Source organism: Salvelinus alpinus, chromosome 30, assembly GCF_045679555.1.
Source record: "Salvelinus alpinus chromosome 30, SLU_Salpinus.1, whole genome shotgun sequence".
NCBI lineage: Eukaryota > Metazoa > Chordata > Actinopteri > Salmoniformes > Salmonidae > Salvelinus > Salvelinus alpinus.
Window position 1 is genome coordinate 42,662,754 of NC_092115.1, and position 271,059 is coordinate 42,933,812.

Here is a 271,059-nt window from a genome sequence, read left to right on the forward strand (position 1 = left end):
GGGCAGAGGTGTAAAATATTTATCACGCTTGTGCATAGGCGAGGTGGGAACCTGCCATGGCATACAGAACCAGGCAGCAAGGCCTCTGAAAGAGACTGCTCTTAAAATATTTTATATTATGGAGCTGACCACAACCAGACAGAGCAGGACAGAATGCCAAGGTAGAGGAGGAGGAGGAGGAGGAGGAGGAGGAGGAGGAGGAGGACAGCAGGGGTATAGATTGAGAATGGAAGGACAAGTGTCAGGGTTAAGGTGGAGGAGGAGGAGGAGAAGGAGGAGGAGGAGGAGGAGGAGGAGGAGGAGGAGGAGGACAGCAGGGGTATAGATTGAGAATGGAAGGAGAAGGGTCAGGGTTAAGGTGGAGGAGGAGGAGGAGGAGGAAGAGGACAATAGGGTTATAGATTGAGAATGGAAGGAGAAGGGTCAGGGTTAAGGTGGAGGAGGAGGAGGAGGAGGAGGAGGAGGTGGAGGAGGAGCACAGCAGGGGTATAGATTGAGAATGGAAGGAGAAGGGTCAGGGTTAAGGTGGAGGAGGAGGAGGAGGAGGAGAAGGAGAACAGCAGGTGTATAGATTGAGAATGGAAGGACAAGTGTCAGGGTTAAGGTGGTGGAGGAGGAGGAGGAGGAGAAGGAGAACAGCAGGGGTATAGATTGAGAATGGAAGGAGAAGGGTCAGGGTTAAGGTGGAGGAGGAGGAGGAGAAGGACAGCAGGGATATAGATTGAGAATGGAAGGAGAAGGGTCAGGGTTACGGTGGAGGAGGAGGAGGAGGAAGAGGACAGCAGGGGTATAGAACATCAGGGGTATAGATTGAGAATGGAAGGAGAAGGGTCAGGGTTAAGGTGGAGGAGGAGGAGGAGGAAGAGGACAGCAGGGGTATAGATTGAGAATGGAAGGAGAAGGGTCAGGGTTAAGGAGGAAGAGGAGGAGGAGGAGGAGGAAAAGGACAGCAGGGGTATAGATTGAGAATGGCAGGATAAGGGAGGCGGAGGAGGAGGAGGAAGAGGAGGACATCAGGGGTATAGATTGAGAATGGAAGGAGAAGGGTCAGGGTTACGGTGGAGGAGGAGGAGGAGGAGGAAGAGGAGGACATCAGGGGTATAGATTGAGAATGGAAGGAGAAGGGTCAGGGTTAAGGTGGAGGAGGAGGAAGAAGACAGCAGGTGTTGTAGTCTACCTGGGTTTTTTGCTGCAGATCATGTTAATTGCTCTATCAGGCGTTGGATTTGGTCTCATTTATTCATTTCAGTTCAGTTAGTCTACGTTGCTCTTCATCCTGTACTTGGCAGGACAAACGCAGGCCCTGCTTTAGAGAATTCCCCCTGTGGAGGGCGCTGCAGGGTCTCCGCTGAGTCTATCTCTCCCCACATGAGGAGATATTGATCAGCTCACAGCCTGTGGTCTCTGCCAATCAGCTGGTGCCCACATGCCCCACACGATGTACATGAGCTGATTGGCTAAGAGCAACTAGCTGGTCCTGCACTGGCTAATAAGGCCCGATGCATGCTCTTGCATCCCTTTAAATGGACGCACTCCTGATGGCCGTTGCCTTCAATGCAGATAAGAGGTGGATTTACAGCAGTGGGTTCATGGAGTGTGTGGGTCTAAGTGAGTAGCGGTTATTCCTGTTATGGCTGAGATGTGTGTGTGTTTACTATTACTGTTAGTAGTAGTTTCTCTTAGTACTCTCTGTATGCTATTACTGGGTTATATTACATGTTCAGGTAACATGGTTCTTTATATTTAGACAGTCCTTTTCTATACAGTTACTGTTATTTAATGTATAGTTTATTCATTATTTCTCTTTTTCTGTACTTTCACCTGCCTATCCGGACCCGTTTTACTGCCGATGCGGAGCCCCACCGGGCCTTCACGACTGGACTACCGACGTTATCTGCCCAAGGGAGTTACCCAACTGGCCCCTCCGTCGCGACGTTACCTGAACGCCCATCTGCGGCCCGCTAATCGTTAGCTGTCTTATCGGCTGCTATCTGAATAGGTCTATCGGACAATTTTTCTTGGGTCACTATAACTATATCTATTTTGCCAATTGGATTGATCCCCTCTACCACACGGAACTGCACTAATCTACCGTCGGAAACGCACGAGGTGGCTAAAAACAGACCTCCGTCCTATGCTAGCTTGCTACCGATGGCCCGGCTAGCTGTCTGAATCGCCGTTACCCCAACCAACCTCACTACTCACTGGACCCTTATGATCACTCGACTAAGCATGCCACTCCTTAATGTTAATATGCCTTGTCCATTGCTGTTCTGTTTAGTGTTTATTGGCTTATTTCACTGTAGAGCCTCTAGCCCTGCTCATTATACCTTATCCAACCTTTCAGTTCCACCACCCACACATGCGATGACATCACCTGGTTTCAATGATGTTTCTAGAGACAACATCTCTCTCATCATCACTCAATACCTAGGTTTACCTCCACTGTATTCACATCCTACCATACCTTTGTCTATACATTATACCTTGAAGCTATTTTATCGCCCCCCAAAACATCCTTTTACTCTCTGTTCCGGGTGTTCTAGACGACCAATTCTCATAGCTTTTAGCCGTACCCTTATCTCACTCCTCCTCTGTTCCTCTGGTGATGTAGAGGTGAATCCAGGCCCTGCAGTGCCTAGCTCCACTCCTAATCCCCAGGCGCTCTCTTTTGATGACTTCTGTAACCGGATTAGCCTTGGTTTCATGCATGTTAACATTAGAAGCCTTCTCCCTAAGTTTGTTTTATTCACTGCTTTAGCACACTCTGCCAACCCGGATGTTCTAGCCGTGTCTGAATCCTGGCTTAGGAAGACCACCAAAAACTCTGAAATCTCCATTCCTAACTACAACATTTTCAGACAAGATAGAACGGCCAAAGGGGGCGGTGTTGCAATCTTCTGCAAAGATAGCCTGCAGAGTTCTGTCCTACTATCCAGGTCTGTACCCAAGCAATTTGAACTTCTACTTTTAAAAATCCACCTCTCTAAAAACAAGTCTCTCACCGTTGCCGCCTGCTATAGACCACCCTTTGCCCCCAGCTGTGCTCTGGACACCATATGTGAACTGATTGCCCCCCATCTATCTTCAGAGCTCGTGCTGCTAGGCCACCTAAACTGGAACATGCTTAACACCCCAGCCATCCTACAATCTAAGCTTGATGCCCTCAATCTCACACAAATTATCAATGAACCTACCAGGTACCACCCCAAAGCCGTAAACACGGGCACCCTCATAGATATCATCCTAACCAACTTGCCCTCTAAATACACCTCTGCTGTTTTCAACCAAGATCTCAGCGATCACTGCCTCATTGCCTGCATCCGTAATGGGTCAGCGGTCAAACGATCTCCACTCATCACTGTCAAACGCTCCCTGAAACACTTCAGCGAGCAGGCCTTTCTAATCGACCTGGCCGGGGTATCCTGGAAGGATATTGATCTCATCCTGTCAGTAGAGGATGCCTGTTTTGTTTTTTAAATGCCTTCCTCACCATCTTAAATAAGCATGCCCCATTCAAGAAAATTAGAACCAGGAACAGATATAGCCCTTGGTTCTCTCCAGACCTGACTGCCCTTAACCAACACAAAAACATCCTATGGCTTTCTGCATTAGCATCGAACAGCCCCCGTGATATGCAACTTTCAGTGAAGCTAGAAACCAATATACACAGGCAGTTAGAAAAGCCAAGGCTAGCTTTTTCAAGCAGAAATTTGCTTCCTGCAACACAAACTCAAAAAAGTTCTGGGACACTGTAAAGTCCATGGAGAATAAGAACACCTCCTCCCAGCTTCCCACTGCACTGAGGACAGGAAACACTGTCACCACCGATAAATCCACTATAATTGAGAATTTCAATAAGCATTTTTCAATGGATGGCCATGCTTTCCACCTGGCTACCCCTACCCCGGTCAACAGCACTGCACCGCCCACAGCAACTCGCCCAAGCCTTCCACATTTCTCCTTCTCCCAAATCCAGTCAGCTGATGTTCTGAAAGAGCTGCAAAATCTGGACCCGTACAAATCAGCCGGGCTAGACAATCTGGACCCTTTCTTTCTAAAATTATCTGCCGAAATTGTTGCAACCCCTATTACTAGCCTGTTTAACCTCTCTTTCGTGTCGTCTGAGATTCCCAAAGATTGGAAAGCAGCTGCGGTCATCCCCCTCTTCAAAGGGGGGGACACTCTTGAACCAAACTGCTACAGACCTATATCTATCCTACCCTGCCTTTCTAAGGTCTTCGAAAGCCAAGTCAACAAACAGATTGCCGACCATTTCGAATCCCACCATACCTTCTCCGCTATGCAATCTGGTTTCAGAGCTGGTCATGGGTGCACCTCAGCCACGCTCAAGGTCCTAAACGATATGCTAACCACCATCGATAAGAAACAATACTGTGCAGCCGTAATCATTGACCTGGCCAAGGCTTTTGACTCTGTCAATCACCACATCCTCATCGGCAGACTCGATAGCCTTGGTTTCTCAAATGATTTCCTCGCCTGGTTCACCAACTACTTCTCTCATAGAGTTCAGTGTGTCAAATCAGAGGGCCTGTTGTCCGGGCCTCTGGCAGTCTCTATGGGGGTGCCACAGGGTTCAATTCTTGGACCGACTCTCTTCTCTGTATACATCAATGATGTCGCTCTTGCTACTGCTGAGTCTCTGATCCACCTCTACGCAGACGACACCATTCTGTATACTTCTGGCCCTTCTTTGGACACTGTGTTAACAACCCTCCAGACGAGCTTCAATGCCATACAACTCTCCTTCTGTGGCCTCCAATTGCTCTTAAATACAAGTAAAACTAAATGCATGCTCTTCAACCGATCGCTGCCTGCACCTGCCCGCCCGTCCAACATCACTACTCTGGACGGTTCTGACAACTACAAATACCTAGGTGTCTGGTTAGACTGTAAACTCTCCTTCCAGACTCATATCAAACATCTCCAATCCAAAGTTAAATCTAGAATTGGCTTCCTATTTCGCAACATAGCATCCTTCACTCATGCTGCCAAACATACCCTTGTAAAACTGACCATCCTACCAATCCTCGACTTCGGCGATGTTATTTACAAAATAGCCTCCAATACCCTACTCAATAAATTGGATGCAGTCTATCACAGTCCCATCCATTTTGTCACCAAAGCCCCATATACTACCCACCACTGCGACCTGTACGCTCTCGTTGGCTGGCCCTCGCTTCATACTCGTCCCCAAACCCACTGGCTCCAGGTCATCTACAAGACCCTGCTAGGTAAAGTCCCCCCTTATCTCAGCTCGCTGGTCACCATAGCAGCACCCACCTGTAGCACGCACTCCAGCAGGTATATCTCTCTGTTCACCCCAAAACCAATTCTTCCTTTGGCCGCCTCTCCTTCCAGTTCTCTGCTGCCAATGACTGGAATGAACTACAAAAATCTCTGAAACTGGAAACACTTATCTCCTTCACTAGCTTTAAGCACCAGCTGTCAGAGCAGCTCACAGATTACTGCACCTGTACATAGCCCATCTATAATTTAGCCCAAACAACTACCTCTCCCCCTTCTGTATTTATTTATTTTGCTCCTTTGTACCCCATTATTTCTATCTCTACTTTGCACCTTCTTCCACTGCAAATCTATCATTCCAGTGTTTTACTTGCTATATTGTATTTACTTCGCCACCATGGCCTTTTTTTCCTTTACCTCCCTTATCTCACCTTATCTCATTTGCTCACATTGTATATAGACTTATTTTTCTACTGTATTATTGACTGTATGTTTGTTTTACTCCATGTGTAACTCTGTGTTGTTGTATGTGTCGAACTGCTTTGCTTTATCTTGGCCAGGTCACAATCGTAAATGAGAACTTGTTCTCAACTTGCCTACCTGGTTAAATAAAGGTGAAATAAATAAAAAAATATGCAATGAAGTTTGCTGTGTGTGTTAACTCTCTGTGAGGTTGCCTTATTTCTTTGTCCGGGAAAGGTTTTCAGTGAGTCACAGACAAGTCAAATAGGAGGATATTCCCTCACAAAGTGGTCCTTCGAGCCGGATTTGTGGTTTACTGACACTGTGATGGCAACCTCTGGAGAGTACACACAGAGCTTGCCTTTTTGCAATTCTGCGGTCCAGAGTAGGAGACGAATCTCAGCCTTTATGCAGTATTACCCTTTAGATTATGTTTCTTTTGCACTTCCCCACACGGATTATGCCCCCTGTTATTGTCCAACAGATGGAGGACGGGCAGCTGCCGACAGCGAGGAGGGCCAGGAGCTGGTTCTGCCGTTCCAGCAGGATTCTATTAAATGTCTTCGTATTTTCCGGCAGTGGCGGCAGGTTTCCAGGGCTTCCTCTCACAGGCTGGTGAGCTTGAACAAGGACATGCACCTGCAAGTGTAGCTGCGGTCACAGAATAATGAGTAATGGCAAGGACTGTACATATAAATAGTAGGCTATTGCACAGCAACTCACAAGGACTGTATTTAAATATATAGGAAATAGGAAGTAGTAAACAGTGACTAATCATTGCAGACAATATCAGTAGTAACATAATAATAACAGGAATGAGAACTACATAGAATACTGCTACTCTATAACATACTACAATTTTAAGAACACCAACTTTATTTACGCATCCCATGCACACATGTCCACCCACTTTCTCAGACTGGAAAAACCCTGTTTGGGCCAGGCTAATACTTACAGCTTGAGAGAGCATGCAATGGACCTGACTGGCCAGGGCTGGGCTAGCTAGGAGCGTCTGACCAATCACAGGATGCATGCTCAGTGCATGGGCAGAGTGTGGGGTGCATGGGGACAGTCTGATTGGCTGAAGCCACAAGCTGGAGGGAATCATATCTCTCGCTTAGACATAAACAAACACACATGCTGGAAATTAGTCCTATAGTGCCCTGGCAGGGGGATTCTGTAACACCTGCTATCATTGGGGGTTTTCGACACTGCAGCCGACTTTAAAGGCGAGTCAAGACTGACTGATCTAATAATCACCTTGCATCTTAAATAACTTCTCAATTTTATTTGTAGATCAATCAGTCAGTCACAAATTTGAGATCAGAATTTTAACACCAACGATGTTAAATGTAACACTTAGAAATGATTTGTGACCCACAGGAATAGTACTAAACTAACACTAAACTAACAACCCTAGAGTGTTGGTCCCTAACACCACGGGTGTTGCAAATTCCGAATTAAATTAACACCTAATTAGAGTTGATGTGGTTACACTTTTTTATGTTAAAGAATAATGTAGTGTGAAGGTATTTTTTGGGGGGTGGGGGTAACATTGTAGATTGTAAAGCTATATTTGCATGTTTCCCAGCATTCCTTTCAAGTGAATGTGAGAGATACCCACCCATGACTATGTTTGTCAGTGGCAGAGACATGGTTGTTGAGTTCAAAAATATTTGACATGCATCAAGTAATTGTGTAAGTGAGTGTGTTTCAAATAAAAGTTAACCAATTATGAGCATATTATACTGTTCTAAAAATGTAAAACACAGTGCCTATGCTAACAGAGAAACTGAGAAAATGCCTATAATGTCTTTTTTGTTAGCCAGACAAATGTATCATCTTATTACGAAGTACTTTTTGTGCATATCATCCATAACCATTGATATGACCCTTAACATTTAGATACTGCACTCTGCCTTTGTATGGCCTTAAAAAACGACTTGCTTAATGCAAAGGTAAAGTGCAATATCTACAATCTCAATGTGTTTATCGAACTTGTTATTTTTCTAACTACAATCCAACTTTATTTAATGGTTTAATGTGGTTATGTTTTCATGTTTTGAATATTGTATTGTAGTAACCCTGAAGCATCTTTTCGCGATTTGGCTGGACAGCAAATCAACTTTAAAGCCATTTTCTCAGTTTCCCTGTTTGCGTAGCTCTTTGCCTGGCAGAGCGGGTAACTGCAGCCAAAACAAGGTGAAACAAATCCAAAGTGCAATCATTTCAGTTATTGCAGTTGGCCTTGGTTTTTACTTGGATGTTGTAGTTAGTGCAAATTTCACACTCCATTTTCTCTGAAATTGAATATAATTGAACGAGGACACTTTGTCACAAGATAAAACAGATACCAGAAAGCCTGATTTCAGTCATAACAAAATGTTCACCAAAATTGTAGTTTTTGCTTTTGTAGGTCAGCATAAATGTCATAAGGCCTTTAGTTATGGCCTTGGGTTGAAAATCTGGGATCATGGGCAAAATAAGACCTGCAAGTCACAATAAGCTGGTTTGAAAAGTGATCAGTTATTCCTTTCAGAATCCAGCCAGAGAGAGGATAACCAACCATTTCAATATTTTATCACCAACTACATGCATTCAGAACAACTGCTATGGTGGAGGACTACACAAACAAGACCGCCTAAACCATTTAAAATGCAACAACCATCTCAGGAATGGGTGCACTATATCCAACCCCTTACAGATTGGATTAGTTTTGAAAAACGCAAGTTATTTATCTTTGTATAGTATAAGATTCATTAATCAATGTGCATGCAGAAACATCGATATTTTAAACAATTATTCTAAAAGTCAACAAAGCATTCTGAGAAGAATGATGATAAGGCCCTTCCCATGTCTTTCTCACTATGAACGAGTTAACGGAAATGAGCTCACCGTAGTCGAGTAACAACAACACTGTGCAGTGTTGATTCCACTGTGATTCAAATAACACTTCAGTCATACACCACCTGTGGTGGAAATTTCAATCCAACTTGTGTTAACCCCACTAGAATCAACACTCAGAATCAACACTTGTTAACCTTAACACTGAGATTTTCACACTAGCAAATTTGCTGTTCTACATGACGGTGTTGATCCTCTCGGAGGTAGGCCTTGTCTGCCTCCTGACTGCAAGATCCACGGCAACGGCCTAGCTCACAAGGTAAGGCAGCGTTTCCCAAACAGTGTCCTGGGGACCTCAAGGGATCCACATTTATTTATGTTTGCCCTCATTATCAAGCTTTGATTATTTGACTCAGCTGTGTAGTGCTAGGATAAAAAACAAATGTGCACCCCTTGGTATAGGAAACACTGAGGTAAGGCCTAGAGACTATGTTTGTGAACACAGTAAAAAAAAGTCCTCTAATTGTGTGTAACGGATGTGAAATGGCTAGCTAGTTAGCGGGTACGCGCTAGTAGCGTTTCAATCAGTTACGTCACTTGCTCTGAAACCTAGATGTAGTGTTGCCCCTTGCTCTGCAAGAGCCGTGGCCTTTGTGGAGCGATGGGTAACGATGCTTCGTGGGCGACCGTTGTTGATGTGTGCAGAGGGTCCCTGGTTCGCGCCCGAGGTCGGGGCGAGGGGACGTACTAAAGTTATACTGTTACATTGATGCTGTTGACCCGGATCACTGGTTGCTGCGGAAAAAGGAGGAGGTTGAAAGGGGGGTGAGTGTAACGGATGTGAAATGGCTAGCTAGTTAGCGGGTACGCGCTAGTAGCGTTTCAATCAGTTACGTCACTTGCTCTGAAACCTAGATGTAGTGTTGCCCCTTGCTCTGCAAGGGCCGCGGCTTTTGTGGAGCGATGGGTAACGACCGTGCTTCGTGGGCAACCGTTGTTGATGTGTGCAGAGGGTCCCTGGTTCGCGCCCGTGTCGGGGCGAGGGGACGGTTTAAAGTTATACTGTTACATGTGCAGTGTCTATTTTTATGATCAGTAACGTTAACTGGACCTAGAGTGCCTTCGGAAAGTATTCAGACCCCTTGATTTTTTCCACAATTTGTTACGTTAAAGCCTTACTCTAAAATATAAAAAAAAACATTTCGAGTAAGGGTTTTTCTTTATTTTGACTTTTTTCTACATTGTAGAATAATAGTGAAGACATCAAAACTATGAAATAACACATATGGAATCGTGTAGTAACCAAAAAAGCGTTAAACAAATCAAAATATATTTTATATTTGAGATTCTTCAAAGTAGCCAACATTTGCCTTGATGACCAAGTTGTAGCGTCATACCCAAGAAGACTCGAGGCTGTAATCGCTGCCAAAGGTGCTGCAACAAAGTACTGAGTAAAGGGTCTGAATACTTATGTAAATGTGATATTTAAGTTAGGATTTTTTTTAAATATATTAGCAAAAATTCTAAAAACCTGTGTTTGCTTTGTAATTATGGGGGAATTGTGTGTAGATTGATGAGGAAAAACAACAATTGAATCAATTTTAGAATAAGGCTGTAACATAACAAAATGTGGAAAAAGTCAAGGGGTCTGTATTCTTACCGAATGTACTGTATGTGAATATATTTCACTCATTAACCCACATTGAAATCTGCGGAGACATTGCTTTCTATCACTTCTCTTCTCACTCTCTTCTCTATACAGTGTATATAGAGCCCAGTGGTGGAAAAAGTACCCAATTGTCATATTTGATTAAAAGTAAAGATACCTTAATAGAAAATGACTCAAGAAAATGTGAAAGTCACCCAGTAAAATACTTATTGAGTAAAAGTCTAAAATTTGGTTTTAAATGTACTTAAGTATCAAAAGTACATGTAATTGCTCAAATATACTTAAGTATCAAAAGTAAAAGTACAAATACTTTCAAAATCCTTATATTAAGCAAACTAGATGGGGACATATATATATATATATATATATATATATATATATATTTATAGCGGAAAGCCTTGGGGAAACTCTACAACTCGTAATTTACAAACAAAGCATGTGTGTTTCGTGAGTCCACCAGATCAGAGGCAGTAGGGATGACCAGGGATGTTGTCTTGATAAGGGTGTGTATTGGACCCTTTTCCTGTCTTGCTAAGAATTACAAATGTAACGAGTACTTTTGGGTGTCAGGGAAAATGTATGGAGTAAAAAGTAAATTATTTTCTTTAGGAATGTAGTGGAGTAAAAGTAAAAGTAGTCAAAAATATAAATAGTAAAGTACAGATACCCCCCAAAACTACTTAAGTTGTACTTTAAAGTATTTTTCTTAAGTACTTTACACCACTGATGGAGTCTTACAGTCTTATGGAGCCTATTGTCATACAGTCTATTACCACTTAGTATTCTACTAGTGGACGTATATAGCTTCATTCATCACTGAATATTTTATGAAGCATTTGATTGCGTTTACCTTTCGGGTGGGGTGACTTGTCAGTTGTTTATCAACCCACATGAGTTTAACCCTATACACATTTGGTAAATAGTCAGCAGTTTCTTTAAAATACAGAATAAGATGAATAAGACAAGGCACAATAGGCTACTATTTTATGAGAGCTCATCAGAAGAAATACATGAAGAGGATGGAAGGCGTTCATAGCGCTGTTGGTGAGTGTGTAATTGCGTCAAATGACCAGAGTGTGGCGCCTAAGTTCCGTCATCAAGGTTTTGGTCTCATCTCTCAGTTCCTCTCATGAGAGAGGTGCAATTCAGTAGGCGACACTGCTTATAACTTTACTTTTAGGTTTGACCCATACCAGAATTTATAATGATTTTTCTAAACAAATCGTTAAAAGATTCAAGCAAAATATCCCGCTCTTCAAATGTTAAGTAGTAGGTTATATGTAAAAAATATACAACATATTTGGCATAATTGTGTACTCAATTCAACAGGTTATGAAAATAGTTCCAATGATTGAAAATTGTGTTTTAAACTCTGGAAAAGGGACCAGGTGAGAACACAGATTAGTGCCACAGGGCACCGTTAGTTTGTTGACGCCCTCAACTAGCCCCTTCCACCTCCCCCTTCTTATACTCTACACACACACACATGCACACGCACCGGCGTGAAATCCAACTACTCAACTCGAAAGCTAGCGGTAGAATCAACCCAAGCCACCCCTTTCATACACAAAGCAATCATTGGGGGACAGAAAAAGCATGGGATGCCGGAGCCTGCAGCTTACCTACGCAGTTTTCAAAGTGGACCGAGCTTGAAGCCATTCTTTGTATTTAAAGGTATTCGGATATCCAGTGACCCAGTGTGGACCGTTCTAAGGACATTTTCTTGCGGTTTCTCGAGTGCTATTTGGTTTTTGACACAATGGGGTGCTGCAGCGGACGATGCACGCTCATCTTTCTCTGCTCGATTCAGCTGGTGAGTGGTGGCCGGTCACTTCTGTAGCCTAATACGAGAAGTGTAATTTGCCCTGTTTCTTATGTTTGTTTAGAAATTGGAAATTGGTTTTGGGTGAAACACAACATTTCTTTTATATCATTTTTTTGGTCATTTTACTTGGAACACTGGCCAATTTTACTACCGGTGCTTTCGTGTGTGAATGTATCCGTCTAGTTATAGCGCTAACTTATAGAGGATACATATAACTATTTGGCGTCAGGTATTATGTGCCCAAACTAACCTACACCTGTAGTACACTGTTTTTTCGTTCACCCTGTCCGTTACACGAGGATAGGCTACTCTGCGATTTATGTGGGACATATGGCAAGACTCAAGAGCGGTGTGAGCATTCTGCACTGCACGCCCTGAACCACAAGCTACAGTATGTGGTCCTCCTAGTCCTAATGTCATGTTTATACAAAATGTATATATGTATATGTATATATACACAGTTATTGGGCCAGATCAACTCATCACAAATGCAAATACCCCTCTGGGCACACACTGGTTGAATCAACGTTGTTTCCACGTCATTTCAATGAAATGAAGTTGAACCAATGTGGAATAGACGTTGAATTTAAATCTGTGCCTAGTGGGCGGCCACCAGGTTAAATTACATGACACTTTTGCAAAGACATGTTCACACACCTCTGCTTATTTTACTGTAGCCTACAGGTGTGTACTGTGATCCAATGTTTGTGCGGTGACCATTGACACAGTGGGGTATTGCTGTTTTGAGCAACACCAGTGTGTCTTCTCAGCTAAAGTTGTTCATGTGTGGCAGGTCAGAGTACATCCATCAAGCCACTTTCACACGGTGAGTTAGTGTGTGTAATCCTACCTCAGGTGATGATAAATAAACATGATAGCTTTGTAGGCAAGCTTCCGTTTCTCCCAGAAGCACCATGGGAACCTGTGACCCACAATGCAAAAGGGCTTCAGCAAGTTGAAAGCTGCTGGAAAGAGATTTTTACCCGGTTGTGATCAGTGGAGTGTGAGACGTGACATTTTACACGTAGTAGCCGTGAACTTGTTGTTAGTGCCCCCTCCCCATTCAGAATTTTTATCATCTCTCTCTCTCGCCGTCTCTCTCAATCTCAATTAAAATCAATTCAAAGGTCTTTATTGGCATGGGAAACATGTTTACATTACCAGAGCAAGTGAAATAGATTATAAACCAAAGTTAAATAAACAATCAGAAATTAACCGTAAACATTACACTCACAAAAGTTTCAAAAGAATAGAGACATTTCAAATGTTATATTATGGCTATGTACAGTGTTATAACATTGTGCAAATCGTTGAAGTACAAAGGGGAAAATAAATAAAGAGATAAATATGGGTTGTATTTACAATGGTGTTTGTGCTTCACTGGTTGCCCTTTTCTTGTGGCAACAGGTCACACATCGTGCTGCTCTGTTGGCACACCGTGGTATTTCACCCAATAGATATGTGATTTGATCAAAATTGGTTTTGTTTTCAAAATATTTGTGGATTTGGGTAATCAGAGAGATATGTGTCTATAATATGGTCATACATTTGGCAGGAGGTTCGGAAGTGCAGCTCAGTTTCCATCTCATTTTGTGGGCAGCGTGCACATAGCCTGTCTTCTCTTGAGAGCCAGGTCTGCCTACGGCGGCCTTTCTCAATAGCAAGGCTAAAAGTGTGTTTTTCCATATATAGACACATCATTTGTGTTTTAATCAAATCAACTATATGCACTGAGCTTGTCAGATTTTTTTAAGCGAACTGTTCGATGAAATAATTAAGATACACAAATGACTCGATGCATACATGTGTCATGTAATTGATTTGATTGTGCCGGGCCTGGCTCTGAGTTGCTGTGCTGTGTTAAATAAAAGACAGCGAGTGACTTTGTGATTAGCACCCGCTGTCTCTCTCTCCTCCCTACTGCAGCGACCACCACAGAACATCAACAGTGCGTATCGCACTCTCTATGTTGCTGAAACTGACACATAATTACAGCCATTTCTGACTAAAAAGTTACGTTACCAAAATCTCTAATTTGTTTAGGAAAAACATTCCCTATTCCCTCAGCCCTTGCTCTCTTTTTACGTGATACACGTATGCATCACATCGCACGTGAACAATAGGGCCTGACCTATAGCATATCATAATTTGGTTATGATATGCTATATCATAAATTGGTTAAAACAAACTGAACACCGTAACACGTGACAGAAAAATGTATGCAGAAGACGTGACAATAAACTCAAAGCGGGGGAATGTTTACTGGTCGCTCAGGAGGTAAAGGGGAAGTCAGATGTGTGGAATAAATGTGACTAGTTGTGGAAAATACTGGAAATCAAGAAAAATAAGGTATGGAGCAAGCACTGTGTGCATATTGTGCGTGCCAAACAGGTTCTGTTAGTTTACAATATAGCTGTTCTGACCATTTGGAAGAATGTAAACAACACTAGATAAATGATAAGTGTGCCAGAGAGTCTGTTGTAACAATTTTTTTCTTTCTTGTAAAGCCTTTATTAAAGCAAAGACTCAAATGCTCTACAGCTCGATGGTGGTTATACAAGAATGCTGTAATAAGCCTACTAATGATATTACTTATTATAATAAGGATGATCATAATAATAATAAGGAGATCAAGGGAAAACAAGGGTTATTATTGTTATTATAAATATGATTTTTTCCCGGACAATTTGGAACAGTGTAAACAACACTAAATGAATGATAAAGAATACCAGAGAGGCTGGTCTAATGAAATAGAAGTGGACAGCCTTTATTACAGTATGGAAAAGATTAAAAATAGAAGTGTAGCCTTTATTACAGTATGGAAAAGATTAAAAATAGAAGTGGACAGCCTTTATTACAGTATGGAAAATATTAAAAATAGAAGTGGACAGCCTTTATTACAGTATGGAAAAGATTAAAAATAGAAGTGCAGCCTTTATTACAGTATGGAAAAGATTACAAATAGAAGTGGACAGCCTTTATTACAGTATGGAAAAGATAAAAAATAGAAGTGCAGCCTTTATTACAGTATGGAAAAGATTACAAATAGAAGTGGACAGCCTTTATTACAGTATGGAAAAGATTACAAATAGAAGTGCAGCCTTTATTACAGTATGGAAAAGATTAAAAATAGAAGTGCAGCCTTTATTACAGTATGGAAAAGATTAAAAATAGAAGTGGACAGCCTTTATTACAGCATGGAAAAGATAAAAAATAGAAGTGGACAGCCTTTACTACAGTATGGAAAAGATTAAAAATAGAAGTGGACAGCCTTTATTACAGCATGGAAAAGATTAAAAATAGAAGTGGACAGCCTTTATTACAGTATGGAAAATATTAAAAATAGAAGTGGACAGCCTTTATTACAGTATGGAAAAGATTAAAAATAGACACATTTGTGAAATTGTTGCTTGAAGCTTGGTGCTCACGGGATCAGTAGGCTATTAAAACAAACACTCAAACAGGCAACAGAAGCAGGATCTGTCTTACTTCTGTAGATATGGATGATTTATAAAGCCAGGCACATTTAACAGTTAGACTATTGATTACAGACCTAATTAAGTTGGGCTTGCTTCTCTCCTCACTTTTCTTAGACAATTAAGGCAAACGTTGTTTTCTCCTCTCCTAACTCTGCTGCTGCCTCCGCCGCATTGTTCTCAACACCAATATGCTGGTTAACTTTACTATTATGCACATAGCAACATGGTCTAAGAAAAAGCGCCAATTCACCAGAGCACTGATGTGTTTCAGAACTGTAGACAGCGACCACTATCCAACGTGGGAGAAAGTGCATTTGTTATAAAATAATGTAATTTTTATTTGTGTTGCACCGTTGTTCTTACATAGTATAACCATATACAATTTCAGTAGCACGTCTTAGACTGATGGACTGTGCCATCCCCACGGCCTCCACAGTGGATCAGTCCACTCAGACAGGCGCGACCAACAGCCTATCAACCAAACAATCGACCAGTCGACTAAATGGGGTCAGCCCTAATCTTAATTCTGTTCTGCATGCATTATTTGTTGTTTTACATTGCACACAGAGGACGTTTTTGTCAAATTCTGTAGTCTTAATTTGGTGTCTGTCACATTTAGTGAATTATTGGTTGGTGAGCACAATGGGTTCTATAATTGATTCAATAATTTTTTTGCCAGATCCTAATTGGAATTCTATGTTCCTTTTGATGGCGTAGATTAGGAGGTCCTTCTTGCCTTGTCTCTCAGATCGTTCATAGCTTTGTGGCAATTGGACCTATTTTTGAACACCATTATATTTGTCTTACTGAGATTCACTGTCAGGGCCCCAGGTCTGACAGAATCTGTGCAGAAGATCTAGATGCTGCTGTAGGCCCTCCTTGGTTGGGGACAGAAGCACCAGATGACGTGACTATCATTAATGTGATGACTATTGTTTATCAAATAATTACCTACTATGTTTAATTGTTATTAAATTAAATTAATCATGTAACAATTATCTCATTAGGAATTTGGGGCACCACCGGGAAAAGTTGTTTACCGAGTTACTATCTCCCGGCTTAAACGCTAAAGATATATAAATATATCTTACATCAATAACAGTCATATATTAATTATTACCTCATCAGTCTCATTCTGAGCGTCACATAATTATTGGATATCAGAACGAACCCTAACCTATCTGATTAATCAGCAATACACAAATTGGCTTAATCATTTATTTACTAACTAACTAAATAATCACACAGAAATACATAAACACACACACACATGGTATAGGTTGTCGATTACTAACGTACTACAATGAAAATAGGTCCCTAGTGGACTAACAAAAGCATGACTGTTTTGTTACACAATGGGAAGGGGGGGGGGGTAGGTAGGAGAGGGAGAGATAAAGAGAGTCAACGTATCGTACATACATTTGGAAACTACGCTCACCGTAACCAGAATACTTAACACCCTAACGACCGCTCATTCGGATTAGAAATGCTATGTATATTTACGCGTAGATGTCGTTCTCTGTCGTCTCTGTTGAAACCACTCGATTTGTCTATCGGGAGTGGTTCGATGTAAGTCTCTGGTTGTTCACCAGAGGTCACAATGTCCGTAGTTTTAGGCATCTTTAGTGTTGGAGTGTTCGTTAATATAGATACTTCAGGTGTACCACACGGTGTTCAGAGGGATCTGTTCTTCCCCTTCGTCTTTGGTCAAATGTCCTAAACTACTTTACATTCACAGCTGCAGACTGAATGTTCTGGTCTAGTCTTTACCTTCTTCACTCGGGTTGAGAGTTTCAGAGGGTCTTCCCATTTTCAGCCGTGTAGCCACCGTTCCACGCTGTCTAGTCTTGTAGTATTAATCATTTCAACGTGTGGGCCATGGCCTCACGTTCTCTGGTCTACTGTCAATTTCGTTAGCGAGTCATTTTAAGCACTATGGCCTTGGAGGGCGTTCCATCATGTTGACACGAACTCTGAGCTCACTTGGGCGTGGCTACTGACTGGGCACAAGTTTGCATGAAATACGATTCTCATTTAGAAGGCTAAAATGACATTTTTATCTTTTCAAAAATAGTTTCACCGTTCTTCATATTGTATTAACATCATACCTGGTGGGAACTACAGCGAGAATGTGTTTCCTTCCTAAGTTATGGTATTTCTGTTATAACAGTCTTTCTACCAATTTTAATGGCATCACAAAATAGATAAGCATTTTCCATATTCCATCTCTCATCGTTCCCAACATTCGGATGTTGAAATAAATTGTCCCAGTGTTCATCGTTAGATGTTGACGTTTTGGTTGACCACTCTTCTGTAACACCCAGACATTCCATTCTCCCAAACTAGAGATCAAGAAAGAGAAAGTTCTCTCTGAAATGTATGACAGGCTGTTAGGTCATAAAACCGGCCCAACTCCACCCCTCTCCTCTCCTGTGGGAGAGAGAGGGGGTCTGGCTATCTCTCAGCCATTGCCAGTTTATCTGGCACCCTTGATCCTCACCAAGGAGAGAGAGCCATGATATCAGCGAACAGTAGACATTTGACTTCAGATTCTAGTAGGGTGAGGCCGGATGCTGCAGACTGTTCTAGTGCCCTCACCCATTCGCTCACTCTCAACCACCCTACAGGGGGAAGTAGAGGTGACAGGGTGTGAGAATGTTATTTATGATGGCATTAATAGAGCTCTCTCACACAGTGAGGTTGGGTAAGCCCATAGTACACAACCATGTCAGCTAAAATATCAATAACCTTCTCTTTTATTTGTTACAAAAACTCTGGAAATTCTTCCCATGCGCCAGGGATTAAGTTCAAGGACATGGGAAAAGGGAGTAGGGAGAGAGAGAGAATAGAGTGTATACTCTACCGGTCAAAGGTTTTAGAACTCCTACTCATTCAGTGGTTTTTATTTATTTAGACTATTTTCTACCTTGTAGAATAATAGTGACGACATCAAAACTATGAAATAACACACATGGAATTGTGTCGTAACCAAAACAGTGTTAAACAATCCACATTTATTTTATATGAGCTTTTTCAAATATAAATATTGGCGTTCTCTCAACCAGCTTCATGAGGTAGTCACCTGCAATGCATTTCAATGAACAGGTGTGCCTTCTTAAATGTTACATTTGTGGAATTTCTTTCCTTCTTAATGCGTTTGAGCCAGTTGCGTTGTGACAAGATAGGGTGGTATACAGTAGATAGCCCTATTTGGTAAATATCAAGTTCATATTATGGCAAGAGCTAAAATAAGCAAAGAGAAATGACAGTCCATCATTACTTTAAGACATGCTCTGTCAAATATGGAAAATTTCAATAACTTTTAAAGTTTCTTCAAGTGCAGTCGGAAAAACCATCAAGTGCTATGATGAAACTGGCACTCATGAGGACTGCCACAGGAATGGAAGAGCCAGAGTTACCTCTGCTGCAGAGGATAAGTTCATTAGAGTTACCATCCTCAGAAATTGCTGCCCAAATGAATGCTTCACAGAGTTCAAGTAACAGACACATCTCAACATCAACTGTTCAGAGGAGACTGTGTGAATCAGGCCTTCGTGGTCAAATTGCTGCAAAGAAACCACTACTAAGGGACACCAATAATAAGAAGAGACTTGCTTGGGCCAAGAAACACAAGCAATGGACATTAGACCGGTAGAAATGTGTCCTTTGGTCAGATGAGTCCAAATTTTAGATTTTTGGTTCCAACCGCCATGTCTTTGTGAGACGCGGTGTGGGTGAACGGATGATCTCTGCATGTTTATTTCCCACCGTAAAGCATGGAGGAGGTGGTGTTATGGTGTGGGGGTGCTTTGCTGGTGACACTGTCGGTCATTTATTTAGATTTCAAGGCACACTTAACCAGCATGGCTACCGCAGCATTCTGCAGTGATACGCCATCCCATCTGGTTTGGGCTTTTTGGGGACAATCATTTGTTTTTAAACAGGACAATGACCCAACACACCTCCAGGCTGTGTAAGATCTATTTTACCAAGAAGGAGGGTGATGGAGTGCTGCATCAGATGACCTGGCCTCCACAATCCCCCGCCCTTAATCAAATTGAGATGGTTTGGGATGAGTCAGACTGCAGAGTGAAGGAGAAGCAGCCAACAAGTGTTCAGCATAAGTGGGAACTCCTTAAAGACTGTTGGAAAAGCATTCCAGGTGAAGCTGGTTGAGAGAATGCCAAGAGTGTGCAAAGCTGTCATCAAGGCAAAGGGTGGCTAGCTGAAGAATATATTTTTTTAACACTGTTAGGGTTACTACATGATTCCATATGTGTTATTTCATAGTTTGGATGTCTTCACTGTTATTCTACAATGTAGAAAATAGTAAAAATAAAGAAAACCCTTGAATGAGTAGGTGTTCTTAAACATTTGACCGGTAGTGTATATTCGGAAATTTGTTCCACTAATTTGTCTTTCGACCCATTGAGACCATGTCATGATTGGGTCTCTTCCTCTCCTAATGACCAGCTAGATTACCACATTGGATTTATTTCCTTAACTAATTTCTTATCTACCCAGCCAGCCAGTCCAGCCCAGACCATTCTTTCACACAGTACTGTGTTGTTAGCGTGTGATGATCCTGCAACATTATGCTGGGTTGTCTGTGAGAACCAAAGAATTTGTGGTATAAATTCCCATTCCGTGGTTAGAACTATGATTCCATTTCTAGACTATTGACGTGGTCAGAATAGGGGTCAGAGCTCACAAGGGGGCCATGGTGATGTCATCCAGGTCCCATCAGGTCACAGTTAACCCCTCGGCACTTGAGATTGATTGGTTATCCTACAGTGGGGAGAACAAGTATTTGATACACTGCCGATTTTGCAGGTTTTCCTACTTACAAAGCATGTAGAGTTCTGTAATTTTTATCATAGGTACACTTCAACTGTGAGAGACGGAATCTAAAACAAAAATCCAGAAAATCACATTGTATGATTTTTAAGTAATTAATTTGCATTTTATTGCATGACTTAAGTATTTGATCACCTACCAACCAGTAAGAATTCCGGCTCTCACAGACCTGTTAGTTTTTCTTTAAGAAGCCCTCCTGTTCTCCACTTATTACCTGTATTAACTGCACCTGTTTGAACTCGTTACCTGTATAAAAGACACCTGTCCACACACTCAATCAAACAGACTCCAACCTCTCCACAATGGCCAAGACCAGAGAGCTGTGTAAGGACATCAGGGATAAAATTGTAGACCTGCACACGGCTGGGATGGGCTACAGGACAATAGGCAAGCAGCTTGGTGAGAAGGCAACAACTGTTAGCGCAATTATTAGAAAATGGAAGAAGTTCAAGATGACGGTCAATCACCCTCGGTCTGGGGCTCCATGCAAGATCTCACCTCGTGGGGCATCAATGATCATGAGAAAGGTGAGGGATCAGCCCAGAACTACACGGCAGGACCTGGTCAATGACCCGAAGAGAGCTGAGACCACAGTCTCAAAGAAAACCATTAGTAAAACACTACGCCGTCATGGATTAAAATCCTGCAGCGCACACAAGGTCCCTTTGATCAAGCCAGCGCATGTCCAGGCCCGTCTGAAGTTTGCCAATGACCATCTGGATGATCCAGAGGAGGAATGGGAGAAGGTCATGTGGTCTGATGAGACAAAAATAGAGCTTTTTGGTCTAAACTCCACTCGCTGTGTTTGGAGGAAGAAGAAGGATGAGTACAACCCCAAGAACACCATCCCAACCGTGAAGCATGGAGGTGGAAACATCATTCTTTGGGGATGCTTTTCTGCAAAGGGGACAGGACGACTGCACCGTATTGAGGGGAGGATGGATGGGGCCATGTATCGCAAGATCTTGGCCAACAACCTCCTTCCCTCAATAAGAGCATTGAAGATGGGTCGTGGCTGGGTCTTCCAGCATGACAACGACCCAAAACACACAGCCAGGGCAACTAAGGAGTGGCTCTGTAAGAAGCATCTCAAGGTCCTGGAGTGGTCTAGCCAGTCTCCAGACCTGAACCCAATAGAAAATCTTTGGAGGGAGCTGAAAGTCCGTATTGCCCAGCGACAGCCCCGAAACCTGAAGGACCTGGAGAAGGTCTGTATGGAGGAGTGGGCCAAAATCCCTGCTGCAGTGTGTGCAAACCTGGTCAAGAACTACAGGAAATGTATGATCTCTGTAATTGCAAACAAAGGTTTCTGTACCAAATATTAAGTTCTGCTTTTCTGATGTATCAAATACTTATGTCATGCAATAAAGTGCAAATTAATTACTTAAAAATCATACAATGTGATTTTCTGGATTTTTGTTTTAGATTCCGTCTCTCACAGTTGAAGTGTACCTATGATAAAAATGACAGACCTCTACATGCTTTGTAAGTAGGAAAACCTGCAAAATCGGCAGTGTATCAAATACTTGTTCTCCCCACTGTATGTGTCACCATGCTTGGGCTCTTGCCTATTCCCATTAACTGGTTGCTCAATCGCTGTGTCCGTTCCGAGCACTTTTGGCACACAGGTTTGTAGCAACGATTTCTACTTGACTTTCTACTTGGCTAGCGTTTATGACAGTGTTGATGACAACGCGGTTCAAGTAATTGTGATGTAAACCCTTCAATTCACAACCTCAATCCATGTACAGTACAGTATAACTAGATAACCGTTGTAGTACAGTTACAACGGGACCCATACTCACGCCTTTGTCCCAAACAATATGCTTCTCCATTTCCTCTCTCATGTATTGCCTAATCTCAAGACTGCTGAGTTAAGCAGGAGTCCGGGAAGCTCCATTACTGTGTGGGAAATAGTTCCTTTCAGAGTGTGAATGATGGTTGTGGAAATATCATATTTTCATCACCCATCACCCAGCAGCACTCTCTCCACTCTCCCAGGGTGCTTCACTCCTCTCACTGCTATCTGTCCTCTGATGCCCCAGGGGTAGCTACTTGGCTGGCTGTGAAATTCCTGAAGATCTGTCTCTCTCCTCCCAGAATGCTCTCTACTTCCGACATCACAGGGGGGCTTCAGGGCTGTTGGTAACTGTCACCCCAGGGCAGGAATGTGACACACATACATATGTGCACATGTGCACACACAAACACATGCACACACATGCACGCAGACAGAGAGACATGATGTTGTCCGTTTTTAGAGCCCTTTTCACCTGAGAACTTCTACTTGTTTCTATTTACCTCATAAATGACTCACCAATGTCTATATGTACATTATCAGATCCAATTTTTCCATATGAGCTAGGCTGGTTTGTGTGTGTGTTTGTTTGTATGATATTGAAGACCTCTGAGGCTTTTCCTTTCTCCTCAGTAAGGCTTACTTGCTCCTCGTTGATCCTGTTGAAACCATCGTGGAAAGCAAACACCTCACCGGATTGGAAAGGAGAGAAGAGGTTTTCTCGAAGTTAAGAAGACACCTCTGGCCATTCACAACTAGCTACCCGTCCTCTTCTCCTCCTTGACCGTGTTGCTTCCCACCCCTCCCTTCCTCATCTCCCCCTCTCCTCTTCCTTCCTCCTCTTCTCAAGACCTGGAAGCAGGGCTCTAAAGTGCGACCAATTTTGGTCGACTATGCAATGAAATATTTTGCTGTGTGACCAGACGTTTTATTTTGGGAGCACTGTGTGACAATGACATTTCTTGTTTGTTGCTGTAATTATACGGCTTGGCTGTACCGTTGTTTCCGAGTGCCTTGGTGAAACAAGTGAGTGCAGATTCATTAGCGTCATGGTTGCACCATTACTACGGCGAGTGAGGCTTGCTTCTAGACCAACCAGGTCAAAAGATCTGACCCATATTACCGGAGCAACATTTTGATCTTCCTATAGCCGCGGATCGCTGGGACCACATAAACCATGTCGTGGACCATTCTAAAAATACTTGCGTGTCCTTAACCATTTGTTTACACTTTGTTCAGTCGTGTTACCTCATTGGATAGTTAGCTAACAGCCTGGTAACTTCACCAGTATATTCAAACATTTGGGGGTACAGAAATAAAGGAAACGGTATAGCTTCTTCAGGAGATCAATGGTCATAGCAATGAGTTTAGTGCAGAAAACGTGGTAATTAACTACAATGACCATAATCCATTGCGCGCACACTTAAACTTGTCCGGTCTGTGCGAGCATACATGGAGACTCAGAGAAGAGAGAACACAAGATCTCTTCGTGAGCCGGGAAAAGCAGTCATAAAAGTATGCCTTATTTACTTTGAAGTACTACAAAAATAGCTGATGACTTGGAATGAAATAATAAAGTCATCACAAACAAATATTTTATTAAAGTAAAGTAAAGTGAATAAATGATGGTTAATAAGTGATAAGCAGTAATGGGCAGTCACTACCATCATGGGACGTTTATTCATTGTTTTATTCTGTGTTACAGCATTCAACCACATAATGCATAGTGCATTTAACTGTCTAAACAAATTATCGAAACCGTTATCAAAAAATGTTGATCCTTTTTTTGTAATCGAACCAAACTGACCTCAAAAAGCACTTATCTCTCAGCAATACTTTTATAATAAACTAATATATTTACAGTGTTACATATTACTTTCTAGAGCATAACATGTGCTTCAAAAGTAGCTAAATTTCATAAACGCCCAATATAGGCTGTATCACAATCGATTTCAAAATTGTATTTTCTGGTCTTACTAAATTTGATGTGGTACTCCTAACTTTTTAAAGTAAGGAATACCAGTGCAAAAATGTACATTTTTAATTCAGAGCCCTGCCTGGAAGGGCTGTCCTTTTGGTAACACCTGTTTAGCCAGCAGGGTCCGGCCCAGGGAATTCACTCTACTGGACAAAATAGAGAGAGCGCGAGGGTTAGAAAAAGACAGGGAGAAAGAGAGAGAGGGTTAGAAAGAGAGAGAGAGAGAGGGTTAGAGAGAGAGAGAGAGGGGGGGGTTAGAAAGAGAGAGAGTAAATCAATCAAATTTATTTATATAGCCCTTCTTACATCAGCCGATGTCACAAAGTGCTGTACAGAAACCCAGCCTAAAACCCCAAACAGCGAGCAATGCAGATGTAAAAGCACGGTGGCAAGGAAAAACTCCCTAGAAAGGCCAGAACCTAGGAAGAAACCTAGAGAGGAACCAGGCTCTGAGGGGTGGCCAGTCCTCTTCTGGCTGTGCCGGGTGGAGATTATAACAGAACATGGCCAAGATGTTCAAACGTTCATAGATGACCAGCAGGGTCAAATAATAATATTCACAGTCATTGTAGAGGGTGCAACAGCTCAGCACCTCAGGACTAAATGTCAGGGAGGGATATCTTCAAACCAACAACCTACTACCCTGAGACAAGGCCGAGTATAGCCCAAAAAGATCTCCACCACGGCACGAACCCGAGGGGGGCGCCAACCCGGACAGGACGATCACGTCAGTGACTCAACCCACTCAAGTGACGCACCCCTCCTAGGGACGGCATGGAAGAGCACCAGTAAGCCAGTGACTCAGCCCCCGTAATAGGGTTAGAGGCAGAGAATCCCAGGGGAGAGAGGGGAACCGGCCAGGCAGAGACAGCAAGGGCAGTTTGTTGCTCCAGAGCCTTTCCGTTCACCTTCACACCCCTGGGCCAATCATAAGACCTACTGAAGAGATGAGTCTTCAATAAAGACTTTAAGGTCGAGACCGAGTCTGCATCTCTCACATGAATAGGCAGACCATTCCATAAAAATTGAGCTCTATAGGAGAAAGCCCTGCCTCCAGCTCTTTGCTTAGAAATTCTAGGGGCAGTAAGGAGGCCTGTGTCTTGTGACCATAGCATACGTGTAGATATGTACAGCAGGACCAAATCGGAAAGATAGATAGGAGCAAGCCCATGTAATGCTTTGTAGGTTAGCAGTAAAACCCTGAAATCAGCCCTAGCCTTAACAGGAAGCCAGTGTAGAGAGGCTAGCACTGGAATAATATGATCACATTTTTTGGTTCTAGTCAAGATTCTAGCAGCCGTATTTAGCACTAACTGAAGTTTATTTAGTGCTTTATCCGGGTAGCAGGAAAGTAGAGCATTGCAGTAGTCTAATCTAGAAGTGACAAACGCATGGATACATTTTTCTGCATAGTTTTTGGACAGAAAGTTTCAGATTTTTGCAATGTTACGAAGATGGAAAAAAGCTGTCCTTGAAATATTCTTGATATGTTCGTCAAAAGAGAGATCATGGTCCAGAGTAACGCCGAGGTCCTTCACAGTTTTATTTGAGAATACTGTACAACCATCAAGATCAATTGTCAGATCCATCAGAAGATCTCTTTGTTTCTTGGGACCTAGAACAAGCATCTCTGTTTTGTCCGAGTTTAAAAGTAAAACATTTGCCGCCATCCACTTCCTTATGTCTGAAACACAGGCTTCCAGGGTAGGGCAATTTTGGGGCTTCACCATGTTTCATCGAAATGTACAGCTGTGTATCGTCCGCATAGCAGTGAAATGTTTCCGAATGATATCGCCAAGAGGTAAAATATATAGTGAAAACAATAGTGGTCCTAAAACGGAAGCTTGAGGAACACCGAAATTTACAGTTGATTTGTCAGAGGACAAACCATCCACAGAGACAAACTGATATAATTCCGAAGGATAAGATCTAAACCAGGCCAGAACATGTCCATGTAGACCAATTTGGGTTTCCAATCTCTCCAAAAGAATGTGGTGATTGATGGTATCAAAAGCAGCAATAAGGTCTAGGAGCACGAGGACAGATGCAGAGTCTTGGTCTGATGCCATTTAAAGGTAATTTACCACCTTCATGACTGCAGTCTTAGTGCTATGATGGGGTCTAAAACCAGACTGAAGCATTTCGTATACATTGTCTTCGGGAAGGCAGTAAGTTGCAGCCCAACAGTTTTTTCAATTTTTTTTGAGAGGAATGGGAGATTCGATTTAGGCTGATAGTTTTTTAAATATTTTTTTTGGCTTTTTCAAGAGAGTCTTTATTACTGCCACTTTTAGTGAGTTTGGTAGACATCCGGTAGATAGGGAGCCGTTTATTATATTCAACATAGGAGAGCCAAGCACAGGAAGCAGATCTTTCAGTAGTTTAGTTGGAATAGGATCCAGTATGCAGCTTGAAGGTTTAGAGGCCATGATTATTTTCAGATATAATTTTTTTGGAGATATAGTACTAAAACACTTGAGTGTCTCTCTTGATCCTAGGTCCTGGCAGTGTTGTGCAGACTCAGGACAACTGAGCTTTGGAGAAATACACAGATTTAAAGAGGAGTCCGTAATTTACTTTCAAATGATCATGATCTTTTCGTCAAAGAAGTTCATGAATTTATTACTGCTGAAGTGAAAGCCGTTCTCTCTTGAGGAATGCTGCTTTTTAGTTAGCTTTGCGACAGTATCAAATAACTTTTTTTTTATTGTTCTTATTCTCCTCAATTAAGTTGGAAAAATAGGATGATCGAGCAGCAGTAGGCGCTCTTCGATACTGCACGGTACTGTCTTTCCAAGCTAGTCGGGAGACTTCCAGTTGGTGTAGCGCCATTTCCGTTCCAATTTTGTGGAAGCTTGCTTCAGGGCTCGGGGATTTTCTGTATACCAGGGAGCTAGTTTCTTATGACAAATGTTTTTTGTTTTTAGGGGTGCGACTGCATCTAAGGTATTACGCAAGGTTAAATTTAGTTACTCAGTTAGGTGGTTAACCGATTTTTGTACTCTGACGTCCTTGGGTAGGTTGAGGGAGTCTGGAAGGGCATCTAGGGATCTTTGGGTTGTCCGAGAATTTATAGCACGACTTTTGATGCTCCTTGGTTGGGATCTGAACAGACTATTTGTTGCGATTGCAAACGTAATAAAATGGTGGTCCGATAGTCCAGGATTATGAGGAAAAACATTAAGATCCACAATATATATTCCACGGAACAAAACTAGGTCCAGAGTATGACTGTGGCAGTGAGTAGGTCCAGAGACATGTTGGACAAAACCCACTGAGTCGATCATGGCTCCGAAAGCCTTTTGGAGTGGGTCTGTGGACTTTTCCATGTGAATATTAAAGTCACCAAACATTTGAATATTATCTGCCATGACTACAAGGTCCGATAGGAATTCAGAGAACTCAGTGAGGAACGCTGTATATGGCCCAGGAGGCCTGTAAACAGTAGCTATAAAAAGTGATTGAGTAGGCTGCATAGATTTCATGACTAGAAGCTCAAAAGACGAAAACGCAGTCTTTTTTTTGTAAATTGAAATTTGATACCTTAAATGTTATAATGTCATAATCAAGATTATGATCAGTGATTAGTTCATTGACTATAACTGCCTTGGAAGTGAGGGATCTAACATTAAGTAGCCCTATTTTGAGATGTGAGATATCATAATCTCTTTCAATGATGACAGGAATGGAGGAGGTCTTTATTCTAGTGAGATTGCTAAGGCGAACACCGCCATGTTTAGTTTTGCCCAACCTCGATCGAGGCACAGACACGGTCTCAATGGGGATGGCTGAGCTGACTACACTGACTGTGCTATTGGCAGACTCCATTAAGCTGGCAGGTTGGCTAACAGTCTGCTGCCTGACCTGCACCCTATTTCATTGTGGAGCTAGAGGAGTTAGAGCCCTGTCTATGTTGGTAGATAAGATGAGAGCACCCCTCCAGCTAGGATGGAGTCCGTCACTCCTCAGCAGGCCAGGCTTGGTCCTGTTTGTGGGTGAGTCCCAGAAAGAGGGTCAATTTTCTCCAAATTCTATCTTTTGGGAGGGGCAGAAAACAGTTTTCAACCAGCGATTGAGTCTCCTGTAGAGCTCATCACTCCCCCTAACTGGGAGGGGGCCAGAGACAATTACTCGATGCCGATACATCTTTCTAGCTGATTTACACGCTGAAGCTATGTTGCTCTTGGTGACGTTTGACTGTTTCATCCTAACATTGTTGGTGCCGACGTGGATAACAATATCCCTATACTCTCCCCTACTTCCATACATACAACACACTAATCACACATTTATGAAATACTATGTCAACACAGTACTTTCCAACCCCGTATGCACATAGACAGAAATGCACACACACATAACACTCACACACTTGTTTCTCCTCCTCCCCTCCCCTCTGCCCTGACCTTTTTTCCTCATTAGACAGAAGTAGTAAGGGAATTTGTTAAGAGGTGTATAAAGCTGTCAACAGCCTTCCTAAAGAGTCCCTGAAGACCACTGGAACAGCCTTCTTCTACTCAGCGCTATTTCTGGATGCCCCAAACACTTCCTGTGTTGGGTTAGGTCAGGCACACCTCCTCGCTCTGTTTTGATTAGTTTGATCTGGCCTGTAGAAAGGGGAGGGAGGAGGAGTGCTCAGGGGTTGGAGTGGAGTGATCTATGAAAACCAAGGCACAACTATAAGGGTTTTCTCTGTAAAGGCCCAGAGATTTTCCTGCTTAGGCTAGGTCATGTGTGGTGAGGAAAAACCATACAGGCCCTCACAGTGACTTAGGTTTTTTCAGAGACGGGATTGTGTCGCGGCACAGATCTGGGGAAGGGTATAAAAAAAATGTCTGCAGCATTGAAGGTCCCCAAGAACACAGTGGCCTCCATTATTCTTAAATGGAAGAAGTTTGGAACCACCAAGACTCTTCCTAGAGCTGGCCGCCCGGCCAAACTGAGCAATCAGAGGAGAAGGGTCTTGGTCAGGGAGGTGACCAAGAACCCGATGGTCACTCTGACAGAGCTCTAGTTCCTCTGTGGAGAAAGGAGAACCTTCCAGAAGGACAACCATCGCTGCAGCACTCCACAATCAGGCCTTTATGGTAGAGTGACCAGACAGAAGCCACTCCTCAGTAAAAGGCACATGACAGACGACTTGGAGTTTGCCAAAAGGCACCTAAAGTCTCTCAGACCATCAGACCTAAAGTCTCTCAGACCTCTTTGGCCTGAATGCCAAGCATCAAGTCTGGAGGAAACCTGGCACCATCACTACGGTGAAGCATGGTGGTGGCATCATCATGCTGTTTGGATGTTTTTCAGCGGCAGGGATTGGGAGACTTGTCAGGATCGAGGCATTGATGAACGGAGCAAAAAACGGAGAGATCCTTGATGAAAACCTGCTCCAGAGCGCTCAGGACCTCAGACTGGGGAAAAGGTTCACTTTCCAACAAGACAACAACCCTAAGCACACAACCAAGACAACGCAGGAGTGGCTTCGGGACAAGTGTCTGAATATCCGTGAGGGGCCCAGCCAGAGCCCGGACTTGAACCCGATCGAACATCTCTGGAGAGACCTGAAAATATCTCTGCAGCGACGCTCCCCATTCAACCTGATAGAGGATCTGCAGAGAAGAATGGGAGAAACTCCGCAAATACAGGTGTGCCAAGCTTGTAGCGTCATACCCAAGAAGACTCGAGGCTGTTATCGCTGCCAAAGGTGCTTCAAAAAAGTGCTGAGTAAATGGTCTGAATACTTATGTAAATGTGATATTTAGTTTTTTTATTTTGAATAAATTAGCAAACATTTCTAAAAAACTGTTTTTGCTTAGTCCCAACAAAAAAACATTTAATCAATTTTAGAATAAGGCTGTAATGTAACAAAATGTGGAAAAAGTGAAGGGGTCTGAATAGTTTATGAAAGCACTGCATCATATAATTTGACCATCAACCATAAATAGCACACCATAAACAATTCTTTGTGCTACAAATAGAACAGCTGTAGGCACAGACTATGTGATGATAATAAGGCATGTAGTAAGTGCTTTGTAATGTCTTTCTGGATTGATCAAACCACAATGGCATCATTGTCATCCCTAATTAAATTGTGGTCCGCTGCATCGTGGCCAGGCAGGGAATAGCGAGTGGTGATTTCTCTCTGAAGGCGGATAATGAGTTTCTATTGATTGGGAATCCTCTTGTTCCTCTACACTGACTGACCTTTCAGGACAGATGGGATGTCTCTCCGTATAGCAGTGCCTCAGAGTAATGGCTGGCTTGCCAGTCTTCCATCTACTGTACTTGTTCGGTCATCAAACGTTTTTGTGATTGTTGTTTTACGACATTTAGTCACGGTTCTGTTTTTTTCGTGTCTGTTGTCCTCAAGATGACCGGTTGTGTGGAGTCTTAAGTGGTGAAATATGAGGGTAGGCTACACCAACGTGAGAAACAGACACATAGGCAGACAGGCGCACGAAATCAAAGCACATACATAGTTTACAGCGGGTATGAAAGGTGCAGCCAAATGCTTATGTGCTAGCTCCCTCAACAACGCAGTACATTCATCAATACAATATGAAAATAACAGAGTCAACAAAAAATAGCAAGTACTATAATGGTCATTCCACGTCAAAAAGCACAAGAAAGAGAATCTAGACATCCACCGTCTCAAGATTGTTTTAAAATCGTAGAAAACTGATACTGTATTCTCGTTGTTAGGGTGGGATTGGTGTGGGGTGTGGAGGGCTTGTGGGTGACTTTTGAACCAAAACAACTATTACTCATGTCTTTCTCATTGGTAGGAAGAAGTTTGGTACAAATTGGAGGTTGGGTGCTATATTAATTGACTATTATCTGAATCCTATCACTTAAAATTGCCAATTTGGATGCAATCAATTTGTTTAATTTATCCGAGATCAAATTATATTTCAACAAAATAACGTTTCAGGAATGCTAATCTTATCTGTTTCTAACTACAGAAATTATTTCAGAACAATCTGAGATGGTGGGTGTCATGGCTTGTTGAAGTGACATGGAACAATTCAGAAGTAATAAAGTTGTTTTGCAATCACTTTGGCACTCATTTCAGAACCTTGTGGTCATTTTTCAAAACTCTGGACACAAAACTCAAAACGGTCGTCACTTGTAACACAGGCTGTCCAATGTTCAAAACATTGCATTGTGCATTCGTATCTTTAAAGAATCCTTGCACTTGCAGAAACATTGGTTCAAATAACTCATTTATCATGAAATACCATAGGAACATTCATTTAAAATCACCCACACACAAGATACCGATAGTTTCACTGTGTAGATGTTCATCCAATCATTAAATATTGTAGTACAAAATATGTGACACGTTTCATTATGCTACTACATGTAAATACATCACTGTAAAAGGACTAGTAGAGATAATACTACAGACACAGTGGAATCATTGAACAAAATCTGAAATGTATTGATGAAATACAATAAAATCACAACATAGGTTTCTTTGAATCAAAGCAAAAACAATTAGCTACAAAAAAAGAAAAAAAACTACAGTAAAACGTCAACTGTTCCTCACCTGGCTTACTGTAAAAAGCAAAACAAAGGATGGATTACTGTCCTGTATTTCCCTCAACCTTGTCTTGTGGATTTGGCCACAGGTTCTCATCCACATCACAATGGATCTTTTCATTAGCCAAACATCTTGGGAAAATTCCTCAATCTTCGGGTGAATCCAGGCCTGACACTGGTCTGCCGTGATGTCATTGCATGCGTCATCCATGGCCTGGAGAAGGGTGGCTTGTTCGTGAGGGTGCCTATCATATACCTTCCACCTCCATGTGGAGAAAAATTCCTCAATCGTGTTAAGGAAAGGAGAGTATGCGGGTAAATACAAGGTGGTAAATTGTGGTTGGGCCTGAAACCATGCTTGCACCATTTGAGCATGGTGGAACCTGACATTATCCCACACAATGACATAGGTCATGCCATCAGCTCTACAGACCTGATTTAGCTCATCAAGGACGGTTACATTCGAACAGCGAATGATGTGGCTGCCTGCAACTCAATATGTAGAGTATTAGATGTTGTTCGACCAAACATTAGAACAGGCAAGATGAGTAATCTAAGCAACTTTGACCGTGGTATGATTGTTGATGCCACACATGGTGATTCCAGCATCTCAGAAACAGCTGCCCTCCTGGGATTTTTACGCACTACAGTCTCTAGAGTTTACAGAGAATGGTGCGATAAACAAAACACATTCAGTGAGCGGCAGTTCTGTGGTTAAAAACACCTTGTTAATTAGAGAGGTCAGAGGAGAATGTCCAGACTCACTCAAGCTAACAGAAAGGCCACAAATGCTCAAATAACAGCTGTTTAAAACAGTGGTGTACAGAATGGCATCTCTTAACGTACAACACCGTAAATAATTCAGGCTGTTGTGGAGGCAAAAGAGGGTCCTACCCAGTACTAGATAGGTGTACCTAATAAAGTGGCCGGTGAGTGTACAGTAATGTAAAATCTGAAAACACGGTCTGGAAAAGTGGTACATGGGACCATAGAAACAGTGTCTGATAAAGAATGATGATAAAATATTACATCCATAGATAATGTAGTCCAATTGGTTCATGTTCCACGGTAATTGGTGTCAATGGATCTCGTTATCCTGAAACTTTCATGATCTAAACATGGAATATTGTTTGTCAGTTTCCATAAAACTATGCATTAAGAGTAATGCAACAGTTACTTATCATTTTGACCAGTTGTATCAATTGATAGTTAGATCATTGTAATGAAATGAATACAGTCATCTCAGATGTAATGTGTGAATTGCATTTTGAAATGGTAATACTTTGATGTTAAGTTGTGTCATTTTGAACAGGTGATTTTAGTTCAATGAACAAATGGTCTTATCTTTATGTGTATTGTATCCAAGCAATTGGAAAAAGTGTTAGCGTTTTTAAAAAATTTGCATTTTGATCATTGGTTGTGAGTTTTGAGTCTAGAGTTTTGAAAAATGACATCAAGGTTCCGAAATTAGTGCAAAAGTGATTGTAAAAAACTATAAAAGAGATAATATGCATAGTAATAATTGTCTGTATTTACACTTTCAAAAATAAAGTGGGTAGTGACTTGGTCACGCAGTGGAATAAATAGTATATCATAGAACTGCAGCTGTGCGTGCGTGTGTGTGTGTGTGTGTGTGTGTGTGTGTGTGTGTGTGTGTGTGTGTGTGTGTGTGTGTGTGTGTGTGTGTGTGTGTGTGTGTGTGTGTGTGTGTGTGTGTGTGTGTGTGTGTGTGTGTGTGTGTGTGTGTGTGTGTGTGTGTGTGTGTGTGTGTGTGTGTGTGTGTGTGTGTGTGTAAGGGTTGGATGGGTGGGTAGTGAGTGCAGTCATTTCTACAGTGCAGAGAATCTCTGAGGTGCAGGTCTGCAGGGAGACAGCCAGGGTGTTCAGTGGCAGGCCTGGTGGCAGAAGATGCAGAAGATGTCTCGGAGCCTGTTTGTCCGCTTGCCAGATGCTTACAGAGGGAACAGTCTATGGCTCGGCTGACTGGAGTTCTTGACAATCTTTCATACCTTCCTCAGACACACACACAGGTAGGCAGGCAGGCACACAAAGGTCTATAGTAATGAGAGCCTCTCCCCAGTGAAAGTGTGTGTGACCACTGAGCTCAGAACAGGTGCATCGACCAAAATGTAATAGAATTCCAAAATGGCCTCTCCCCAGTGATCATGGTGATGGTGAATGTGGCTCCATGGACAGTGGGTGATTGATGACTGAGGCCCCCAATTGACTACGGTGGCTTTGTGTGCCCAAAGTGCACACACACGAGCACACATATGCACACACTAGTCTGGAGTAATACCTTGTGCAAATGACGCGTTCTTATATTTACACTTCTGTGTTCATGTCCCTGCTATTCTGAATGGGCTTGATGGTCATATCATCAAACTCATGAAAACGCGTTCATATAAGATATACAAACAAACATTGTATTCATGTTTTGTGGATGAATTTGCTTCTGCCAGATGCCTTTCATTCGGTTTTCATTGAAAAAGACGACAAAATGAAAAACTACAAACCTACTTGACTCATCACTTGCACAGTGTATGAGGTCACAGATGGAAATCGTTCCCTTCGACTATGACCCTTGAATAATGTGTCCTGAAGAACAACAAAAGCACAACGCCCTACTCAGCGATAATGTACTTGGCGAGGAGGAGTGCTGGCTAGCCAGCTCTGAGGGGGAGAACAGCCAGCCAGATCGAGAGCCCTGATACAGTCAGAGGCAGAGATAGTGGAGACTATCTGCAATTCTAATTCGTCTGTGTCTGTGAGGTGTTTTTATCAAAGAAAAGAGAGAGGGAAGGAGGAGAGGAGAGGAGGGAGGAGATGAGAGGAGGAGAAGAGGGAGGAGGCGGAGTCATGGTTCTGTGCTTCTCTCATTCCCATCCTCTAGAAAAGGTGTCTCTGTGTTGGTGTCGGCGTGTGCCGGATGAGTGCATTATGAAAACGCATATTGAAGCTGGTGCTCAAGTGCATTGTTTATAAGGAATATAGCCTGACATAAGTGTTACCACAGTGTTTTCATGTATAGGCCTCATGACAGGGTTCCAGTAAAGTTCTACTGAGAAAAGTGAAATATTCTAGAGAAATTCTAGGCTATACGGTTGTTAGAATATTTGGACGAAAGACTTCTTTTATCCTCAAAACACTGACTTCTGTCTTTGCCGTGTATCACATTGTTTCCAACACATTACAAAGGGTTTAGGCTGGTTTTTAGTAATGATGTGCGTTCCTTGCCGGTTCACTTGGTGCATGCCAGAGTATTAAGCATTCAAATTTGACCATGAATAATCGTGAGCTATTTGTTGCTGGATGTCGCCCCAATTTGCTGGCTACCCCTCCCCCATATTCACACACACAATATGTCCTGTGCCTCGGCATAGCTTTATTATTAATGCATCGTTAGGTATAATTACTGCAGCTGGAGCGAAGGCGACAGCAATAAAACACAGCACAGCCTGCCTACAGACCTGTGTGTGTGTTTGTTTAGGTTAATAACATCATGTCTTCAGCTGGGTAAATGAGTTTTAACGTGTGTGTGTGTGTGTGTGTGTGTGTGTGTGTGTGTGTGTGTGTGTGTGTGTGTGTGTGTGTGTGTGTGTGTGTGTGTGTGTGTGTGTGTGTGTGTGTGTGTGTGTGTGTGTGTGTGTGTGTGTGTGTGTGTGTGTGTGTGTGTGTGTGTGTAAAGAGATAGGGAAATAACCTCCCATTGACAGAGAGAAGGGTGAAAGGGGGAGATAGAAGGGTAAGGGAGAAAATGCTGGAACAGAGCCATTACAGCCTGTACAGAGTGGTCTATATTTGGTGATCAGTAGGTCCGTGGTTTGCCTGGTATCCCAGACTTCTTGCTCTGGCCAAATGCATTGCCATGCCCACGGACGTTAGTTTCTTCTCCACAATGAGTCAATCTGAGTACCTCCCTGACCCTTCACCAAATGCCAACACATTCTGGGCAGTCTGATTGGCCCAGAAACCGATGGGATGCCAGAACACACTTTGGCTTTGATACTCTGATTGGTTCAAGACGGTCCAATCACTGATTACTTTGTTTTGTACAACACCCTTCCTACCCCTCATCGCCACAAACAACTTCAACTTCAATCTTAAACTAAAGTATGTTGCGAACGACAGGGCAGTGGAAGAACTTAGCATGAGTCGTCAGGCTAGATCGTGGTTCCCACTGCTGTATGATTTGAAGGGAAAGATTCTGTCTGACCCAGGACATGAAAGGAGAGGGAAATCTATCAGTGTGTGTTGACTCAGGGGGTCTGGTGGAAAGTGACTTTCCACCCTTAATGACCAACAGTCTCAGGAAGCTAGGAAACCTACAGAGTCCACAAGAGCAGGCCAGAGTCTTCATACCTGAAAAGAACGGTGTCATTCTCTCTCACCTGATGAGCTAATGCTTCCAGTGTATTCATGGTTGAAGAGCATTGCTTACATTTTTTACGAGGACTCGAAGTCTCGTTTAGCTGTTCTGTGTTAAATCCCTGCTGTGAGTGGTAGAGCCTCTCTCTCTCTCGTTTTTCTCTCTCTAGTCTATCATTCCTTCCCCCTCTCCCTCTCGTTTAGGCTTCGAGTGGTAGAGGAGACGCTTGAAAGTGTTTGAATTATTGATAGCTGCCTGGTTTAACAGAGCCTCTCTCCCTCTCGCTCTCTTTTTGTGTCTCTAGTCTAACGTTCCTTCCTTCCCCCTCTCGTTTACGCTGTGAGTGGTAGAGGAGACAAAGCTTGAAAGTGTTTGAATTATTGATCACTGCTTGATTTATCATTTGAGAGAGAGAGAGAGCGAGAGAGAGAGAGAGAGAGAGAGAGAGAGAGCGAGAGAGAGAGCGAGAGAGAGAGAGAGAGAGAGAGAGAGAGAGAGAGAGAGAGAGAGAGAGAGAGATACTCTATATACAGTGGGGAGAACAAGTATTTGATACACTGCCGATTTTGCAGGTTTTCCTACTTACAAAGCATGTAGAGGTCTGTCATTTTTATCATAGGTACACTTCAACTGTGAGAGACGGAATCTAAAACAAAAATCCAGAAAATCACATTGTATGATTTTTAAGTAATTAATTTGCATTTTATTGCATGACATAAGTATTTGATCACCTACCAACCAGTAAGAATTCCGGCTCTCACAGACCTGTTAGTTTTTCTTTAAGAAGCCCTCCTGTTCTCCACTCATTACCTGTATTAACTGCACCTGTTTGAACTCGTTACCTGTATAAAAGACACCTGTCCACACACTCAATCAAACAGACTCCAACCTCTCCACAATGGCCAAGACCAGAGAGCTGTGTAAGGACATCAGGGATAAATTGTAGACCTGTACAAGGCTGGGATGGGCTACAGGACAATAGCCAAGCAGCTTGGTGAGAAGGCAACAACTGTTGGCACAATTATTAGAAAATGGAAGAAGTTCAAGATGACGGTCAATCACCCTCGGTCTGGGGCTCCATGCAAGATCTCACCTCGTGGGGCATCAATGATCATGAGGAATGTGAGGGATCAGCCCAGAACTACACGGCAGGACCTGGTCAATGACCTGAAGAGAGCTGGGACCACAGTCTCAAAGAAAACCATTAGTAACACACTACGCCGTCATGGATTAAAATCCTGCAGCGCACGCAAGGTCCCCCTGCTCAAGCCAGCGCATGTCCAGGCCCGTCTGAAGTTTGCCAATGACCATCTGGATGATCCAGAGGAGGAATGGGAGAAGGTCATGTGGTCTGATGAGACAAAAATAGAGCTTTTTGCTCTAAACTCCACTCGCCGTGTTTGGAGGAATAGAAGAATGAGTACAACCCCAAGAACACCATCCCAACCGTGAAGCATGGAGGTGGAAACATCATTCTTTGGGGATGCTTTTCTGCAAAGGGGACAGGACGACTGCACCGTATTGAGGGGAGGATGGACGGGGCCATGTATCGCGAGATCTTGACCAACAACCTCCTTCCCTCAGTAAGAGCATTGAAGATGGGTCGTGGCTGGGTCTTCCAGCATGACAACGACCCGAAACACACAGCCAGGGCAACTAAGGAGTGGCTCCGTAAGAAGCATCTCAAGGTCCTGGAGTGGCCTAGCCAGTCTCCAGACCTGAACCCAATAGAAAATCTTTGGAGGGAGCCGAAAGTCCGTATTGCCCAGCGACAGCCCCGAAACCTGAAGGATCTGGAGAAGGTCTGTATGGAGGAGTGGGCCAAAATCCCTGCTGCAGTGTGTGCAAACCTGGTCAAGAACTACAGGAAACGTATGATCTCTGTAATTGCAAACTAAGGTTTCTGTACCAAATATTCAGTTCTGCTTTTCTGATGTATCAAATACTTATGTCATGCAATAAAATGCAAATTAATTACTTAAAAATCATACAATGTGATTTTCTGGATTTTTGTTTTAGATTCCTTCTCTCACAGTTGAAGTGTACCTATGATAAAAATTACAGACCTCTACATGCTTTGTAAGTAGGAAAACCTGCAAAATTGTCAGTGTATCAAATACTTGTTCTCCCCACTGTATATACTGTATATAGAGAGAGAGAGAGAGAGTGATATATATACTGTATATATATATAGAGAGAGAGAGAGAGTGATATATACTGTATATATATATAGAGAGAGAGAGAGAGTGATATATATACTGTATATATATATATAGAGAGAGAGAGAGAGAGTGATATATATACTGTATAGAGAGAGAGAGAGAGAGAGAGAGAGAGAGAGTGATATATATGCTGTATATAGAGAGAGAGAGAGGGGAGGTGATATATATAATGTATATAGAGAGAGAGAGAGGGGAGGTGATATATATAATGTATATAGAGAGAGAGAGAGGGGAGGTGATATATATAATGTATATAGAGAGAGAGAGAGGGGAGGTGATATATATAATGTATATAGAGAGAGAGAGAGGGGAGGTGATATATATAATGTATATAGAGAAAGAGAGAGGGGAGGTGATATATAAAATGTATATAGAGAGAGAGATTGAGGGAGAGTTATACGGTGAGAGTGAATTAGAGTTGGAGAGAGAGAGAGTAAGAGAAGGACAGAGAGAGAGAGAGGAAAGGGGGGAATGTTTTAGAGAAGATAGAGACCTCAGGTCTATGGGGTCACAGTCATAATTGGTCCAAGGTTAGAGGTCAGGGAGAGGGTAATAACCAACCAACCTCTCTCTATCCCACCCCCCACTCTCTCTCCCTGACGCTCCTGGTCTAACCAGGCATTACCTCGGCAACCCTAAGATATACAGACAGAAGCTTTAGTACAGGGAGAAAACAATAACCTGACATCAGGGAAAGGGTGGAGGGGGGGGACCAGAGTGGATGGTGTAGGGGTTAGAATGTAGGGGTAGCGGATAGTATGACTGGCACTAGTATCTTATAATCTTGTAACTGACAATTATGGACAATAACCATGAACCAGAAATGATTTGCGTCATAATTGTCTTCATACATTAATTTAGGAAAAGGGGATTGAACTTCAAGTATATTGTATGTTACGCGGAGTGGAACAGGGAAACCCAAGAGCAGACTCAGACTAGGAGACGAAGATGAAGATGAAGTAACCAATGTATTTATTGAAAAAAAGGGGAAGATGGAGTGCAGGCCAGGGGAAGCTTGGGTGGGTTGCAGGAAACCAGCTGCGGAGGCTGAGGCAAGAGGGGTTGGGACAGGGTAAGCAGGTGCGGCGGGGCTCTCCGCTACAATTCTGCCCGCTCTGACTCTGGTCCCTGTCTCCAGTCCCACGACTGCTCATCCTGCTATTCTGCCCTGGATTCTGCCACGGTAAACCGTGTCAGGCAAGGAAAACAGGCACCACAGGATAACAGGATCTAAATATTACCAAATGGTTAGAAACGTAGACTGACTGAGCAGAGATTACGATCTGGCAGTGTGGAAGTGGCAGGACTGAGTATTCGTAGAGGTCTTGATTATGGAACAGGTTGCAGCTGGTGGGGATCTGCTCAGACTCCAGCACACCTGTCTCCTCCCACACAATCACACACACAGAGAGAGGGGGAGAGGGAGAGAGCACTGGGGGAGTGACGGAAGGTCAAGGAGACACAGGATGAGCAGAAGAGGGCGTGGCAGGAGCAGATGTAACAGTATACTGAACAAAAATAGAAACGGAATATGCAACAATTTCAACAGTTTTACTGAGTTACAGTTCATAATAGGAAATCAGTCAAATGAAATACATTCATTAGGCCCTAATCTATGGATTTCACATGACTGGAAAGGGGTGCAGCCATGGGTGGGCCTACCTACTGGGAAGCCAGGCCAAGCCAATCAGAATGAGTTTTTTTCCCACAAAAGGGCTTTATAACAGACAGAAATACTCCTCAGTTTGATCAGCTGGCTGGTCTCAGATGATCCGCAGGTGAGAAGCCAGATGTGGAGGTCGTGGGCTGGCGTGGTTACACGTGGTCTGCGGTTGTGAGGCCGGTTGGACGTATTGCTAACTTCTCTAAAACAACGTTGGAGGCAGCTTATGGTAGAGAAATGAACATTCAATTCTTTAGCAAGAGCTCTGGTTGACATTCCTGCAGTCCTCCCGGGTGGCGCAGTGGTCTAGGGCACCAGAGCTGTGCCACCAGAGACTCTGGGTTTGCGCCCAGGCTCTGTCCCGGCCGCGACCGGGAGGTCCGTGGGGCGACGCACAATTGGCCTAGCGTCGTCCGGGTTAGGGAGGGTTTGGCCGGTAGGGATATCCTTGTCTCATCGCGCACCAGCGACTCCTGTGGTGGGCCGGGCGCAGTGCATGCTAACCAAGGTCGCCAGGTGCACGGTGTTTCCTCCGACACATTGGTGCGGCTGGCTTCCGGGTTGGATGCGCGCTGTGTTAAGAAGCAGTACGGCTAGGTCGGGTTGTGTTTCGGGGGACGCATGGCTTTTCGACCATCGTCTCTACCGAGCCCGTACTGTGTATACACACAGTTCAAGTCGGAAGTTTACATACACTTAGGTTGGAGACATTAAAACTTGTTTTTAAACCACTCTACAGATTTCTTATTAACAAACTAGAGTTTTGGCAAGTCGGTTAGGACATCTACTTTGTGCATGACCCAAGTAATTTTTCCAACAATTGTTTACAGACAGATTATTTCACTTATAATTCACTGTATCACAATTCCAGTGGGTCATAAGTTTACATACACTAAGTTGACTGTGCCTTTGAACAGCTTGGAAAATGCCAGAAAATGATTTCATGGCTTTAGAAGCTTGAAAAACGAATTTTAATGACCCCAATCTAATTGTATGTAAACTTCCGACTTCAACAGTATATCTTCAGATTTGAATTGATCCACCACAGCACTTTTCATGGTGCTGAATCTCTGCTACAGCTTGTCTCTTTGAGTAGCTGAGAATCAGATAAGTTCGCTTTGGCAAAATCACCACAATAAGCCAAGTAAAAAGCCACAACCTTCGCAAATTCCCCCTGATAGCCAGGTGCAAGGGGAGAGAAAAAGACCAAGCTGCATATTTCATTCAAAGTTAGGCTAAAACAAATGTCATTTTCACTATATTGTACCAGTCGGCCAACAGTGCTTCATTGTCCTGTTAAAACGATATAGGTTACTGCCGTGTTCACGTGCTATTTGAGTTATCGGACGTTCCTTGTTCCCAGTTGAAAATATCAATTGAATGACCCTCCAAGTCAGATTTACAAGTTGGAAACTCTGAGGAAAAGTCGTTAGCCGAGTTGTGACGTTTCACCACGGACCTTTTACCTTTTCAATCAAAAGATCCCAAACAAATCATTGTTTGATGATTACAACATTCTCAATATGGATAATGTGGCTAGTCTGACCATATTGTCAATGTTAAGCAATGGTATTATGTGCTTCCGGTTTGAACGGGAACACTGGGAAGCACAGTAATTTCTTGTAATTTTCTTGGTAAAGAGAATTGGTAGATTCCCTGGGAAAATATTAAACCCTAGTATGGAGAGGAAAAGAGCTGAGTACTGAGTCAATTATGGAGAAGAGAATGGGCGTATATAAAACTGCTGACAGCTTTTGGGGAGGGCTTACTTCCTGCTTACGTGTTCCTTCCTGCTAAATCCCTCTGAAGTTGCTGAATTACCATGTCGCTAATTAGGGTTAAACCCAAAGTGTTTGAGGAGGAGAGGAAGGGTTTATTTAAGCTGCTCTTGTTTTGTCACTTTGCCTATCATCCGTCCTTCGTTCTTTTTTCACTTAAAGGGATTGCAAACCTCTATCTCTCATTCTCCCTGGCCTGGTTTGGTTCTGTCGTCTTCTCTGATGAATCAAAGCGAACTGTATGTGTGTGTGTGTGTGTGTGTGTGTGTGTGTGTGTGTGTGTGTGTGTGTGTGTGTGTGTGTGTGTGTGTGTGTGTGTGTGTGTGTGTGTGTGTGTGTGTGTGTGTGTGTGTGTGTGTGTGTGTGTGTTCCAACGCATTTTCTCATTCACATGTCAGAGAAGCTGATTCAGCCTGCAAGTACCAGAGAAGATGTATCTTAATCCTCTACTCATGTTAGCCTTGACATCTCTTTGAAAACCTAGTCTATTCTTCCCAGTTTAGCCAAGTAGTTGAGTTAGAATCTGAAACGGTCTCCAATAACACAACTGTAACTGTCTCGGTAGATACACGTTATAATGATGATGACCATGATACTCAGATTTGGGAAAGGAGAGAGAAAAGAGAGAAAGGAAGAGACAAGGAAAAGATGCCAATATCCAGAATGGGCGGTCAGAGGAAGGAAGTAGCTTGTCTCTGACTGTGTGGGTCATCTTTGACCTTTATTTTGGCTTGTGATGTTGGGCTGAATCTGTGTCGTGTTGCTGGGTATCTGTGTGTGTAATGTTCTGAGGTCGGCTAGGTTGTGATTGTGATGGGTCTGTGGCTGGGCACCAGTGTATCTGCCATGGGATGGGAGGTTCCAGTCAGTCAGCTGCTATCAGTGGGAAAAACAGAGTCATGGCTATGTCACTGGGCGTACTGGGGGAGAGAGGGAGGGAAAGGGTGAAACCGAGGGTTAGTGAGAGAGGAGAGAGAGATATGGAGACCTGTGTGAAAAGCCACCTCCTAGTTTATTTTTGTTGACCTGCGGAATAGTTACACGGGAAAGGAGCCAATTGGAAGCTGGGGATGATTAGGTGGCCATGATGGTAAAGGGCCAGAGTGGGAATTTAACCAGGACACTGGGGTTAACACCCCAACTCAACACCCCAACACCCCAACTTAATTTTCTTCACCTTTATTTAACCAGGTAGGCAAGTTGAGAACAAGTTCTCATTTACAACTGCGACCTCTGGCCACGATAAAGCAAAGCAGTGCGACACCAACAACAACAGAGTTACACATAAACAAACGTACAGTCAATAACACAATAGAAAACATCTATGTGCAGTGTATGTAAATGTAGAAGAGTAGGGAGGTCAGGCAATAAATTGGCCATGGAGGAGAAATAATTACAATTTAGCATTAACACTCAAATCAAATCAAAGTTTATTTGTCACGTGAGCTGAATACACCTTACAGTGAAATGCTTACTTTTAGGCTCAAACCAATAGTGCAAAAAAGGTATTAGGTGAACAATAGGGAGGTAAAGAAATAAAACAACAGTAAAAAGACAGGCTATGTACAGTAGCGAGGCTATAAAAGTAGCGAGGCTACATACAGACACCGGTTAGTCAGGCTGATTAAGGTAGTATGTACATGTAGATATGGTTAAAGTGACATTGCATATATGATGAACAGAGAGTAGCAGTAGCGAAAAAGAGGGGTTGGCGGGTGGTGGGTGGCGGGACACAGTGCAGATAGCCCGATTAGGCCAATGTGCGGGAGCATTGGTTGGTCGGCCCAATTGAGGTAGTTTGTACATGAATGTATAGTTAACGTGACTATGCATATATGATAAACAGAGAGTTTGATTACCATTTGATTACCTGTTCAAGGTCTTATGGCTTGGGGGGTAAAAACTGTTGAGAAGCCTTTTTGTCCTAGACTTGGCACTCCGGTACCGCTTGCCAAGCGGTAGTAGAGAGAACAGTCTATGACTGGGGTGGCTGGGGTCTTTGACAATTTTTAGGGCCTTCCTCTGACACCGCCTGGTGTAGAGGTCCTGGATGGCAGGCAGCTTAGCCCCAGTGATGTACTGGGCCGTACACACTACCCTCTGTAGTGCCTTGCGGTCAGAGGCCGAGCAGTTGCCGTACCAGGCAGTGATGCAACCAGTCAGGATGCTCTCGATGTTGCGCTGTAGAACCTTTTGAGGATCTCGGGACCCATGCCAAATCTTTTTAGTTTCCTGAGGGGGAATAGGCTTTGTCGTGCCCTCTTCACGACTGTCTTGGTGTTTTTTTACCATTCTAGTTTGTTGTTGATGTGGACACCAAGGAACTTGAAGCTCTCAACCTGCTCCACTACAGCCCCGTCAATGAGAATGGGGGTGTGCTCGGTCCTCCTTTTCCTTTTGTCCACAATAGTCTCCTTAGTCTTGGTTACGTTGAGGGATAGGTTGTTATTCTGGCACCACCCGGCCACTGGAGTGATAGATGTGCAGATGATGATGTGCAAGTAGAGATACTGGGGTGCAAAAGAGCAAGAGGATAAAAAACAATATGGGGATGAGGTGTGCTATTTACAGATTGGCTGTGTAAAGGTACAGTGATCGATAAGCTGCTCTGACAGCTGATGCTTAAAGTTAGAGAGTGAGACATAAGACTCCAGCTTCAGTGATTTTTGCAATTCTTTCCAGTCATTGGCAGCAGAGAACTGGAAGGAAAGGCGGCCAAAGGAAGTGTTGGCTTTGGGGGTGACCAGTGAAATATACCTGCTGGAGCGCGTGCTACGGGTGGGTGTTGCTATGTTGACCAGTGAGCTGAGATAAGGCGGGGCTTTACTTAGCATAGAGTTATAGGTGACCTGGAGCCAGTGGGTTTGGCGACGAATATGTAGTGAGGGCCAGCCAACGAGAGCATACAGGTCACAGTGGTGGGTAGTATATGAGGCTTTGGTGACAAAACGGATGGCACTGTGATAGACTACATCCAGTTTTCTGAGTAGAGTGTTGGAAGCTATTTGGTAATTACATCGCCGAAGTCAAGGATCGGTAGGATAGTCAGTTTTACGAGGGTATGTTTGGCAGCATGAGTGAAGGAGGCTTTGTTGCAAAATAGGAAGCCGATTCTAGATTTAATTTTGGATTGGAGATGCTTAATGTGGGTCTGGAAGGAGAGATTACTGTCTAACCAGACACCTAGGTATTTGTAGTTGTCCACATATTCTAGGTCAGAACCTTCCAGAGTAGTGATGCTAGTCGGGCGGGAGGGTGCGGGCAGCAATATGTTGAAGAGCATGCACTTAGTTTTACTTGCATTTAAAAGCAGTAAGAGGCCTCGGAAGGAGTGTTGTATGGCATTGAAGCTCGTTTGGAGGTTTGTTAGCAAAGTGTCCAAAGAAGGTACAGATGTATACAGAATGGTGTTGTCTGCATAGAGGTGGATCAGAGGATCACCAGCAGCAAGAGCGACATCATTGATGTATACAGACAAAAGAGTCGGACTGAGAATTGAACCCTGTGGAACCCCCATAGAGACTGCCAGAGGTCCGGACAACAGGCCCTCCGATTTGACACACTGAACTCTATCTGAGAAGTATTTGTTGAACCAGGCGAGGCAGTCATTTGTCTAGGCAAGGCTACTGAGTCTGCCGATAAGAATGTGGTGATTGACAGAGTCGAAAGCCTTGGCCAGATCGATGAAGATGGCTGCACAGTACTGTCTTTTATCGATGGTGGTTATGATATCGTTTAGGACCTTGAGCGTGGCTGAGGTGCACCCATGACAGGCTCGGAAACCAGATTGCATAGTGGAGTGGGATTCGAAATGGTCGGTGATCTGTTTGTTAACTTGACTTTCGAAGATTTTAGAAGGATATAGGTCTATAACCGTTTGGGTCTAGAGTGTCTCCCCCTTTGAAGAGGGGGATGACCGCGGCAGCTATCCAATCTTTGGGGATCTCACACGATACGAAAGAGAGGTTGAATAGGCAACAATTTATGCGGATAATTTTAGGGTCCAGATTGTCTAGCCCAGCTGATTTCTTGGGATCCAGTTTTTGCAGCTCTTTCAGAACATCAGTTGTCTGGATTTGGGTGAAGGATAAGCTGAGAGGGGGGGGGGGTGCTGAGATGCTGGCCGGGGTAGGGATAGCCAGGTGGAAAGTTTAGCCAGCTGTAGAAAAATGCTTATTGAAATTACCGATTATCATAGATTTATCGGTGGTGACAATGTTTCCTATCCTCAGGACCCATTACGTACACAGGCAATGAGGCAATTATCATTGAGATCCTGGTTGAAGACAGCAGAGGTGTATTTAGAGGCCAAGTTCATCAGGATGATATCTAAGAGGGTGACCATGGTTACGGATTTAGGGTTGTACCTGGTAGGTTCCTTGATAATTTGTGTGAGATTGAGGGCATCTAGTTTAGATTGTAGGATGGCCGGGGTGTTAAGCGTGTCCCAGTTTAGGTCGCCTAACAGTACGAACTCTGAAGATAGATGGGGGGCAATCGATTCACATATGGTGTCCAGGGCACAGCTGGGGGCTGAAGGGGGTCTATAACAAGAGGCAATGGTGAGAGACTTGGTTCTGAAAAAAGTAGATGCTAGAATTGTTTGGGCACAGACCTGGAAAGTAAGCCTGCAAAGTTCTGTCAATCTCTGCAGTAGATTGCAACTCCACCCCCTTTGGCAGTTCTATCTTGTTGGAAAATGTTATAGTTAGGGGTGGAAGTTTCAGGATTTTTGGTGGCCTTCCTAAGCCAGGATTCCGACACGGCTAGGACATCCGGGATGGCGGGATGGCGGAGTGTGCTAAAGAAGTGAAGAAAACAAACTTAGGGAGGCTTCTAATGTTAACATGCATGAAACCAAGGCTTTTACGGTTACAGAAGTCAACAAATGAGAGCGCCTGGGGAATGGGAGTGGAGCTAGGCGCTGCAGGGCCTGGGTTAACCTCTACATAGCTAGAGGAACAGAGGAGGAGTATTGTACGGGTACGGCTAAAGGCTATAAGAACTGGTGAGATGCATGTGTAGCTTAGTGATCATAGGGTCCAGTGAGTAGCTAGGCGAGCTGGAGACACGGTGATTCAGACATCTAGCGGGCCGAGGCTAGCAGGCTAGCATATGGACTTTCGGGGGACGTCGCAACGGAAGAGCCTATTGAAGCCTCCTTGGATGGTTACGTCGGCAGACCAGTCGTGATGGATCGGCAGGGCTCCGTGTCGGCAGTAAGAGGATTCAATTGGCAACATAGGTATTGTAGCCAAAGAATTGGCTGATGGACCTCTTCAGATAGCCAGGAGATGGGCCTAGCTCGAGGCTAGCTCCAGGCTAACTGGTGCTTGCTTCGGGACAGAGACGTTAGCAAGGAGTAGCCAGTCGCTAGCTAGCTGCGATGAGTGTTAGAGCTGCGGTAGGAATCCAGAGATGTGATAGAGAAAAAGCAGTCCGATATGCTCTGGGTTGATATCGCGCTGTGCAGACTGGCAGGAATTGACAAGGCTGAGCCTGGCTGATGTCCGGGTTAACGGTGATGACCGCTAGCAGTGGCTAACTGACTAGTAGCTAGTTAGCTGGCTAGCTTCTGATGGGGGTTCCGGTTTTAAAGTGTAAAAAATAGCAGATCCATACCACATTGGGTGAGGAGAGTATGTTCAGTCCGTAGATGGGAATTGAGATGAAAAAGGATATTACAAATATATGCGAAATATATTATAAGAAAAATATATATACATGGGACGGGACAAGACAAATATACTGTCCTACTGTTACGCCATCTTGGAATATGAGTGACCACAGAGAGTGAGGACACCCGTTTGAAGTCCCATCTGAAAGACGGAACCCTATAAAGGGCAATGTCCCCAATCACTGCCCTGGGGCATTGGGATACATTTTCTTAGACCAGAGAAAAGAGTGCCTCCTACTAGTCCTCCAACACTACTTCCAGCAGCATCTGGTCTCCTAACCAGGGACCGACCAGAATAATGTTTCAGAAGCAAGCCAAGAACCTCCCAATTGGAACTGGAAAAACTCTGGGAGCCATGGTCAGGTTATGGGGTTCCCAGAGGGAGTGGGGGAGGAGGAAAGAAGATGTGGGGAATCAGTGAGGGAGATGAGGAGAGAAACAGAAGGGTACATAAAGGAGAGGGTGGAGGGAGAAATGCCTAAGTGTAATGTATCTCAACCAAGGGCGTAGGAGCTGGGGGGGACAGGGGGGACATGTACCCCCCCCAATGTTAGAAGCAGGGAAAATAATAAATAAAACATCTGCAAGACTTTATTTTGAAAAATGAGTCGCCAGATTCGTTGAGGGACTTTTATTTTGAAAAGGCCTCTGCTGGAACGAGATTCACTTCTCTGCCCCCACTGACTGTTTCGTTCTCAGTTGTTGCAAGCAGTGTGGCAGTGTGTGAGTGAGAGTAAAACCACTGTGCAGAACCACCATCATTACTCACCGCAACGGGTAAAGTAATTGTTGTTGGCAACAATTATGACATGTTATGTTATGTAGTTTAACAATTGTTGTTGGCATCACTGTCAATCTTCATCATAGGGTCAGCAAGTTAGTAATCTCTCGTGGACAGGTGAAACGGCAAAAGTCTCACGTAGATTTATGTGATTACGAGCAGCAGTAGTTCCTGGTTTTGGGTTTTTGTAATTGATTATTTGGACAATCAGGATTGGGTGAATGTGGTGCTTAAACTGGTGTCGATGATCAATTGTTTCCACTATTTTCCATAGCCACAAAGTCCAAATTGGCTATATCGTAACGATTCATGAAAACAAACAAAGTGCTTTTTGGTCATCATAAACAAAGGTGAAATTAGCGGAAGGGAGGGATTTGGCCGAGAGTTTCCGTTTGCCAGGAAGGAGACTTCACTTCCTTCCTTTGCGCAATGGTAATCATAGTTGTTAACGGGAGTAAAACAGGAAATGTCAAACTTTGGTGAGATCATTTTACTTCTGGGTAACCGAGATGAGCCACCAGTCAAGAGGAGAGAAACAAAGAACGTAAATAGTTTTTTTCAAAGGACTGTAATATCCCTTTCCAACTTTACCATACTTCCAACTTTGTTTTGCCTTTTCTTTGTATCTGAAAGGTATTGCCGGTATCAAACCCAAATTTTTTATTTCCACCAAACAACCTAGTAATCATTTCGGTAATGTTCTGCCTACGGCTTAGTATCAAACGTAGCTGAGTTAGCATTGGCACGCACTACGCGCTTACTCTTGATGGTTGCTAGGCAGCGCAAGTTTTACCATCCTCCTGGCAGTTCTAAACTTTACAAGGCATGTCACTTCACATAGCCCACAACTAAGCGTGCACTGTTTTCTTAACCACAACTGGATGGATCCATAAAGAATTACTGTGGGAATAAATAGCACTGAATGACCAAAGTATTTGAATAAAGTAGGCTAATTCAATTGAAGGCATGTATCAAATTGTTGGTAGTGAAACTACCAAAGTCATCCAATCCATGCATAGTGTGGTCAACTAGATGATAATTGGGACAGTGTTATCGTGCTGCTTTGAGACAAGCGTCTTGATTGATTTATCGTCTTGATAAATCAATCATTGTAAGGTTATTGTTTTCACTGAATGTCCATTTGGATATTGGTTTGGCTACACTTAGGCAGGGGAAATCTTAGCTAAGTTGAGGTGAGTGCTGCTCATGATCATCTTGTCTAGTTGGTTCATTTATTACAACATTTTGCCAGCATGTTATGTAGTTTAACAAGTGGATCACTTTACTCTTCACTCGCAGTCGCTTAGTATCCTAGGCCTACTCCCAACCAGTCACTTAGTAGCCTAGGTCTACTCCCAACCAGTCACTTAGTAGCCTAGGCCTACTCTCTACCGGTCACTTAGTAGCCTAGGCCTACTCCCAACCAGTCGCTTAGTAGCCTAGGCCTCCTCCCAACCAGTCACTTAGTAGCGTAGGCCTACTCCCAACCAGTCACTTAGTAGCCTAGGCCTACTCCCAACCAGTCACTTAGTAGCCTAGGCCTACTCCCAACCGGTCACTTAGTAGCCTAGGCCTACTCCCAACCAAAAGCCTGTGACTTCCCTGACTTGTCAGATAATCAATCAGTGATTTTGTTTCATGGAATGCCAGTCTGTACAGTATAGGCTACTTGGTTAATGGTTTCTGGCTGGGCAAATCAGTGTAGGGGGTATAGCTCATCTATTAGTTTGCTCATCTATCCCTGATCAGAAACATTTAGCATGCAATAATGTAGCCTAAATCACTGATCAGAAACATTTAGCATGCAGTAATGTAGCCCAAATCACTAATCAGAAACATTTAGCATGCAGTAATGTAGCCCAAATCACTAATCAGAAACATTTAGCATTCAATAATGTAGCCTAAATCACTGATCAGAAACATTTAGCATGCAATAATGTAGCCTAAATCACTGATCAGAAACATTTAGCATGCAATAATGTAGCCTAAATCACTGATCAGAAACATTTAGCATGCAGTAATGTAGCCTAAATCACTGATCAGAAACATTTAGCATGCAATAATGTAGCCTAAATCACTGATCAGAAACATTTAGCATGCAGTAATGTAGCCTAAATCACTGATCAGAAACATTTAGCATATAGTAATGTAGCCTAAATCAAGTGGAGGCTTATTATTTTTGCCTGATCGCGTATAGGCAACCCCAAAAGTCAGCGGAAGTTGTGAAACATGAACACGAGACACACGTGCTTTTGAAAATAGGATTGCTATTATCTTCTATGGGTATCATGATGAAGATACGACCATACGGCTGCTCCCGAACAAAGTGGAGTGAGTGTAGGAAAGAGATGAAACGTGGATACAAAAATATCCCTTTCCTATGTCAGCAGTTCCACACGTTCCCTTGACAAGTAATGTGGGAAAAATATTATTTGTATTTTACTCTGTTGTGCGTTGACTGTGATCGGGTAGGTGCGTCTTGTCCGTTTAATGAACAAAATAACGACCTATTAATTTCATTTGTATTGCACAGTCATGGGTAACATAGGCCCAATTAAACTCAAAATGGGCTATTATTTTCTTATAATGTTTCTCGGGACCTGCCTAAACGAATTAATAATTGATGTTTTTTTGATGGTGTATATTCTCAATGGATTTATCAAGATAAAAGTCAACCCACATCTGCGCACCCCTACTACCACGTGTCACTGGCGTGCCGGCATGCGCACGGTAGGTATGCAAGGTGTAGACATGTATGCAGTATAATTTATGCCTACTCCCTCAAAGAATATTCAGGGGGTGCTTGGAAGTTCACCACCAACTGTTCTTAGAGTAAAATATATGATTGTGAAGAAACATTAACACTCTCAGCTGCAATTACTGCCTGTAGGAGTAATGGTGGTCCTTTGGTAATAAACATGCTATACGGTTCTTTAATGGAATTCATCCATTCTCTCTGAGCTAATAATCTCAGCCAGCGCTGCAAATTACACATAGTCCTAGAGGGAACACCATTAAGGGTGGTGGAGAGATGGAATGACGCTCACACACACACTGCACACATGCATTAATAGGCGTATCATTTTAATGCTAGAATGGCTTGTTAAGTAATCTCGTGACAGCCTTAACATAAAAATTGAGACGATTTGATTCTGGCATAAGTGCAACTCTGACTTTGTGGGGGTGGGGAGGGACACACATTTTGCTACGGGTTCAGGGGTAACTTACTTTATACACAGGTTTTAAATGCACATTTCTAGTGACCTGTTGGTTTGTGGACTCTCTCGATCTCCCTGTCTGCCTGATTGTATGTTCATGGCTGTCACTCTCCCGCCATGAACATAAAAGCGCCAATCAAAGTCTTGACACATGGAACACACCCTCATGACCCATAATCACTATAAGGAGGTTAAAGACAGCTAAGCTGAAATAACTCAAATGTGCCAGCTACTTTGCCAGGGGTGGTGTGTGGGCAGTTTCCAAGAACCTTACTTATACTGCAAAAAAATATCACCCCTTTTACAAACAGGCCCATTTTTACCACATCCTTGCCTGCATGTTCAATTTCATAACATGAGAGAGAAGATCAGGCAAGGTTGCTACTAGGAACTGTTCTCTTTTTATTAAAGAATTGTGTCTTTGAGTGTACTTATATGGTGAACGTGTCTCTGGCTTGAACATTGTTGAAAGCTTGCTTGTAAGTAGTTTACTGTTCGGGGCTGTTGGCTGTCAAGAGACAGGAACAAGAGGTGGGACTAAGCTACACAGTGTTGAAATGGCCTTGAGGCTGCAGCATGCAGCAGGTTAACACATCAAGTGAACACGTCAGTACAACAAGATAAGGGACCCATAACACAGTTGATACAATAGATTGACAAGCTTTTACTGTGTTCCCACCTAGGGCCGTGGCGGTCATGAAATTTAGTCGGCTGGTGAATGTCCGTTAATTGTTCAGTCTCACGGGAATTGACCGTTAATTAACAAACAGGTTTAGCTTATCCTGGTTTCCACACATAGCTGATGCAGACCTTTGGAACATCTACATTTTAAAAAGTCTAACAAATTCATGTAATATAGCCTACACCATCGCAAAAAAATCCATTCTTTATTTGAGACAGGTGTCAAGAAACATGATATGAAGAAAGTGTAGTCTATTTCAGAAGAACAGAGTAGCATACTCTTGAGTTGTCCTTATGTTACGGCCTGATCTGGCTATGCCATATGGCTGTGGGCCACACTAGTTCATTTAGCAGACAAGATTTGCTTACAATTACGTGGCATTGTTTTATAGTATGAAGAATACAATTGAACATAGCTGAATAAAACGATTTGAAGGAGTGTGCACGTGTCCATTCTGCGTTGAGTGGTTAAAACCTCTTATGGCTCCATCCCGTTAACGGGATCGACTTGACAACAGCCAGTGAAAGTGCAGGGCGCCAAATTCAAACAACAGAAATCTCATAATTAAAATTCCTCAAACATACAAGTATTTTACACCATTTTAAAGATAAACTTGTTGTACATCCAGCCACAGTGTCCCTCAAGCATTTCCCTGTATTTAGCTCCATCCATTATTACTTCAATTCTGACCAGTTTTCCAGTCTCTGCCGATGAAAAAACATTGTGGTGTTCTCGGGGTGATGAGAGGTTTTGGATTTGCGCCAGACATAGTGTTTTCCTTGATGGCCAAAAAGCTACATTTTAGTCTCATCTGACCAGAGTACCTTCTTCCATATGTTTGGGGAGTCTCCTACATGCCTTTTGGCGAACACCAAACGTGTTTGCTTATTTTTCTCTTTAAGCAATGGCTTTTTATCTGGCCATTCTTCCGTAAAGCCCAGCTCTGTGGAGTGTACGGCTTAAAGTGGTCCAATGGACAGATACTCCAATCTCCGCTGTGGAGCTTTGCAGCTCCTTCAGGGTTATCTTTGCTCTCTTTTTTGCCTCTCTGATTAATGCCCTCCTTGCCTGGTCTGTGAGTTTTGGTGGGCGGCCCTCTCTTGGCAGGTTTGTTGTGGTGCCATATTCTTTCAATAATTATTTTTTTGATTTAATGGTGCTCCGTGGGATGTTCAAAGTTTCTGATAATTTGTATAACCCAACCCTAATCTGTACTTATCCACAACTTTTTCCCTGACCAGTTTGGAGAGCTCCTTGGTCTTCATGGTGCCACTTGCTTGGTGGTGCCCCTTGCTTAGTGGTGTTGCAGACTCTGGGGCCTTTCAGAACAAGTGTATATATACTGAAATCATGTAACAGATTATGTGACACTTAGATTGCACACCGGTGGACTTCATTTAACTAATTTTGACTTCTGAAGGTAATTGGTTGCGCCAGATCTTATTTAGGGGCTTCATAAGCAAAGGGGGTGAATACATATGCACGCACCACTTTTCCGTGTTTAGTTTATTTTTACACATTTTTGAAACAAGTAATTTCTTTCATTTCACTTCTCCAATTTGGACAATTTTTTGTATGTCAATTACATGAAATACAAATAAAAATCAATTTAAATTACAAGTTGTAATGCAACAAAATAGGAAAATGCCAAGGGGGTGGATACGTACACAAGCCACTGTATAGAGAGATGATAGGATCCTCCTCATTTTAATAGAGGCCATCACTATGTTTTCTCAGGCAATTGCATAGCCTATAGAAATGTTGCGCAACATGAGCTCATGGGCTCTCATGAAATGTTTGATTAGATTTTCAGGTACATTTGCATTGATGTCAGTGATTAGAGGAACAATAGAGGAGCTGAGTACCAGGCAGTTATCAAGTTTGGTAGGCTAGTAATGACCATCAGCAGTATCAGAGCTTGGAGAAGCCTAATTACCGTAACTAAACGGTCATGTGGAATTTGACTGCCATCGTGACTCGTGACTGCCGGTGTGGCGGTAATACGGTCACCGTAACAGCCCTATTCAAACCTTCTGTCTGTCTCTAACTCAACTACACACACTTTGTTTTAACACCTTAGTTTTTGCCTGACAGCCCCTCCCAGTGTATGGGGGGGGGGGGTCAATACTGCTGTTTTATACATAGCCGTGTTTGTGCGTGCATGTATGTGGTCTACATATCTACATACACTGTTTTCCTGTCAGTGCAGCTCTCTCTCTCTCTGTGGTGTAGAGTACGAGCAGGAAAGAGGAGCTGTCGTAGCGGCCTTATCGCTAACTCAATAACACACACTGATGACAGCAATCAATCTGAAAGTGCACACACACACATACACAGGGCGGCAGGTAGCCTAGCGGTTAGAGCATTGAGCCAGTAACCGGAAGGTTGCTAGTTTGAATCCCGAACCGACAAGGGGAAACATTTTTTATGTGCCTTTAACTAATTGCTCCAGGGTCGCTTTTAATAATGGCAGAATTTGGCCGTGATCACACTCTCCGAGGTTGTCTCGGGGGAGTTGCAAAAATCAAATTTCCAATCCACAAATGTGTATAATACACACGTGTGAATAGGACAAATGTAAGCACCCACCAAATTAGTATTACACACACACACCTCAGGGTAGGTCTAAAGTAATCCTTGGGAAATTGCTAATTTGGAAGTGGGGTGGAATTTGATCAAATGGATACCAATACTGAGAACCCACTACAGCAGCGCCTAAAAGCATTCCGCCACCCTCCCGCAAGTGTAAACTGCGGGGTGTATATGTGAGTGTGTAAACCTGTGGTGTGTGTATTTTTGAGTGTGTAAACCTGTTGTGTGTATATGTGAGTGTGTGTTTAGGCGTCAACATTCTTCCATTCAGCTGGCATTACTTTGTTTGCTAGCTCAGCTGGTTAGCTAGCTCAGTCTTTTTGACCACCAAATTTTGCTAACGTTAGCTAGCTAGCTAGCCACTTAATATAACTTGTTTTCTCTAAATACTGTATATGTTAGCTAGCTAAGTTAGCAATATGAATACAACTCACATCTGCTGTCGAAATCATGATATGATTTGAAATAACTAGTTAGCTCCAAAAGTGGATATAGCTTTGACTGCACGCTGACAGTAAATTCAGTCAGACATTCAGTGGCTAGCTACACTACAAAGATGGTTTTACCAGGTTCCTGTGAAGCAATTGTACTGACAGTCCACTACAACATACCCAAGACTTTACTGATTAGAAACGGGTAGTCTGTGTTTAACTTAATTGTGTATTAAAAACACAGTTTGAGATCATTGTGAGGGGATTTCGCCAGTGGTTGAATAGGGAATTGGGCTTCCGGGGTTGCAACAGTAGGTGGTATAGCTACAGGTTAGCAGAAGTCTATGTGTTGTTTGGATTCTGGATGGTGAGATAGTGGTGCACGACTCAAGGATTTTTGGAGTCTTGGTCGACTCCGACTTCTGTGGTTGGAGTGGAAGGAGTCGACTCTTGCTCGACTCCCAAAACGTGTTGAAAGGGATGCACACACACATACACACCACCTCATTATTGCAGAGTCCTACTAGGAAGACAACATTTGCGTTCTAGCAGATTGACACGAGCATGATTCTGCCCATTTGCTCATCAGCTTAGCCTATAAAATACCTATTTTGTGTGAATATGAAGTGATGTGAAGGAACTAGAATATTTCAGGGATATTTCTGCTCTGCGCAGCCTCGACGGATCCCATGGAATGCTGTGGCGCACTCTACGCTGATAAGCCTATTCTTTGCCATGTTATAGACCTATTCAGACGCGTATTACTAGAGACGTTGGTTATGTAATTATTATCCAAGCATGTGTGTTATTCCAGAGGACAATTCACACAGGATTCGTTTTTACAAACTGCTCCGTAAGTCTCTATTTGATGATGGAAGCGTGGGGGTTTTTATTCTCGGGGTGAAGATAGTTTAACGTCATGTCTACACGATAATAGGCTACATTGACAACTGATGCTTGGCTGCCAAATGTATTTATTTTTTATTTCACCTTTTTTAACTGCGACCTGGCCAAGATAAAGCAAAGCAGTGCGACAAAAACAAACAACACAGAGTTACACATAAACAAACGTACAGGCAATAACACAATAGAAAAAAATGTATGTACAGTGTGTGCGAATGTAGACGAGTAAGGAGTTTAGGCAATAAATAGCCCATGAAGGCGGAAAAATTACAATTTAGCATTAACACTGGAGTGATGGATGTGCAGATGATGATGTGCAAGTAGAGATACTAGGGTGCAAAAGAGCAAGAGGATAAAAAACAATATGGGGATGAGGTGTGCTATTTACAGATTGGCTGTGTAAAGGTACAGTGATCGGTAAGCTGCTCTGACAGCTGATGCTTAAAGTTAGAGAGGGAGACATAAGACTCCAGCTTCAGTGATTTTTGCAATTCGTTCCAGTCATTGGCAGCAGAGAACTGGAAGGAAAGGCGGCCAAAGGAAGTGTTGGCTTTGGGGGTGACCAGTGAAATATACCGGCTGGAGCACGTGCTACGGGTGGGTGTTGCTATGGTGACCAGTGAGTTGAGATAAGGCGCGGCTTTACTTAGCATAGACTTATAGATGACCTGGAGCCAGTGAGTTTGGCGACGAATATGTAGTGAGGGCCAGACAAACGAGAGCATACAGGTCACAGTGGTGGGTAGTATATGGGGCTTTAGTGACAAAACGGATGGCACTGTGATAGACTGCATCCAATTTGCTGAGTAGAGTGTTGGAGGCTATTTTGTAAATGACATCGCCAAAGTCAAGGATCGGTAGGATAGTCAATGTTACAAGGGTATAATTTGCAGCATGAGTGAAGGAGGCTTTGTTGCGAAATAGGAAGCCTATTCTAGATTTAATGTTGGATTGGAGATGCTTAATGTGAGTCTGGAAGGAGAGATTACTGTCTAACCAGACACCTAGGTATTTGTAGTTGTCCACATATTCTAGGTCAGAACCGTCCAGAGTAGTGATGCTAGTCGGGCGGGAGGGTGTGGGCAGCAATCGGTTGAAGAGCATGCACTTAGTTTTACTTGCATTTAAAAGCAGTTGGAGGCCTCGGAAGGAGTGTTGTATAGCATTGAAGCTTGTTTGGAGGTTTGTTAGCACAGTGTCCAAAGAAGGGCCAGATGTATACAGAATGGTGTCGTCTGCATAGAGGTGGATCAGAGAATCACCAGCAGCAAGAGCGACATCATTGATGTATACAGAGAAAAGATTTGGCCTGAGAATTGAACCCTGCGCCACACCCATAGAGACTGCCAGAGGTCCGGACAACAGGCCCTCTGATTTGACACACTGAACTCTATCTGAGAAGTTGTTGGTGTACCAGGCAAGGCAGTCATTTGAGTAGCCAAGGCTATTGAGTCTGCCGATAAGAATGCGATGATTGACAGAGTCAAGCCTTCGCCAGATCAATGAAGACGGCTGCACAGTACTGTCTTTTTTCGATGGCGGTTATGCTATCGTTTAGGATCTTGAGCATGGCTGAGGTGCACCCATGACAAGCTCGGAAACCAGATTGCATAGTGGAGTAGGTACGGTGGGATTCAAAATGGTCGGTGATCTGTTTGTTAACTTGACTTTCAAAGATTTTAGAAAGGCAGGGCAGGATGGATATAGGTCTATAACAGTTTAGGTCTAGAGTGTCACCCCCTTTGAAGAGGGGGATGACCATTGCAGCTTTCCAATCTTTGGGGATCTCACACGATACGAAAGAGAGGTTGAATAGGCTAGTAATAGGGGTTGCAACAATTTTGGCAGATAATTTTAGGAAGAGAAGTTCCAGATTGTCTAGCCCAGCTGTTTTGTAGGGATCCAGATTTTTTGCTATTTCAGAACATCAGCTGTCTGGATTTGGGTGAAGGACAAGCGGGGGGGGGGGGGGGGGCTTGGGCAATTTGCTGCAGGGGCTGCTGAGATGTTGGCCGGGGTAGGGGTAGCCAGATGGAAAGCATGGCCAGCCGTAGAAAAATGCTTATTTAAATGATTAATTATCGTAGATGTATTGGTGGTGACAATGTTTCCTATCCTCAGTGCGGTGGGCAGCTGGGAGGAGGTGCTCTTATTTTCCATGAGACTTACAGTGTCCCAAAACTTTTTGGAATTACTGCCACAGGATGCAAATTTCTGTTTGAAAAGCTAGCCGTAGCTTTCCTAACTGACTGAGAATATTGGTTCCTGACTTCCCTGAAAAGTTATTCGATGCTAATGCAGAATACCGCAGGATGTTTTTGTGCTGGTCAAGGGCAGTCAAGTCTGGGGTGAACCAAGGGCAATATCTGTTCTTAGTTTTACATATTTTGAATGGGGCATGCTTATTTAAGATGGAGAGGAAAGCACTTTTGAAGAGCAACCAGGCATCCTCTACTGACGGGATGAGGTCAATATCCTTCCAATACCCGGGCCAGGTCGATTAGAAAGGCCTGCTCGCTGAAGTGTTTTAGGGAGCGTTTGACAGTAATGAGGGGTGATCGTTTGACCGCGGACCCATTACGCACTCAGGCAATGAGGCAGTGATCGCTGTGATCCTGGTTGAAGAAGGCAGAGGTGTATTTAGAGGGCAAGTTGGTCAGGATGATATCTAAGAGGGTGCCCATGGTTACGGATTTAGAGTTGTACCTGATAGGTCCCTTGATAATTTGTGTGAGATTGAGGACATCTAGCTTAGATTGTAGGACGGCCGGAGTGTTATGCATGTCCCAGTTTAGGTCACCTAACAGTACGAGCTCTGAAGATGGATGGGGTGGCAATCAATTCACATATGGTGTCCAGGGCACAGCTGGGGGCTGAAAGGGGTCTATAACAAGTGGCAACGGTGAGATACTTGTTTCTGGAAAGGTGGATTTTTAAAAATAGAAGCTCGAATTGTTTGTGCACAGACCTGGATAGTATGACAGAACTCTGCAGGCTATCTCTGCAGTACATTGCAACTCCGCCCCCTTTGGCAGTTCTATCTTGTCGGAAAATGTTTTAGTTAGAGATGGAAATTTCAGGATTTTTGGTGGCCTTCCTAAGCCAGGATTCCGACACGGCTAGGACATCCGGGATGGCGGAGTGTGCTAAAGAAGTGAAGAAAGCAAACTTAGGGAGGCTTCTAATGTTAACATACATGAAACCAAGGCTTTTACGATTACAGAAGTCAACAAATGAGAGCGTCTGGGGAAAGGGAGTGGAGCTAGGCGCTGCAGGGCATGGGTTAACCTCTACATAGCTAGAGGAACAGAGGAGGAGTATTGTAAGGGTACGGCTAAAGGCTAAAGGCGGCCTAAGGCAATCATCTCCTTTGTCTTGATCATGTTGAGGGAGAGGTTGTTGTCCTTGCACCACACGGCCAGATCTCTGACCTCCTCCATATAGGCTGTCTCATTGTTGTCGGTGATCAGGCCTACCACTGTTGTGTCATTGGCAAACTTAATGATGGTGTTGGAGTCGTGCCTCACATAGGTGTTCCTTTTGTCCAGGTGGGAAAGGGCAGTGTGGAGTGCAGTAGAGATTGCATCGTCTGTGGATCTGTTGGGGTGGTATGCAAATTGGAGTGGGTCTAAGGTTTCTGGGATAATAGTATTGATGTGAGCCATGACCAACCTTTCAAAGCACTTCTTGGCTTCAGATGTGAGTGCTACGGGTCGGTAGTCATTTAAGCAGGTTACCTTAGTGTTCTTGGGCATAGGGACTATGGTGGTCTGCTTGAAACATGTTTGTATTACAGACTCAGTCAGGGACAGGTTGAAAATGTCAGTGAAGAGACTTGCCAGTTGGTAAGCGCATGCTCGGAGTACTTGTCCTGGTATTCCGTCTGGCCCTGCGGCCTTGTGAATGATAACCTGTTTAAAGGTCTTGCTCACGTCGGCTACGGAGAGCGTGATCACACAGTCATCCGGAACAGCTAAAGCTCTCATGCATGTTTCAGTCTTACTTGCCTCGAAGTGAGCATGGAAGTAATTTAGCTCATCTGGTAGGCTCGCGTTACTGGGCAGTTCACGGCTGTGCTTCCCTTTTGTACTCTGTAATAGTTTGCAAGCCCTGCCACATCCGACGAGTGTCAGAGCCGGTGTAGTATGATTCAATCTTAGTCCTGTATTGACGCTTTGCCTGTTTAATGGTTCGTCGGCGGACATAGCAGGATTTCTTATAAGCTTCCGGGTTAGAATCCCGCTCCTTTAAAGCAGCAGATCTACCCTTTAGCTCAAACATAAAACATATTCTTCCAGTGCAGGGTGAGTAATCGTTGTCCTGATCTCGAGCTCTTTTCGGTCATAAGAGACAGTGGCAGAAACTTTATGTACAAAATAAGTTACAAATAATGCGGGGGAAAAAACACAAACAATAGCACAATTGGTTAAGGGAAACGTAAAACGTCAGCCATCTCCTCCGGCGCCATTATTCTCCATTTCAGAAGTTTTGTTGAGAATGGTTTGGACGCCCACGCACACCCATAAAAACTCTTCCCTTTTCTCTTATGTAGAGGATTCCCAGTCGCTCTGAAGAGTAAAAACTTCACTCAACGCAATGTTTCACACTCAGCTAATTTCCGGCAGTTCTACACGTTCTGCCATGACTCATGATATCTGAGTAGGTGTGATTAACAAAATCAATGGGGGCCCCCTAGAAGTCAAGGTCCCTGGGCATGCCTTGCTTGCCCGGCCAGTAATTCGACCATGATTACTGCAAGGTGTAGATAGCTGGCTAGACTAACTTACCTATCAATCTATAAAATGTTAGCTGACATGGGCTAATTGAGCGACTGTCCATGGCTTACATTACAAGAGGAAAATTGCTGATGCACTACCAAATTTGTACGTTATTGCCAATATCAGTTATTTTGAAGTCTTTAAGTTTATATTTTTCTCTAAGAGGTTGTCAGTTGGATAGGCTCTCTGCAAGGTTTTGTATATTTTACCTGTCATATGAACATCATTTTCTGACTCAAATCGGATTCCCTCAAGATCGCTTCTGATGTCCAAAAGATTTCCAATCAAAATTTCGTTCTATGAAACTTTTAAGTTCCATATATTTGAAAATATCTGCATTTGTCAGTCCAAAATAAAAAAAATATTCTGTCCTGTAAGTGGTTGCTTATGTCGCTTATGCCTAGACACAGCTCTGTGTGTGTGTGAGGCTGGATATATCTCTGGCTGAGGCTTACAGTGTGTGTGTGTGTGTGTGTGTGTGTGTGTGTGTGTGTGTGTGTGTGTGTGTGTGTGTGTGTGTGTGTGTGTGTGTGTGTGTGTGTGTATGTGTGTGTGGCTGGATGTATCTCTGGCTGAGGCTTACAGTGCCATGGTGTGTGTGTGTGTGTGTGTGTGTGTGTGTGTGTGTGTGTGTGTGTGTGTGTGTGTGTGTGTGTGTGTGTGTGTGTGTGTGTGTGTGTGTGTGTGTGTGTGTGTGTGTGTGTGTGTGTGTGTGTGTGTGTGTGTGTGTGTGTGTGTGTGAGGCTGGATGTATCTATGGCTGAGGCTTACAGTGCCATGCTGAGAGGGACAGATCAGATAGAAGCAGACCCACCTCTAGTCCAGGAATGAGGGCGGGAGGTGGTGAGGGTTGACGCATCATGATGCAGAGAGCTTAGTCTGTGAGAACCCCCTCTTTCCCTCTATAGTCCTGTGTGTTGGTCTGTGGTTCTAACATCATGTTGAGCCCAGTCTGTTATTCCCCTCCCCTTTCAGTGTTTATCTCCCTGTCAGTGTAGTTATTCATCCGTGTTTTGTAAAAAACTCTCCTTCTCTCTGTCTCTATCTCTGTTGTCGCACCTGCTTCACGAGGCCCATCTAAACATTTCCACCTCGTTAAGAAGATGTAAGTGTCTGTGTGTGGTAATGAGACTAATCAAACGCAGAATGGACCATTACACTGCTTTATGCTTTCGTTAAGATGTGGATGGATGTGTCACGTTGGGTTATACTCTTGTTGTACATTGTGGTTGGTTGGGTAATGCACCTAGCCTATACTGTACCTTTGAGTTTCCTTGCACGTTCAAATGCAACCAAAAAGGATGTTATTGACCTTCATCCCCCAAATTCAGTCTTCCTAACCCTCCCTTCCCCTCTTTCTCCCCCCCCCTCTCTCTCTGCAGATCGTGGCATTGGAGAGACAGGTTTTTGACTTCCTGGGGTACCAATGGGCGCCCATTCTGGCCAACTTCTTCCACATCATCATTGTCATCCTCGGCCTCTTCGGCACTATACAGTACCGACCACGCTACATTGTAGTGGTGAGTACAAACACTCACACAGATGCACACATTACATTTGGGTGTAATTTGTTATTTTTCCATTTATCCAAACTCCCAAGATCCCTGGCCCTCTCCCTAAACACATTGTTTGTCGTCTTAATCATTTTTAATCCATCAGTAATTACATTTAATTAATGACTCAACTTCCATTAATTTCACACTCGAACAGAGTGTACCCTAGGGCCCACCTCAGCACGAATCCACAGGATTTAGGATTTGGTTAAATCTGAGGGGTTAGGGGTGGGGGGAGTGGGGGATTAGACTAGTTGAATTAGGTGTGTTAGTACTGGGCAAGAACAAAAGCCTGGCCATCTGGTATCACTCCAGACCCAAGATTGAAAAACCTAATGTTATGTCCTAAAACATTCAAGATTGAAGCACACTAGAAGGTTGCAGATTGAAGCACACTAGAATGTTGCAGATTGAAGCACACTAGAACGTTGCAGATTGAAGAATACTAGAATGTTCTAGATTGAAGAACAGTACAATGCTCTAGATTGAAGCACACTAGAAGGTTGCAGATTGAAGAATACTAGAATGTTCTAGATTGAAGAACAGTACAATGCTCTAGATTGAAGCACACTAGAAGGTTGCAGATTGAAGAATACTAGAATGTTCTAGATTGAAGAACAGTACAATGCTCTAGATTGAAGCACACTAGAAGGTTGCAGATTTAAGAATACTAGAATGTTCTAGATTGAAGAACAGTACAATGCTCTAGATTGAAGCACACTAGAAGGTTGCAGATTGAAGAATACTAGAATGTTCTAGATTGAAGAACAGTACAATGTTCTAGATTGAAGAACAGTACAATGCTCTAGATTGAAGAACAGTACAATGTTCTAGATTTAAGAACACATAGCTCCCAGACAGGGTATGAATATTTGAAGTGTTATTCCACTCTGGTGTCATTTGGAGTTAGAAGATCAGTACAGGAAGTGTATTGTCTCTTTTATTCAATTAACACGGGATGGATGAAGCTAAGTAATGATAACATATTCACAAATACATCAAAAATGTATTAGCAATGTTCAGTTTGGGTGTTAATGTGGAAAGAAAATCAAAGGGTGAGGGAAGGGAGAGAGATTGGAAGGAATGGGTGAGGGAAGGGAAGGGGAGGGGGAGAATAATCAAAGGCGAAAGAGGATAGAAGGTTGAGAAGGAATAAGGAAACAATAGTGTCAGCTTTCTTGGGGAAAAGGAGGGATAGCGAAAAGCGAAGGGAGAGGAGTGGAGTGGAGAGAGTAACCGAAGGCAAGAGCGGATAGTGGGAAGTATAATTGTGTGTCAGCTTTCTTGGAAAAAGTATGGTTCGACAGTATGACTCAACGTCTAGGATAATTAGGGAGGGTAAGTCCTCTACTGTCTCAATGAGCGTTGACATGTTCACATGGTGAAAAACATCTCCATTGGAAGAAGTTCAGCCTTGAGTGGAAGTTTGGTTAGCAACTTCCTGTCAGAAAGACCATGTTGATGGATGATTATGGATTGGATTTGAGTATCGCTTTTTCAAAGTGCTCAAAGTGTCTGTAAGCAGACAAACTGAAGTTTGTTTTTTGTATAATAGACCCTTTGTAAATGTTGCAAATGTAATTCCATCCTAAGACCTGTTTATGCCCCTCCATTAAACACTCAGCTGGTTTAGAAAACAACTCCTTTAAGTCTTAATGGACTTACCGCAGCTTTGGCATGTGGGCTAGAGCGGGTAGTACACATAAATAAATTAACAGTCTAGTGCAGTGTAGAGTGTGTCCCATAACACCATTCACAGACAGAGATCTTTCATTTCATTTCCAACTTATTTTAATGTACAATGTGTTTTTTGAAGTGTGTGTGTGTGTGTGTGTGTGTGTGTGTGTGTGTGTGTGTGTGTGTGTGTGTGTGTGTGTGTGTGTGTGTGTGTGTGTGTGTGTGTGTGTGTGTGTGTGTGTGTGTGTGTGTGTGTGTGTGTGTGTGTGTGTGTGTGTGTGTGTGTGTGTGTGTGTGTGTGTGTGTGTGTGTCACCTATACAGTACACAGTGTGGACAGCTCTCTGGGTGACCTGGAATGTCTTCATCATCTGTTTCTACCTGGATGTGGGAGGCCTGACCAAGGTAGGTGCTATTCTCTCTGACTCATAGGTCAACTACATGGCAACTACAGAGCAACTGTCCTCCATCTTGGAGCTCCCGTGACTTGTGTGTATCTTCCACCATTTAAGATACAGTGTGTTTCTCTGTCTGTCGTTATGTTCATGTGTTCTCTCCTTGGCGCTTGAGAGACATTGAATAAAGCATGTAGTCATCCTAGAGAGGTGGGAACTAGGTGGTGGAAAATGTATTCCAAGACCTTCAGTGTCCGGGTTCAGAGAGTAGAGGGCTCAACCCCAGGAGGATGTCCCACTGACCCCTGCCACAAGCACACACACCCCGTACCTAAATACCCATCCCACACACACGGATACACATACAGACACACACACCTCGCCTACTTACCCACCCCACACACACAGATACACATACAGACACACACACCTCGCCTACTTACCCACCCCACACACACAGATACACATACAGACACACACACCTCACCTACTTACCCATCCCACACACACGGATACATATACAGACACACACACACACACCTCACCTACTTACCCATCCCACACACACGGATACATATACACACACACACACACACACACACCTCACCCGCCCACCCATCATTCTTGTCACTGTTCCAACAGCGTGTGCTGACAGGTCTTCGCTCTGTGGAGTCTCTGTTCTACACGCACACACTCACCACTCTATAGCCCCTGACGGACTGCCAGACACACACACACACACACTCTGACAGGTCTCCTGAGTCTCTGTTTCCGTGCCGACAGAAAGTGTTACATTTGGGATTATGATCATTTCCCTCCTCTGCTCCCAATTTGAGCAGTTTGATCTGAGTGCTGAGACTGTTCTCAGTGTGTGTGTGTGTGTGTGTGTGTGTGTGTGTGTGTGTGTGTGGGAAAGAAAAATGGAGGGCGCTAGAGATGGGAAGGTAGGCTGTAGTCAACGGCTCATTCTGCTTTTAGGGAGCTATCAACCATAGGTTGGACTGACCCTAGTCAGGTATACTGCATATGTCCTAGTTCTCATGACAGTGGCTTAACCCTGGGGTCCCCCCTGTCTGATGTGGAGTCACTCTTAGGCTCCGTGGGGTTAAATGAGCTCCTCATCCAATTAGAGGACTAACACACAAATGGACCGTCTGTGCCTGTGTGTGTAAGTGTGTCTTTGGAAATGTGGCTTTGTCTGACATACACAAATATTTATCCAGTTCGAATCTTGGGTTGTATTCTGCCGAAGCTCACACTGCTGAGACGAGACAATGACATTGTAATAAAACATGACAGGAGATGTGAGCGGTTTTCCTTTGTATGCGTCTGTCAACTTCACTGTATAGAGAGTTCACACAGGCCCACACTATGACTGGACTTAGCACACTCCAGTCTGGTTTCTCCAAATCTCCCCCGGGGTTCCTTTTAGCAGGTTAAGGATTTAGGTTTATTGGGATCCCCATTAGCAGCAGCAGCTACTCTTCTCGTTCATCAAACATTTGTCCTCCACTATTTTCACATTCTCCCCCTCCTTTTTTCTTTCCCACTTCTTTCCTGTCACACCCTGGCCTGACCCATCCTCCTCCATTTCTTTCTGCTCCACTCCTCTGCTTTGTCTTTGGTCTATTCCCTCCCCGTCCTCTGTTTGATCGGCCCTGTTTCTCTCCATCAGACTCAGATGGACTCCGTCAGTGATGGGGATCTACATTGATCTCTCAGTGAAGATGAATGCTCATGCCTAACATAGTTGGAGTGGTCGTGCGTGCGTGTACTCGTCGCGGGCCCCAGCTCTGGCTGGTCTCAGCTGTCGTAATGAGGTGTGTAAAGGCCAGCAGCTGGGGCTGGGCTGTAACACACCGGAGGGAAATAGCCTGCCCTCCCAAAATGCATATGGTAGCCAGGAGGGGAGACATTTATTGGACAACACACATACACATACTGTTCCTAATTCAGGCCCCAACCAAACCCTCTATGCACCCTTTACCACCTCCCTTCAGCGACGCATATGTGTGAGAGTGAGACCAAACCAAACGACCACGAGTAAAACAGGGAAGAGACACTATGCTAATTTGGCATAGAGCAGACCTAACTCACTCTATTAAATTAATCAAAACAGGAACATTTTACATTTGGCTAGAAATTAATAAGGAAATTATCTCCACAGAGAAAAATGTCCTCATGTGTGCTACCTATATCCGCCCACTACAATCCCCATACTTTAATGAAGACAGCTTCTCCATCCTGGAGGGGGAAATCAATAATTTCCAGGCCCAGGGACATGTGCTAGTCTGTGGCAACCTAAATGCCAGAACTGGACAAGAACCTGACACCCTCAGCACACAGGGGGACAAACACCTACCTGGAGGTGACAGCATTCCCTCCCAAATATGCCCCCCTAGGCACAACTACGACCAACAAAAACGGGTCACAACTCCTGCAGCTCTGTCGCACGCTGGGTACGTACAAAGTCAATGGTAAGCTTCGAGGGGACTCCTACAGTAGGTAGACCTATAGTTCATTTCTTGGTAGTATTACCGTGGATTACTTTATCACCGACCTCAACCCAGAGTCTCTCAGAGCGTTCACAGTCAGCCCACTGACACCCCTATCAGATCACAGCAAAATCACAGTCTACTTTAAAGGAGCAATAATCGACCATGAGGAGGCATCGAAGCTGAACAAACTTCATACTATTAAGAAGTGCTATAGATGCATGGAGGGTAGTGTAGAAAAATACCAAAAGTGAAGGTGTAAACGCAAATGTAGTCAATTTCTCAGCGTAAGGAATCACTGATATTTCATTCCAGGCATTTATTACAACGTTTTTGAGACCTGATCTCCTACGTCTCCCTTAACATACTGTAGGGGACTTCCATCAGTCCCGGATGGAAAAATCTTACTCAAAACACATTAGATAATAGCGTTTCATTAATTGATACCTCAAATAAACAATAAACAAACCCGCATTAACCTCTAACGAGTCACAACCCCGGATCCGGGATCCCCCCCATCAAAAAAGCTGACTAGCATAGCCTAGCCTAAAGCCACAGGGATATCATATAATCAAATGTTCATGAAATCACAAGTCCAAGACACCAAATGAAAGATACAGATCTTGTGAATCCAGCCATAATTTCCGATTTTTTTAATGTTTTACAGGGAAGACACAATATGTAAATCTATTAGCTAATCACGATAGCAAAAGACACAACTTTTTTTTCTCCACCATTTTTTTCCTGCATGGGCAGCTATCACAATTTCGACTAAATAAAGATATATATAGCCACTAACCAAGAAACAACTTCATAAGATGACAGTCTGATAACATATTTATGGTATAGCATATGTTTTTTTAGAAAAATGTGCATATTTCAGGTATAAATCACAGTTCTACATTGCAGCTGCAATCTGAAATAGCGTTGGAAGCAGCCGGAATAATTACAGAGACCGACGTCAATTACCAAAATACTCATCCTAAAACATTTCTGAAAAATACACAGCATACAGCAAATGAAAGCCCAACATCTTGTGAATCCAGCCATCATTTCTGATTTTTAAAATGTTTTACAAGGAAGACACAATATGTAAATCTATTAGCTAACCACGTTAGCAAAAGACACCACTTTTTTTACTCCACCAGTTTTTTACTCCATCAGTAGCTATCACTAATTCGACTAAATAAAGATATATATAGCCACTAACCAAGAAACAACTTCATAAGATGACAGTCTGATAACATATTTATGGTATAGCATATGTTTTTTTAGAAAAATGTGCATTTTTCAGGTATAAATCACAGTTTACCATTGCAGCCACTATCACAAAACTCACCCAAAGCGACTAGAATAACTACAGAGAGCAACGTGTATTACCTAATTACTCATCTTAAAACATTTCTGAAAAATACACAGCATACAGCAAATGAAAGCCCAACATCTTGTGAATCCAGACAATATTTCAGATTTTCTAAGTGTTTTACAGCGAAAACACAATATATCATTATATTAGCATACCACATGAGCTAACATCACCCCAGCATTGATTCAAGGCAAAAAGCGCGATAACGTTATCACCACCAAAATATATTAATTTTTTCACTAACCTTCTCAGAATTCTTCAGATGACAGTCCTGTAACATCATATTACACAATGCATATAGAGTTTGTTCGAAAATGTGCATATTTAGCATCACAAATCGTGGTTATGCTATGTAATCAGTCAAAACATGGCATGCATTCTGGCCGGCGCCATCTTGGAAGGGCACCTAAGTTTACGATTATTTATCGATTAGATTGACAAAAAAAATACAGGTTGGACAGCTAATGAAAGATGCATTGGTTATTAATGCAACCTGTCACGTTCCTGACCTATTGTTCCTTTTTCTGTTATTTATTTAGTTGGTCAGGGCGTGAGTTGGGGTGGGTTGTCTTTGTGTGTTTTGTGTGTTTTGTCTAGTCTAGGGGTGTTGTATGTGTATGGGGTAGAGAAGAGTGAGGTTGTCTAGTTATGTCTATGGCTGCCTAGATTGGGTCTCAATCAGAGACAGCTGTCATTCATTGTCTCTGATTGGGAGCCATATTTAAGGCTGCCATAGGCAGTAGGCTTTTGTGGGTAGTTGTCTATGTTGAACGTTTGTTGCTTGTCTGTGCACTTACGTTATTTAGCATCACGGTCGTTTGTTGTTTTTGTATAGTTTGTAATAGTGTTTCGTTTCTTGTTCATCTTCGTAGTAAAATAAAAGAAGATGGCTTATTTTCCACATGCTGCGTTTTGGTCCGTCTCTCCTCCACACGATCGTGACAGAACTACCCACCAACCATGGATCAAGCAGCGTGAGCGGAACCAACAACAGCGGCAAAGTAACCAGGACTCGTGGACATGGGAGGAAATATTGGACGGAAAAGGACCCTGGGCTCAACCAGGAGAATATCGCCGCCCCAAAGCTGATCTGGAGGCAGCGAAAGAAGAGAGGCGGCGATATGAGGAGGCAGCAAGGAAACAAGGCTGGAAGCCCGTAAGTCAAACCCAAACATTTCTTGGGGGGGGGCTCTCGGGTAGTTTAGTTGGGTCAGTCGGGAGACGTGAGCCAACTCCTCCTGCTTACCGTAAGGAGCCGGTGAGGGCGGATTTGGAGGTGAGTGACGCAGAGACAGTAAAGGAGTTAATGGAGAAATTGGAGGAGAGAGTTATGAGGGATGTACTGGTTTGGTGCATGAGGCACGGCATTCGTCCGAATGAACGTGTTGGTGAGTTAATGTCACCGGGAACAGCTCTCCATACTCGTCCTGAGGAGCGTGCTAGCCGTCTGGTTAAGACAGTGCCTACAGCACGCACAAAGCCTCCTGTGCGTCTCCAGAGTCCTGTGCGTCCTGTTACTGCTCCTCGCACTAGCCCTGTTGTGTGTGTTCCCAGCCCAGTACCACCAGTGCTGACACCACGCACCAGGCTTCCAGTGCGTCTCCAGAGCCCTGTTCCTCCTCCACGCACTCTCCCTGTGGTGCGTGTCTCCAGCCCGGTACCACCAGTTCCGGTACCACGCACCAGTCCTATAGTGCGCCTTGAGAACTCAGTGTGCCCTGTCCCTGCTCCCCGCACTAGCCTTGAGGTGCGTGTCTCCAGTCCGGTACCACCAGTTCCGGTACCACGCACCAAGCCTCATGTGCGTCTCCAGAGCCCTGTACGCACTGTTCCTTCTCCCCGTACTCGCCCTGTTGTGCGTGCCCTCAGCCCGGTACCACCAGTGCCGGTACCACACATCAGGCCTATAGTACGCCTTGAGAGTCCAGTGTGCCCTGTTGTTGTTCCCCGCACTAGCCTGAAGGTGCGTGTCCTTAGCCCGGTACCTCCAGTTCCGGCACCACGCACCAGGCCTACAGTGCGTCTCAGCCGGCCAGAGTCTGCCGTCTGCCCAACGGCGCCTGAACTGCCCGTCTGCCCAACGCCGTCTGAACTGTCCGTCGGCCAAGCGCCGCATGAACTGCCCGTCTGTATTGAGCCTTCAAAGCCGCCCGTCTGCCATGAGCCTGCAAAGCCGCCCGTCTGCCATGAGCCTACAGAGCCGTCCGCCAGACAGGAGCCGCTAGAGCCTTCCGCCAGACAGGAGCCGCTAGAGCCTTCCGCCAGACAGGAGCAGCCAGAGCCTTCCGCCAGACCGGATCAGCCAGAGCCTTCCGCCAGACCGGATCAGCCAGAGCCTTCCGCCAGACCGGATCAGCCAGAGCCTTCCGCCAGACCGGATCAGCCAGAGCCTTCCGCCAGACCGGATCAGCCAGAGCCTTCCGCCAGACCGGATCAGCCAGAGCCTTCCGCCAGACCGGATCAGCCAGAGCCTTCCGCCAGAACGGATCAGCCAGAGCCTTCCGCCAGAACGGATCAGCCAGAGCCTTCCGCCAGAACGGATCAGCCAGAGCCTTCCGCCAGCCATGACCAGCCAGAGCCGTCAGCGAGCCATGACCAGCCAGAGCCGTCAGCGAGCCATGACCAGCCAGAGCCGTCAGCGAGCCATGACCAGCCAGAGCCGTCAGCGAGCCATGACCAGCCAGAGCCGTCAGCGAGCCATGACCAGCCAGAGCCGTCAGCGAGCCATGACCAGCCAGAGCCGTCATCCAGCCAGGATCCGCCAGAGCCGTCATCCAGCCAGGATCCGCCAGAGCCGTCATCCAGCCAGGATCCGCCAGAGCCGTCATCCAGCCAGGATCCGCCAGAGCCGTCATCCAGCCAGGATCCGCCAGAGCCGTCATCCAGCCAGGATCCGCCAGCCAGTCCGGTGCTGTCCCTCAGTCCGGAGCTGCCCCTTATCCTGGTGCTGCCCCTTATCCTGGTGCTGCCCCTTATCCTGGTGCTGCCCCTTATCCTGGTGCTGCCCCTTATCCTGGTGCTGCCCCTTAGTCCGGTGCTGCCCCTTAGTCCGGTGCTGCCCCTTAGTCCGGTGCTGCCCCTTAGTCCGGTGCTGCCCCTTAGTCCGGTGGGGTTAATTTGGAGGGTGGCCATTTGGAGGAGGCTACGAAAGCGGGTAGTGACTATGGTGGGGTGGGGACCACGACCAGCGCCAGAGCCGCCACTGTGGACAGACGCCCACCCAGACCCTCCCCTAGATTTTATGCTGGTGCGCCCGGAGTTCGCACCTTAAGGGGGGGGTTATGTCACGTTCCTGACCTATTGTTCCTTTTTCTGTTATTTATTTAGTTGGTCAGGGCGTGAGTTGGGGTGGGTTGTCTTTGTGTGTTTTGTCTAGTCTAGGGGTGTTGTATGTGTATGGGGTAGAGAAGAGTGAGGTTGTCTAGTTATGTCTATGGCTGCCTAGATTGGGTCTCAATCAGAGACAGCTGTCATTCATTGTCTCTGATTGGGAGCCATATTTAAGGCTGCCATGGGCAGTAGGCTTTTGTGGGTAGTTGTCTATGTTGAACGTTTGTTGCTTGTCTGTGCACTTACGTTATTTAGCTTCACGGTCGTTTGTTGTTTTGTTAGTTTGTATATAGTGTTCGTTTTGTGTTTTTCTCTCTCTTCTCAATAAAAGAAGATGTATTTTGCACACGCTGCGCCTTGGTCCAATCTCTCTCAAGAAGACGATCGTGACACAACCGCTGATTTAGATTTTTAAAATTAACGTTACTAGACATACAGTGTGCGTTACAGCCAGACTAGTGCCGCAATAATGGCCGAAAAATGCGTTTACATTTTTCCACATAAATACGGAATAAAATCAAAAATAGCTCTTACTTTTGGACGAGCTTCCATCAGAATCTTGGGCAAGGTGTCCTTTTGTCCAAAGGAATCGTTGCTTTGTTGTAAAACGTCCACTTGAACTTCGTAACTAGCAGCTAACATTATCTACGTGGCACACACATGTCCAAATCCTCAAACGCAATACTACGAAAATTCCGAAAATAGCAATATACTCGCATAAACTGATATAAATCTGTTTCAAATAACTTAGTTATGATGTTTCTAACACCTATACCTGAATGAAATTACAGACGGACATATCTAAGGCCGATAACTGAGCGTTTCAAAATGCTATCCTGAGGTCTTGCGTTGCGTAATGGCGGAAGTCGAAAAGAGAGCGCACTTCGTTCCTTGCCCTTTTATAAGCTCTGAGAAATACGTAGAAACACTATTCCACTTCTCATTGGTTACTGACATCCAGGGGAAGGCGGGTGCAGTTCATTTCGATCCATAGGGCACACACAGAGCTTTAAACTGATCTGAGAACAGAGACTATTTTTCTGACCTTCACATGTCCTGTCATGATTTTCGCTGTAGAAAGAGTTCTGGTTCACCCACAGACATAATTCAAACGGTTTTAGAAACTAGAGATTGTTTTCTATCCAATAGTAATAATAATATGCATATTGTACGAGCAAGAATTGAGTACGAGGCAGTTTAATTTGGAGACGCAAAATGTCGAAGTTGAAACAGCACCCCCTGTAGTGACAAGAAGTTTTAAGTAGGAAAAATATAAACCTGTTGTTTAACCTGTTGGGGATGAGGGCGCTGTTGTGGCTATTTATGCTAATCGTGTAATTTTTTGAAACGGCTTCCCACAAAGTTCTTGATCGTACAATATGCATATTATTATTATTATTGGATAGAAAACAGTCTATAGTTTCTATAGGAGTTGAAATTTTGTCTCTAAGTGGAACAGAGCCCATTCTACAGCAATTTCCCTGACATGGAGTCAGATTCCAGAAATTTTGGCCACTGGTCTGGAGTCAGTTAAAAGGCCACTGTTATTGCTATGACTATACGGACACTGCTTACGTCTTCCCCTGGATGTCTTTACGTGATGACGATTTGAATCGTGTCGATTGCGCGTTCACAGGCACTATAAATTAAAAAACCCTGAGGCTAATCATTCTTTTGGAGCTGCGTCATGCGCATAGAGGGCACCGACCCGCACCTGTTCCAAGCATTAGTGGAGGGAGTAATATTACTCGGGTCATGTTTCTACTCGTTATGGGAGTTAAAAACATCATAAGGTAGTTAATTTAAAGCGTTTTATAGCAATTTATATCCGTTTAGTGCGATTTTGGGACATTTATTTCTGAAAAGCTGTGAATTGCTGGGCACGCTTCCAGTTCATCCCGAACGCAGTTGGCATTTCCACATGGCAAGAGGACAGCTTTCCACCAAAAGACGATTGGACCCAAGAAAGGATCCTTTGCCCAAGATACCGATGGAAGAACAGCTCAAAGTAGGACATTTTTATTATGATAAATCGTGTTTCTGTCGAAACATTTTAGTGGCTTAGGACGCCATGTTTTTTGACGTAGCTTCGCTTGGCGCAAACTGTATTGAAAAGTAAGGATAAATTAAAAAATGTAATAACGCAATTGTATTAAGAATTAAATTGTCTATCAATCCCTGTCCACCCTATATTTTTTAGTCACGTTTATGAGTATTTATGTATAAGAGTAGATCACTGTCTAAGTGGCGCAAGGACTTTTTCTTTACCAGCTTGTCTACATTTCACATTGTCTAACCATGATTTTGGTGGCTAAATATAAACATTTTCGATCAAACTCTATATGGATTGTGTAATATGATGTTACAGGAGTGTCATCTGAAGAATTCTGAGAAGGTTAGTGAAAAAATTAATATATTTTGGCGATGTTTACTTTTATCGCTCACTTTGGCTAGAATCAATGCTGGGCTGCTATGTGCTATGTGCTATGCTAATATAACGATTTATTGTGTTTTCGCTGTAAGACACTTAGAAAATCTGAAATATTGTCTGTATTCACAGGATCTGTGTCTTTCGATTCGTGTATGCTGTGTATTTTTACGAAATGTTTGATGATTAGTAAGTAGGTAAACACGTTGCTCTAAGTAGTTTTTCTATTCCATTTGTGACGGTGGGTGCAGTTGTAACCTATGCCATCTACCTGAAATATGCACTTTTTTCTAACAAAACCTATCCCATACCATAAATATGTTATCAGACTGTCATCTGATTAGTTTTTTTCTTGGTTAGGGGCTATAAATATCTTAGTTTAGCCGAATTGGTGATAGCTACTGGTGTTGGTGGACAAATAAAAGATGGTGGATTATGCTAATGTGTTTTTAGGTGCTAATGTGTACATCTTTACATATTGTGTCTTCCCTGTAAAACATTTAAAAAATCGGACATGTTGACTGGATTCACAAGATCTGTGTCTTTCATTAGCTGTATTGGACTTTAATGTGTGAAAGTTAAATATTTAAAAAAAATATTTTTTTTGAATTTCGCGGCACTGGTTTTTCAGTGGGGGTGGGGGGGGAGTGCCGCTAGCGCCACTCTCATCCTAGACAGGTTAACAAATCTAGAACCTTTAAAAAGTTGGTGCTGTCTCATCAGCGTAATAGTCCAAACGAACTGTCGCCCACTCTTAGCTATGATGTGGGCGTGCGCCAAGGGTCAATACCGTTCAGCCTGTACATTAAGGATTTGCCTTCTGTCTGTACTGGGTCTGAAGTTCAAATGTATGCAGATGATACAGTGATATATGTGCATGCAAAGAGCAAACAACAAGCTGCACAAGAACTCACTGCTGTAATGGTCCAGGTTACAAAGTGGCTCAGTGACTCATGTTTGCATCTCAATATAAAAAATGCATGTTCCTCACGAAGAGGGCAACAGATGCTACTGAGCCAGATGTCTGTGTCAGGGGAAAAGCTCCAGGTGGTATCCAATTTTAAGTACCTTGGCATCATAGCTAATTCCAACCTCTCTTTTGAAAAGCGGGTGAAAGAGGTATCTGAAATATCCAAATTCAAACTAGCTCATTTCCGAACTATACATTTTTTTTGACTACAGAGGTAGCAAAACTGTACTTCAAATCTATGATACTCCCCTACTTAACATACTACCTGACTAGTTTGGCCCAAGCTTGCTGTACAACATTAAAACCCATTCAGTTTGTCTGCAAACAGGCTCTCAAAGTACTTGATAGGAAACCCAATAGCCATCATCACTGTTACATCCTCAGAGCTCCTTAGTTGGAAAAATCTTGTGCAATACATCGACGCATGTCTTGTATTCAAGATTCTAAATGGCCTGGCTCCCCCTCCACTCAGTAATTTTGTTAAACAGAAACCCAAACCTATGGCAGCAGATCATGTCTGGAATATCCTGCCATCAGACACACACAACTCAACTGTACCACCTATCACACCTTAAAAAATAACATGAAGACATGGTTAGAGGCCAATCAGACTAGTGAAAATAATCCCTAGCTGTGTATTACCGCATTCCATGTTGTCTGTGGCTGGTGAGGCGTGGAAACACTTTGTTGCTTTTATGTATTTTGTTTTGTAGCTTTTTGCATGCTATCAATCAAATTCAATCAAATGTATTTATAATGCCCTTCTTACATCAGCTGATGTCAAAGTGCTGTACAGAAACCCAGCCTTAAACCCCATACAGCAAGCAATGCAGGTGTAGAAGAACGGTGGCTAGGAAAAACTCCCTAGAAAGGCAAGGAACATAGGAAGAAACCTAGTGAGGAACCAGGCTATGAGGGGTGGCCAGTCCTCTTCTGGCTGTGCTGGCTGGAGATTATAACAGAACATGGCCAAGATGTTCAAATGCTCATAGATGACCAGCATGGTCAAATAATAATAATCACAGTGGTTGTCAAGGGTGCATGTCAGCACCTTTGGAGTAAATGTCAGTTGGCTTTTCATAGCTGATCATTAAGAGTATCTCTACCGCTCCTGCTGTCCCTAGAGACTTGAAAACAGCAGGTCTGGAAGAGGGACAGGTCTGGAACAGGTCAGGGTTCCATAGCCGCAGGCAGAACAGTTGAAACTGGAGCAGCAGCACGGCCAGGTGGACTAGGGACATCATGCCAGGTAGTCCTGAGGCATGGTCCTAGGGCTCAGGTCCTCCGAGAGAGAGAGAAAGAAAGAGAGAAAGAGAGAGAATTAGAGAGAGCATACATAAATTCACACAGGACACCGGATAAGACAGGAGAAATACTCCAGATATAACAGACTGACCCTAGCCCCCCGACACATAAACTACTGCAGCATAAATACTGGAGGTTGAGACAGGAGGGGTCGGGAGACATTGTGGCCCCGTCCGACGATACCCCCGGACAGGGCCAAACAGGCAGGATATAACTCCACCCATTTTGCCAAAGCACAGCCCCCACACCAATAGAGGGATATCTTCAACCACCAACTTACCATCCTGAGACAAGGCCGAGTATAGCCCACAAAGATCTCTGCCACGGCACAACCCAAGGGGGAGCCAACCCAGACAGGAAGATCATGTCAGTGACTCAACCCACTCAAGTGACGCACCCCTCCTAGGGGCGGCATGGAAGAGCACCAGTAAGCCAGTGACTCAGCCCCTGTAATAGGGTTAGAGACAGAGAATCCCAGTGGAGAGAGGGGAACCGGCCAGGCAGAGACAGCAAGGGCGGTTTGTTGCTCCTGCGCCAGACTACACTCAATCATAGGATCTTACTGAAGAGATGAGTCTTCAATAAAGACTTAAAGGTTGAGACAAAGTCTGCGTCTCTCACATGGATAGGCAGACCATTCCATCAAAATTGAGCTCTATAGGAGGAAGCCCTGCCTCCAGCTGTTTGCTTAGAAATTCTAAGGACAGTAAGGAGGCCTGCGGCTTTTTCAAGAGATGCTTTATTACTGCCACTTTTAGTGAGTTTGGTACACATCCGGGTGATAGGGAGCCGTTTATTATATTCAACATAGGAGAGCCAAGCACAGGAAGCAGCTCTTTCAGTAGTTTAGTTGGAATAGGGTCCAGTATACAGTTTAAAGGTTTAGAGGCCATGATTATTTTCATCAATATGTCAAGAGATATAGTACTAAAACACTTAAGTGTCTCTCTTGATCCTAGGTCCTGGCAGAGCTGTGCAGACTCAGGACAACTGAGCTTTGGAGAAATACACAGATTTAAAGAGGAGTCCGTAATTTGCTTTCAAATGATCATGATTTTTTCATCAAAGAAGTTCATGAATTTATCACGGCTGAAGTGAAAGCCGTTCTCTCTTGAGGAATGCTGCTTTTTAGTTAGCTTTGCGACTTTTTTTTGAATGTTCTTATTCTCCTCAATTAAGTTGAAAAAATAGGATGATCGAGCAGCAGTGGGCACTCTTCGATACTGCACGGTACTGTCTTTCCAAGCTAGTCGGGAGACATCCAGTTTGGTGTAGCGCCAAACCTGAACAGTCCTGGCCAAAACCTGACAGAATCCCCCCCCTAGGAACGGCTCCTGACGTTCCTACCAGCCTTCTCAGGGTGGAGGACCCTGAACTGACGAATGAGGTCAGGGTCCAGTATGTCCTTGGCAGGAACCCAGGAGCGCTCCTCGGGACCGTAGCCTTCCCAGTCCACCAGATACTGCCAGGACCGCTGCACCCGGCGGGAATCCAGTATCCGATGGACGGTATAAGCCGACTGGCCTCCGATGATACGGGGCGGAGGGGGAGGTCTGCCTGCCGGGATAAGGGGAGAAAAAACAACAGGTTTTAATAAAGAAATGTGAAACGTGGGATTAATTTTAAGGGATCTGGGTAAGTGCAGGCGAAAAGTAACGGGGTTCACTTTTCTGGCAACCTTAAAGGGACCGATGAATTTCTGGGACAGTTTGCGAGACTCCACCCGTAGCGGTAAATTCTTGGTTGAGAGCCATACTCTCTGGCCGAGGCGCAGGGTAGGCCCGGGACGGCGACGTCTGTTGGCTTGTTGTTGGTACCTCTGTGAGGAACGCAGAAGATTAAGACGGGCCTTCTTCCACGTAAGCCGACAGCGTCTGATGAACCTCGAGGCTGAAGGCACACTGACTTCTGCCTCCTGGTTCGGGAACAATGGAGGAGCATAGCCAAACTGACACTCGTGCGGGGACATACCAGTGGAGGAGGAGCACAAGGTGTTGTGCGCGTACTCGGCCCAAACCATGAAGGACGACCATGTGGACGGGTTGTTGGAGACCATACATCTGAGGGTGGTTTCCAGCTCTTGATTCATCCTCTCGGTTTGGCCATTGGACTCCGGATGGTACCCTGAAGATAGACTGGCAGTGGCCCCTATGAGTTGGCAGAAGGCCTTCCAAAACCTTGAGGCGAACTGGGGACCTCTGTCGGAAACCATATCTTGCGGAATGCCGAAGACTCGGAACACATGGTTAATCACCAACTCAGCCGTTTCCTTGGCAGAAGGTAACTTAGTCAAGGGAACGAACCTGGCCGCCTTAGAAAACCTGTCGATGATGACTAGGATAGTTGTATTACCATGGGACGGAGGAAGGCCAGTAATAAAGTCCAATGAGATATGGGACCAGGGTCGGTGGGGAATAGATAGAGGGTGAAGGAGTCCTTGAGGGCGGAGGTGAGAAGATTTGCCCTGGCAGCACACGGAACAGGCCTTGACGAAAGTGGCAACGTCTTCTTTTATGGTGGGCCACCAGAACTTACGCTGGATGAACTCCAAGGTGCGACCTACGCCCGGGTGACAGGTGAGGCGAGAGGAGTGCCCCCACAGAAGGACTTGGGACCTTGCTGCCTTGGGAACAAACAACCGATTGGCAGGACCTCCTCCAGGGCCCGGTTCGATGGCTTGGGCTTGTTTCACGGTATCCTCCACTTGCCACGAGATCGGAGCCACGATCTTAGCGGCCGGAAGGACAGTCATGTCAGTATCTTCTCGAATGGCAGGAGAGTAGATTCGTGACAAGGCGTCCGGTTTGAGATTCTTCGACCCGGGTCTATAGGTGAGGATAAACTGAAATCGGCTGAAGAAAAGAGACCATCGAGCTTGTCTGGAGTTCAACCGCTTCGCCTGCTGGATATACTCCAGATTTTTGTGGTCCGTAAGCACTTGAAACGGTTGAGAAGCCCCCTCGAGCCAGTGTCTCCATTCCTTCAATGCCATCTTAACCGCTAGGAGTTCACGATCCCCCACATCGTAATTCCTCTCGGCCGGGGTAAGCCGGTGAGAGAAGAAGGCGCAAGGATGAAGCTTCTTGTCTTCACCCCTCTGAGACAGGACAGCTCCAACCCCAACCTCTGATGCGTCTACCTCCACCACAAAAGGTTAATCCGCCGTTGGTAGTGTCAGAATGGGAGCAGAGAGGATGCGCTGCTTGAGTCCTTGGAAGGCCGTCTCAGCTTCTCTTCCCCACAGAAACCTTGTGTTGCCACCCTTGGTTACAGCTGAGAGAGGGGCTGCCACCGAGCTGAAGTTCTTGATGAACTTGCGGTAAAAGTTAGTGAAGCCCAGGAAACGCTGAACTTCCTTAACGGACTTGGGGGTAGGCCAATCCGCTACCGCCCCTACCTTCGTGGGGTCCATCTGGACTCGACCGGGTTCCACTACAAATCCCAGGAATTGTACTCGGGAGGAATGGAATTCACATTTTTCCGGCTTAACGTACAAATGGCTGTCAAGGAGGCGTTTGAGTACTTGTCTGACATGCTTAGTGTGTTCTTGAAGGGAGCTCGAAAAGATGAGGATGTCATCCAAGTAAACAAACACGAAGATGTTAAGCATATCCCTAAGCACATCGTTTATGAGCGCTTGGAACACAGCTGGAGCGTTTGTCAGGCCGAAGGGCATCACCAAGTATTCGTAGTGACCAGTAGGCGCGTTGAAAGCGGTCTTCCACTCGTCACCGGGTTTGATCCGCACAAGATGGTATGCGTTCCGCAGGTCAAGCTTAGTGAAGACCACTGCTTCCTGGAGCAGCTCAAAGGCTGTGGCCATAAGGGGTAGCGGGTAGCGGTTACGGACGGTTATGGCATTAAGTCCCCGGTAGTCGATGCAAGGACGTAATCCCCCGTCTTTTTTGGCCACAAAGAAAAACCCTGCTCCCGCCGGCGAGGTGGATGGACGCATGAGGCCTGCTGCCAGAGAGTCCTTGATGTAGGTATCCATAGCAGCTCGTTCGGGAGGAGATAGGGAAAAGATCCGACCCCTGGGGGGGCATGTGCCCGGAAACAGGTCGATGGGGCAATCGTAAGGTCTATGGGGTGGTAGTTTGGTGGCCCTCTGTTTGCTAAATACCGGTTTGAGGTCATGGTAACACTCGGGAACTCGGGACAGGTCGATGGATTCTAGAGACTCGGGAGGGGAACTCGGGGAACTTGGGAAGATACAAGTGGCTTGGCACGTAGGACCCCACTGCTTGATAGTGCCCACAGACCAGTCGATGTGAGGGTTATGGCTGTGAAGCCAGGGGTATCCAAGGACGAGAGGGAACTCGGAACACGAGGTCAGATGAAAGTTCATCACTTCCTGGTGTTGGGAAACTGAAAGTCGCAAGGGGGTAGTGACACGAGTGACAAGTCCAGATCCCAAAGGGCTTCCATCCAACGTAGTAACCCTTATGGGATCACTTAGAGGTTCAGAGGGAACGCCATTTTCCTTCGCCCAGACACCATCCATGAAGTTACCTGCGGCTCCAGAGTCTACCAAGGCTTGAAGGGGAAGCTCGTGGTTGTCCCAGGAAAGGGTAACTGGAATGAGCAGGCGGGAGTTGGATGGATGGGAGGAGGTTATGTTTCCCGTTACAGTCCTCCCAGGCCTGCACGGGAGAGTGCGTTTTCCCTGGAGCCCGGGACACGTGGAGAGGAAATGGCCCGGTTTGCCGCAATATAGACAGCATCGCTCCCTCATCCGGCGGTCTCTCTCAGCCTGGGAGATGCGTCCAACCTGCATGGGTTCCGGTGGAGTCAGCGAGGATAAAGGTGGAGACTCGGAGCTGGGACCGATAGGAGCTAGGGTGAGATATCTACGGTTGAGCTCTCTCTCTCTCAGACGCAGGTCTATGCGTGAAGCCAACTTGATCAGGGACTCGAGGTTGTCTGGTGGTTCCCGAGTGGCCAGTTCATCTTGGATGGTGTCGGAAAGACCCTTCAAAAAGCACACTGTGAGCGCCTCGTCGTTCCAGCCGCTCGCTGCTGCCACCGTGTGGAACTGGATGGCATAGTCCGTCACGCTGCGCCGACCTTGGCGGAGAGTCAGGAGCTGTTTGGCTGAGTCAGGACCGCTGGTAGGACCTTGAAACACTCGCTTGAATTCTTCAGCAAAGGTAGAGTAGCTGGCACAGCAGGGACTTTGGGCATCCCACACAGCAGTAGCCCAGGCTAGGGCTTTTTCCGACAGCAGGGTGATGATGTATGCTATCTTGGACCGGTCGGTGGGAAACGACGAGGGTTGCAGCTCGAAGGAGAGAGAACATTGGGTAAAAAAAACCTTACAAACACTCGGATCACCTGAGAACCGTTGGGGAGGCGGCAGACGAGGTTCAGCCAGGGGGTTAACTGCCACGGGCACTTGAATCTGATGAACTGGAGCAGAAGCGGTTGCAGGAGAAAGTTGATCAGAAATCTGCTTTAGGGAAGTCATCATCTCCGACAGAAGTTGAGAATGTCCAGCCAGTAAGGCCTCTTGCTGAACCAGAGCAGCTTCGTGACGTTGGACAGTCCCCTCGTGGTGGGACAGCATGGGAAAAAAGTCCTGGGTACTGGCTGCCTCTGGGTTCATATTAATGGCTCAGTGTTTCTGTCAGGACCCGGTGCGAGAAACAGTCACTAATAATTGGCAGAACCCAGAAGATGAGGCAGACACAGCAGTACTAGAGATGGTGGTTTAATAAAAAATAGATATCTTCCAAAATACAAAAGAAAATCCACAAAGTGGTAAAAACAGCAAGGGAAAAAACAAACCTCAAAAGATCAATCCAAAAATACACGAGAATAAAACCAGAGAACCTCTGGAAAATTCAACAAGAGAAAAATGTTCACAAAGGCTGGGGCTGGGTGCTAACATACAAACACTGAGCAAGGAACTGAGGAACACACAGGGTTAAATACTAACAAGGGAATGACTTACAGGTGCAAACAATAATTAGGGCAAGAAAAAACAAAAGGTACAAAAAAGGTGCAAGGGGGACATCTAGTGAACAAAACCTGAACAGTCCTGGCCAAAACCTGACAAATTTTGTGGAAGCTTGCTTCAGGTCTCTGGTATTTTCTGTATACAATGGAGCTAGTTGCTTATGACAAATGTTTTTTGTTTTTAGGGGTGCGACTGCATCTAGGGTATTACGCAAGGTTAAATTGAGTTCCTCAGTTAGGTGGTTAGCTGTTTCTTTTACTCTGACGTCCTTGGGTAGGTGGAGGGAGTCTGGAAGAGCATCCAGGTATCTTTGGGTTGTCCGAGAATCAGTAGCACGACTTTTGATGCTCCTTGGTTGGGGTCTGAGCAGATTATTTGTTGTGATTGCAAACGTAGTAAAATGGTGGTCCGATAGTCCAGGATTATGAGGAAAAACATTAAGATCCACAACATTTATTCCACGGGACAAAACTAGGTCCGGAGCATGACTGTGGCAGTGAGTCGGTACGGAGACATGTTGGACAAAATCAACTTTTGGAATTGGTCTGTGGACTTTTCCATGTGAATATTAAAATTCAAATTTTTGGTGACTTTATCTGCCATGACAACAATAGGTAGTCCGATTAGGAACTCAGTGAGGAACGTTGTATATGGCCCAGGAGGCCTGTAAACAGTAGCTATAAAAAGTGATTGAGTAAGCTGCATAGATTTCATGACTAGAAGCTCAAAAGACAAAAATGACTTTTTTTTGTAAATTGAAATTTGCTATCATAAATGTTAGCAACACCTCCGCCTTTGCGGGATGCACGGGGGATATGGTCACTAGTGTAACCAGGAGGTGAGGACTCATTTAACACAGTCAATTCATCAGGCTTAAGCCATGTTTCAGTCAGGCCAATCACATCAAGATTATGATCAGTGATTAGTTAATTGACTATAACTGCCTTGGAAGTAAGGGATCTAACATTATGTAGCCCTATTTTGAGATGTGAGGTATCACAATCTCTTTCCATAATGGCAGGAATGGAGGAGGTCTTTATTCTAGTGAGATTGCTAAGGCGAACACTGCCATGTTTAGTTTTGCCCAACCTCAATCGAGGCACAGATACAGTCTCAATGGGGATAGCTGAGCTGACTACACTGACTGTGCTACATATTGCTTGTTCTATGTTGCTCTGCTCTGCTTGTGCTCACTGCTCATTGATTGTCTGTATTATTATTGTAAATGTTTTTTAATAACCTGCCCAGGGACTGCGGTTGAAAATTAGCCGGCAGGCTAAAACTGCCACTTTTACTGAAACGTTGATTAATTAAAGTTTACAATTGGCTCATTCATCCCCCTCCTCTCCCCTGTAACTATTCCCCAGGTCGTTGCTGCAAATGAGAACGTGTTCTCAGTCAACTTACCTGGTAAAATAACGGTAAAAAAAAATAAAAAATAAAAATAAATAAATAAAAAAATTAAAAAAATAAAAATGTGCACTGTCCCTGTAAATAAAACTCAAACTGCAATCCACTTGAATGACCAGACATTGTTCCACGTAATGGAAGATTCTAATGCAAGAATATATTAACTTCCTGCTCAAATTCACTGGTGTTACCTGAACTATAAAACCCAGCAACAGTAATCAAAAATGATCACAGAACTTTTCTGATTCAACTATTCAGACCTCTACTGCAAATGTCCCTCTGAATCCCTTACAGTCCGATATAGCCCAGCGAGCTCACTTTCACCAGCTCTTGTATTCTTACCAGTAGGAAAAAAACTATATACTGTATATAACCCTGTCGTGTCTTTAGCTATGCCAGATTAAGTGATATGACCTGCTATTCTATTAAATCCTTTCTCTGTAAGTAATATTACCTGATTGAGCTAATCATGTAAATGTAATTAAGTATAAAGTCGGGGCACCACGAAATAATATTTATAGAGCAGAGCAGTTATCTATAAACTCTTAAAGACCTAGTAATATTTTACATCAATAGCAGTCAATATTAATCGTCACCTTATTTCAGTCTCATCTGAAAGTTGTAAATTCTTGGTTATCTTCACGAACCCTGGCTAACAAGTTGAATCAGCAATACAAAATTGGGTTTAATTATTTATTTACTAAATACCTAACTAATCACACAGAATTACATATACACAGAGTGGATCATACCCTCAGATGATTCGTTGAGGGCCCATTTAGACAAAGGATACAAAGGTCTTTTATAGCCAAGATACACCCCCTTCAGTCTACATGACAAACAACAGATGTATGTAATGGGTAACAAGGTTAAGATTTGTATGAAAGATACTTATAATTCAAAGCAGACAGTATCTGCTGTAAAAACTGTTCTCATTGTGTAGAGACCAGGGTCTGTCCCTGGAGTCATCTCTCCCTGGTACCTTATAGAACAGAAACATTAACTCATGCTCTGGAATGCAGTATCCCCCAAAGACATCGTAAATCTTCCAGAGGCCCATCCTCAGTAGAACACACACAGATGAGCGTTCTAACAACCCGTTATTCTGTTGCATAAAACAACCATTTGATGCAATAACAGCATTATTACAATCTTGTCATTTCTCCACCATCCTATCAACCAAAAACACAGAGAACCAGTAAACCTTAGCTTACGCCTTCACTATGGCGAAACACTCAAACAATACAGAAATACACTAAGAAAAAAGAAGGAACAGCATGTTAAAAAAACAGCTCATTGTGATTGAAGAATCAATAGAATCAAAACACTTCTGAGAAAATTGGAACACACGAAACAAACAACATGAGAGCTATCTACCCAAAATGGAGACGTATGAATAAACCTACAACCTTTTTGGACAAATAACAAAGAATCAAGAGCAAAAACATATACATGGTAATTTACTAAACTTAGAATCAGCTATTAAAGACTACCAGAACCCACTGGATTCTCAAATTATATTGAATGAGCTGCAGGACAAATTCCAACCCCCCCCAACCCAAAAAGCCCTGTGGTGTTGATGGTAACTAAATGATAAAATATACAGACCACAAATTCAAACTGGCTGTTCTTAAACTCTTCAACATTACCCTCAGCTCTGGCATCTTCCCTTTATATTTGGAACCAAGGCCTGATGACCACAATCCACAAATGTGGAATATGTGAGAAGTAATCTCTGAAAAAATCCTCTGCAATATCATCAACAGCAGACTCCAACATTTCCTCAGTGAAAACAATGTCCTCAGCAAATGTCAAATTTGTCTTCGTAACAGAATACCGTACGACAGACCACGTATACACCCTGTACATCCTTATTGACAAAAAAAACACAAGCAAAGTCTTCTCATGCTTTGTTCATTTCTAAAAACCTTTTAACTCAATTTGGCATGAGAGTCCACTATATAAATTGATGGAAAGCGGTGTTGGGGAGGAGTGCACATGACAGTTGAAAATAGCCAATAAACACACAGATGTCTTTCCTCAGAGCCGTGGGGTGAGACAGGAATGCAGCTTGAGCCGGACCCTCTTCAACATATATGTAAATTAATTGGCGGGGGCACTAGAACAGTCTGCAGCACCCGGCCTCACCTTACTGGACTCAGAAATCAAATGTCTACAGTTTGCAGATGATCTGGTGCTTCTGCCCCCAAACAAGGAGGGCCTACAGCAGCATCTACATCTTCTGCACAGATTCTGTAAGACTTGGGCCCTGACAGTGAATCTTAGTAAGACCAAAAAACTTGAATTCCAAAAAAGGTCCAGCAGCCAAGACAAAACATATACAAATTCTACTGTTGAACTAGAACACACAAAGAATTACAGCTACCTCGGCCTAAACAGCAACACCACAGGTCACCTCCACAAAGCTGTGAATGATCTAACATACAAGGCAAGAAGGTTCTTCTATGCCATCAAATGGAACATAAAACTCAACATCCAAATTAGGATCTGGCTCCAGGACAGAAACACAGACCCAACCAAATTATGAGAAAGCAAAAAGATAACTTTTTGACACACTGGAAAAAATCTACCAAAAAACGGAGCAAATTGGAACGCTATCTGGCCCTAAACAGAGTGTACACGATGGTAGAATACCTGACCTGTGACTGACCCCAAATTAAGAAAATCATTGACTATGTGAGCATAGCCTTGCTATTGAGAGAGGCCACCATAGGCAGACCTGACTCTCGAGAGAAGACAGTCTGTGAACCCACTGCCCACAAAATGAGGTGGAAACTGAGCTACACTTCCTAACCTCCTGCCAAATGTATGAACACATTAGAGACGCTTTTTTCCCACAGATCACACAGACCCACAAATATGTCCACTGTTAGTCGAAATACCGCAGTGTGCAATCACAGCAGCAATATATGTGACCCGTTGCCATGAGAAAAGGGAAAACAGTGGAGCACAAATTGTAAATACAACCTAGATTTATCTGTTTATTTATATTCTCTGTCATACTTCAACTACTCGCACAGTGTTACAACCCTGTACATAGCCAATAATGTAACATTTGAAATGTCTATATTCTTTTAAAACTTTTGTGAGTGTAATGTTTACTAATGGTTCCCTTGTTTATTTCCCTTTTGTTTGTCTATTTAATTTGCTATTGCAGTGTAAATATATATTTCTCATTGCCTCTAAAGAGAGAGAGAGAGAGAGACTTCAAATTAACTATTCCTGACAGCAACCCATTGTCCTGTGTTAATAATGCATGTACTGTTGCTGCGGGGCAACTGTGGGGTTAGATTTCTGTATTGGGGTATTGATTGACGTGTGTGAGTGTTTCTGTGTGTATATATACTGTATATATGTGTTTGTGCAGGTCCTTGTTTGTGCCTATCTATCCACAAATGTGTGTGTATGTTTGTCTCTGTGTCCTTTCTTACATGTTAATATGTGTGTTTATTTCTTGTTACAGGAAAGTGACCTGCTGACGTTTAACATCTCGGCTCACCACTCGTGGTGGAGTGAGCGCGGTCCAGGGTGTGTGAGGAGAGAGATGACCCAGCCAGGGGTGGGCACTGTGGACAGCCAGTCCTACATCTCTGTCATGGGCTGTCTCATGGAGTACCAGTACATAGAGGTCCTACACAGTGCAACACAGATCCTCATCGCTGTGAGTAGTGGTTTTCTATCTTTATGCATACACACATCAAATCAAATCAAATGCTATTGGTTGCACACACGTATTTATCAGATGTTATTGCGGTTGTAGCGATACGCTTGTGTTCCTAGCTCCAACATTGCAGTCAAATCTAACAATTCACAACAATAAACACAGATCTAAAAGTAAAAGAATGAAATTAAGAAATATATAAATACTAGGACGAGCAATCTATGTATGTATGTATGTATGTATAGGTGGATATACACACACAAGGTACCAGTCAAAAGTTTGGACACACCAACTCATTCCATGGTTTTTCTTTATTTTTACTATTTTATACATTGTAGAATAGTAGTGAAGACATCACAACTATGAAATTACACATATGGAATGATGTAGTAAGCAGAAAAGTGTTCAACAAATCAAAATATATTTTATATTTGATTCTTCAAAGTAGCCACCCTTTACCTTTATGACAGCTTTGCACACTCTTGGCATTCTCTCAACCAGCTTCACGAGGTAGTCCGCTGAAATGCATTTCAATTAATAGGTGTGCCTTGTTAAAAGTGAATTTGTGGAATTTCTTTCCTTCTTAATGTGTTTGAGCCAATCAGTTGTGTTGTGACAAGGTAGGGATGGAATACAGAAGATAGCCCTATTTGGTAAAGACCAAATCCATATTGTGGCAAAAAACAGCTCAAATAAGCAAAGAGAAATGACAGTCCGTCATTACTTCAACCTGTCTAGGACTGGAACCCCGTTCCGCTAGCGGAGCCCCTCGCCAACAGCCAATGAAATTGCAGGGTGCCAAATTCAATCAACAGAAATCTCATAATTCAATTTTCTCAAACATACAAGTAGTAGACATCATTTTAAAGATAAAATTCTCGTTAATCCAACCACAGTGTCCGATTTCAAAAAAGCTTTTCGGCGAAAGCAGAACATATCATTATGTTAGGTCAGCAACTAGTCACAGAAAGCAAACAGCGATTTTCCAACCAAAGAGAGGAGTCACAAAAAGCAGAAATATTGATAAAATGAATCACTAACCTTTGATATTCTTCATCAGATGACACTCCCGGGACAACATGTTACACAATACATATATGTTTTGTTCGATCAAGTTCATATTTATATCCAAAAGCCTCAGTTTACATTTGGCTTTGCCTCCAAAACATCCCGTGAATTTTCACAGAGCCACATCAAATCACAGAAATACTCATAATTAACATTAACAAAAGATACAAGGGTTATTCACAGATTTAAACTTAATGCAACCGCTGTGTCAGATTTCAAAAAAACTTTACGGAAAAAGCAAACCATGCAATAATCTGAGTACGGCGCTCAGAGACCAACACAACCCAAGAAGATATCCGCCATGTTGGAGTCAACATAAGTCAGAAATAGCATTATAAATATTCACTTACCTTTGATGATCTTCATCAGAATGCACTCCCAGGAATCCCAGTTTATTATGATTATTTCTGTGAATTCATGTGGCTCTCTGCAATATCACTGCATGTTTTGGAACTACTGAATCTAACACGCCAATGTAAAATAAGATTTGGGGATATAAATATGAACTTTACCGAACAAAACATACATGTATTGTGTAACATGAAGTCCTATGAGTGTCATCTGATGAAGATCATCAAAGGTTAGTGATTAATTTTATCTCTATTTGTGCTTTTTGTGAATCCTCTCTTTGGCGGGAAAAATGGCTGTGTTTTTCTGTGACTTGGTGGTGACCTAACATAATCGTTTGTGGAGCTTTCGCTGTAAAGCATTTTTGAAATCAGACACTGTGGCTGGATTAACGAGAATTGTATCTTTAAAATGGTGCCTAATACTTGTATGTTTGAGAAATTTGATTTATGAGATTTCTGTTGATTTGTATTTGGCGCCCTGCAATTTTATTGGCTGTTGGCGAGGGGTTCGGGGTTCCGCTAGACAGGTTAATCAGAGACATGTTGGACTTGTCGAGAGGTTCTAATGTGAACTTTGGACTGGTCTCTTTAGATCAAGAGAAGGCTTGATAGTGGACCATGAGTATCTATATAATGTGATGTCTGTGTTGGTATGCTGAAGCGTCATGTATGGTCAAGGTGGGAGGGGGACTCAGTAGGCCAGTCTGGGTGAGGCGGGGCATTAGACAAGGATGCCCTCTATCGGGGTAGCTATATACACTTGCCATTGAGCCTTTATTGGGCCTCCTACGCAGGAGACTGCAGGGAGTGTGCTGGACAGGCATGGGTGTGTTGACAGGCATAGCAGTGTCGGCGTATGCAGATGACGTGTCTGTGATGGTCAGGGATGGGCAGGATATGCAGGCACTAGAGACTAGTCTGAAGGTGTACAAGGGATCTTCGTCAGCTAAGGTGAACTGGGGCATGAGCAAAGTTCTGTTATTTGGAGCATGGGGGTATAGACCACTCTCTCTGCTTCCAGGGGGTTTGCAGGTACACATTTTGGGCGTGTACCTGGGCTCGGAGAGGTGAGTCAGGAAGAACTGGGAGGGGCCGACCTGCAACACAAGCTGGTGGATTTTTTCTGTTCGGGCCATCACTGGCTGAGAGCGGCGGTGTTATACATGTCTGTAAACGAAGGAGGACAGGGCGTGGTGGAACTAGAGAGCAGGGTGGCTGCATTCTTATTTAAGGCGGAAGCAGAGACTGCTTGACCATACTGATGTCGGCTGGAGGGAACCAGCATGCGTGCTGCTGAGGAAAGCTGATGAATAAGGGTTGGGCCGGCAGCTATTCCTCATGAAGCTGGAGGGGCTGAGTACAGCAGGTCTGTGGTGCTGAGGGTCTGGCAGCTACTAAGGCCCACACGAGAAGGTGGTGTAGAGCCTGGGCTGTGGGTGTGGGAGCAGCCTGTCTTCCACAACCAGCCATCCATTTGAGATCGGTTCAGTTGGCCACCCTGCAGAGGCGACTGATGGCAGCGGGTTTACTAAGGCTGGGTGACCTGCGACCGCTGGGAGAAGAGGGGTGGAAAACGCCAGAACCCCCACAAACATCTCTTAGGCTGCTGGAGAGATTCCTGGATGAGGTCCAGGAGGCACCGTCTGAGCCGGTAAGATAGATGGAGTAAAGATGGTTTAGAGTAATAGTGCTGCAAAAAATTTGGTCAAACTGATTTAAGTTTGCCTGCATTAAAGTCCCCGGCCACTAGGAGTGCCGCTTCTGAATGAGCTTTTTCTTGTTTGCTTATGGCCTTATAGATTTGGTTGTGCGGTCTTAGTGCCAGCATCGGTCTGTGGTGGTAAATAGACAGCTACAAATAACATAGATGAGAACTCTCTTGGTAGATAGTGTGGTCTACAGCTTCATAAGGTACTCTACCTCAGGTGAGCAATACCTCAAGACTTCTTTAATATTAGACATTGGGCACCAGCTGTTATTGACATATGGAGACACACCCCCACCCCTCGTCTTACCAGACGTAGCTTCTGTGTCCTGCCGGTGCACGGAAAATCCCACCAGCTCTATATTATTCGTGTCGTCGTTCAGCCATCCATTAAAATGGATAAAAACGTCTTGAGACAATATGTGTGGGCATAGGCATAGGAAAAAGCTTCTTCCAGTTTGAGGTGAGTAATCGCTGTTCTGATGTCCAGAAGCTCTTTTCGGTTATAAGAGACAGTAGCAGCAACATTATGTACAAAATAAGTTACAAACGATGCAAAAAAAACTCACAAAATAGCACAGTTGGTTAGGAGCATGTAGAACATCAACCATCCTCTTCGGCGCCATCTTAACTGTTGAATAACTGTAGGCTATAGCAGCCTATAGGTCGGTAAATGGTGGTTTCTTCCCTGTCTTCTCACTCTCTGGCGGTGGTGCGTATGATGAATAACTGTAGGCGTGTGTGTAGAGGCCAGTCGGTCAGAGGCTTTACCATTTTGAATGGGCCAAATAAATCTGATATAACAAGAACAGCCGGAGACAGAGAACTCTAACAGCCCCCTCTTGCGCAGTGGAACCCAGAATGATATGTGACCGCTTGGTCAAATTGCTTAAAGTAACCCTCAAATCAAATCAAATTTTATTTGTCACATACACATGGTTAGCAGATGTTAATGCGAGTGTAGCGAAATGCTTGTGCTTCTAGTTCCGACAATGCAGTAATAACCAACAAGTAATCTAACCTAACAATTCCACAACTACTACCTTATACACACAAGTGTAAAGGGATAAAGAATATGTACATAAAGATATATGGATGAGTGATGGTACAGAACGGCATAGGCAAGATGCAGTAGATGGTATAGAGTACAGTATATACATATGAGATGAGTAATGTAGGGTATGTAAACATAAAGTGGCATAGTTTAAAGTGGCTAGTGATACATGTATTACATAAAGATGGCAAGATGCAGTAGATGATATAGAGTACAGTATATACATATACATATGAGATGAGTAATGTAGGGTATGTAAACATTATATTAAGTGGCATTGTTTAATGTGGCTAGTGATACATTTTTACATAATTTCCATCAATTCCCATTATTAAAGTGGCTGGAGTTGAGTCAGTATGTTGGCAGCGGCCACTAAATGTTAGTGGTGGCTGTTTAACAGTCTGATGGCCTTGAGATAGAAGCTGTTTTTCAGTCTCTCGGTCCCTGCTTTGATGCACCTGTACTGACCTCGCCTTCTGGATGATAGCGGGGTGAACAGGCAGTGGCTCGGATGGTTGTTGTCCTTGATGATCTTTATGGCCTTCCTGTGACATCGGGTGGTGTAGGAGTCCTGGAGGGCAGGTAGTTTGCCCCCGGTGATGCGTTGTGCAGACCTCACTACCCTCTGGAGAGCCTTACGGTTGTGGGCGGAGCAGTTGCCGTACCAGGCGGTGATATAGCCCGACAGGATGCTCTCGATTGTGCATCTGTAGAAGTTTGTGAGTGCTTTTGGTGACAAGCCAAATTTCTTCAGCCTCCTGAGGTTGAAGAGGCGCTGCTGCGCCTTCTTCACAACGCTGTCTGTGTGGGTGGACCAATTCAGTTTGTCCGTGATGTGTACACCGAGGAACTTAAACTTTCCACCTTCTCCACTACTGTCCCGTCGATGTGGACAGGGGGGTGCTCCCTCTGCTGTTTCCTGAAGTCCACAATCATCTCCTTTGTTTTGTTGACGTTGAGTGTGAGGTTATTTTCTTGACACCACACTCCGAGGGCCCTCACCTCCTCCCTGTGGGCCGTCTCGTCGTTGTTGGTAATCAAGCCTACCACTGTAGTGTCGTCCGCAAACTTGATGATTGAGTTGGAGGCGTGCATGGCCACGGAGTCGTGGGTGAACAGGGAGTACAGGAGAGGGCTCAGAACGCACCCTTGTGGGGCCCCAGTGTTGAGGATCAGCGGGGTGGAGATGTTGTTACCTACCCTCACCACCTGGGGGCGGCCCGTCAGGAAGTCCAGGACCCAGTTGCACAGGGCGGGGTCGAGACCCAGGGATTGGGTCTCATCAAGATCTGTTGCCTATTCCTAATAGTCCTACTCATTATTTATTATTATTATTACAAATAGAAAATTATGACTTCTCACAATGGTGCTTGATTAGTGAAGTTAGATCAAAGCTGAATCAATGTTTCGCAAGAGCACATAAGGATGTATTAGTATTTTACAAAACAGCACGGAATATAATAGCATATAAGTCTACTGAGCAAACAGGCCTCTCATATTTTACATCAAAAACACCTCAGTCATTTCTTATCTGAAGCTGAATAGTAAGAAAAAATCCTCATGCGTCCAAAACACACCTAGTAGGATATATGCTTTGAATAATGCAAAATAAGCCTACAAGAAAGGCTAATACAATAGTTTGTTAATGCTTTTATTCGCTCGCAAAACAGTAATTCAAGAAGATCTTAATGCATATTCCAATTAAACTGATTGAGATCAAATGATTGACATGCAGTATGGACATTTCACCGGTAAAACATGAAGAATTATCATTCATGACTGACAGTGATAATGGCCTATTTAGAAATGAGGGAGGCCTATGCCTAACTCGGTGTTTGAGGGTATTAAAATGGATAAAAACGTCTTGAGATGATATATGTAGGCAGAGGTTGCAAATGGAGGATGCATTTTATGCATATGCCTATTCTACATTGATATTCAATAGCCTACATCTGTCAGTACAAACTCATGACAACTGTTTTATATATTTTTTTATGTGTGCTCGCTCACCTAAAAAAAAATAGCACCACACACACAGCATTTGCCCTCCACCACGGGCGTAGGATCAGATTACCCTCAATCTCCCAATCCTAACCATAACTACTAGGTGGGTGACTCCATATGAGTGATTAGGGGTAACTGCTACTTTCTCCTCCCACAAAAGCTACTTGGAAAATAAATCCGTGTAGAGCCCTGCGATGGTGTTCTGAGATGACGTACTGTTCCTCACCTCAGGCTAGAACCAGATGAAGACGGCTCAGACAGTGATGTCTAACCCTTTGCACTGGGAGGCAAATGAAAACAACTTTCAGTGAATGGAACTGAATGAAACATTTTGAAAATGTTGACCACAACAGAAGCCTACTCTTCCGGCTTTCTTGTATGACCGAAACTCTGTCTAATCCTTTATCTCATGCTGGACCCCAGGCCCTGACTCTACCATTCACCACCCAAATTATCTCGCACTATGTACTGAGATGGTATTGTCCTCCTGGCATCACAACACTGTCGGAACAGCTCTCTCTCTCCTATGTTATTGAAGAGAGGGAAGTGAGGGCGAGGGGCCCTTTGTCTATGTGTGGACTGTACAAGGTCACCCTGGGAAGCCAATTAAATATTTAGGCTGGGAGCAGAATGGATTATTACGATGAGAAATGAGAGTTCTGTGCAATACTGGGGGCAGTTAGTGCTGTTGTCTCCTCAGTTATATTTGGCTTGCTGAGTGGCGCAGCGGTCTAAGGCACTGCATCTCAGTGCAAGAGGTGTCACTACAGTCCCTGGTTTGATTCCAGGCTGTATCACTTCGGGACGTGATTGGGAGTCCCATAGGGCGGAGAACAATTGGCCCGGCGTTGTCTGGGTTTGGCCGGGGTAGGCCGTCGTTGTAAATAAGAATTTGTTCTTAACTGACTTGCCTTGATAAATACAGGTTCAATCAAAAAATAAAATACACTGCTCAAAAAAATAAAGGGAACACTTAAACATCACAATGTAACTCCAAGTCAATCACACTTCTGTGAAATCAAACTGTCCACTTAGGAAGCAACACTGATTGACAATCAATTTCACATGCTGTTGTGCAAATGGAATAGACAAAAGGTGGAAATTATAGGCAATTAGTAAGACACCCCCAAAAAAGGAATGGTTCTGCAGGTGGTGACCACAGACCACTTCTCAGTTCCTATGCTTCCTGGCTGATGTTTTGGTCACTTTTGAATGGTGGCGGTGCTTTCACTCTAGTGGTAGCATGAGACGGAGTCTACAACCCACACAAGTGGCTCAGGTAGTGCAGTTCATCCAGGATGGCACATCAATGCGAGCTGTGGCAAAAAGGTTTGCTGTGTCTGTCAGCGTAGTGTCCAGAGCATGGAGGCGCTACCAGGAGACAGGCCAGTACATCAGGAGACGTGGAGGAGGCCGTAGGAGGGCAACAACCCAGCAGCAGGACCGCTACCTCCGCCTTTGTGCAAGGAGGTGCACTGCCAGAGCCCTGCAAAATGACCTCCAGCAGGCCACAAATGTGCATGTGTCTGCTCAAATGGTCAGAAACAGACTCCATGAGGGTGGTATGAGGGCCCGACTTCCACAGGTGGGGGTTGTGCTTACAGCCCAACACCGTGCAGGACGTTTGGCATTTGCCAGAGAACACCAAGATTGGCAAATTCGCCACTGGCGCCCTGTGCTCTTCACAGATGAAAGCAGGTTCACACTGAGCACATGAGCACATGTGACAGACGTGACAGAGTCTGGAGACGCCGTGGAGAACGTTCTGCTGCCTGCAACATCCTCCAGCATGACCGGTTTGGCGGTGGGTCAGTCATGGTGTGGGGTGGCATTTCTTTGTGGGGCCGCACAGCCCTCCATGTGCTCGCCAGAGGTAGCCTGACTGCCATTAGGTACCGAGATGAGATCCTCAGACCCCTTGTGAGACCATATGCTGACACATGCACATTTGTGGCCTGCTGGAGGTCATTTTGCAGGGCTCTGGCAGTGCACCTCCTTGCACAAAGGCGGAGGTAGCGGTCCTGCCGCTGGGTTGTTGCCCTCCTACGGCCTCCTCCACGTTTCCTGATGTACTGGCCTGTCTCCTGGTAGCGCCTCCATGCTCTGGACACTACGCTGACAGACACAGCAAACCTTTTTGCCACAGCTCGCATTGATGTGCCATCCTGGATGAACTGCACTACCTGAGCCACTTGTGTGGGTTGTAGACTCCGTCTCATGCTACCACTAGAGTGAGAGCACCGCCAGCATTCAAAAGTGACCAAAACATCAGCCAGGAAGCATAGGAACTGAGAAGTGGTGTGTGGTCACCACCTGCAGAACCATTCCTTTTTTGGGGGTGTCTTACTAATTGCCTATAATTTCCACCTTTTGTCTATTCCATTTGCACAACAGCATGTGAAATTGATTGTCAATCAGTGTTGCTTCCTAAGTGGACAGTTTGATTTCACAGAAGTGTGATTGACTTGGAGTTACATTGTGTTGTTTAAGTGTTCCCTTTATTTTTTTGAGCAGTGTACATACTGTATGTATATATTCTTCATGTTTGATGTGACTGGGGGAGGTGGAGGATATAGGCTACTGGTATAGGTGTATACTGTGTGCTCTCTCTCCGGGATTCCTATAGATGATCAGTAAATCCAATCTCGACTGATTTTCCTGTCATTGCCAGTCTCTTTCTCTCCTCGCTGTTGTCCTCCCGCTGTCTCCATACATCATCTGTTACATAAAACATGGATATGAGAAGGTGACTCTCCTCCAGAGATGGGAGAGAAAATGTCAGGGTAGGTAGGAGATAGAGAAGGAGGGTAGAAGAAATGGAGAGAGAGAAAAGAGGGACAAAAATGTCATTCTCTGGAATGTGAGGGATCATGTAGAATAGGGTAGGACTTTGGGTGTGTGTACTACTGATGTGCGGGTTGAATCACAGTAGCAGTGCATGGATAAAATCACTGGGGAATCCAACTTGTTTGCTCTATAACCTGTTAGTTCATATGCCTTGCGACCGTGATATACAGTACATAAACAGAAGTCGGAAGTTTACATACACTCGTTTTTCAACCACTCCACAAATTTCTTGTTAACGAACTATAGTTTTGGCAAGTGGGTTAGGACATCTACTTTGTGCATGACACAAGGCATTTTTCCAACAATTGTTTACAGACAGATTATTTCAATTATTACTCACTTTTATCACAATTCCAGTGAGTCAGAAGTTTACATACACTAAGTTTCCTGTGCCTTGAAACAGCTTGGACAATTCCAGAAAATTATGTCATGGCTTTAGAAGCTTCTGATAGGCTAATTGACATCATTTGAGTCAATTGGAGGTGTACCTGTGGATGTATTTCAAGGCCTACCTTCAAACTCAGTGCCTCTTTGCTTTACATCATGGGAAAATCAAAAGAAATCAGCCAAGACTTCAGAAAAAACATTGTAGACCTACACAAGTCTGTTTCATCCTTGGGAGCAATTTCCAAACGCCTGAAGGTACAACGTTCATCTGTACACACAATAGTACGCAAGTATAAACACCATGGGGCCACGCAGCCGTCATACCGCTCATGAAGGAGATGCATTCTGTCTCCTAGAGATGAACGTACTTTGGTGTGAAAAGTGCAAATCGATTTCAGAACAACAGCAAAGGACCCTGTGAAGATGCTGGAGGAAATAGGTACAAAAGTATCTATATCCACAGTAAAACAAGTCCTATATCGACATAACCTGAAAGGTCGCTCAGCAAGGAAGAAGCCTCTGCTCCAAAACCGCCATAAAAAGAGCCAGACTACGGTTTGCAACTGCACATGGGGACAAGGTTAGTATTTTTGGGAGAAATGTCCTGTCGTCTGATGAAACAAAAATAGAACTGTTTGGCCATAATCACCATTGTTATGTTTGGAGGAAAAAGGGGGAAGCTTGCAAGCCGAAGAACACCATCCCAACCGTGAAGCACTGGGGGGGCAGCATCATGTTGTGGGGGTGCTTTTCTGCAGGAGGGACTGGTGCACTTCACAAAATAGATGGCATCATGAGGTAGGAAAATTATGTGAATATATTGAAGCAACATCTCAAGACATCAGTCAGGAAGTTAAAGCTTGGTCGCAAATGGGTCTTCCAAATGGACAATGACCCCAATTGTACTTCCAAAGTTGTGGAAAAATGGTTTAAGGACAACAAAGTCAAGGTATTGGCGTGGCCATCACAACGCCCTGACCGCAATCCTATAGGAAATGTGTGGGCAGAACTGAAAAATATTGTGTGAGCGAGGAGGACTACAAACCTGACTCAGTTACACCAGCTCTGTCAGGAGGATTGGGCCAAAATTCACCCAACTTATTGTGGGAAAGTTGTGGAAGGCTACCCGAAACGTTTGACCCAAGTTAAACAATTTAAAGGCAATGCTACCAAATTCGAATTGATTGTATGTAAACTTCTGACCCACTGGGAATGTGATGAAAAAAATATAAGCTGAAATAAATCATTCTCTCTACTATTATTCTGACATTTCACATTGTTAAAATAAAGTGGTGATCCTAACTGACCTAAGACAGGGATTTCTTTACTAGGATTAAATGTCAGGAATTGTGAAAAGCTGAGTTTAAATGTATTTGGCTAAGGTGTATGTAAACTTCCGACTTCAATTGTATAGGCCAAAGCCCGAGACAACACAAAGACACAGTGGCAGAGTAAATTCAACCACACCTTTGTTTCATCACAAAACGGGAGAGCAACCTCTGTCAGGTGAAGTCCACAAAGCATATTGCATGTAACTAACAGTTACATGACCTACAGCATGGTCAAGCAAGTTAATGTTTCCAACATTTTCGGACTACTAAACAGCTATTGATTTTGAACCACAAAGAGTTACCGCAAGTCGCAATGAAAACAGGACATGCCTCCACTTTTCCAGCACCATTTCAACATCATCAAATCCCCTCTGCTTAGTCTAACATAGTGACAACTAAAAGATACAAAAAACGATTTAGTCCAATCAACGTAGCGCTAAATATGATGTGGCTGTCCATAGTTATGATTTGTGTGTGTGTGTGTGTGTGTACGTTCGTGCAAGTATAAAAACATGTTGACTCACCCTACTTGCTATCCTCCTCTCTTTCATGTTGACGAAATGGTCTATGACTATGTCATACAGTACACACATAAATGATTTGTTGTCCTAGGCTACCTGGCTAAAATGCTTGCTTGCAAGCCTAACTTCCTTTCATGGGCAACGTTTAGCTAGTTAACATTAGCCTTCTACATCTAGCTACATATCGAAGTTCCATCCTCTCAGGCCAGGGGCACAACAATGTATTAATTTATGGTTGTTGGATCAGAGTCTGCGTTATAGTCATTGGCCAGTATGGAGAATTAAGTAAAACCTCAAGTCCAAATCCATACCTCCATCCATGGCTAATTTAGGAAAGGGATAATTTAGATAGCTAGCTAACCATCGGAGGACAACACAACGAGATGCAGCAATTCAAGTTGTTTCTGTCAATGTAGCATGCTCTCGATGAGATGTGATAGGAGTGAAGCCAAATCCAAACTGGCCTCCCTTGACACTTTTTTTTGGTGCGCCAGGACCATTTAGAGTTGAGCTCACTCGGTTTAGCTCAACGCTGATTGGATATTATTTTATACTTTTTTTTATCAAGGGAGGCCAAATGCTCGCTAGCTTCACTTGCATTCAATTCTACAGGTGGCAACAATGTCATACTATTTTTGACCAAACAGCATCAGATAGATGGCCTACCCATACAGAGAGATGGGCGCAGCTTCGCTTGTTTGGGTGCTTTCTCCAGTGCAATACATTCAGCTTTATACAAATTGAAGGAAAATTATGGAACTCAGAGAGACTAACGATTTTCCTTTTTTACTTGAATTTATTTGGGGGGAAAGCCAGGCTTGGGCATCCATGAATACGCGCCAGTGTTGAATCATAACCCGCAGTCCCATGGTTATATCCACAGGGCGGGCGGGTTTAGGGTCCTTAAATATTGTGTGGATGAAGGGTAGGTGGGTTGCGGGTCTGTTACGGAGACCTTATTACCGCCACACCAGCGGTCACAAGACATGATGGCAGTCAAATTCCATGTGACCGTTTAGTCCGGCAATTAGGCTTCTCCAAGCTCTGATGCTGCTGATGGTCATTAGTAGCCTAACAAACTTGCTAACGGCCTGGTACTCAGCACTCTATTGTACCTCTAATCACTCTGACATCAATGCAAATGTAATCCAAAATCTAATCAAACACTTCATGAGAGCCCATGAGCTCATGTTGCACAATATTTCTATAGGCTATGCAATTGCGTGAGAAAACAGAGTAATGGCCTCTATTAAAAAGAGGAGGATCCCATCAGCTTTGTAGGCCTACTATATTTATTTCTCAACTTTCCTAATATTAAGCACATTGCTTCTCTTTATAACAGGAGAATAGCCTACCTGGCTGGCATGAAAATGAACCACGGGAAAAGCGCCCTCCATTCGCTATTTAAGTGCATAGATGACATGTCATTTTCCCCCCGCCCCTGTTCTGAGACCATTCTATTCTAAATTCCATTCTATTCTAAATCAAAACACATTTCACACATACAGTATATTATTTTGTATATGTAAAGAAAATATTAAATGAAGAATAGTCTTATGGGTGACAATATTAGCCTATCACTTGTGAACGATGCCCAGCTTAAGCCAAGAAACAACGCATGCCTTTTTTGGGCGACTTTTTCAAATCGTAGTCGAACACCCCATGTAGCCTAGCCCATAGGCCTATATGTTTTGATGGTTTGTATCACAACAAAAGTGGCCCCAAAAAAATCTTAATTAAACACATTAACCTTTCACGAGCCTCTACCCCGGGTCCGGGATCCCCCCCCATCCCCCCACACACTGATTAGCATAGCTAGCATAGCTTCACAAGTAGATAGTAGCATCTAAATATCATTAAATCACAAGTCCAAGACACCAGATGAAAGATACAGATCTTGTGAATAAAGCCACCATTTCAGATTTTTAAAATGTTTTACAGGGAAGACAAAATATGTAAATCTATTAGCTAAACACGTTAGCAAAATACACAATTTCTTTGTCCACCATTTTTTCTCTCCACCAGTAGCTATCACCAATTCGGCTAAACTAAGATATTGATAGCCAATAACCTATAAAAAACCTCATCAGATGACAGTCTGATAACATATTTATGGTATAGGATAGGTTTTGTTAGAAAAAAGTGCATATTTCAGGTAGAAATCACAGTTTACAATTGCACCTACCATCACAAGACGACTAGAATTACTATAGAGAGAACGTGTATGACCAATTTACTCTTAATAAAACATTTCATAAGAATAGACAAAGCATAGCAATGGAAAGACCCAGATCTTGTGATTCCAGACAATATTTCAGATTTTCTAAGCGTTTTACAGCGAAAACACAATAAATCGATAAGTTAGCATACCACATGTGAAAACGTTACCAGAGCATCGATTCCAGCCAAAGAGCGCTATAACGTAATCACCGCCAAAATATATAAATTTTTTCACTAACCTTCTCAGAATTCTTCCGATGACACTCCTGTAACATCATTTTACAACATACATATACAGTTTGTTCGAAAAGGTGCATATTTAGCCATACAAAACCGTGGTTACACAATAAAAATATTAGGAAATCAAGCCTCAATATGTCTGACGTCATCTATCAGAGTGATCTAGTTTAATTGAAAGCTAATCATATACTTGACTAAAAAATACAGGGTTGACAGGAATCGAAAGACAAATTAGTTCTTAATGCAACCGCTGACTTACATTTTTAAAATTATCCTTACTTTTCAATACAGGGTTCGCCAAGTGACGCGATAACAAACAAAATGGCGAAATATGCGTTTAAAATATTTCGACAGAACAACGATTTATCATATTAAATATTGCTTACTTTGAGCTGTTATTCCATCAGATTCTTGGGCAATGTATCCTTTCTATGTTGTAATCTTCTTTTGGTCGATAGATGTCCTCTGTCCTTCGAAATATCCACTAACGATCGAACGGGACCACAAAACGTGTCCAAAGTTTCAGAGTGCACAACAAAGAAATTCCTCAAAATCGCACTAAACGGATATAAATTGCTATAAAACGGTTCAAATTAACTACATTATGATGTTTTTAACAACTATAACGACTGAAAACATGACCGGAGAAATATTGCTGGTTAGACAACGATTTGGAATGAGGCAAGTCCGATGTCCTTCACGCTTCAGGCGCGCGACGAGAAAGGGAGGTCCCTATACATTTTGTTCTTTTATAATGGCTGTGATTGTGCAATCGATTCCATTCAAAACGTGATGACGTACAGACACCCAGAGGAAGACGTAGGCAGTGTCGGTTTCTTCATAGCATTCACTGTCGCCTTAAAAACAGACTCCAGATCAGGGGTAAAAATTTCTGAAATCTGACCCCTGTCATGAAAAGTGCTGTAGATATTGTTCTGTACCACTCAGAGACAAAATTCCAACTTCTATAGAAACTAGAAGGTGTTTTCTATCCAATAATAACAATAATATGCATATTGTACGATCAAGAATTTAGCACGAGGCAGTTTAATTTGGAGACCCAAATATGCTAATGCGGAACAGCACCCCCTATAGTTCCAAGAAGTTAATCCGCTTTACAGCGAGTGTAGAACCTAACTGGCATACATAAGCAGCAACTTAGTTTTAAGTTTGGGGAAGATAATTTTCACCATAAAAATGCACCTTTATAATAAAAGCATTACATGCATAATTGCATTTGCTGTCACTTTTGAAAATGGGTTTTTCCTGCTAATGGAGCATTGCGCTTATACCCACAACTATGTTTGGAATATTTATTTCTCGCACAGAATAGGTCAACTATTGTACTATGGTGATAGTAGATTGACATAGGCTAGTGCTTTTGCTGTTCATTATCCAAATCCAAATGATTGGACATGATTTTGGAAGGCACACACCTGTCTATATAAGGTCCCACAGTTGACGGTGCATGTCAGAGCAAAAACCAAGCATCGAGGTCGAAGGAATTGTCCGGAGAGCTCTGAGACAGGATTGTGTCGAGGCACAGATCTGGGGAAGGGTAGCAAAACATTTCTGCAGCATTGAAGGTCCCCAAGACCACAGTGGCCTCCATCATTCTTAAACAGAAGAAATTTGGAACCACCAAGACTCTTCCTAGAGCTGGCTGCCCGTCCAAACTGAGCAATAGGGGGAAAAGGCCGATGGTCACTCTGACAGAGCTCCACAGTTCCTCTGTGGAGATGGGAGAACTTTCCAGAAGGACAACCATCTCTGCAGCCCTCCACCAATTAGGCCTTTATTGTAGAGTGGCCAGATGGAAGCCACTCCTCAGTAAAAGGCACATGACAGCCCGCTTGGAGTTTGCCAAAAGTGCACTAAATGACTCTGACCATGAGAAACAAGATTATCTGGTCTGATGAAACCAGGAATGAACTCTTTGGCCTGAATGCCAAGCGTCACGTCTGGAGGAAACCTGGCATCATCCCTAAGGTGAAGCATGGTGGTGGCAGCATGTTGTGGGGATTTTTTTCAGTGGCAGGGACTGGGAGACTAGTCAGGATCGAGGGAAAGATGAACAAGAGCAATGTACAGAGAGATCATTGATGAAATCCTACTGGGTCGAAGGTTCACCTTCCAACAGGACAATGACCCAAAGGACACAGCCAAGACAATGCAGGAGTGGCTTCAAGACAAGTCTCTGAATGTCCTTGAGTGGCCCAGCCAGAGCCTGGACTTGAACCTGATCGAACATCTCTGGAGAAACCTGAAAATAGCTGTGCTCAGCCTACCACTATTTTCAATGGCTATCACTTTTATTATAAGGCCAAGTCCTCCCAGATTGCAGTTCCTAGGGCTTCCACTAGATGTCAACAGTCTTTAGAAAGAGTTTCAGGCTGGTTTTTGGAAAAATTTGCCAGAAATTGTAGTTTTTCTAGGTGGCTCCCATTTTGACTGTAGTGTTTCCAAGCGCGTGGAAGAGAGCGCGTTCTTTGGTATTTTTCTCTGGTAGACAATAACGATTCTCTGTCTTCAATTTAATTGTTTATTTACATATTAGGGTACCTAAGGTTTGATTATAAACATTGTTTGACTTGTTTGGAAAAGTTTATTAGTAACGTTTGGGATTAATTTTGTATGCATTTTGATGGAGGGAAACTGGGTGGATTATTGACTGAAGCGCGCCAGCTAAACTGAGTTTTTATGGATATAAAGAAGGACATTATCGAACAAAAGTACCCTTTGTGATGTAACTGGGACCTTTTGGAGTGCCAACAGAAGAAGATCATCAAAGGTAAGGCATTTTTTATATCACTATTTCTGACTTTCGTGTCGCACCTGCCTGGTTGAAATGTTTTTCATGTGTTTGTACGCGGGCGCTGTCCTCAGATAATCGCATGGTATTCTTTCACCGTAAAGCCTTTTTGAAATCTGACACAGCGGTTGGATTAACAAGAAGTTAAGCTTTATTTTGATGTATTACACTTGTGATTTTATGAAAGTTAAATAATTATAATTCTGTAGTTTGAATTTCGCAATCTGCAATTTCACCGGATGTTGGCCAGGTGGGACGCTCCTGTTCCACCTGCCCATTAGAAATTAAATACATTTTATGAGCCCAAGCCCCAAAAAGCCCAAATGATTGTGCCAATACATTGTCTATGATATATATAGGCTACCGCACATTACGCATTACAGAAAAACATAAATGCCCATAGATGTAGCTATTCGCTCTTGGGTAAATAAATGAAACAAGTTCCAGTAGCCTAATCTTTTTGAGTGTGTACTGTATTGTTTTATACTGTATTATATGGACTGGAATTACGCACCTTGTTCAAATCATGAAGCAGGGAGAGAATATGTGATGCTGGTGCAGGAAAGTTAAAATTATAGGCAAGCAAATTTTATTTTTGAAATATAATAGGGCCTATTTTACATTTGTACAATTAGTTGGCTGAAACATATGTACCTTTCATAATATTTCCCCTAATGTTATTAGCCTGCCTCCTTTATCTCTTGTTGCTTCATTCCTTCCTCGTTTTCAACAGTTACATTAAATAGGTTTTGTTGTCCTTCTCTTCATCATTGTAATGACACGCTTGAATAATATCGGACTAGAATAAGAAGCAGATGGCTTTTCACTTCTCTTCACGAAGATTGAATGGTTGTGTGTCTGAACAAATAAATAATATTGCCTACATCCATCGCGCGTTCGCTCGTTTTTCAAACTACCCGTGAGTTCTATTAGCTGCTGTATTTAACATTCAGCAAACAAGAGCTCAAGCATCCCCTTTCGAATAATCTATTAATATAAGAAATGCATAAAAAAAAATCCTGCAAGCTCTTCTAGTCTTAGCTTTTCCTGGGCCTCCGAGAGCTAAGGAGCATTTTTGAAGGAGAGAGGCCAGCAGAGCACAGGTGCGTATTACGCAAGAGACAAAGGCTATACATGTAAGTTATTAGAGTATTATGTATAACCCATTATTCATTAGCTAAATATAAGGCTAATACTGCATTGAATGTATTACCTGAAAGAGGTAGTCTAGGACATACAGTACCAGTCAAAAGTTTGGACACACCTACTCATTCAAGGGTTTTGCTTTATTTTTACTATTTTCTACATTGTAGATTAATAGTGAAGACATCGAAACTATGAAATGACACATATGGAATCATCTAGTAACCAAAAAAGTGTTAGACAAATCAAAATATATTTTATGTTTTACATTCTTCAAAGTAGCCACTCTTTGCCTTGATGACAGCCTTGCACACTCTTGGCATTCGCTCTTCCTGGAATGCATTTAAATTATCAGGTGTGCCTGTTTAAAAGTTAATTTGTGGAATTTATTCCCTTAATGCATTTGAGCCAATCAGTTGTCTTGTGACAAGGTAGGGTTGGTATACAGAAGATAGCCCTATTTTGTAAAAGACCATGTCCATATTAAATAAGCAAAGAGAAACGACAGTCCATAATTACTTAACCTGTCTAGGATGAGAGTGGCGCTAGCGGCACTCCCCCCCCACCCCCACTGAAAAACCAGTGCCGCGAAATTCAAAAAAAATATTTTTTTTAAATATTTAACTTTCACACATTAAAGTCCAATACAGCTAATGAAAGACACAGATCTTGTGAATCCAGTCAACATGTCCGATTTTTTAAATGTTTTACAGGGAAGACACAATATGTAAAGATGTACACATTAGCACCTAAAAACACATTAGCATAATCCACCATCTTTTATTTGTCCACCAACACCAGTAGCTATCACCAATTCGGCTAAACTAAGATATTTATAGCCCCTAACCAAGAAAAAAACTAATCAGATGACAGTCTGATAACATATTTATGGTATGGGATAGGTTTTGTTAGAAAAAAAGTGCATATTTCAGGTAGATGGCATAGGTTACAATTGCACCCACCGTCACAAATGGAATAGACAAACTACTTAGAGCAACGTGTTTACCTACTTACTAATCATCAAACATTTCGTAAAAATACACAGCATACACGAATCGAAAGACACAGATCCTGTGAATACAGACAATATTTCAGATTTTCTAAGTGTCTTACAGCGAAAACACAATAAATCGTTATATTAGCATAGCACATAGCACATAGCAGCCCAGCATTGATTCTAGCCAAAGTGAGCGATAAAAGTAAACATCGCCAAAATATATTAATTTTTTCACTAACCTTCTCAGAATTCTTCAGATGACACTCCTGTAACATCATATTACACAATCCATATAGAGTTTGATCGAAAATGTTTATATTTAGCCACCAAAATCATGGTTAGACAATGTGAAATGTAGCTCAGCTGGTCAGAAAAAGTCTGTGCGCCACTTAGACAGTGATCTACTCTTATACATAAATACTCATAAACGTGACTAAAAAATATAGGGTGGACAGGGATTGATAGACAATTTAATTCTTAATACAATCGCGGAATTACATTTTTTAAATTATCCTTACTTTTCAATACAGCTTGCGCCAAGCGAAGCTACGTCAGAAAACATGGCGTCCGAAGCCACTAACACTTTTCGACAGAAACACGATTTATCATAATAAAAATGTCCTACTTTGAGCTGTTCTTCCATCGGTATCTTGGGCAAAGGATCCTTTCTTGGGTCCAATCGTCTTTTGGTGGAAAGCTGTCCTCTTGCCATGTGGAAATGCCAACTGCGTTCGGGATGAACTGGAAGCGTGCCCAGCAATTCACAGCTTTTCAGAAATAAATGTCCCAAAATCGCACTAAACGGATATAAATTGCTATAAAACGCTTTAAATTAACTACCTTATGATGTTTTTAACTCCCATAACGAGTAGAAACATGACCCGAGTAATATTACTCCCTCCACTAATGCTTGGAACAGGTGCGGGTCGGTGCCCTCTATGCGCATGACGCAGCTCCAAAAGAATGATTAGCCTCAGGGTTTTTTAATTTATAGTGCCTGTGAACGCGCAATCGACACGATTCAAATCGTCATCACGTAAAGACATCCAGGGGAAGACGTAAGCAGTGTCCGTATAGTCATAGCAATAACAGTGGCCTTTTAACTGACTCCAGATCAGTGGCCAAAATTTCTGGAATCTGACTCCATGTCAGGGAAATTGCTGTAGAATGGGCTCTGTTCCACTTAGAGACAAAATTTCAACTCCTATAGAAACTATAGACTGTTTTCTATCCAATAATAATAATAATATGCATATTGTACGATCAAGAACTTTGTGGGAAGCCGTTTCAAAAAATTACACGATTAGCATAAATAGCCACAACAGCGCCCTCATCCCCAACAGGTTAAAGACATGAGGGTCAGTCAATCCGGAAATTCTCAACGATTTTAAAAGTTTCTTCAAGTGTAGTCGCAAAAACCATTAACCGCTATGATGAAACTGGCTCTCACGAGGACCGCCACAGGAAAGGAAGACCCAGAGTTACCTCTGCTGCAGAGGATACGTTCAGTAGAGTTACCAGCCTCAGAAATTGCAGCCCAAATAAATGCTTCAGAGTTCAAGTAACAGACACATCTCAACATCAACTGTTCAGAGGAGACTGTGTGAATCAGGCCATCTTGGACGAATTGCTGTAAAGAAACCACTACTAAAGGACACCAATAATAAGAAGAGACTTGCTTGGGCCAAGAAACACGAGCAATGGACATTAGACCGGTGGAAATCTGTTCTGTGGTCTGATGAGTCCAAATGTGAGATTTTTGATTCCAACCGCCGTGTCTTTGTGAGACGCAGAGTAGGTGATCTCCGCATGTGTGGTTCCCACCGTGAAGCATGGAGGAGGTGTGATGGTGTGAATTTATTTAGAATTCAAGGCATACTTAACCAGCATGGCTACCACAGCATTCTGCAGCAAAACGCCATTCCATCTGGTTTGCGCTATCATTTGTTTTTCAACAGGACAATGGCCCAACACACCTCCAGGCTGTGTAAGGGCTATTTGACCAAGAAGGAGAGTGATGAGATGGTTTGGGATGAGCTGGACTGCAGCGTGAAGGAAAAGCAGCCAGAAAGTGCTCAGCATATGTGGGAACTCCTTCAAGACTGTTGGAAAAAACATTCCAGGTGAAGCTGGGTGAGAGAAATGCCAAGAGTGTGCAAAGCTGTCGTCAAGGCAATGGGTGGCTACTTTGAAGAATCTAAAATATATTTTAATGTATTTAACACTTTTTTGGTTGCTACATGATTCCATGTGTTATTTCATAGTTTTGATTTCTTGACTATTATTATACAATGTAGAAAATAGTAAAAAAATTAAGAAAAATCATTGAATGAGTAGGTGTGTCCAAACTTTTGACTGGCACTTTTGACAGGTTTTAAAAGGACATTCAGACACTTGTCCCAAAGTCACTCCTGCGTTGTCTTGGCTGTGTGCTTAGGGTCGTTGTCCTTTTGGAAGGTGAACCTTCGCCCCAGTCTGAGGTCCTGAGCGCTCTGGAGCAGGTTTTCATCAATGATCTGTCTGTACAGTCGTGGCCAAAAGTTTTGAGAATGACACAAATATACATTTTCACAAAGTCTGCTGCCTCAGTTTGTACGATGGCAATTTGCATATACTCCAGAATGTTATGAAGAGTGATCAGATGAATTGGAATTAATTGTAAAGTCCCTTTTTGCCATGCAAATGAACTGAATCCCCCAAAAACATTTCCACTGCATTTCAGCCCTGCCACAAAAGGACCAGCTGACATGTCAGTGATTCTCTCGTTAACACAGGTGTGAGTGTTGACGAGGCTGGAGATCACTCTGTCATGCTGATTGAGTTTGAATAACAGACTGGAAGCTTCAAAAGGAGGGTGGTGCATGGAATCATTGTTCTTCCTCTGTCAACAATATTTACCTGCAAGGAAACACGTGCCGTCATCATTGCTTTACACAAAAAGGGCTTCACAGGCAAGGATATTGCTGCCAGTAAGATTGCACCTAAATCAACCATTTATCAGATCATCATGAACTTCAAGGAAAGCGGTTCAATTGTTGTTAAGGAGGCTTCAGGGCACCCAAGAAAGTCCAGCAAGCGCCAGGACCGTCTCCTAAAGTTCATTCAGCTGCGGGATCGGGGCACCACCAGTACAGAGCTTGCTCAGGAATGTCAGCAGGCAGGTGTGAGTGCATCTGCATGCACAGTGAGGCGATGACTTTTGGAGGATGGCCTGGTTTCAAGAAGGGCGGCAAAGAAGCCACTTCTCTCCAGGAAAAACATCAGGGACAGAGTGATATTCTGCAAAAGGTACAGGGATTGGAATGCTGAAGTGTGGGGTAAAGTCATTTTCTCTGAATCACCTTTCCGGTTGATTGGGGCATCCGGAAAAAAGCTTGTCCGGAGAAGACGAGGTCAGCGCTACCATCAGTCCTGTGTCATGCCAACAGTAAAGCATCCTGAAACCATTCATGTGTGGGGTTGCTTCTCAGCCAAGGGAGTGGGCTCACTCACAATTTTGACTAAGAACACAGCCATGAATAAAGAATGGTACCAACACATCCTCCGAGAGCAACTTCTCCCAACCATCCAGGAACAGTTTGGTGACGAGCAATGCCTTTTACAGCATGATGGAGCACCTTTCCATAAGGCAAAAGTGATAACTAAGTGGCTCGGGGAACAAAACATCGATATGTTGGGTCCATGGCCAGGAAACTCCCCAGACCTTAATCCCATTGCGAACTTGTGGTCAATCCTCAAGAGGCGGGTGGACAAACAAAAACCACAAATTCTGACAAACTCCAAGCATTGATTATGCAAGAATGGGCTGCCATCAGTCAGGATGTGACCCAGAAATTAATTGACAGCATGCAGTGCGGATTGCAGAGGTCTTGAAAAAGAAGGGTCAACTCTGCAAATATTGACTCTTTGCATCAACTTCATGTAATTGTCAAAAAGCCTTTGACACTTATGAAATGCTTGTAATTATACTTCAGTATTCCATAATAACATCTGACAAAAAATATCTAAAGACACTGAAACAGCAAATTTTGTGGAAATTAATATTTGTATCATTCTCAAAACTTTTGGCCACGACTGTACTTTGCTCCATTCATCTTTTCCTCGATCCTGACTAGTCTCCCAGTCCCTGCCACTGAAAAACATCCCCACAGCATGATGAAGCCACCACCATGTTTCACCATCGAGATGGTGCCAAGTTTCCTCAATACGTGACGCTTGGCATTCAGGCCTAGGAGTTCATTCCTGGTTTCATCAAACCAGAAAGTCTTGTTTCTCATGGTCGGAGAGTCTTCAGGTAACTTTTGTCAAACTCCAAGCGGGCTGTCGTGCCTTTTTCTGAGGAGTCGCTTCTGTCTGGCCACTCTACCATAAAGGCCTGATTGTTGGAGTGCTGCAGAGATTGTTGTCCTTCTGGAAGGTTCTCCCATCTCCACAGAGGAACTGTGGAGCTCTGTTGGGTTCTTGGTCACCTCCCTGACCAAAGCCCTTCTCTCCCTATTGCTCAGTTTGGCCGGGACGGCCAGCTCTAGGAAGAGTCTTGGTGTTTCCAAACTTCTTCCATTTAAGAATGATGGAGGCCACTGTGTTCTCGTGGACCTTCAATGCTGCAGAAAGTTATTTGTACCCTTCCCCAGATCTGTGCCTCGACACAATCCTGTCTCGGAGCGCTATGGACAATTCCTTTGACCTCATGGCTTGGTTTTTGCTTTGACGTGCACTGTCAACTGTGGGACCTTATATAGAGACAGGTGTGTGCCTCTCCAAATCATGTCCAATCAATTGAATTTACTACAGGTGGACTCCAATCAAGTTGTAGAAACATCTCAAGGATGATCAATGGAAACAGGATGCACCTGCACTCAATTTCGAGTCTCATAGCAAAGTGTCTGAATACTTATGGAAATAAGGTATTTCTGTTATTTATTTGTAATAAATTAGCTAAATATTCTAAAAACATGTGTTCGCTTTGTCATTATAGGGGTATTGTGTGTAGATTGCTGAGGATTTTATTTTGTTTAATCAATTTTAGAATAAGGCTGTAACGTAACAAAATGTGTAGAAAGTCAAGGGGTGAATACTGAATACTGAATACTTTCCGAAAGCACTGTACATATCAACACAATAAAAAATATTTTGCATATTCAAAGTGGTAGGCATGTTGTGTAAATCAAATGATACAAACCCCCCAAAAAATCGATTTTAATTCCAGGTTGTAAGGCAACAAAATAGGAAAAATGCCAAGGGGGGTGAATACTTTCGCAAGGCTCTGGTCTGTCCAAGAAGTGAATGTTCTCTGCTATCCACTTTATGTTTTAATTATTTTTTGGGGTGTAGGGGAGGGTCACAAGCGTTTATGGAGGCTTGGGTAAAAATATATTTTACTTAATTAAGGGCGGGCCATCCATTTCCGTTTTAGAGAGATCCAATTCTCTCTAGGTATCCCTCGTTATAACTAATGTACAGTCCCTTATCACATACAGTATAGTCGGTAAGTTGCAGATGGGTTATTAGCAATTGCGGGCAATTGCAGGTGAACAAACAGCTGACTCACGCACCACTAGTGTGTACGTGTCATTTTTATAAAGCCTCTATAAATGTATGAGATTGTGGTGGGCTTTCACCTTGGCCGTGTGGGACTGATGCGCAACAGGGGAATACTGGATTAGTCTGTTTCAGTTTACACCAGCTAGAAACACCCCATTTCCTACGTGTTCAGAATACACCACCAGGAAGCTGTCTCACACTCCCTCCCTCTCACAATTTATACACACAGCTGCCCATGCACAAACACACACACACACACACACACACACACACACACACACACACACACACACACACACACACACACACACACACACACACACACACACACCCACACAGGAAATATTAAACTAGTATAACCCTAGTTTGCTGCCCTTTGGCCATGCTGAGCTGTGTGCACGCTATTCCTTTCTCTGCATTCCCACTGGAACAATGCTGTGTAGGTTGGTGTTTCAAGAGATGGAAACTTTCTCTCCTTCCCTGTGTGGCTGAGTGATGAATGGTTGTCACTGGATGATTGAGGGGTCCCCACAAGAGGCCCACTATAGAGTGACCCCTATGATTACTGCTCTAGGCTGTGTTTGTGTGTGTGTGTGCGTGAGTGGGTGGGTGCGCATGCGTGAGGCCCTTAACTGGGATGCCTGCAGAAAAATGCCAGCTGTACGAAGAAGTGATATAGCGAGAGAAGCTGTTGGGAGTCAGTGTGACAGCTGCTGTGTATCTGTCTGGAGGCCTGTGACTGCATCGTACACTGAGACACTTAGTCTGGGAAGTCGGATGGCAGCTATTCTGAAGGAATGTGTTACGTGTGTGTGCAATTCTGTGTGTTATGGGTGCTGTGTGTGTTATAAGCCACTTGTGTTCGTTCGGTGTGTGTTGCACGGGTTTGTTTTATGTAGAAGATACAGTCGTATAAAAGAAGCTTTCAACCACTCATGAAACACGAGTGTGAAACACTTGCTACTGTTCTTATTCTATCGAGTTATGCTTGTTACACCGCTATGAAGCACTAATACACTGTGGATAAAGCATGCTGCATTAAAACCAGCATTAAAGGTCAGTATGAACCAGTATGAAAACTTGTACATCCGCTTAGTCTGGCTGGCTAGAGAGAGAAAAGAATAGAGAGGGGTAAAGGGGCAAGGGGCAAGGAGGAGAGAAGCGAGGGGGAGATTGGAGGGAAAAGGAGGAGAGATAATTTTGTCCGTAGCTGGCAATGACTGGGGTAGATGGGCATTGGAGAGTCAGTGACAGGCTATAAGGAGCATAATAAAAACATGGCATATTAAACCACAGAGTCTCCACAGCTTTAACTGTTAATCTGTTTTAGGTGAAACTGGGGGGGTTTCCTCAGATAGTGAGAGAGAGTGAGAGAGTGAGCAGCTGCTGCTGCCTATGTGGGGAAAAAGGACTACATTAAAGATGCACTATGCAGAAATCACTCCGCCATTTCCTGGTTGCTAAAAATTTAATAGCTAGCCTGATTTCAGTTTATGTGACAAAACAAAAAAGTAGAGTGTAAAGAATCATACCATCTAAACCACTGTGAAATAGTGTATGCAATGTAAACAGAACTGTCTACTTTCTTGGGGACCTGATTGTTTTCATCAAGCTGTCCGCTCAAGTGGAAGCTTCTCACTGTAACCAGGGCCTGTAATCTGGTTCAGGTTATTAATTAACCTACAAGGGTGCTTACAAACACTAAAGGAACAAAATCAGCCACATGTATAGTTCTAAAGCTGTATCCGTACCCATTGGATGCAGTGATAACAATATAGGGGCTATATCCAGGAAAGCAAAAGTAGTGTATAAGAGATTATACAAAAGATTTAGCTATGACTCTTATGTGGAAGATGTAAAAAAATATTTGATCGTCTGATGTGATTAATGAGGAGCATCCAGACGCTGCACTTGATGAATTTATGAAATTGCTTCTTCCAATGATTGATAAACATGCACCTGTTAAGAAACTGACTGTTAGAACTCTGTTAAGGCTCCATGGGTTGATGAGGAATTGAAAAACTGTATGGTTGAAAGTAATGAGGCAAAGGGAGTGGCTAATAAGTCTGGCTGTACATCTGGCTGGCTGAGAAATGATGTGACTAAACTCAACAAAAAGAAGAAGAAACGGTATTATAAACTCAAGATCAATGATATTAAGAAAGATGGGGAAATCTAATGGCTTATTCATCACAAAACCATTTGATGTTGCCAATTATTTTACCTTATTGGCAAAGTGGCAAACTTAGGCAGTAAATGCCAACAATGAACAATCAGACATTTTATTCATGCTTAAAAAAACAAATAATGAAAGAAAAGCAATGCAAGTTTTAATTTTGTAAAGTTAGTGTGGGAGAGGTGGAATAATTATTGTTATCGATCAATAATGACAAACCTCCTGGCATTGCCAACTTAGATGGAAAGCTCCTGAGGATGGCGGCTGACTCTATAGCCACTCCTATCTGTCATATCTTTAATCTGAGCCTAGAGGAAAGTCTTTGTCCTCAGGCCTGGAGGGAAGCCAAAGTCGTTCCGCTAACAGCAGACCTATCAGCTTGCTGCCATCTTTTAGCAAACTGTTGAAAAAAATATAATGCTATTTCCCTGTAAACAAATTATCAACAGACTTTCAGCATGCTTGTAGAAAAGGGCACTCAACAAGTACTGCACTGACACAAATGACCGATGATTGGTTGAAAGAAATTGATAATAATAAGATTGTGGGGTGCACCCGAGTGGCGCAGCGGTCTAAGGCACTGCATCGCAGTGTTGCGGAGTCACTGCAGCCTGGGGGTTGATACCAGGCTGTGTCATTACCGGCCATGACCGGGAGTCCGACAAGGCGGCGCACAATTGGCCCAGTGTCACCCGGGTTAGGGGAGGATTTGGCCATGGGGGCTTTACTTGGCTCATCAAGCTCTAGCGACTCCTTGTGGCGGGCCGGGCGCCTGCATGCTGACTTTGGTCGTCAGTTGAACAGTGTTTCCTCCAACACATTGGTGCAGCTGGCTTCCGGGTTAAGCGGGCGGGTGTTAAGGAGCCTGGTTTGGCGGGTCATGTTTTGGAGGACGCATGGCTCAACCTTCGCCTCTCCCGAGCCCGTTGGGAAGTTGCCGCGATGAGACAAGATCTTAAATCACGAAACTGGGGCGAAAAAGGGGGTAAAAATTACACACAATTTTTTGGGGGAAAAGAAGAAGATTGTGAGAGCTGTACTGTTAGACATCAGTGCAGCCTTTGATATTATTGACCATAACCTGTTGTTGAAAACGTATGTGTTATGTATTTTCAACCTCTGCCATATTGTGGATTCAGAGCTATCTATCTATAGAACTCAGAGGGTTTTCTTTAATGGAAACCTTTCTAATGTCAAACATGTAATGTGTGGTGTACCGCAGGGCAGGTCTCTAGGCCCTCTACTCTTTTCTATTTTTATCAATGACCTGCCACTGGCATTAAACAAAGCATGTGTGTCCATGTATGCTGATGATACAATACTTGCCAGCAACCACAGCTAATGAAGTCACTGAAGCCCTAAACAAAGAGTTGCAGTCTGTTTTGGAATGGGTGGCCAGTAATAAACTGGTCCTGAACATCTCTAAAAGTTAGAGCATTGTATTTCTAGTTCTACTGGTGTGGCTGTTGAACAAGTTGAGGAAATGATTTGGTGTAACCTTAGATTGTAAACTGTCATGGTCAAAACATATAGATTGAGTGGTTGTAAATATAGGTCTGTCCGTAGTAAAGAGATGCTCTGTTTTCTTTTGCTTCTACAGGCTCTAGTTTTATCTTATATTGATTATTGTTCTGTCATATGGTCAAGTTCTGCAAAGAAACACCTAGTTAATCTGCAGCTGGCCAAGAAACAGAGCAGCACATCTTTCTCTTCATTGTAATCAGAGGGCTAATATTAATATTATTTATCACATTTCAGGAGAAGACCCAGATGCAGACAGTGTCGAAGTAACAAAAGTGTATTACTAGATCAGGGGGCAGGCAAAACGACAGGTCAAGGGCAGACAGAGGTCAGTAATCCAGATCAGAGTCCATAAAGTATGGAACGGCAGGCAGTCTCGGAGTCAGGGCAGGCAGATGTCAATAATCCAGGGTGATGTGACAAGGTACAGAACGACAGGCAGGGTCAGGGCAGGCAGAATGGTCAAAACTGAGAAAACAGGAACTAGAATAAGACGTGAGCAAGGGGACAAACAAAATGAACTGGCAACAGACAGAGAACACAGGTATAAATACACTGGGGATAATGGGGAAGATGGGCGACACCTGGAAGGGGTGGAGACAAGCACAAAGACAGGTGAAACAGATCAGAGTGTGACACTATGCATGCCAGTCTCTCTTGGTTAAGAGGTGAGGAAAGGCTGACTGCGTCACTTCTTGTTTTACAAGAAACATAGTGTTGGAAATTCAAAGTTGTTTGCATAGTCAACATACACACAGCACTGACAAACACACTTACCCCACCAGACATGCCACCAGGGGTCGTTTCGCAGTCCCCAGGTCCAGAACAAATTCAAGGAAACGTACAGTATTATACAGAGCTTTGAGTGCATGGAACTCCCTTCCATCTTATATAACGCAAGTGAACAGCAAACCGGGTTTCAAAAAACAAATAAAGCAACAGCTCACGGCTCAGCGCCTCTCCCCCATGTGACCTACTTGTTGTGTGTATGTACTGACTTGTATGTGCTACTGATAGATGTGCACACACACACACACACACACACACACACACTACATGTTGATGTTTTGAAATGTATGTCAATTGTAGTTTTTTGTCTGTGAGGTATTTTTCGTTATGTGTTGGACCACAGTAAGACTAGCTGCTGCCATTATCATTGGCTAATGGGGACCCTAATAAATCAAATCATTTCCATAACCAAAATATTGTATTTTCAGCTGTTTGAAGCTGGCGTACAAAACCAAAAGTAAAAAATGCAAAAATGAAACTGGGAAGCATAGAAATAGTGCACATAGAACAGATATACAGCTTCTTAGACTTGCTTCCAATGAGAATGACAGATCTATAACACAGATTTCTATATGAATTTGATCAGGTCGCCCAAAAAGTGACATATTGCAGCTTTAAGGGAAAAACAGCCGACCTCGATGTATTTATTATTTTTCTTTATAGCGTGCTGCGTGGTTAGAACTCGCTGTGAGTGCATGCATGTGTGCATTGTCTGAGTTTGTGTTGAATTTGTTTAGTGTGATTAATGACAGGCAGAATATGATATGATGAGATAGGGGCAGCAGGGACTACATGCATCTGTTCTTTTCCTGTTCATCACTCCAGTTACACACACACACAGAGAGAGAGAGAGGTGATCTCATTTTCATACTCAGTGGGGAAGCTGTTTACTCATCGTCAAGTAGACAGTGCCAGGCTCAAAGTATTCATTCACAGAGCCTCTGTTGGAGACAGACAGGTCGAATCGTGAATGAGGTGAGCCCCTCTACTCCCTATAAGGTGCCACTCACCCATCTACTGGTCATTCTCAAGCATGCTTCTCTTCCTTGCGCTCCTGCGAGCAGCGAGTATTTCTAATTCTCGTTTCGATGTGTCACTATAGGATATGGCCAACTCCCCTATCGCAGACATGCTCTCCGAAGCCAGGGTAGTTTGTCCCAAAAGCATCACCCCCTCAGAGGCTCCAACACTAAAGAAGTATGCACCAACGAAGGTGCAGTGACATCCAGCCGATAAAGACCTCATAAACGTATGAGTGGTGGCCCAACATGCCATAAAGCAAATCTCCTGTAAGGAGATGCCTTAGAACAGTGCCCAAGAGGTAGCCATGCCTCTGGTGGAACAAGCCCTTCCGGACTGTAACACTTGCTATTATGCCTCCACTATCCCAAGGGATAGCCGTTAACGAGGTATGGGACCCCCTTTGCAGGGAGTTGCCCAAAAAAATGCAGAGGTTGTCGCTCCATTACTCTCGTTTCATCCAAGCAAATGCGCAAGATGCATACTGGACACAATTGTTGGAGACGCTCTTCTGTAAACGTGGAACCACAAGCTCTAGGATGCCACAACACAGTTGCCGCTCACTAAAGGCATAAAGGCGGGGTTTGGGTAACGAGATACCTAGGAAGACCCCAGGGCATACTGAAGACACGAACGGCGGCCCTACAGCGTGTGCAGCCCACTCACTCGCTTTGCAGGCGTAGTGCAGATGGTAAAGCGGTTTAGAAGAAGTATTACATCTTCACCTTGTCCAGCGGCTCAAGATGCTGCCGAGAGGAAGCCTCAAGCACAGTAGACAGGTCCCAGTGATGGGACTAAATGCTTGGAGACTGGACGTAAGCTTCGTGCACCCGTCATCAACGACATAAGAGCTTGTTACCCTACTGTGTAAGTGCCAAGGCCTGTATGACAGGTCGAGATAGCAGCTAAACGGGCCTTGCAGTGGAGAGCTTCCATCTGGCCAAAAAAGGTCCTGCATAGAAACCTTGGATACAATGCATTTAAGGAATGGTCTGTGTAGGTCACAGCACTTCTCAAAAATCGCATTGTTTTTCCAAACACTGAGCGTGTAGATGGGGCATGTGTCAATGATCTTGAGTGGCAAGCTTGTCGCATTCATATTTATCCTCCCACGGGTCATGCCTTGAGGGCCATGGCTACTGGGTGAGGGTGGTGAATCTTTGGCAAAGATGTTTTTTAATGTTTTCTCTAAATAAGCTTTGTTGTACAATTAAACATCAATACACTGCATTTCTCCTGATTCCTGCTTACAAGAAAACATTTAAGCAGGAATCACCAGTGACTAGATCAATAAAAAAGCGGTCAGATGAAGCAGATGCTAAGCTACAGGACGGATTTGCTAACACAGATTGGAATATGTTCCGGGATTAACTACTTCTATGCTCGCTTCGAGGCAAATAACACTGAAACATGCATGAGAGCACCAGCTGTAACGGACGACTGTGTGATCACGCTCTCCGCAGCTAATGTGAGTAAGACCTTTAGACAGGTCAACATTCACAAGGCCGCAGGGCCAGACGGATTACAACCTCTCCCTGTCCGAGTCTGTAATACCAACATGTTTCAAGCAGACCACCATAGTCCCTGTGCCCAAGTACACTAAGGTAACCTGCCTAAATGACTACCGACCGTAGCACTCACATCTGTAGCCATGAAGTGCTTTTAAAGGCTGGTCATGGCTCACATCAACACCATTATCCCAGAAACCCTAGACACACTCCAATTTGCATACCGCCCAACAGATCCACAGATGATGCATTCTCTATTGCACTCCACACTGCCTTTTCCCACCTGGAGAAAAGGAACACCTATGTGAGAATACTATTCATTGACTACAGCTCAGCGTTCAACACCATAGTGTCCACAAAGCTCATCACTAAGCTAAGGACTCTGGGACTAAACACCTCCCTCTACAACTGGATCCTGGACTTCCTGACGGGCCGCCCCCAGGTGGTAAGAGTAAGCAACAACACATCTGCCACGCTGATCCATAACATTGGGGCCCCTCAAGGGTGTGTACTTAGTCCCCTCCTGTATTCCCTGTTCACCCACGACTGCGTGGGCAAACACGACTCCAACACCATCATAAAGTTTGCTGACGGCACAACAGTGGTAGACCTGATCACTGACAACGATGGGACAGCCTATAGGGAGGAGGTCAGAGAACTGGCAGTGTGGTACCAGGACAACAACCTCTCCCTCAATGTGAGCAAGACTAAGGAGCTGATCGTGGACTACAGGAAAAGGCAGGCTGAACAGGCCCCCATTCTCATCGACAGGGCTGTAGTGGAGGGGGTCGAGAGTTTCAAGTTCCTTGGTGTCCACATCACCAACAAGCTATCATGGTCCAAACATACCAAGACAGTTGTGAAGAGGGCACGACAAAGCCTTTTCCCCCTCAGGAGACTGAAAGATTTGGCATGGGTCCCCAGATCTTAAAAAGGTTCTACAGCTGCACCATTGAGAGCTCCATGACCAGTTGCATCACCGCCTGGTATGGCAACTGCTCGGCATCTGACCGTAAGGCGCTGCAGAGGGTACTGCGAACGGCCCAGTACATCACTCGGGCCAAGCTTCCTGCCATCCAGGACCTATATAATAGGCGGTGTCAGAGGAAAGACCATAAAATTGTCAGACTCCAGTCACCCAAGTTATAGACTGTTTTCTCTGCTACCGCACGGCAAGCGGTACCAGAGCGCCAAGTCTAGGACCAAGAGGCTCCTCAACAGCTTCTACACCCAAGGCATAAGACTGCTGAACAATTAATAAAATCGCCACCGGACAATTTATATTGACCCCACTCTCCCCCTCCCTTTTGTACACTGCTGCTACTCACTGTTTATTATCAATGCATAGTTACTTCACACCCACCTACATGTACAAATTACCTCACACTGACCCGGTACCGGTACCCCCTGTATATAACCTCATTATTGTTATCGTGTTACCTTTTTATTTTAGTAAGTAAGCATTTCACGGTAAAGTCTACACATGTTGTATTCGGCGCATGTGACAAATAAAGTTTGATTTGATTTGGCAGTAGTACTGTCAATTATTTTATCACTGACGTCAACCCAGAGTCTCTCAGAGCGTTCAGTCAGCCCACTGACATCCCTATCAGATCACAGCAAAATCAGTCTACTTGAACAGAGCAATACTCAACCATGAGGCGTCAAAGCCAAAGGAACTGAATAATATTAAGAAATTCTATAGATGGAAGGAAAGTAATGTAGAAACCAACCAGAAAACAATTAGGCAACAACAAATTCAATCCCTTCTACACAACTTCCTGGACAAAACGTTCCACTGTAATAGTGAAGGTGTAAACTTGACAGTAGAAAACCTAAACAGTATAATTGACCTTTCAGTTTCCCTATCAAAACATTTCAAGCAGACAACCTTAGAAAATTAACAACAGTGACAAATGGTTTGATGAAGAATGCAAAAATCTAAGAAAGAAATTGAGAAACCTATCCAACCAAAAACACAGAGACCCAGAAAACCTGAGCCTTCACTATGGTGAATCACTAAAACAATACAGAAATACACTACGGAAGAAGAAGGAACAGCGCGTCAGAAATCAGCTCAATGTAATTGAAGAATCCATAGAATCTAACCACTCCTCGGAAAATTGGAAAACACTAAACAAACAACACGAAGAGTTATCTATCCAAAACGAAGATGTATGGATAAACCACTTCTCCAATCTTTTTAGCTCTGTAACAAAGAACAAACAGCAAAAACATATACATGGTCAAATACAAATCTTAGAATCAACTATTAAAGACTACCAGAACCCACTGGATTCTCCTATTACAGTGAATGAACTACAGGACAAAATACAAACCCTCCAACCCAAAAAGACCTGTGGTATTGATGGTATCCTAAATGAAATGATAAAATATACAGACCGCAAAATACTAGAATCTGAAGTCAAATGTCTACTGTTTGCTGAGGATCTGTGGCTTCTGTTCCCAACCAAGGAGGGCTTTACAGCAGCACCTAGATCTTCTCCACAGATTCTGTGAGACCTGGGCTCTGACAGTAAATCTCAGTAAGACAAAAATAATGGTGTTCCTAAAAATGTTCAGTCGCCAGGACCACAAATACAAAATTCCATCTAGACACCGTTGCCCTAGACCACACAAAAAACGATATGTACCTTGGCCTAAACATCAGCGCCACAGGTAACTTCCACAAAGCTGTGAACAATCTGAGAAAGGCAAGAAGGGCCTTCTACGCCATCAAAAGGAACATCAAATTCGGCATTCCAATTAGGATCTGGCTAAAAATACTTGAATCAGTCATAGAGCCCATTGCCCTTTATGGTTGTGAGGTCTGGGGTCCGCTCACCAACCAAGAATTCACAGAATGGGACATTCACCGAATTGAGACTGCATGCAGAATTCTTCAAAAATATCCTCAGTGTACAACGTAAAACATCAAATAATGCAATGCAGAGCAGAATTAGGCCGATACCCACTAATGATCCAAATCCAGAAAAGAGACGTTAAATTCTACAACCATCTAAAAGGAAGCGATTCCCAAACCTTCCATAACAAAGCCATCACCTACAGAGAGATGAACCTGGAGAAGAGTCCCCTAGTACTCTGTTCACAAACACAAACAGACCCCACAGAGCCCCAGGATAGCAACACAATTAGACCCAACCAAATCATCAGAAAACAAAAAGATAATTACTTGACATATTGGAAAGAATTAACAAAAAAACAGAGCAAACTACTTTGCTATTTGGCCCACTAAACAGAGAGCACACAGTGGCAGAATACCTGACCACTGTGACTGACCCAAAATGAAGGAAAGCTTTGACTATGTACTATAGCCTTGCTATTGAGAAAGGCCGCCGTAGGGCAGATCTGGCTCTCAAGAGAAGACAGGCTATGTGGACACTGCCCACAAAATTAAGTTGAAACTGAGCTGCACTTCCTAACCTCCTGCAAAAATGTATGACCATATTAGAGACACATATTTCCCTCAGATTACACAGATTCACAAAGAATTACAAAACAAATCCAACTTTGATAAACTCCCATATCTATCGGGTGAAATGCCACAGTGTGCATCACAGCAGCAAGATATGTGACCTGTTGCCACAAGAAAAGGGCAACCAGTGAAAAACAAACACCATTGTAAATACAACCCATATTTATTTTTATATATTTATTAACCCTTTTTTACTTTAACTCTGTGTACATCGTTGCAACACTGTATATAGCCATAAATTGACATTTTACATTTCTCTATTCCTTTGGAACTTTTGTGAGTGTAATATTTACTGTTCATTTTTTATAGTTTATTTCACTTTTGTTTATCTATTGCACTTGCTCTGGCAATGTAAACATATGTTTCCCATGTCACTAAAGCACTTTGAATTGAGAGAGATGGAGACTGGTCCTTAAATCATAGTCCATTGTGTTTTCCTTGTATTCCTGGGCCATTTGCCATGCAGCCCCAGGTGACAGAGAATACAATTTAGGGTAGAGCCTACAAGCCAAGCTAGCAGTGTGTTAGGTGAGGTAGGCCACATGAGCATTACGCCTAGCCTAGGTTAGCAGTACCAGCTAGCCTTGCCGCATTAGCTAGCCTGTTTCATACCGTCTCGTGGACCGGATCACAGCATAGTGGGGCCGGCTCAGTTAGTAGGCACAAAGCAACTCAATGCTAAGTGAACTAAATACGAGAGCTAAGATAGCCGTGACGACTAGTAGTGTGGCTAAAGCTTAGCACAGGCCAGTACTCATAAAACCTTACAACACTCACAGGACTCGTTCGAAAGCTAACTGAGCATGTTTGCTTCCCATGGGGTACAGAGGCCTATGATAACTCCGGGGCAAAAACATGACTTTAACCGGTTTATGCATGGTAAATAATGAATGGTAAATCATGTATTTTGTCATTTTGGAGTCACTTTTATTGTAAATAAGAATAGAATATGTTTCTAAACACTTCTACCTTAACGTGAATGTTTCCATGATTACGGATAATCCTGAATGAATCGTGAATAATGATGAGTGTGAAAGTTACAGAGGGTCAAAGATCATACCCCCAAGACATGCTAACTGTTGCTTTTGTTATTTCCGGATAGATGCTGGTTGAAAAGACAATCTACACAAGCCTTTTTAATCAGCAGGTTTTGCATGGGTGGAGTTTAGTATTGCCTGGTGACATCACCTGGCGGTAAATTAGCTATTAGACAAATAACAACGAGAGTTCCAAAACTCTCTGCCAATAACAGCTGGATTTCAGTTATCACCTCCCCATTAAGACCATTCCCAGACAGTCCTAACTAAATTCTAGCTTGAGAAATAGTTTTTTGCAAAAAAAACTATATATTTTTTATTTTAACCATTTTATTGGAAAACTATTACAGTAAGGTACTTAATTGTTACCCTGAAATGATTTGAAATTGATATAAAAAATGGCTGCGTTGTGCTTTTCTCCAAGGACAGTGAGCCAGATCAATAGTGTGTTAATTAGCCAGCCGATCAATGGAAATCCCCCTCCTGTCTCACACACACACACACACACACGCAAAGGACTGACTGAAAAATAACTACTGCCAAAGGACTGACTGAAAAATAACTACTGCCAAAGTAAAAAAAATACAATACGTGTTACTGGACTGAGCACCCTGATGAAGGCCTCAATTCCCCAAAATGTCAGATATGCAAATCATTTTAATTGTCGTCATTTCCTCTGTGTGTGTGTGTGTATGTGTGTGGAATCTGGTTGTCTCTCTCTACCTGGGCTAATATTTGCAGCGTTGACAGTGCCCTTCATTAACGCATGCAAATGTCTGTCTCCCCTAGCTGAGCAGCTGTGCGTCCTTCAAATCTACACTGCTTCTCAATGGCAGTAGTGAGTAGTGTGTGTATGTGAATGCCGTTGTGTGCACATGCACATGTATTATTGGGAATGTGTCTGCTTGTGTGTGGGCTGATGTTATCCTGAGAGGATGAATGTGGAATATCATGTTTTCTCCCAAAGCCTGTTTCCTCCGATAAGCTTTGCTATCACAGGAGGTTGGTGGCACCTTAATTGGGGAGGATGGGCTCATGGTTGTGGCTGGAGTGGAATGGGTGGAATGTCATCAAATACATCAATTGATGACATTCCATTGGCTCGGTACCAGCTATTATTATGAGCCGTCCTCCCCTCAGCAGCCTCCACTGTTTGCTATAGATAATAGATGAACGGCAAATGGAACAAATCCTGGGTTTGAAGTCATCCAATCATTCTGAACTCTTCTCATCTCAGCCGCATTTTTCCCATCCCTCAATCCCGTTTTCCATTCTCCACCCTACGTTTTCCTCGGTCACACACTCCGCTTAAGATGCGGTCACACACGTACGCATAACACACACAGACATACCACCTTAGACAGAGACGAGGGGAGCTGTCAGAGGAGTCACTTTCCATTAGTGCTATTAGAACGGAGAGACCCCCACAGACGGTCGAGAGAGACGAGGGGAGCTGTCAGAGGAGTCACTTTCCATTAGTGTTATTAGAACAGAGAGACCCCCACAGACGGTCGAGAGAGACGAGGGGAGCTGTCAGAGGAGTCACTTTCCATTAGTGTTATTAGAACAGAGAGACCCCCACAGACGGTCGAGAGAGACGAGGGGAGCTGTCAGAGGAGTCACTTTCCATTAGTGTTATTAGAACGGAGAGACCCCCACAGACGGTCGAGAGAGACGAGGGGAGCTGTCAGAGGAGTCACTTTCCATTAGTGTTATTAGAACAGAGAGACCCCCACAGACGGTCGAGAGAGACGAGGGGAGCTGTCAGAGGAGTCACTTTCCATTAGTGTTATTAGAACAGAGAGACCCCCACAGACGGTCGAGAGAGACGAGGGGAGCTGTCAGAGGAGTCACTTTCCATTAGTGTTATTAGAACAGAGAGACCCCGACAGACGGCCGAGAGAGACGAGGGGAGCTGTCAGAGGAGTCACTTTCCACTAGTGCTATTAGAACAGAGAGACCCCCACAGACGGTCGAGAGAGACGAGGGGAGCTGTCAGAGGAGTCACTTTCCATTAGTGTTATTAGAACAGAGAGACCCCCACAGACGGTCGAGAGAGACGAGGGGAGCTGTCAGAGGAGTCACTTTCCACTAGTGCTATTAGAACAGAGAGACCCCCACAGACGGCCGAGAGAGACGAGGGGAGCTGTCAGAGGAGTCACTTTCCATTAGTGCTATTAGAACAGAGAGACCCCCACAGACGGCCGAGAGAGACGAGGGGAGCTGTCAGAGGAGTCACTTTCCATTAGTGTTATTAGAACAGAGAGACCCCCACAGACGGCCGAGAGAGACGAGGGGAGCTGTCAGAGGAGTCACTTTCCATTAGTGTTATTAGAACAGAGAGACCCCCACAGACGGCCGAGAGAGACGTGGGGAGCTGTCAGAGGAGTCACTTTCCATTAGTGTTATTAGAACGGAGAGACCCCCACAGACGGTCGAGAGAGACGAGGGGAGCTGTCAGAGGAGTCACTTTCCATTAGTGTTATTAGAACAGAGAGACCCCCACAGACGGTCGAGAGAGACGTGGGGAGCTGTCAGAGGAGTCACTTTCCATTAGTGTTATTAGAACAGAGAGACCCCCACAGACGGCCGAGAGAGACGAGGGGAGCTGTCAGAGGAGTCACTTTCCATTAGTGTTATTAGAACAGAGAGACCCCCACAGACGGCCGAGAGAGACGAGGGGAGCTGTCAGAGGAGTCACTTTCCATTAGTGTTATTAGAACAGAGAGACCCCCACAGACGGCCGAGAGAGACGTGGGGAGCTGTCAGAGGAGTCACTTTCCATTAGTGTTATTAGAACGGAGAGACCCCCACAGACGGTCGAGAGAGACGAGGGGAGCTGTCAGAGGAGTCACTTTCCATTAGTGTTATTAGAACAGAGAGACCCCCACAGACGGTCGAGAGAGACGTGGGGAGCTGTCAGAGGAGTCACTTTCCATTAGTGTTATTAGAACAGAGAGACCCCCACAGACGGCCGAGAGAGACGAGGGGAGCTGTCAGAGGAGTCACTTTCCATTAGTGTTATTAGAACAGAGAGACCCCCACAGACGGCCGAGAGAGACGTGGGGAGCTGTCAGAGGAGTCACTTTCCATTAGTGTTATTAGAACAGAGAGACCCCCACAGACGGCCGAGAGAGACGAGGGGAGCTGTCAGAGGAGTCACTTTCCATTGGTGTTATTAGAACAGAGAGACCCCGACAGACGGCCGAGAGAGACGAGGGGAGCTGTCAGAGGAGTCACTTTCCATTAGTGCTATTAGAACGGAGAGACCCCCACAGACGGCCGAGAGAGACGAGAGACGAGTAGTGACTGCATACGTTTGACTTACTTCTTCGTACTGGTGCCCCGTGGGAATGGAGCCCACAACTTTGGGGATGCAAGCGCCATGCTTGACCAACCGAGCCACACGGGACCGACAGTTGATTTAATGTCAGCTAATAAGCTGTTGGACCGCTGTGACTCAGAAAATGACCAGTAATGACTGAACGGCTACAGGTTCAGGACAACAGTTGAGTTAAATACCCCCCCCCCCCCCCCCCACCACATACAACCTCCCTATCAACCTCCACCTTTGCGTTTTCCTCCCACCCTGACAGTCTGTATTTGCTGACTGTGTTGTTGGCTGATCCCTCCAGACACTTTAATCAAGGCAATTCATGCATATCAAACACACACACACACACACCACACACACACACACACACCACACACACACACCGTTAATGCAAACCAAACAATGTCTGGCCCCCTGCTGCTAACACGTGTATGTTCATTCCCTACTACTGTAATGGCTGGCCTGCCTGTCAGAGGTAATTAGCTGACAGAGAGGAGGTGGGATGGACTCAATTTTCTCTCTTAAAACTAATTTAGGCTGCTAATGTTGTCCGAGGGTGTGATTATAGGACTAGTCATTACCCTTCAAGAACACACAGCCACAGACAGACACTCGTATACTGTATAGCCTGTACCATCACTAGGCTCACTTGTGCATGAAAACATGCATGCCCAAATATACACACACACACACACAGTCTCCGGTTGCCCCGTGTGTGTTTTGAGGGCATTGTGCCCGACGCTGGTTTAATTGGCATGGCAGTGTGCCAAGTCATCGGGGGTAGAGAGTGTCTGTCTGTCTCTTTCTTAGCCCCAGTGTGTGTGTGTCTCAGAATAGATGACAGCCATCTGTCGACAGTACAGCCTATTGTCACTTTGCCTCGATTCAGGACGATAGGCTGCTGAGCCCAGAATAGTGTCCTTGGTTGGGTTATCTAATGGTTATACCAGCTTGTTTAAGTGCAGGGTGTCTTCGTGCGTTTGTTTTCTGAGGAATTGTCCCTGGACATGGTGTTGATTTGTGTATCGCAGAACACATTATTTAGATAGAGAGGAATATAGATGAGCTCATAGACTCATACTGCGCATGCTGATCTATGTGCTGATCAGTGATTTTGATTGCAACCTGTCGTGCCATCATCCCAACCCTGTACATACACTCACGTCCCCAGTCGCTATTTTTGAATGGAGGTGTTTATCCCCTATGTTTGCTCTGTTCTCTCTATCCTATAGTTGTACTTCATATGTTTGCACACTCACACGCACACACACACTCCTCTGTGTGCTCTAACTCACTGTGTGTGTTTTCTCAGCTCCTGGGCTTCGTGTACGCCTGCTACGTCATCAGCTCCATCACTGAGGAGGAAGACAGCTGTGAGTACAACTTAACTTGACACACACACACACACACTCGCACACCCCCTAAATGAACCACAACCTAACCACATAGCAAGACAGGAAAGGAGGAAGAGGAGAAAAGAGAAGAGGAGAGGGGGGCCTGTAGCTCATTAAAACCTCCCTCAATCCCTCCTCCACCTTGTCGTCTCCTCCCTTACTCCCCCTCTCCCTCACCCTACCGGCTGGTCTCCTTCACTCTGTGTCCCCTTCCCATTCCACACCCATCCAACCATTCCATTCTCTTCATTCTCTCTCTCTCTCCCTCACACCATTCCACACCCATCCAACCATTCTATTCTCTCTCTCGCTCTCTCTCTCTCTCGCTCTCTCTCTCTCTCTCTCTCTCTCTCTCTCTCTCTCTCTCTCTCTCTCTCTCTCTCTCTCTCTCTCTCTCTCTCTCTCTCTCCCTCACACCATTCCACACCCATCCAACCATTCCATTCTCTCTCTCTCTCTCTCTCTCTCTCCCTCTCCCTCACACCATTCCACACCCATCCAACCATTCCATTCTCTTCATTCTCTCTCTCTCCCTCACACCCATTCCACACCCATCCAACCATTCCATTCTCTTCATTCGCTCTCTCCCTCACACCATTCCACACCCATCCAACCATTCCACTCTCTCTCTCTCTCTCTCTCTCTCTCTCTCTCTCTCTCTCTCTCTCTCTCTCTCTCTCTCTCCCTCACACCATTCCACACCCATCCAACCATTCCATTCTCTCTCTCTCTCTCTCTCTCTCTCTCCCTCACACCATTCCACACCCATCCAACCATTCCATTCTCTCTCTCTCTCTCTCTCTCTCTCTCTCTCTCTCTCTCTCTCTCTCTCTCTCTCTCTCTCTCTCTCTCTCTCTCTCTCTCACACCATTCCACACCCATCCAACCATTCCATTCTCTCTCTCTCTCTCTCTCTCTCTCTCTCTCTCTTTCTCCCTCACACCATTCCACACCCATCCAACCATTCCATTCTCTTCATTCTCTCTCTCTCCCTCACACCATTCCACACCCATCCAACCATTCCATTCCATTCTCTCTCTCTCTCTCTCTCTCTCTCTCTCTCTCTCTCTCTCTCTCTCTCTCTCTCTCTCTCTCTCTCTCTCTCTCTCTCTCTCTCTCACACCCATTCCACACCCATTCCACCCAACCATTCCATTTTCTTAATTCTCTCTCTTTCCCTCACACCCATTCCACACTCATCCAGCGATTCCATCCTCTTCATTCTCTCTGTCTCCCTCACACCCATTTCACACCCTTGACCCAATTTTCTTTCCCTACAGTGTCCTCGCTTTACCTGTATTATCGAACACCTGGCTAATCCCCACTTTCCACCTCTCTTTTTCATTCTCTCTCCCGCCTCCCCAGCTGTTAGTTCTCATGGTGGTGGTCGGGGGTTGGTAGTGTGAAAAAGAGAGTGTGTTTTTGTCATCTACAGCTCAGCACTGCTCACCCCCCCCCCCATATCGTTGACACATCCACACACGTCATGCCTCCTTCCTTCTTTTCTCCCACCCACCACTGCAACAGGTCTATCTCTTCTAGAAGTACCTATAGGGTTGGCTAGTACAGGGGGGGATTGAAGGGAGAGATCGAGAAAAAATAAACTGGTGAAAGGTGTGGAGAAAGAGAGAAAAGACAAAAGAAGTGGATTAGAGAGAGGGAGCGAGAAGGGGTAGAGAGAGTAGTCTTGAAAACCTGACCCTAGGCAACTCGGGGTCGGGTGATTGATTATGAGATGGTCTGGTTTCAACGATGGACTCTTTTGGCAGAGAGGAACTACATCACTGCCTACGACACTACTTTATCCACTTGAATAAAATACAAAATAGAAACTGGCAAGATGGAGATCACAGAGGTTATTTTTAATGAGGGCATTTCGCAAGTGACTAGTTTGCATCAACTGCCTTAACTAAAACCCCTGCAAAGGTTTTGCCTGTAAACTTTGGTTTTGAATCGCAACGTTCTGGCATGTCTGACTCGTGATTTGTTGGAATAGTCCCCGGGAAACTTTCCCCTTCTCGACGTAGGCAGTGACGCAGTTCCTCTATGCCAAAAGAGCATTGTTGAAACAGACCCTACCCACTAGGAACAGATGTCAGTTAATGCAATGTCTATACCACGTTGGGTCAGCGTATTGAAATGACGTGGAAACAACGTTGAGTCAGCCAGTGTGTGGCCATTGGGTAATCAAATTTTTTTTTCGAGACTAGAGAGAGGGGCACACATTTGAAGAACAGCTCATGGTAGAAGTGACCTCATAACCTCGAGGTCAAAGGTCACAGTGACGGTTAACTAATCGGGTCGCAGGACACATTTGAGTGTGGTGACAATGGTTGGCATACTGCACGTTTACAGCGGCTGCACACACGAGTTTAGTGAGTGAGAGGAAACGGTGCGTGTTTGGTTGGTGTGGAAATACAACCACTTCTTTGCCGGAGATTCAGTTGCTGTGAATGTTTAGCCCGTCGACTCCCATCGCCTCTGAGCGTCTCGTAATCAGTCACCCCTACGTCACCCCAGAGGTTGAGGGGGAGTCGACTTCAAAATGAGTCTCCGACTTTTCCCTCGCTGCCTTTGTTTCTGCTGACCCCGGCGGCCCGTCCATCCGTCGTGTGGACAGTTGGTACAGGTACTGTCTGTGTAGGGGCGCAGGTGACAGACGTCCACTTTGAAAAGCACACAATGACAGAGAGAGAGAAAGTGTCTGTGTGAGTGATATATATATATATATACAGTGGGGAGAACAAGTATTTGATACACTGCTGATTTTGCAGGTTTTCCTACTTACAAAGCATGTAGAGGTCTGTAATTTTTATCATAGGTACACTTCAACTGTGAGAGACGGAATCTAAAACAAAAATCCAGAAAATCACATTGTATGATTTTGAAGTAATTAATTTGCATTTTATTGCATGACATAAGTATTTGATACATCAGAAAAGCAGAACTTAATATTTGGTACAGAAACCTTTGTTTGCAATTACAGAGATCATACGTTTCCTGTAGTTCTTGACTAGGTTTGCACACACTGCAGCAGGGATTTTGGCCCACTCCTCCCTACAGATCTTCTCCAGATCCTTCAGGTTTCGGGACTGTCTCTGGGCAATACGGACGTTCAGCTCCCTCCAAAGATTTTCTATTGGGTTCAGGTCTGGAGACTGGCTAGGCCACTCCAGGACCTTGAGATGCTTCTTACGGAGCCACTCCTTAGTTGCCATGGCTGTGTGCTTCGTGTCGTTGTCATGCTGGAAGACCCAGCCACGACCCATCTTCAATGCTCTTACTGAGGGAAGGAGGTTGTTGGCCAAGATCTCGCGATACATGGCCCCATCCATCCTCCCCTCAATACGGTGCAGTCGTCCTGTCCCCTTTGCAGAAAAGCATCCCCAGAGAATGATGTTTCTACCTCCATGCTTCACGGTTGGGATGGTGTTCTTGGGGTTGTACTCATCCTTCTTCTTCCTCCAAACAGGGCGAGTGGAGTTTAGACCAAAAAGCTCTATTTTTGTCTCATCAGACCACATGATCTTCTCCCATTCCTCCTCTGGATCATCCAGATGGTCATTGGCAAACTTCAGACGGGCCTGGACATGCGCTGGCTTGAGCAGGGGGACCTTGCATGCGCTGCAGGATTTTAATCCATGACGGCGTAGTGTGTTACTAATGGTTTTCTTTGAGACTGTGGTCCCAGCTCTCTTCAGGTCATTGACCAGGTCCTGCCGTGTAGTTCTGGGCTGATCCCTCACCTTCCTCATGATCATTGATGCCCCACGAGGTGAGATCTTGCATGGAGCCCCAGACCGAGGGTGATTGACTGTCATCTTCAACTTCTTCCATTTTCTAATAATTGCGCCAACAGTTGTTGCCTTCTCACCAAACTGCTTGCCTATTGTCCTGTAGCCCATCCCAGCCTTGTGCAGGTCTACAATTTTACCCCTGATGTCCTTACACAGCTCTCTGGTCTTGGCCATTGTGGAGAGGTTGGAGTCTGTTTGATTGAGTGTGTGGACAGGTGTCTTTTATACAGGTAACGAGTTCAAACAGGTGCAGTTAATACAGGTAATGAGTGGAGAACAGGAGGGCTTCTTAAAGAAAAACTAACAGGTCTGTGAGAGCCGGAATTCTTACTGGTTGGTAGGTGATCAAATACTTATGTCATGCAATAAAATGCAAATTAATTACTTAAAAATCATACAATGTGATTTTCTGGATTTTTGTTTTAGATTCCGTCTCTCACAGTTGAAGTGTACCTATGATAAAAATTACAGACCTCTACATGCTTTGTAAGTAGTAAAACCTGCAAAATCGGCAGTGTATCAAATACTTGTTCTCCCCACTGTATATATTAGTTGAACCTTCATTTAACTAGGCAAGTCAGTAAAGAACACATTCTTATTTACAATGACGGTCTACCCCCGGCCAAACCCGGACGACGCTGGGTCAATTGTGCGCCGCCCTATGGGACTTCCAATCACGGCCGGGTTGTAATACAGCCTGGATTGGAACCGGGGCGTCTGTAGTGACGCCTCTAGCACTGTGATGCAGGGCCTTGGACCGCTGCACCACTCGGGAGCCACATGCATCTATCTTTGTACAAATAGATTGCTAAGAACAACATGGCTGAATAAAAAAGGGGGGAAGAAAAGTAGAAAAGAGAAGTGGTTGATTCAGTATTCTTTGCTAGTTTTAATTATTCAGTTAGTTCTAGTCTGATCCTTGCTGGCTGGTCGTGTAAATGGACAGCTGTCTTGAAGCACAGCTCCCATGCCCACCTTTGTTATTGTAATCAGCCCTGTGCGTGTCTTCTTTTATTTTCAATGCTACACACACACACACACACACACACACACACACACACACACACACACACACACACACACACACACACACAGACCATGTACGATGCTCCCTTAATTGATTCACTCATTTGAAGTGCCATATTAGACTGTTCCTTCAGTGAGCTCCCCACACTCCATCAGCATCGGTTCGCCCCCTCGGTTTTTCCCCTTTATTTTCTCTCCATCCTTCTCCTCACTCTTCTCTCTTGCATCTTCCCCCTCTCATTATCTAAGCAAGTGCGGGGAAAGGATTGTGTCAGGATCCATTTTATATCTGTAAATGTAAAAGGAACTCTCTCTTGCTGTCTCTCTCTCTCTCCCCCTCTCCATATGTAATTCACAAAGGTGTATAAGTTAGGTGTCTGGTCATTCCTTGCTGCCTCATTAGGCCAGACTCTGTTCGATATCTTCCGGAATAACCCCCCCCCCCATCACCTGAGGAAAGGAGGGATGTGAAGAAGAATGGAAGAGTGAGGTGGACAGGAGAAAGAGCAGAAATAGAGAGATAGCACCTGAGGAGATGCGTTAGGAAGGGAGGGAGGTAGAGAAAGGGGGGGGGGGAGAAGCCTGCTGTGGGAAGAGAGAGTTCAAACACAAAGACTAAGCTCCTGAATATGTCATTTAGATGAGACATACATTCCTTTCACGCAAAAAGCCTCACAACAAACAAAGTCTCGGTGGACCGATGTAGGTTTAGAGTAGAATACTCAAGCTAGAATACTCACACACACACACACACACACACACACACACACACACACACACACACACACAAAAACTCTCTCTCCGGCTAAGGAAAACCAGGAAGAACAGAACAGTGAGCATCACACTCCTCTCAAGGATCAGCTTCATGTCTCTCAGGCCTTATGTTCCTATTAACATAAGCTGCAGTGTGTGTGTGTGTGTGTGTGCGCGCGCGTGTGCATGTGTATGTAACTGCACGCATACATGTGTGCGAGTCCAGTTATCAGTATAAAGCAGACATCCAGGCAGAGCGAGTGGAGGGGAAAAGCCTCTTTGGAAAGTAGGTCAGAGAGTTATCCTAGTGTTAGCGTGACGGCTAACTGCGGCGCTCCTCTGTACTGACTCACTGTTTCAGTAAATCCCCTGGAGTCATAGGGCAACAGAGGGAGGGAGGGAGAGGAAGGAAGGAGAGGTGAATGGGTGGGTATGTGTAACTCTGATAGGTAGAGACGTAGGGCGCGTTCGTAAATTCTCTCTGGCTATCTACTCCGATTTCAGAGCCCTCTCGTCTGAGTGTGCCACAGAACAACTGATGAATTTACCAACTCTCAACACCTGTTGAATATGGCCAGTGTCAGTAAACGTTGGCAAAAAAAGCGTAATTAAATTGTTGCCAGCAGAACAGGTACAGTCACCAACGCTCTAGATAACATAAAAACAGCCTAACCTGCTCTGCTCGGGGGGTTAAAATGATCAGTATGAGGTGTCCTCTCATTTGTGTCTGGAAGTAGCTAGCAAGCTAGCCAACGTTAGCCAGTTAGCTTGGGTGCTTGACTGCCCTTGTGAGGTCAGAACTCTCGGGTCAACCCTACTCCTCGGCCAGAGGGTCCAGTGTGCTCTCTGAACGCTCCCAGAGCGAAACGCTCTGAATTTACCAACGGACAATTTGACAACGCTCTGAATATACGAACACCCAGAGCGCAATCTGGCGCTCCAGATTGAATTTCTGAACCCACCCATGGTGTTAGCATGGGCTACCGCCCCACTGTGTGTAACCGATGTGAAATGGCTAGCTAGTTAGAGGTGGTGCGCGCTAATAGTGTTTCAATCGGTGACGTCACTCGCTCTGAGACCTGAAGTAGTTGTTCCCCTTGCGCTGCAAGGGCCAGGGCTTTTGTGGAGCGATGGGTAACAGGGCAGGAGAGAGATGGATGGGGAGCAAGAAAGAAGAAAAACAAACAGGGCAGGAGAGAGATGGATGGGGAGCCAGAGGGAAGAAAGTGTGAGAGGAAAAGAGTGGAACAAAAGAGAAACAGGGGAGTCAATGACAGTGGCTACGCTACTGAGTCTTTCTGTGGATCTTGTCATGATAAGAATCACAGCCATGGCGTACAAATGTAAACCGGACAATAAACTAATACTGCCTTACAGATACTGCATTACAGACCATTGGCTTCAAAGACAATTCATCATAAGCATGTGTGGGTCCCAATTTATCCATCTCATTTTCTTTCTATTTGCACACTGCTCCCCCTACCTTCATTGCCTGATGTTTGTCACTCCACCCCGAAACTCTTTCTGGCTCTGTTACCATCATCCATCCATCTAACTCTTAATTACTTTCACCCCATCCCATCTCTCCCACTTTCTTTCCTTTCCTTCTTTCCTCCTTCTTTCTCTCTTTCATTATTTTTGTCTTTCTGCCACTCCCTTCCTCCTTCCCACCTCCTTGCCCAGGCAGATGTGATGGTGATGAGTCTGGTCTTTACTGAGACAGTGACTAAGCACATGTAACAGTATAGCGTCCGTCCCTCTCCTCGCCCCTACCTGGGCTCGAACCAGGGACCCTCTGCACACATCGACAACAGTCACCCACTCACACTTTCTTCCCTCTTGCTCCCCATCCATCTCTCTCCTTCCCTGTTGTTTTTCTTCTTTCTTGCTCCCCATCCATCTCTCTCCTTCCCTGTTGTTTTTCTTCTTTCTGGCTCCCCATCCATCTCTCTCCTTCCCTGTTGCTTTTCTTCTTTCTGGCTCCCCATCCATCTCTCTCCTTCCCTGTTGTTTTTCTTCTTTCTGGCTCCCCATCCATCTCTCTCCTTCCCTGTTGTTTTTCTTCTTTCTGGCTCCCCATCCATCTCTCTCCTTCCCTGTTGGGTTTTTTCTTCCACGCTGTCAATCTGCCTCCACCCCCATCACCCCCCACCCCCCCGCTCTTAGAATGTTATTGTGACAGATGGATGGTCTTTGTGTCTGTTCGTTAAGCATAGCCCCTGTGACGTTAAACATTTTCCCATCCGTAGTGAATCTGTAATCTCCTTATATTGCTCTGCTTAGTTATTTACTCCACATTAACACATTGATACCTGTCGTGTCTGGCATGCTTTCATGTCGAGGTGGTCCAGTCAACGCTGCTTGCATGATGGGTGACCTTGCTTGAGACCTGAAGACTTGTGTTTGCTCCCAGAGCTAATCTTTGGCTTTAGCTCAGTGGAATAACATCTGAGTGGGTTGGGACGACGCAGGTTGAATACCTAGTCTTTGACGTTGGGATAAGTTCATTTCTCAATACTGCACTGCACACCACACTAAATTTGGAGAAGGTGAACACCTTTACTTGATTTAAAGGTATACTCCAATGGGAGAAATTGCCTCTCTCATACGATAAAAAAACGTACATTTCCTGGAGACGACTCTACACTGCCACATAGGTTAGTAGATGTACCACTGGGACAGCACAACACCAGCTGTAGTTTTGCCATATTCAGTTTGGTACATTAATACATTACAATTATATCACAACCCATGTCTCGCACAGTGTGATTTTCCCAGTCACTATTTCTCTCAATCTTCCCCACCTCTTTATCTCTATAAGGGCACAAGGCGAGGCCCGAATGCAGACACAGGAGGCAGATGGTTGCGCTCCGATATTAATTATACCAAAAGGGGTAGGCAAAAAGGCAGGTCGGGGACAGAGTTCATAAACCAGGTCAGAGTCCAAACAGTACCAGGTGATAGGCAGGTTCGAGGTCAGGACACGCAGGGGTTCAATGATCAGGTCTGAGTCCAAACAGTACAAGTGGATAGGCAGGCTTGAGGTCAGAACAGGCAGAGTGGTCAGGCAGGTGGATTTGGCATCAGGACAGGTAAGGGTCAAAAACCAGGAGGGCAAGGAGAAAACAAAGGCCGGGAAAAATAGGATCTAGGAAAAATGTTGGTTGACTTGGAAAAACAAGAGGAACTGGCACAGAGAGACAGGAAACACCGGGATAAATACACCGTGGACTAATGGGGAAAACAGGAGACACCTGGAGGTGGGTGGAGACAATCAGAAAGACAGGTGAAACAGGTCAAGGCGTGTCAATCTCTCTCTCTTCCTTTTCTCTCTCTCGCTCTGTGTCTTACTCTTCTGCTATGTGGGAGGTCAGGGGTGGAGAAAATGATATCCATCATTATCTCCTTTAACCATATTTTACCTCGCACCGATCATCAAGGCAGGAGATGGAACCCTCACTGCCTGCTTGCAATGAGAAAATCACTAGTACAGAAAAGTCCAGGCCAGCCGTGTGTGTGTGTGTTTGCATGTGTGTTTACTGTCCAGATCAAGTGTGTGTTTAACCTTTGTTCGTGTCACCCACCTTACTGGAGCTGCCACTTCCTGATTACTCAGCCTATATATCACTGGCTGAGAGGAAACTGAGAATCCCAAGGAGCCGGAATCAGAGGAGAGGGACATGTTAGCTTGTCACTTTTCTTTATTGTTTATCGACAGATAAATTGCCCTATCAGGAACTCTAGTCCCTACAATTTACCTAAAATATTCTATTTGTCTGTTTGAATGTCTCATAAAACAACCGTTCCAAGTGGAGCAGTTTCCTGGCCACTACTCAGTGTATGTTTTTATCGAAGCGGAACCACTTCTGTCAGGATTAGTTATCTTCAAGAACCACCACCAAATTACTGTCCTGTTGTAACGAGACAGTTTCACTGCATCCTGTCCTCTATGGTGTTTACTGGGCTCTCAGATCCGTTGAGCCAGTTTCACTGCATCCTGTACTCTATGGTGTTTACTGGGCTCTCAGATCCATTGAGCCAGTTTCACTGCATCCTGTCCTCTATGGTGTTTACTGGGCTCTCAGATCCATTGAGCCAGTTTCACTGCATCCTGTCCTCTATGGTGTTCACTGGGCTCTCAGATCCATTGTGATAATACATGCACATGCTGTTTTCACACACTCCTTTAACCTCATCTCATTGGCTCTGTGTCAGTGAAAAGTCTAATAGTCCTTTCCTCTCTCGTTTCCCCTACTTCTCTCTCCCTCTCGCTGACTGTTTGCAGCACTCTGTACTTTTCTTTTTTGGAGTGAATAAACAGAGTCGGTCTGTCACTTAGTGAAGGTCACCCTCTGTTTTTCAGCGATAAAGAGCTTATTTTGACAGCTGCCTGACTCTCGGCTTGTGCCCTGGGCTCACAGAAGTGTGCCTCTACCTCAGATAGTCAATATAAATATGTGTTTTGTAACATTGAGGCCTCTCATACTGTAGGTCTAACTCTGTGTTTTGTAGCATTGAGGCCTCTCATACTGTCGGTCTAACTCTGTGTTTTGTAGCATTGAGGCCTCTCATACTGTAGGTCTAACTCTGTGTTTTGTAGCATTGAGGCCTCTCATACTGTAGGTCTAACTCTGTGTTTTGTAGCATTGAGGCCTCTCATACTGTAGGTCTAACTCTGTGTTTTGTAGCATTGAGGCCTCTCATACTGTAGGTCTAACTCTGTGTTTTGTAGCATTGAGGCCTCTCATACTGTAGGTCTAACTCTGTGTTTTGTAACATTGAGTTGTTTTCTCTTTGTTTTGCCATAAGATTGTCTTCCATTCATTTTGTGAATCCAGGTTTGTCACGGGATGTTGTTTTATTAGTGTTTCTTTCCGCCCATCAATGTCTGCCTGTCTGTCATGTTCTGATTTCATTTGTCATTTTACCATTTGATCTTTTTGTTTTCAGTTGATTTTGTTGCTGGATTTGACCCATTCCCTCTCTACCATGTCAATGAGAAACCATCCCATCTCCTCTTAAAGCCCATGTACCTGTAAGTAGGGTGTGTGTGTGTGTGGGGGGGGGGGGTATGCATTTGTTCTTGTCTGTGTGTGTTTTTTTATGTTTGTGTATGTGTCAGCTATTATTTTTGTGTTAGTTTTCATTATGTGAACACTGTGTCATGTCTTCCAAAGGGGGTCTAGGCAGTACACACAGTGTTATGTAATTCTAATAGCTCTTCTCGTGTTTCTCTGAGCTAGGACTTTTACCATTGTGGCTGAGAACTCTCTCTCGCATGACTTTGTTTCTCTGCGGCTAGTCTTTGAGATGAATTAAGATGTCACGTATTCTTCGTTAACACAGTGTTAGTTGGAATGAGCCCTTAATTACTCCACTCTAATGGGCATTTCAGTTTTCACCCGACATGCACACAATTCAAAATGACAGTAGATAAATGGTTCCATGGTGTGATGTCATAGGGCTCAGGGCATTTTGTATGGTCCCAGAGAAAACAGGACAGAACTTTGGACATGTTCCTACTGTATATAGTACACTACCTTTGGTCAGTGATAAAGGTATGTGGCTCTGGCAAAAAAAAGTTTATAGGGAATAGGGTGTCATTTGGGACATGTTGGTAAGTGTTAATACTTTTTCCCTCACCAACACGTCTGCTACTGTATGCCCAGTTCCCTTTCTGGGTGGGTGAAATATGAGAAATAGGCCAGTGTGTAGAGACTAGAGTTGGGTTTCCTGTCTGATCCAGTTAACCATACACTTCAATACCTCAACACATCAGCCCAGTGTGTTTTCATTAAAGATTAGCCAATATCAAATCGGTAAATATTTGAATTGTACAGGTGTTGTTATCGGGATGAAGTACATAACAACCGTATCATGGTAGACTCTTCTTCTGTGACTCGTATCAAGGTTCTTTCTGGTTCTGCTAGCTCTGTGTGGGAGGATGAATAAGCCTGACTGGAGTGAGCAACACTATTAAACCTGCTATATCTTGTCTGAAGGCTTAGGGGAATATGTAGGTTTGTCGTGTGTGTGTGTGTGTGTGTGTGTGTGTGTGTGTGTGTGTGTGTGTGTGTGTGTGTGTGTGTGTGTGTGTGTGTGTGTGTGTGTGTGTGTGTGTTTGTGCATTTATGCATGTAGACATACAGGTAACTGCCAAATAAAGGAAACACAAACATATTGTTTTAATATGGCCACCACAAGCTGCCAGACGAGCTACAACGCGCCTTGGCATAGATTTGACAAGTGTCTGGAACCCTATAGGAGGGATGCAACACTATTCTTCCATGAGAAATTCCATGATTTGGTGTTTTGTTGATGGTGGTGGAAAACGCTGCCTTAGGCGCCACTCCAGAATCTCCCATCGGTGTTCAATTGGGTTGAGCTCTGGCGGCTGCGACGGGCACGGCATGTCATGAAACATCAGCAAGTTGTGCAGTCTTCATCACTGAAGCGCCTGCTAAACTTGCCCCAACAATCACCACTCTTTCAAAGTCGCAGATCTCTTCTTCTAGCCATGGTAGCCTAAATAATGGGCAACTGGGCATTTTATACATGACCCGAAGCACGATGAGATGTTAATTCCACACCTGTGTGCAAGGCATCTGCTTTCAACATACTTTGTGTACCTCATTTACTCAAGTGTTTCCTTTATTTTGGCAGTTACCTGTAGAAATACCGTGGATTGGAGGTTCTCTGCCTTTTAACCACCATCACAGCTTCCATTGGAATGATCTACTCAATTATGCAGGAAACTTAAAAACAATGTGGCCAGTGGCGTCAGTCTTTTAATTTCCCTTAGCCCAAATGGAAGTATTATTAGCCTGCAGGACATCTCTCCTGACAGCTTCATCATCTCTGTTGCAAATGAGACAGAAGGAATGTGTTGCCCTCCTCCAGCACTAGGGATATAAAGCCTAGATAATAAATGTACTGGAAATCGTGTGTGCTCATGTGCGTGCGTTCCTCACCCACTCACTGTCTTCTGTGTTCTATCACCTCCAGGTCTACGTAAATAGGGCAGAAGGCAACATTGCAGGTTCCGATGGAAACAAAGTGGCTGCTCTGACTGGCACAACAACAGTCCGAGAATTCACTGGGGCAGGCCAGACGTTCCTCTGGTTCTCTACATCTCTTCAGTACTCTAAACATGTAAATTACTGGTGCTCTGCTTAATAATGACTGTACTTCCCAGTTCTGTTCTGTTGTTAGTGGGAGGGATGGAGAGGATAGGGTTGGGGGATGGGGAGGGAGGGGCTGGGGGTAATTACAGTGTAACATGGGCCTGATCTCTTACTGTGTACTCAAATATAAATTATTTATCTAGAACTACAAACGGCATCCGACAACAGAGACGTACAGTACCTGCTGTCAATGGCTGTATTTCTGTCCATTGTTCTATCAGAACTAGTGATCTATCTATAGATCATAGCTATATATACAGTACCAGTCAAAAGTTTGGACTCACCTACTCATTCAAGGGGTTTTCTTTATTTTTACTATTTTCTACATTGCAGCATAATAGTGAAAACATCGACGCTATGAAATAACACATATGGAATCATGTAGTAGCCACCCTTTGCCTTGATGACAGCTTTGCACACTCTCACATTCTCTCAACCAGCTTCACCTGGAATGCTTTTCTAACAGTCTAGAACGAGTTCCCACATATGCTGAGCACTTGATGGCTGCTTTTCCTTCACTCTGCAGTCCAACTCATGACAAACCATCTCAATTGGGTTGAGGTCAGGTCATTGTGGTGGCCAAGGCATCTGATGCAGCACTCCATCCCTCTGCTTCTTGGTAAAATAGCCCTTACACAGCCTGTAGGTGTGTTGGGTCATTGTCCTGTTGAAAAACAGGACAATACGCCAGATGGGATGGCGTATTGCTGCAGAATGCTGTGGTAGCCATGCTGGTTAAGAGTGCCTTGAATTGTAAATAAATCACTGACAGTGTCACGAGCAAAGCACCATCACACCTCCTCCATGCTTCACGGTGGGAACCACACATGTGGAGATATTCCATTCACCTACTTTCATCTGTTCACACGCTCTGCGTCTCACAATGACATGGCGGTTGGAACCAAAAATCTCTAATTTGGTCTCATCAGACCAAAGGACAGGTTTCCACCGGTCTAATGTCGATTACTCGTGATTCTTAGCACAAGCAAGTCTCTTCTTATTATTAGTGTCCTTTAGTAGTGGTTTATTTGTAGCAATTCGACCATGAAGGCCTGATTCACACAGTCTTCTCTGAACAGTTGATGTTGAGATTTGTCTGTTACTTGAACTCTGTGAAGCATTTATTTGGGCTGCAATTTCTGAGGCAGTTAACTCTAATGAACGTATCCTCTGCAGCAGAGGTAACTCTGGGTCTTCCTTTCCTGTGGCGGTCCATATGAGAGCCAGTTTTAGCATATTGCTTGATGGTTTTCGCGACTGCACTTGAAGAATCTTTAAAAGTTATTGAAATTTTCCGGATTGACTGACATCTACTGTCGTTTCTATTTGCTTATTTGAGCTGTTCTTGCCATGGTCTTTTAGACTTGGTCTTTTACCAAATAGGGCTATCTTCTGTATACCACCTATACCTTGTCACAACACAACTGATTGGCTCAAACGCATTAAGAAGGAAAGACATTTCACAAATTAACTTTTAAAAAGGCTCACCTGTTAATTGAAATGCATTCCAGGTGACTACCTCATGAAGCTGGTTGAGAGAATGCCAAGAGTGTGCAAAGCTGTCATCAAGGCAAAGGGTGGCTACTTTGAAAAATCTCAAATATAAAATATATTTTGATTTGTTTACCACTTTTTTGGTTACTACATGATTCCATTTGTGTTATTTCATAGTTTGGATGTCTTCACTATTATTCTACAATGTAGAAAACTGTAAAAAATAAAGGAAAACCCTGGAATCAGTAGGTGTGTCCACATTTTTGACCGGTACTGTATCTACACACGCATATAAACTTGTGTGAACCCGACAGTTCAGCCTTCCTCCTGTTCTCTGGTCTGAAAGGCCTCTCTGTCTGTGGCTTTGTGGTTTGGAGTGTTATTATGGCCTGGTCTCGAGATCCTCACTCTGAGGCTGAATTACAGTTGAGCCTGTGGAATGGAATGAACGATTGTGTTCTGCTGTTTACTTGAGGCCAGGATCTGTGCACATAAATACACAGGCAAAGCAGTAAGGGGTAGGGCGGAAAGGAGTGGGAGACGGGGTGGGAGGTAGGGAAACAAAGCAACCAAACCTACAGGGGCTTCAGTCAAAAATAGAACCGGAAGAAGAAAAAAAAATACAACACAAGATGGAAAACGGGTTTGAGTCAGGGTTTTGAAATGCTAACTAAACAACGACAACCTCCAAACAGAGATAGCTTAAGGCATTACAGTAAAAGCACACAGGCAATAATGTTTGAGTCAAAGTTTTTGTTCATCCAGTCTTACTTTTACAGTGATGTGACTGGTTATGATATACAGTGTTTCGGTCGACCGAGTCTTAAAACTGTAGAGAGGGATGGAATGAAAGGAAAAACGGTTTATCTGTCACCTTGTTTTACAGTCGTTGGTGTTGGTGCTTTGAGGTTTGTGTCAGGATGTAGATGTGTCTTATGCCCCTGTCCAACAACCCAACTGCCTCCAACTACTGCGAGGGTAGGGGTTTGAGTGTTTGACAGTTGGTCATAAGTCATACACTGTGGCTCACTGTATTTCCTCTCCAAAATAGTACGCGATATGAGAGGTAGTTTGTCTCCATTTCCCCTCCATGGCATACAAAGGTATTGAATGGAGTGTAAATGGTTTTTAAGTAGCACAAATATAGCAAAGCAAGAAGACAGAAACATACTGTACACCACTTGTTTTCTCTATCATTCCATCTACAGATCGATGATTCAACTGTGATACATGTCAATAGTTTTTTCATAGCATGTTTGAATGGGTTTTGTATGATAACTGTGGATATTCTGTATTATACGGTAATAATCTATTGTATGTTTGGGTCTTTGTGGGTTTGGGGAGCAGTTATCCCACAATTCATAGACATCAATTATTTTGTCCAAACTTTAAGCTGGGGGCTAGTTCTTGAGTATTTTGGACTTTGTGTTACAGAGTGTGTAACTGCCTGGGTCTTTGGCTGTGTCCCTTTATGAGTAGAATGGAGTTGCCACTAGACACTAATCTAAGGTGAGTTTTGTGTTTCATCCCTCACTTCAGATTTGAGAAGGGGCAACTGATCCTAGATCTGTGCCTAAGAGCACCTCATCTACCTGGACTGTCCACCTTCTGCCTTAATCTTCCTGTGTACCACTACTGCCCCCTGCTGTTGAATGTAGTCATGTACACATTCAAATACTACTGAATATATTTCTGTTCTGGATTTCAACAAAGCCTTCTGCTTTGTCATTTAGGGTTTCATGGCATACTGTTTATTGATAAGATATAATACACAGTTTCGGTTATTTCCCATCGGCCTACTGGACACCATAGGAAGGTCCAGTGTACTACCCTGCATGTATGTATGCCTATATCTCACAGTATACTTCTTTATCGGCGTGTTATCCACTCAGTCTTATACTTGACGCCGTTCAGAAGAACAAATGTATTTCTCTGTTCCGACTGAAGCCTCTACATTTATTTGTATTTATTTGTATCGTTTGTCTCGATGCAATCTGCTGTGGCATGAATGCGATGAATACCCTTGTTATTAAATCAAAGCTTGTTTTCCCACTTCATCAAAAAGAGCCTTGAACACGGCACATATGGAGACTGGAATTTGGTTCGGTCTCGTGTATCCAGCATCTGATCAACACCTTATCCCCTTGTGGGCTTGATAGAGAGGCTTCTGAGCTGATATTAACATCACAGCTGTCTCTCAACTGATATTGGCTTCAGATTAATGCTTTTGCAGAACAGTGGTAGGGGCTTCAGTAATGGTGCAAAGAATAATGATTGTAAACTACGGGCCTTGTTCCAAATGATATCCTGAAGTAGTGCACTATATAGGGAATAAGGTATAATTTGAGGTGTAAATGTACAATTTCAGGACAGTGCAATGTTACAGAAGATTCAGATATAGATGTATTGTGCAATAGACGTCATTCTGTCATAGATAATGCCAGCTCTATGCATTACATTTCTATCTGTAATACTCTATGTTGCACTCCGATGAATAAACCCCAAGCTTATCAATACCAAGCCGTGGCTGCCTGTCAATACTTCTGAACAAAGGACCAGATACACTTTATTAACTGTAGTCAGGATCATTACCAACGGTGAACACACTGCACATTATGTCTTGATAAATATCTTTGGACACCTAAAATTATTTCATTTATAGGAACAGTTTTGTTCCTTTCAATGCAAAACAGCCTCTGCAACAGGGAATGGAAGAGTCATACCTGACATTAGTTAGTTGGAGCCTATTGTGGTCGTGTGATGGATACCACTGAAAAAAAAGTCCACTTTGTAGATAATTGTTTTTCTTTGTATGGAAAAGTGGGGGGGAAAGCTTTTTGTATTTGTCTTTATTTTGCGTCCTCTGTAGTCCTCTTCATGTGACTCAATTATTTAATCATATTTGTCCAAACCTGTGCTGTGTTCAATAGTGTAAATATCAGTTTGTTAATAAACAAATGTACTTTTTTTTGTTGTTGCCCTTTTTCTCCCCAAGTTCGTGGTATCCAATTGGTAGTTACAGTCTTGTCCCATCGCTGCAACTCCCGTGCGGACTCCGGAGAGGCAAAGGTTGAGAGCCATGCGTCCTTCGAAACACGACCCTGCCACGCCGCATTGCTTCTTGACACATTGCTCGCCCAACCCGGAAACCAGCCGCACCAATGTGTCGGAGGAAACATCGTACAACCGGCGACCGTGTCAGCGTGCAATGCGCCCGGTCCGCCACAGGAGTCGCTAGAGTGCGATGGGACAAGGACATCACGGCCGGCCAAACCCTCCCCTAACCCGGACGATGCTGGGCCAATTGTGCGCCACCTCATGGGTCTCCGGGTTGAACCCGGGTCTGTAGTGACGCCTCAAGCACTGCGATGCAGTGCCTAAGACCGCTGCGCCACTCGGAAGGCCAAATGATGTGTACTTTTAATAAACCGATTCTGTGTCATTTGTTTTAGGGATTATTCATAGTATTTGTACAAACTGTAATCTGATGTGCAGTTGGACTGATACGCTTGCTCTCCCAGTTGATCTCTGTAAACACCAATAATGATATTGCCAATGTGTTTACTGTATTCAAATAAATATATTCAACAACTTCTTCTCCAGCCAAAAAGAAGCCATTTTGATTTTGGTGGTTATTTTGAGCAGGGCAAATCAACAGCAGAGCAGTGTTGAGGTTAGGAGAATGGGTCAGATCTGTCAGGCATCTAAAATCCAGGAGACATTTTCACAAAATTCTCACAGCACCTATAGAAAGATGAGCCGCTCCGAGGGGTTGTAGAATCTGTCTTCATTTGTCAAAGGCAAACAAAAGCCTAAAAGTGAAACGAGGATATTGTGTGTTGGTGTATTAGGTATACTTTCGGGCAATCTTGTCATACGAATATACACACATACACACTCCGACTCACACAAGGGTCTTGTACTTGAATGTGGCTCTCAGGACATGAATGCTCGGACGCTGCCTCTGATGGTGGCTCTGCAGATGGGGCAGTGACGCAGGCTGGCAGCACAGTCGCTGCACACCACCAGGTGACCACAGGGGATGAAGACGATGGATACCAGCTTGTCCATACACACCTTACATGTTCGCTCCTCCTGCAGCTGACGCAGGAGCTCCTCAGGGGTGGAGTCTCCCACTGCTGAAATACAAACATGAATTTACAAGTGTGTGTGTGTGTGTGTGTGTGGACGTGTTTAACTATTCTTGTGGGGACCAGAAGTCCCTACAAGAATGGTAAACGAACAAAAAAGTTGACCAGCTGGGGACATTTTGTTAGTCCCCACAAGGTCAAATGCTATTTCTAGGGGGTTTAGGGTTAAGGTTAGAATTAGTGTTAGGGTTAGAATTAAGTTAAATATTAAGGTTAGGAGCTAGGGTTAGTTGTAGGGTTAGGGTTAGGAGCTAGGGTTAGGTTTAGGGTTAGGATAAAGTTGAGGTTTTTGGGTTAGGGTTAGGTTAAGAGTACGGGTTAGGTTTAGGGTTAGGGTTAGGGTTAGGGGTTAGGGAAAATAGGATTTTGAATGGGACTGAATTGTATGTCCCCACAAGGTTAGCTGTACAAGACTGTGTGTGGGTGGGTGGGTGGGTGGGTGGGTGGGTGTGTGTGTGTGTAATATGACCTGTGTGTGTGTGTAATATGTGTGTGTGTGTAATATGACCTTTTTCTCTGATGGGTGTCTGTGTCCTGACCCCTCCTGCACTGGGCCCCTGTCTCTCCACCGGCTCTGATGGGACAGAAGACGCAAACGGTAAGGGTGAGACACATGGTTACACACGGTAACATGATCTATTTGCATCGTTAACAAGAGTCTCCATTGGTTGTTTGTCAGTGTCAATCCAATCAATTCAGATGAGAATATCAAAGGGTTGTGTAAAAATATGAATGTGGTCAACATCAGAGTTGAAAATACCAACATTGGTCTCAGCAGGCTATTTTTAGGACACCCCCTAGGGTAAAAGTGTAATTACAAAGCTTTAGGCTGTTTATTAAAGTGATGGCCTTTACCCCTGCTCTGTGGGTCCCTGGACTCTACCCAGCCCATAACCATCTGCTGGTCCCTACCTCAAGACAAGTACCTCATCCACTACCAGGGTGTATATTAGCAGCACCTGCCTGGGTATAGCTCACAGGGGTTAGTAAGGGTCAATCCCTATACATTTGCCCTATCTAAAAGAACCCATTGCCACCCATATGGAAAAAATACATGAATTTCACATGTGATCACGTGAAGTGTTTCAAGAACATGTTTTAATGTGATCACAGGCGATCTTACGTGAAGTGGATGTGATAACGTGACAACATGTAAAGCAACATGTGATAACATGAAACTACACATGTGAACACGTGATCACACGTGAAGTGTTCCAAAAACGAGTTTCCACATGTGAAATCATGCAGTTTTTCCTGTAAGGGCCTTACAATGTGCTTTGAGCATCAGGAAGCTCTATGTATATCCAATCCATCATTCTTAATATAATCATTATCATGATCACCATCCTCACCCTGGACTCTGCTCTGCAGCCCCCTGGTCCTGTCCTCCTCCTCAGCAGCCAGTACGTCAGTGACCAGGTCCGACACGGAGGTGTAGTGCTGGCCGGTCAGCAGGTACTTGGTCTGGACCAGACTCTCCACCAGGCCAGCCTCGAAGCCCATCTGGAGCACGGTCTGGACCACAGGAGACAGCATGACTGAGGGTGTGCCCAGACCACCCACCACGTCTGACAGAGGGGAGGAGATGTCGGGAGAGGGATCAAAAGAAAGAGGGAAGAGAGGAATGGAGGGCGGGGGAGAGAAAAAAAGAAGACAGGTGTTAGGTGGGAAGTGGGGAAAAAGATAGAGTAATATATATAGAGAGTTTCACTGAAAACCAATAGCGCTGGGGAAAAAATCTATCTAACCGAGGCAATCTCTCTCTCCATGACAGAACAACATGTGTGTTCAAGCAAAAAGCAATTACCTTTTCCCACTCCTGTAAAAAAAATGATGGATGGCAGTGCAGATTCAGCAACAGGATGTGATGACAAGTGTGAGCATTCTATCATTTGATAAACAGCCCAGTAGAGAGAGCAGTACCCCAGGGTGTGTGACTCGATAGAGTAGGCGGCCCGGGGCCCTACATCGCGTCTGACACACATTTATCCACAGGAAGAAATTCCGTTTTCAATTGTGCTCTAATAGCTCAATTGAAAAGCACCACTGAGGGATCCATCTGTTCCTCTGCCTGTTCTCTAAAACAGCAGAAAACGAGCAGTATTTGTGATTATCCAGCTACATTCACACGATTAAGGTCCCACTTATGAAATACGACATCCTCTTCGTCTGCAGCCAAGGGGAAGCAGCGTATTCGTTTCCAAGGCAATCCATATTTATTGTGTTTGTTCAGCACAGGTTAACACATGGGGCGGATGACCCTGTCATTTCATTGGGGGGGGGGGTCAAGAGAATGAAGCGGATGTAATGTAAGTTTCATTGTTTTCATTTGTATCCTGGGACTCACCATTTTCTGAAGTAATTTCTTGGGACACCGGTGTCTGTGATCCACCCTGGAAAACAAATCCACCCTCAGGATCTACTCTGTAAGTGCTCTAACACACTGCAGCGACCACAACGGTTATGATGGCACATTATGAATACGCAAACGATTTTGGTATGACAATGTATGAGAGTGAAGGACAACACTGGGGGATGGAGGTACTCACCACAGTCTCTCTGTGGAAGTGGGTACCCCGGATATTGCTGACATAGTCACGTCCTCTCGTCTGGACCAGGAAGTCACATCTGAGGAAGGAAAGGAGTAGCCTATTGACCCAGCCGCGCCGTGGACACAGGGTCGAAGGCATTACAGAATGCCTTTTTACAGGTTGTGTGTGTTGGTGCTGTTGTGTGTTACCGCGGGAACCACTTGGCGTGCTCCTGCCAGGGGTCATCTCCAGGTTCCCAGTTCCTCAGCCCTCCGTCGCAGTAAAAGCATTTCACGTTGTCACCGTGGCCTAGGAGTGTGAGGGACACGGACCAAGTATTATCACAGCACTTACGTATCATTATCACTGACTCAAAGAGTTGACCTGAATATTAGACACACACTAAAGGAACACATTTTCTCTCTCTCCTCTCCCTCCCTCTCTCTCTCTCTCTCGCTCACACACACACACACACACACACACACACACACACACACACACACACACACACACACACACACACACACACACACGCACACACACACACACAAACACATGGACATATACACACAAATACACTCACACACCCACACAAACATACACACATATGCATACAGTACACACATACAGAAAACAGTGTGTGTACACAAACACAATGAGACAAAAGTTCACAATGAATACACACCCAAAACATCCCTGCTGTGAGAATGTGGATTGTATTATTGCATTTCCAACACTGAATTCCAAACAAAGGAAAGTAGTTTCTCTGATTCTCTCTCATAGAGTCGCATTAATTTCTAAGCTTTAAATACCACAACAGTCTAAGCACCACAGCGATGGTGTTTTCTCCTTTACGCAGTCCCGAGTCGTGTCCAGCTTTTTCTGTCCACAAATACATGACTCAGCGTCACTATTGTCACATGAACTCGCACACAATGACTGGAAAGTCGTAGTGACCACTGCTCCACTACCCTGCTATTTCTGAATATCAAATAGCAAATGCGTAATTGCCAAGGTGTGCTTAACTTCATCCAAAAGCAAAGCTTCAACAAACATTAATGGGACTTTATAGGGAACCAAAAGCAAGAAGTAAGTTATTAAACGTACCCAACAGAATTCAGAAAAGTTCAGAAATTCAGAAACAATTCACAACACACACTGTCACCATCAACAAAGACTACCTGTGTAGAAGAATCCTGCCCTCGACAGAACATTGGGCTGGACCGCAGCACCCGTGGGCCAGTTGTGGAAGGTGGTGAGCCGGGATTCCTCTAACTCCATCTCAGGGTAGACAGCCTGCCCGGCCGTTCCCTGGTCGTCCACGGTCATCCTCTGGAGCTGGCTCAACAGCTGGCCGTCCACGGAGTCAGAAGGGGACCTGGGAACGACAAACAGCGGGATATTCCCAACGGCTCTACCCAGCACGAAACTACAGGTGGGGAAGTGCCTCTTGTGTTCGACGATCGGACTGTCCCCATGGACCCAGTACCGCAGGATCCCACCGCAACAGAAGCACTGAACCTTATCCTCGGGCTCCAGAAAATAGAATCCCGCTCTGGCCAGGTTGCCCGCAGTGACTGGTGTGTCCCTCCGCCAGTTTTCAAAAGTTCGAAGCCGCTCCTCCTCGCCTCGCATCTGAGGCTTCTCCAGAATATACAGCATCTTGCTCCTGTAACCCGTCATCCTGGGACTTGTGGTGCCTTCTTTCTCCTTCGGTCCTGTGCCAGTCATCCCCTTTCCGTTCCATAGTGGACTGTGCGGGTGGAAGCGCGGAGCGCGCAGTGCTGGACATATATTCCCTGCAGCTGTATGAAGGGATTGCGCAGTAAGGCACATCGGGCAGCCTTCCAGAACTCACTCAACAGATGCCAGAAAGCAGTCAGTCCCATGCGGTCAAACCTCGCAGCTGCAACCTGTACTCAGGGGTAGACATGATGTAGTAAATGTAAATCTGGAACACTCCAATTGGTATGATATGTTACGTTTCGTATGGTATGTATTAATTTATAGATGTCCATCACACATTTCGTATAATATGTTACGAATTACAATTCCTATGAAATGTTACACATTGCAATTTGTACAATATGGTTACGAATTGCAATTCGTACCGTATGTTACGAATTTGCTAAATGTATTATATGTTACGAATTCCAATTTGTTGTGGCTAACGTTAGCTAGGTGACTAGGTGGCTAACGCTAATGTAAGCTAGGTGGCTAACAGTAGCTAGGCTAGGGGTGCTTAGGGTTAGGGTTAAGGTCAGGGTTAAGCTGTTAAACTCTGAGCGGTTGTTTTGGGGAGCTTAAGTGGTACCTAAATCCATCAATTTCGGTCAGAAAATAGAAAGTGACATGTCATTCGAAAGCGACTTCACTTGTCTTTTTGAAAATGAAGCTCAAATGTTACTGCTGGGGATGTCACGAGAATGCCTCGCGGATTATTGAGATGCGTCTGTGACTGAAAAGCAATGCATATAAAATATGTGTGAAGATAATGTCTTGAGTATAATTTGAAATGTTGAGACATGAAGAAGGGGGGGGGGGTATGTGATGAAGTCTCTTTCCAGAATGCGAGTAGCTCTCCCTAATGTGCTCAGCTGTCTCACGCCAATTCTTGCAGATTCATTGTATTATTGTACTAATTGTTTGCCCATTGATTCTCTATTTTGATCAACTCCTCATTACATTTGTCACCAGTAGTACATTTACCGTTAATCCCCATCATTTGGTGACATACATTTCTGTTCATGCGTGGATTAATTAGGCCTACAGTCATTTATGTTCTCATTCTCTGAGTGGAAAGTTGGTTGCAGAGTTCACAACCTGCTACACTTGTGAGAAACACGTTTTGGTTTATTTCCTACCATCATTTTTTTTATTTAGTCAATTTTGTCATTGTATTTTGTTTGGAGCACTCCATGTGAGCAATGAACGTGTCTGGTTTCTCTGTCCTCTTAATGTTGACGGGTTTCACAAACTTGAAACTCACTTGCTGCCTAGGAATAGACTGTTGTGAACTGAGCGCACAAATGGACAGCTATGCGATCCATCATGGAGAAAAGCGCTCACCTCGATTCAGCACCAGCCACGCCCAGAACTATGTTGCTTGCTAGACTTATTTTTGGGGGGGAATGCCTGTTTTGCATGTTATTTTGGTATTGATACGTGTCACATATCAGCTTGCAAACATTGTTAAACAAATTGAGTTTATAAAGCCACATACAAGCTTTGTCTCTTTTTTGCTTTCTTGCATAAGGCAGCTCCAAAATGCAGGTGTTTCAGCCTAGTTCAGTGCTTTCTGTGGTGGTGGGACAGCCAGTGGAAAAAACGGAGCGTAGGGGTTGGTAATGTTCTCTAGTTGCGCCGTGATTGGCTCAGTGTTCTGTCACTCATGGGGACACTACGTCACCGCCAAATCTAAGGGTAGAGCACGAAAATTTAAGCCCCTTACGTACTGCCATAGAGTTACATTAGAAGTGCCCATCCAAGAAGGCTCAAGGTCATTGGCCACAGATAAAATGATGTCAAATCACGTTATAACTACAGCAGCTTTGATTGGACTGATCTTAGCTAGCATGCTAGCAGTCATCAAGTCGACAATCTACTGGCAAATCCTTTTTAATCCTTGTCATATGAAGATAATTAATGAAGAGAAATTATAGATAAAACGTATCGGTGCTCATCGGCCATTGGACATAAACATTGGAAATCGCAAATTCAACAATGAGTGGTTTGTAAGGAGTCAGTGGCTAACTGCAAGCATTGCAAAGCAAGCATTAGCCTGCTATTCAGTGGAGTGGGTGTGTGGTCCAAAGTCTGGGTTTAAGGGTCTCTTTTCCAAGCTTAAAAGGATAAACATTCAACATTGGCCATGGTGTCAATCCAGCATGATACGCTCAAAACAACTGGAAACTCAGAACTGGGAAATCTGATTTCAGTGAGTTCAAGACAACTGGGAACTTCGGGAAAAAACGAGCTCTGACTGGGAAAATACATTTTGAACGGTCATCCAACTCGGAATTGCAAGTCGGAAACTGTGGCCTCTTTCTAGAGCGCCAATCTGAAGATCACTGACGTCATCACGATTCAACCTTGTTTTCTTCAGAGTTCCCAGTTGTCTTGAAGCACCATAAATCCAGAGAATACCACACTTTGATGACAAAGTTTGATGACAAAATTTGCACACGAAGGACCGCCGCGCCACCTTGCTGCTCAAGTGAGCATAGCACAACAAGGTGAGTCCAAAAATGTATTGCATAAATGTTATGCCAGGGAGATATGTACACTGTAGCAAAGAAAGTAATACTAAGTGTATGTTGTGTAGTAAGCTGTTAGTAGCCCATGTGCCTCACCCTAATAATTTGGTCCCGTTTCCCCTCCTAATTTTGCCTACTGTTCAGACTTGGTGGTGCACATGTAGCCTATAGCCTGTTTTAGAGAAATGTCATCATCAAATATTGTAAGAGCTTTCATTGTCTGCTTATATGCCCCCTTTATTTATCCAACGGTTATGACTTGGTGTACAGGGAGAATACTGTAAGAATGGTCCATGTTTTGAATTATGTCACTGTACATTTCAAAAGTACTGAACAAATAGTTATATTGACTATGTCCATCATAGCTCGCTCATTAATGTCTTAATCGAAATTACCGATTGCCTCTTATCTGCTTGTCGTCCCCTTATGCCATAGTTTGTACATCTCAATTGTCAGTAGAAACCACATTTGTTTAAACAAGTGAGCCATATCAGCTATGTTTTTTTAAAAGGTAGTAAATGAGCTGTTTCACTGCCAGACAAGGATTTATAGCCGGGGATCTAGGGTCCATCCCCCAGATCTTTGTTGTTGCAGATTTAGGCCTAAAGCCAATTTACTCAAATTCTACAGTTTGCATGGCTCACCATGGAATTAGACTTGTCATTGGCCCACATGTATTACATTTCCAATTAAAATCCGTTAGGCCAAGGGTTTTATCAGCATATTGATTTAGGCCTAGCCTAGGCAAATACATTTTTTACTGAAGCCCTAAGTCCAATTGTCACGGATAGCTAGGAGTGGTGGGTGTGGAGTCAGGCGCAGAGGGCAATGCTTCCAATGCATACGTTTATTAAGCTGGGTCTAGCCAACAAACAGGGAAAAATACCCCAAAACAGGTATGTCCCCAAAACCAGGGAAAATAACAGACAGCAAAATACGTAAGCACAACAATCTCACCACTGACAGTGAGAACAAGCCCGCACAAAAGAAGGCGGGCCCTGGACGTTTAAATAGGCCAATAATTAACAACAAATAAGTAACAGGTGAAAACAATCAAGACAAAACTAACAGAAAAGAAAAAGGAATCGGTGGCAGCTAGTAGACCGGTGACGACGACCGCCGAGCGCCGCCCGAACAGGGAGAGGAGCCACCTTCGGTGGAAGTCGTGACACCAATGTTCCCTCAAAAAATGTTTTGCCACTGAACATATTTCAGGTCTGCTGAGCACAAACTTGAACGCAAAAATTCTGTGCAACTTCTGGTGCACATTTGCTGCTGTAACCGCTCATCACACCCTGATTGGTTTCACCTGTCTTTGTGCTTGTCGCCACACCCTCCATTATCCCCTGTGTATTTATACCTGTGTTCTCTGTTTGTCTGTTGCCAGATCGTCTTGTCTCGTCAAGCCTACCAGCGGTTTTCCCGTACTCCTGTTTTCTCTCTAGTCTTATTTTTTTCTTCAGTTTTCCTGGTTTTGACCATTCTGCCTGCCCTGAGCCTGCCTGTCATTCTGTACCTTGTGACACTGCCATGGATTACCGACCTCTGCCTGCCCTGACCCTGAGCCTGCCTGCTCCTGTTCTGTACCTTTCGGACTCTGCTCTGGATTACTGACCTCTGGCTGCCCTTGACCTGTCGTATGCCTGCCCCCTGTTTTTGTAATCAGCTTTTGTTACTTTGAACTGTCTGCATCTGGGGCTTAGCCTGAGGTCTGATATCGCATTAAGTTACAGTTTTAACAGTGGCCAGGCAGTTCTATCAGAGTGGCCTACCATTAAAAACAAATGGAGAAAAACACATTCCATAACATTTTCATATGCAAATAGCTGTTCTATCATTCAGCCACAGTAGTAGTCAATGTGTAGTGTTCAATGCCTACATTCCATGAGACTTTTGAAAAAAAAAAATGTTTATGAAGGAGGTTGTTTGATGCAAGAAACCACTTTACAAAATAAAAGTATTTATTTTTCCCATACCATTATTACAGAGAATCAGACAAATTATGTTACGCTCTGCCTATGGGCTACTTAGCTTATTCAAGACGTCTCAAAATACAACACTTCCTCTTTAAGATATAAAAAAAGCTATTTACCTGACATGCTTTTCAAAGATGGATAGAAATCTACACATTTTGTGCTCTTGTTGGAAGCAACCACTCCCCCATTGACTAGAAATTAGCTATAACTGGGCTAATAACTCATTTTAACTAGCAAATAATATGAACAAATGTGCATACATCTACTCGCCACCACTCATAATGTAGCCTAAAGTCAGTCCAGTTCTTCTTCTTCTTCTGTTGGTTTTATGGTGGACTACATCCCAAAAAGGTGTATTGCCTCCACCAACTGGACGGGTTAAAAAAAAAAAACAAGGTAAAAGGAAAATCCATATGTGATAGGGAAACTAACTTTATCCACCCAAATAATAATATTACATTGACAAAAACAAAACTCCCACCACCGAGAGATCTTTCAGTCCCAGGAACCGCTCCGTCACATCCACAATGATATCTTCATTGACCTTGTCTCCACCTTGGCAGTGCTATTAATCACCATGGCTATAAAGGCCACAAAGTCCACCTTCTTAGTAATCCTCTTTGGGCTAGATGGGGCGCTAGTGACCCACCTCAACAACATCCGGTGAAATTGCAGAGCGCGAAATTCAAAATACAAAAATTTTAATATTAAACATTCATAAACATACCAGTGTCCTACATCATTTAAAAGCTTAACTTCTTGTTAATCCAACCACTTTGTCAGATTTTAAAAAAGGCTTTACGGCGAAAGCATACCATGCGATTATCTGAGGACAGCACCCCGCATACAAAAGCATTAAAAAACATTTTCCAAACCAGCAGAGGCGTCACAAAAGTCAGAAATAGCGATAAAATAAATAACTTACTGTACCTTTGAAGATCTTCCTCTGTTTGCAATCCCAAGGGTCCCAGCTACACAACAAATGGTCGTTTTGTTCGATAAAGTCCTTCTTTATATCCCAAAAAAGTCAGCTTAGTTGGCGCGTTTGATTCAGTAATCCACCCGTTCCACTCGTTCAACATGCATACAAAGGAATCCCAAAAGTTACCAATAAACTTCGTCCAAAACAAGTCAAGCAACGTTTCTAATCAATCCTCAAAGACCCTAATATGTAAATAAACGATACAATTTAAGACGGAATGTAGTACGTTCAATACCGGAGATAAATGGGTCTTCCAAATGGACAATGACCTCAAGCACACTTCCAAAGTTGTGGCAAAATGGCTTGAGGACAACAAAGTAAAGGTATTGGAGTGGCCATCACAAAGTCCTGACCTCAATTCTATAGAAAATGTAACCTTCTGACCCACTGGGAATGTGATGAAAGAAATCAAAGCTGAAATAAATAATTCTCTCTTCTATTATTCTGACATTTCACGTTCTTAAAATAAAGTGGTGATCGTAACTGACCTAAGACAACACATGTTTTCTTGGATTAAATGTCAGGAATTATGAAAAACTGAGTTTAAATGTATTTGGCTAAAGTGTATGTTAACTTCCGACTTCAACTGCATAAAAAAATTCTAAACAAGCTCGGCTCTCGTGATCTTCACAGCTTTCACTTTACCCAGTACTTTCTCCACCAGTTTGGATAACTCAAATGGTTTCTTCCACATTGGTACTCTGCCCAGCTGCTCCTCATTATCAAACCGTACTCCTACTGGATGCGAGGGGTCATTCTCATCACTGTACACTACTTTGCTCTGTTTTCCATTCTTTTGGACAATTCTCCAAATCTCCTTGATTCTCCTGCTATTTGATTCAGAATCCACTTCATCGTCCACTTTCGCCATATTTGTTGTTTCCCAGTTCAAAGTAAATGGCACAGACCCATATATGGCTATGTCTATTTGCATATACGTAGGCCTACTGCAGCTCTGATTGGTTATGGTGCACCGGTCTGTGTAGAGTACGGGTCTGAGTCGTGCCTGTCAATGCAATAGAATATTACTCCAATGTGCTCTGCCATCTTGCATAGTTCGTTTTGTTTTGGTATATTACATCGAAAGTGGCTAATATTGCGTTGATTTGATCACAATTCCCACAGTAGAGCGAAACATTGAGAGTGTTAACTAAAGAGGAAAACTGTAGAAAATTGAGTGAAGTTCAATCCCGCGCATTTTTGCGGAAGTCCGAGGGGGGCTGCACACCCGCTCATGCACGCAAATTAGAAGGAACATTGCCAGTGTCTGAATGCGACTCCTGTATCTGTCTTGGTGTCTATCACAACAACAGCAACATTGAACTATTTCTTGAAATTATTGCCCCTCATTGTCATGTATCACACATGTTTTGCAGAGGGCTACATGTTCAAACACTTTCCATAACTTGTCACTGGGTGTACAGTACGTGTTTGCGCACTGGCTGTGGACGGAAGACGGAGGAAACTGAGGTTTTGATTGAAACTGCTAGTGAGTCGGGTGAAGCTAAGAGTACAGAAAGTGAGAATGAGTGGCTTACAGTTGCGAAGAAAAAGGGAAACAAGAGAAGTAGAACTATGTTGGAAAATAGGAAACCGCTAAACTTGTTTTTGGTCGGAGTCAGGGTTTTGGATGAATGCTACTTGGGAAATCCGTTTAACGTCTCCAAGGAAAATCTGGAATGTGTTGGAAGAAAGTGTGGAGTAGGTGAGACACAAGAAGTGTGTGTCTGCGGAGCAGAAGGAGCGTGTGTTAATTAAGACTCAAAAAGATATCGGAGAGGGATGTTTTCTGCGTAGATTTTCGTAGCAGGGAGCCTATCAAGGGGGTTATTTCTGTGGTGGCGCAAGAAATAAAGGCAGAGGATATAACTGAAGACATCGATGGAGTGGTTGGTGCGAATGACCTGTATGGTGGACAGAGGAAAGAAGTTCACTTCATCCATGCTACTGTTCTTTGATGAAGAGAGCACTGTGATGGCGTCGGAGGGGAAGGCTGTCGTCTTATCCGCTCCTAACCAACGGTGCTATTTTGTTTGTTTTTACGCATTGTTTGTAACTTGTTTTGTACATAATGTTGCTGCAACCGTCTCTTATGACCGAAAAGAGATTCTGGACATCAGAACTGCGATTGTTCACCTCAAACTGGACCAAGAGTTCTTCTTCAATGAGTCGGACGGGAGGGATATAATGCAGACACCTGACCAGGCCCAGATCCCCGTTAAATCGCTGGAGAAGGAAACGGAGACTTCGCGGAGATCAGGATGCCTTGTGATCAGGGTGCATTTCTATCAACATGTTAAATGTGCAACCAGAGGGGAAAAAATTCTAGACCACCTTTACTCCACACACAGAGACACGTACAAAGCACTCCCTCATCCTCCATTTGGCAAATCTGACCATAATTATATCCTCCTGATTCCAGCATACAAGAAATAATGTCATTAGGGCTAGGTCCCTTTTTTCTCAATTTCTTCCTGAATGACGTGCCCAAAGTAAACTTCTTGTTGCTCAAGCCCTGATGCCAGGATATGCATATAATTGGTACCATTGGAAAGAAAATACTTAGAAGTTTGTAGAAATGTTAAAATAATGTAGGAGAATATAACACAATAGATATGGTAGGAGCAAATCCAAAGAAAAACCAACCGGATATTTGTTTTTGAGAGACCATGCTCTTACAATGGCAAGTATAAGGGCATACTGGAAATTAGCTCCTAGGATGCAATTCCTATGGCTTCCACAGGGTATCAGCAGTCTATGTTCAAGGTTTCAGGCTTGTAACTTCCAAAATGAATAATAAATATCAGTTTTAGTACAGGGACACAGTCTTGAAAATGCGTGTTTGCGCACGCTATGAAGACAGGACGCACCTGCTAAAATCGGTTTCCTATTGAACATACTTCTTTCCGTAAGAAATTCTATAGTTTGATTATATTTTAGGGTATCTGAGGATTGATAGAAACTTATTTTGACTTGTTGCATGTCTGCATGTTGAACGAGTGGATTACTCAAATCGATAGCGCCAACCAAACAAACTTTTTGGGATATAGAGAAGGATTTTATCTAACAAAATGACACGACATGTTATAGCTGGGACCCTTTGGATGACAAATGAGAGGAAGATTTTCAGAAAGTAAGTGAATATTTAATAGCTATTTGTGAATTTATGAAACCTGTGCCGGTCTAAAAATATTTTGATGTGTGGCGCCGTCCTCACAATCGCATGGCATGCTTTCACTGTAATAGCCACTGTAAATCAGACAGTGCAGTTATATTAACAAGAATTTAAGCTTTCAGCCGATATAAAACACTTATATGTACCTAAATGTTTAATATCCATAATTTTTGTGATTATTTATTTGAATTGCGCGCCCTCCAGTTTCACCTGAAGTTGTCCTGCTAACGGGACGCCTAGCCCTATTAAGCAGGAAGCACCAGTGACTCGGTCTATAAAAACGTGGTGAGAGGAAGCAGATGCTAAACTACAGGACTGTTATGCTAGCACAAACTGGAATATGTTCCGGGATTCTTCCGATGACATCACATCAGTCACTGGCTTTATCAGTGCATCGAAGACGTCGTTTCCACAGCGACTGTACGTGCATACCCCAACCAGAAGCCACAGGCAACATTTGCACTGAGCTAAAGGGTAGAGCTGCCGCTTTCAGAGAGCAGGACTCTAACCTGGAAGCTTATAACAAATCCCGTTATGCCCTCCGACGAACTATTAAACAGGCAAAGCATCAATACAGGACTAAGATCGAACCCTAGACCCACTACAATTTGCATACCGCAACAACAGATCCACAGATGATGCAATCTCTATTGCACTCCACACTGCCCTTTCACACCTGAACAAAAGGAACAACTATGTGAGAATGGTATTCATTGACTACATCTCAGCATTCAACACCATAGCTCCCTCAAAGCTCATCATTAAGCTAAGGACTCTGGGACTAAACACCTCCCTCGGCAACTGGATCTTGGACTTCCTGACGGGCCGCCTCCAGGTGGTAAGAGCAGGTAACAATACATCCGCCACGCTGATCCTCAACACGGGGGCCCCTCAGGGGTGCGTGCTCAGTACCCTCCTGTACTCCCTGTTCACTCATGACTGCACGGCCAGGCACGACTCCAACACCATCATTTAGTTTGCTGATGACACAACAGTGGTAGGCCTGATCACAGACAATGATGAGACAGCCTATAGGGAGGAGGTCAGAGACCTGACCGTGTGGTGCAAGGACAACAACCTCTCCCTCAACGTGAACAAGATAAAGGAGATGATTGTGGACTACAGGAAAAGGAGGACCGAGCACGCCCCCATTCTTATCGACGGGGCTGTAGTGGAGCATGTTGAGAGATTCAAGTTCCTTGGTGTCCACATCACCAACAAACTAACATGGTCCAAGCACACTAAGACAGTCGTGAAGAGGGCACGAGAAAACCTATTCCCCCTCAGGAGACTGAAAAGATTTGGTCCTCAGATCCTCAAAAGGTTCTACAGCTGCACCGTCGAGAGCATCCTGATGGGTTGCAACACTGCCTGATATTGCATCTGCTCGGGCCTCAGACCGCAAGGCACTACAGAGGGTAGTGCGTACGGCCCAGTACATCACCGGGGCCAAGCTTCTTGCCATCCAGGACCTCTATACCAGGCGGTGTCAGAGGAAGCCCCTAAAAATTGTCAAAGACTCCAGCCACCCTAGTCATAGACTGTTCTCTCTGCTACCGCACGGCAAGCGGAACCGGAGCACCAAGTCTAGGTCCAAGAGGCTCCTAAATAGCTTCTACCCCCAAGCCATAAGACTCTTGAACAGCTAATCAAATGGCTCCCCAGACTATTTGCATAGCCCCCCGCCCTCCCCTCTGGAACGCTGCTGCTGCTCTCTGTTATTATCTATGCATAGTCACTTTAATAACTCTAACTACATGTACATATTACCTCAATTACCTCCACACCGGTGCCCCCGCACATTGACTCTGTACCGGTACCCCCTTATTTACTGCTGCTCTTTAATAATTTGTTATTCTTATCGCTTACTTTTTGTTTTTGTTTTCTTAAAACTGCATTGTTGGTGAAGGGCTTGTAAGTAAGCATTTCACTGTGAGGTCTACACCTGTTGTATTCGGTGCATGTGACAAATGAAATTTGATTTGATTTCTCATATAAAGTTAGGATTCATGTGATACCCTGTAAGAGCTTTTGTGCACAAACGCCTTCAGTGTCATGAATGTAAAATATTTGGTCATGTGTCAAGTGTGCAGAAGGGAAGATCGTATGCCAGATTAAGGGAAATGCTGCAACTGTGGAGGTGAACATGCGCCTAAATTCTTGGAGTGCGCTGTTGAAGGGTGAAGGAGAATAAGTTGGCACGGGTAAGGAGTGTCCAGCGTGTCCCCTATCTGGAGGCGGTTAGAAAGTTGTAAGGAACGAGTGGCGGGGAAGAAGCAATGGTAGTAGAGCCACCACGACCAGTGAAGGTTTCTCCTCAACCGAGCGATAGTGAAATTCTACATGTTAAAATGGTGGACTTTGTATTATTTATTGCAATCGTCATGAACTGTACAGCACAAGCAGAGAAGAGGTCTAACAAAATTGGAATGATTGTGAATGCCACTGAACGTTTTTTGGTTCTTCATGGTTTCACAGACGAGGCCGTGCAAGAAATTCTGTTGGTGAATGTAGCCCCATCACAGGCCCCTGAGCCTGTGTAGGGATGTATTTTGGAGTGGACAATTTTTTTTTTAGTTGACGTGTTTTATTTTGTGTGATGTTGTGTTCCCCCTTTAACATAATTGTTTTGGTTGTTTCTTATTCTACACGCCGTCCAGCTGGTGGCGGTAATGCACCAATAACATTGGATGCCAACCACCGTTAAACCCCATCGAATAAAAATAGGAATTTGTCAATGGTATTAAATTCATTCTAACCTCGCAGCGGTGGTTCACCGCCACCTCCTCTCAAGAAACCGGTGTCGCTGACGTAGTGCCCTGTCTAGAACCCGGATGGAGCAGCCATTGGGGGAAGTGTACAGGGCCTGTCGCTAACTGAGGAGGGATCTCTGGAGTGAAACAAAAAAAAGACGCTAAAGATTCAACCGTGGACAAGTATTGTACCGGATCCAATAACAACATTCTGTGGAGATCTGGAAATAATATCCGGACTTGTTTACCTTTGGACATTCGGACCCTATAAGACTGAGACTTGAACTGTGGAAGTTGAACTGGGGATAGCTAACTACATGTAGCGGAAAAACACTTTAGCTAACGTTAACTGAGCTGAGAACAATCGAAACCCGGGGCCCCAGATACATTATAGTGACCAGCTAGGCTCCGTGCGAATCCAGGGACTTACTTGATGAATTATGTCCGCCACAAGCATTGACCCTCAGGTAGGCATGACGATGTATCTCGCCCGGCGGTAGCTAGCTAATCTGTTAACTAACGTTAACTAGCTAACATTGGCTAACTATTTACGTTTCAGACTTATTTCACGTCTAACGTTAAACTAGCCAACGCTTTGAATTTTGACGGGTAGTTTGTTGTCAAGCAAGCCAAGTTGCATAGGTTGATACATTGTATTTGAGGGAAAACAAGCTATTTGCTAGTGAACATTAGCTTGCTAGCTAACTTGTTAAGAAATCCGGTGTTTAACGTTAACTAACCTTATAAAGTCAAATGTAAATGGGTCATTGGTTAACATTTGAAGTTGGCTAAATATGTAACGAGCCATATCTAGCTAGGAAGCTAGCCATCTTGCAACGTTTACGTTGCTTGATCGTAACTACCGCTGGCTAGTTAGTCATATTAGGCTATGCGTTTAGCCGGAAAGCTAACCAGCAGATGGGATTCTCCCACAGTGTTACATAGCCACAACTTTTAACTAGCTAATGTTAGCCTTATCATGGCTAGCTAACTGGTCAGCTAACGTTAGTTAAGTTAGCATATCAGTTGGCTAATTAGTTATCTAGTCCTTGTTTGGTGAAGCTCCCTTTGAAAGCCTAACATGTATGTTTGTTTCCCCCGGGCATGATGCAGAGATCAAAGGGACAAGCATCTAAAGGTAAGAATCATTGCATTTCACACAGGCCTATTTGATTGAAAAGCCTATCTCTAACCTGAATTAAAAACAGCCATGTAGATAATCTTAGAAAAAAAGATTCTACCTAGAACCTAAAAGGCTTCTTCGGCTGTTCCTGCGGGGAACGCTTTAAAGAATCCCTTTGGGTTCCATATAGAATCTCTTTGGGTCCATTTAGAACACTTTCCTCAGAGGGTTCTCCCACAAACACAGCCTAAAATAAGGGCTTCCAAGTGGTGCAACGGTCTAAGGCACTGCATCTCAGTGCTAGAGGCATCACTACAGACCCTGGTTTGAATCCAGGCTGTACCACAACCGGCCGTGATTGGGAGTCCCATAGGGCGGCAATTGGCCCATCGTCGTTAGTGTTTGGCCGGGGTAGGCCGTCATTGTAAATAATAATTTGTTCTTAACTGACTTGCCTAGTTAAATAAAAAATAAGGTGACAGATGATCTTTAGTCAACTGCACCAAGTTACAGATTTCCCCCTACATGAAATGTATCTGATCTAGACAGTGTAGGGCGCGATCTAGAGATGCACAACACAACCAAAAGTATGTGGACAGCTGCTCGTCGCACATTTCCTTTCAAAATCATTGCAATTAATATGTTGGTCCCCTTTGCTACTATAACAGCCTTCACTCTTCTGGGAAGGCTTTCCACTAGATGTTGAAACATTGCTGCTGGGACTTGCTTCCATTCAGCCACAATAGGTCGGGCACTGATGTTGGGGGATTAGGCCTGGCTCGTAATCAGCATTCCAATTCATCCCAAAGGTGTTCGAAAGGGTTGAGGGCAGGGCTCTGTGCAGGCCAGTCAAGTTCTTCCACACTGATCTAGACAAACCTTTTCTGTATGGACCTCGCTTTGTACACGGGGGCATTGTCATGCTGAAACAGGAAAATACCTTCCCCAAACTGTTGCCAGAAAGTTTGAAGCACAGAATCATCTAGAATGGCAGTGTATGCTGTAGCATTAAAATGTCCCTTTCACAGGAACTAAGGGGCCTAGCCCGAACCATGAAAACAGCCCCAGACCATTATTCCTCCTTCACCAAACTTTACAGTTGGCACTGTGCATTGGGACAGGTAGCGTTCTCCTGGCATCCGCCAACCCAGATTCGTCTGTTGGACTGGCAGATGGTGAGGCGTGACTCATCACTCCACATACTTATGTCTATATACAGTGGGGAGAACAAGTATTTGATACACTGACAATTTTGCAGGTTTTCCTACTTACAAAGCATGTAGAGGTCTGTAATTTTTATCATAGGTACACTTCAACTGTGAGAGAAGGAATCTAAAACAAAAATCCAGAAAATCACATTGTATGATTTTTAAGTAATTAATTTGCATTTTATTGCATGACATAAGTATTTGATACATCAGAAAAGCAGAACTGAATATTTGGTACAGAAACCTTAGTTTGCAATTACAGAGATCATACGTTTCCTGTAGTTCTTGACCAGGTTTGCACACACTGCAGCAGGGATTTTGGCCCACTCCTCCATACAGACCTTCTCCAGATCCTTCAGGTTTCGGGGCTGTCGCTGGGCAATACGGACTTTCGGCTCCCTCCAAAGATTTTCTATTGGGTTCAGGTCTGGAGACTGGCTAGGCCACTCCAGGACCTTGAGATGCTTCTTACGGAGCCACTCCTTAGTTGCCCTGGCTGTGTGTTTCGGGTCGTTGTCATGCTGGAAGACCCAGCCACGACCCATCTTCAATGCTCTTACTGAGGGAAGGAGGTTGTTGGTCAAGATCTCGCGATACATGGCCCCATCCATCCTCCCCTCAATACGGTGCAGTCGTCCTGTCCCCTTTGCAGAAAAGCATCCCCAAAGAATGATGTTTCCACCTCCATGCTTCACGGTTGGGATGGTGTTCTTGGGGTTGTACTCATCCTTCTATTCCTCCAAACACGGCGAGTGGAGTTTAGAGCAAAAAGCTCTATTTTTGTCTCATCAGACCACATGACCTTCTCCCATTCCTCCTCTGGATCATCCAGATGGTCATTGGCAAACTTCAGACGGGCCTGGACATGCGCTGGCTTGAGCAGGGGGACCTTGCGTGCGCTGCAGGATTTTAATCCATGACGGCGTAGTGTGTTACTAATGGTTTTCTTTGAGACTGTGGTCCCAGCTCTCTTCAGGTCATTGACCAGGTCCTTCCGTGTAGTTCTGGGCTGATCCCTCACATTCCTCATGATCATTGATGCCCCACGAGGTGAGATCTTGCATGGAGCTCCAGACCGAGGGTGATTGACCGTCATCTTGAACTTCTTCCATTTTCTAATAATTGTGCCAACAGTTGTTGCCTTCTCACCAAGCTGCTTGGCTATTGTCCTGTAGCCCATCCCAGCCTTGTACAGGTCTACAATTTATCCCTGATGTCCTTACACAGCTCTCTGGTCTTGGCCATTGTGGAGAGGTTGGAGTCTGTTTGATTGAGTGTGTGGACAGGTGTCTTTTATACAGGTAACGAGTTCAAACAGGTGCAGTTAATACAGGTAATGAGTGGAGAACAGGAGGGCTTCTTAAAGAAAAACTAACAGGTCTGTGAGAGCCGGAATTCTTACTGGTTGGTAGGTGATCAAATACTTATGTCATGCAATAAAATGCAAATTAATTACTTAAAAATCATACAATGTGATTTTCTGGATTTTTGTTTTAGATTCCGTCTCTCACAGTTGAAGTGTACCTATGATAAAAATGACAGACCTCTACATGCTTTGTAAGTAGGAAAACCTGCAAAATCGGCAGTGTATCAAATACTTGTTCTCCCCACTGTACATACTTTTTTTAAAGAGTATACCTTTATTATTATTCCCTGCAAACCCTACCACCGATCCCCCAATTGGAGTAAACTGATAAACATTTCTGTTTTTACCTTCAATTTATACATCTTATACACATTTACAGACACAGTCTACTTTATAATAGTTCTCTCTTGTTTGTTCTTAGTCCTTCCTCTATTTTAGATTCCTTCTCTCACAGTTGAAGTGTACCTATGATAAAAATTACAGACCTCTACATGCTTTGTAAGTAGGAAAACCTGCAAAATCGGCAGTGTATCAAATACTTGTTCTCCCCACTGTATAGTGTAGTTTGGCTAGTCTAGTACCTTTTGCATGTCAGTTAGCTAAATAAAGGATAGTCAAAAACCTAGTTTGCATCATTTGTTTGGTCTGAGTTAGTGAAAAAAATTCAATACCCTCTGGATGAGTTGACTTTAACATGGACACTTAAACAGGAGAGATTTATGCAGAACATATCCCCCCACACACACACACATTTAGTGACTCACTGATTATTCACTGCTGTGACGTTGACGGGTGTTGATTATGTTGTTGTGACTAGCCTTTAATTGTGTGTTAGACATTGAGAGGCTGGCAGAACAGGCAGGTAGTGACACACAGCACGGGCCTTGAGGTCACAGCCTGATTCACTTCCAGGTTACTACTTGTTTCTCAGCAAGGGCCAGAGAGGTGTCCTACGAAGCAGGTTTGAGGAGTTAGCGAGGTAACTTAGGTCTAGTGAGTTCAGCTCGGATATTCAGTCATATGAATGTGGCTCACTTTCTAGCTAGAGCCATTTCTATGGCAACGAATCCTTCAGAACTATCCTGCTCCAGTGCGGACTAACTCGAGGCTAACTCCCCTGAATGAAATGACTGTGCTGCAGGTTGAGGACCAGTGAAATCAGATTCCTTCCCTCTAGCAAAGATTGAGTTATCATCCCCTTCATTTGAGGAAGACGACTGATTAAATATTTAATGAAATGTTTTTGTGGGGAAAAATAGTGATGTGAAAATATTACACATTTAGTAATTACAATGCATTTTAAACTTCATGCAATGTATGTCGGGGTGGGGAAAGTTGCTTGTGCATTGATAAGCACACCAAAGACGGCATTACCAATAAGTAACAACATAAAGACATCACTTCTAAAATCCTATTCCGCGGGAGCTGGCGTAGCATGCATGCTTATCCCCCTGGTGTCTGAGCTGAGTGACAGTGTTAAGAAAGGCTGGCTTGACCACTAAGCAGACTTCAAAATGCCCTTCACCTAACTGACGGTGCAGTGCCACACACCTGTTATTGTTGAGAAAGGAACCCCTGCTCACTCTTTCTGTCCAAAATTCTAACTCCTGTGTGTTGTCGTTTCAGTGCAAAACGGTTCACTGCATCAGAAGGAGACTGTCCACGACAATGACTTTGAGCCGTACCTCACTGGCCAATCAACCCAGGTGCGTGACTGGCCGCAGGTGATAATGCTGACCAGTCTTTTGTGGGATAATGTTTCCAGTTTCTTATTATTCAATATCTGCACGGCATTTTTGTGACTTTGAATTTACGTGCCGGTGTTTTGTGTCGAAGCTGCAGTTGGTAAGAGTTAAGTTACTCTCCATTTATATACATCGTTTTCAGTGACGGGTTGGTCTTTTATTTAAGGTCTTAAATCAAGGTTTCACATTTCCCTAGCGTAGGCTAGGCCCCTCAAATTCAAATCTGGACCTCAATGCGGTTTTGACTGGATTGGATGCCACTAATGTCAAAAGTGACTTTTCGTTGCATGTTAGGAAAACTTACGCAGCAGGTTAGGAGAATTAGGTTAAGGTTAGGAAAATGATTAGGGAAAATGCACATTCTCCCCCACCTGACTCGAACGTGCAACTTTTGATCTCTCTTTGACCGTAGCTGCATCCCTTCTAGAAATGACCCTTCGAAGCCATATCCTGTGCTTTTTAAAATCCTTTCCTTCTAATCAGGGACTGATTCAGACCTGGGAGACAAGGCATTTATTATCAGGTAAAAACAGAGAGGAAGAGGTGACGAGTGATAACAGGTCCAGAAATATTTTCTCCAGTAGGTGGCCTTTTGTTCACCAAGCGATGAGTTTTTGTATGGAGGTCAGTGTTGAATGGGTTATATGATCGAATCATGGTTTTGTAATGATTAGGTTGTTACGAGTGTACTGGTATAAGTAGGACACGTGACATCCTGTCAACTTTGAGAGAAAAACACTTTGTATCAGTGTCATCACTAGTTACCACAGCCACAAAGTCGTTAATCCTGACTATTTCTACAATTTCTCTTAAAATGTGATTTCAATCCCAACCTGAACCACACTGCTAACCTTATGTCTAACCTTAAGTTATTAAGGTTAATTTTTGTTTTCATACATTTTTACTGTATAGCCTATTTTTACTTTGTGGCTGTGTTAACTAATGGAAACGGTTGCCTGTTCTTGACACACACTAATCTGCCATCTCATTGGCTGGAATGGTCCCATCTGATCTTGCCTCCTCCTGACTGCCATCCATTTTTGAAGAACTTTCTTTTCATTGTTAGAGCGGCCACTAAAGTATCTGGTCAAGATGCATAATGAATCATCTCTGGTAGAAACCATCAGTACTCCGGACCTCGTAGGGTAAGATTTGAACACCCCTGAGCTAGTTTAGTTTAGTAGGATCCCCATTAGCTACTGCACATGCAGCAGCTACTCTTCCTGGTGTCCGCATGAAATATACAAATGCATGACAAAGTACAGAAAAGTTATAAACAAGAACAACATTAGATATTACTTTAAATTCACAATGTTTATTTTTTTCTTAAAAATAAGAGTGGTATATTGGAAAGACATCAAGAGACAACAAAAATACTATTTACACACTTCATATAGATTATAATTTTTTTAAATATACAGTGCAGTTAAATGAGATGTTTAGAAAAAGGAGAGGTGCTGTGATACAATATATTTTTTTGTAACAGTTTTTGTATTTTTTTTATGCGTTTTCCTGAGTAACCTCTGGTGGCAGACCATTCCATGATGACATGGTTCTTTCTATGCATAACTGAGCGATGCATTAAATGTGTTTCTGGTTTGGGTGAAGTGGCGTGTCTGGTGGCTTATGTACAGTGTCTTCAGAAAGTACCACTCCTTGACTTTTTCCACATCTGTTTGTGTTGCAGCCTGAATTTAAAATGGATTACATTTAGATTTTTTTTGTCACTGGCCTAAACACAGTACCCCATAATGTCAAAGTGGATATTTTTTTTGTTGTACTTTAGAATTATTTTCTCAAATGTAATAAAAAATGTCTTGATTCTAAGTATTCAACCCCTTTCTTATGTCAAGCCTAAATAAGTTCAGGAGTAGAAATGTCCTTCAGTCACATAAGTTGCATTTACTCACTTTGTGCAATAATAGTGTTTAACAGGATTTTTGAATGACTACCTCATCTCTGTACCCCCACACCTACAATTATCTGTAAGGCCCCTCAGTCAAGCAATGAATTTCAAACAGTTTCAACCACAAAGACCAGGGAGGTTTTCCAAGGCATCACAAAGAAGGGTACCTATTGGTAGTGAAGTTATTAATTACACTTTGTGTGGTGTATCAATACAGCCAGTCACTACAAAGATACAGGCGTCCTTCCTAACTCAGTTGACGGAAAGGAAGAAAACCGCTCAGGGATTTCACCATGAGGCTAATGGTGACTTTAAAACAGTTACAGAGTGTAATGGCTGTGATAGGAGAAACCTGAGGATGGATCAACGACATTGTAGTTACTCAGAGTAAAAGAAGGAAGCCTATAGAGAATAAAAATAAAAAAAACGTGTCCTGTTTGTAACAAAGCGTTAAAGTAATACTGCAAAAAATGTGGCAGAGCAAAATGTTTTGTCCTGAACACAAATTTGGGGCAAATCCAATAAAACACATTAGCGAGTACAACTCTCCATATTTTCAAGCATAGTGGTGGCTGCATCATGCTATGGGTATGCTTGTAATTGTTAAGGACTGGGTCGTTTTTCAGGATAAAGAAGAAATGGGATAGAGCTACGGACAGGCAAAATTCTTGAGGAAAACCTGGTTCATTCTGCTTTCCACTAGACACTGGGAGATGAATTCACCTTTCAGCAGGACAATAACCTACAACACAACGCCAAATATACACTGGAGTTGCTTACCAAGATGACAGTAATTGTTCCTGAGTGGCCGAGTTGACTTAAATCTGCATGAAAATCTATGGCAAGACTTAAATGGTTGTCTAGCAATGATTAACAACCAATTTGACAGAGCTTGAATAATTTTTTAAAGAATAGTGGGCAAATATTGTATAATCCAGGTATGCAAAGCTGTTTAGAGACTTAACTCAGACTCAGCTGTAATCACTGCCAAAGGTGACTGTAACGTGTGTTGACTCAGTGGTGTGAATACTTATGTAAATGATATAACATTTTTGTCATGGGGTGTTGTGTGTGTATATTGATTAGGAAAATGTATTTAATCCATTTAGAATAAGGCTGTAACGTAACAAAGTGGAAAAAGTGAAGGGGTCTGAATACGTTCCCGAATGCTCTGTATATGGTTGAGATCATTATTTTAATCCATTTAGAATAAGACGTAACAAAGTGGAATAAGTCAAGAGGTGTGAATACTTTCTGAAGACACGGTATATTATTCACCACCTGAGGAAGTGGGAACTCTAAATATGATACTATCTGAAGGCACGGTATGTTATTCACCACCTGAGGAAGTGGGAACTCTAAATATGATACTATCTGAAGGCACGGTATATTATTCACCACCTGAGGAAGTGGGAACTCTAAATATGATACTATCTGAAGGCACGGTATATTACTCACCACCCGAGGAAGTGGGAACTCTAAATATGATATTGTTGCTATATAGCCATGTAGGCTAATTGATGAATCAATCAGTAAATGTATGCTAATGTCCTAAACCTTTCCAGAACTAGGGGTAGGCTACTTATTGTAGGCCTATTCACTGCAAATGGCTCGCTGTGCTCCGAGAGCGTATCAAAACCATACTACAGCCTACTCCGGTTGTAAAGTCGTGGCATGAACTCAATATTAAGAGATGCAAAATAAATTACTCACACAAAGCTGTGACACTCCTCTCTGTAAGTACAACAGCAGTAATAGATGTAAAAAATAAAATAAAAAAATCCCGCAATTGCTTTTTTGAGCAACGGTCATATGCTCGTGCTTCTCGGAATATATCTCTCCATCTTCCGTGTGCACAGTGGGGAGAGGGAGTGAGAGTGGCTCTCTCACACAGCATCTGATAGCGAAACCGGGACATGCGAATACTTTCATAACAGGGATCAACGTAATGCATAGGCTATTTCTGTGGACCAAATAATGGTTTTAGAACAATCTACAGGAACGTACCACATACGCAAAATGACGACATGCGCAAAATACTTCTACAACAGAAAGACAATATAGGTGTCTGTAATGTTTCGTTTTATCGCCCCAGCTCCAGCCTAGGCCTTCATTTTACAGTTGGTTTTCACAGTGGAGTGGAGATTCTAGGTGGATATTTATAGTAGAAGAAAGCTCAGTATCAAGTATTGCATATTATGATGACGTAGGGCTGGGCGACATGACCAAAATATCCTATCACGGTATTTTTACAAAATTGGACGGTAATGACAGTATTTTATGTTTTTGAATAATACAATTACACGTTTGCTTTATGAGTAGTGTGTGTGACCATTGGGTGGCAACACATATATTCTAAATTATTTCAATGGGTCTTCATTCTGATTGTTTTATACAGTTCAACTTCAACCTAAAATAATTTCCTGCATTTCCTGCACTCATTTGAGATCATTTCCACACTGCCACGATATGGGCAAAAATACTAGGCCTTATTTTTAACCAAATGTGGCAATTGCAATTTGACTTGTGATTCATAGCAAAACACTTGGGTGACCTGTTGGAATCATGGAAATATAACGTTTATTATAATTCTATAGTTAGAATATAATAGTGGACACATTGAACACAGTGTTGTTTGGCATGACAATGAATGAAAATGCCGGGGAGGACTTATTGTGACAGGGTAGGAACCAAAGTGTTGGCAAGGGTTTCCTAGGGGACCCTATAATCTTTCAGCTGTACCTGCGCCATAACTCCTGTATTTTTCATCCTATAACTTGTTCTATATCTTTTGAAATGTTGAGCCAACATGTTTTCATCACTTTTATTTCAATAACTGATCAAAACTCATTTTCTCCTGCTCTCTCTTGTCTCTCTGCAGCAGACATATAGTGAGCAGTATGTGTGGAACATCAAATCGCAATAAAATCACAGTATAGAATCGCAGTACATATAGAACGTGCACCTAAGCATCGTAATGATATTGTATCGTGAGCTCCCTGACAATTCCCAGACCTATATTTGTTCTCCATTTACTAGCCGAGTGTTTTGTGAACTGCTGTTTATTAGTGTTGCACAATGTTAAGCAAACACCAAAAGACAAAATGAAACATATTTTTACATCACTGTCCTAGATTATTGATGTCGTTGTTCTACCTCCACAGAGCAACAGCTACCAGTCCATGACTGACCCCTACCTGTCCAGCTACTACGCCCCCTCCATCGGCTTCCCCTACCCCCTCAACGAGGCCCCTTGGTCCACCGGCGGAGACCCCCCCATCCCTTACCTCACCCCCTACGGACCCTTGAGCAATGGAGACCACCACTTTATGCCCGACACCATGTTTGGCCAGCCTGGAGGGCTTGGGAACAGTATTTACCCCCATCGTTTTAACTTTTTCCCTGAGAACCCGACCTTCTCCACCTGGGGCACCAGTGGCTCCCAGGGCCAGCAGACTCAGAGCTCATACGGGGGTAGCTATAGCTACCCTCCCAGCTCCCTGGGGGGCACCCTGGTGCCTGACAGCCAGACAGGCTTCCACAGCGACACCATCAACAAGGCCCCAGGCATGAACAGCCTGGAGCAGGGCATGGTGGGCCTAAAAATCGGTGGTGACATCACAGGCCAGGGGTCAGGGGTCAAGGCTGTGGGCTCTGTGATTGGTGGACCGGTGGCGCAGGGGAACGGGGGTACGCCCATCGGTATGCCCCTGCCCAAGCCCACCTCATGGGCGGCCATTGCCAGTAAGCCGGCCAAGCCCCAGCAGCTGAAGGCCAAGATGAAACCAGGCATGTCCAGCCCTGGGGGAGCCCTGCCCCCTCCGCCCATCAAACACAACATGGACATCGGCACCTGGGACAACAAGGGGCCTGTGAATAAAGTGGCCCAAGCCCCCATGCAGCAGGCTATGAGCATGCCACTTGGTCACCCCATGCAGCCCCCTCCCCAGTCCCTGGTGCAGCAGCAGATCCAGCCCATGGCCTTACAGCACCAGCACCAGCCCCCTCAACCCTACCAGAACCAAACCCCACCACCCCAGACCCGCTGGGTTGCCCCGCGCAACCGTAACTTCGGCTACGGGCAGGTAGGGGCCGGAATGGATGGTGGCAGTATGATTGCCGTAGTTGGCGGGGGTAACGGTGCCCCCCTCGGTCCTGCCAGTATGGTACCCGGTGGAGCAGAGAACCACCCGGTGCTGGAGAAGCTGCGTGCGGCTCACAGCTACAACCCCAGGGAGTTTGAGTGGAACCTGAAGAACGGCCGCGTGTTCATCATCAAGAGCTACTCTGAGGACGACATCCACCGCTCCATCAAGTACTCCATCTGGTGCAGCACCGAGCACGGCAACAAGCGCCTGGACGGGGCCTTCCGCGGCCTCAACTTCAAGGGACCCGTCTACCTGTTGTTCAGCGTCAACGGCAGTGGCCACTTCTGCGGCGTGGCAGAGATGCGCTCTCCCGTGGACTACGGCACTAGCGCTGGCGTGTGGGCGCAGGACAAGTGGAAGGGTAAGTTTGATGTGGACTGGCTGTTTGTGAAGGACGTGCCCAATAGCCAGCTGCGCCACATCCGCCTGGAGAACAACGACAACAAGCCGGTGACCAACTCCCGGGACACCCAGGAAGTGCCTCTGGAGAAGGCCAAGCAGGTGCTGAAGATCATCAAGGGTTACAAGCACACCACCTCCATCTTCGATGACTTCTCCCACTATGAGAAGAGGCAGGAGGAGGAGGAGGAGGTGCGCAAGGTAGGTTAGATACGCTGGTCTGGTTAAATCCAGTCCATCCACTCCTAGGCTTTATGGATGCTAAACAACCTCCCATGAAGTTATATTGATATTTACCTGTTTCAAATGCTGTCCTTTGTTGTTGGTAAAAGTCGTTTGTCATCATCTTGGCGGATATGAAAATGGTATGCTTATCATGATCAGTTTCGAGCCTCTCATATCCCTTCAATAGATGTCCATAAGAAGTTGCTTTATTCAACTGTGTGCTTGACTGCCACCTCTTCTTCTCTCCCTCTACTCCTGCTGTCAGGTCTTTGAGCCACCTGCACCCATCCAGAACCGGTCTCGACTGGATCAGGTACCTGTCTCTTAACTGGAATCCATTTTGGTGACTGTTGTGGTTTAGATTTATTTAACGGAGTGTTATTTAATGGGGACTTCTTGAATGTTATTCATGTCCTTCTCTTGTTTCCCCACAGGAGTGCCAAAACAGGAGTAAACAACAGTAGAAGACATTTATCCTTGGCTTGATCCACATTTACACTAGGACTTTTGATTTCAAAGACAGAAGAATTCAGAATTTATTTTGAAAAAATAAGTCATTTTTTAAATATTTAATCCTGGTGAATTTCTGCCACCGCCGTTAAGACTTGCGTTTTGTGCTCCAGGTACCACCCACCACCTCTTGTGCAGGGATAACAAGCTGATTTAATGTATTACCTAGCCACCACCACTGCACTGTTTTAGTTCTGATTGACTTAGATTTTTACGTTCTCTCCGTCATGTACTCTTTCTCGTCAGACTGGGTTGGTTTTGACCTTTCCTGCCCCCTTCCCTCCCTTCTCTTGCTCAAATTGAATCAGGGTTTGACAGCACCAAGGAGAAGAGAATGTCTGCCACTTTATTTCTGTCCAATCAGGAACTGCCATGTCCTGCCCCTGTTTGTCCATTAGGGGGCGGTGTTGCCATGCTTCAGAGGTTTAACTGTGCCAACAGGGTTGGAGGATCCCAAAGGCAACATTTTCGGACTTGGAACTGTGTGCGATTAATAAGACTTCAATGGTTTATCTATTTTTCATTCAAGATCAACAAAGTCTATATTTTTTGGCTTACTATTGACAATTTTCAGTTCAGAAAGCTGCTTTTCTGGAGCCTTAATATGTTATTTTCTAGTTATTGATGACATGTAAAAAGAACTGCTCTTTAATAACTGACAGTGCTGGAGAAATCAGGGATAGTGTGAAGTCACAGACTCTGGACATTTCACAGGAGTAAGTGCAAAGGCCTCTGGGAAGTAAGTAACTGATGTGTGTTCTCCAGGATGACGGAGCTCTCACCATCTGAATCCAAAATTGTACAATTTTACATCCCTCATACCCCTCCACTTTGGTTTGTTTTGATAAATGACGGTTTTGTATGTTTCATCATTGGGAGATTCTGTTCACGTATTCAAGCCAGTCTGAGAGAAATGTAGCATTCACCATTTAAAAAAATATTTTTTAATTATGTGACGTAACTGCTACATATGAATGAATTGTTTGTTGCTCTTTTTGGGAAAATCACTTCGGTTAATTGTCCGTTGGCCATCATTTTGTCTTAATCCTTTGTTTTGTTTGACTTTTTTTGCTTCTCAAAATGTGGTTTTGCTATAAATCCAGGGCTCTACGCTGACTTAAAACATTTTTTTTTACAAGGATCACGTGTGTGCTTTAGTTGAAAAATGTAGGAGCACACAAAGAAATGATTTAGGAGCACAATGAAAAAATGATTGAAATAACAAGCCGTTTTCTTTGTTGTAATGGTGCAAGCATGACTGTCATGAATCTGCGCTCAGTGAGTTCTCCATGGCACCCAGGCGCTGCGGTACAGTGAAGTATCATTGCAACAGCTATCATCTGGGTGGGTTTTCTTTCTAAGTGCACTGGTGCTCCTAAATAACATTTCCAGGTCGCTCAGTAAAATATTTAGGCGGTTGAAATGGTTGCGCTGTCGAGCCCTGAAATCTATCATTTCCTTTGTAATGCTAAGCTTTAACTTAGGAACATATAGTGACGGAGAAAGCCTACAACGTATAACCTGCAAATAATGTAACTGATTTACTATCAAGAGTAAGAAAAAAACAAAAACAAGAACGAAATATGCTTTCTGTGTTTTTCCTTGTTGCCGAAAATGTGTGTGTGCTTTTAGAATGGAGTCATTTGATTAATATATGAAAGAGATTGATTGGGGGTTGAACATTGAAAGTATCTCTCTAATTAATCGCCTACAATGCGTAATCATGCAGGCTGTCAACAGGTTAAAGCTGGAATCTGCATTAGGTGAAACCGCGCCGCATTTGTTTATGAAAGGACTGAAGCATCCAGCAGCACCTTGATAACATATATCATCATAGACCAGACCAGAAGAGTACGTACTATCGCGGGTGCAGTGATGTGCATTGATGTATGAGGGGAAACGAACCGTGTTCATTGTTTTGAAGTAATGTATTTGTTTTAATATCGCAGAAGGAGCTACGGATTCCAACTTTAAATACCATACAATCCTTTGAGTAGTGCTTACTGCTTTTCAATGTTTTCTGTCATTTTATGCCACGTGTCTGTGAACACTTGGACAGGACAGAGTGCTAATGAAAGTAATGACATGGATGTGAATGCTGTCGCTCCACTGTACATGAGCATGAACTCGTCTCTTGTGTTCATGAAGTTGTGTAACTTGCGATGTGCGTGGATCAGTTCCAGACTTGCTGGATGTGTGGTGCTCGATTGTGTCTGTCACCACAGTCCCTTCTCAGATGTTGGTTTTGTCTGTACTCTGTAGCGTAGCTGCCCCTTTACCTGGCCAGTGTAGTGTATAATTCTCGTATGACTGGAGACATGACCTATGACCTTATACAGGGGACACCCTGGGTGCATCTCAATTTAGGGAGAATCTCAATTGCATACTCGTCCTCTTTTTGCCTCTTCAAAACCCGTTGGAGAAGGTCAGAGGGGCGGGACCTATGGCTTTCTCATCCAATGGGTTCTGAGAAGGAGATGACGAGAGGGGACGCTAGGAGTATGCAATTGAGATTCTTCCAGTCTAAAGTGACTTCCTTCCTCTCCTTGATCTGCACTAATGTGAAAACACAGTGTTAAAGCCATATGGGTGGATGCCTTGCATGGTGTTTCAGTCCTCTTTCACACCAGTATAGATAAAGAAGACAAGTGGAGAAAGCTACTTTACCCTATAGACATGCATCACTGTTGCCTTTCTTTTGGTCGAGAAGCATGGAATGGTTGTGATGCCAATTGTTTAGGACTTACACGCACGTGTCAAATGATTTGCTGTAAGAGGGCCATGTTTGTGGTTTTAAAATAAATGATATCTACTACAGAATAATGAAATCAAATCAAAAAATATTCAAAGGAATTATCGTCGTATAGACTTGCAAGTAAACCACTATAGCTATATCAGTGGGAATAACCTGTAAGGTTTTTAAAACCCAATCTTGGTTTATTTTTATTTTTTCCTTTAGAAGAAATCAAGCCTTAATAAAATATTTAGCATCAAGCACTTTGTCTTCATCTCATTACTGTTGACCATTCTGGAGAGAGACTTTCATTTAAAACATGAGTTCATTTATTTTACAGAAAGGGCCTGTCTCCAAGAGCTGTGTTGTATTGAACTGAAATCAACCGGGTGATGATTTTCAACTGGCCATTATAATGACCTAAGTGGCATCCATTGCATTTATTTCAGGCAAGAATTCCCAGTATATTGAGTCATGTTTTTTTTTCTTGTTGGACAACTATGCCATGATCGAGGTGTCTACTTCATAACATTCTGATGCAGAACCATATGAAGACAATTTGACTAGACTAGAATGAGAAAATGTATGCGGAGCAGGGTTGGAAGTCAGTTCCATTTCAATTCCAGTTCATGCAGAAAGTAAACCAAATTCCAAATGTTCCTCATTGAAAAGCATTGAATTGGACATGGATTTGGAATAAAGTGTATTTTCGGAATTGACTGGAAATGAAATAGAACCCCAAACCTGATGCAGAACACGTGGTGGTAAGTAACTCCCTTGTCCGGGACAGTAGGCCTACATTTCCACGGACACTAATGTGCTGTTTTGAATAGATCAGTAGACCTATAAAATAAGTCAGAAAACAGCTCAGGTCAAGCCCAAGTAAATTTTATTGAATGATAAAAGTATATTCACGCAGTGGCGACCTGTCATTCAGGGCCAAAAAAATTGTAAAAATGTTTCGTGGTGGGGCTTGCCTGTTTTGTGTGTTATTTGGCATTAATATGTGTCACACATCAGTTTGTCAACAATGTAAAAAAATATATATAATTGAGTTAATAAAGCTGCATGCAAATATGTTCTCTTTTTGGTTTTCTTGAGTAAGGCAGCCCCAAAATGCAGGTGTTTCAGTCTAGCTCAGTGATTTCTGTGGTGGTGAGGCAAGCCAGCAGAAAATATGGAGCGTTGCGCCGTGATTGGTTCAGTATTCTGTCGCTCATGGGGACACTACGTCACCGCCAAGCGTAGAGCTCTAAAATAAAATTATAGCCCCTTGGGTGCTGCAATAGAGCTACATTAGAAGAGCACATCCAAGAAGGCTCAAGGTCATTGGACACAGATAAAATTACGTCAAATCACGTTATACGTACAGTAGCTTTGATTGGACTGATCATGTCAACATCATACTTTTAAAATCTTAGCTAGCAGTCATCATGAATCAAGTTGACAATCTACTGGCAAATCCTTTTTAATCCTTGTCATGTGAAGAGAAATAATGAAGAGAATTTATAGATAAAACGTATCGGTGGTTAACAGCCATTGGACATAAACATTACACAGCAAGTTGGAAATCGCAAATTCAACAATGAGTGGTTTGGAAGGAATCAGTGGCTAACTGCAAGCATTGTAAAGCATTCACTAGCCTGCTGTTCAGTGGAGTAGGTGTGTGGTCCCAAGTCTGGGTTTAAGGGTCTATTTTCCTAGTTTAAAATTATAAACATGCTGTCAATGAAGCATTATTTATGCTGCGCTCAAAACAACTGTTACCTCGTTACTGCAAAATCTGACTTTAGCGAGTTCAAGACAACTGGGAACTCGGGAAAAATGAGCTAAGACTGGGAAAATACGTTTTGAACTTTCATCCAACTCGGAATTGTAAATCGGGAACTCTAGCGTCTTTCTAGAGCTACGACTTGAAGATCACTGACCTCATCATGATTCAACTTTTTTTTTACTTCCCAGTTGTCTTGAAAGCACCATAAATCCAGAGAATGCCAGACTTTGATGAGAAATTCTGATGACAAAATTTGCCCACGAAGGACTGCCTCGCCACCTTGCTGTTCAAGTGAGCACAGCACAACAAGGTGAGTCCAAAAAATCTCTTGTATGCTACTGCATACATTATGTAATATGCCAGGGAGATGTGTATACTGTAGCTAAGAAAGTAATACTAAGTGTATGTTGTGTAGTAAGCTGTTAGTTGCCCATGTGCCTCACCCTAAAAATGTTGTTAATTTTCACCTCTTAATTTCACCTACTGTTCTGAGCTGATGGTGGACATGTAGCATATAGTCTGGTTTAGAGAAATGTAATAATCTAATATTGTAAGAGCTTTCATTGTCTGCTTATATGCCCCCTTAAATTTATCCTACAGTTCTGACTTGCTGTACAGGGAGAATACTGTAAGAATGGCCCATGTTCTGAATTATGTCACTGTATATTTCAAAAGTGCTGAACAAATAGTTATATTGACTACATCAGTCCTAGCTCGCTCATTACTGTGTTAATCGAAATTACGCCTTGCCTCTAATCCGCTTGTCGTCCACTTATGCCATAGTTTGTACATCTCAATTGTCAGTAGAAACCACATTTGTTTAAGCAAGTCAGCCATATCAGCTATGCTTTTTTAAAAGGTAGTAAATGAGGCTGAATGAACTGTTTCGCTGCCAGACAAGGCTCTGCTTAATAGACAGGTGTAGCAGTGGTACGGTGTTGTGACTGCTGTTGGGACTCTGCAGATTTATGTAGGCCCTAACAGTTTGTGGGAACCGTTTGTCACCGTTATAGTGCAATTAATGTATTGTTTAGTGTTGTGTAGTGGCTTTGCTGGCATGCATCCCAAATTTTTTCGGGGTTGCCCCACCAAGAGTTACATGCTAAAATCAACACTGTATTCACGCGATGTACGTTTATTTAGTCGCTGGTTCAAGCGGCCAATGAAATGTAGCCTAACATTAGCATGATATAGGCACAGGTCTATGCCTACGTGAATGAATTTAAACAAGGCTTCTCCTGCTTTCCAGATCCGCCATTGGGTGGGACGAGTTGGGAAGACCGCCCGGAACAGTGCGATTGAGAGGAGTCGTCGGCCTGTATGCTCCCTGGGCAGCGACGGGACTAAGTAGGCTAGGTCTAAGTAAGTCTCCTAGCTATCCAGCATGATCATAGGGTAGGCTACAATATATGTTATATAGGCCTAACTGAAATACCAAAACTGAACGACTTTTTATCAGCCTTTTAATCATGTTAGGCCTAGGCTAGACCTATGGTAAAGGTTCTATTGCTAAATTCATCCACGCAACCTGGCGGGAGCTCTCCATGGTCCTGATAGACTATCGTTAGACTAACCTACTGAGGAAATCTCAATTTGTTAAGACATTCCTACTACGTGATCTTGATAGGCCTAATGTCTTGCGTTGCTCGAATCGTTGTCATATATGCACTTTATACCGGTATGCCTATTTTACATAATTATTTAACTGAAACCTTCCCCCTTTCCTAAGTTGTAACAAAATCACACAGACAATTAAATAATAGCCTATTGCACTCATTTATTGGTTATGTCGAACAAAACATTTCACGTGTAGGCTACATATGGACCTAACATAGAAAATAATTTTAACAACGTGACCTTGTAAAAACACGTTCGGACATTTTAATCAGAATATATATTTCACTGTTGATACAACCAACTACTTACCTGAGCGATCTTGATAACACTCAATCATTCAGAATATCCAAAATATCCATATCCTCGGATTTGTCTTCTCTATCAAACATGCCTATATGATATTGGGTCCCAAAAAAGTTATTATTGGTGCCTGCTGCAATTATATAATAGGTATACATTGTATTTATGTCTATTTGTTGTTGTTTTGTTGCTGCTAGGCAATTGTTTTATAAAAAAACGTAAGGTCGGAGTCATTTTTGAATAGTCCGTATTTGAGTTGGCCTAGGCTACATAGCATTTATACAATCACGCCTATAGCTCCCGCCAGTGATATTCCTTGTCAATATGGTTCCTATAGGTGGCATTGACTCAGGAAACGCTCATGACAAGGCGTTATGGCGGTAGCCTAACCACAAACGCCTCCGCGGAGTCGAAAACAATGTCTGTCGTTTTAAATCACTTCGTTGTCAGTTTGGCTATTTCATTGTGTGTTAAATATATGTTGAATCTGTTGCGTATTGTAATATTTTGGGACTGTGACAAGAATGTAAAAATATGAAAATAAAGAAACGCCAACGCCTCATGAAGGCTTAGGGTTGCAGTTACATCAATGCTTCATCACTGCGGGGCCTTGTGGTTTTAGCCAAGAAACAGACCTGCGTCTGCAGACATTATTATATGCTCATTGAAATGTACCAGCACATTATTTAAATGGAGTTGAGATTTAACAGGTCTGGTTTCGTATTCAGTCAGGTAATAAACTAAACGCAGGTCTGGTTTTGTATTCAGTCTGGTAATAAATTAAACGCAGGTCTGGTTTTGTATTCAGTCTGGTAATAAACTAAACGCAGGTCTGGTTTCGTATTCAGTCTGGTAATAAACTAAACGCAGGTCTGGTTTTGTATTCAGTCTGGTAATAAATTAAACGCAGGTCTGGTTTTGTATTCAGTCTGGTAATAAACTAAACGCAGGTCTGGTTTTGTATTCAGTCTGGTAATAAACTAAACGCAGGTCTGGTTTTGTATTCAGTCTGGTAATAAATTAAACGCAGGTCTGGTTTTGTATTCAGTCTGGTAATAAACTAAACGCAGGTCTGGTTTTGTATTCAGTCTGGTAATAAACTAAACGCAGGTCTGGTTTTGTATTCAGTCTGGTAATAAATTAAACGCAGGTCTGGTTTTGTGTTCAGTCTGGTAATAAACTAAACGCAGGTCTGGTTTTGTATTCAGTCTGGTAATAAACTAAACGCAGGTCTGGTTTTGTATTCAGTCTGGTAATAAACTAAACGCAGGTCTGGTTTTGTATTCAGTCTGGTAATAAACTAAACGCAGGTCTGGATGTAGATGTAAAATCTATGAATTTGCTAAGAGCCAGAAGCCACCAACACCACCAACACCACCCACTTTACGCATTGCGCATGCACTCAAGAGTGAACACGCACACAAACACCTGCAATCTCAACGCAAAGATGATGTCAATGCTTACATTATGAAATGGAAAGGTTAGTGTCTTCAACGCGTAATGCAGATTGAGTAAATGCCTATATCAGTGAACTCGATGCTGTGTAGATTCCTCTCTTGGCATTCACCGCGTGCCTTAATTGTATGGACATTAAATCAAGGTCCGCCGTGAACACGCAGAGTGATAACCCTTCCTGACGACGCCACCCCGCAAAGATACGAAAACCTGGTCACCCCTCCATGGATGCGTAAACTGCAATGTCGAAACCCTAACCCTACACCCAACTTCGTGGCACTGAAAGAAGCAAGGAGGACATGCAAAACTTGGACTTGGATCATAGCACGTCAAACACTATGCACGAACACACACACACACAATCCTAAACCAACTCACTGCTCTGACCACTGTGATTGAAATCCTACACGACTTCAGTCGTATCCATATTCTTCGTCGAAACGCACCATCACATTCCACTATAGCATTTATATGAGCACACACTAACAAAGGCAACAGCGCAACACCGACTCCACACGCCACTGCAGACTGGATAATGCTACTATCCATCTGTCATAAAGCTTAATAGCTCAGTGACATTTCTGCTCTAGTTTTACTAGCAGCTGTTCGCCTTTTACGCATCTGTTGATGGCTGTCCATGTTCAAAACGACATCTCTCTGTACATCAAAAAACGACAAAAACAAAAGCAGCCTATGGCTTGACCCCATAGACAAAAACAAAAGCAGCCTATGGCTTGTCCTCATAGACAAAAACTATTGGATGGTGTATCACAAAGACGCTATTTGGTTCAAATGATGTACATCCCATTGTGCGGTGTAGGAAATAGGAATGCGCTCGAAGCGTAGCTGAGATGCAGTTCCTCCACTTGTCCGTTACAAACGCCCTCCGCTGAAACGCTGGATGGCTCTCCCCTCTCATTCTGTTGACAGGCTATAAATATATATATATTATAGTATGATTACATACAAATATGAATCTTTAAGCATTTTGGTCGCATGCGTTACAAAGCTTTTCCCTATTTTGCCATCTCGGAAAAGAAAGCAATTTTCTTCACGTCTCTAAAAATACATCATGTATTTTCTTCTCCATTGAAAAAAAGAGGTTAGAACCCAGCGCGTGCCATCGGTGTCCTCTCTCCGCGGCAAATCGCGCACTCCCTCGGTGCCTGTAAAAGACTGGAACCGGTTCTCTCTCTCTTACTTTTTAATCTGGACCGTTCCTCGGCACTGCACGGAACCACTGGATGCATGCATGTCCCACCAGTCTCGCGGATTAGAGCGCGCCTCTCTCTTCCCATCCCAGACAATCGTGAGCCTCTGCTGATTGGACTCAGCGCAAAAGGATTACATCGGCACACAATGACGTCATGGCCCGGGCCCAAGTTCTCTCCCCCCCATTAACCAAATCCTCATCAGCAACAATGTCCTTGAAACCACGCGGCTGACATTCTGCACGGCAGCGTTAGCACACGTAGCCCGCCTACACAATGATTACGTCGGTGACGCATAGGCCTAGCCCGCCGTAGTGTTCCCAATCTATTTATGTCTGCTGCGTTAGATAACAATCGCAACGTTTGTCCTATCAACCCTCTATATGACACATGTACCACTATCATTGTATTCCAACATGTAACACACGTGTCTTTGGCCTTGAACTAAAATCTCTCCTTTTGAGATGATACAGGGAATATAAACCTGACATTAGGAGGGGGTGATTAAGGTACCCTACTTCTACAGTAAGTGCAGGCCTATGCCCATAGGTCGGTTGTTCTAGTCTATAGCCTTAACTTCTGGATTTTATTTTTAGTTACCCAGGTACTCGGGGAAAATGCCACTAAGAAAGTGTAAAGTGTAGCCACTTATTCCCATTCATAAACTAGTTTGTTTGTCTAAGCAAGACCATTATCCACATGGCCTACTTCATTTTTACCAAACGTTGCTTTTTTGTGTCAGCAATTGGGCATTGTTCTTAAGGAGAGGGGGGGGGGGTAATTACCCTATGCTAGTCTATTCTTTTGGTATTAAAAGAGGAGGAACGCTATGATAGAATATTAGCTACACCTGGTGTTTATACGGAGTAAAACTATGGACCGTGTATGAATATAAAGGCTCATTTTAGGCTTCCGTTTCACGAATGTAGTTATTAGGCCTAACGAATTTTACTGTCCTTGATATAAGCCTGTGTGTTGTTTTTGTTTATACACACAGCACTCCACTCTCATTTTCACCTAATGTATCACCCGATTTACTTAACAAAAGGTACACCTCAAACTTCACTTTCCGCAAGCAAGAGGAGGCAGAGGACACCTCAGACCATCAGACCAACTCCTTGAAGGTTGCAGTAGTCTAAAAAAAAACACAATTTAAAAACGTATAGTTTTACCTTTAAGTGAGTGTACATTCCTTTAGCCCTATTTATATTTGGGATATTGTTTTTCAACAGAAAAGTTCAAAAATAGCCGGAATGCTGTCTTTAAGGGTCTAGTTTGTAGTTTGTACATTTAGGCCCAATTTGAAAACCACATGTCTGAATGCAATTCTAAATAATTTGTCCCCATGCACACATATCTTTTTGATAATAGCCTATCTGATAAAACAAATGCGGCAATTCTTATGAATATTATTGACTAGTGTTTCAGTGCAGGCTACAGCTATGTTCTTATTTCATAATAACACCATTTAGTGTGAGCTAATGATATTTCGTTTGAACAAAGCCGAAGATGATACACTTTTAATTTATAGCCTACCTCACCGACTCAAAATCCCCGGAATATATCGATTGCTAGCTATCACGGACGAAAATGTCATGGTGTATTCAAATGCCCCCCCCCCCCCCCCCCACACACACACATCCCTCTCTCTCTTCTACCACCCACTGTCGATTGAACAAAGAGCGAAGCGCTTTACCATCAATTATCGAGGCTATATATTTGCAAATGTTGTATTTTCAAATGTATGTTGTTAATGATCTATTTCAGGCTACTATTTCAACCACGACCGCGTTCGGAATCTACATAGCCTAGCCTAAACGACATTTCAGGTCCACTAATATCGTTACTATTCTTTTGCAGTCTTGTGCCAGAATTTCTTCTCCAATCTAATTAAAATGCAGCATTTTTACCAATGCTCGGGAAAAGACGGTATCCACAATAAAAACAATAACATGTGTATTGGCTAGAGACCTATAGGAAAATAATAACATCCTTTAAAAACAAGATTAATACTCCTGAGACGGGAATATCAATCAGTCCGCACAGATACTTCTCCTGTTCTTATACATAACCGTGCTGCGAAGCTTCCCTCCAACAATCCTTCACGGCTCTTCTGACGGTCTTCATTGCGTTCAGAGACGATGTATCGCCATATCCTCTCTAGAAAGAAAAACGGCACACTGTTTTTGACAGTGTAAAAAAAAAACATTTGTTGTCTTCCGGACACGGCGAGGGAAAATAGAGAGAGAGACGGCCAAATGTGGCCGGGAATGTTTTCTATCTCCTCTCTCTTCCTCGCTGCTTGGTTGCTCGGCCTCCACATCCAAAGGCTGAATGAAGGGGGAGTTGTCCCGGTGCATTACAATGACATTCTGTACTCATTCATTCAGCCTCTGCCTAACGGTCTTTGGATAGCAAATGCACCCCATCGGGGTGTCGCAGCCCCCTCATTACACCCCCAATCCCAACATGCGGCTCCCCAACAAAAGAGAGAGGGGATTCGGCCCCAGTTGCGCGCGCTGCGGCCCCTGCACTTTGAGAGTATGCTTGGAAAGTGTTCGCCTGTGTTTGAGATATTATGACATGCGTGTGTTGAAGTATTTTTAAGTATGTATCCCTTAAACTTAAGATGTAGGGTGAAAATATAAAATCATTTGTATAGTCAATATCCTTTGCATATTCTCTCTCTCGTTCGTTTGAACCTTTATTTGGTTGTAGGCAGTACGAAGATGCGCAGAGTAGACTACCGCTTGTAGAATGAGTGGATGGCTGGTAGGTGTGTGTGTGTGTGTGTGTGTTATAGGCAAAGCCTGTTTTGTGGTTGAGCTGTTTTGCCGGTATCAAAGGTGTAATGTCTGTGTACTGTCCGATCTACTTTATCCACTGTGGATGTAGACTCTCATGTCGCACGTAAAGGTGTGCGCGTACTGATACATATCGTAGTGTTCACGAACATGGACTAGGCCAGCATCAAACGTTATTTAATTAGCTCCAACTCCCGAGTCTTTATTGTTTAGTTGTGTATTTGAGGTTACAAACACGACACAAGGGTTCAGTAGACAGATGGAACAACTGGATTTAACATTACAGTGTAAATCAATCAATAATACGTCTATATATGGATTCATTAAACTGAGATTAATTTTGAAATAAACACAGCGGTTAAAATTCTATTGACTAACCATTGATAAGATATCACTTAAAGACACTGTATCAATTGGACAAATATGCCTGGGGCAACGTCAAAAATGCAGTAGGTCATGTTTAAATTGGAATCTATTTCCGCTCGTTTAGAGCCTCATTGACAATGTGCGAGGAAGACACAGGTCCAAAAGCACGGTCGCCATTTCTTTCCCATGTCTCTCTCCCAGGACACAGTCAAGTTAACAGTATATAATGCCATTCGAAGTCTTCTCTGCTATGCACCTGCTGCGCTCCACGCGAAACACGTGTTTACATTAAACGCAACATGCTTTATACACGAAACCTGATCTTTGAGGGTCGACTTTATGACATCAAAACAAGGCCGGAAATCATTTGAATGTACAACTTTGAATATTCCTAAACATGCCTTCATAAGCTTGTTAATTGGGGATAATCCTGCAGCACTTTTCTCTAACGAGCTGCTCTTTTAACATTAGGCTATGTGGCATAGCCTAGGTCTATCACACGATAAACAAATCTGTGAAAACAATGTTGGTCAAATATAAATGATGTTAACGACAAAATATTAGGATACTAATAATAGGCATAACCCTAACAGACGCAACACGCATTCATTATAATCGCCTATAAACATTTGAGGTGATTATTATATACTCCAAATGTCCAGTGACATTTATTGTCCAGTGACACGTATTGATTAATAGAAAACCATCCACGAAATGTGGACACTATGTTGAAGTTATCATGGAAGTTTTTGGGTCCCCGGTTGGAAGGCCTACTTTCACATGGAAATCATACCAATTTCCCGACACTCTGCTGAAGGACCGGATAGGCACAGCTGGGTCCCTGCTTATGGGCCAGGGGAGGGAGAGGTCATCGTTACTACCTAGTGTTTAGGACATCGCAGAAAAGTTCGTTGCACGCAGCCTACAGTCCCTCATAGTCAACATATAGGCCTATACAGAGAGAGCAAGTCCAACGTCCTATTCCAACACATATTCATTCATATGACAATCAGAAATACTTTGTGCATGTTGATTATTTATGTGTGTTCACTGAGTTGAGCCCGTGTAGGCTAATCATAGGACATTTAATTTGGATTTGATTTGCAGTACGTAAACAATGGGATAGTTTTGTCATTGTAAATGTAAGCTGACTCATTGTAAATTTAATCGAAAAATACATGATAAATGCACGGTCAAATCCCTAATAAATCGACAACACACATTTTTCTTGTCATAGGGGTCTGTTACGTCGCGCTTATTCTACCACCAAAGCAGCGTTATACAATTAACACACCGTTTCATCATTTTTATTTTTTCCTTAAACCTGCACAAGACTCTGAACTTGTTTGGAGAGGCATATGTAGAGAGGTATAATTTTGCAAACATTACTTAATTGCAGGGCCAGAAGGGCCCTCTAATATTGTCCACGGATCGAAAGAGAAACACCTTCACAAAATAATCCATTGTTCAATGAACAATCCAAGGGGCCTAGTAAACTGTCCTTCAGGATCACGCAGCCAGCGATTTGAATGCAAGGGGCCCGGCCTCACTAACTCTCTCCGTGGGCTGAGCTGTGAGTGAACCCATCTCTCTCTCTCTCTCTCTCTCTCTCTCTCTCTCTCTCTCTCTCTCTCTCTCTCTCTCTCTCTCTCTCTCTCTCTCTCTCTCACTCTCACTCTCACACTCACACTCACACTCTCTCACACACACACACAGAGAGTGAGTAGTGGATCATCATGCAGATCTATAAAAGCATGAGATAAATTTCAAAGCAGAACAGGCAAACAATTGACATTCCTGTAGCTAGGCTTAATTTTGGCTGGGTTATGGATTTCTGTAACACAGTGGTCATTTGTTGTGTGGATAACAGCTAACTTCCTGCAGTCTTGGACAGCTAACTTCCTGCAATTCTACATATTTTGCCATGGGGCAGAGAGGAAAATGTGTAGTTTCATAGCTCATCTCATGCTATTCTATACATTTTGTAGCATTTTTAAAGCTAATTAAAGCTCAAATATAGGTGTGTTGACTGTGATAAAGGGCACTGGATTATGGCCGGTCTTGTTTGCTAAATAAACATTTTAAATAGGCAGTGGCATGGTGCATATAGCCATAGAAGCACAGTGACATGCCACAATGCAGTCAAATTCATGGCTTATTGGGGGTGTGGCTTTCAGTTAGTTCTTTTTGGCAACCCCTCCCGTGAGAGTGAATGTCATTCCAGGTCATCTGTTCTGTTCAATGATTTATATATACAGTAGATGACTGATAGGGGGCGCTGTGTTGAAGCCACCGTGAGATTACAAAACAATTGAGATTACAAATGTTACTGTCCCCACTACAACAACAAAAAAATACTTAAATACATGTCATTTTGTCCTTGAAAGATTTAATTGAAATACTGTAGAATTCCATAAATTCCTGTGGTGGACTGCACCTACGGGGGAATGCCAATATGGCCGATCAGTGGCTTCAAAGCCTCTCAAAGGCCAATACATAGCATCAGCAATCCAGGGTTTATATAGATCATTGGTTCTGTTATATTTAATCAAATCTGACTAACCCCGGGCACTGCTTGCTATGAATTCAATCTGATGGTGTTTGCATGTTTAGGTAAAAAGACAAATAAAGTCCTGTTCGGAATACTGACAAGTAGAGAGCATAAAAAGATAAGTACAAAAATAAATTATATATAACTTATTTTTTGGGGTGGGGGATCATTCTGAGTGGGTGGGCTTGGCTCCCCAGTAGGTGGTATGTCATATGTTCATTCATATACAGTCATTGAGGCACACATCTCAGAACGATTCAAAACCAAAATTTGCAGGCAAAACCTTTGCTGTGGTTTTAGTGAAGGTTGAGGATGCAAACTAGCCACTTGCGAAATGCGCTCGTTAAAAATAACATCTGCGTTCTCCATATCGCTAGCTAGCTAGCTACTACAAGTGGATAGGCGGTGACGTCACCGGATAAGGCAGCGACAGTCTTCCCTGTTCCGGCTCCTTCTCTCTGTTCCAACTGATACAGGTACTTGTACAGATGTGTATGCAGGAATATTGATTGGTACATTGTGAGAGTCAACCCATCTGTCTAGACAGACTAGATAGCTTGTGATACCGATGCACAAGCTAGGCCTATTTGAAACAGTACCTGTAATTTATGATGGTTGTTATTTTATTGTAGTTATTGTAGTAGGAGTCCAAAATAACAGTTTCAGTATAGTTTTAGTTTTTCAAGCAGATGTATTTTTTGGGGAGAAATAGAAAACGACTGAAAACATTGAAATGTTTGTTGGTGCCATGCATTTTCTCCATATTTCACTGCCAGCCCAATCAGTGTATGTGTGTGCTGTATCAGTGTGTTTTGGGACCATGTGTCTGTGTGTGTGTGTCGTGTTTGCAGGCAAACTGAATTTGCAGCCTCCCTCTGTTTGTTGCCCTCCTGCTGATGTAGAGATGAGATCAGTGGAGAAGTTTTCAGGCTCTCCTACTCCTCTCCTGAAGTAAATAACAGCCATGCATATCTGAGCCCGCAGCACATCTCTCTCTCTCTCAGTGTGTGTGCCCATTATGTCCAAAACATCCACATTCTGCCTATGAGTAAGACGCGGGTATAGACAGATGACAAAGCCCGACGAATGTTTACTTGATTATATGTTGCGATGAGGAGTGTCTAGGCGCTAGAGGCGTTGGCACACACGTGAGAAATATGGGGAAGGTTGGTGTTCTTAAAGTTGCCTTTAGGAAAAGTTCTCTGAAACCATACATTTTAGTACACATTTCCTTGGCACGTGTGTTTTTCAGGGTTGTTTAAAAAATAGAAATAACATAGGTGAATACATGGTTGGGAGTTAGGTTTGTTTCTAAGCTATTGTGAATAGTGCACACACACACACACACACACACACACACACACACACACACACACACACACACACACCACACACCACACACACAAAACCTACCCCGCTGATTGGGTAGGGCCCCAGTTGAGAGGTCAGAGCTGAGAGGTTTTGCATACAGCTGTGGTCAAGTTTGGGACAAGCTCCTCCTTTCGAGAGCAGCAAGAGACCGACAGACACTGACAGAATGTGTGACTGCTGACAAGTGTTTGTTACACTGCATTGAAATCCACATTTTCAATAATGACATATGATGAATTTATATAATATTTTACATTACAGGTCTCTAAGCACTTCACGTTGTAAAGGGAAAACAAAACCTATTCCTCTCCAATTCAGTTACTATCACGTCTTCGCATAGCAATGATTTTAAAATAAAGTTCCTTTTTGCTTGCCATTCCCCAAATGATATGTAATGATAATATGTGATTGTTTTCCGCTATTTCCCACACACAATGTCCAGTTGGACCTGCCGCAGAGCAGGGAACACAGGGAGATGTATGTCTTTCTGCAGTGTCATCTCCTCACACTGTACCTCCTGTGTAAGCGCAGACTGTCTCCACGGAATAGGAGGACCTACATAAAGAAACAGGCAAAACCCTCGCTTGAGAGACGGGAACATGAGGTCACAATACAAAATCAGTGCAATGAAAATCATGTGATTTATGTAAATAACACAATTAGATGGCACTGGTCCAATTCATCACTTTAATTTATAGAATTTTAATTCATACATGGTATTTTTGAAACTAGCATGTGCACCCGCTGTTAATGAAACATGTGTAAAGCCTTGATTAAATGGCGAAATATGTACAGTATCATGTAAAGTAGATTTCTGGCCTTGAGTGGTTGTAAATACCGTATATGAAGAAGCTAACATTTTACAAATTCATTACTTTGATTTAGGTGTATATTGTGTTGTGTTTAATCATATATATTTCAGAATGTAAGCAGAGTAATTATATTAAATAACTTTTCACCCGCCCTCTATTGTCAGTGTTCCAAACGGGACATTGATGACCACACCCCAATATGAACACATTGAGGCACGTCACTGTGGTTCTATGAATATATGCACCATGCCACTGCCTCCTTCATTAGTTCACTTAGTAAACAAGACAGCTGTTCATCCAGGACCCTTACTGCAGTCAACACACCTACAGTTGAAGTCGGAAGTTTACATACACTTTGGTTGGAGTCATTAAAACTCGTTTTTCAACCACTCCACAAATTTCTTGTAAACAATCTATAGTTCTGGCAAGTCGGTTAGGACATCTACTTTGTGCATGACACAAGGCATTTTTCCAACAATTGTTTTTCAGACAGATTATTTCACTTATAATTCTCTGTATCACAATTCCATTAAGTCAGAAGTTTACATACACAAAGTTGACTGTGCCTTTAAACAGCTTGGAAAATTCCAGAAAATTATGTCATGGCTTTAGAAGCTTCTGATAGGCTAATTGACATAATTTGAGTCAATTGGAGGTGTACCTGTGGATGTATTTCAAGGCCTACCTTCAAATTCAGTGTCTCTTTGCTTGACATCATTGGAAAATCAAAAGAAATCAGCCAAGACCTCAGAAAATGTTTTATAGACATCCACAAGTCTGGTTCTTCCTTGATTGATGATGCAATTTCCAAACGCCTGTAGGTACCATGTTCATCTGTACAAACAATAGTATGCAAGTATAAACACCCTGGGACCACGCAGCCGTCATACCGATTAAGGAGACACGTTCTGTCTCCTAGAGATGAACGTACTTTGGTGCGAAAAGGTCAAGTCAATCCCAGAACAACAGCAAAGGACCTTGTGAGGATGCTGGAGGAAACAGGTACAAAAGTATCTATATCCAAAGTAAAACGAGTCCTATATCAACATAACCTGAAAGGCCGCTCAGCAAGGAAGAAGCAACTTCTCCAAACCGCCATAAAAAAGCCAGACTACGGTTTGCAACTGCACGTGGGGACAAAGATTGTAGTTTTTGGAGAAATGTCCTCTGGTCTGATGAAACAAAATAGAACTGTTCGGCCATAATGACCATCAATATGTTTGGAGGAAAAAGGGGGAAGCTTGCAAGCTGAAGAACACCATCCCAACCGTGAAGCACGGGGGTGGCAGCATCATGTTGTGGGGGTGCTTTGCTGCATGAGGGACTGGTCCACTTCACAAAATAGATGGCATCATGAGGTAGGGAAATTATGTGGATATATTGAAGCAACATCTCAAGACATCAGTCAGGAAGTTAAAGCTTGGTCGCAAATGGGTCTTCGAAATGGACAATGACCCCAAGCATACTTCCAAAGTTGTGGAAAAATTGTTTAAGGACAACAAAGTCAAGGTATTGGCGTGGCCATCACAAAGCCCTGACCGCAATCCTATAGAACATTTGTGGGCAGAACTGAAAAAGCGTGTGCGAGCATTGAGGCCTACAAACCTGAATCAGTTATCAAATCAAATCAAATTGTATTTGTCACACACACATGGTTAGCAGATGTTAATGCGAGTGTAGCGAAATGCTTGTGCTTCTAGTTCCGACAATGCACTAATAACCAACGAGTAATCTAACCTAACAATTCCACAACTACTACCTTATACACACAAGTGTAAAGGGATAAAGAATATGTACATAAAGATATATGAATGAGTGATGGTACAGAACGTTACACCAGCTCTGTCAGGAGGAATGGGCCAAAATTCACCCAACTTATTGTGGGAAGCTTGTGGAAGGCTACCCGAAACATTTGACCCAAGTTAAACAATTTAAAGGCAATGCTACCAAATACTAATTGAGTGTATGTAATCTTCTGACCCACTGGGAATGTGATGAAAGAAATAAAAGCTGAAATAAATCATTCTCTCTACTATTATTCTATTTCACATTCTTAAAATAAAGTGGTGATCCTAACTGACCTAAGACGGGGAATGTTTACTAGGATTAAATGTCAGGAATTGTAAAAAAAAAACTGAGTTTAAATGTATTTGGGATAGGTGTATGTAAACTTCCGACTTCAACTGTATATTATAGCTTTAATTAGCTTTAAAAATGCAGCATTTTCTCTCTGCCCCATGGCAAAATGTGTATAATTGCAGGAAGTTAGCTGTTCCCCCCCCCCACACGAATTTCTACAGGCCCACCCACTAATGAATATCTGGCTACTCTGCTGCTCTTCACATAAGAAATATAGCTTTTTTGTCCTAAAACGGCAGTCTATAAAGTGGAGTGTCTGGGGGAGTGTTTCAATCTTGCATAAGGAGATTATAGTGGATGATTGGTTGTATTGACTGTGCTGTCCTGTGCGGTTATCAGTCCTGATCTCAGAGCTATAGATATCCCTCTATTGTCTGCTCTCCCATTGTTCCTCCCTGCCAGGCACACAGTGTAGATATTAATGTGATAGGACAACAAAGTGTCAATTATTATACGAGCAAGGGCCTGGGCCCGTTTTAACCCTTCACTGGAGATGAGACAGAAATAGGTGAGAAGGAGTAGCGAGGGAGTGGTGTGGGGGGGGAAGAAAAGGTAAACGGTGATAGGGATCTATGGATGTGGGTCGGAAGAGGTCATTTGTTGTAATAATCTGGAGTCTGTAATTATCATTCTCAATCAAAACGGCTTCTTATTGATAGAGGGTTCACAGTATATTTACGCACTTTTATATCTACTGTAATCTTCTAGCAATGTCCGTCACATTGACACTTTATTGTTGTTGTTGTGTTGTGTGTGTGTGTGGGGGGGGGGGGGGGGTTGTGTGTGAGAGTGATGCTTTCTCAAAGGCACGTGTGCAAATACATCCTTCTTTTCTCCAGTCTTCTTTATTTCTCCCTCAGTCCTTCTGTGTTTTCCCCTCCTTTCTCTCCTCTCGTTTTAATAGAAGGTGTTAAATGATCTAAATGATTCCTGGCTATTATATTCAATTAATACCTCCTCGTGGTGTTTCATTGTGCTTTAAACTGCTATTTTTTGTGGTTCAGTGGACAAACACAATAGGCGTGAGTATGGCCTGCCACCAGGGCTGGCTGTGGATCAGTTAGGGAGGGACGGAGGGGGACTTGGCAACCGCCCATGGGGGCCCAGGCCAGGCCACTCTAAATCGGTTAGTTTTGGAGGAGATCCTAGTACTCCCTTTAAGAGGGGGGCATTATAGACTTGTTTAAAGACTCGTCTGAGAGGGAAACACTGCTAACAGCTAGCTAACCACACTCAATTCTGTACGCGTTCGCTTTCTGACGCTTTCTCGATCTCTCTCGGTCTCTGTTTGCTCTCTCGTTCTCTGGCTTTCTCTCTCTGTTTCTTGTCTCTCTCTCTCTTGTTCTCCCTCGCTCCTGATTTGGCATGAATGTGTGTGTATGAGTGTGTGAAGCTTTAATGTTGCTTCATGTATAGGGTATTCCATCAGCTATAGTCACAGGCTCTGCTTTGTAGAGACTCTACTAAACTCCTGACATACAGAGTATCTCTCACACCTCAGACAGACAGAGCTCTCTGACCAGAGCTTTCTAACCATCACTGTCTTTTTAAAACCCCCAAATCCAGAAGCTCTCAAGTGATTCGATACATTGAAACTAGTTCAGTGGAGTTTGCCCTCTCCCCCTCTCTCTCCCTGTAGTGCTTACTGAAACAATTGCAAAAAAAAACGGTCCCGTGACTTGTGACGTTGCTGGATGCAGGCCTCGCTCTGCTCCGTTACCAGTGAATTCATGATTCAGAAACCTGCGAAGTGTGGTCAAACCCGTTGTTTTATTTAAAGCGTACGGCTGAATTAGCTATTTCTGTCAGGAAATGGGTACTTTTCCACCTAAAACATGTGCGATTATTCATATAATTATTTGGGGGAAACCCTGCTATGTTGAAACGTCATGATATTTTTCTATTTTTTGGGGGGGGGGGGGATTACCTGGTGCGAAAGTTGATAGAGTTAGGCATACTCTATCAAAGTTAGGCATACTCTATAAAGTTAATTATGCAAAGTGGAAAAAGAGATGGCAGCAAGAGCAAGCTGGTGTTCGCTCAGTCTCTGGCTGCACTTTATACAGAAACTCAAGGGAAGAAGACACCAAGTGTCACCCTTTTTAGGTAAACGATATGGAGAAGATGCCGAAGACGGTTAGTAGCAATTAGAAATAGTCAATAGGATGGAAATACTCCCGCAGGCAACCTTGCGTCGCTCCGCGTGTGTAGCAAGCACTTCGGCGACGATGCGTATGAACGAGATATGATATGACGGGGAGAGAAAACCGAAGGATACTAAAATATACAGCTGTTGCTACCGTATTTCCGTGGACTGGATGTGGCGCAGTGCCAAAATACAAAGGCTCATTTTGAGAAGAGACAATGACAAAGCTAGCGTGCAGAGGTATGTGGCCTGATCCTTGAAGTGTTCTTATTGTGTTGTTACCATTGCACCATTTCATGTAGATATATAGGCCTAGGTGCTCTACAGGTTAGCATGCATAATATGTGCCCTATTTATGACCGGGGGGGGGGGGTTGAGAGACAACAGACATTGTGTCACCTTACATTGCAGAATACAATATCCCAAAAACATAGGCTATATAGTGTTTTGGGCTAATGTGAAAACATACTAACGGTCCCGCCGTGCAATAAAGTACATTTTAGTTACTTACTCGTTGGATAACTGTCCAATTGGAACAGGGTTGAGTCTCCAATTAGTTTTTTTTACAGGACACTAGAGTATATGTGGGCAGCAAAATCCCTGTGGTCGCAAACGCAATAACTGCTCCTCGTCATTACGTTCCTCCATTTCTGTAAGAATTGTAGTCACGTATTAAAATTCACCACCAGCCTGTGTTGATCCTGGGGATCTGTGGTTCACCTACTTCAGGGCTTAGAGCTACTACTCAGGCTCAAACGAATACGGTTTCAACAATACCATCGGTGCCCCTCCAGTAGTTTTCTTCATTACCCGCTAGTATTTCATTGTTAGACATGTTTGCAGGTTGTTGTTTACTTTGTATAACTAATGTGTAATGCTGCCTTTACTTTTCCATTGAAAAAAAACGTGCCTCTGTGAATAAGTGCATAACGTGCAGTTTCTAAGTGGCAGGAATTCCCCGAGAGAGGATATGCGCAGTTGTTACCCATCTCTGCTGTTGTGGCGTTGGCTAAATCAAATAAGTATATAAATAATCGCAAATGTTTTAAGTGTAAAACTACATATTCCCTGACTCAAAACCGATGGTACTTTTGACAAAAAAAACGAATTTGTCCACACTTCGGATTTCTGAATCATTAATTCACTGGCAATGAAGTGAGGCCTGCATCCAGGAAAGTCACAAGTCATGTGACCCATTTTGCATCTGTTTCAGTACAGCACTACTGGGAGAGAGAGGGGGAGAGGGCAACCTCCACTGAACTAGCTTCAATGTACGGAATGACTTGGGAGTTTCTGGATTTTGGGTAAACTTCTCCTTTAAAACAGTAACTGCTATCCCACATTGAGCATGGATATCTCTGAGCACAAATTAGCCTGTTGGTCCTACACATGTATTAACCTGGGCCTGGTTTCCCAGGAGCATCTTAAGGCTAAGTTCATTGTCAGAACCTTCTGAGCAGCATCATAACATTTTTGAACTGTTTCCCAAAACCATTGTTACTAAAGTTGGACTTGAAAACGCTTGTTATTTCCAGACCAACTCAGACCACTCATAGAACAGCTAAGCGCGTCGTTAGATGTGTTTTGTCCCTACCGCGTCACTTCATAGAAGATCTCCGATAATCCTAGAATCAAAATGTTGATCTGTCTCTGTTACCGCCAATAACTTCACATCGAAGTTGACTACAAATGCAAAGTTGCCAATGACTTTGCAATTGTTACAAACAAGAAGAAGAATACAAAGATACTTCAGATGAAAACCGAGATGACTGCATTAAAACATAGCCTACCTACAGTATAGGCAACTCAGGACTATATAGTTCAATGATATTGAAATCAGTTTAATGTTCATTCAATGGAGTTTTATTTTGCTATTTGGCCACTGTTTGTAAATTTTGTCTCAATATATTTCATGATGAGGTGTGCAATGATGTGCCAAATCTTGATTTAGTGCATTATTACCGGGTAAACATTAGCAAAAGCCGCTTAAATATTTGCAGCCACAGGTGAATATTTCTCTAGGTCAGGGTTCACCAACTGGCAGCCCACGGGACGAATTTGGCCAATCGGTGGTTTTCTCAGCCCAAAAAAAGCTTTTGGTAATTTTCATTGTTGGACATAAAACACTGTAAAAACACAAAGAGATCAGCTCCAAGTGATTTTTATTTTGGAAATCTGTTCCTAAGTATTCACACGCATAATAGAGAGACACGTGATCATATACAAAGGTAAGGAAGGTTTGAAATGATTATGTTTCAGTCAAATATTATATATGTTTGGGCTTCTTGCGGTCAATTTGGAGTCTACAAATGATTTTTTATTATGTTCTGGCCCCCCGACCATCCACTCAAGACAAAATCAGTCCGCGGCTGATCCGTGACCCTCCGTCAGTATTGTGGAGTAATTCTAATGTTAAGGTAAGATTTAAATGGAGAAAGCTGATCTGAGAGCTGCCCTGCCTTTCTTTTGATCCTACCGTTACCGACACTATGCCTCAACAATGCACTTAGCGAGTGTTCTTTCTGCATGGGGTTTTGCTGTTGCAGGAAAGATGTATCTTCACAACATCAGTAAGCCTAAGTTCCATTGCTATCGGGAAACCGGGCCCTGGGGCGTAGTTATACTGTGTAATAGTCAACGCTTTTCTTGTTCTTCTAGTTATTGAGTAATACCATTTATGAATACAAGACCTTCACGTGTGATGCGATTGGTGTGTTTATTCACCAACACACAACTGAGGTTACCGTTGGCTTCTCTTTGATCTCCATGACGAGCTGTGGGCACCATGGCGATATTGCTGTACCTGAGATGCAAGCTCATGGCTCATTCTGATCTGTGGTCAAGGAAAGGTGCCTCTCGGTCGCCCTGGAAATCATGCCTCTCAGTATCCTTTGTGTTGGCGACAGGAACGTGTAAGTGAGTGTCAGTCACTGCTGTAAACCCTGTGTCTGGTCATGATGTTGGGAGTCAGAGGAGACTGATAGGGAACAGACCACGGTAAAAATGACAAGGCACTGACTCGTTTGGGCTCCCCTCATCAGCATTGATGATATGAACTAATAGATTATCCATATAATATATTTAACCAAATGTTAGCTTTATGTTGGTGCAGCATACTTTTCTTAGTACAACATTTCAAATATAGGATACGCCATTGCTATGGTCAAGGAAGTGTATTGTAATCTGTCCATTCTGACTCATACATTTACACTCGTACAGTATGTCATGCATTATTACAGGAACAATTGGAGGGGAAAAAATGGAATATTCCTCTGCATTATCCAGCAATTCTAATTCCCTTGGTAAGATAATGGAGGCCATACTGTATATTCTGGCCGTAGAAAGGACTGATCGGGTTGCTGATGAACAACTGAGCCCTCTGTTCATCTCACGCCCCTCTGTACCCGCTGAAGCGTGGCACTCGGAGTGTGTGTTTGTGTGTGTGTTCATCTTTGAAGAGCGTGTGTGTGCATCCTACAAGTTTTTTTGTTGTGTTTTGACTGTGTGCACTTGTGTCTGTCTACGTCTGTGTGCGCCTCTGTCTCTGTGTGTCATCCTCAGCGTGTGTCACCCTGTACGTTGAGTGGAGAGCGGACACGCTCTCTCCAGAAGTTCGCCCTTGGGGGTCAACTCATGTCCCTGTTTCCGTGTGTGTCCTGGCCTACACATCAATCTCAGAAGCCTGATTTCAGCCTATCAGATAGGGATTGGCAGCTGTGATGTAAACAGTGAATCCAATACCAGCTACAGCAGACACATATATCAGACAGCTGACCATGTTATGTTCTCGACATAACTAGAAATGCTCACCCTTTTCTTTTGAGTAGTACAGTAACAGAAACGAGAAAGTGTGTGTAGGATGTGATGAGATTGACGTGGCGAAAGGGGATTCCTTTGGGGAATTGTGCACTCATTAACAGGGCCTTGAACCAGTTTCCCCAAAGAGAGAGAGAAAGACGCATTGAATGAGTTGAGTTCACATGTAGATCACATCATCTGATTAAATGATCTCAATGTTGTTATTTCCCTCTACCCCTACTTGAAATCTGTTGCGAAATAGTTTAATAGAATATCACATTCCGAATCAAATGGAATATTCAGTCCTGCTTGCAGCCGACACAAGTGGAACTGAGTCGTGTAGAGGGAAAAGTACACGTGCGTGCAGCGCCTGTCCCTTCAGATGAACCAACCATGTGATTCCCCTCGGGCTCAGCTAGCCAAATCAGTCAAAACATTACCCTGCCTGCCATCCTCTTAATTCCCTGCCCCCATGCATACACCCATTAGCCCTCACTCCTTCCTCCTCCATCCCCCCATGCACTCATCGGCCATCTCCTATCACCCTCACTTAACACAGGACATGGAAAACGTACCGTCGATAATGTCTCTCTAGTCTGCAAACCTATACTGAAATAACATCATGTTGTCGTTTTTTACCATTTGCTTCACATGGAACGAATGAATCTGTATTTCTCCTCAGATGTAGTGCTCCTGATTATTCTAGAAAGCCCAGATCTAAAGGGGATAACTGTTGTCTGACCTCTTTCCTTTTTTCATCCAGTCACTTCTTTCCTAGTTTCCTCTTCTCGTCTGGTCACCTCTATCCTCCTCCGTTCACAGACCTTTCCTATCATGTCTTCTTTTATCCTTCTCTGTCTCCCGCCCTGACCTTTATCTCTCTCTCTCTGTCCCTCCCTCACACTTTCTCCCATATATACTATTTAGTCCTCTTTTTATTCCTCGCCATTCCTTACATCTCTTTTCCTGTATAAGCCTGGCTTCTTTTTAGTCCTCTGTTCTCTCCTGTCTTAAATAGTCAAACGTTTCCTCCCTTCTTCTCTATCATCCTCTCCTCGCTGTCATTCCCCCCCATCCTGCATTCCTCAGTCAGCAGTGTCTCTCTCCTTCCTGTGTGTGTTGGCATGAGCCTGGCTGGCTCTGCCCCCGCCTGCCCGCACTTTATGCTGATTGGACCAGCTGTTCCACTTACATTCACCATGGCAACCACAACCCGTTGCCCAGCAACCACTCTTTTCCCTGAGTACTGGCCAATGCTCTCCACGGGCAGAAAGAGAGGATTGCAATTTCTGTTTGATTTTTTTTCCCTGCGTGTGCGTACTTCTGTGTAGCTGTCTTGAGACCCTCCACTGGTGTGCAGAGAAATGTGTTGTGATGAGGCGGTTAAACTCAGACTGTGGTAGCGCTGGCTGCAGGGACCTCACAGTACAGAGGGGCGGGGCTAAAAGGGCTAGTATGTGTGTTATTTGAATTATCTATCATCCTATCACTCTGTCCCTCTCAACCTCTCTCTCTCTCTCGCCTGTCCAGTGCTGGGCATGTTCTGTCATGCATAGTCAAAGTGGTGGGTAGCTACATGCTAAACTATTCATGTCTCTGCTGCTCTCTGAGGTCCCACCGTCGGTGCAGCCTCATAGCCAGAGAATACTAATAAAAAATCCACTGCCCTTAAGAAAAAACACATGCAAAAAATCCATGTGAAAAGAACAAGTGGTTTTAGGACACGTGTGTATATATATTTTTTTACATGTGAAATTTTCCCGAGTCAGGCATGTGATTTTTCACATGTTAATTGTTCACATGACTCAGACACATGTTGTTTCCCAACATGTCACGTGATGTAAGTTTCACACGTGTGCTTTTGTAACTGTCAGGATTAGAACCCGAGAATCCGAGGTCTTGACGTTCATTCGACCAAGACGGCTAACACAAATTTTTACAAGATCAACTTTTAAACCATAGCTCTCTGATTCTTTTCTCTTTCATGAGATACGGACAGTTGTTCTGCATCATCTCTTGTTTAGTAGCTTTTTTTTGTCTAAAGAAATGTATTTTTTTCATATTCAATTGGCCTATATTATTTTATATTTTTTTGTTCATATTTCACAAGTTCCTTGGGATCAGAAAAGGTGATAAACATCAATACAATACCTTGCATCATATTGAACTTGCAATTGCAAATGTGAAAGTTAGATTTTCACTTGTGAATGTTTCTTACATGTGAAACTGCAGTTTAGATTTTTAGATTTTCATATGTGAACGTGCGATTTTTCACATGATGAAGTGCATATTCGATTTTCACATGTGAATTCTTTTAACGTGTGAAACTGCAATTTAGATTTTTACATGTTATTATTTTTCGCATGTGAACTTGCAATTTCATATGTGAAAGTGCACATTTTTCACATGATGAGGTGCACATTCGATTTTCACTTGTGAATGGTTTTTACATGTGAAACTGCAATTTAGATTTTTACATGTGATTGATTTTATCATGTGAACTTACAATTCCATATGTGAACGTGCAATTTTTCACATGATGAAGTGCATATTTGATATTCACATGCGAAAGTTTTTAACATTTGTAACTGCAAATTCCCATGTGAAGTGAAAACATGTCTTTCCTTCTAACATGTGAAAATGTGATGTTAACAGCCAGGTCACCCGTGATACAAGACAGTATTTGACGACCGTCCATGTCTGAGGACGTCGGGAGATGACGTGGAATCTGGCCACTAGGGACAACAGTGAGCGCTGTTAGCCTCAAGTAGATTCCGGTTTTTCCTAGGGCGTTGTGGACAGGGATGGCAGATGGGCGTACGCATCTGCCTCTGATGCATGTTCAAATCCAGCGATAGAAAGTTGTTTATGTGATTTTAGTTTTAAGCCTATCCCAAACCTTAACACTTGCCTTAACCATTCAGAGTTAATGCCTAACCATAAGGTTTCAGAGTCATGCCAGAACTTAGCCTTTTAACCTAAAAAATGTGGAGGTAAAGCCGAAACTTAACCTTTAAACACTTCTAAATTTGACATTTGAGAAATATGGATGAATGTATAATTCTGACGTGAGACTGTGAGAGCTAGTTGGGTGTAAACGTGAACTCAATTGAATACATGTGAAAATATGGTTTCACATGAGCAATTTTAGCTCAACATGTGAAAACAGCTATTTGTGTTAAAAAAACAAACATTTTCACCTGTGTTGTTTGTAAGGATTTAAACACATACACAAATACACACACAGTTGTAGTCGGAAGTTTACATACACCTTAGCCAAATACATTTAAACTCATTTATTCACAATTTCTGACATTTAATCCTAGTAAAAAATCCCTGTCTTAGGTCAGTTAGGATCACCACTTCATTTTAAGAATGTGAAATGTCAGAATAATAGTAGAGAGAATGATTTATTTGATGAGCTTGGAGGGTACTATGGTGTTGAATGCTGAGTTATAGTCAATGAACAGCATTCTTACATAGGTATTCCTCGTGACCGGTAAGGTAGAGATGATATGATCCTTGACTAGCTTCTCAAAGCACTTCATGATGACAGAAGTGAGTGCTACAAGTGACGGTGGCACTGTATTATCCTCAAAGCGGACAAAGAAGGTGTTTAGTTTGTCTAGAAGCAAGACGTCCGTGTCCGTGACTTGGCTGGTTTTCTTTTTGTAGTCTGTGATTTCCTGTAGACCCTGCCACATACGTCTCGTGTCTGAGCCGTTGAATTGCGACTCCATCTTGTCCCTGTACCGGCATTTCGCTTGTTTGATTGCCTTGCGGAGGGAATAACTACACTGTTAATATTCAGGCATATTTCCAGACCTCTTTCCATGTTTAATTGAGGTGGTTTGCGCTTTCAGTTTTGGCTGTGTGCTAAGGGTCGTTGTCGTGTTGGAAGGTGAACATTCACCCCAGTCTGAGGTCCTGAGTGCTCTGGAGCAGGCTTTCATCAAGGATCTCTCTGTACTTTGCTCAGTTCATATTTCCCTCAATCCTGACAACTCTCCCAGTTCCTGCCGCTAAAAACCTCCTCACAGTATGATGCTGCCACCACCATACTTCACGCATTAAAGAGAGGGTAGAGAACAGAGTTTTAAGAGGATCCTTTACTCAGAAAAGGTGCCGTGTGCGTGCATGTGTTGTGACTCTTATTGTGATCTGACTTAAGAACTAATGTTTATTCATTCATGATATGGGAGCACTCGTACCTTATCAGAATACATATTTTGCTTTGCCACTTTAGAGCTGGGAGGAAAGAGGGGTGAGTGTGAGAGGAGTTTGAGAGACAGGGTTGAGTAGTAAGGGAGGGAGGGTAGATAAGGGAGGGGGAGGGGGTTAGTGAGAGAGGAGTTGAAGTCCCAGAGCTGTGCTTGTCTTGTGAGTGAATGTGTTAGTAGACTGCAGGGCAGGGAGGGGAGGTCTGGGCCCTGCTTCAGTGTTCAGGGGTAATCCTAGCAGCTCATCCCTCTCAGATGAGCCTTTTACCTGGGGAGAGCAGCAGTAAATCTCCCCTGACCTCCAGTAATATGATCTGACAGGATATGAGGATCCCCTTTGCAGCTCCACTGTCTCTCCGTTAGTGTACTTCTATCTTCCTCTCTCATACAGCCCTGTCCCTCATCTCGCTGGTTCTTTGTCTCTTTCTCCTCCAGCTTTTCTTCTCCTCTGATGTATCTGATCTCAGGGTCATCAGTTTCAGTACATTTCCTTTGTTATCTTTTCATTCTCCTTCGGTCTCTATATTCAGGGACCTATTGTATAAGCCAAAACTCTGCAGAGCAAGCAGGAACGACCTTCTGACGTCCCCTTATTTCAACTTCGTGCATTTTTTATTTTGGGTCAAATGTTTGTCCGCTGAGTGTCCCATAATACATTGACTCTGAGTGTTCTAGAAAATGTTGTTGTTGGTGACATGCCAAAAAAAGAGACGTGGAATCAAGAGTGTTGAGGGCAACCGCCTGCCTTTTTTCACGAATACATGTATTCAGCACACACATTGAGTGAGGAATGACACCACTAAAAGGAAAGGACCTTGCCATTAAGTCATTTTTGCAAGTGCGCACATGCAGAGTCATTTAAGGAAGAGGTCAAATGAAAGGGAGAGAAGTGGAGAATAGAGAGAGAGAGAGAGAGAGAGAGAGAGAGAGAGAGAGAGAGAGAGAGAGAGAGAGAGAGAGAGAGAGAGAGAGAGAGAGAGAGAGAGAGAGAGAGAGAGAGAGAGAGAGAGAGAGAGAGAGAGAGAGAGAGAGAGAGAGAGAGAGAGAGAGAGAGAGAGAGAGAGAGGGAGGGAGGGAGGGAGGGAGTAGGGGGCGGGGGGAGAGAACAGAGGCTCTTAGGGTAATTGAAATGTGTTTTCTGAAAGGCTACTAGTTGTCCCACCAGGGGCCAGCACGGTGTTGGTGGGCCCTTGACGTCTAGCAGGGCCCGTACACCAATCTGTCTGATTGGAAACCACTACGGTCCCTGCCAGTTTGGAGGAGTGAAAGAAGGGTTAAATCCTGACCTCCAAAGTATACCTGTCCATCTCATTGTCACACCCCCATGCACTTCAACCCCTGTCAGCCAAACACTTCTACAGTTGGGCATCTGTCTTCCCTGGAGGTTATGCATACAGGCGCCTCACAAGTCCTCAACTGGCATCTTCATTAAATAGCAAAACACCAGTCTCAACATCAACAGTGAAGAGGCGACTCCGGTATGCTGGCCTGTCATTAGCATGGCATATGTCCGACAAGCTAACCCTTTGAGAGGCCACAGATGCTTGTGGATTTTCCCCATCTGCACCCAGGGACAGTATTTTTTTTATATAACCTTTATCTTAACAAGGAGTCATGCTGAGACCAAGGTCTCTTTTACAGATGAGCCCTGTACACACATCAATACACATAAAAACACATCAATATACATGTCAATATACACATCAATATTCACATCGATACACAAAAAGCAAAACACAATCATGGAAAATCCCCCCATTTTTCAGTAAAAGGTCCTCAATCAGCCTTTCGAATTGCTCTGGAGGCACTAATTCATTCCATTTTAAAGAGCCTTGGAGATTACACAGGTAAGGTGCAAAAAAACTCCACTTACCTAACTCAGTGGAGATAAAGGGATCTCCAGATTTAACCATCCCTGAGACCGGGTATGGTATCTTGTACGTCTGTAAGTTAACAGTGATGTAAGGTACGGTGGAAGTTTGAGCAGGAGGGCTTTATAAACAAAAAGAGTGCAATGCATAGATCGAGATTTCGAAGACCCTTACAAAAAATGCACAAAACGTATTCAAATATACACTACCGTTCAAAAGTTTGTGGTCACTTAGAAATGTCCGTGTTTTTAAAAGAAAAGCACATTTTTTGTCCATTAAAATAACATGAAATTGATCAGAAATACAGTGTAGACATTGTTAATGTTGAAAACGACTATTGTAGCTGGAAACAGCAGATGTTTTATATATATGTAATATCTACATAGGCGTACAGAGGCCCATTATCAGCAACCATCACTCCTGTGTTCCAATGGCACGTTGTGTTAACTAATTCAAGTTGATCATTTTAAAAGACTAATTGATCCTTAGAAAACCATTTTGCAATTATGTTAGCACAGCTGAACTGTTGTTCTAATTAAAGAAGCAATACAACTGGCATTCCTTAGACTAGTTGAGTATCTGGAGCATGTATTTGTGGGTTCGATTAGAAAGAGGAGTGGGAGGCCCCGGTGCACAATTGAGCAATAGGACATGTACATTAGAGTTGAGAAATAGATGCCTCACAAGTCCTCAACTGGCAGCTTCATTAAATAGTACCCGCAAAACACCAGTCTCAACGTCAACAGTGAAGAGGCGACACCGGGATACTGGCCTTCTAGGCAGAGTTCCTCTGTCCAGTGTCTGTGTTCTTTTGCCCATCTTAATCTTTTCTTTTTATTGGCCAGTCTGAGATATGCCTCTTTCTTTGGAACTCTGCCTAGAAGGTCAACATCCCGGAGTCGCCTCTTCACTGTTGAGACTGGTGTTTTGCGGGTACTATTTAATGAAACAGGCAGATTCCCCCCCCCCTCCTTTTCACCACTTCCAGCTACATCTGGTCTCCCAGCCAGGGACCGACCAGGACCCACCCTGATCAGCTACAGAGGCAAACCAGCAGTGGGATGCAGGGTGCTATGTTGCTCCAATGAATGTGCTAAAACTTGCAACTGGAAAAAAGGCAGCCAAAGCAAAGGCTAGGGGCAACATAACCAAAGATAGGGAAATTCCAGGAAAGAGGGAAGTGTTTTATTTAATCGCGTTATCATGAAAAAGGTTTCACTGAAAAAGTTTTTTTTGCATCCATTTACAATTAATTTGTTCTCAAATTTTTTTATTTTTTCCTTGCAATATTTTGTTTAGCTATCAATACTTTTGGGTTTATGTTTTGTTTTCAATATCGTTGATATTTGCAATACTAAGATTTTTTTTCTTCTGGACTTCAGAAGTTTTGCTTGATATGAATGGCCTGTATTTATTAGCAGGGACACAATCAATGAGGGCACCATCATAAATCATCAGACACACTTTTACATGTTTTGGAAAATAACATTGTGATACCGTGATCTGTTTTACCTGTCTTGTGCTTGTCCTCCACCCCCCTGACTGACCCAGCAGACTCAGACCAGCTTCGCAACACTGTCTCCTCCCAAGGAGCCACCATTGGAAGACACAAGGAGCTACTTTAAAACCTTATGAAAGGACTCCAGACCTTGGCGGAACGCCAGGAGCACACTTTCAGTGCATTGCTAGAGCAATTCTGTAGATTTTCTACTACGCAGCAAGCCATTGTGGTAACCCCCCAGACTCTCTATTGACCTTCTCCCAGGAACTACCCTGCCTTGGGGACGGCTTTATTCCCTGTCGGGTCCGGAGACCAAGACGATGTAAAGGTACATTGAGGACTCTCTTGCTGCAGGGAGCATTCGCCCATCTGCCTCCCCCGCCGGCGCTGGGTTCTTCTTTGTGCAGAAGAAGGACAAAACCCTGCGCCTATGTTTTGACTATCGGGGCCTGAATGACATCACGGTTAAAAAACGTTACCCTCTACCACTCATCTCCTCGGCTTTCGAGGCTCTCCATTGGGCAACAATCTTCTCGAAGTTGGACTTTCGGAACAGCGACCATCTGGTTCGGATACGGGAAGGAGATGAATGGAAGACAGCGGGCACTATGAGTACCTTGTTATGCCTTTCAGACTGACCAACGCCCACGCAGTGTTCCAGGCTCTGATCAACGATGTGCTCGGTGACATGTTGAACCAGTTAGTGTTTGTCTACCTTGATGACATCCTTGTTTTGTCCTGTTCAGCTCAAGAGTACGTCCTCCACCCCTCCTGGAGAACCAGCTCTTTGTTAAAGCGGAGAAGTGTGAGTTCCATCGCTCCACCATCTCCTTCCTAGGATATGTCATCACTGCAGGAACTATTCAGATGGATTCTGATAAGGTGAGAGCGGTGGTGGATTGGCCTCAACCCACATCCAGAGTGCAGCTGCAACGTTTCATGGGGTTTGCTAATTTCTAACGCCGTTTCATCCGGGGTTACAGCACCCTGGCTTCCCCTCTCTCAGCACTCACCTCTCCCAAGGTTCCATTCACGTGCTCTCAGCTGACCGGGCGTTCTCGGACCTCAAGCATCGATTCACCACAGCTCCCATTTTAATCCATCTGGTCCCGTCCTGTCTGTTCGTAGTGGAGGTCGACGCATCGGACGTCGAAGAGGGGGCCGTCCTGTCCCAGCGTTCTGCCCAGTACCAAAAGCTGCGTCCCTGCACTTTCCTTTCACATCGTCTTAAGCCCCTGAAAGGAACTATGACATGGGAAATGGAGAACTACTCGCGGTCAAGGTGGCGTTGGAGGAGTGGAGGCACTCGTTAGAGGGGGCGGAACATCCATTCTTAGTGTGGACCGACCATATGAACCTGGAATATCTCCACACCGTTAAGCGCCTCAACTCAAGGCAGGCTCGATGGGCCCTGCTATTCACTCTGTTAAAATGTACCATCTCCTCCGGTGAAGGTGAAGCCTGACGCGCTCTCACGCCGGTATTGCCCCATTGCTACACTGTCTGACCCCGAGACCATCCTCCATACCTCCTGTCTAGCGACTGCAGTCATCTGGGGTATAGAGAGCCTGGTCTGTAAGGCGCAGCGTTCCCAGCTGGACCCTGGATGTTTGTCCCGGACTCTGCCCGTTCCCTGGTCCTGGAATGGGCACATTCCTCTAGACCAGTGGTTCCCAAACTTGTTATAGTCCCATACCCCTTCAAACATTCAACCTCCAGCTGCGTACCCCCTCTAGCACCAATATAATAATAATTAATAATTTGGCTCTTTATTTTACCATCTTACATATAAAACCTTATTTGTTAATTGAAATTTGTGAATAACTCACCACAGGTTAATGAGAAGGGTGTGCTTCAAAGGATGCACATAACTCTGCAATGTTGGGTTGTATTGGAGAGAATATTTTTCCACACACAGTCTGTGCCTGTATTTAGTTTTCATGCTAGTGAGGGCCGAGAATCCACTCTCACATAGGTACGTGGTTGCAAAGGGCATCAGTGTCATAACAGTGTGATTTGCCAATGCAGGTTACTCTGAGCGCAGCCCAATCCAGAAATCTGGCAGTGACTTCTGATTAAATTCAATTTTCACAGAACTTCTTGTTGCAATTTCGATGAGGCTCTATTGTTCAGGTATTGGTAAGTGGACTGGAGGCAGGGCATGAGAAGCACCGCTGGCAGCACTTACAACTGTGAGTCTTTCTGGGTAAGTGTCTGAGCTTTCCACACCTGGATTGTGCAACATTTGCCCATTATTATTTAAATATTTCTTCAATCTCTGTCAAATTTGTTGTTCATTGCTAGACAGACATTTTTGGTCTTGCCATAGATTTTCTAGTAGATTTAAGTCAAAGAAAACCTCCCTGATCTTTGTGGTTGAATCAGTGTTTGAAATTCCCTGCTCGACTGAGGGGGACCTTGCAGATAATTATATGTGTGGGGTACAGAGATGAGGTAGTCATTAAAAAATGATGTTAAACACTATTATTGCACACAGTCCATGCAACTTATTATGTGACTTGTTAAGCACATTTTTACTCATTTTTACTAGGCTTGTCATAACGAGGGGTTGAATACTTATTGACTCAGCTTTTAATTTTGAATTAATTTGTAAAAAAAGCTGCCCATGCATCATTGTCACGAAGAAAAATCCGCCCCATTCGTGTTAGAAGTTCAGAACGAGAAAGTATAGGCTATATAGAAATAATTAAGCTCAAATTGAAAAATCCTTCAACGAAATAATTAATCTTTATATCATCCTAATCGAGGTGTAGATTACTTGTTTCTTTATTTCTTATTCTTTTCCATATTTTTTTTAACTGCGTTGTTGTTTAAGGGCTTGTAAGTAAGCATTTCACTGTAAGGTCTACACCTGTTGTATTCGGCGCATGTGACTCATACAATTTGATTTGATTTGATCCATAACGATTGCAGACAGTCTTTGAATCAATAAAGAGTGCTCATCAGTATCGGAAGCGTTTGATTAGTCAATCAAGAGGGCAGTACAGTGCTTCCTCCTATCCTTACCCGTTACCACATCATTTAACACCAAGGTTGTAGCAGAGGTGGTGTTGTGACCCGTCCTGAAACCAGACTGCTGAACACTTAGAATACATCTGATAGCTAGAATACATCTGACAGGTGATTAATGATTCAAAAATAATTTGCTAGGCAAGACAATTTCGAGATAAGAGTGATAATTATTTAGGTCGGAGGGGTCACCTCCTTTGTGAAGAGGGAGCACATGGGCCGCCTTCCAAACCCTGGGGATCGCACCCAAGATAATCGTCAGATGACTCCACAATCAAGAGAGAAGAAAACTGCAGCAAGAAAGGATCAAGCAAATCAGCCCCGGTGGATATTTTTTTTATTTTTTATTATTATTATTTTTTTTTTTTACATCAATCTTAAGCAAGGCATCACTAGAAATGGACTGATCTTCTATCAAGCCAACTGGAAGCTGGGAGAGGGAAGAGCAGTTGAGGGAAGAACAGTTGACTGACTGACTAAATTCAGGGTCAATTAATCCACAATTTATTTCAAATAAAAAGCCTTCCTGATATAAAATGCTGATTTAAAAGCATCACTTATTAAATTTTTCTCAGTAACGACGCCTGATTCTGAGACAACTTGCTTAGGCAGGGAAGGAGAGGAACTGAATGAGGTTATCTGTTTCACTATTATCCTCTGGATGCCTTTAGATGTAGATTTGAGGTTAATGTAGACAAGGCCTCCCAATGGGCGATATCTAGCCACAGTGGATTACAAACACACTCACTACGGAGTGTGTGTGTGTCTTCCAAATGGTTGTAGCTAACCACAGTGGGGCAGCTCAGGGATTACACACAGATTAACAGTGGTAATCTGACACACAGACTCTGATTGGTCCGTGCTCACGTCCAATAAAGAGGCTTCGAGGTGGTCAGAGCGTGTACATTTACACAGAAACACATGCACAGGTTCACATACACACACATAAGAATGAATGCACACACTTTCTATGTAAGGGATAATCATTGAGGGGCTATGCGTTCTTATGGAAAATAATCAACGATGTGGAAGATGTGTTACACGATGTGTTGTCGGAGGGGAACTAACCTTCTATGGAGCTGCATTATTTTCCAGAGAACACATACACACTTAGAAAAGAAGGTTCTATCTGGAACCTAAAAGGGTTCTTTGCCTGTCCCCATAGAATAACCCTTGAAAGAACCCTTTTTGGTTCCAGGTAGAACCCTTTTGGGATTCAGCTCCCTTTCCACAGACGGTTCTACATGGAAACCAAAATGGTTCTACCTGAAACCAAAAAGGTTCGACCTGGAACCAAAAAGGGTTTTCTTATGGGGACAGCTGAAGAACCCTTTTTTTCTAAGACACTAGAGCCCCAAGTTGCTTATCCCTTTTATACCATCGCTATAATTTAACACATTTTGCTGGTAGAAATGTGTTCAACATTCACTGAAGTACCTAGCAAGTTTACTAGATATCTACAGTAGTTGCCGTGGTGACCAAACAAACAGACTTCCGAGTTTAGATAACCAAACCATTAGTCCTAACTTGCTATTATGACAATCGATTTCAACAATACCAATAATGTTTTCAACTCAACTTTTGCTTTAAAAAGCAGCTAAAACAAAACATTCAAGAATGAACTATAGACATCGAATTCTTCCATGCCGATATCCTGTGCGTTAATAGGGAAATAATGCACGCTCTAGAGTGCCCTTCAAGCCAATAAGAACTAAGTATTCAACAATACCATGGTATAAATACCTATACACCCACTCTGTCACACAAACAAACAACCAGGGATGAATACACACAATAACAATGCAGATGCATACAATATGCAGACGCACTACTTGACCATTGAAGCACATATATGAAGAGTTTCATTCCAAAACGCTATATATCCATTTCTGAAATCCTGGTCAATTATCATACATTTTTAAAAGACATTATGGAAAGAGATTGGTGTGTTTTTTTCACTATCAAATCATAGCATGGAGTTATTCAATGACAGACATGTATTTATCAAATGTAGCAAATAACTACATTTTTATTGGAGAACTGAACAAATGATACATTTGTGTCATCAATATTTAAAAAATGTAATATATATATATATATATATGTCAACACAGTAATATGAGAAATGTAGCCTATATAAAAGATTTACCTTTGACATTTTAGTCATTTAGCTTACTTACAGTAAGTGCATTCGTCTTGATATAGCTAGGTGAGATGACCACATATCACAGTCAAATATAGACGAAATGAACATTCCATTCCAGCTAAACAATGGATATATAGAGTTTTGCACAAAAAAAAGACATTTTTATACATCTCTAAAATCTATTAATAAAACATTTGAGAACAGTAATATTTTAAGCAATAATGTCTGATGAAAAGAACACAAATGTGAAAAATTGGTGGATATAGCGTTTTGAAAATAAACTTCATATACACATACACAAAATGCATACATCTAAGCACTGAGGAATACATTTTAGGAGCGAAACTGCTCTAGTCAGTAGCACTCTTCTCAACAGTGTACTTAGGTTTGTTGGTAACCTTTTAGATTTCACAGCCGATCTCTCCTTTCCGTTATCCATCTTTATCCTTGTCAGACAGGGATGGGCCGATGGGCCGATCTTTCTCTCCTCTGAAGAAGAGATGGGGAAGACGCTTTTGTGGAGATGTTTGGGAGGACAGGGAAGATGCTTACCTGGGGATGAGGTTAAGGACGAAGACAGAGGTCCTGGCTGAGCTTTCAGAAGGCTTTAAGTACGGCTTCGAATTGGCGTGACAGTTTATCTTTATTATAAAATTCCATCATGGAAAATCGACCCTTCTCCCCCTAGCTCTGATGGAACTTATCGTGGCTCGCTTGCGTGTGTGTGAGTGTGAGCGCGTGTGTTGGAAGGAGTCCATAGGAGAGGACATCACTTAGGGCATATATGTCAGAGTCAAGGCCCGCGGGCCACATCCGGCCCGCGAGAAGGTTTTTTACGGCCCCTGGGATGATCTTGATTTATTATTAGAACCGGCCCGCAGACCGCAGCAAGCCGGCAGCCCGCAGATCTTTTACACGCACCAATACTACATTTCCCACAATGCAACGGTGACGCACCGAGCAGTAGGCTGCTGTGTAAATGAGATGGAGCTGCCTTGGGAAAAACTCGTGGGTTTGACAACCGACGGAGCACCTGCGATGTGTGGACACAGGAGCGGACTGGTGGCGAAGATACGGGAAAAGATGCAAGAGGAAAACGCGACAGGTGAGCTGACAGCTTATCATTGTATCATACACCAGGAAGCGTTGTGCGGTAAAGCCTTGAAAATGGAGCATGTAATGAGCATCATCACGCGCACAGTTAACTTTATCAGAGCCAAAGGTTTGAATCACCGCCAGTTCAAGGCATTTCTGACGGAGTTAGAAACGGAGCATGGTGATTTGCCTTATCACACAGAGGTGCGATGGCTAAGCCAGGGAAAGGTGCTTCAAAGATGTTTCGAGCTTCGTGAGGAGATTTGTCTGTTCTTGGACAGCAAAGGGAAAGACACAACACAACTCCGAGACGAAATGTTTCTGTGTGAAATGGCTTTTCTGTGTGACATTACGAGTCATCTGAATGCAATGAACTTGCAGCTGCAGGGTCGGGATCATGTCATCTCTGATATGTACAGTACAGTGAAGGCATTTAAAACCAAACTGACTCTGTGGGAGACGCAGATGCGGAAAGAAAATTTGAGCCACTTTCCCAGCTGCCAGACCATGAAAGAGAAGCTCTCTACCAGTGCGTTCCCGAGCGCACAGTTGGCTGATAAAATAGGTATGCTTGCCGCTGACTTTCGACGCCGATTTGCTGACTTTGAAGCACAAAAAAGCAGGTTGGAACTGCTCGGTAACCCATTTGCTGTTGACGTGGAAAGCTCACCACCAAACCTCCAAATGGAGTTGATTGACCTCCAATGCAATGATGCACTGAGGGCAAAATATGCGGCAGTGGGTGCTGCGGAGTTCGCCCGTTTCCTCCCCGACACAATGCCCCAGCTGCGCATCCAGGCTGCTCAAACGTTGTCTATGTTTGGCAGCACATACCTGTGTGAACAACTGTTTTCTTTGATGAACCTGAACAAAACATCACACAGAAGTCGACTTACTGCTGAACACCTCCACTCAATTCTGAGGATTTCCTCAGCTCAGAGCCTTACCCCGAACATTGATGAACTTGTGGAAAAGATGGGACACCACCAAGTATCACCCTCAACCTCAAACAAGTGAACATTACTGTGCAATCACATATTTAGAGTTTTTACTCAGTTCAAGTTTAAAAGTTAAAGTTTAATATTTGTTTTCACTGCATGTTACTTCTCCTTAAACAAAGTGTTGTTTTTGATTAATAGATTTTTGCACTTTATTTTATTGTATTTCAATCCAATTATATTTTAAAAATATTTCAGTTGAGTGGATGATAGAAAATTGCTATTATTGTTTTTTTCTTTGAAGTAAATTTAGCCCACTTTTGCTAAAATAGAAAATATAGGCTACTGATGGTGCCTTGAATACCGGTTTCTTTCATTTAATGTTCATGTTATGGGGATTTTTATATAAAGGAAATTTGTCTTTTGTGTCTGTTGAAAATTAAAGATTACTGACAGAGCCATAAGAAAATATTGCTTTATTTATCTGATCATATTGGAATATATTTGTTAGGTTTTCAGTAGGTTCAATTAGGTTCACTAGACTATATGCGTCATTTAAAATTTTTTCAATGAACATTCGAACAGTCCGGCCCTCGGCTTGTAGCTAAATTTTTTATTTGGCCCTCCGTCCATTTGACTTTGACACCCCTGACTTAGGGAGTGCGTTAAAGCTCGGCAAAGAAAGTGAAAAGAAAGAGTTGTACTTTTGGGATACAGTTTCCTTTACTTGACCGGGAACCGTGTGTTCTTTGATGTTGAACTGTTCAGCCAGGCATTATGTGAGAGGCAGGAAGGCAGGCAGGCAGGCAGTTGGGTGGTGGTGGTGGTCATAAGGGGCCTGCGTCTACCCAGATGCCAGGAGGACAATAGCAGGCCTAACCGTTCTATTTTCCGAGCACGCATTACAGCGCCGCAGCAACCGATGGCCTAGCTGGCCTGCTAAATGTGTTACCTTTCTGTGTGACCTCCAAATATGTCCTCTCCTCTACGACTGACACTGCATCTGTCCATCCCTCACAGACTGGGGTGAAGTGGAAGAGCGGGACACATACCCACGCACACCCACACGCACATTTTAAAACGGTCATGATAGAGTCCTGGTGTACCTGCTGTAAACAACATGAAATAGGCCTAATGTTTCAACAGCTTTAGCCTGGCAACCATATTGCTACTACTTTCAAAAGCTGATAATCAACATTAAAAAAGCATACCACGCCGCGCTGTGCGGAATAATGATCTGGCATTGCATAACCTGTATCATCCTCATTCTGGATGCATCCTCTCCTCATGCTGAGGGATTTGTACGCTCAGTGAATCCAAAAATACACTCGAAAAAACATTGAGACAATTTACCAGAATGCTATGCCCCTTGAGACAGAAATTAAGGCTGGATAAGGATGTTCTGGAAATATGTTAACCATGTGGTGATACCTAACCAGCTATACCAGCCAGATTCCTTCAGCTGAGACCATTTACTGTTAAACACCACCAATACAAGTGTGTGTGTGTGTGTATCCCCCTCCTCCCTTACCGCATCTAACACCCCCTGGTGTGATTTATCATCGAGATGAACGGGCAAGTGGCTTTAGATGGAGATTGGGCTGAATTGGGGTAATTTGCATGTCCGAAGTGTTGTCTGTGTGTGTCTGCCTACAGGCGGTGATGTATCACCGTTACAGAGGTTAATGACAGTGTCGCTCATTGCCGCTTGTTCATTCCACTGTAATGTGCTTATAAGGAGGTGATGCCGGGACCCTGTGGCTTTGTATGCATCCATCCCTCCCTCCCTCCTCTCCTCCTATCTCCCTGCCATTCACCTCTGACACCTAACCTAGTGGACTGTCATTTATTTTCACTTTAAATTTACTGTTCGGGTTAATTATCTTTAGGAGCAGGCAGTACAAGATGAATGACTTAACAAAGTCGATCTAATTGGATTAATATAGGCCTGCACCTAGCTACACAGAGATATGGGTAGATCGTAGGATATGGTTACATAAAGTGCAGATAGGCACGCATGCACACACACACACACACACACACACACACACACACACACACACACACACACACACACACACACACACACACACACACACACACACACACACACACACACACACACACACACACACACACACACACACACACGCACACACGCACACTTAGAACCACTTTACAGAAGAAACATAATTTATTTCCTTCATTTAAAGAACATTTTATACACTTGTCACTGAATATTCTTCACAGCAGAACTGTGACAGAAGCCAACTAGCCTAATGCAAAGAAAGGAAAATGTCCAACATACATGTATTTACAAAACACCCATGGTGTGTGTCTGTCAAATCCGTTTTGCCATGCTACTAAAGCACTGCCAAAGAGAATTCACTATTACTGTGTGTCGCCAGCTGGGTATTGCATTTTCGGCTTTTATCAAATGGAAAAATATTGGTGTTTCTTCTCTCTCAAGAAAACTCATGAATTTGAAATACTCCTCTCTCCCTCTCTCGCCGCCTGTCTCTCTCTCCCGCCTGTGCACTAACTCTCTTCCCCACTTTTTTTTCATTTCAATCACATTTTCAATGAAATACAAAACTTTGCGGAGATAACGTTGAAGCCAAATCTGTGTAAGATGAATAGAGAAAGGGAATGTACTCCAGAGAACCCCCCCTTCTCTCTCACTCTCTCTTCCTCCCTCCTGTCCTATATCCCCTTGCTCCTCCACTCTTTTTTTTATCCTCTCTCTTTTTGAATAATATTGGAAAATGTCAAAACTCTTGTAGTCATAGTCACAATTTTTTACAAGGCTAATAATAGGACGTATATTCCAATATGACTGTACATGTCAACTAAAATCTTAATTCAGTATCTTCTTGTCTGCCATTACACACTCTGCATGGGTTTCCCTCCATTTTGATTTCAATTATGAAATAGGATTTTTTATTTAAGGCCAGGCACTCACCCTAATAGGGTATTTTTTCCCTTAATCATATCACAATAACTTTTACCAGTGGAATGTGGACACAAATATAATACTTTTTGTATAAAAACAATCTGAAATATTATATTTTTTTGTCGTGATTTCTCATTAAATATGCACATATTTACATATCACATAAATACAGTTTTCTGGACACTGTATAAAGCCAGCCTAAATATTTTGGTTTCATTTTGTTAAGACACTTCCAGGACCGGATTTACACATAGCCAAATGTGGACAAATACTTTTTTATCATCTTTCTATCTGTAAAATACTAAAGAAAGGTGCGTCGTTCAGAAGAAAATGCCATCTATAATTTTTGGGGGGACAACATCTCAACAATTCCCTATGTATAATTCTGGAGAATACGTCTAAGGATAAGCACACAAAATGTGGTGGCATGTGGGAAGAGACTGACTTTCGGGAAATGGCAGTTAAACACAAGGATTATGAATTAGACTACCAAACACCTATTTAATCCCAATCACCGTATCTTCAAAGTAAGTTATTACATTGGGTCCAATTTGTAATGTTCTCTATGAATTGGGCAATTAAACAACGTGTGAATCAATGCAGTGAGCTTTTGAAATTAAGGATGTATGTCCATTTAAAAGTGGTTACACTTCATGACATTTTAATGATGGTAGTATGATAAAGTAACAAAAATACAGATTTTCATCAAGTTTTTGACATTTACAAAAATACTAATGTTAATTGACCAAAATACCCCAAATTGCATTTTAGCCTGTGGCCACTGGCCTTAATTTCCATTGCACCTATTGAACAAAAAATGGTAAAATGGGCAATAGAGTTGTATGAAGAGAGCCTTTGAAATAGAAGATTAGAAGGAGAGCTTGTGCAGTAGCAGTTGGCATGATGTATTAGAGAGAGAACAGGATTCAGTCAATGCTAGACACTGTGGAGGACATACTGTACTTACCATCTGTCACGCACTGCAGAGCTAGTGCAGGTCCTGGACATCTACAGCACACGTAGCACACTGGGAAATAATACTATTATATAGCACCAGGACACTTTCACAACAAATAAAAAGAGACAAATATTATTTTATGTACAGTACCAGTCAAAAGTTGACACACCTTCTCATTCCAGGGTTTTTCTTTATTTTACTATTGTCTACATTGTAGAATAATAGTGAAGACATCAAAACTATGAAATAACACATATGGAATCATGTTGTAAGCAAAACCGTGTTAAACAAATCAAAACATATTTTATATTTGAGATTCTTCAAAGTAGCCACCCTTTGCCTTGATGACAGCTTTGCACACTCTTGGCATTCTCTCAACCAGTTTCACGAGGAATGCTTTTTCATCCGTCTTGAAGGAGTTCCCACATATGCTGAGCACTTGTTGGCTGATTGTCCTTCACTCTGCGGTCCAACTCATCCCAAACCATCTCAATTAGGTTGAGGTTGGGTGATTGTGGAGGCTTTAATGAACATCTCAAGAATTTTCTATTAAAATGCCTCAGTAAAAGTGAATAAAAGACATTTCCTGACAATGCTCTCTACTACAGCCCACTGCATACTCAATTGTATCACCAGAAATCCCCCATTAATTTCAAGAACAAATATCTTGTGGAAAGAAAATGCTTAATTACCTGAAAATACATGAGCATAATCATATGTGTTCTATTTGCATATGCATTATTTCATGGTGCTGGTTTTCTGCTTTTGAGTGATTACTGCAGCGTTTCATGTGTGATTGTGTGCGTGTTCAAATTGCAGCCTGTGTTTGGGGGATTTGTGGAGTTAGGGTGGAAGGTACGGGTTAGAGATGGGGGTTAGGTTCAGTCATGCTGTGTTGACTGTCTTTGTTGAATAATCAGCTGCCTTCTGTTGGGGGTCAAGGTTGGTTAAGGTGAGGGGTCGCCAACAATAGAGGGTGTCGTATAAGGTGGTGTGGTGCGTCTGCCTGCTACGTTACAGACACACACACGCGCGCGCAGGGGTACACACACACACACACACACACACACACACACACACACACACACACACACACACACACACACACACACACACACACACACACACACACACACACACACACACACACACACACACACACACACACACACACACACACACACACACACACACACACACACACACACACAAACTCCCTATCCGACTGGTGCAGACAGACATAGCAGTCTGGTGTCTGCTTAGGATGTATAGCTCATGTTTAAACTGCTACACTTATGCATGTCATCTCCATACCTAATATCCCCTCCCCCGTGTTTAAAGACGTGGTTATAGACTTTGACACTTCAAAACCATGCCACTTCATGGTTTTGTGGCACAGTCAATACCATGCAGGGCTATGGGCCAGAAGGTTGAGGGTTTGCCAACCACCACGGATGAGCACACTTTCCCTGTCAGTTCCATTACACTACGACCAGAGCCAGCTGCAGACCGTGATCAGCAAGCGAAACCTGATTTTCAACATTTTGATGCATTATTTAGAATTATATAAAATATATATCCACCCCTTCCAGCCAGTGCCACCATTCCTCCAACTCCATCTTCACTGCGAGAAGCTCGCGATTTCCCACATCATTGTTTTTCTCTGTGACGTTGAGGCGATGGGAGAAGAAGGCGCAGGGATGTAGCTTCAGGTCCAGGGCAAAACGCTGGGACAGGACCACCCCCACTCTGACATCAAACGCATTGGCATCCACCACGAACTGACGGGAAGGGTCAGGATGAACCAGGATGGGAGCAGTGGTGAAGCGGTGTTTGAGGTTCCTGAACACCCGGTCAGCAACAGGGGACATTGTGAACGGAACCTTGGGAGAGGTGAGTGCTGACAGGGGGGAAGCCAGGGTGTTGTACCACAGAAGAAGCGATGATAGAAGTTGGCGAACCCCAGGAAGCTGCACTCTGGATAAAGGCTGGGGCCAATCCCCCACCGCTCTCACCTTCCCGGGATCCATTTGGACACTCCCAGTGAAGATGATGTACCCCAGAAAGGGGATGGTGGAGCGATGGAACTCACACTTCTCTGCCTTAACAAACAGCTGGTTCTCCAGGAGATGTTGAAGAACCTGTCAGATGTGGAGCACATGTTCTTGGGGGGAGCGGGAGAACACACGAGGATGTCATCAATGTAGACGAAGACGAACCAGTTCAACATGTCCTGGAGAATATAATTTACAAGAGCCTGGAACACAGAAGGGGCGTTAGTGAGGCCAAATGGCAAGACCAAATACTCGTAGTGGCAGCTGGCCGTGTTGAAGGTTTTCCACTCATCCCCCTCCCGTATCTGCACCAGGTGGTAGGCGCTCCGTAGCTCCAGCTTGGAAAACACGGTGGCCCTCTGGAGCGGCTCGAAGGCTGAGGAGATGAGTAGTAGCTGGTAGGGGTTCTTTGCCGTTATGTCATTGAGTCCCCGGTAGTCGAGTCGCACGGGAGCAGGGTCTTGTCCTTCTTCTCCACAAAGAAGAACCCTGCGTCGGCGGGAGAGGATGAAGGACATAATAATCCTGCAGCTAGGGAGTCCCCAATGTAGGTGTCCATAGCCTTGGTCTCCGGTCCCGACAGCGAGTACAGTCTTCCCTGAGGCAGAGTGGTGCTAGGGTGAAGGTCAATCCCTCAGTCATATGGTCAGTGCGGTGGAAGCAAAATGGCCTGGGCCTTGTTGAACACCTCCCGAAGGTCCTGGTATTCCGTGGGAATGGCGGAGAGGTCCGGGGCACCTTCCGAGCCCCCAGGAAGACGTCCCGGGGCAGGTTGTGCTGACTTCAGACAATGGGCATGGCAGAACAGACTCCAGCCCATGATGGCACCAGTAGACCAGTTGATGAGGTGATTGTAATTCTGGAGCTAGGAGAATCCCAAAACCACAGGAATCTGAGGAGACTTGATGAGCATTAATTGAATAGTCTCGCTGTGATTCCCTGACAACCTTTGGTTGATGGGAATGGTATTATAAGTGACCCGGCCTATAGAGCGCCCGTCCAACGCTCTAACATCCGAGTGGAGAGGGGCTGAGTTGGGATGTTCAGCTCGGAAGCCAGGGTAGCGTCCAAAAAGCTCTCATCGGCCCCAGAGTCAATAAGGACCCAGAGAGATTTGGACTTGTTTCCCCACAGCAGAATGGCATGAAAAGGGGTGTGAGCAAGGGAAGCAGGAAAGTTCTCCATATGGCCCACCAGATTACTTGCTCCAACCAGTGAGCCTGGTCTTTTTAAAGGACAAGAGGACACAAAATGACCAAGATTCCCGCAATAGAGACAACTCTTCGTGTCGATCCTGTATTGCCGTTCCACTGCAACAGCCCAACTCTACCTAGTTGCATAGGCTCGGGAAGCGGGGACGCAGCCCGTTTCGGCGACTCAGCCTGCTTCGGAAGGTCGGGAAGCCTCGGGTTCTCTTGGCAACAGGATCGTCGGGGACTTCCGGGATGACTCGGAGGCACGGTGGAATCCTTGAATTTCCTCTCCCTCCGTCGTTCCCGTAGTCGCCGATCGATTCCATTGGTCAAAGCGATGAGGGAATCGAGAAGGAGGGCTAAAGTTCGAAAAAGAGGGCACACTAAGCTAGAAATGCCCAACAGGTGCTCAGCTCTCCATTGAAGCGTTTCGAGGGGGGGGTAAGCGGGGATCCCGAGAAGGTGGAGTGACCGATGAGATGGCGCTGCTAGCAGCTGGGTTACTGAGGGGCTGTGGGGTTACCACCACGGTAGGCTGCCTTCCAGACAACCCGCGGAATTGCTCCAGCAAAATGTCCAATGCCCGGTCATGGCGTTCAGCCAACGTTTGGACCCCCTCCCTAAGGCCACAAAGCAGTTCCTCGTGCCTCCCCATGGAGGCTCCTTGGGAGGAGATGGCGTTGCGCACCTGTCCCGCGTCTGCTGGGTCAGTCATGGCCAGTTCATACTATCAGGTATGAAGGTAAGACCCAGGTGCAGACTTTGTCAAAGAAACAATAGTTCATTAAATCGAACACGAGCAGTCGAATGTACAGTGCGGCAGGCAGGCTCAGAGTCAGGTCAGGCAGAGGTTGGTAATCCAGAGTAGCCGGGAAAAGGTACAGGACGGCAAGACAGGCTCAGGGTCAGGGCAGGCAGAAGTCGGTAATCCAGAGTAGCGGGAGCAAACGTACTGGACGGTAGGCAGGCTCAGGGTCAGGGCAGGTAGAAAGGTCAAATCCGGGAAAACTAGAAAACAGGCACTATAGACAGGACAGGAGCAAGGGGGAAAACCGCTGGTAGATATGAATGAACAAAACAAACTGGCAACAGACAAACAGAGAACACAGGTATAAATACACAGGGGACAATGGGGAAGATGTGCGACACCTGGAGGGGGGTGGAGACAATCACATAGACAGGTGAAACAGATCAGGGTGTCAGGGTACCCCCCCTCTAGGGGCGCCACCTGGCGTCCTACCTGGGCGCATACCTGGTTGACAGTGTTCAATAATTGAAGTGTGAAATCTCACGTGTGCTACCAATACCGCATGTTATCAATTCCCACACGTGCAATCTATTAAACTCGTTCACCAATGATATGCTTTAACCCAAATTGAGAGGTGACATTCCTGTGTGCTTCTCTTTCCACTCTTAATTGTGCACATGTGGAGGAAATTAACGTGACTCCCTAAAAGACGGAATCGCACAGCCAGTGAGTGCGCCTCTCTCCCCACATCCAACAGTAAGGACAGTGTCTGCCCGCTCCTAGGACGCTTGTCTCTGAACACACTTCGCTCCCAACACAAATGAGAAACTAAAGTTAAGTAAGTACTCTTTTCTTCAAATCCAATACTACAGGTGTAGACCTTACAGTGAAATGCTTACTTACAAGCCCTTAAAACCAACAATGCAGTTAAGAAAAATACCCCCCCAAAATAATAGTAACAAATAATTAAAGAGCAGCATTAAAATAACAATAGTGAGGCTATATACAGGGTGTACCGCTACAGAGTCAATGTGCGGGGGCACCGATTAGTCGAGGTAATTGAGGTAATATGTACATGTAGGTAGAGTTATTAAAGTGACAATGCATAGATAAGAACAGAGAGTAGAAGCAGCGTAAAAGAGGGGGCGGGGGGGCAATGCAAATAGTCTGGGTAGCCGGTCCTCCTTTTCCTGTAGTCCACAATCATCTCCTTTGTCTTGATCATGTTGAGGGAGAGGTTGTTGTCCTTGCACCTCACGGTCAGGTCTCTGACCTGCTCATAGGCTGTCTCGACGTTGTCGGTGATCAGGCCTACCACTGTTTTGTCATCGGATAACTTAATGATGGTTTTGGAGTCGTGCCTGGCCGTGCAGTCATGAGTGAACAGGGAGTACAGGAGGGGACTGAGCACGCACCTCGAGGGGCCCCCGTGTTGAGGATCAGCGTGGCGGATGTGTTGTTACCTACCCTTACCACCTGGAGGCGGCCTGTCAGGACATCCAGGATCCAGTTGCAGAGGGAGGTGTTTAGTCCCAGGGTACTTAGCTTAGTGATGAGCTTTGAGGGCGCTATGGTGTTGAACGCTGAGCTGTAGTCAATTAATAGCATGCTCACATAGGTGTTCCTTTTGTCCAGGTGTGAAAGGGCAGTGTGGAGTGCAATAGAGATGGCATCATTTGTGGATCTGTTGTGGCGGTATGAAAATTGTAGTGGGTCTCGGGTTTCTGGGATAATGGTGTTGATGTGAGCCATGACCAGCCTTTCAAAGCACCTCATGGCTACAGACGTGAGTGCTACGGATCGGTAGTCATTTCGGCAGGTTTCCTTAGTGTTCTTGGGCACAGAGACTATGGTGGGCTGCTTGAAACATATTGGTATTACAGACTCAGACAGGGAGAGGTTTGAAAATGTCAGTGAAGACACTTTCCAGTTGGTCAGCGCATGCTTGGAGTACACGTCCTGGTAATCCGTCTGGCCCTGCGGACTTGGGAATGTTGACCTATTTGAAGTTCTTACTCACATCGGCTGTGGAGAGCACACTGTCGTCCGGAACAGCTGATGCTCTCATGCATGTTTCAGTGTTACTTGCCTCGAATCGAACATTGAAGTTATTTAGCTCGTCTGTTCGTGTCACTGGGCAGTTCTTGGCTGTGCTTCCCTTTGTAGTCTGTAATAGTTTGCAAGCCCTGCCACATCCGTCGAGTGTTTGAGCCGGTGTAGTACGATTCGATCTTAGTCCTGTATTGATGCTTTGCCTGTTTGATGGGTCGTTGGGGAACATAGCAGGCTTTTTATAATCTTCCGGGTTAGAGTCCAGCTCCTTGAAAGCGGCAGCTCTACCCTTTAGCTCAGTGCGGATGCTTCCTGTAATTCAAGGTTTCTGGTTGGGGTATGTACATACAGTCACTTGGGGGCGACGTCACCGATGCACTTATTAATGAAGCCAGTGACTGATGTGGTGTACTCCTCAATGACATTGGAGGAATCCCGGAACATATTCCATTCTGTGCTAGCAAAACAGTCCTGTAGTTTAGCATCTGCTTCATCTGACCACTTTTTTATAGACCGAGTCAGTGGTGCTTCCTGCTTAAATTTTTGCTTGTAAGCAGGAATCAGGAGGATAGAATTATCTTCAAATTTTCCAAATGGAGTTTGAGGGTGAGCTTTGTACACGTCTCTGTGTGTGGAGTAAAGGTGGTCTAGAGTTTTTTTCCCCTCTGGTTGCACATTTAACATGCTGATAGAAATAAGGTAAAAACGGATTTAAGTTTTAAGATTTAAGTAGTAGTGCCTTCTTTGGATGAGTGTTTTCCTCTTTGCTTATGGCGATATTCAGCTCATTGAGTGTGGTCTTAGTGCCAGCATCGGTCTGTGGTGGTATGTAAACAGCTACGAAAAATACAGATTAAAACTCTCTAGGTTTATAGTGTGGTCTAAAGCTTATCATGAGATACTCTAACTCTGGAGAGCAAAACCTCGAGACTTCCTTATATATCGTGTACCAACTGTTGTTTACAAATATACACAGACTGCCACCCCTCGTCTTACCAGAGGCTGCTGTTCTATCCTGCCGATAGACTGTATAACCCGCCAGCTGTATGTTCTTAACATCATCATTCAGCAACAACTCGGTGAAACATACGATTTTACTCTTTTTAGTATCCCGTTGTTAGGATATACGTGTTTTTAGGTCGTCCCATTTATTTTCCAGCGGTTGTACGCCGGCTAATAGTACGAATGGCAAAGGCAGATAAGCCACTCGTTGCCTGATCCTCACAAGGCATCCCGATCTCCTTCCGCAAAATCTCTGTCTCTTTCTCCTGCGAATGACGGGGATGAGGGCCTGTTCGGGTGTCTGGAGTAAATCACTCTCGTCCGACGCATTAAAGAAAAATAATTAGTCCAATTCAAGGTGAGTAATCACTGTTCTGATGTCCAGACGCTCTTTTCGGTCATAAGAGACGGTAGCAGCAACATTATGTACAAAATAAGTTACAAACAATGCAAAAAAACTAACAAAATAGCACAGTTGGTTAAGAGCCAATAAAATGGCAGCAATCCCCTCCGGCGCCATTGGCTCAACGTTACTTCTGTAATATGTGCACTTTGGATAATCCATATGTGGAAACTATAATACCTACCTGACTTCCCGAGGACAGACCTGAACCCTCCCTTCACGGCGAATGGAACCTGTGGAGAGAAAGAGATTCAATGGAGAGCTAAGGAGAAGACTAAAAGTGGAGGAACTGTTGCCACGGGCGGACTCAACTACACTGTCTACCATGTGGATGAGTATTGGCTGCTGGACATTTAAGGAGTTGCTATTTTTGAGGAGAGACTTTTTAAGAGACATTTCCTACCTTTTCAAATAAAGTATTGTTCATTGTGAAACTTGCCTGGTTGTCGTTCATCCAAATTGCACTGGGGCAGAAAATAACCAACGTTTTCCCATATCTGACATTTGGCACAGTGTCGGCAGGGTGCTCAGTGCCTCCATAACAAAACTGCGCAGGAGTACTGGTCAAAGTGGGAGATTTCACTAGAAACACTGTATAGTGAATCTTTCTTACAGAAGTGGATCCAAAACCAGAAACGGTATGACCCAGAGTCCATCAACTGGTTGACCTTGAAGGCTGCTAATGGGCTGTCCATCCCATATTTGGGGTAAGCGGTCTTAGATTTTGCGGTGGGGTGAAGATACCACAGAAGGCAATGATCCTGGTATGAGATGATTGTCTTAGGAGTGATCGGGTAGTGCTGGGAATTAATGCAATAACCACCTGCTGGCGAGACCTCTTTGGAGCTACTCCCCTTCAACATGTTCAGTTTCAGACTGCCATGAGACCTAGAGATCCGGACAGAGTGGGACAAAAACGTCACACTCTACAACAGAGTCTAAGTGGCAGAACGAGATGAAGGAGCACGTCGCACTGTCCACCTCCGCCCGGAATCTCCAGTTCTCGTCCCATCAGAAAGTGAGATGGTGGTATGGAAGGGGGTACATAGCCCCCTATGGGAAACAACTATTTTTTGGGCCTAGTGGAAGGGATGTCGGATGAAGCAGAGGGGCAGGTCGCTCGGGCCTTGGTTCATGTTGAAGGAATTTGTTGACTGGTAAGAGTGCAGAATGTTAACCCAAATCCTGTTGAGCTCCCTCAGGGCTGGCCCTTGGCTACCATCCATTCGATCCAGAGGAGATCAAGGGGAAAAGGACATCACCCTCAACTGAAAAGGGCCCCGCACCATAGATGTGGGCGGTACCAGTGCTACCCCAGAAGCAGCTGTGCCAGTAGACAGGGTGCCAGCAGAAGTTCTGAAAGGGGGGACTTGACCCCAGCTCAAGCTGACAGAGCTCAGACCTGCTGAAGAGATGGGCCAAGGTGTTTGCACGCCACAAGGAAGGCTATGGCCATACAGATGCAGTGCTCCATAACATCCCCACACCGCCCCACCCATCCGAGAGCGGTTTCGCCCCCATCCCCTGTCACTCTACCAGGAACTGAAACAGAGGCTGGACGGAAGAGTGCCCTTGGTCTTCACCTATTGTCCTGGTCAAGAAGAAGAATGGAACATGGCATTTCTGTGTTGAATACAGAAAGCTCAACGCAGTGACCTACAAGGTTGCCTACCCCCTCCTCCAGATCGAGGAGTCCTTAACCACTCTGAATACGGCTACCTGTTACCCAACCCTTGACCTCGCCAATGACTACTGGCAAGTGGAGGTGGACCTCTGAGACCGGAAGGACTGCCTTCACCACCACGTTTGGGCTGTTCGAGTTTGAGCGGATGACATTCGGGGTGTGTAACGCGCCAGCCACATTCCAGTCACTAATGTAAAGGTGTCTGGGGAACCAGGTAGGAAAATCATTGCTACTCTACGTTGACATTGTTATTGTCTATTTCCCAGACTTTCAAACCCACCTGACCCACAAGTGTTTGACATCCTTTGGAGCCATGGATTGAGACTACTACCCCTGAAGTGTCACTTGTTCCAGAGGCAGGTCACTTACTTTGGAAAAGTGGTGGATGCCCAGGGGGGTCACGGAGGACCCTGGTAAGGTTGAAGCAGCAGAGGAATGAGCAACCCCTACCACGGTGACTCAGGTAAAATCTTTCCTGGGCTTTGTGGGGTGTTGTTGCCGATTTATCCCCAAGTTCTCCATGATTGCCCTCACCTCTCAAAAGGCTTTTGGAGAGCCAGGGGTCCAGCTCATGAAAAACCAGTGTCCCAGTACAGTGGTCTCTAGAGTGTCAGACTGCTGTTGATTCCTTGAAAAGTAACCTTTTGCAACACCCTGTTTTGGAATATGCTGCTGTAACAGTATAACTTTACGTCCGTCCCCTCGCCCCGACCCGGGCGCGAACCAGGGACCCTCTGCACACATCAACAACTGACACCCACGAAGCATCGTTACCCATCGCTCCACAAAAGCCGCGGCCCTTGCAGGGCAAGGGGAACCACTACTTCAGGGTCTCAAAGCAAGTGACGTTACCGATTGAAACGCTATTTGCGCGCAGCACCGCTAACTAACTAGCCATTTCACATCCGTTACACTGCCTTTTCTCTCTCGTTCTAGCTCTACGTAGATGCAAGCTTCTGAGGGCTGGAGGCTGTGTTGTACCAAGTGCAGGATGTACGAGAAGGGTTAATTTCCTCCGGCAGCCAGAGCCTGATTCCAAACGAGCTGGACCTGCTGGGACTGAAATGGGCGGTAAACAGAGAAGTTTAAACCTTACCCTCACTGTGTACACTGACAAAAATCTGCTTGTTCATCTGCATACCAGGTGGCAGTTGTAAATGAGAACTTGTTCTCAACTGGCCTACCTGGTTAAATAAAAGTGAAATAAAAAAAATACAACCAACCTCAACCGCAGTTGAGCAGTGCAGGGCCGCACAATTGGCAAACTACCAGTTCGACATCAAATACCGTCCAGGAGCACACAAAATCAACGCTGATGTCCTTTCTAGGCATCCAGACAAAGGAGGCGAAGAGACACCCAAGACCCAGTTTGTTGGAGGTACTTCAGTAGAGGGGGTCCCCCCAAACACATGGCCATGCAGTGTTTGGCAACAAGCCGACGAGATCCTTCCAAAAGTGGGAGCACTGTTAAACCAGGGCCAGCCTCTTGGACAATCCAGCATGGCAAGCTGCACCCACAGCCCATCAAAACCTTACTGCAGCAGTGGAGCCTGCTCAAAAAACAAGAGGGGAAGATAGTCAGGCAGGTGCCAGACGAATGGATGGGGTTAGCATTCCATCCAGATTGTTGTCCCTGAGGGGAAACGGCTGGAGGTATGGAAACACGACCACGAAGCACATAACACATAGGGGCAGGGAAGACCCTATATACACTAGATGTTTCTTTAGGCCAATAATCAGTGTAGATATTCGAATGAGGACTACTCAATTTCAACAATGTGTGGGTGAGTAAACCTGGGCCTTCCACCTGTGCGCCAATTATTCCACTGTCAACTAGTGCCCCGATGGAAATGGTGGCCATTGATTACCTCTTCCTGAGTCGCCCAGCCGATGCATGTCCCCACTTACTGGTGATGGTTGATTTGTTTAGGTAAGCAGGTAAGCATGGGCGGTGCCGACAAAGGACCAGACGGCTCAAACCACAGCACAAATGCTATGAAAACACCTCTTCCAAAACGTTGGTTGCCCTGAGCGTCTTCACAGAGACTGAGGGGCAACTTTGGGGTCTGCAGTGGTCAAACAGCTGTGCGAATAGTATGGGGGTACCAAAACCAGAACCAGCCCATACCGGCCACAGGGTAAAAGGGCTTGTGAAAAAATGGATCAGACACTGCTGACTCTGTTAAACACACAGAGCGAAGAAGGGCGGGCACATTGGGAAGAACAGTTACCAGCTATCCTACAACAATACGGTCCATAGCGTGTATACTCCACACGTCCTAATGTTTGAAAGACATGCACAGTTGCCCATTGAAAGTACCCTTGGAGTCAAATTTCCCCAAACAGGTGGATCCATGACCAGTGGATGCAGCATCATAAATGGGTCCTCCTGGAGGCCTTTGAGAAGGTAGGGAAGGTGACCTGACAATGACAGGAGTACAGCCAACAACGCAGGAATGACAGATCATTGGACCTAACGCTACTGCCCGGTGAGCTTGTGCTTGTTCGTTGTTTCTGCAACTGATAATGTGGAAAGTTGGAGGATCGTTGGGGCCCCAGGCCTCATGTGGTGGTGGTCTGTCTACGGCCTGGACACCCAACTTACCGGAGCCGCCCTGAAGGAGGGGAAAGTCCAGAGTTGACCATCCATCAGAATCACCTGCGAGCATGCCCTGCACAGTGGCAAACACCTGCTGAGGAGGAGCCAATCCGAGAGAACATAGCTTCGCCCTGGGCTGGATGGGAGTGGTTTAACCAACCTTGGATTGCACGCCAAGTTGCCAACCATTGGATTCCCTCAGATACAGGACGAGAAGAGGCAGGAGTGCCCCCAGCTCACCCTGAAGTTGCTGAGGATCCGACAGTCTCTGTGGTCCACTAGAGGTCAAAGGCCACTAAGGTACCAATCATAGAACACTAATCTAGGTTGCCGGGACGTCAACCCTCAAAAGGGGGAGGAGTGTCACCTGGTGATAAAGAGCTTCCTTTTTTCCTCTCATGTTTGCTGTGTTTACATGTTTTGAAATATGTTTGCTGTGCCAACCTGTTCACGAGTGCTGTGTGTTCAATAATTGAAGTGTGAAATCTCACATGCGCTACCATTAACGCATGTCATAAATTCTCACGAGTGCTACTTATTAATTTTGTTCGCCAATGATATGCTCTAACCCAAATTGAGAGGCAACATTCCTGCGTGACTCTCTTTCCACTCTTGATTGTGTACAGGTGAAGGAAATTGGACGAGACTCCCCAAAAGACAGAGGAGCCAGTGAGTGCACAGCTAGGATGCACAGAGCCCGTGTCCACGCCTGTCTCTAAACAGTAGTCTTCCCCAACACAAACGACTAAAGCTGAAAACTATTTTACTCTCGCCCTTAAAGTTTTAATCTGTGGATCAACGTCACATCTGTAAGGTGTGCATGTTTGATAAGTTATGATTATACAGTTGAAGTTGGAAGTTTACATACACCTTAGCCAAATACATTTAAACTGAGTTTTTCACAATTCCTGACATTTAATCCTAGTAAAAATTCCCTGTCTTAGGTCAGTTACGATCACCACTTTATTTTAAGAATGTGAAATGTCAGAATAATAGTAGAGAGAATGATTTATGTCAGCTTTTATTTCTTTCATCACATTCCCAGTGGGTCAGAAGATTACATACACTCAATTAGTATTTGGTGGCATTGCCTTTAAATTCTTTAACTTGGGTCAAACATTTCGGATAGCCTTCCACAAGCTTACCATAATAAGTTGGGTGAATTTTGGCCCATTCCTCCTGACAGAACTGGTGTAACTGAGTCAGGTTTGTAGGCCTCCTTGCACGCACTCGCTTTTTCATTTCTGCCCACACAATTTCTATAGGATTGAGGTCAGGGCTTTGTGATGGCCACTCCAATACCTTGACTTTTTGTCCTTTAAGCTATTTTGGCACAACTTTGGAAGTATGCTTGGTGTCATTTGCGACCAAGCTTTAACTTCCTGACTGATGACTTGAGATGTTGCTTCCATATATCCACATAATTTGCCTACCTCATGATGCCATCTATTTTGTGAAGTGCACCAGTCCCTCCTGCAGCAAAGCACCCCCACAACATGATGCTGCCACCCCCGTGCTTCACGGTTGGGATGGTGTTCTTCGGCTTGCAAGCCTCCCCGTTTTTCCTCCAAACATAATGATGGTCATTATGGCCAAACAGTTCTATTTTTGTTTCATCAGACCAGAGGACATTTCTCCAAAAAGTACGATCTTTGCCCCATGTGCAGTTGCAAACTCTAGTCTGGCTTTTTTATGGCGGTTTTGGAGCAGGAGCTTCTTCCTTGCTGAGTGACCTTTCAGGTTGTGTTGATATAGGACTCGTTTTACTGTGGATATAGATACTTTTGTACCTGTTTCCTCCAGCATCCTCACAAGGTCCTTTGCTGTTGTTCTGGGAATGATTTGCACTTTTTGCACCAAAGTACGTTTAACTCTAGGAGACAGAACGCGTCTCCTTCCTGAGCGGTATGACGGCTGCATGGTCCCATGGTGTTTATACTTGCATACTATTGCTTGTACAGATGAACGTGGTACCTTCAGATGTTTGAAAATTGCTCCCAAGGATGAACCAGGCTTGTGGAGGTCTACAATTGTTTTCTGAGGCCTTGACTGATTTCTTTTGATTTTCCCATGATGTCAAGCCAAGAGGCATTGAGTTTGAAGGTAGGCCTTGAAATACATCCACAGGTACACCTCCATTTGACTCAAATTATGTCAATTAGCCTATCAGAAGCTTCTAAAGCCATGACATAATTTTCTTGAATTTTCCAAGCTGTTTAAAGTCACAGTCAACTTTGTATGTCAACTTCTGACCCACTGGAATTGTGATACAGTGAGTAATAATTGAAATAACATAAGTGAAATAATCTGTCTGTAAACAATTGTTGGACAAATGACTTGTGTCATGCACAAAGTAGATGTCCTAACCGATTTGCCAAAACTATAGCTTGTTAACAAGACATTTGTGGAGTGGTTGAAAAACTAGTTTTAATGACTACAACCTAAGTGTATGTAAACTTCTGACTTCAACTGTACATTATATGAGAATATTTTGCTTTAGATATACAAGTAAAAGGGAAACTCTGATACCTACACTGCTTTCTTCTTCCCAAGCACGGACCTGAACCCTCCCTTCACGGACACTGGAACCTGTTGATAGAAAAAGTCTCAAGGCTACATGTGGATGAGCATTGATTGTTGGAAATTAAGATAAATGTTGATTGATGAATTTTACACAAGAGGCCCTTTTTTAAAGACAAGTTGCTATTTTTGAGGAGAGACTATTAAATAGACATTTCACATTTCTTGACTACCATTTTAAACCTGATCAACTGTAACACCACAAAATATTGTATACTACCCTCAAAATACATTTCGGCAGTGGTGTAAAGTACTTAAGTAAAAATACTTTAAAGTGCTACTTAAGTAGTTGTTTTGGGTACCTGTACTTTACTTTACTATTTATATTTTTGACAACTTTTACTTTACGACATTCCTGAAGAAAGTAATGTACTTTTTACTTCATACATTTTCCCTGACACCCAAAAGTACTACATTTTGAATTCATAGCAGGACAGGAAAATGGTCCAATTGACACACTTATCAAGAGAACATCCCTGGTCATCTCTACTGCCTCTGATCTGGCGGACTCACTTAACTTTGTTTGTAAATGATGTCTGAGTGTTGGAGTGTACCGCTGGCTATCCGTAGATTTAAAAAATATGAATAAAATGGTGCCATCTGGTTTGTTGAATATAAGGAATTTAAAATCATTTCTACTTTCACTTTTGATGCTGAAGTATATTTTAGCAATTACATTTACTTTGATACTTAAGCATATTTAAAACCAAATAGTTTTAGACTTTTACTCAAGTGGTATTCTACTTGGTTACTTTAACTTGAGTCATTTTCTATTAAAGTATCTTTACTTTTACTCAAGTATGACGATTGCATACATTCTCCACCACTGCATTTCGTTTTTCAAAATGATGTCCTACAAACACATGCATTGTGACTGGTTGTGGTAATAAATGTAAAAAGTGAAATAGTTCTGCTATATTGAAGCGTTAGGTTCTAGCTGAGCGGTTCGGAGAGGAGGCAGAGCGCGTTCCTGAATAAGTGGGCCTGCCGGGAGCATATGTGGCGACATTATTATAGGACGACATGGGAGAATGATGATCCGCAACAGACAGCGCATCTCAATATCTAAAGTAAAAATACAGCCAGTCTGGCCTGCTACTGTGCCATTCTAGACCTAATAAACTGTCGAGAGTAGACCCACAACTGAGCCAAATGGAATGAAACATTCAAATCACAGGGGTTCCTCCTTCGGGCTCCTGAGTGCCGCAGCGGTCTAAGGCACTGCGTCTCAGTGCTAGAGGCGTCACTACAGACACCCTGGTTCGAATCCAGGCTCTATCACAACCGGCTGTGATTGGGAGTCCCATAAGACAGCGCACAATTGGCCCAGCGTCGTCCGGGTTTGGCTGGTGTAGGCCGTCAGTGTAAATAAGAATTAGTTCTTAATTAACTGGCTTGCCTAGTAAAATAAAAATACTTTGTTCTTGTGGATTTATTTAGAAAATTGCTGCGGCTTTGAATGATTTTATGTGCGGTATGATTGATACTTCGCCTATTTCATATGGTGACAAACGATCCACCTACCTCTATTGTTACTATGAATGGTGCATAGAGGGCAGGATAGAGATTTAGACCGGTAGACTATATTGACCTGTGGTATAGTTAGCGTGCAGAAAAGCGTAATGCTTAAGGGAAGTACCAAAACACCTTGATAGAGGAGGTGCGTGCAAGCAGATGAGGACATTTGGCTAGGATGGAAGAAATGGTGTAGTACAACCTGCAAAAGGGGCAAACGTCTTAGCCGTCTCCCTGCACAGACATGCAACTCAGAGACTATTTGCACCTCAGAGACTCTCTGCACTTCACAGACTATTTGTTTAGAGTCTTTTTGCACTGACTACCCACACATCCAACCCTTACACATGCACACGTATGCACGCACGCGCACACACACAGCTGCAGTTCTATTTTATACTCTTTATCCCACTGCGTGACCAGGTCACTACCCACCTTATTTTTGTAAAAACAGTGTAATACAGTCCATTATTACTACCTCTCCTATTAGATTTACATTATATTTTAGTCATTTAGCAGACGCTCTTATCCAGAGTGACTTACAGGGTTAAGTTCCTTGCTTAGGATTAGGTTCCTTGCTTAAGGGCAATTAGGGTTAAGTTCCTTGCTTAAGGGCACATTGACAGATTTTTCACCTTGTCAGCTCGGGGATTTGAACTAACGCTCTCAACCGCTAGGCTACCCGCCGCTCTATTTTCATAGATGTTTTCTAAACTGTCATTTGCACTTGGATTGGAACTGTTGCTTTGGTCAGATGATATAAAAACATGGCTCTTTGGCCACTCACAACAGTGTTGGTTTTGGTGTCGAAATGAGAATGTATAAGCGGAAAATAACCCCATACCTCCTGTAAATTCACTAGGTACAGACCACACCTTCAACATAATGCATAATGATAGTTGAATGCAGGAAAGTTTACATGGTATGAATGCAGAATTATTTTATTCAAAAAGGAGTTTGAACTTGGAATGAGGTTGAATGATTGTTAGGTGGTTGTAAAATAGAAAAATCTTGATAGGTGTCGTCAGAGGTGGTGTTGCGGGATGAGAGGAAGACTGGATGGTTGATGAAGCATGATGGTTTGGGATGGTTAAGGCATTGTGATGTTCGGGATGGTTGAAGGAGTTTGATGTTCGGGAGGATGGTTGCTTGGTCGTCAGAGGATCGGGAAGGAGAGATGAAGACTGAGTGTTGAGGTGGGAGTCCTGGTGGTCTCTGCTTCTCAGTGCTAATCCCCTTTATGGATCCTGGAAAAACAGGGAGAAGAGCAGAGAAGAAGGGAGGATACAGGGGTGGTGGAGGGATGCGAAATGCAACGACAGATTATGATAACAGCAACTGGATAGGGCGAACAGGTTTTAAGACATGAAGGCCAGTCAATACGGAACATTTCAATAACTTTTAAATTTTCTTCAAGTGCTGTCGCAACAACCATCAAGCACTATGATGAAACTGGCTCTCATGAGGACCGCCACAGGAAATGAAAACCCAGAGTTACCTCTGCTGCAGAGGATAAGTTCAAGTAACAGACACATCTCAACATCAACTGTTCAGAGGAGACTGCGTGAATCAGGCCATCATGGTTGAATTGCTGCTAAGAAACCTCTACTAAAGGACACCAACAAGAAGAAGAGGCTTGCTTGGGCCAAGAAACATGAGCAATGGACATTAGACCCGTGGAAATCTGTCCTTTGTTCTGATGAGTACAAATTTGAGATTGTTGCTTCCAACCGCCGTGTCTTTGTGAGACGCAGAGTAGGTGAACGCATGTGTGGTTCCCACTGTGAAGCATGGAGGAGGAGGTGTGATGATGTGGGGGTTCTTTGCTGGTGACACTGTCAGTGATTTATTTAGAATTCAAGGCACACGTAAACAGCATGGCTACCACAGCATTCTGCAGTAATATGCCATTCCATCTGGTTTGTGCTTAGTGGGACTATCATTTGCCTCCAGGCTGTGTAAGGGCTATTTGACTAAGAAGGAGAGTGATGGAGTGCTGCATCAGATGACCTGGCCTACACAATCACCCGACCTCAACCCAACTGAGATGGTTTGGGATGAGTTGGACCTCAGAGTGAAGGAAAAGCAGCCAACAAGAGCTCAACATATGTGGGAACTCCTTCAAGACTGTTGGAAAAGCATTCCAGGTGAAGCTGGTTGAGAGAATGCCAAGACTGTGCAAAGCTGTCATCAAGGCAAAGGGTGGCTACTTTGAAGAGTCTCAAATATAAAATATATTTAGATTTGTTCAACACTTTTTGTCATGGTTCCACATGTCACCAGATGGTGGCAGAGACCATCCAAGAGACATTAACCACACCCAGTTGTGTCCAATTTACTCATTATGATTTCCCTGTTCAAAGAGGTGTGTTTTCTGTTGTCCTTTGCAGAAGCTTGAATTGTTTTCCGTGTGCGTTCGTTTCCTGAGTGAGTTTTCGAGAATTGTGATCCTGTGGCTATCGTTTCTCAGTAAAGTATTATGTTCGTCCTTAACCACTGATTCCTCATCTGGTTTATTCTCTGCACCTGGATCCAACCTTACCACATCACAGCAAGCTTCTGCCCAAACATGGACCCAGCAGAGATCACCCAGAACAAGAAGGTTGTAACCCACCAAAGGGGCACTGCTGGGTCGGTAGCAGGAACAACTCTCCAAAATATCAGAGACCCTCCGTGCACTTACTGACTCCCTCCAACCACAGTACAGCCTCAACCCAGGAGGAGCAAATGTCCAAGTCTCATCGCCCAGTGCTATAGGTGATGCCGTAGTTCCTCCAGGGAACCTGCACCGGGAACACAAGATCCCAGCCCCAGAGTGGTATGACAGGCACCCGAGAGGATACAAGGGGTTTCTCACTCAGTGTTCTCTGGTGTTCGAGATACAGCCCTCCTCGTTACACACTGATCGGGCCATGATCGCCTCCATCATCTCTCTGCTCTCGGGCAAGGACCTGGCGGGGGCAACGGCGGAGTGGGAACAGCAGCCACCATCCTGCAGCTCTATATTAGTCTTCACTGCCGAGCTGAGACGAGTCTTCCACCACCCAGTCGGCGGACGAGAAGTGGCCAAACGTTGGGATTAAGTGTGCTAAAATCTTTATAGAAGTCACAGAGGGACATGTCGAAAGGGTGAATTTCTGCACTTTAGCAAGTCTTTAGTCATATAAAAAATCTGATTGATTGAATTTTCAATGTGGTCTATATTAAAGGTCACTTCGTTTAATATAACAGGCTTTTAAAATGAAATATTTGTGCACAATTTCTATGTAAAATATCAAAGGGACGCAAAAGGTACTCATTTCATGGAATGAGCCTCCTAATGATAGTAATATATAATAACGAGGAAAAGAGGAATGTTTTTCCCACATCTGCCCTCCCCCCGTCTATCCCTCGGTCTTAAGGGATTGGGGGTGTCTGAGTGTGCGGCACATGCCGAGCAGAATCTGTTGATGCACACAACCCCCTCAAACACACATACGCCTACACACATAGGTGTACACGCACACACGTACACATTCACACACACACACACACACACACACACACACACACACACACACACACACACACACACACACACACACACACACACACACACACACACACACACACACACACACACACACACACACACACACACACACACACACACACACACACACACGAGAAGATCAGATATGCTTTCACCTCAGGTTTCTATTCTATTACCTTCACCCCTGTATGTCCTTGTTTACCACAATTCAACCCTTTCTTGTAAAATAATAAATAGGACACATATGTGAGAGGGAAGTGTGTGTGTTTACAGTAGCAGCATAGCTCTCTCTCAGGGAAAGGTGAGGTGACAGACCGCTCCTCCCCTTAGTCGATACCACCACCTGCCGCTTCATGCTCCCACCACACGCAAGCCAGTTGTCATGGAAACAAGAGGATATGATGTGTTTTTTGGGGGGTGGAGGACGTGTGTGCATGAGTGTGTGTGTGTCTGTAGAGGTGGGGGTTTAATTCGACACCCCTTATGAAATGGGACTCATGTTTTATAAACACTTGATATGGTAAAGAGATACGAGAAAAATATGATATTGCCTGTAATACCATGTAGCTGTAACTCTGAGAAAAAAGATACAGTATTGTTCCATTGGGTCCAAAAATATCAAAATACACATATTGTACCTTCAGAGGTACACATATCAGCTCACCTGGTACTGTTCGGTACCTTTTAATCTAGTATAATGTTTTTTTTGTAACCAATATTTTGAATATAAAAGGTCCCATCATTGGAGGCGTGGGTGTGTGGCTTTGAGTTCGTTTTTTTTGGCCACCCGTGAGTGGAATTACTGTACCAATTTAAGTGGTCTATGGTTATGTTAAAGGTTGTCTTTATAAAGGCTTTTATAAGCACATTTGACAGTAAAGAGCTGTAATTAATATTGCAGCCACCTTGACCCAGCAACCTGGTCAAGAGGTATGGACCTCTTGGTGTAATGGCTAAGATGTTGCCTTGACAATTGCTGGACCCAGGTTTGAGTGCCGGTCAGGGATACCCCCCTGAATTTGCTACATTTGTGTCAGAAGTGGGATGGCGGAGAGGTGTATACACGTGAGGGACTTGGTATAGAGAAGAGGTACATTTTTGCCACTGAAAAGGAACAAACAGCTTTGTCATTGTGGTGGTTCCCTAAAAAGGCTAATTTGTACCTTTTGGCTCTCAAGGTACGAACTAAAAGGGTTTTATGTACCTAAAACGAAGGGTACATGGACGTTTAAGTCCAATTCGGTACATTATTTTTTCAGAGTGTAATACATCTGCTGATGCAATGCATGCTATAGTATAACACACAGATACAATATGCATTGTTCCCTAAACCCAGCAGATTGTCTGTACTTTTCAGGAGAAACGTGAGTGTGTAAACATCTCAAACAATACAGATATGCCCTGACATCACATCATATATTATCCTAACTCAACTCTATGTTCTCTAATGTACAGTATTGTGTTTGCCTTTGTGAAGCAGAACTATTTCAATGTGTGAAGTGCTCTCGTCCTCTCTGTGGGATGAGGGAATGGATGACGTGAAATGATAGAGGTGATTCTCTTGCTTCCAGAAACAACAACAACAGAGTACCATTCCTACATTCATCCCCCGGGATACTGGTGCCTTTCACATCATTATCAACCCTTCTCCCCCGTGTCTTCCCTCATCACACTGTCATACATTCTGTTGGAGAGAGACATTCAAAAACTGAAATACTGGTTTGCTCAGTAGTCTGTGTGTGTGTGTGTGTGTGTGTGTGTGTGTGTGTGTGTGTGTGTGTGTGTGTGTGTGTGTGTGTGTGTGTGTGTGTGTGTGTGTGTGTGTGTGTGTGTGTGTGTGTGTGTGTGTGTGCGTGTGCGTGTGCGTGTGTGTGTGTGCGTGCGTGCGTACACACTTGCACATCTCTTGTTGTGTGTGAATTCCCTGTACCAGCAGATCGTGGGTAAACAGAGGCAGCACTGGTTTTAATTGCTGTGTTAATTGATAGGAAACAAAAACAGTCTAATTAGTGTGTGATGAGGCAGCTCAGTGACTCAGTGGACCTAATGATTCAACACAGCAACACCAGGCCTGCTAATGGACCGCTCTCACTGTCATCTGCATATCAACAGAGAGAGGGGGGGGTGAAAAGAGAGGGGATAATAGGAAAGAAGGAATGAGAGAAGGGGTCGTTACCCTTAACACAAAACAAACGTGACATTTGCAGTTTCCACATGTTGAACTTAAATGTTACATGAGAAACCATATTCACAAATAACGCCATCTTTTCACATGTGAGGTGAATAACATGTTTTCTTTCATTGTTTTCTTTCTACAAACAAGATGCTCATAATAAGTGCATTAACAGTACCTTCAGAAAGTATTCACACCCCTTGAATTATTACACATGTGATTATTGTCCAGTGCTGAAAAGAAAGACCTAATTAAACTGCAGCTGGCCCAAAACAGCGATTACAGCCAGTCTTCTGGGCTTTGACGCTACAAGCTTGGCACAACTGTATTTGGGGAGTTTCTCCCATTCTTCTTTGCAGATTCTCTCAAGCTCTGTCAGGTTGGATGGGGAGCGTCACTGCAAAGCTATTTTCAAGTCTCTCCAGAGATGTTTGATCGGGTTCATGTCCAGGCTCTGGATGGGCCACTCAAGGACATTCAGAGAATTGTTATGATGCCACTCCTACATTGTCTTGGATGTGTGCTTAGGGTCGTTGTCCTGTTGGAAGGTGAACCTTCACCCCAGTCTGAGGTCCTGAGCTCTCTTGAGCAGGTTTTCATCAAGGATCTCTCTGTACTTTGCTCTGGTCATCTTTACCTCGATCCTGATATTCTTAAAGTTGCTGCCGCTGAAAAACATCCCCACAGCATGATGCTGCCACCACCATGCTTCACCGTATGGATGGTGCCAGGTTTCCTCCAGACGTGATTCTTGGCATTCAGGCCAAAGAGTTCAATCTTGGTTTTATCAGACCAGAGAATCTTATTTCTCATGGTCTGAGAGTCCTTTAGGTGCCTTTTGGCAAACTCCAAGTGGGATGTCATGTACCTTTAACTGAGGAGTGACTTCCGTTTGGCCACGGAAGTCACCATAAAGGCCTGATTGGTGGAGTGCTGCAGAGATAGTTGTCTTTCTGGAAGGTTCTCCCATCTCCACAGAGAGACCATAAGGTTCTTAGTCACCTCCCTGACCAGGGCCTTTCTCCCCCGATTGCTCAGTTTGGCCGGGTGGCCAGCTCTAGGAAGATTTTTGGTTGTTACTAACTTCTTCCATTTAAGGCCACTGTGTTCTTGCGGACCTTCAATGCTGCAGGCATTTTTTGGTAACCTTTCCCAGATCTGTGCCTCGGCACAATCCTGTCTCTGAGCTCTACGGACAATTCCTTCGACCTCATGGCATGGTTTTTGCTCTGACATGTGTGGTGGAAATTACAACATTACGTTATTCACACTAGTTTATATTAGAATTTATTCTTATATTTGTACTTTCACATTCTGTCTGTTCTTCTAAGAGGAGCCTCTGAGGTTTAACGCTGACAGTTGATTCACGATGCCTTGGTGATAAAACCTAAAGACTGCATTCCATTCCCTGATTAGTGACTGTGTGAAATGTTGGCCTGTCTGCCAGTGCCAGGCAAACCCTCCCTCCAGTTTATTTCTCCCACATCGCAGATGAACTCTGGACTTCATAATTAGAGAGAAGGACCTAGTGTCCTGTGTCACATTAGTATTTCTGGATAAACAAGCAGTAAATGACCTAGAGACAGAAACTTGGCGAAATGTAAATCTTGCTGTCTGTTGCTTGATAGCACAATGTGCCTCTGTATAATTCTACACATCTGTTGTTTGTCATGAACATTCAGGAGGATGGACTTTGCTATAAAATGCTGTGGCTCAGTTCTGCTCGTTGGGCTCTCAACGATTACCAATGGGTGGTCGTTGACCAGCTTCGTTATTACAATTCTTAAACGATAATAAAGATTGATTGTTTGCAGTGGCGATTTAAGCATGTACATCTTGGTGGGGCAAAAAAAAAAAAGGGGCAAGCATGCCAGCAAAGCCACAACACAACACAATACTAAACAGTATAGTAATTGCACTATGACGGTGACAAACGGTGCCCACAAACTGTTAGGGCCTACATAAAGAGTCCCAACAGCAGTCACAACACTTTACCACTGCTACACCTGGCTATCAGCGGAGCCTTGTCTGGCAGCGAAACAGTTCATTCAGCCTCATTTACTTAAAAAAAACATAGCTGACATGGCTGACTTGCTTAAATAAATGTGGTTTCCACTGACAATTGAGATGTACAAACTATGGCATAAGGGGACGACGAAGAGGATAAAAGGCAATCCGTATATTCCGATTAAGACATTAATGAGCGAGCGACGACGGACGTAGTCAATATAACTATTTTCAAATGTACAGCGACAGAATTCAGAACATGGGCCTTTCTTACAGTATTCTCTCTCTGTACTCCAAGTCAGAACCGTAGGATAAATAAAGGGCGCATATAAGCAGATAATGAAAGCTCTTACAATATTCAACGATTACATTTCTCTAAAACAGGTTAAAGGCTACATGTGCACCACCAAGTTAGAACAGTAGGCGGGAATTAAGAGGTGAAAAGAGACCAAATTATTAGGGTGAGGCACATTGAACGCCGTTTTTGTCTTTGCGTGTCAAAAAAGATACGTCAAATAACACTATTTGACTCGTTATATAAGCTTATAATTTGAAACGTCAAATAACATAATTCTATTATAGAATGTTGTGTGTGCTGAATTTGCACGTGCAAGCCATACGCCACCACTACTATCAGTAGCACTGACAAAGCTGTTCAAAAAAAAGTCTGCAAACAATCACACACCGGCCACAAACGATGTGTTTACAATTCCTCGTTGGTGAAAATAGACCAAATAATTAGGGTGAGGCACATGGGCTACTAACAGCTTACTACACAAGATACACTTAGTATTACTTTCTTAGCTACAGTATACACATCTCCCTCCCATATTACATAATCTATGCAGCAGCATACAAGACATTGTTGGACTCACCTTGCTCACTGAAACAGGAAGGTGGCGCAGTGGTCCTTTGCGGGCAAATTTTGGCACCAAACTTTGTCATCAAAGTCCATAATTCTCTGGATTTATGGTGGGAACTCAGAAAAAAAACACACTCCACTCCACTGATTCCTTCCAAACCACTCATTGTTGAATTAGCGAATTCCAACTTGTTGTGTAATTGGTATGTCCAATGGCCGATGAGCACCGATACGTTTTCTCTATAAATTCTCTTCATTATTTCTCTTCATATGACAAGGATTAAAAAGGATATGCCATTAGATTGTCGACTTGATTCATGATGATGACTGCTAGCTAAGATTTTGAAAGTATTATGTTGACATGATCAGTCCAATCAAAGCTACTGTACATATAACGTGATATAACGTAATTTTACCTGTGTAAATTTTGCTGTCTGTTCTGCACTTCTAATGTATCTCTATGGCAGCACTCAAGGGGCTAGAATTATTTAGCTCTACCCTTAGACTTAGCGGTGACGTAGTGTCCCCATGAGTGACAGAACACTCAGCCAATCACGCCACAACGCTCCGTATTTTCTGCTGGCTTGCCCCACCACCACAGAAAGCACTGAGCTAGGAGAAACACCTGCATTTTGGAGCTGCCTTACTCAAAAAAACAAAAAAATAGACCATGTTTGTATGCGGCTTTATTAACTCAATGATATATATATATCTATTTTACATTGTTTGCAAACTGATATGTGACAAGTATGAATGCCAAAATAACATGCAAAACAGGCAAGCCCCCCCAAAATCTTTTATTATTATTATATTAATTCTTTTGCTAAACATATGGGGCTCAAAACAGGTGGCCTGAATGACAGATCGCCAATGCCACCACCCAAAGGACATCCAGCCAATGTGACACAACTGCGGGGAACAATGGCATCAACATGTGCCAGCATCCCTGTCGAATGCTTCCAGACCTTGTAGAGTCCATGCCCTGAAGAATTGAGGCTGTTCTGATGGAAAGGGGAGAGGGGTGGAACTCAGTATTAGGAAGGTGTTCTTAATGTTTTTTTACGATCAGTGTATAGGCCTATGCGTATGCATAAGCTCTGATATGCATATGTGTGTTTTGAATTAATCATCACCGTAAAAAGCGCTGTCCAAATAAATGCTTCACAGAGTTCAAGTAATGGACACATCTCAACATCAACTGTTCAGAGGAGACTGCATGAATCAGGCCTTCATGGTTGAATGGCTGCAAAGAAACCACTACTAAAAGACACTAATAATAAGAAGAGACTTAATTAAGCCAAGAAACATGAGCAATGGAAATTAGAATGGTGGAAATCTCCAAAATTGAAATGTTTGGTTCCAACCGCCGTGTCTTTGTGCGACGCAGAGTAGGTGTACCGATGATCTCCACATGTGTGGTTCCCACCTTGAAGCATGGAGGAGGAGGTGTGATGGTGTGTGGGTGCTTTGCTGGTGACACTGTCAGTGTTTTATTTCGAATTCAAGGCACACGTAACCAGTATGGCTACCACAGCATTCTGCCTTGATACGCCATTCCATCTGGTTTGCACTGAGTGGGACTATCATTTGTTTTTCAACAGGACAATGACCCAACACACCTCCAGGCTGTGTACGGGCTATTTGACCAAGAAGAAGAGTGATGGTGCTGCATCAGATGACCTGGCCTCCACAATCACCCGACCCCAACCCAATGGAGATGGTTTGGGATGAGTTGGACCGCAGAGTGAAGGAAAAGCAGCCAACAAGTGCTCAGCATATGTGCGAACTCTTTCAAGACTGTTGGAAAAGCATTCCTCATGAAGCTGGTTGAGAGAATGCCAAAAGTGTGCTAAGCTGTAATCAAGGCAAAGGGTTGGTTGCTACTTTGAAGAATCTCAAATATAAAGTATATTTTGATTTGTCTAACACTTTTTTGCTTACTACATGATTCCATATGTGTTATTTCATAGTTTTTTATGTCTTAACTATTATTCTACAATGTAGAAAACTGCAGCACATTCACTACTCTCGCAATCGGCTAACTCTGCCCTCTCGAGGCTCAGGCCAAGGGCCTGAGACGTGAAACAAACTACCTCGGCTCAAGAAGGCAACTAAAGAGGCTGCTGACAGTGTATTTCCGAGATGCCGGCCAAAAAGGCAATTTTAAAACCTTCCAGCGATTCCTGCCGTTTCTACAGACATCCCAGAACAAAAAACTGCTAAATAGTTGCTTATATATATATATATATAAGAAGAACTAGAAGAACGAAGTAAGAAGGTAACTCTACCTCAGAAGGAGAAAATAATAGCCTCGCATGACAGAGAGTAGGCTACCGAGACAGACAGTGATGTGGCGCTCAATGGTGAGGCTGTGGCAGGCTGCGATGCATGCAGGAGGAAGTAGAGACCGAGAGAGAGAGGAAGCAAGCAGAGAGAGAGGTTAGTACAGTGGTTCCCAAAATTGGGTTCGGGGGAGTCCCCTAAGAAAATATTTCCCAAAAAGTTAGGAACTTTTTCAACATTTTCACACAGCCTGTCTTTCCTATAGGCCTACATTTTAGTACAAACAACACAGTTCTAAAAACAGTTTGTTTATATCGGTGTTTTGTTCGTCTTATCTTGTTCGACCCACAGGATTTTATAGTTTACCCGTTAACCACTTTTGTTTTGCGACTAATATTCGTAATATTTTATTATTTCACGTGAATGTGATAATACGAGGATCTGTGTGCTCCGTTGATGTCTGTCTGTGCAGAGCTTGATTAGTAATGCCTAGGAATACAAATGTGAATGCTATGCAGTGTGAGAAAAGAGATCGACATAAAGAGTTGATTTTACGCAATTCATCATTACAACTGTCTGAACAGTTGCTGATGCTACGTGTCAGTGTGAATAATTTATTATATTTCCCCCCCTTTCAGGGGTATAACATTAGCTAGCTAACTATGCATCGATAGCTAATAGGCTATGTGTTTGTAGCTGAACTGAGGTGAATGAACCTGCAGCATCGAAGGTGATAATGGCTGGGTAATTTTTGCTTGTTTTTGCTGCCCTCCAAATAGCATTTCTTTTTTTAAAGGCATCGAAATGCAGTAAATGAGCTTTTAACTTTGAAAACATTTCCTGGGGGACCTCACTAAAACTCAAACCCTGGTTTTAAGGCCTTGGTTGCACCATGTATCCCCCATAGTCAAACCAGACTGCTGTCTCATCCATGGCAATGATGTTGCTCTCCTTTATCCTCTATTGCACAATCTTTACGGTACTCACTGAAGTGCACTCATAAACTATTCATTTAGACACAGCATTTATTTGAAAAGTGTGCAAATGCGTGACTGGCTGCCCAAATTCCTTGCTCCAGCCAAACACGACGACACGCCCACGGACGTTAGTTTCTTCTCCGCAATCTGAGGACCTCCCCAACGATATCTAGAACGCAAAAAACACATTCTAAACATTCTGATTGGTCCAAGAAACCGATGGGTTAGGCCAGAGCCGGAACACACATGGGTAAAGCAGCGTTTAAAAATTGGCTTTGATACTCTGATTGGTTATGGATTATGCAATCGCTGATGATTGTTTTGGACAACGCCCCTCAATTTTGATGTCACCGCAAACAACTTAAACGACGGCAGTCGAAGACTGAAGTGTGTGGCGAACGTAGACCAGCAGAAGAATTCAGTTTGAGTCATCAAGTCAATGCCGATGGCGGCTATTAAAAGGGACAAGAGGTTATTTGAGACGCTGCGTTTAATTGACGTTTTACAGTAAGCTTTATAATTCGGAATTTATCTTGTAGCTAGCGAACTAGCTAGCATCAGTGCTATGGGGGCACAGTGGGGCTGCCCGTGCTCGTGTCGTGCCACTGCATGTGTTAATGGCTAGCTAGCTAGTGGCAATACTGTCAAACAAAACGCATTGCTTGGATTGTGTAGAGCAGGGCTCTCTAACCCTGTTTCCTGGAGAGCTACATGTTGCAATTGCAATTTAAAAATGTTTGTGATTTTTGACAAGTTGTTGGTATTATTATATTTGGACGTGGTCCAATTTTTTCAACTCGGAGCAGTTGATCGTCTCCTTGTGAATAAAAAAAAAATCCGAAGTACATCTATGCTCCCACTTGCCCATGTTTCTTGGAGATGCTTTGAATGGTGAAATGTCGTGATACTCAACTCATCCTGAGGCACATTCATAACTCTTTAATAACACCTAAATTGAATGTCACTTTTAAAGCTAGAATCCTTAGTTGCAACATACATCGTTGAACTTGTAAATGAATGCTATATATACCTATTGATTCTTAAAGGAATATAACTAGTAAATGCCTCGTGAGCTTAGTTCCACTGTCGTACCTCATCAGAACCCAAAGTATAAGCTTGTTTTACTCCAATGTTTGTGAACAAAGTACATGTAAATAAACACGGTATAGACTCAAAACATGGTTAAAACTATAATTTTGATATCATGGATGAATGGTGAGAGTGGTTACAATTTCTCCAGGCCCATCCCTCAGTTTTTTACCAAAGCAGAGGTGGGGTGCCCAGTTTGTTATTGTTTCAATGAAGGTTCAAGCTTGAAGGTGTCTGTGAAGGCATATGACATGGGTGTCGTGCAGACTGTGTAATAGCAGTTATTACATTAGGGCAGATGACAACAGGATGAACAGTCATCTACAGGTAACTGCCAAAAGGAAACATCAACATAAAGGGTCTCTGAAGACGTGGATGTCTACGAAGGCAGCCCTCCACACCTCTCTGATTCCAACTCCAAATAACTCCTAAGTGGGGTTAGGTTAAATGCGGAAGATACATTTCAGTTGAATGCATTCGGTGGTACAACTGACTAGGTATCCCCCTTTCCCTTTCCTTTAAGTGGGCGTTGGACCACCACAAGCCAGAACATTTTCAATGCACCTTGGCATAGATGCTACAAGTGTCTGGAACTCTATTGGAGGGATTCGACACCAATCTTCCATGAGATCGGGTGACTGAGATGGCCATGGCATATGGCTTACATCGTTTTCATGCTCGTCAAATCAATCAGTGACAATCGGCATTGTCATCCTATGGGGGCATATCCATGGTAACCAAAATAATAATGGCCTGCCCAGCAGTTTCATACATGACCCTAAGCATGATGGGATGTTAATTGCTTAATTAACTCAGGTTCCACACCTGTGTGGAAGCACCTGCTTTCAAGACACTTTCTATCCCTAATTTACTCAAGTGTTTCCATTATTTTGGCAGTTACCTGTATGTAACACCCACTATTTAAAACGACTTATAACAGCTGATAACATATGTTATATTTAAGCAATAAGCAACGCAGAGTGCCTGGATACAGCCCTTAGCCGTGGTATATTGGTCCATATACCACAAACCCTTGAGGTGCCTTATTGCTATTATAAACTGGTTACCAACGTAATTAGAGCAGTAAAAATAAATGTTTTGTCATACCCGTGGTATACGGTGCGATATACCACGGCTGTCAGCCAATAAGCATTCAGGACTCGAACCACTCAGTTCGTATTATATTTTTATTTATTTTTTTATCTAAATTTATATTATTTTTCTATTTATATTTTTGTATTTTTCTTTTTATATTTTATCTCTTTTTTTTCCTTCATTTTATTATTTTTCTTTTTTCTTTTTTTATATATATATATTTTTTTGGGGGGGTGGATCAGCTTAATATTGCGGAAAGAATGTTGTTTCCAATGTAATTGTCTGCATCATTTCCAATCCCCCATATTTTTTTGGGTAAATATATATATCCATTCACGTATGCATACATATACACATATATACATACACATACCTACATAGACATACATACTTTTTTAAAAGAGTATACCTTTATTATTATTCCCTGCAAACCCTACCACCGATCCCCCAATTGGAGTAAACTGATAAACATTTCTGTTTTTACCTTCAATTTATACATCTTATACACATTTACAGACACAGTCTACTTTATATTAGTTCTCTCTTGTTTGTTCTTAGTCCTTCCTCTATTTCTGTTGTCCATCCAGTTTGATTTCCACTTGTAACTGTGCTATTTCACAATAGCTCCGCACCTATACACATTTCACAGATCCCGTATGCCCTACATTGTTTATCTTGTTATTAGTCCCACCCTTCAGCTCCACTCAACCTTTCCCATCTATCTTCCAACATCATCCATTTCGGATTTTTATTTGCCATATATTTTTCAGCTGTGCTGTGATGCTTCACAAAAGATTTGAATCTTCCTATTCTCATAGCTTCCACGGATTGTAAATTAAAAATAAACATTTTTGCTAAAATAATTATTATATTATTGATTGATTGACTATGGCTTTTCAAATCCCCCAGTATTGCTATCTGTAGCGTTAGTTCTACGCAAATGTTGCAATTCTTCAACCATTCCTGGACCTGTGACCAAAAACGAGCTACATGCGGACAATACCAAAATAAATGGTCTAATGACTCTGCCTCCTCACAGCAGAATCTACAGAGCTGAGAAGATTGTATCCCCCATATATATAACATTCTATTAGTTGCAAGAATTTTGTACAATAATTTAAATTGAAAAATTCGAAGTTTTGAATCCGGCGTTGTTTTGCGTATCAATTCATAAACCATGTGCCATGGAATGGGTACATCGAAAATCTCTTCCCAACTATTTTGCAATTTATATGGCACAGCTGTAAGTTTTTTGGTCCTTAAATTAAATTGGTATATGTTTTTATTTATCACACTTTTCTTTAACCATTTATGTTCTTTAATATAAGGCCGACATACAAGTTCCTTACTTTTATCCCCTTCCACCTGCCTCTTCCATTTTTGTGGTAATGCTGCAATTAATTGGTTGTAATTTTGGGTAGAGCAGACATTTCCATATGTCTGTGTTAGCTGCATGTGTGACATTACTCCACCAGTCCTATTTATGATATCATTCACAAAAATTATACCTTTTTTAAACATTTCTTCGATAAATACAGTTTTTTTATCAATTACTATATTTGAATTTAACCACAAGATTTGTTGTACTATTTGTTCCGTCCTTTCAGGTGGATTAAACTGAAATTGCAACCAACTTTCTAAGGCTTGTTTAAAAAATAAAGATATTTTGGAGATTATTTCCTTTTCAAGCAACCGAAAGTGAGCAGGTGTAATCTGAATAAAGGGAAAAAGGCCCTTCTTGAACATAGGATGAGACATTCGTACCAATCTACTAGAGAACCAGTTTGGATTTAAGTATAACTTTTGTATGACTGATGCCTTTAGTGAGAGGTCTAATGCTTTAATATTTAATAATTTCTGCCCTCCGAATTCATATTCGTTATATAAATAGGCCCTTTTAATTGTATCTGGCTTGCCGTTCCAAATAAAATTGAATATTTTTTGTTCATATAATTTAAAAAGCAGGTCACTAGGTGTAGGCAAAACCATAAGCAAATAGGTAAACTGTGATATGATTAAAGACTTAATCAGGGTGATTTTCCCACAAATAGACAGGTATTTTCCTTTCCATGGTAGCAAGATCTTATCTATTTTTGCTAACTTTCTATAAAAATTTATTGGAGTGAGATCATTTCTTTCTTTTGGGATTTGTATACCGAGTATGTCCACATCACCGTCAGACCATTTAATTGGTAAACTACATGGCAATGTAAAATGTGTATTTTTTAGTGATCCAATACGTAATATGGTACATTTATCATAATTTGGTTTTAATCCAGAGAGGATAGCAAATGTATCTAGATCCTCTAAGAGGCCGTGGAGAGATTCTAGTTGTGGTTTTAAAAGAAAACATGAATCATCAGCGTACAATGACACCTTAGTTTTTAGGCCCTGGATTTCTAATCCCTTAATATTAATGTTTGATCTAATTTTAACAGCTAACATTTCGATGGCAATAATAAATAGATATGCCGATAGTGGACAACCTTGTTTTACTCCTCTAGATAGTTTAAAACTTTCTGAGATGTAGCCATTATTTACTATTTTACACCTAGGGTTACTATACATAATTTTTACCCATTTTATAAGAGATTCCCCAAAATTGAAATATTCTAGGCATTTATATATAAACTCCAGTCGTACTTTATCAAAAGCCTTTTCAAAATCAGCTATGAAAACCAGGCCTGGTGTCCCCGATATTTCATAGTGTTCTATTGTTTCCAGTACTTGCCTTATATTATCTCCAATGTATCGTCCATGTAAAAAACCTGTCTGATTAGGATGAATAATATCTGACAAAACTTTTTTTATTCTATGCGCCAAGCATTTTGCTAGGATTTTTGCATCACAACACTGCAGTGTAAGAGGTCTCCAATTTTTTAAATGGACTGGATCTTTATATATACCACTTGGGTCTTGTTTCAGTAATAATGATATCACACCTTCTTGTTGCGTGTCTGATAATCTATCATTTATATAGGAGTGGTTAAAACAAGCTAATAGTGGTCCTTTGAGTATATAAAAAAAATGTTTGTATACTTCCACTGGTATGCCATCCAGTCCTGGAGTTTTCCCATCCTTAAAGGCCCCAATTGCATCAAGTAGTTCCTCCTCTGTAATTAGGCCTTCACATGAGTCTTTCTGTACAGATGTTAATTTTACATTATTATTAGGGAAAAAATCCATACAATTAGTTTCAGTTAGTGGAGATGGAGGAGCCTGAAACGAAAATATATTCTTAAAGTACTTTACTTCCTCTTTCAAAATATCATTTGGTGAATCATGCGTGACTCCATCATTTGTAACAAGTTTTAATACGTTTTTTTTGGTAGCATTTCTATATTGAAGATTGAAAAAGAATTTGGTGCATTTTTCCCCATATTCCATCCAGTTAGCTTTATTTTTGTAATATATTACACTGGATCTTTCTTGAATAAGTTCCTCCATTTCTTTTTGTTTTTCCTCTAACTTATTCTGTGCCTCTATGGTACCGTTTTTATTGTTATCTAACTGTACTGTTAGTCCTTCAATTTCCTTTGTTAATATGGACTATTTTGATCGAAATTGCTTTTGTTTTATAGATGAGTACTGAATTGCATGGCCTCTAAAGGCACACTTAAAAGTGTCCCATACAATATGGGGATCTGCTGTACCTATGTTATGTCTAAAAAAGTCAGTTATAAATTATTCTGTCCTAGTTCTAAACAATTTATCATCTAGTAGGCTTTGATTAAATTTCCAATATCCTCGCCCACGTGGAAATTCTGTAAGAGTAATATATATGGCAATTATGTGATGGTCCGACCGCATTCTGTCCCCTATCAAACACTTTTTAACTTTTGGTGCCAGAGAGAATGATATAAGAAAGTAGTCAAGGCGACTAGCTTGATTAAGCCTCCGCCATGTATATCTCACTAGGTCAGGGTATTTAAGTCTCCATATATCCACTAATTCCAATATATCCATGACATTCCTGATTTCCTTAAGTGCCTGAGGGTGATAGTTTGTAGTGTGATTTCCTTTCCGGTCCATAGAGGTATTTAAGACCGTATTAAAATCTCCCACTATAATAATAGAGTCTAGTGTTGCTTGTAGAGTTGATACATTCTTATATATATTGTCAAAGAAGCTTGGATCATCATTATTCGGACCGTATAGGTTAATAAGCCATATATGTTTATTGTCCAATAACATATTTAAAATAATCCATCTACCTTGAGGATCTGTTTGGACAAGTTGCACATTTGGATCAAAGTTATTATTAATTAAAACCATCACCCCTTTTGAATTTCTTTGCCCATGGGAGAAATATATTTCGCCCCCCCAGTTCTTTTTCCACAAAACTTCATCTAAAACTGTTGAATGGGTTTCCTGTAAACAGTAGATATTATAATCCTTCTCTTTTAGCCAGGTAAATACTGATCGTCTTTTCTTATTATCTGCTAAGCCATTACAATTGTAACTGGCTATACTTATTTCACCACTTACCATAATGAGACACACCTTTCAATTATTTTTATCAAAATATATGTTTGTAAACGTCCTATTAAAAAGTAACATAATGATTGAGTGTCTATATAGTTGTACCATGACATTTGCATCTCCACTAAGCAAACCTCCAATTGGTCCCCACTATTCCACCCGCCAAAAGCCCCCATCTCGAGTTGGGTTGTCATCCCAATGCCCGGCAGACCACCCCCGACCCCCCGCATCGCACAGCCCCGGACCGACTGGGATCCATCCTTCGAAAAGTGCACACAGCACCATCCACCGAACCGAAGCAGATCCATTGCCAAATGCATTTCCATCGCCCTCACCTCGATTTTTATTACATATTGCTGTGAATCATCCTCTATAGTCCCTAACATCTTTTACTTCTTCCTTCGCAACAGTTGTGGGATACACACATATACCCACACACATTCAGCCCTTACCCCCACACAACCATAAGCTCACCCTCTCAACAATTGCACCATCCCAGAGCCCAACTCAAGATGGGTCATGATTTACAAATGTACTTGCAGTTGCAGCTGCATGAGAAGGCCTGCAAGACCGCGCAAAAAATGAGCATAAATGTAGAGATTTATTTACCATTGTCACATCCTAGATGATGGAGGTCAAATGTACACCTTCTTCCTGAAACACCCACAATACGGTCATCCATTTTGACCATGTTCCCAAGCCTCTCCATGCAGTCCGATTGGTTTCGTGCCACCAGGGCCACAATAATATACCCCCTCTCTGAATGTCCGAGTGTGACCCCCTCCCCATGGGTTACTGCAGCTAGTGTTGCCAGCACTGCCACTGCCTGGGTGGGGGCACCCCACCGGAATCCCCACCGGCTAGGTACAAGGTCATCAAGGTTCTCATTAGCAGCTTTGAGAATTTCCTTGTTTATTATGCTCTCCCTTTAGGGGGCTTTGGCTTTGCAGGACCAACCCTGCCAAGCAGGCTCAGAATCTTGAGGGGGCAGTGCTGCTCTTGGTCCCTGACCTCATTTTGGCTGCATACAGACCGCATACAGCATGCACATAAAACAGTTAGGGACTTCTCCTTAGTATCTGGGCTATTCATGTGGGTGTCTAGGGTATAGGGCCATGGACCGTACCATTAAAATAGGATAATAAATAATTAGATATAATTTATTTTAAAAATGTAGTTCCCCATGATAGGACAATAAATAAATAAGACGTGTAATTCATTATAAAAGTATATCCATCATCTGAACAACATTGAAAGCCCTCTCATACCCGGCCCACAGCAATACACTGGCTCTGGGATATGCAACTATTTCATTACTCACTCACTCAACTTTTCAAACATAACAAATAAAAATAAACACACACCACACCATCCACACATACTGTGCCTTCTGTTTACTTAGTTTTTATCTTCACTATATAGAAATAGTGCTTGTGTTCAATTAGTTATATGTGAAAATTTATAGAAAAGCTATATTTTGTATTGTATTGTTACAATCAGTAACCGGGCTTGAATTGTGTTTATTTTCCTAATCTATGAGAACTTTGTAATTTTTAAAATAACCATGGAGTAATCTTTGTGTCTCTGAACAACTGGTTATCAATATATAGTTTATCAACGACGAGAGCTACTCGTTTCGCTTTTAATCTATTTTCTTTGAAAATTGGATACAGAACTTTGCGCCGTTCTGCAATTTCTTTCGGAAACTGATCATTCATGCCAATTTTGGTCCCAGCAAGTCTTTTACCCAGGCTTTTGACCATTATTTTATCTTTAAATGAAGCAAATTTGGCAACGATTGGGCGTTCGTACCTCTGCCCTCTCTGTCCGAGGCGGTGTACACGTTCAAGTTGGATCTTATCGATAACTTCGCGCGGTATCTGAAGCGCTGCAAAAAGGAACTCTCTAACTACAGATTCAGGAACCTCTCCTTCTTTCTCTTGGATACCTGTAAGTACCAAATTCTCTCTCATGGATCTAGTTTGTATGTCCAGTAAGCATTCCTTCAGAACGTTGTTCTCCTTTTTAAATTCATTCATTTCGGTTTCAATCTTATTGACCGTTCCTTTTAGCGCGTGTGTTTCCTTCTCCAAAGCCGCAGCTTTTTCATCACTCATCTCTAGGCTTGCCTTCAACTCTTTTATATCTTTACTAACTAATTCAAGTATACCCAGTTTGTCATTTATTGATTTTAACAGATCGGTTTCGACCTTTACCATTGCCGGTGTTGAGAATATTAGATCATCCGTGTCGGTTGAGGAGTCACGTTTTCGTTTTTGATTCGGTTCCCCTGTCTTATTCTCCGTCATGTTTGGGTGTTGCTTGTTTTCGTAATATTTGTCGATAAATGTCTCTAGTTTTAGGATTTTTTTTGTGTTATTATCCAGATTGAAGGTTATCACCCACCAGATTATTTAGTGCTAATATTTTAGTCTAATTTAGCAGATAATTCTAATATTATGTTTTATCTTGAGGTGCTCTACATAACTTCGTTCAGTCCGCCATTACCTTTACGTTACCTTTATGTCCGCCGTCTACGTCCTAAGTCCTACCAGTTTGTGTTATATTGCTGTTATAAAGATTTTATGAATGCAATTTAAGAAAATCTAGAGTCAGTGGTTTTACACACAAAGTAACATAGTTAAAAAGTATGTTTGAGAGAGAGAGGGGGGAGAGGAGAAAGAGATGCCTAGAGGTAGAGAGAGCTGCAACATTGCCTGAGGTGACTGATGAGGATGAGGTGACTGAACAGAACGTTAGCTTCTCTCTCTCTCTGAGTGCAAGTGGTTGGAGTGGCTGTGGAGTGAGCCAGGCTGGTATCATTGGTCCCAGTAAAAAAAAATGTCATGTAATTTACCTCACTCTAAAAAGAAAAGGTTCCTGGAGCCTGGAGTATCCTTTAGGGGTTCTTCAAATTGAAACTGTGGGGGAACCCCTATACGTTCCACAAAGAACCCCTTTTAATGGATCCTCAAAGAACCTTTTGAAGAATATTTTGCAATTCATTTTTGAACTACCCCCCCAGTTATTATTATTATTAATAATAATAATAATATGCATAACAATAACACAATATTTTAGTTCTCAGTGTTTATTATGATTTTAGTGGAAAAGCAGAATAAAAAAATCCAAATATGTGTCACGACTTCCGCCGAAGTTCGTCCCTCTCCTTGTTCGTTCGGCGGTCGACGTCACCGGCCTTCTAGCCATCGCTGATCCTCTTTTCATTTTCCTTTGGTTTTGTCTTGTCTTCCATCACACCTGGTTCCAATCCCATCAATTACATGTTGTGTATTTAACCCTCTGTTCCCCCTCATGTCCTTGTCGGTGATTGTTATTTGTAAGTGTTTGTGCACGGCTGTCCCGGCGTGTGTTAGGTATTGTACCCATTTGTTATATTTCCCGGTGCGTTTTTGTTTAATAAACTGTGCCGCTGGAAACACAGTTTTCTCTCCTGCGTCTGACTTCTCTGCCGCCAGCACGCACCCCCTTACAATATGAGGTGAACTCCCAGCAGAGCCCCAAGTCCAATGGGTATATCCTCTGGTATGGTGATGTTGATGTTCTCCGTATCCACAGCCAGAATGATTTTTTTGCAGTGAATGGTGATCGAACAGTTTTCCTGTTTTATTCATCAGAGGTGCAGGGAAGGTGAAGTCTCTGAATCTCAAAAATTTTAATTATACAGATGATTAACAAAACAAGCACACAACCGAATTCATACCTTGGTTTTTGTGGTAAATGTGAATGAAAAAAACTGTTCTGATAATAGCCTATGGGATATTCATTGAAGAGGTAAGGGAGGATGATGGTAAATGTGATCTGCATAACATACCAATACCAATTGACGTACCTTTGTATGCCTCCTCGTCTGTATACCTGCAGACAGACACAAAGGTCAGTAGTTCAGTCTTCTGCATGCAGCACAGCTAGCCTTCAACATATTCTTACAGACTACATAATCTTACCTCTTGATATCCATTGAATTGTGTCCGTTTTCTGTTTTTAGAAAGATTGGCACAAATATGAAAAGATATATGGTATCATCATAAAACTATCAATTTAGATCACACAAGGGACAAATCCTTACCTTAAATTGAGGAGATCTTCAAATTTTTATGTTAATTGCTTGCACCTGCTGTCCTTCCAAATTGAAATGTTTCTGTTGGGCAGTTAGGTTCCTGCAAGAACCCCCACCAACTAAGGATGTTCCTCGATGAACCCCACCTCCTATGGGGTTCATTGAGAACTTTGAGGACTTTAAAGAACTTTGAGGATCTTAGAAGAACCCTTGTAGAACCCTGAATTTTTAGAGTGTGGTTTCCATACTGTTTAGGTGAAGATTTCTGTCAATCCATTTGTCCCAGTGTTGAATCCTTCTATTAAAAGGTACATGGCCTTTTTTGGTAACAGAGGCAGATCACGTTTCATTGTTCTGTTTACTGTGGGAGACAGGCCTCTCTTCAGCATTTTGAAATCCGAGTTGACCACTTTTATAGAATTGTTCACCCCTAGTGTTTTCATTTAGTGTTTTCCCTAGTGTAAAAACAGAGAGTAAATTGGTCAACTGCTAGGGAAACAGGAGTTGCTTTCAGAACGTTGCTTTCTTTTTGGTATCCCTTAGACATCCAAAATGGCTTTGTTGACATTGCATACGTTATGTGTTACTGTGGCAATGCCTTTGAAACACAGGCTCTTTGTATATGTCTCTGTGTCCATGCATGCATGTGATGCTATTTACTTCTATGACTGGCTGCCTATCATCTCATGTATATTTGTGTCACTCAAGTCAGTTTTGCCAAATAGACTATTCAATCCCTTCTGTCGCTTACAAGCCCAGTTGGTGCCATGGCACGTGTCTCTCTTTTCATTTTACCCCATCCAACTCTAAATCGTAAAGAAAGTGAGGGATTGTAAGGGAGGGAGCGAAGCAGAGAGAGGTCAGAATAAACAACCCACACTCATCCACTCCGAACGGGTCTCCAGACCCATTTGGAGGTGCACGTACCACTCAACAGCGCAATTCTGGCATGGGGATTTGGGAAACCCCAACCCCTCTCAGCAACATCATTTGTTTAAGTCATGGAAACAAAAGCGAGGGGACAGAGGCACGTCGATTGGTGAAATATGGTTGTGTGGCACAGTGGCAGGCACTCTGAGGGTACTGCAGTGGAATAACGAACGTACCGTTACCTCTGCCCACCCCTGCCTGTGCCAGGGTAATGTGTGGCCATTCCATGACAGCCCAGCGCTTGCTGACTGTGCTGTATGTTTATTCATGAGGGGAGAGAGTGAATGAGTGAGGAAAGGCGGAAGGGAGGAGGAAATCACTATCAACACACCATGGATTGGGTGCAACGGAGAGTAGATAGTGAACCAGCTACAGAGGAGGAAAACACTATCTACTCTCCGTTGCACCCAATCCATGGTGTGTTGATAGTGAACCAGCTACAGTGGAGGAAAACACTATCAACACACCATGGATTGGGTGCAACGGAGAGTAGATAGTGAACCAGCTACAGCAGAGGAGGAAAAATATAGGTTAAATGTAGTTACATAAAGAATGTGACATGGTAGTTATGTTAGAGGATACCCTTGGCAGAGTTTTGAAAGGCCATTCTTCAACCCGAACCCACATCCCAGTTCAACTCTAACCCTCACAGCCAATGTTCACTGGGTTAATTCCTTTTTCCCATCTCTTCCTCACCCTACACTCTAAAAATGAGGGGTTCAACAAGGGTTCTTGGCACTGAAAATGGCCCGCAAAAGGTTCTTCCAAGAACCGCCATAGGAGGTGGGGTTCATCGAGGAACATCCTTAGTTGGGTGGGGTTCTTGCAGGAACCTAACTGCCCAACTGAAAGGACAGCAGGTGCAGGCACTTAACTGAACAATTAAAAAATCCCCTAAATTTAAGGGGATTTGTACCATGTGTGATCTAAATTGACATTGTTTTTTGATGATACCATCTATCTTTTCATATTTGTGCAAGTCTTTGTAAAACAGAAAATGGACACAGTTCAATGGAAATCAATCAACAAAGAGGTAAGAATAGGTAGGCTGTAATAATATGTCTAAGGCTAGTTGTATCGGGTGCAGATGACTGAACTGTTCACTTTTGTGTCTGTAGGTATACAGACAAGGAGGCATACAAAGGTATATTTATTGGTATGTTAAGTAGATCACATGTACCATCCTCCTCCCTTACCTCTTCAATGAATATCCCATAGGCCTCTACATTATGGACAAGGTATATGTATGAAAACCATTATCAAAATAGTTTTTTTCCGTTCACAATCACCACAAAAAAAACAAGGTACGAATACCGTTGTGTGCATATTTTGTTCATCATCTGTACAATTACAATTTTTTGTATTTACAGACTTCACCTTCCCTACACCTCTGATGAATATAACAGGGAACCTGTTCAATCACCATGCCCTGCAAAATCATTCTGGCGGTGGATACGGAGAACGTCAATACATTAACATCAACAGGCCAGAGGATATACTCATTGGACTTGGGGCTCTGCTGGGAGTTCACCTCATATTTAGATTTTTTTATTCTGCTTTGCCACTTAAATCACAATAAACACTCAGAACTAATATATTGTTGTTATTGTTATGCATATTATTATTAATAATAACAGGGGAGGGTAGTTCAAAAATGTACCTGAAAATGTTCTTCAAAGAACCCCTTTTAATGGATCCTTAAATGAACATATAGGGGTTCCCCCACAGTTTCAATTTGAAGAACCCCTAAAGGATACTCCAGGGAACCTTTACTTTAGAGTGTAGGTCAACTGGACAGAGAGGGAGGTCTCGCAAAGACATCTGTTCAGCCGTAGGTTTATGATGCACACACACACACACACACACACACACACACACACACACACACACACACACACACACACACACACACACACACACACACACACACACACACACACACACACACACACACACACACACACACACAATGTGGCTCAAAAAAACCTTAGCATCATGTCCAAGAGTGACAGTTGGTGTCTACGTCGGAGGCATATCTGAGGGTTCTCCCATTCTTTTCTCTTCCCTCGTTTCTTCATTATCAGTGTGAGACATCAGACGGACTGAAATTTTGCGGCCTGATGTTCACATCTTGCACTCGGACATACACGTCTAAACCACGTCTGAAGTCCCCCCCCCCCAAAAAGCATGGATACACGCGAGACACATTCTCTATTTCGCCTAATCCTCCATCTCTGGTAGGCCAATGTTTTTACAGTACCCACACCTATTCTGTGATTGTATTTGACCATGGCAAAAAGAGCTACTGTGTAAAAACTGGACTTCATTGCAGGTTTGATTAAATAGAGGCCAGTGTGTGTCATCTCTCTCATCTCTCATCCTCGGTGAGCATCCAGTGGTCACTGACATATTTAGCCAACCAGGGGTGAAACATGGGAAAGAGGAGCTGGGGAGAGGGCTCTAGTCTACACTAGCCAGGCATAAAGAATTGCATGCTGCATATTTGCGTAGTGCTGTGTGACATCGCCTTGCGATACTCCTCGGAACAATATTTTGTTTTTACGTCTTTGATGTCGGAAGGATTTGTGTGTGTTGGTCGATTAATGTTGCGGTCATGGAGTAATCACGTAATCGCTTTTTGTTCCATGGGAGAGGTTGCGGGTGTGTGTGTGAGCGGGCCGGAGAGCTAATTCAGATGAGAGGGCACATTGGTTATCACTGTAGAACACGCAGTAGCAGCCGTTGTTAGCGGGCCATGCTAACTGTGGCAGGAGAGGAGACAACCGAAGAGGAAACACTCCCCCCTACCCGACCCCTTTTAAAATCATAGGCTGCTATTTCTCTTAAGCAGCACCATCTCAGACCCTCTGATATGCTAGGAGCCTGGTATATATATATATATATATACACACACACATATATATTTATTAGATACAATTCTGTTTTTATCACCTTATTATGATTTTGTAGAAACTGTCAAAAACGTTATTGAATGATATGTAGAGTTGCAATCGCTGAAACTCGCTATGAACAAAAGTTATTCAGTTAGCAGTGAGTTTTGAGTTGGAGCCATGGTGCTGTGTATGCTGTGGCCCAGGAAGGTCAGAGCAACAACCAGTTTCATTTCCTCGGTCCCTCTCTGTCTGTGGCTCAACACTGTTCATTACCACAGCACTGTGTCAGCACTGTGATACGGAGGCTTAGCTAGCACTGTTATACACACACGTCACCGTGATGTATCGGCTCAAGCATGAAAGTCTCCTATGAGACTGATACTCTGGCAGGGGACTCAGGGAGACAGAGGCGGGAAGGGGTGCTGGATGGAGGGGTGACAGGGTGTGTGTGTGTGTGTGTCAGACCTGGGTTCAAATACATTATTTTATATTTAAATACATATTTTCTGTGTATTTGGCTATTTTGAAATAATGTGGCCTGAATCACCTACTTCTATTGGAAGTATTTGAAAGTACATTAAAATAATTTCCTTTAAAGAGGCTACTACTTGAAAGTATTTTCAAATACATGGAAGTGTATTTGAGTATTTCCAAATGCTTTCCAATATTAAACTACTTTTCTCTTCAAATAAATATCTGAATACTTACTTCAAAATGTCTGTCTAGGGGTGAAGGACTGGACAGAGGGTAAGGACGTTTTAGGACTAGCTTGCCTAAAAAGAGGGGTGGAGAAGAGGGAGGTGCGAGGAGCAGACAACTTTAAAACCAGGCTCTCCAGCCATTCAGGGTCGACCATGTAATCAAAGAGTTTAAAAGCAATTAACTGGGAAAATTATAACGGGGCGATGAAGCTGAGTGGTTCGCTAAATAAAGCAGTGTGTAATTGAATGGATATTAATTGGTGAGGGGAACAATTAAAGGTCTTCATTGGATTCATCCATACATTGAAGACCACTATACACTGTGTATACAAACAGAACACCTGCTCTTTTCATTACAAATCAAATCGTATTCGTCACATGCGCCGAATAAAACCGGTGTAGACCTTAGTGAAATGCTTACTTACAAGCCCTTAATTAACCAACAATGCAGTTAAGAAAAATACCCAAAAAATAAAATAATTAACTAATAATTAAAGCGCAGCAGTAAAATAACAATAGCGAGGCTATATACAAGGGGTACCAGTACAGAGTCAATGTGCGGGGGCACCAGTTAATCGAGGTAATATGTACATGTAGGTAGAGTTATTAAAGTGACTATAAATAGATAATAACAGAGTTTAGCAGCAGTGTAAAAGTGGGTGGGCAATACAAAATAGTCTGGGTAGCCATTTGATTAGATGTTCAGGAGTCTTATGGCTTGGGGGTACAAGCTCTTTGACCTAGACTTGGCGCTCTGGTATTTTTAGGGCCTTCCTCTGACACCGCCGGGTATAGAGGTCCTGGATGGCAGGAAGCTTGGCCTCAGGGATGTTCTGGGCCATAAGCACTACCCTCTGTAGTGCCTTGTGGTCAGAGGCCAAGCAGTTGACATACCAGGCAGTGATGCAACCAGTCAGGATGCTCTCGATGGTGCAGCTGTAGAACCTTTTGACGATCTGAGGACCCATGCCAAATCTTTTCAGTCTCCTGAGGGGGAATAGGTTTTGTCGTGCCCTCTTCACCACTGTCTTGGTGTGATTGGACCATGTTAGTTTGTTGGTGATGTGGACGCCAAGGAACTTGAAGCTCTCAACCTGCTCCACTACAGCCACATCTATGAGAATGGGGGCGTGCTCCGTCCTCCTTTTCCTGTAGTCCACAATAATCTCCTTTGTCTTGATCACGTTGAGGGAGAGGTTGTTATCCATGCACAACACGGCCAGGTTGCTGACCTCCTCCCTATAGGCTGTCTCATCATTGTCGGTGATCAGGCCTACCACTGTTGTGTCATCGGAAAACGTAATGATGGTGTTGGAGTCGTGCCTGGCCGTGCAGTCATGAATGAACAGGGACTACAGGAGGGGACTGAGCATGCACCACCAAGGGGCCCCCATGTTGAGAATCAGTATGGCGGATGTGTTGATACCTACCCTTACCACCTAGGGGCGGCACTTCAGGAAGTCCAGGATCCAGTTGCAGAGGGAGGTGTTTAGTCCCAAAGTCCTTAGCTTAGTGGTGAGATTTGAGGGCACTATGGTATTGAACGCTGAGCTGTAGTGAATGAATAGCATTCTCACATAGGTGTTCCTTCTGTCCAGGTGTGAAAGGGCAGTGTGGAGTGCAATAGAGATTGCATCATCTGTGGATCTGTTGGGGCGGTATGCAAATTGGAGTGGGTCTAGTGTTTCTGGGATAATGGTGTTGATGTGAGCCATGAACAGCCATTCAAAGCACTTCATGGCTACAGACGTGAGTGCTACGGGTCGGTAGTCATTTAGGCAGGTTACCTTAGTGTGGGAACAGGGACTACGGTGGTTTGCTTGAAACATGTTGGTATTACAGACTCAGAGAGGTTGAAAATGTCAGTGAAGACACTTGCCAGTTGGCCAGCGCATGCTCGGAGTACACGTCCTGGTAATCCTTTTGGCCCTGCGGCCTTGTGAATGTTGACCTGTTTAAAGGTCTTACTCACATCGGCTGTGGAGAGCGTGATCACACAGTTGTCCGGAACAGCTGATGCTCTCATGCATGTTTCAGTGTTAATTGCCTTGTACTGTATGTTATTAATGTCGTCATTCTGCAACGACTTGGTGAAACATAAGATAATACCGTTTTTTAATGTCCCGTTGGTAGGATATACATGCTTTTAGTTTGTCCACTTTATTATCCAGCAAATGTATGTTGGCCAATGGTACCGATGGCAAAGGCAGATTAGCCACTCGTCGCCGGACAAGGCACCCCGATCTCCTTCCGCGAAACCACTGTCTCTTTCTCTTGCGAATGACGGGGATGAGGGCCTGTTCGGGTGTCTGGAGTAAATACCTCTCGTTTGATTCATTAAATAAAAATTACTAGTCCAAATCAAGGTGAGTAATCGCTGTTCTGATGTCCTGAAGCTCTTTTCGGTCATAAGAGACGGTAGCAGCAACATTATGTCAAAATCAGTTGGTTAAGAGACCATAAAACGGCAGCCATCCCCTCCGGCACCATTCTACATAGACTGACCAGGTGAAAGCTATGTTCCCTTACTGATGTCACTTGTTAAATCCACTTCAGTCAGTGTAGATGAAGGGGAGGAGACAGGATAAAGAAGGGTTTTTAAGCCTTGAGACAATTAAGACATGGATCGTGTATGTGCCATTCAGCGGGTGTGTGGGTAAGACAAAACATTTAAGTGGCTTTGAACTGGGTATGGTAGTAGGTGCCAGGCCGCACAGGTTTGTGTCAAGAACTGCAACGCTGCTGGGTTTTTCAAGCTCAACAGTTTCTCCTGCGTATCAAGAATGGTCCACCACCTAAAGGACATCCAGTCAACCTGACACAACTGTGGGTAGCATTGGAATCAACATGGGCCAGCGTCCCTGTGGAAACTTTTTGACACCTTGTAGAGTCAATGCCCAAACAACTTTAAGCTGTTCTGAGGGCAAAAGGGTGGGTGGGGTGAGGAGATGCATCTCAATATTAGGAAGGTGTTCGTAATGTTTGGTATACTCAGTGTATATTGCCTTAAGAGCAGTAACAATGGCTAATTCTAGGAGGGATTTCCCCATATGCCTTTGAATATGACAACAATGTATCAGAACATGGATGAAAGCTATACATGTAGGCTATTCATCCCATTCATTCTTTATACTTGTTACATCTGCTCCTGCCTCGCCCTCTAGTGCTCATCCTGTCTCCTTGACCTGCCTCCACTCCCCTAGTGCTCTCTCCCTCTGTGTGTGTGTGTGTGTGTGATTGTGTGGGCGGAGTCAGGATTCAGAGCAGATCCCCACCAGCTGCAACCTGTTCCATAATCAAGACATCTACATATACTCAGTCCTGCCTCTTCCACGCTGCCAGATAGTAATCTCTGCTCAGTCAGTCCATGTTTCTTGCCGTTTGTTCCTGTTTAGATCCTGTTGTGCCCGTTTTCCCTTGCCTGATGCTGTTTTCCTCTACGCTACAGTTCTGCCCGTTCTGACTCTGGTCCCTGTCTCCTGTCCAACTTTTTGTCAGTCATGCTACACTGTCCTGGATTCCCCACTCTACAGTTCCCTTGGATTTTCCCCCAGCCCTGCTTACCCTGTCTCAACACCTCTCGCCTCGGCCTCCGCACCTGGTTTCTGGCAACCCACCCGAGCTTCCCCTGGCCTGCACTCAATCTTCCCCCCTGTGTTTCAATAAATACCTTGGTTACCTCATCCCAGTCTCCTTGTCTGAGTCTGCTCTTGGGTTCACCTGTTCCGCTCTGCGTGACAATACTGTATATTCAATTCTAGGAAGTACCATTCATCTATCTAAAAGTGTGGTTACTGTTTGAGTACCTATCCATTAGTGGATGTATGGTATGTTTTAGATATTTTAATTGACTAATGAGTAAATGCTATAGAAAGTCACCATGCATGTGGTATTACACTTAATGTAACATTTCCTAAAATTGAACAGAGTACAATAGCCTTCATTCTTGTACGTTACAGTAGTCATTTTTAAAAAACTTTTACCCGTTTATCCCTAAATTCATGATATACAATTGGTAGTTAAAACTTCTTGCAACTATAGGGGGTGCTGTTCCGCATTAGCATTTTTTGGTCTCCAAATTAAACTGCCTCGTGCTCAATTCTTGATCGTACAATATGCATATTATTGTTATTATTGGATAGAAAACACTTTCTAGTTTCTATAGCCGTTGGAATTTTGTCTCTGAGTGGTACAGAACTACTTCTACAGCACTTTTCCTGACAGGGAGTCAGATTTCAGAAATTTTGACCCCTGATCTGGGGTCGGTTTTAAGGTGCCTGTAAATGCTATGGAGAAACCGACACTGCCTACGTCTTCCTCTGGGTGTCAGTACGTCATCACGCTTTGAATGGAGTCGATTGCACAATCAGAGCCACTATAAAACAAGAAAACGTGGAAGTACCGTCCTTTCCCTTCGCGCGTCTTACGCAAGATGGACATCGGACTTGCCTCCTTCCAAATGGTTGTTTAGCCAGTGATATTTCTCCGGTCATGTTTTTAGTCGTTATAGTTGTTAAAAACATCATAATGTAGTTAATTTGAACCGTTTTATAGCAATTTATATCCGTTTAGTGCGATTTTGAGGAATTTCTTTGTCGTGCACTTTGAAGCTTTGGTCACGTTTCGGGGTCTCGGTCGATGTTAGTGGACATTTCGAAGGACAGAGGACATCTATCGACCAAAAGAAGATTAGATCCAAGAAAGGATACATTGCCCAAGAATCTGATGGAAAATCACCTCATAGTAAGAAATATTTAATATGATAAATCGTTGTTCTGTCGAAATATTTTAAACGCATAATCCGCCATTTTGTTTGTTATCGCTTCACTTGGCGAACCCTGTATTGCACAGTAAGGATAATTTTAGAAATGTAAATCAGCGGTTGCATTAAGAACTAATTTGTCTTTCGATTCCTGTCAACCCTGTATTTTTTAGTCAAGTATATGATTAGCTTTCGATTAAACTAGATCACTCTGAAAGATGACGTCCGACATTTTGAGGCTTGATTTGCTAGTATTTTCATTGTATAACCACGGTTTTGTATGGCTAAATATGCACATTTTCGAACAAACTCTAAATGTATGTTGTAAAATGATGTTACAGGAGTGTCATCGGAAGAATTCTGAGAAGGTTAGTGAAAAAATTAATATATTTTGGCGATGATTACGTTATAGCTCTCTTTGGCTTGAATCGATGCTCTGGTAACGTTTGCACATGTGGTATGCTAACTTATCGATTTATTGTGTTTTCGCTGTAAAACGCTTAGAAAATCTGAAATATTGTCTGAAATCACAAGATCTGGGTCTTTCCATTGCTATGCTTTGTCTATTCTTATGAAATGTTTTATGATGAGTAAATTGGTCATACACGTTGCTCTCTATAGTAATTCTAGTCGAGTTGTGATGGTCGGTGCAATTGTAAACTGTGATTTCTACCTGAAATATGCACTTTTTTCGAACAAAACCTATCCTATACCATAAATATGTTATCAGACTGTCATCTGATGAGGTTTTTTATTGGTTATTGGCTATCAATATCTTAGTTTAGCCGAATTGGTGATAGCTACTGGTGGAGAGAAAAAATGGTGGACAAAGAAATTGTGTATTTTGCTAACGTGTTTAGCTAATAGATTTACATATTGTGTCTTCCCTGTAAAACATTTTAAAAATCTGAAATGGTGGCTTTATTCACAAGATCTGTATCTTTCATCTGGTGTCTTGGACTTGTGATTTAATGATATTTAGATGCTACTATCTACTTGTGAAGCTATGCTAGCTATGCTAATCAGTGTGTGGGGGGGGTGGGGGGTGATCCCGGACCCGGGGTAGAGGCTCGTGAAAGGTTAATCTTGTCCCATCGCTGCAACACCCCTACGGACTCAGGAGAGGCAAAGGTCGAGAGCCATGAGTCCTCCTAAACCCTGCCCTGCTTCCTTGACACACTGCTCGCTTAACCCGGAAGCCAGCCGCACCGATGCATCGGAGGAAACATTGTCCAGCTGGCGACCGACGTCAGCTTGCAGGCGCTCGGCCGTTACAAGGAGTCGCTAGAGAGCGATGGGACAAGGAAATCCCGTCCGGACAAACCCTCCCCTAACCCGGACAACACTGGGCCAATTGTGCGCCACCTCAGGGGTCTCCCGGTCACGGCCGGCTGTGACACAGCCTGGGATCTGCTTCCTCAACCCGCTCCTGGAAGTCACAATAACACAAATTGGTCATTATTTTCAGTAAACAAATTATCAAAATGCCGGTTTAACGTTGACTCCATTCTACATTACTACTGACCAACTGGATTAAAGTGAAGAAGTAAAAAAATATGTTTTTATAATAAAGTTTTCTATTTAATCATAACTTACTCTTACTCTTGAGCCGAGATGGTGCATGTTTGAGAGTGTCTGCTATTTTGTCATCTACCTCTTGGGGACGCTCCTATGTTGTGATTTAAAAAAAAAATGTATATTCCATGTCATATCACTACTTTTTCACCTATGCTGGCTGAGACAGAAGTTGGGTATTGTCCTGCTCTTCTCTCATAGACAGTTTTGGCCATGAGACCACTCTCCTTCACCTTTCCTTTGTCCTCTCTCTACGTTCTTAACAGGTGGTAGGAATTCACATTTTGTTTGTAACTGCCTTGTTACTGATTTCATTTATTTGAAATACACACTGGCTTATCACTTGACCAATAATACTATCTTATCATTTTACAATTTTATTTAACCAGGAAGGCCAGTTGAGAACAAGTAGTCATTTACAACTGCGACCTGGCCAAGAAAGCAAAGCAGTGCGCCAAAAACAACAGAGTTACACAAACAAACGTACAGTCAATAACACAAAAGAAAAATAGAAAAAAATCTATGTACAGTGTATGCAATTGTAGAAGAGTAGGGAGGTATGGCAATAAATAGGCCATAGAGGTGAAATAAATACAATTTAGCATTAACACTGGAGTGATAGATGTGCAAGTAGAGATACTGGGGTGCAAAAGAGCAAGAAGATAAATAACAATATGGGGATGAGGTAGTCGGGTGGGAAATTTACAGATTGGCTGTGTACAGGTGCAGTGATCGGTAAGCTGCTCTGACAGCTGATGCTTAGAGTTAGAGAGGGAGATATGAGTCTCCGGCTTCAGTGATTTTTGCAATTCGTTCCTGTTATTGGCAGCAGAGAACTGGAAGGAAAGGCGGCCAAAGGAGGTGTTGGTTTTGGGGATGACCAGTGAAATATACCTGCTGGACCGTGTGCTACGGGTGGGAGTTGCTATGGTGACCAGTGAGCTGAGATAAGGCGGGGCTTTACCTAGCAAAGACTTACAGATGACCTGGAGCCAGTGGGTTTGGCGATGGATATGTAGTGAGGGCCAGCCAACGAGAGCATACAGGTCACAGTGGTGGGTAGTATATGGGGCTTTGGTGACAAAACGGATGGCACTGTGATAGACTACATCCAGTTTGCTGAGTAGAGTGTTGAAAGCTATTTTGTAAATGACATCGCCAAAGTCAAGGATCGGTAGGATAGTCAGTTTTACGAGGGTATGTTTGGCAGTATGAGTGAAGGAGGCTTTGTTCCGAAATAGGAAGTCGATTCTAGATTTAATTTTGGATTGGAGATGCTTAATGTGAGTCTGGAAGGAGAGTTTACAGTCTAACCAGACACCTAGGTATATGTAGTTGTCCACATATTCTAAGTCAGAACCGTCCAGAGTAGTGATGCTAGTCGGGCAGGTGGGTGCGGGCAGCATTTAGTTTTACTAGCATTTAAAAGCAGTTGGAGGCCACGGAAAGAGTGTTGTATGGCATTGAAGCTCGTTTAGAGGTTTGTTAACACAGTGTCCAAAGACGGGCCAGATGTATACGGAATGGTGTCGTCTGCGTAGAGGTGGATCAGAGAATCACCAGTGACATCATTGATATATATATAGAGCAGAGTCGGCCCGAGAATTGAACCCTGTGGCACCCCCATAGAGACTGCCAGAGGTCCGGACAACAGGCCGATTTGACATACTGAACTCTATCGGAGAAGTAGTTGGTGAACCAGGCGAGGCAATCATTTGAGAAACCAAGGCTATTGAGTCTGCCGATAAGAATGTGGTGATTGACAGAGTCGAAAGCCTTGGCCAGGTCGATGAATACAGCTACACAATATTGTCTCTTATCGATGGCGGTTATGATATCGTTTAGGACCTTAAGCGTGGCTGAGGTGCACCCATGACCAGCTCGGAAACCAGATTGCATAGCGGAGAAGATACGGTGGGATTCGAAATGGTCATGGCCACAGCAGAGGGTTAGATATCAGATCTGACAAAAAAATATCAGATCTGACAAAAAAAAGTAAAACATTATTCCCACTCATTTGTGTGTTCCTCAGCTAAAACAGCTGGCCATACAGTTCAGATTGATAGTAATGACAAATCATTTTTGTAGTGTATCATGTAATCATGGGCTAAAACTTGATCTTTTCTTCTTAAGATAACACTTAATAGGGAAATCAATCCAAACCCTAAATAGGCATATGGCATATATGACAACTGCATTTCATTGACATGAAGATATTTTGATTCAATAATATTGCAGGTTGCAATCTCTCAAATCTGGTCGCATTCAAGTGGCTCTTGATAAACAGCTAACTTTTTCTTGTCAATTGCTGTTGAAATATGTGATATAGATAAACCCTACCATTGTATTTCAATAGTGGGAGTCTAAGTGTTTCACAGATATCCTTCAGTTCCTCATTTGTTTCTGTAGGGTTTTGCAGCATTTCAAGTTGCCCCAAGGACTCTGACTCCATTGGCTGCCGGGCCTCTATGGCCTCCATAACTTGGTTCAGAGCAGTCTTGAACTCTGTATGGATCATCTCCAGTTTCACCATTATCCTCATCTCCACTGCTTGAAGATCTGCAAAGTAATAAAGACTCAGTTTAGCTGCAAGCAGCGTGACGATACAAGCCATGAGTCACAGGCAGGACATGTAATGAAGGCTATGTGAAATACCTCGATCACCATTCATAATATATTAGTAGTATTGATAACCATATAGCTGCTGACAACCATACAATTTGGAATGGATGTAGATAATACGAGAGAAGCATTTGGTGACATATAGGCTGGCACAATATACCTTCAATGTATCCAGCGGGCATATTAAAAAGCCACAGGCTCATTAAGCAGGGATGGCAGCACTTGGTCTAAAACATAAGTAAAAACGTACGATTTCGAGATCAGTATCTTGATGGCTAAAGAAACCTAATTCTGATGCTCTGTCTTGGCCAGCTTATTCCTGGCTGCCACTTTTACCTGGACAGAAGGGTAAAAATGAAGACGTACTTTGCATGCTTTTGAAACTGGCACAGCACCAAAACTGAAAGGATGTCAGTCAGGAGCTCAGTGGGAAGTTAATGAATCCCAACAAAAATACATTCTAAGTGTAATGTCTGCTTCCAACTCACACTCTCAAACATAGATCTCCTGAACGCAGCTCACTCTCCAGATCTGAATCACCTGAATTCTGATCACCTGATCACACAACTGTACGTCATTTACACACACTATTTAGTTCAGTTCTTTGCACCCCATCATTGTGAGGTATTGTTTGCTTTGATACACGTTCTATTCGGAGCTCTGTTTATTTCCGTATTAGTCCTCCTGTGTATCGTAGTTGTTTTGGCCATCCTCACTAACGACACCTTTTTGCCTATTCCCTGCCTGTACTTTTGCCTATCAGATTTCCCACCATCAACCTCTTGC

At 43.4% G+C, this 271,059-nt stretch overlaps 3 protein-coding genes and 1 long non-coding RNA gene across 9 annotated transcripts; 3 read left to right on the forward strand and 1 right to left on the reverse strand.

Moving 5' to 3' along the window:
* The first annotated feature begins 11,718 nt into the window (after nucleotides 1-11,718).
* Nucleotides 11,719-144,650, forward strand: LOC139559532 (sodium/potassium-transporting ATPase subunit beta-1-interacting protein 4-like). Of its 3 annotated transcripts, XM_071375612.1 has the most exons (7): nucleotides 11,719-12,056; nucleotides 62,196-62,333; nucleotides 64,367-64,447; nucleotides 87,185-87,382; nucleotides 127,799-127,859; nucleotides 138,407-138,491; nucleotides 140,462-144,650. In XM_071375612.1, the coding sequence occupies exons 1-7, from the start codon at nucleotides 12,003-12,005 to the stop codon at nucleotides 140,469-140,471; spliced, it is 627 nt and encodes a 208-aa protein (XP_071231713.1). In that variant the 5' UTR covers nucleotides 11,719-12,002; the 3' UTR covers nucleotides 140,472-144,650. The 3 variants fall into 3 exon arrangements, with proteins under 3 accessions (XP_071231713.1, XP_071231714.1, XP_071231715.1); XM_071375613.1 differs by lacking the exon at nucleotides 140,462-144,650 and having other exon boundaries at nucleotides 138,407-138,495; XM_071375614.1 differs by lacking the exon at nucleotides 138,407-138,491 and having other exon boundaries at nucleotides 11,720-12,056; nucleotides 140,462-140,681.
* A 1,028-nt stretch (nucleotides 144,651-145,678) lies between these two features.
* On the reverse strand, nucleotides 145,679-150,867 carry LOC139559530 (baculoviral IAP repeat-containing protein 7-like). 2 transcript variants are annotated; one of them, XM_071375611.1, is made up of 8 exons: nucleotides 149,998-150,867; nucleotides 149,026-149,125; nucleotides 148,835-148,913; nucleotides 148,633-148,678; nucleotides 147,638-147,853; nucleotides 146,794-146,859; nucleotides 146,043-146,270; nucleotides 145,679-145,946 (listed from the first exon to the last, which is right to left on the reverse strand). In XM_071375611.1, the coding sequence occupies exons 1-7, from the start codon at nucleotides 150,650-150,652 to the stop codon at nucleotides 146,071-146,073; spliced, it is 1,362 nt and encodes a 453-aa protein (XP_071231712.1). In that variant the 5' UTR covers nucleotides 150,653-150,867; the 3' UTR covers nucleotides 145,679-145,946; nucleotides 146,043-146,070. The 2 variants fall into 2 exon arrangements, with proteins under 2 accessions (XP_071231712.1, XP_071231711.1); XM_071375610.1 differs by having other exon boundaries at nucleotides 146,043-146,273.
* Nucleotides 150,868-161,946: 11,079 nt separating this feature from the next.
* Nucleotides 161,947-177,582, forward strand: LOC139560355 (YTH domain-containing family protein 1-like). Of its 3 annotated transcripts, none has more exons than XM_071377038.1 (6): nucleotides 161,948-162,425; nucleotides 163,072-163,096; nucleotides 167,282-167,379; nucleotides 172,471-174,054; nucleotides 174,344-174,391; nucleotides 174,513-177,582. In XM_071377038.1, the coding sequence occupies exons 1-6, from the start codon at nucleotides 162,399-162,401 to the stop codon at nucleotides 174,540-174,542; spliced, it is 1,812 nt and encodes a 603-aa protein (XP_071233139.1). In that variant the 5' UTR covers nucleotides 161,948-162,398; the 3' UTR covers nucleotides 174,543-177,582. The 3 variants fall into 3 exon arrangements, with proteins under 3 accessions (XP_071233141.1, XP_071233139.1, XP_071233140.1); XM_071377039.1 differs by having other exon boundaries at nucleotides 167,282-167,361; XM_071377040.1 differs by lacking the exon at nucleotides 167,282-167,379 and having other exon boundaries at nucleotides 161,947-162,425.
* Nucleotides 177,583-230,528: 52,946 nt separating this feature from the next.
* Nucleotides 230,529-233,210, forward strand: LOC139560336 (uncharacterized). The gene is made up of 2 exons (XR_011671917.1): nucleotides 230,529-230,927; nucleotides 232,667-233,210. It is a non-coding gene; the product is annotated as an uncharacterized lncRNA (long non-coding RNA).
* Nucleotides 233,211-271,059: the final 37,849 nt, after the last annotated feature.

Coding starts and splice junctions, on each gene's coding strand:
- LOC139559532 (XM_071375612.1), top strand. CDS start 12,003: ATGGGGTGCTGCAGCGGACGATGCACGCTCATCTTTCTCTGCTCGATT. Junction 62,334..64,366: donor GACCACGCTACATTGTAGTG/GTGAGTACAAAC, acceptor TCACCTATACAG/TACACAGTGTGGACAGCTCT. Junction 127,860..138,406: donor CACTGAGGAGGAAGACAGCT/GTGAGTACAACT, acceptor TTTTGTTTTCAG/TTGATTTTGTTGCTGGATTT.
- LOC139559530 (XM_071375610.1), bottom strand. CDS start 150,652: ATGTGCCTTACTGCGCAATCCCTTCATACAGCTGCAGGGAATATATGT. Junction 149,126..149,997: donor GGCAGGATTCTTCTACACAG/GTAGTCTTTGTT, acceptor TCACACTCCTAG/GCCACGGTGACAACGTGAAA. Junction 148,914..149,025: donor CACGCCAAGTGGTTCCCGCG/GTAACACACAAC, acceptor TTCCTTCCTCAG/ATGTGACTTCCTGGTCCAGA.
- LOC139560355 (XM_071377038.1), top strand. CDS start 162,399: ATGTCCGCCACAAGCATTGACCCTCAG. Junction 167,380..172,470: donor AGGTGCGTGACTGGCCGCAG/GTGATAATGCTG, acceptor CTACCTCCACAG/AGCAACAGCTACCAGTCCAT. Junction 174,392..174,512: donor ACCGGTCTCGACTGGATCAG/GTACCTGTCTCT, acceptor GTTTCCCCACAG/GAGTGCCAAAACAGGAGTAA.